This window comes from Phascolarctos cinereus, unplaced genomic scaffold, assembly GCF_003287225.1.
Source record: "Phascolarctos cinereus isolate Bilbo 61053 unplaced genomic scaffold, phaCin_HiC Scaffold_726;HRSCAF=1367, whole genome shotgun sequence".
NCBI lineage: Eukaryota > Metazoa > Chordata > Mammalia > Diprotodontia > Phascolarctidae > Phascolarctos > Phascolarctos cinereus.
The window spans coordinates 374,176,429-374,464,786 of NW_027556098.1; the positions used below are offsets into that span (position 1 = coordinate 374,176,429).

General features: G+C 45.2%; 1 protein-coding gene across 1 annotated transcript; it reads right to left on the reverse strand.

Annotated features, from left to right (window-relative positions):
* Nucleotides 1-18,592: 18,592 nt before the first annotated feature.
* On the reverse strand, nucleotides 18,593-228,962 carry MAN1C1 (mannosidase alpha class 1C member 1). Its single transcript, XM_020983147.2, has 12 exons — nucleotides 227,877-228,962; nucleotides 152,436-152,532; nucleotides 78,444-78,559; nucleotides 75,244-75,324; nucleotides 63,604-63,698; nucleotides 50,552-50,675; nucleotides 43,625-43,718; nucleotides 32,791-32,906; nucleotides 28,254-28,473; nucleotides 23,817-23,989; nucleotides 21,271-21,386; nucleotides 18,593-19,444 (listed from the first exon to the last, which is right to left on the reverse strand). Exons 1-12 carry the CDS (start codon nucleotides 228,402-228,404, stop codon nucleotides 19,327-19,329), a joined length of 1,878 nt encoding a protein of 625 aa, XP_020838806.1. The 5' UTR covers nucleotides 228,405-228,962; the 3' UTR covers nucleotides 18,593-19,326.
* Between the last annotated feature and the right edge of the window lie 59,396 nt (nucleotides 228,963-288,358).

Below are 288,358 nucleotides of genomic sequence, written 5' to 3' on the forward strand. Positions count from 1 at the left end.
TAAGAAACTCTGATTCTTACTGGTAAGACAAAGACCGACATATGGAACAACCAGAGGGGTTAAAATCTAAACTACGAGGGTCAATACAATGAGAGCTTAGAGGGGAAAGAGATCAAAGCGGGCCCTGGCAGGCATGGAAGGCTTCATAGAGGAGCTGAGACTTAAACTAAGCCTTAAAGGATGGGAATTGTTTGAATGGAGAAGATGTAGGACTATATGGTCTTTTCCTTGTCTGCTCCTCTCCTGTCCCATCCCTAGCTACCAGCACTTTCTCCTCTAAGGCAACCTTCCATTTATGCTGTATATATCTTGTATGCACCCACATAAATATATTTATACACACATACATGTACACACATATGTAGCATACATAGTTACATGTATATATGCACACACATATGCACACACACATATATAGTCTCCCTCATTAGGGTATAAGCTCCTTGAGGAAGGATTGTTTTTGCTGCTCCTTCAATCTCCAGCACAGCACAGTTCCTGGTATGCAGTAAATACTTAATAAATGCTTACTGATTAATTTATTGATTTGTGGGACAGCGAGGAATTGAATTCGATTCAACTGATCGGATCATAGATTTAGAGCTGGAAGTGATCTCAAAAGTCACCTAGCTTAGTCCTCTCATTTTACAGATGAGGAAACTGAGGTCCAGAGAAAGCCTTGTCCAAAGTCATGCAGGCAGTAAGTAAGAGAGGCAGAATTTAATAATGAGAAGTAGGTTCAAGATGGCTCCAGAACGCCCCTGAGAACAGGAGTTCTTAATTTGGGGTCTGTGAACTTGTTTTTAAAATTATCTTAATATATTTAAATATAATGTAGATATATAAATATAATATAGATTATATATTAAATATATAAATATAGTCATATCAATTTATATGCTATTAAATATGTACACATATTCATATTAACTCATATTAAATATGGTATATGTTACACAAAATAGTAAATATATATTATATAATAGAAATAAATTCTATTTAATGTTAAATATGTTTAGATATATTTACATGTTTATATTTAAATATGATATATTGAAATATAATTTTAATATATTGACATATAATTTTAATATTTTAAAACATTATTAGTTTCCTTTGTAATCTTCTGTATTTTGTTTAATGCATCAAAGAGTGTTATTTGAGAAGGGGTCTGTAGGCTCCTCCAAACTGCCAAAGAAGTTTAGGACACAAAAAAGGGTTAAAAACTCTAGACTGGAATAACGAACTAAATCTAATTTGATTGAATTTAATAGGGGTAAATGGAAGAGTTGAGGCAGCCTTGTGAAGTGGATAGAAGGCTGGTTTGGAGTTAGGAAGACCTGGGTTTGAACTTTGCCTCTGACATATGCCAGCTGTGTGATCCTGGGCAAATGGGCCTTTCAGTCTCACCAGACGACTGCCTAAGATGGTAAGATGCAGAGGAAGTACCGATTTGCTTTGGTAGAGAGAGTTCTCTAACCGGGAGTTATCTATAGTTCCATTATCAATGAAATTGCAGGACTGGTCCCTTACCTCTTTCTCAAAGGTAAGGGGCTCTAGTGATAAGTTCATAGAATCACAGAATCTGAGCTGGAAGGGCCCTCATGAGGCATCCAGCCCAACAAGGGGTGTGCTGGTAAATGTTTCACAATTGGCTCTCCAAGAAAAAAAAGTTATCCACAACACACTTGTACGTTTAATTTGTGTTATTAAAATTTTCTCCATCACTTTCTGAAGTTTAAATAATCAGCCAATTAGTCAAACTCTAGTCTGTAGCATTTACCAATTTCTGCAGTGTAATTGCTCAGACTGAAAATTTAACAACTAGCTCTTTTACGTCTGTTACAAATGGTTCCTGGTTCCAGTACCCCAAGTCCAACTCATATGTGAACAAGAATCTTCTATAAGGCATGGGGATCATGCAGGTGACCATTAACCAAACTTCTCTTGAAGTTCTTTGGGGAGACGGAGCCCACCACCTCTTCAAGACATTTCATTGCACTTTGGGGCAGTTCTACTCAACAGGACATTTCCCCCCACATCAGTGGTTCTTAACATCTTTTGTTCCTTGAGCACCTTTCAACAACAACAACAACAATATGTTGTGAGTCTCCAGGACAATTTAACATACTACTTATAAATATTCTTTTAGATTTACTAGTTAAGTGTTTATAACAACTGCAATGATAACTTTCACGCACAAAAAACCCCACTGAATTAAAATTCACATTATATAATAATAAAACTCTAAATATAAAATTATAAAACTTGACTTACAAAGTGGTAAAGAATATTTTGTGTAGACATTCTTTAAGAATTAAAATAAGCAATCCCATAAGACCTCATATACTCACTTTGATCATATTTCTTAACTTTACAAATTTTGTTGATCATACATAAGATTTAAAAATTTTAAAAATTTTATTTTTCCAATTACATGTAAAAACAATTTTTAACCTTTTTTTTTTTTAACATTTTGTATTCTAAATCTCTCTCCTTCCTTCCTTCCCTCCCTCCCATTGAGAAGGCAAGCAATTTTACATAGGTTATACATGTGCAGTCATGCAAAACATATTTCCATATAAATAAACTTTTTAATTAAATAAGTTACATCTTGGAAGATGTTTAATATAACATAATAATAATATATGAACTTAATTTTAGTGTTGGACTTTTTATTTGAATAAAGGCTTGCAATATCCAGTTCAACACTAGACAAATGCAGTCTTAAATCTGATTCTGTATTGAGTTTATTTCTGTATTTTGACTTAAAACAAAATTAAAGTGAAAATGCTCACACAAATATGTGGTGGAAGTAGGAGGAGAATTTTATAAGCTCTCTTGCTGAGACATGGAATTTCATTTTTAATTTTTAGCCACCTAACCAATTGACAAAAATTAATAGCTATACTCTTCCATTGGCTAATGATAAGCACTGTATTAAATAAGTATACTTAAAGTTCAGTTGCATATATTGCTTCATTTTAAACAATTTTTGTATAAAAACAACCTTTGTAAATAAAGAATCTCTTCAGACGTGACTTTCTTCTTTTCTTCCACTGGAACATTAGCTATCTTACATAAACTCTACTGGACAAAAGACCAGTGTTGCCAACTAGTTCATTTCAAAATCCAGATAGAAAATAATAACATATGTGGAGTATATATTTAAGCTGGAGAACAGCTTTAACCCTGTAATAAGATGCAATATAAGGTTTGTTTCTTTAGAACATTTATAATCGTCTGTGATGGTTTCAAGGTATCCTGCGAGGCATGTTCCTAGAGATCAAAGTCTTCAAATAGCCTGACATTTGCACTGCAAGAACCAAATTTTCGTTAACATCTTGGTAACATGATTACACAGCTGATTAGGCATGATTACAGGTAACAGGAATAAGGGAGCTTCTCTGATACAACAGAATGCGAATGAGTCTATGTACATCTGACCATCTGTTGGGAATTAGTTTATGCTCAAATGTTGAACCCTTGCGGTGGTTTGGAAACAATTTGATGACATATTAAGAAACTATAAGAACATGTTGCCTTCAGTCAGAAGCAGTCAGAGTTTAATATAATTGGTGCACAAACACCAAAGTCATTGTGTCCATAATCATGATGGTTTGAAATCATTGCAGAAATAAACCTATATGTTTCAAGCATGGATATGCTTGTTGTCACAGAGGGATATATACATACATACATAATACATACATATACACACATACAAGCAACATAATTGGCAACTATTTACTGCTCAAGGTGACATTAAAGAATTTTAGGGCAAATTCCTTAGACTATCATCTTAAACTTGGAGACTTGCAAATTATGAAATGAGAACCACTGCCCTGTGCAAAACCAAAATTGACCTCTTTGCAACTTTTACCCATTTTCCTAGTTCTGTCCTCTGGGACAAAGTAAAATAAATCTAATCCCTCTCCCATGTCAAATACTTGCAAACAGCTCTCATGCCTCTCTCAGTCTTCTCTTCTCTAGGCTAAATAACCCCATTCCTTCAGCCAGACTTTACTTGAAGACCTCCATTGAGGGGGGACCCATTGTTTCCTAAGCTTCCTTCTGAGAAACCCCATTATACCTTTGTTTCTCTTATTGTTGGAAAGTTTTCCCTTATGTCAATGCTAAGTTGACCTGCCTGTGTCATTTATCCAATTATCCTAGTTCTTCTATAATTTGGAGCCAAGCCAAACTAATCTACTCCTTTGTCTACATGGCAGCCTTCAAATATTTGAAGATAGGTAACATGGCAGCTAGGTGGTGCAGTGCATAGAGTGCCAGGCCTGCAGTCAGGAAGACTCATCTTTGTGAGTTCAAATCTTGGCCTCAGATGTTTACTAGTTGTGTAACCCTGAGCAAGTCACTTAACCTTGTTTACCTCAGTTTCCTCATCTGTAAAATGAGCTGGAGAAAGAAATGGCCAACCACTCTAGTATCTTTGCCAAAAAAAAACCCCAAATGGGGTTACAAAGAGTTAGACATGACTGAAAAATTTTTGAAAAACAACAACAAAACCATAACCCTTCTCTCCTCCTCTCCAGGCTAAAAAACTCTCATTTGCTTCAACCTGTCCTTATATAGCATGATCAAAAGGACCTTCATCATCCTGGTGTCCTTCTCTAAATACTGTCTAACTTGTCAACATCCTTCCTAAAATGGGGAGGCCAAAACTGGACCCGATTCTCCAGATGTGGTGTAATTAGGGCCGAGTGTAGTTAAACTTAGACACTACAACTCTCTTAATTAAGTCTAGAATTGTATTAGCTTTCTTGGTTGCCATAGCACATTATTGACTCATATTGACCTTGCAGTCCACTAAACCTCCCCTCTGCGCCGAGGTGGTTTTCAGATAAACTATTGCTTAGCCATTTGTCTTCTATTTTGCATGTATAAAGTTGATTTTTAAAGCCTTATTAAGTTTCATATTACTAAATTAGTCCCAAAATGTCATCTTGTACATAAAGTACCTTATCTACTCTTTCTTTTTTTGGGGAGAAACCCTAGACAGGAGCCATAATTAAAATCATTCCAAGGACATGCTGGGGTAGGGGTGAGGAAGGAGGCAATGAGCTGGAATATGAAAATGGGACTCTATATCCTTCTCATTAAAGACCACTAAACCCTGTCCAAACTACATCCTGGGCACAGAACAGGGAGTTTGCACAGTACCCCAGCCCCCTGGGACCTGGCAGTGTTCCTCTTGAGGTCAGATTTGAAAATTGGGTCAGTTTCCCTTCTCCGTTCTAGAGTTACTTCTGCAGCTCTCCACAATCTCAGTGATTTGTGACAGTGGCTCTTGGAATCACATCTGTCACTTTTTTCAGTGCATAAGGATTCAGCTCATTGTTGCCTTGAACTCTCTTACTCTGTCTCTCCTTATCTCTGATATCCATTCCCTCTTCACCTTCTCTGTTCTTCTATTACCAGTGTAAAAATCATTCTTTTTGGGAGATAAAGCAACACAAATTATAGTGGGGCAACTCCTTCTTTTCTTGGTATCTGACATCATCCTAACCACTCTGAACAGTGGTCCTAATTCTCCTTTGATCCCCTTCCCCCCTTCCAAACAGCTTTAAAATGCCCCCCAAAATAGCTCAAAGTCTCCCCCTCTCTGGAGTTCTTTGGGTGGAGGCTTGATGACCACTTATTGGGCATGCTGTAGAAGGGATTCCTGTCTAGTTAAGGAAACAGTATGGTGCAACGGAAAGAACATTCATTAGCTCTGAAGTCAGCAGATTTAGGTTCAAATGCCACCTCTAATACTCACTAGCTGTGTGACTGTGGTTCAGTCACATCTTCCCTCAACCACAGTGTCCTGCAGAATGAAGGGGCTAGACCACAAAGCTCTAGATCTTTAATTCTGTTCTCATAAAGGGCCCCTTCCCTTTCTGTGAGTTATAGGGTCTTGGGGTGAGGGATTCTTTTGTTGCTCTCATATCACATGAGTGAAACATTCCAGCCATGTATGCCAATGGGTTTGGACGCTATTTGCCGGGTCTATGGCGCTGGTGCTGAGTAAAGTATCATCAAACTCACAACAAGTATTTACCATTTTTAAATGTCAGTATTGATCCCAGCACAGGCTGCCTTTTTGTTCCCTAAATCTGGTTAGTCTCAAACCTGAGTGTGGCCCATAATCACATTCTCAGTTTTATTCCTTTTCATCATCATGTCTCTCCTGGTGAAGAGGATGAAGAAAGTTTTGCTGATTAAAAATGAATAAAACATCTCTCTCTGCATTGAAAGATAGAAGCAGAGCAGCAAATACTTCAATGGGTCTATAATCTCCTTCATTGTGGTGAAGCCTCCCTCCACCTGTGCAAATCCCCATCTCTCCTTTCATTCTGTTCAATGCTCACCCACATTGTTCCATCAATCCTTCACAGAGGACATTTTCCATGTCTTGGGGTCCTTCCTCTGCTTTTTAAAAAAATATTCCTTGGATAACAGTGCAATACTCTCTTAGTGATAACGACAATAAAGTTGTACAATATATGGATAAACAGATGACCCGTTTCCCTTTCCAGTCCCATATATTATTATTTTCTTTTACTTTAAGTAGTATTTTTATTTTTCCCCAGTTATATATCAAGAAAATTTTAGTATTAATTTTTACAAGATTTTGAGTTCCACATTTTCCTCCCTCCCTCTTTCCTATTCTGAAAATGATAGGCAGTTTGCTATAGTTTATACATGTGCTATTATGTAAAACATATTTCCATATTCATCACAGTTGTGGAAGAAGAAACAGATCAGAAGGAAAAAAAATACGAGAAAGAATAAAGCAAGTGACAAAATGCTTCCGTCTGCTTTCAGAATCCATTAATTCTCTATTTGGACATGGATGGCATTTTCCTTCATGAGTCCTTTGTCCTTGTCTTGGATCATTGAGTTGCTGAGAAGACCTGAGTCATTCATAGCCCACCATGTTGCTGATACTATAACCAATGTTTTCCTGGTTCTGCTCATTTCACCTAGCATCAGTTCATATAAGTCTTTCCAGGTTTTCTGAAATCTACCTTATTGTACAATAGTATTCCATTACATTCATATACCATGACTTGTTCAGTCATTTCCCAATTTATGGACATCCTCTCAATTCCCAATATTTTGCCACCATGAAAAGGGCTGCTACAAATATTATTGCACATGTGGGTCCTTTCCCCATTTGTATAATCTCTTTGGGATACAGACCCAGTAGTGGTATTGCTGGATCAAAGGGTATGCACGGTTTGGTTGCCCTTTGGGCGTAGCCCCAAATTGCTCTCCAGGATGGTTGGATTAATTCACAACTCCATCAACAATGCACAATGTCCCAATTTTCCCACATCTTCTCCAATATCTATCATTTCCCTTTTTCTGTCATATTATCTAATCTGATTGATGTGAGGTGGTATTTCAGAGTTGTTTTAATTTGCACTTCTCTAATCAAAAGCGATTTAGAACACTTCTTCATATGCCCATAGATATCTTTGATTTCTTCATCTGAAAACTGCCTGTTTATATCCTTTGACCATTTATCAATTGGGGAATGCCCATATATTCTTGATGATAAATTTTGCAACAATTATTGAGTAACGGTTATCACTGGTCATTTCTTGCCATATAGTTATACTGGATGAAGAGGATATTTTCAGACATTAGATATGGTGTTTTTGGCTTCTTTGTTTTTTTGGCAAGGCAATCAGGGTTAAGTGACTTGCCCAGGGTCACACAGCTAGTAGGTGTCAAGTGTCTGAGGCCAGTTTTGAACTTAGGTCCTCCTGACTCCAGGACTGGTGCTCTATCCACTGTACCACCTAATTGCCACTATTAGATGTGTTATTAATCTCTCCTGCCCATTTCCCACCATTTATACTATATACTTCTTGACCTCTTTAAAGCCTTTGACACTGTGCATCACCATCTCCTCCAGGATACTGTCTCCTCTCCTTTTATCTCCTGGTTTTCCTGCTACTCATGTGATTGCTCCTTCTTAGACTCCTTTGCTGGATCTGCATAGAGGTCACTCCCACTAATCCTGTGTGCCCCTCATTAGAATATGAACTCCTTGAGAACAGACACTAACTTACTTTGCTATGTGTATCTCCAGTCTTTAGCAGAATACTTTGTACGTAATAAGTGCATAATAAGTTATTTTTGTGCATTCACAAAATTTGCAATTCTGGTCCGTGGGTCACGTACTATAAGGTATGCACTGGGAACAGGATTTAGGGAAGGCTCTCTCACATCATGGCAACTTTTAAAGACAAACCTGTTCGGTAGACAGGGTGGGGGGTGCCTTCATGATAGACCTCTGGTCTTGTTCAATCATTTCAGTCATGTCTGACTCCTCATGACTCCATTGTGATTTTCTTGGCAAAGATATTGGAATGGTTCTCTATTTCTTTTTCCAGCTCATTTTACAGATGAGGCAAATGGTGATGGAGAGGAAAGATAGCATTGTGAGATGCAAAGTGGATCATTTTGATTACATTAAATTAAAAAGATTTTATACAAATAAAACCAGTGTAGCCACAATTAGAAGGAAAGCAGATAATTGGGGGAAAAATATTATAGGCATTTTTTTTAGATAAAGGTCCCATATCTCAAGTATATAGAAAACTTTGTCAACTTTATAAAAATGACTCATTCTCCAATTAATAAATGGTCAAAGGATATGATAAATAGGCAGCTTTTGGATGAAGAAATCAAAACTGCTTATGGTCATATGAAAAAAACTCTAAATCATTGTTGATTAGAGAAATGCAAATTAAACAGTTCTGAGATATCATCTCATACCTATCAGATTGGCTAAAATGATAGAAAGGGAAAATGACAAATGTTGCTGGGGATGTGGAAAAATTGGGACATTAATATACTGTTGGTGGAACTGTGAACTGATTCAACCATTTTGGAGAGCAATATGAAATTGTGCCCAAAGAGTTTAAAACTGTCTATACCTTTTGACCCAGCAATGCCACTATTTTTTCTGTTTCTCAATTTTAAAAAATTGCCTGTGTATTTATTTATTTGTTTTGTTTTTTGTCTATCTCCCAATGTGATTAAGCAAAAAAAGAAAAAGAACCTATATGTTCTAAAATATTTATATCAGCTGTCTTTGTGGTGGCAAAGAACTAGAAACTGAGAGGATGCCCGTCAATTTTGGAATGGCTAAAGCAGCTGTGGTATATGATTGTGATGAGATGCTACTGTGCTATAAGAAACAATGAGCTGGTTGCTTTTGGAAAAACATAGAAAGACTTGCATAAAATAATGAAAAGTGAAATGAGCAGAACCAAGAGAATGCTCTATACAGTAACAGTAATGTTGTTCAAAGAATAATGGTGAACAACCAAGTTATTCTGAGTATTACAGTCAAATCAACCACAAAGGACCTACGAAGGAAGATGCTATCCACCTTCAGAGAAAGAACTGATAAATAGAAGTATGCATAGTATGGTTTTATATATATTTATAAATCTGTATCAAATTGTGGCCTTCTTTAGTGAGGGGTAGGGAGGGGGTCAGTTTGGAACTTAAAACATAACAAAAAAATTCTTTTTAAATGCTTATTCCTTTCCTGGAATATATTGTTGCTCAGTTGTGTCCAACTATTTGTGACTTCATTTGGGGTTTTCTTGGTAAAGATATTGGAGTGATTTGCCATTTCCTTCTCCAGCTCATTTTTTTTAACAGGTGAAACAGGATTAAGTGACTTACCCAGGGTCACACAGCAGGTAAGCGTCTGAGGATGGATTTGAATTCAGGAAAATGAGTCTTCCTGACTCTAGGCCCGGCACTATGTCCACTGTGCCACCCTGCTGCCTTGTGCTTTGTCTTAATAAATGCTTAGACTGACTGACTAGTTGGTTATATGGTAAATCTGTTGGTGTAAGGGAAGATGAAAGATAACTCCCTTCAAAAAAAACCTAACAAGGGAGATCGATGAGTATTTTTCAGGTAGTCAGTCGATAAGGATTTACTAAGTGCTTTCTATTTGCCAGGGACTGCACCAGATGCTTCTGGTATAAAGAAAGGCAATCATATGGTTCCTGTGCTTATGCAGCTTTCTGGGGACCCCCAGGAAAGAAGCAAAGGCTGAAGACAGCAGCCATAGAGTTTCCTTCCAAGAGCTCTTAAAAGGTAGGTTTTGTCTTCCTTGGGGCTTATGGGCCTAGTATCACGCCAACCATCTGTGCTAGGTAAGTGCCAATGTCCCCTAGTCAGGTTGGAGAGCACAGAATGGCTGCCCAGGTTTCCTCTCTTATGCAGAAAGTGTCCCCTGAGTGATGCTTTCCCAGCTTTCTCACTTCGCAGGGATTCTAGTGCACTGATTGGTGGGGAAAAACTATTCAGCCCCTATATCTGCTCCTAAATCAACCCTTCAGCCTCTCTGAGCATAATGCTCGGATGAGAGGGCTGAGGGTTAGCAAGCCCTAGATTCAGAGTGGAGAGGAGCCTCAGGCCGGCTTATTCAACCCTTGCATTTTTACAGTTGAGGAAACTTGGGCCCAAGGAGGTCAAGTGACTTGTCCATGGTCATACAGGTTGTGAATATCAGAGACAGAATGGAAACCCAGATCCAGTGATTGTCCCACAGTGCCATGATGTGCCTCCCCCACCCCACTCTTTCCCCCGCCTCCCTCTCCCTCTCCCTGTCTCTCTGTTTGTGTGTGTCTCTGTGTGTCTCCCTGTCTCTGAATGTCTGTGTCTCTCTTTCTCTCCTCTTGTCCTGCTCTTCTCTCCTTTTCCCTCAACATCATCAATTCCCACAGGCTCAGTTACCATTCTCTTTCTGCCCTGACTCGTCATCTAGTTTTTAAAAAACGTTCCTTTGTTACCAACACAGTCCTCCGGCCATCTGTCTGTTATACTTTATGTTTGATACCTAACTGACCTATCTCCATGGATTTAATCATCATCTCTCTGCAGATAGTTTCCAGATCTACATATCTATTCTGAGTTTCTCTCCTAAGCTCTAGTTTCATACCGCCGATCAGATATCACCAACGGGATGTCCCGTAGGGATCTCAGACTCGTCACGCCCAGCCCTAAGAACTCATTATCCTTTTCCCCAAACTCTCCCCTTCTGTCTTCTTTCATCCTCACCTCACTCCCCATATTGAATCAATCTTCTTGATTCTGCCTGCCCAACATCCCTCACGTGCATCCAGTTCATTCACACAATTGTCATTCAAACACATCTCTTCCCACCTAGAATACTGAAATAGCCTCCCAAATGGGTCTTGCTACCTCTGCTCTCTCCTCTCTCCAATCTGTCCTCCCTGTGATTGCCAAATTGATATTCCCCAAGCAAACATCTGACCATTTTTATGAGACTAATTTATATACACATCAAAGGCGTCTTTGAGGAGGGTATGAGTAGGGAAGAGGCAGGCTTTTATTAATGATATTCCATAGGAAGCTACAATTAACTGAAATATGTAGAGAATGTGAGATCCCACCAAGGTTGTTCTTAGTTGATAATTAAAAAATAATTTGAGTTGGTCAAACAAAATACCCTTTTAAGACCTCTACACCACTTTCCTGTAGTCTCTTTAACTTGCAGCTTACATGCTGCATCCAAATCTCACCTGTTTTACATTGCCTTCTACCCTTCTTCCTGCCCCGACCTTGCCTTTCACAGTCCTGGCTCTCACTCTAAATGCAGCCATGCCTCTGGTCTACCCTATGACCTTGGATGAGATTGTTAACCTCTAAGCCTTGATTCCTCCACCTGTAAAATGGGTTATTACCCATTTCCTTCCTTACCCAGGCATCTAGGTGGCACAGTGGATAGAGTGCTTAGATCTATAGTCAAGAAGACCTGAGTTTAAAGAGGGGGGATTTAGAATTCAAAATCTTATAAAATCAAATGTTGAAAACTAAAATAAATATTTTTTTAAAAGGGGAAAAAAGAGACCTGATTTAAATCTGACCTTAGACAGTGGCCAAGTCACTTAATCTCTGTCTGCCTCAGTCTCCTCAACTGTAAAATGAGGATAATAATAGTGTGAGGGTCAAATAAGCTAATACTGTAAAGTGGTTAGTGCAACGACTGACATATAATGGGTGCCTGATAAATGTTTGTTCCTTTTCTTCCAAGATGAGGAAAAATGAACTCATATATGGGAATTATTTGGAGCTCTTTGGGAGATCATAAGTGTTAGAGATGGAGGGGCATGTGCATATTATCCAGTCCAATCTCCTTATTTCCTAGAATAGGATATTGAGGCCTGTAGAGGTCAGGTGAGTTGCTTCTCCAAGGGCTCACAGGCGGGAAGTGGAGATAATCGGTTGTTATTACTCTACGGCTGACCTCTCATCCACACTGGAGAGATGGTGTTTTATTGACATTAACTAACCCAGCACAAAACTGGCTATGGTCGGAGGTGGGGAGGGGGAGGGAGCAGGGGGGCAAGAGAAGGCTGGCAGCTTTTTAGGAAGTGGTGTGTGTGGCCAGTATCTATTTAGGGGCCTTAGATTCTGAAAGGGATTCTGTTCCTTTACATTTGTGGCTGGGGGGGATCTGGGTGAGGGGGGAGAATCAGCCCGGGGAGTATGTTCTTCTTCATGGGGAAGAAAGCAGCAGGGGCCCAGAATGCTGAATCAAAGGGGATGGCCCTTAGAGATTGGCTTCTCTCACTATTTTCTTTCATTAGGGTCAAGATACTGAAACTGGACAGAAACAGAAACTGAGGTCCAGAATGGGAAAATTACTTGCGGAAGGCCACTCAGGTAATAGGTAGCAGAGCTGGAATTCTAACATCACACCTAGTGCTCCTCCCCTTCCCTCCCACAAGAACCCAGATTTCTTCCATAACCCTAGAATCTGAAGGCATCTCTTTGCCTTGTAGTCATGTTCTTACCTCTCCTTGGAACACCTTTACCCAAAGGATCTCTAAATCTTTTCTCATAAAAAAATTACTTTTTAAAAACATTGGATTAATGCCATTTATTTTTTATATCTTAAAATCAATTCTGGGACCACTCCCGGGGGAGGCTTCCTCTATAACCAAGAAAAACAATAAAACAGAACCAAATGACTCAATGTATGCACAATTCAGCACCTGCAGTTCCCCATCTCTCCCAGACGAGAAAGGAGGTGCATTTCCCCATTTCTTTCCTCATCAGGTTCATTTTATATACCAGAGAAGGGTACAATTACCTGCTTACCATATTATTTCCCACTATTTGTTCATTCAACAATTATTCAACAAAGCTAATAACTCTTTTTGGCACATTATGTCACTCTCTAGAGTTTATTCTGAAAAAATTTCTGAATCTAGGTCTTGTCTAGTTTTACACAGACTAAAAAAGTCTCCCAGATTCCATGCAAGCATACAACGTAGCAATGCATAACAGGCACAAGATAGCCTTTATTCTACCCACAGAAAATGTACAAACACACCTGAAGTACACTAATAATCACTGCAACTCTTTTTCCTTTCTGGTGAATCTCACTTTCTGCAGAAACCTGCAGACTTCCTTTACAAGGGAAACAAACTTGGGGTTGGTAGAAGGATGGTTCCTCCAAAATTCTGATGGGTCTCACTTTCTTTTTAAAAAATTTTTTTAATTTTAATTTTTTATTTAGGCAATTGGGGTTAACTGACTTGCCCAGGGTCATACAGCTAGTAAGTATTAAGTGTTTGGTCTGAGGCCGGATTTGAGCTCAGGTCCTCATGATTTCAGGGCCGGTGCTCTATCCAAGGCGCCACCTAGCTGCCCCCCCCTTTCTTTTTTGAGTCTCACTTTCCAAAGGGTCACATGCCTATATCTCTATATTGCCCTAATGCTCCTAGCTTCTCCCCTTTCCCAAAGACTGCTCTTTGATCTTAGCTCTACAGAAAACCAAAAGGGCAGCAGGAAAAAAGAGACAGTTGCCTCCCTTTTATAGGTGAGCATAAAGGGCAGTGGTCATTCCACATAGTCCATCATTATAGTCAATGAATTCATCAGTGGAACCCGTTCTCCAAGAGGCATCAAGGGGTGTGGCCATACCCCACCTGGAAGATACAAAATCCCAGACAAAAGCTTTTAGGTCTTTGTTAGGCTTCTTTAGGCCCACGAATTTGATCAGGGAACTCTCCTGTACCATGAAATAACATGACTAGACTAAATGTTTTTTTAAGGATCATTCAACATCCAAGTCCCCTTCCAGCTCTGCCATCCTATGCTTTAAGACCCCTCCTAGCTTTAACATCCTGTATTATGGGGTCCTTCCTAGCTCTGACACCCTATGTTCTCAGTTTCCTCTCAGATTTGACATTTTAAGGCCTTTTCCAACTCTGTGGAATGTGGAACTATGTGATAAAAATCATTAAGCTGCTGCTACCCTTTTAACCCAGGGGTCCTGCTGCTGGGCATACACCCCAAAGAGGTTAACATCGGAAAGAAATGCCCCATCTGTACAAAAATATTTAAAGCAGCAATTTTCATGGTAACAAAAGACTGGAAATAAAGTAAGTGTCCATGGATTGGTGCATGACTAAACACATTTTAGTATGATGGAATATTGTGCCATGAGACATAATGAGTACAAGGAACTGAGGAAAACATGAAAAACTGTATGATCTTATGCGGATCAGATAGAGTAGAACCAAGAAAACAATATATATAGTGACTACAGCAGTGGAAATGGTAAAAAAACCTCCACTAAAAGGCATAATACTGGATGTCCCCAAAGTCCAGCATTTCTATAATGCTTTAAGGTTTGCAAAGGACTTTATAGATATTAGATTATTTGATCCTCACAACAATCCTGTGAGGTAGGTGCTTTCATTATCCCAATTTTACAGATGAGGAAACTGAGGCAGACAGTGGTTCAATGACATGCCCAAGGTCCCACAACTAATAAGTGTCTGAGATTTGAACTCAGGTCTTCCTGACTCCACTACTACACTTAAGTTGTACTGATCATTCTCAATCCCAGAAACCAGATACCAAAGAACACTTTCTTCTTCTTAGTAATGAGGTAGGCGACTCCAGCTACTTTTACTATCAGCTAAGTTTGCTTTGTTCACGTTTTGCTTAACTTTTTCTTTCAAGGGGTGGTATAGCGGGTAAAGGATCATGATACTTTTAAAAAAGATAGCAATAAAAAAATTTTAGCCATTAAATGAATTACAAACTGCTCACGAATCCCGGAGCCCATCTGGAGATTGATGCCCAAGTCCCTTTCCCAAAAGGCTAAGCGATTTCAGAGGCCTTATTAGGAGTGGGCAGGTGATAAAGGCAAGAATGATGATAAATTGAAGATGGAATCAAATACCCAAATCATGAGAGAGTTTGACTCTCAAATCACAGGAGCTGCTCAAAGTGCCTGTGTTTTTGGCACTGTGATTGTAAATAGTGAAAGGGGGTCTGAGGGCCCGCTTTCCACCAATCACACCAGGGCATTATGGTGCCAGCTTAGGGTGGCTTCTGCCCTCCCTCAACCAATGCCAAAAAGCTACCAAGTCACTTACTGAATCATTTGGAAAGTCAAGTGGCTTTGTCGGCAAGCATATGCCCCATTCTCCACCTTTGTGCTGAAAGGATAAAGCAAGCTTCATCCTCCACCCTCGGAGACCGGTACTGGCCAGTGAGATAAATCGGCCTTTCGGGCTCATTTCCATTCCATCCTTGTGGTCACTGTGTGGATCATTCTCTTAGTTCTATTCCTATCACTCTGTCTCCTACAAACCTTCTCATGTTGCTCAGTCTTGTCCTTTGTTATAGTAGAACTAAGAAGGGAGTCTTGGTCCAATTCCCTCATTTTACAGATGGGGAAACTGAGGCCTGGGGAGGTCCAGTGACTTGCCCCAGTTCACTCAGGTTTTCCAACTCCAAATCAAGGGGTTCTTCTCATTCCACTGTGCTGTTGTGAAGCCACAGCAAGTCAGGTCAAATCAAATCATCAGATGCTTATTAAGCACCTACTGTGTGCCAGGCTAAGTGCTGGGAACACAAAGGCAAAATACATCCCCCACTCTCTAGGAGCTCACAGTGCAGCAGAGGAGACAATAGGAAGCAAACTGCTTGCAGTGAGGACTTGGGGAGAATCAACAGAGGGAAGGCACTAGCTTGCAAGGGGGCTGGCAAAGGCTTCTCGTGGAAGGTGGAATTGGAAGGAAGCCAGGAGGCAGAGAAGTCTAGGCATGGGAGGAAGCCAGTGACAATGCAGTCAGGAGATAGGCTGTCTTGTTCCTGAAGTGTCAAGGAGGCCAATGTCACAAGATCACCGCACACTCCGAGAGGCAGATGTCAGATAATTGGAAAGATAGGAGGGGCCCAGGTCACAAAGGGTTTTAAACACCCAACTTTGGGGTCACATAAAGTCAAACAGGCGAGAATCGGCAATCTGCCAGGAGTCAGAGGGCTATCTCTCCAAGCTCTTCAGAAATCCTGTTTTCAAGACAACGTGTTGACATTCCTTCTCCCTGGAGAGAGGACGCTTTTACTCCTGGGATCATCTTAATTTGGGGTCTGCTGACTCCCTGAGCTCACTCTTACCTTAAGCAACTGTGACTCACTCCCTAATTCCCCATTTCCTCTCTAGGGACCCAAGGCTTTGTTTATTTTTATCTCTGGAATGGAGCTAAGTTGCCAGGAAGATGATCTTATTCTACCCACGAGGGCCCTATCGATTTACTGCAGTGATAGAAGGGCTTGTGAATCCATCTGCGTGAGTGTTTGCTCTCCCCCGTGAGACCTCCCCACCCCCTTGCCTCGGTAGATTGTTTTCTTGAGTTGCTGGAAGACAAAACAAATCATCACCTGGTGGCCAATCGATTTATGAATTTTTCACGATTCGTTTTTTGTGTAACAACCCCAGGCAAGGAAAGTAGCCGGATGCTACATTTGTAACTCACTCCAAGGGAGGAAGGAGAAACAACAGTGATTGGGTAGAAGAGGGGTGCACCCCTGAGAGCTAAGAAGGGGCCAAGGCTTGGCTCTGAAATTCCAGGAGGAGGCGGAGATTGCCAAATCCACCCTTTACAACGCCCTGAAAAGAATGAACCAGTAGCGGAAACTCAAGGATGGATCTGTTACGTAGGACACAAAAAATAAACAAATAAAGCTCGGTCCGCTCTCCGCCCTCAACCCAGCAACGAGTGCTGATTCTGTCTGGTTCGACGTCTGCAAGGTGAAGTCTTCCGGACTTTGCAGATGTCTAAAGGAGTCCAGCCATCTCCCAGGATCTTAGAGGTACAATGGTCCTTAGGAACCACTGTCTCCAACCTGCTTATTTTATAAAGGAAGCTGGCACACAGGGTGGCCTTCACAAGGTCATTCAGGCAGGAAAGGCCACTGCACCATCAGAAAGCACACGCACTGTTTTGCACCCATATTCCTCACTTCTCCACTGAGAGGAGGAATCATGGGGATCCTAAGTCTAGAGCTAAGAGGGGAACAGTGTTTCTCCATTTCCACGCTAGTTGTGGGATTTAGAGACTGGCTGCCTTCTGTTTTCCCTCCTAGCACAAAGATTTTGAGGGCAGCTAGGTGGAGCAGTGAATGGAGCACCGAGCCTGGAGTCAGGAAGACCTGAGTTCAAATCCAGCCCCAGACATTTACTAGCTGTGTGACCTTGTGCAAGTCATTTGACCTCTCTTTGCATAGGTGAAGCAGTGGATAGAGCACCCAGGCATGGAGTCAGGAAGGGTTGAGTTCAACTGTGAATTCACACTAATTAACTGTGTGATGCTGGGCAAGTCACTTCACCCTGTTTGCCTCAGTTTCCTTATCTGTAAAATGAGCTGGAGAAGGAAAGGGCAAATCATTCTAGTATCTTTGCCAAGAAAACATCACATGGGGTCACAGAGAGTCAGACGTCACTGAAATGACTGAACAACAACAGAGCTAGGTAACACTGGGTCACTAAATATTCAGGAAGACCAGAGTTCAAATCCTGCCTCAGACACTTACTAGCTGTGTGACCTTGAGCAAGTCACTTGATCTCTGTTTGCCTCACTTTTCTTCTTTGTAAAATGGGGGATAATAACAGAACCTACCTTACACATTATTATTATTGGAGAATCAAATGAGATAATATTGTGCTTAGCACAATGCCCGGCATGTAATAAGCACAATTTAAATGTTAGCTATTATTATTTGCCATCCTTGTTCACCTGGGTCTACTTCTTCCCTCTGCATTATTTCATACCAATTTTCCCAGGTTTCTCTGAATTCTTTTCATTGGTCATTTCTTAGACTGCAATAAAATCCTTTATACCCAGATGCCATATTTTGCTCAGTCATTCTCCCATCAGATGGTCCCTATGCACCATCTGTCACAGCTGTTCACTAGCTGCAGTCTCCCATGCCAGGAATGCCTGTCTTCCTTGCCTCTCTGCCTTTTGGAACTCCTCATACCCTAAGCACCACCCACTAAAATAGGAGACCTCCCCTGATCCCCCAATAGCTAGTGCTCCCCCAAAACTTACTTTGTATTTCTTTTGCAGAGGGGCGTGTGGCACATTGAATAGAAGCCTGGCCTCAGAGTCAAGAAGACCCACTGGCTGAGACTTTGAGAATCCAGGTTCATCTCCCTCCACCACAGGTTGTCAAAAAAAGATGTCCTCAGAGGTCACTGATCACACGCGTGCTAAAAGCATTTCTTAAATCAATTTTTATTGCAGACAATAATATAGCATGGGGTTCCCTGGGCCTCGATGCTGGATGACCGACCCACCCGTGGTCCATATTTCACAAGCTCATTTATTCTGGTTCATGGGTAGCAGGGAAGAGAGGGCCAGTGATTGACAACACTCTGTTTCACCTTGAACAGCAGAGGCAGCCTCTCCCCCCAGATCTGAGAGCCAGGTGACATGAATGGAAATTAATGGTAAATGGTGGATAAAAAGCACAGAAAACATATAAAATGGGGCCAAGACGGGAGAAGAGAGTAGCTGACTCAGTTTTCATGTTGACATTACGTAAGAAAGCACATCATATTGAAAACGTGATTATAAATGAGAATAAAATCCAACTGCATAGAAAAAAAAAGATAAAATAAGACAGAATGGGAGGGATGGGAGAAGGGCCCTCTCTCACAGCTGGCTTCTCCTCCTCTGGCCCCTGGAATGAAAAGTCAGTGGGTTTCATAGAAATTCTCTGTAGAAAGGAATGTCCATGGTCTGTGTACGGGATGGCCTTTGACCAAGGTCTCGCCTCGAGGTCGGTGTGGTTCCTCATAGAGGAAAAGAAGGTGCCTGTCCAAGGAATCTGCCCCACCCGATGTCTGTCTGAGTTGGGAACGTGGGCCCGACTCTTCCTTGAAAAGCAGATCTCGTTGGTGGGGATGCCCAGACCCTGGCAGCAAAGATGGGGGCTGTCCAGAGGCAGGGGCTAGTGGGCTTTGGCTGGACTGTGTACGTGGCCCACTGGGAGTGGGTGGGCTTCTGTGTTGAATACCCAGTCTTCCAAGGACAGGAGATCATCTTCAGAGAACAGCAAATAGAGGTACCTGCATACCAGCGGGATGGATGGGAAGACGTTAGCTGTTCAGCCTGGAAGAATGAATGCTACACAGCCCCTAATCCTGCTAGCAGTGGAGGCAGTGAGAAGTGGCTAGACCAGCATGATGGGTGGAAGTTAGGAGGAAGGCTACAGTCCAACGAGCTGAGTGACCTCTGGGCAAACCACCCTTCCCCCTCAGTTACCTTATCTGTAAAGTGGGGACAAGAACTTGGACTTCCCCTCCTTCACAGGTTTGTTGGCTGGGATCAGATGAGTCCATGGATATAAAAGCGTGTTGGAAACAGGAGGTAAAGGAGTGTCACCATTCATGGACCCAGGGCTGAAAATATGGGGAGCTTATGGACATGGGGAAGGGGTCCAACTATTCTGAAAGATAGCTAGAAACTGTGTCTCCCAGGTCCCCAGGGGCACTACTCTTCACCGTATCTTCTCCAGACAGAACACTATGGGCCAGGGCCTCCCAACCAGGCTAGACTTAAAGACAACTGGGATCCCCAAAGTCAATATTCTCAGAGCCCCAAATCCACTCTACAGCTACATTTCCTAGGCCAGGGACTTCTCTGGGATTACTGACCTAATCTCCTCCTGACTTCCAGCCTCCCCATTCCAGTCTACGAGATTTATCTTCTTAAAATATGACTTTAATTATAGAATCACAAAATGCCAAGAGTTGGAGGGACGTCAGAGGCCATCTAGGCTTTATAGGGCACTGGACTTGGCGTTGGGAAGGCCCTTGGTTTGACTCCCATTTCAGACACTTACCTGGCTCACTCCGGACTCAATTTTGGGAGGTCCTAGACAGGTGGTCAGGCAGTAATTCAGGGGGGGTGGAATATTAGAGCCTTTGTGAAAATCCCTTCATTTTACAGATGAGGAAACTGAGACCCAGGGAGTTCTACTAGCAGGTGGTGCTACAAGAAATCCCCACCAGTGAAGGTATACATATGTATATGTGTGTATATGCACACAGGTATATATGTATGTATGTATGTGTATGTATATGTATGTACATATGTATAGGTATGTAGGTATAGCCCATAGATCCCTTCCTTTAACCCTGCATGCATGTATGTATATGTATGTATATGTGTATGTACATGTATATATGTACATATGTATATTTTATATATATATAGCCCACAAATCCCTTTCTTTAGCCCTACTAAGGAAAAAGCTCCATCCTCTTTTCATAGTCCCACCACAAGCTGCTGCTGCCTCCTGGTGACTTTTTTCCCCCTTTAAAATTGCTCTGGATAGTCATTTCAACCCAATTTGACTTCCAGTAAAGTGCAGGGGGAAAGGGAGCGAGGAGAGGACCCATTTGTAATTGGCACTTCTGGCATAGGAGGGGGACCTCAAACTTGGGACAGAGAGAGATGTGTCTGTCAGACCCTAGCACATAAGACCAGGAGGGTGGAGGGAGCAGAGGGACCCTGGGACATTATCTCCCTGAAGGAAAACAGAGACCCCAAGAACCCCAGGGCACCAGGGGGCTGCTCCTGGGCAGGACACAGCAGGAAGGAAGCAAACTGGGGTCAGCCCTGAGAAACTCACCAGGGGATGGAGGATGGAGATCCATCCATTTTAACCACTTATTCTTGCTAAGTAGGTGCTAAGTTCAGTTGTTTTTAATCTAGAGCCAGGTGTTGTCAGCGCCCTGGGGGTCAAAGTCCCTGTGGTCTTGCCCTAGTTATGGTTTTGAGAAAATGAGCCTCCAGGTAATTCGCGGCAAGCCCCAACAGTCCCCAAGCATACACCTTTGGTTCCTGTTAAGGAGAAGGAAGGAGCATCTTCCAAAAGGCCTGGACTTACTTCAGTGTCTCTGCCAGGAAAAAACTCTGTTGCATGTTATCGTGCTCAGGAAACATGGTATAAACATTTCGGATCCCGGAGAAACCTGTTTCTGTCCGACAGTATTTTTCTAGGGCCTAGAAAAAAGGAAGAGAATATTAGCATGCAGTAGGGAATGAAAGCCCTGAGTAGGGTCTTGGGGCAGTGGTCAGCTCTAGATGGGTTATTTCCTTGATCAGAAAACCTCTTCAATAATGAGGCAGATGACAAAGATGAAGATGATGAGGATATCAGACATTCACATAGGACTTCAAGTTTGTAAAGCACTCTAGAGTTCCACTAGTCTTTAGAGATATTTTACAGAAGAGGAAACCGAGGCCCCAAGAGGGTAGGTGATTTGTCTAAGGTCACATGGCAAGTTAGCAGTCCAGTCTAAACTTGAACACAGGGCTTCTGATGCTGAGTCTTCTCATTATGCCTGCTGCCTCAAGTCTTATCTAAAGTGACCATTCAAGGAAATTACGACCAAATCAAGAAACACATGGGGTTCCCTGTCCCCTCCCTTCCAATTTCAATAGGTAGGTAAAGTTTCTCTGCTTCCCCATTCCTGCTGTTCTTCCCTCCCACCAGTAACCTCTTCAGCTTATTGTATAGGGTCTGCTCCTTCTGCTCCCCTTTCGCCCAGGTCACCCAGGTCCCCTTTCTGCCATATTTCTACATGTCTGTGACTGAACACTTAAAACAATCTGTCTTTCAATATTTCCTGGCCAGGTTTCCTATCTGACAGGATCAGTGGATCAAGCATTTATGAAGGGCTTACAATGTGTCAGGCAGAAGGCTAGATCTCAGGAATACAAAGACAAAAGTAAAACAATGTTAGCCTTCGAGGAACTGACATTCCACTGGGAGAAACAACATATGGGCCTTTTAGATCCAAACAGAACAGGCTGAATTCCTTCTTCATATAATAGTCTTTTAAATACTTGAAGAAAATGATCATTTCCCCACCTCTACCTCCAGCCTTTTCTTCTCTAGGCTAAACATGAATGGTTCCTTTACTTGATTCTCAAGTCCCCTCACCATCCCAGTCACCCTCCTCTGGACCTGGCAACAATGTAATGCAAATAATATTGAGAACTCCAGGGGCAGGATCTGTGGCCTCATACCAGATCAGCTCCCCCCTACCTCAATGACTTCAGGGAGTGCTACCAATAAAATTGTACTTGCTAGAAGATGTTCTCCAGCTCTGGTTGAGTCACAGGCCAAGAAGGCCTGCCTGGCTTAAATAATAACCATGGTGATGATGATGACAATAACAATAACAACAATGATCCCAAATACCTATAGTGCTTTAATAAGGTTTACAAAGCACTTTCCTCCCAACAATCTTATGATGTTGATAGGCTGAGTATTATTATCCCCATTTCACAGGAGATCAAAGGGAGATCCAAGAAGGTATACAGTTGTGGAAGGGCCAGGGTTGCCCAGTTGACAGATGTCAGAAGGGGAATCTGAGGCCAGGATTCCTAATACTAAGATCAGCACATTTTCTCCACACTAATTACCAGGTCTCTCAATGGAAAGAGTAACAATTCTCATTTCTACAGTGCTTTAAGGTTTCTGAAATGCTTCGTTCACAACCCCAATACATAAGAAGCTTATGTTTTACAGAGAAGGAAACTGGGGCTCCAAGAAGAGGAGCTAACCTACCCAAGGTCACTGAGCCCAGAAACAGCAGAGCGCCTGACTCTCGAACTCAGCAACCCCCAGCTCTGAGGCAGATGGTGGTGCAGCGGGTGGAGTGGATGCTGGGCTTGCAGTTGGGAAAATCTGAGTTCAAATCTGACCTCAAACCCTTCTTAACCGGGTTCCATTGAGCAAACCACTCAACTTCAGTTTGCCTCAGTTTCCTCAACTGTAAAATGGACTTAAAGCACTTATCACAGTGTCTGGTACACAGCAGGCACTTAATAAATGCTCCTTCCCTTGTCCCTACTGTGAAGAGATGATTAAATTAGTGTGGAGGATAATAGAACATGCTCCTCTCCCACCAGTGTGTTTTGGGCTTAGAGTGTGAGTATTTACTGTCCAGTGGTCTAGCTTCCTTAATCTCCTCTTTGTCTTCTTTTAATTTTTTCCCTTTTTTATTATGAATTTAACAATCAATAAGCATAAACAATTCATTGTTTGAATATTTAACTGTGAACTTTTATGTTATATATATATGTGCTTATAAAAGTCATACGGAACAACTTGTGTTTCTATTAGCAGCAAGATTGCCCCATTTTGGGGCAGCCAGGTGGCACAGTGGATAGAGCTCCACCCTTGGAGTCAGGAGGACCTGAATTCAAAGCCAGCCTCAGACACTTACTAGCTGTGTGACCTTGGGCAAGTCGCTTAACCCCACTGCCTAGCCAAAAAAAAAAAAAAAGATTGCCCCGCTTTCTGTGTCGAGGGTGAGACTGGCAGGTGGGGGACGGGGGACGGGGGACGGGGACGGGGGACGGGGCACTGGGGTAGGTCACATATTTCCGGGAGCGCTCACTCACCTCCGGCTCGGCCCTTACCTCCACCACTTCCCAGCCCCATTGGCGGTACTTGGGGTCATGAGTCAGGCGCCACATGTACATGTAACTTTCCACCACCTCTGGCCGCAGGATGTAGTAGCTCTCGCTCGGGCTGGATGTCGTGGCTTCGCTCCCGAAATCAAACCAAAACACCTCTGGTCCCAGCTTGGTGTCTGAGGGGGTGGGCACAGGACAGTCAGTCACAGCATCTTGCCTTGATGCGCGGGGATCCTAGTCCCCGACTCTCTGAGCTGTAGGAGACCTCGGGGACCACCCAGCCCAGGCTTCTCTCTAACACGGTCCTCAAACGGCCATCCTGCCGTTGCCTGAAGGCCTCCGGGGAACCCTGCTCTGGGCAGCCCGTTCCGTCCACTGACAGTGCGTGTTTAGGAAATTTAGATGTCAAGGCCGAACTGTCCCCTTGGCAGCTCTCCCTAGAGGCTCAGATTCCGCCCTCTGGGGCCAGGCCAAATACATCAAATCCCTCTTCAAAGCCTGGAAGACAGACAGCTCCCTTGCCCCATCCTGACACCCCACCCCCCAGTATTTTCTTCTCAATTCAATTCAGCAGAGGATTTGTTCAGAGGAAGGCAAAGCTCGTTGGATTTGGGGTCAGAAGACCCGGGCTCTGCTTCTGCTCTCTATTAGCCAGGTGATTTCTGCTAAGGTCTTTTCCTTCTCTGGGTCCCAAGGCCATCATCTGTAAAATGAGGAGGGGAAGACTAGATGATACTATTAGCCAGCATTTCTACAGTGCACCTAAGTTTACTAATTACTATCCTCACCATAGCCCTGTGAGACAGGCAGTGCAGACATCATCACTCCCATTTTATAGATGAGGAAACTGAGGCTCAGATAAGGGAAATGACTAGCCCAGGGTGATCTGACAGCTATTCTGTTTGCAATGCACTCTTCTCTAAAGTCCTTTTAAGCTCTAAATCCCATGATCTTTTTTGCCAGGAGAGTAATCAAATGAATGGCCAGTAATTACACGAATTAATGAACGAAAAAGCATTTATAAAAAGCTAATTATGTGTCAATAATAATAATAACTAACATTTATATAGCACTTACTCTGTGCCAGGCACTTTGGTAAGTGCTTTATAATGATCTCATTTGATCCTCACAACAACTCTGGGAGACAGGTGCTGCTGTGATCCCCATTTTACAGATGAGGAAACTGAGGCAAGCAGTGGTGAAGTGACTTGCCCAGGATCACACAGCCAGTAAATTTCTGATTCTGGATTCGAATTCAGGTCTTCCTCACTTTAGGCCAGGTGCAGGGCACCACCCCCAGCCAAGCACTGGGAATACTGATACAAAGCAATGATGGCTCTCGCCCTCAAGGAACCTATATCATTTAAAAAAATAATTAACTAAACAATTAAAAACATGTATAGTCAAGGCAACAAATTCCTTCATTAGCCATGATAAATATACACATACATACTCATACACACATGTATATGTGTGTGCATGTGTGTGTGTGCATGCCTTAAGCTGTACTCTGTTTCTCACTTCTCTAGCAGGTGATGGGTAGCCTGTTTCACTTTAAGTCCTCTGGAATGATGGTCAGTTACTGAATTGATCAGACTTGCTCAGTCTTTCAAAGTTGTCTTTGCAATATTATTGTTACTTGTATAAATTGTCCTCCTGGTTCTTCTCACTTCACTTTGCATCAGTTCATAAAAGTCTTCCAAGGGTTTTCTGAAACCACCTCCTTCATCGCTTCTTACAGCACAATAACATTCATTCCCTCATTTTCACATGACACAACTGGTCAAGCTGCTGCCTAATTCTTTGCCACCACAAAAGAGTCACTATCCATAGTTTTGTACATAAGGGTCCTTTCCCTTTTCCTTGGATTTCTTTGGGGGTGTAGACCTAGGAGTGGTATCACTGGGTCAAAGCATATGTACAGCTACATGGCTTTGGGAGGATAGTCCCAAAGCACTTTCTATAATGGAAGGAGCTTTGGAAGGTGGAGACAAAACACAAAAATGAGTGGTGGCCAAGATGGCCCTGAAAATAACAGGGATGGAGTGATTTCTAGGTGGAAGGAATAGGATTTCCATGCTGGAAGGTATGGCAGAGGTCATCTAGTTTCAGCGCTCTCAGTATCACAAAATGTTAGAGGTGAAAGGGACCTTGGAAAACACTCTGCTCCAACCATCTTTTGCATTTGCAGATGGGGAAGCTAAGGCAGGAAGAGGGGAGGGTGGTGTCTTCCAGGCCACAGTGGGAGAGCCAGGGTGGCCCAGATGGGGCCACTGAGGGGCAATGGCCAGTGAAACTCTCAGAGAACCTCTCTTCCCTTGTGTCTGTTAGCAGGGGATAAAGTGGCACTTGACTTTTTCCAGTTGTTTCCATTTCTTAGTTTTCAAATTCACTCAATGCAATATATCATTACTTGAAAATTAGGGGGCCTTCCCTCAGAGCCTTGGCAGTAACTCTGGTCTAGGAGGTGGGAGTGGAGGCCTGGGAAAGTGATTCAGAAACCTTGGCACAAGCACAAGGATGGTTTTCACCTTCACTAGTCCTAATAAAAACCTTGTGCTGGTGGCAGAGAACCGAGTAGCCCCAGAACACCAACGAGGACTGACCCCTTACATACCCTGACTGCCTTCTGCACCAGCCAATGGAAATCATTCTCTGGGCTCCAGCCAGGCCACTTCTAAGAGCCTGAGATCTGGCCCTGGGCAGAATTCCTCCCTTCCCAGGGCCTCAGCTGCTAAATGAGGGGGTTGTATTGGTGATCTTGAAGGTTCATAAACTTCAGTGACTCCCTGACTCTAGTGGATGAATTAAATTATTATAAAGCTTGTCCCTAAGGGAGTGTAGGTTTTCTGGAAGGATTAGAATCAAAGCACTCAGAGCTGGAGTGGACCTTAGGATTCAGAATGTCAGAGCTGGGAAGGATTTTAGAATATGGAATGTCAAAACTGGGAGGGGTCTTAGAATATAGACTACCAGAGCCGGGGGAAGAACATAGAATATCAGATCTGGGAAGGGCCTGAGGATACAGAATGTCAGAGCTCAGAAGGGCCTTAGAACAGAGCATGTCAGAGCTGGGAGGGGTCTTAGAAATGATCTAGTCTAACCCTCTCATTTCACAGATGAGAAAACAGAGGCTTAGAGAAGTTTAGCGCCTAATTCCAGATTATCCAGTTAGTAATTGGCAGAAACAGGATCTGAACCCTGGTATTCTGACTCCAAGTCCAATGTTCTTCCCACAACAATTTCCTGCCTCTCAGGCCGGGCATCTTTTGTGAACAACGCAGGCGCACCTGACATTGAAAGGATCCAGCCCCTGGGACATTTCTAGGCCCAGGCTCTGCCAGATGAATGGTCCCCACCAGAGTTTCTGAGCTTGGCGGGGGGGAGGCACTCGCTGCCATCCAGAGTTTATGTGGTTAAGAAGGGACAAGGATGAATGCTCCAGGGAAATGCAGGTTTTATTGCTGGGGACATCATTGACAGAGAAAGATGATGAAAGCTTAAGGCTGAGCCTTTGATCTCCTTCAAATTATAACTGGAGTTTCAGCTATGGCGCCTTGACCTGGCCCCTACTGCTGGAGGGAATGTCTGCTTACCATTTGCTATATGTTCAAGGCATTTCTCTATTAACTTTTTTGGGGGTGGGGACTCAGCCTCCTTAATGGGCTGGGGACAGGGTGGCCAGGTGATAAGGACCTCCAGCTAAGAAAAGGCAGTCAGCTGTTCATTGGCCTCAGAGGTTATCTCAGTTTAGCCAGAAGAAGACTGGGGGTGGTTCACCAAGGGGCTTTGGTTTGAAGAGGAGGAATATCCTGGGGGGCTGGCGAGGGGGTGGTCTGTAATTCCAGGGCATTGAAGGAATTATGGAAGCCTCTCCTCGTGATTTACAGAGACATTCCCTGCCTCTCTCTTTCTTTCTTTCCCTCTTTCTGCTTCTCCCTGTCTCTGTTCATCTTTCTTACTATTTTCTCTCTCTTTCTCTCTCTTTCTCTGTCTCTCTGTCTCTCTGTCTCTCTCTCTCTCTCTCTCTGTCTCTCTCTCTCTCTGTCTCTCTCTCTCTCTTTCTCTCTCTCTCTCTCTCTCTTTTTCTGACCCCCGTCTATTCCCTCCCTCCCTGCCCACAGAATCCTTTTCTTACAGACCTACCATGAAAAAAAATCCCATTAAAGTCTTATAGTCTTCTCTTTCACATTGTGAGAGGCTTGGAAGTCCTTCCCAATGTTTGACCTCTTACTCACTGCTGCTCGCTCTCTCTCTCTCTCTCTCTCTCTCTCTCTCTCTCTCTCTCTCTCTCCCCCTCTCTCTCTCCTCCAACTCCTCCTCCTCCTCCTCTCTGTCTCTCTTTGTCTCCTTCTTTCTGTTTCTGTCTCTCTATCCTTTTATCTGTCTCTCTCTCTCTCTGTGTCTCTATCTATCTCTGTCTCACATTCAAGGCCTTACCTGTACGGATGTAAGACTCATGACATGTCTTTGTGATCTGGGCAGCAAGCTCCATGTAATGCTTCCTCTTCCCCATTTCTGCATCTTCAGCCCCCAGGGCAATCATGCCACCAGAGAAACATGCCAAGTGTCCCATCTTATGGTCCAGGACACCCCCTTTCCACTCGGCGATGTAGGTCAGTCCCTCTTGGGATTTCTGTAGCAAGTGGGTTTCTATTGCCTAAAAGGAAATTGGGAGAGTTTGGAGGGGCCCAAGGAAATGGAGGGGGGGCCAGGGAAAAGGAGTTTGGGAAGAAGGAGAAGGAGCCAATTATTTGTATATTTCAGTAAATAACAATGAACCAGGCCTAGACATATGTGACTGACTAACTCCCCAGAAACAGCCTGCCTGTGACTTTACCAGCTTCAGACTCTGATGACAAACTAGAAGCCAATAGCAGGGCTGCCAGGAGCTGTTCATAGCCGATCCGTGGATTCACCTTGAAGTGTTTTTCCTCTATTAGGAGAAACTAGGGCCTCTGGACCCATTTTGAGGCCATTAGCAGAAAGAACCAACTGATGGTAAAGCTCTGTTCCAAATCTAATGGGCCCCCAAATGCTCATGAACTTAAAATCACAGATTTAGAACCTGAAGGGGCTTTAGCGGTCAGCCAGCCCAGCCCTCTCCTTTTCACAAAGGAGGAAACCGTGGGCCAGAGTAGGTAAGCGTGGAGTCAGGGGCAGAGTCGAGATTCTAATCTGGATTCTCAGACTCCAACCCCTCCCCCCTATATTTTCAGTGCATGCAGGATTTTATAGCTGGGGGTTCTTAGGGGTCATTTGTGTTCCGGCCAAACTGGGCTGTCTGAAACGGATGGTGAAATGCCACAGGGGAACGAGCCATGTGCAAAATCCTTCTCAGCATCTGGTGATGAAAGGACCTGGTCTTACTGTTGACCTCTGTACCACTTAGAGGCCTTGTCTTCTGCCTCTTTAGGAAAACTATTTTTAGGAACTACAAGTAAGGAGGCGAATCTGAATTGCTTAGAATACCAACAATGGGCTTAAAATTGGTGATGTTACCATCCACATCCCATGGTTTATCATCACACACTGAAGGAGGAGGAAAGGAAGTCAGTGAAATTCAGTGTTGGGGGAATTCAGCCAGAATGGAGCGCTCGTGTCCAATTACCCAACTTGGACTTGTTATATCCTGCCTTTGTAAAGGCTGTGCCCTCCTGTCTGGAATAAGCTTCCCCCTGACCTCTGCTTTTCAGAATCCTTCTTCAAGATTCAGGGTTGGCGTCCATGCCTCGGTGCTGCTTACCCTGGTCCCTTACATTACCAGGAATTTATTCCCCCTTAAATATTCCTCAAGAACTTGGTGAGAGTTTCTTCTTTGCCCTCATTGCTCTGTACCTCATATTGTACCTATCTGGGTATAAGCTCTATCTTTCTGGTCATACTGTTCCCCACCCCACCCTACCTCTACCTCTAATGGAATGTAAACTCCTCAAAAGAAGGGACTAATTGATCCATGTTTTTGTTCCCTGAGCACCTACCGTGGTCACTGGCATAATGGGTGTATGGTCATAGGATTCTGCAGTATGGGCTTGTTTCTATCCTATGCCTCATGCCAGGCTATAAGCTCCCTGAGGGCAGGAACCACAGCTGCTCTGGGCTTTAGCATGTCCCTTTGGATTCTAACACATACTCAAATATACCCACACAAAGGTCAAAATGTTGTTAAGTCAAGAAGCATTTATTAAGCGCCTACTAGAAGCATTTATTAAGCACCTCCTATGCACCAGGCACTGTACCAAGTAGCCCTGGGGATGCAAAGAAAGGCAAATCCATTATCACTGGTATGAGCTTAGAGATCTAGGTCTTTGCTAGTCTAGGCACTCATCACTGCTCACCTCCCTTCCTAAATTCCTTCCTGGAGCAGGAGCTGGGGATAGTCAGTCTAGAAGCATGACCCCCTGAGGGGGCAGCTAGATGACCGCAGTCTTCCCAGTATAAAAATGTCCTGTGGAACAGGGATCCTACCTCTACAGCTGGAAAAGACCTTCGAGGTCATTTAGTCACCTCTAACGATAAAAGCTAGCATTTAAACAGTGCTTTAATGTTCACAAAGTACTTTTCACACATGTCCTTATTTATCGGATCCTCACCTGTGAGTAGGGATGTTCTTATTAGCTCCATTTTACAGATGAGGGAACAAAGACTAAGAAAAGTGAAGTGACTTGCCTAGGACACTCAGCTAGCTAGGGTCCGAGGATTCAAACTCCAATCTTTCTGACTCCAAGTCCATCACTATCCACCGGACCCCTGAGGTGTCTTTAGTCCAACCCTCTCATTTTACAAATGAGTAAATCAAGTCCCACTGAAGTCAAGTGATTTCTCCCCCAAGGTCACCCAGGTAGTGACAGAGGTAGCATTTGAACCCAGATCCTCTGACTCTGAGCATTTTCCTTCTATTGTACTACATTTGTTCTGCTTGGTCCCACAGGACAGGAGAGAGGCAGTTTCAGTGAGCCAGTCAACAAGCATTTATTAAGCACTGACTGTTTGCCTAGCACCGTGCTGAGCATTAGAGACATGAAGAAAGGCAAAAGAAAGGCCTTATCCTCAAGGCGCTCAAGTCTAAGAAGGAGACACATACCAATAACAATGTGCAAACACGATAATTACAGGGTAAACTGGAGATACTGGCAGCTAGCTTGGAGTCAGGAAGACTCATCTTCCTGAGTTCAAATCTGGCCTCAGACACTAACTAGCTGTGTGACCCTGGGCAAGTCACTTCACCCTGTTTGCCTCAGTTTCCTCGTCTGTAAAATGAGGTGGAGAAGGAAATAGCAAACCACTGCAGAATCTTTGCCAAGAAAACCCCAAGTGGGGTCATGAAGAGTCAACGACAATAACAAATGAGAGATAATCAACCACAGCTCAGCATGAGCAAAAACTTTCTAATAGTCTGAACTATCTCACTGTAGAAAACTCTGCCTTTGGAGGGAGGGCGCTCTCCATTATGGGGCATGAAAACAAAGTCTGGATGATGGCTTATCAGTGATGCTGTAGAGAGGCTCTACCCCTTGGGAAGGCACTGTTAGCCTTGCAATTAGAAGAGAGTCTTAGGGACAAGGAAAATACATGTGGAGTAATTTTCTCTCCATTAAAGCAGCTTGCAGAGGCTTTCAGATGCGTGGTACATTAAGGAGGGGAAGAGCGCCAGGTGCTGGCAGACAATTAGGTTGGCCACACTTTGGTGCCTTTGGGAGGTATAAACTGTTCAAAGGGCAAAGAGAGGGACCTAGGCAAGACTCGGGAGTTGGGGCAGAGACAGTTGTAGAGTAGAAAAAAACACTGGATTTCCAGTCAGAGGACCAGGGTTCAAATGCCATTTCTACGTATTCTTACCTGTGTGGCCTTATGCAAAGACACTAACCCTCCCCGGGCCCCAGATTCCTCAGCCATAAAATGAACTGACCTCTAAGGTCTGTCCCAACTCTAAATCTAGAATCCTATGATCCTCAATCACTTATTCTCTGGGGTCTGAATCTTCTCCCAGGTAAAGATGAATGGATGACCTCTAAAGTCTTTCCCAGCCTGAAATCTAGCATTCTGTGAGCTGAAATCACTTACTTGCTCTATTTCTTCATCAGTAGAATGGGGGAGAAGGGCAGTTGCATCAGATACTCAATGGATGAAGATGGAAGGAAGAAGCTGCCTTGTTTAAGGTCAGCTCCCTAACCCTGGGACTTCCCAGGCCAAGACTCCCTTCACCGGTCACCACTCAGTGCCATTGGCCGCCATGGGTCTTGCCTTCCTCGTTTGAATATTTGTCCTTTGAGAGCGGACCCTATCTCAGTTTTGTATTTGTATTTATAGCACTTAGCATAGTGGCTGACACATAGTAAGAAAGTAAGTCCTTAATGTCTCTCTCTCTCTCTTCCTTCCTTCCTTTCTTCCTTCCTTCCTTCCTTTCTTCCTTCCTTCCTTCCTTCCTTCCTTCCTTCCTTCCTTCCTTCCTTCCTTCCTTCCTTCCTTCCTTCCTTCCTTCCTTCCTCCTTTCTTCCTTCTTCCCTCCCTCCTCTCCTTCCTCCTTTCCATCCTTTCTTCCTTCCTTCCTTCCTCCTTTCCATCCTTTTTTCCTTCCTTCTTTTCTCCTTTCTTTCCCTCCCTCCTTCCTTTCTTCTATCCATCATTCATTGTATCTTTGTGTCTCTTCTTCAGTGTATGGCCTGGGGGGTGGGGTGGAGGATGCTGCCAGAGGAACAATGAGCATCTGTGTTTTGTCTTTCCAGGGAGACTTGTGCTCTTTGGCAGTGCTTGGGACCACCCCCAGGGCAGTGGGAGGGGCGCACCTCTGATAAGGGCTGCCCTGCACCTGTGATAAAGCCATAGGAAAAGACTCTGGCTCATCCCCCTCAGGACATTGGAAAGTCCCTGTGGTATGGATCAGATGACCTCTTAGATCCTTGTCAGCACTAGGATTTGGTGATTGTAGGCAGCTAATTACCAACCTGTTACCAAAAGGACAGAACCAGCTTCTTACCTCGAGGGCAGTATAGTACATATTTTTAGCTTCTATGTCTGTCTTGGCTGACATCAACCAGGCCTTGATCAAATATTCATAGAAACTGTCCCCGAGTCCTCCAATAGAGACATGGTCTGTGAGGAGAGAGGAGGCACAAAAATGGTTACCATGCAACTGGCCAGATGGCCCAGAGCAGCCGCCCATGCAGAGAGCTCTTGTGTGGGGGCTGAAGGCCAGTGCGGAGTTAATCAGTAAGAGAAAGAAAGAAAGGAAGGAAGGAAGGAAGGAAGGAAGGAAGGAAGGAAGGAAGGAAGGAAGGAAAGAAAAAAGGAAAGAAGGAAAGGAAGGAAGAGAGAGAAAGAAAGAGACAGAGGTAGAAAGGAAAGAAAGAGAAAAGGAGAAAGATAAAGAAAGAGGGAGGGACAGAGAAAGAAAGAAAGAGGAAGGAAGGAAGGAAGGAAGGAAGGAAAGAAAGAAGAAAGGAAAGAAAGGAAAGGAAAGGAAGGAAGAGAGATAAAGAGAGGGAGGGAGGCAGAGAGGAAAAAGAGAAAGAAAAGGGGAGAAAGAGATAAAGAAAGAGGGAGGGACAGAGAAAGAAAGAAAGAAAGAAAGAAAGAGAAAGAAAGAAAGAAAGAAGAAAGAAAGAAAGAAAGAAGGAAAGAAAGAAGAATGAAGGAAGAAGGAAGGAAGGAATTAGACTTAGAAAGAATGAAGAAGGGTGACTGAGATTGTGAGGGGACCAAAGATCATGCCATATTAGGAGTGACTGAGGAGTAAGCTTGGAGAAGAGAAGATTTTTTTGGGGGGAACACGGTCTCTATTCTCAAGTACTGGAAGAAGAAGTAGGTAGAAACACGCTGAGGCCTGCTCTGCTGAGGCAGAATAGGGAATAAGAACCAGTGGGTAAATGCTGCGGTTCAGCATAAAGTCTTGCTTTTAGAGTCTAGGGGCCTGAGTTCAAATCTTGCCTCTGACCCATACTGGCTGACCTTGGCAAGTCTCCTGTCTGGGCCTTGGTGGTCCAGCCTCTGAAGTTCCTTCCACTCTAGAGCTGCGTCATTAGAGGGAAGCAGATTTCAGCTCCATTTAACAAAAACCCATTAAAATTGCCCCAAAGTGGAAGGGGCTGTCTTAGGGTCAGTCAACTGACAAGCCCTGGTCAACGCCTCTGCCCCGTGCCAGGGTGTGCTCGGTTCTTGGCACAGAAAGACAAAAGGAGGACATTTCCCTCCCGAAGGAGCTCACGTTCTGTCTGGTGAGAAACATCCACAGGTAAGCACAGACTGTTGTCACCATTCTTGTTCGGTCATTTCAGTCGTGTCCAACTTTCTGGGGTTTTCTTGGCAAAGATACCAGAGCGACTTGCCGCTTCCTTCTCCAGCTCATTTTACAGATAAGGAAACTGAGGTGAACAGGGTGAAGTGACTTGTCCAGGGTCACCCAGCTACTAAGTGTCTGAGGCTGGATTTGAACTCAGGTCTTCTTGATTCCAGGCCATACTAAATACAAACAAAATGAATGGAAAGTGGCTGTAAATTCCCAATCCTTCAAGGTCTTTAAGCTGAGCTTGGGGGGATGGCACCTGCTGGGTGCGTTGTAGTGGGGATTCATGCTGACATAGGGGACCGATGGGGTGCCCTCTGAGGTAACCCTCCAGGCTCTGAGATTTATAATTCTATGACCATCGCTGGTTGAATGTTCGCGGTTATCTAGGCCAAATGGACAGGCCTGCTCCAAAGCAGACATAAATCATCTGAGTGGAGCAGGGCCTTCTAGTTATTAAGTGTAAATGAGCTATGGGTTTTTTTAAAAAACATAATCGATGGTAGAGAGTTCGGAGACTTTTATTACTTGATGACAAACATGGTAATTAATGCTGGGCAGGTTCATAAATGGCTAAAGATGTGCAAATGAGACTTAATTTAGTCACTTAAACCCTCCAGTGCAAAGACTTCAGAAAAGAACAGGGTTTAAATTGAGCAAATTAGAATAAATGGAGTCCAACAATTACCCGAGGGGCAATCAGGTGCAAAGAAGCTCTTGAACCAGTTTGGCTCAATCAGCATTTATTAAGCACCTACTGTGGGCAGTTCCCTGGGCAGACTTACCCTCTTGGTGCCATTGTACCATTGGGCTCTGGCCCTCTGATGTTCTGAAAGGATTGTGGGAGGCACCACCCCCTCCACCCCACCGTCACCCGCATTTCTAGGCAGCTAGGAATAGCGGATGGAGCACTGAACTTGGTGTCAGGAACACCTGAGTTCAAATCCAGACTCAGACACTGTGTGACCCTGGGCAAGTCACTTGATATCTCTCAGTCTCAGTTTCCTAATCTATAAAATGGGGATAATAATAGCACCTACCTCTCAGGGTTGTTGTGAGTAAAAAATGAAATAATATTTGTAAAGCAATTTGCAAACCTTAAAGCCTTATCTAAATGCCAGCTATTTGGCTACCAGGCAGTGTGGTGCAGGTGGGGTGCTTGCACGCCCCCACCCGCTTGGCTTTCTCTTGGCGTTCTCAGCCTGGTTTGCCTTGCTCGTGCTGGGGCCTGGGTTTGTATCAATGCTTCATCCCTCCCTGACCTGACTCCTTGTAAGCGACAGTCCCCGGGATGAGGCAACTGGGACCTTGAGGCATTTGTTCTAATGTTTGTCCCCACCAGGACGGGCATCCTGACAACAGCCTGAAGTGAAAGGGGCCAGACTGAGCTTAGGGATGGAGACCAGGGGCTTGGTCCCAGCATTGACTCGGACAAGCTACTTTCCTTTCAAAGGACCTCAGTTTCATCTCAAAAACTACAGGGTTGGATAAGATGATCCCTAAATTCTCTCCCAGTTCTGACATTCTGTGTTCTAAGACCCCTTCTAAATCTGACATCCTGTGTCCTAAGGGCCTAATATCCTGTGTTCTAAGGCCCCTCCCAGCTCTGACATTCTAGGTTCTAAGGCCCCTCCCAGCTCTGACATTCTAGGTTCTAAGGCCCCTTTCAGATACTCCATCACACCCCCCATGTCCAGTGCTTCAAGGTTTACAGAATGCTATTTTCACAACAGTGCTCTGTGGTAGATAGGGCATCACTGTGCTCACTTCCAAAGTGAGGAAGCCAAAGCGTCTTGACTTGCCCAGGAGCACACTCAGCTCGCAGGTATCAGGGCTGGGGGATCAAACCTGGGTGTTTTGGCTCCATGACCAATGTCCTTTATCCCTTAATCCATAACCATATGCTTGCTCTTTGCCAGACACAGGCCTCATATTTTATTAATGGAGAACAATTTTCCATGCATAACAGATTTCTGCCCAGCCTGGCACTCTTGGCACAGCATGAGGAGGAATTACGATTCCCTGTAGGAGGTTTCCTCTTGGATTGGAAAGAAAGGTAACTGTTTAGGCTGGGCGCTGCCTGCCCTGCTGGGGGGGGTGGTCTGTGGCACTGGCTTTGTGTTAACACCGGGCAAAAGAGTTATCTCCTTCTCGTCAGTGTCTTGCAATTAAGAGAAGCCACAATTCTTGAGCTGTCTCCTCTCGTGACCATCATCAGTAATTCAGACCATCCTTTTTTCCCAGTGCTGAGGGTCTAGCAGCGGCGTGATTTGGTTAAAAATACTTTCTGCTTCGTAAGAGGTTTTTGCTAGAGGTCACAAGGGGATGAGCTCACTGGCGAGGGGAGGTCATAATTTCTGGACCTCCTGGCCTCATAGACATGCAAAGAACTTCACAGTTCTCAGGTCCTTCAGGGACCCCAGAGGAGGCTCTTCCTGTGTCTAGCACAGCAGAGAAGCCTCGGTAACTGTGTGATGCCTGCAGTTTTCAAAGGGCTTTCATACCTGTTGTCTCCTTTGATGACCAGTGTTCTGGGAGATGGGTATCATTATATCATTTAGAGATGAGGAAACTGCCCATTCTGCTCAGAGAAAATTAAAATGTCAGAGCTGGGAGGGGCCTAAGAACACAGAATGTTAGAATTGGGTGGGCCTTTAGAACACAGGATGTCAGAGCTGGGAGGACCCTTAGAGCACAGGATGTCAGAGCTGGGAGGGCCCTTAGAACATAGATTCATTTAAGGGTGGCAGTGTGGTACAGTCAGAAAGAATTCTGACTCTGGAGTCAGAGGACCTGAGTTCAAAGCCTGCTTCTACCACTGGGCCTCAGTTTCCCCATTTGTAAAAAAAGGAAAGTAGACAAGGTGGTCTCTGAGGTCTCTTCCAGCTCTAAATCTATGGTCCTGGGCATGTCAGGGATGGATGCACACCAGATGTGGAAGGAGCTTTGCAGTGCTGGGGCTGCAGAGACCCTTCAGATAGAACGTTGTAGGTGAACACAGACTTCAAGCTAGAAAGGGCCTCAGAATAGAGAACAGCCAAGCTGGAAGGGTCCTGGGAGCACAAAGCATGAGGGCATTACAATAATAGCTAATATCCACAAAGCACCTGCTATGTGCCAGGTGCTGTGCTAAGCTTTTTACAATCATTATCTCATTTGATCTTCACAACAACTTAGGAGGGAGGCACTGTCATTACCCCCATTTTGCAGATAAAGAAACTTAGGCAAACAGAAGTTAAATGACTTGCCCAGAGTCACACGCTAGTAAGGGTCTGAGGCTGGATTTGAACTCCTGCCTTCCCACCTCCAGGCCTGGGGCTCTATCCACTGCACCACCTCGCCACTGTTAGTGAAAAGATCACTGGGTATGGAGGCAGAAGAGCTGGAATGAAACCCAGGAAGAGTCATTCAAACACTTGGGATCTCCAGCTCCTCCTTTTGTAAAATGAGCAATGAAAGGCCGGCCTCTCTTGGCTCCCCCTTCCCCCTGCCCGTCCCCATAGTTCAGAGCCTCTTTGTTACCGGTCACATAGCCATCCTTTACTTCTGACTCCGAGCGTGGTCAGCTCCTGTACCTGCCCTCCTGCACACCCCCACTCAGCTCTGGCAGCATCTGGCCCCCTTCATCTTCCCCTCCCATCTTCAGGCTCCACCCATTGGCTCCTTGGCTGCTCCCTGCCCCCATCCTAAAAGGCCTTCGTGAACCCCATGGTCCTCCTGAGTTCTCATCCTACTCATCTCCCAGTCACAGCCCAATCACTAAACAGAATCATCTGCTCAGGAGGCTGCTAAGAGGCAGCTGGGTGGCAAAGTGCGCAGAGCACTGAGCCCAGGGTCAGGAAGAGCCATGCTCAAATCTTGTCTCAGACACTTACTAGCTGTGTGACCCTGGGCAAGTCATTTGACTGCTCTTTGCCTTACTTTCCTCAACTGTAAAATGAGGATAATAGCAGTATCTACCTCCCAGTGTAGACTGAATGAGATACTGTTTGTAAAGCACTTAGCACAGTGCCTGGCACAGAGTAGATACTATATAAAACGCTAGCTGTTACTATCATCTGTCTGTTGCTTCCACTTTCTCATCACTCATTCTTTTCTTAATCTGTTGCAATCTGCCTTCTGACCCCCCCCCCCCAAACTAGACCTCAACCACTCTACCCAATGGCTATTTCTCAGGCCTTATCCACCCTGACCTCCCTACAGCTTTTGCTACTACTGACCACATCCTTCTTCTGTCTGTCTCTCTCTCTGTCTCTCCCTCTCTGTATCTCTCTCTTTCTGTCTCTCTCTCCCTTCCTCTCTCTGTCTCTCTCTCTGTCTCTCCCTCTCTGCATCTCTCTCTCTTCTGTCTCTCTCTCCCTCCCTCCTCTTTCTCTCTCTCTCCCTCTCTGTATCTCTCTCTCTTTCTGTCTCCTCTCTCTGTCTCTCTCTCTGTCTCTCCCTCTCTGCATCTCTCTCTCTTTCTGTCTCTCTCTCCCTCCCTCTCTCTGTCTCTCTCCTCCCTCTTTCTGTCTGTTTCTCTTTGTCTCTCTCCTCTCTCTGTCTTTCTCTCTCTCTGTCTCTGTCTCTCCCTCTCTGCATCTCTCTCTCTTTCTGTCTCTCTCTCCCTCCTCTCTCTCTCTCTCTCTCTCTTTCTGTCTCTCTCTCCCTCCTTCTCTCTTTCTGTCTCTGTCTCTCTCTCTCTCCTCCCTCTTTCTGTCTGTTTCTCTTTGTCTCTCTCTCTCTGTCTTTCTCTCTCTGTGTCTCTGTCTCTCCCTCTCTGCATCTCTCTCTTTCTGTCTCTCTCTCCCTCCCTCTCTCTGTCTTTCCCTCTCTGTATCTCTCTCTCTTTCTGTCTCTCTCTCCCTCCTTCTCTCTTTCTGTCTCTTTCTCTCTCTCTCTCTCCTTCCTCGGCTGCTGTGAGGCTGCTTCCTCCCACTTCTCCACCTATTGCTTCTTCCCAGGCTCCCCTGCTGGATCACCATTACCCATCTCCCCTGCCCTCACCACGGTGGTTGTCAGGGCTCTGTCCTGAGCCTTCTTCTCTCTCAACACTGGACTCTCTTTCTCATCAGTTCTCACATCAGTGTCAGCTACTCCCAGATCTCTACATCTCTCTCTCCAGACTGTCTCAAAAACTTAGAGCACTTTTAAACTCATTAAAGCCCAAGACTGCACTAAGATTTTGGGGATGTGCTGCAAAATCATAATAACAACAACAACAACAACAATAATAATAATGATAATAATTCTTTGGCGGGGGAAGCAAATCCCAGCTTATTTCATTGGCTGGTGGAATAATGAGGAAACTCTCCTTTAACGCTGCAGATTCTGCCTGGCATCATGGAAAAAGCCCTTTGACTTTGGAGTTACAGGACCTTACCTTTGACACTTATTCCCTGCATTACCTTGGACAAGTCACTTCACTTCCTGGGTCTTCAGTTCCTAATCTGCAAAATGGGGAGTTGGAGCAGACAGCTTCCAAAAAGTCCCATCCCGTCATCTCCAGATCAGTTATAATCTCAGAGCCAGGGATCCTTAACCTTCCTGATGTCCTGGGCCCCTCCTTTTGGCAGCCCAATAAAATCTATGGATCCCCTCTCAAAACTGGAGTCTTCAAATGCATAAAATAGAACACAGAGGATTACAAAGGGAACCGGTTATACTGAGTTAAAAAAAAATCTTTTTTAAGTTGATGGAGCTCAGGTTAAGAAGCTCTACTTTAGAGGCTGCCTGGCTGCTCTCAGGGATTTAATGACCTGCCATCGGTCTCACAACCAGTTTTGACAAAAGCAATATGAAAAAACTGTGCAAATCAAACACATAAAGGAGACATTACTAAACCACCCCCTCAATTCCATTTTCTCCTCCAATGGAAAGCCCATTTTTTTCAGAGTCTAGTCAAAGGGTGGGGAACCTATAGCCTTGAAGCCACACGTGGCCCTCTAGGTCCTCAAATATGGCCCTTTGACTGAATCCAAACTTCACAGACCAAATCCCCTTAATAAAAGGATTTGGTCTGTAAAACTTGGACTCAGTCAAAAGGTTGCGCCCGAGGACCTAGAGAGGTCACATGTGGCCGCGAGGCCGCAGGCTCCCCACCCCTGTCTAAGGCCCATCTCCTCCAGGAATTATTTCTAGACTTCCCCAGCCCACGCTGATGCCTCCTCTGAGCAGCCCTAGAACTTACCACGTGTCCTGCTCATTGGGCACTTAGCACATCCTGTCTTCTGTTTTTAATTATTAGGTCTGAATGTCTTATTTCACCAACCAGACAGTCAACAGGGAGCTGGGGAAGAAATCTGAGCCTTATATTTCTTTGTGCCCCCAAGGTGCCAAGCACACCCTATATATACATATGTCTAAAGATGATCCTTCTCTGGCAGAAATTCTGACTTTCCGTGGGTATTTCAGCCTATTTGCAAGGCTGTCCTGAAAATATCTGGCCTTTGTGGTTCTCATTATTTACCCATTTTGGAGAGTCTCCCATTCTTTATTAACTCTCCCTTGGTGGGAGGACCAGTATTGCTGAGCAGACTGAAAAAGGTAGTAAGTTCCCTGTCACATAGAGTCTTAACAGCCACTTGTCAGAGATGGTGATGATGATAATAAGTAGCACTTATATAGCACTTTAAGGTTTGCAAAGTACTTCGCATGTTAACTCATTTGATCCTCACAATAACAGTGAGATAGGTGCTATTATCCCTATCTTTACAGATGAGGAAACTGAGGCATCAAGAGATTTTTATATGATTGGCCCCAAGAGTGTCTGAGGCAAGATTTGAACTCAGTCTTCCTGACTCCAAGTTCTGTGCTCTCTCCACTTCACCTGGCTGTCCCCTCTGCTGGGGGTTCCTGGTTAGGTTAGGTTATAGCTAAATTGGAATGTCTCTTGTGTCCTTTCGTCTAGGATTGGGAGTCCAGGAGAATGTCCAGACTTCTCCGTATAAAGTACAGAGAGAAATCAGAAGGGACATATGGCTGAAGCCAGCAATGACACAGCTTGCCTTGCCTTCTGGGAGCCCAGGATTTGGGGCTTTAAGGCGCCTCTAAGGGATCACCTAATCTAGGCCTTCTTTTCCTTTCTGTGTCTAGAACCCCTTGGGCAGGCTGGTGGAGACTGTGGACCCTTTCTCAGAATATCTGTTGCCCCTTTGACAGTTAAAGAAAATTCTAAATTTCAGCTAGAGGTTAGTGAAAATAAAAATATCCATTTTTTTTCCCATCTAAGTTTACGGATCCCCTGACATCTACCTATGGATCCATGGACCCTAAGTTAAGAACGCCCACATAGGATCATAACTCAAAGAGCTAGAACCGCAAGGGACCTTAGAGATCATTCTACTCCAATGCCCTCATTTTATAGATGAGAAAACAGGCCCAAAGCAGAGTCTTGGCTGAGTCAATGGGGGAGTAAAGTAACAGAGACTGGATCTGTACACAGGTCCTCGGACTCCAAATCCAGAGTTCTTTCCACTGCACCTCTCATTTTACACATGAGGAAACGGGCCTGGAGAGGCTATATAATATGCTTAAGGTCACATGGCTAAGAAGTTATCAGAACCTGGATTTGAACCCAGATCTTCAGGCTCCAAATCCTGGGCTTATTCCTTCCCCTCCATGGCCTGATCCAGGCCCTCGCCTTTGTCCAGGGCCTTCGGGTTCTCTCTGCACCCTGGGTCCCCCGTCACACTCTTGTTGTCACTGAACGTCTGTTTCAGGGCAGTAATGTACCAGACGCGCAGAGCCAGAAAAAAGCATTCTTCCCTGGCCTGAGCTGATCCCCCCTCAGAGGGACTTGGGAGTGACAGGGCCAGCCAAACACTATCTGTTCTTGTTCCAACCGCTTAAAGCTCCCCAAGTGGCCCTCAGGCCATAACCCCGGCAAGTGAAAGTGGACTTTATAGACTCCGTCAGCGTCCTTGTTATAGAGTCTGATGTCTGCGGCCCATCCTGTAAGGAGCCTTGGCAAGAGCTCTAGGTGCCAGAGTCGGGGAGGTTCTTGGCACACTCAGAGGACACTCAGACCTGTGGTGGGGAAGATAAGGAAGGGTGAAGGAGCCCCTTTTTGTAAACCAAGGCAGGAGCTTTCCCAGGCCTGTAGGGGGCTGTGGCCTCAGTAAGAGACTGTAAGAAGTGGGGGGATAATGAGCGATGCTTGAATCAATCAGCTCCTACTTGTGAGGGCTATTGCCACAATGGATGGAGGCAGGAGATGTGATTGCAGAGGTGATGGGTCACGAATGTAGCAGGAGCAAAGCATATTTGCTTAGCCCCTGGGAGGCATTAATGAAGCTTGTGGCATAGAAAGCAGCCTAACAGAGTAGAGAAAGCACAGGCTAGGAAGTGAGGTGGAAGTAGTCTACGTTCTAAAGTAGCCCCTTGTGCCTAGGACAGTACCCTCACAGGGCTATGCTCAAATGTGATAACAAAACACAAATGTTCCATAACCATTAAGCACTATAGAAATATGAACTATTATTATTGTTGTTGTTGTTGTTGTTGTTAGAAGCAGCTTGTTATAGTGGATAGAGAGCTAGCCTTAGAGTCAGGAAGACCTGGGTTCAAGTTCTGCCTCTAACACATAATAGGCCACGTAAGCCTGAGTAACTATCTTAACCTCTCAGTGCTTCAGGCAACTCTCTAAAACAGAAAGCGGCACAGAAGGTGCTAACCTGCATTGGTAGAGGAAGTTTCCTCACCTGGGAGTTCCCTATACCAGATAGGTCCAGTCCCTATCCTTGCTATAATTGTTACTAGAAGCAGCTTGATGGCACAGTGGATAGAGCACTGAGCCTAGGTCAGGAAGACCTGAATTCAAATCCAGTCTCAGAGACCAGCTGTGTGACTCTGGGCAAGTCATGTAATTGCTATTTGCCTCAGTTTCCTCATCTGTAAAAATGAGAAGAATTGCACTTACCCCATCAGGTTGTTGTGAGGATCAAATGAGTTAACATAGGTAAAACACCTTGCAACCTTTAAAGTGCGTGAGCCTGGGCAAATCACTTAACCTCTGTCTACCTCAGTTTTCTCATATGTAAAAATAATAACGATAGCTTAATTGTATATCTGTAGATTGACAGATACAAATAACTCTCCACTCCACAACCTCTCAGGGTTGTTGGGAAAATAAAACGAGCTGACATTTATAGAAACAGTGCTTTGCCAGTCTTTAAGTGCTCTATAAATGCTAGCTAGCAATAATTATTTGCACTGGACCCGTGGTTTTGCAGGTGAAGGGACCTCCCAGTGAGGACATTCGCTCTGCCAATTTGGGTCAGCATTTTTGCTAAAATTTATCTTCTTAGAGAGATACCTGGGCTCCTAAGAGGTTAAGTGACTTGCCCAGGGCCATACAGCCAGTATTCTGTCTCCAAGGCTAGCTCTCTATCTCCTATGCCCTGCTGCCTTTAGAGCTATTATTAGTCATAACTAGTTAAGTACTCTTGTTAACGATTAGTAGCATCAACAAGAGAACGACAGAAGTGCCCCCCGAACACACCGGCCTTCTTCAGTGAGCACACACATCCCGGAGGATTGCACTACGTACGTTGGACCCAGCTGCCGCTGACGGGGCTGAGGAAGTTGGGGTAGAGGCCTTTGGGCTTCTCGGTCCTGTTGAGGACCCTGCGAATGTTCTTTACCTGTACAGAGAGAAGACAAGGGGGGATTCCTCATTTCCATGAAGGAGCAGAATGGTTTTGCCCTATCCACAGGCACAAGCAGAGTGCCCATTTAAATGCAGACAAATCTGCCATCTCCCAGGCACTCAGGAATAAGAGGCCTGCTCTAGGCAGCCAGTGGCACGCCACGGCCGGTGCTTTCTGTCTGGGGCAGCGGCTGGCCTCGCCTTTTCCCTCGAAGCTGCCTGCTTGGTCAGTCAGTCGGCCGACAAGTATCTGTTCAGCGTTCACCATGTGCCAGGCACTGTGCTTCCATTGCGGATACAAAGGGCAAGGGGCCTGACCATTCTCTGCCCTGCCCCTAGCTCCCTGCCTGTGATACCAGCCCCTTTACCCAAAGGGAGCTGCTGCTGTTCTGTCATGTCAGACTCTTCACGACCCCATCTGGGGTTTTCTCAGCAAAGATACTGGAGAGCTTTGCCATTTCCAAGGTTGAGTGACTCATCCAGGGTCACACAGCTAGTAAGCGTCTGAGGCCACATTTGAACTCAGGTCCTTCTGATTCCAGGGCTGGCCCTCTATCCACTGTACTACCTAGCTGCTCCTCCCAAAGGAAGATGCGAAGGGGCAGCTAGGTGGTGCCATGGACAGAGCACTGGTCCGGGAGTCAGGAGGACCTGAGTTCAAATCCAGCCTCAGACACTTAACACTTACTAGCTGTGTAACCTTGGGCAAGTCACTTAACCCCATTGCCTGGCCAAAAAAAGAAAAGAAATCCCAAAGGAAGATTTAAGTTCAAATCTAGCCTTAGATCATTACTAACTGTGTGACTCAGGGCAAGTAATTTAACCTCTGTTTGCCTCAGTTTCCTAAACTGTAAAAATGGGAATATAATAATAACACCTACCTCCCAGAGTTGTTGTGAGGATAAAATGAGATAATAGTTATAAAATTCTTTGCAAACCTTTAAGTACTACTACCTTAAAATGCTAGTTATTATATATGTATATACATATTGTATATATGTATGTGTATATGATGTATGCATACATATGTGAGTGAGTGTGTGTGTGTGTGTGTGTGTGTGTCTAGATGTGCGCGTGTGTGTGTAATGCATCTCTTGTAGGCAGGGATTTTTTTCCTAGGATTTTCCTAGGGCTGCAGGCAGCTCAAGTATAAATATGCTTACAGTGTTACACAAAGCTAAGGACCTTGGAAAGAAATTGGTTGAAGCCAAATAGAGGCCTGCTTGGAGAAAGGAAATTACTTCCCCCAAATTGCACAGGGCTAGAGTCCCACGCTGGCCATTGTTAGCTGTGCATAGAGTACCAGGCCTGAAGTCGGGAAGACTCATCTCCCTGAGCTCAAATCTGGCCTCAGACACTTAATAGCTGTGTGACTCTGGGCAAGTCACTTCACCCTGTTTGCCTCAGTTTCCTCATCTGTAAAATGAGCTAGAGAAGGAAATGGAAAACCACTGCAGTATCTTTGCCAAGAAAATACCAAATGGGGTCACGAGAGTCAGACGCAACTGAACAAGAACAGACACAGGGCATAGAATGGTAGAACTCAGAGGGGCTTTGGAATATAGAATGTCAGAACTGGAAGGGGCTCCAGAAGACAGAATTCTCAGCTGGGAAGGATCCTTAGAACATGAAACGCCAGACACTGGAAGGAACATAAAGCATGGCATGGCCAAGTTGGAAGGACCCTAGAACACAACACCAGAGAATTGGAAATTGAGAGGACGCCCATCAGTTGGGGAATGGCTGAACAAGTTGTGGTATATGAATGTAATAGAACACTATTGTGCTATAAGAAATGATGAGCAGGCAAACTTCAGAAAAACCTGGAAAAACTTACATGAACTGATGCTGAGTGAAATGAGCAAAACCAGGAGAACATTGTACACAGCAACAGTAATGTTGTAGGATGACCAACTTGAATGGACTTAGTTCTTCTCAGTACAGTGCAATGATTTAAGTATCTAAGACATGTCCAAAGGACTCATGATAGAAAATGCTATCCACATACAGAAAAAGAAGTATGGAGTCTGAATGCAGATTGAAGCACACTATCTTCTTTTTTTGTATGTTTGTTTTTGTCTTTCTTGCGGTTTTCCCCTTTTTGTTCTGATTCTTCATTCGCAACATAACTAATGTGGAAATATGTTTAATATGATTGTACATATATATAACCTACATCACATTGCATGCCCTCTTGGGGAGTAGGGAGGGTGAAAAATTTGGAACTTGAAATTTTATAAAAGTGAATTTAAAAAAAAAAGAATACAATGCCAGAGCCAGAAGGTCCTCCAGAATATAAGAGCTGGGAGAAACTGTAGAATAGAACCTAAAGGCTGGGAGGGACCTTAATGAGCACAGAATGCTACAGCGGGCATGATCCTTAAGAGACCATCTTTCAAGCCCTCTTATTTCATAGACCACAACATCACTTCCACCCATCTGTTCAACAATTCAACTGAACAAGCATTAAGTGTACACTCTCGTCTGGTCCTCTGGGGCCAGGTAGAATTAGCCACGGCTAATCCCTTTTCCATGTGATGGCCCTTGAAATACTTGAAGGCAGTAATTGTTTCCTCCGGTTCTTCTCTCCTCCAGGCTAAGCAGCCCAGTATCCTACAATCTACCTGTCCATGGCCTGGTCTCTACTTCCCTAACGTTCCTGGTTACCCTTCTCTGCATGCTCTCCAGTTTGTCCACATTCTTTCTAAAATGTGGCAGCCAGAACTGAATATAATCTCCTAGAGATGATTGGATCATCATCTTCCTCATTCTAGAAATGATGGTTCCTGCTTCAACTCTCAAGCCTCAGTTCCTTATCTGTAAAATGAGAGGGTTGAACTAGGTAGCCTCTGAGGTCCTTCTTGGGTCTAGTTTGATGAGCCTGAGGTTGCCCAAGATCTTGTGGGTTGGGGAAACCGAGGTTCAAGAGAAGCATCTTGTCCAAGGTCACCCTCGGCGAATCAGTGGCCAAGCTGGGGCTAAGAACTCAGTTCTCTAAGTTTCAAACCCTAACTCTAAATGCCCTTATCACCCTCTTGGGTGGAGAGTGACTGGGACCTCCATATTGATGGCTAGCATATAGTGATATTTTAAATCCTACATACTATGGAGCCACTCAGAAGAAAGACAGGCCCCTCCCCCGGAGATGTTCCTGTTAATAGATTTATCTACAAATTGAGCAAGGGAGGGCCAGCGTTTGAGCTGTCAGACCCTTTTTTCCAGAGCATGGGTTCTGTAATCTGCCAAGTCAGGTTTCATTTCCATTCCCATTAACACAGCCCATTAAAGCAGGGCAAGGATGCGCTTGTACCTCAAGCTATTTCCAGCTGTCCTGGCGGCGAGCAGCTGAGCAGGTTAAATTAGATCCCACCATAGGCATGGGCCCCATCTAGAATTTGGGCCAATTTGTGGCCTGCCAATAATCACCTCAGCAGGAGGCATGACTGGGGGGACGAAAATAGGCCCAGAATGTAAATGGTCCAGAAAAATTAACTGGAAAGAAATCTTCGCATTTCACAGCCCAAATCAGCTGCATGAGCATGGCATCGCTCGTGTCGTCTTCCTTCTCTCAGGTTACCCCAGGGCTGGAGGGAAGGCCTCTTTCCATTATTCTTGGAACTAGTCAGATCCTGAATAAAGGATATACCCTAGGTAATGCCAGAAATGGGGGGGGGGAGATGGAGAAGGTTAAAAGGATGATAATGCAGAGGATGAAAGGCTTGGAAAATAAGAGTCTAGTGAGAAAAGCAAAGAGCTGTGTGTGTGTGTGTGTGTTGTGTGTGTGTGTGTGTGTGTTGTGTGTGTGTGTGTGTGTAGGGAAAGAGTTATTAGCATGGAGAAATCTGTAGGGCGGCCAGATGGCTTCAAAAATCTTAAGGGTTATTCCAGAAAGGATGGTGACCATTTATCTTCATCTTGAGATAAAATAGATTCAGGATCCATGATTTCAGCAGATTAGAATGATGGGCCCAAATGAAATTTAAAAAGAAACACAACAGCGATAAGTGGAAAAGCCTACAGTTTTAGTTTAAGAAATCAGTGCAGATGATGCAGTGGAACCAGAGCACAGGACCCAGGACCCAGGAGTTTGAAACTGGTCTCAGACACCTCGGGCAAATTCTGAGGCAACTTCTGTTTGCCTCAGTTTCCTCATTTGTAAAATGAGGATAACAACAGCACCTACCTCTCAGGCTTGTTGTGAGGGTAAAAGGAGACACTGTGTGTAAAATGCCTTGCAAACTTCAAAGCATTATGTAAATGCTAGCACTATTTATTTTGGGGAAAGAACCACAGGTCCTGTGAAAAGAGCCTGGGAGATTGAATAGACTTAATTTGGGTATGAGTCAACAGTAGGATACCACAGCCAGAGACGTGAATATGTTCTTCGGCTGTATTAGCAAAAGTGGATGATCTTGAATGAGGGACAGGATGGTCCCGTGGCTTTCTGCCCTCAGCAGATCACATGTGGAGTACTCAGTTCTGGGTATTCCATTTGAAAAAAGGCAATGACATGGTATACCCATGCAGCCCAGAGCAACTCAGAGGGCAGAGGACTCCACCACCATGCCAGAGAAGGAGCTGTTCTAGCCTTGGGAAGGTCATGGCTTGGGGGGGACATGATGCCGTATAATGACTCTGAGGTTATTATAGGGAAGAGGGAATAGATTTCTTTTGCTTGCCCTCAGAGACAGACTTAAGACGAGCAGGCAGAAGATGCAGAGGCTACACTGAGGGGTGTAAGGAAACTTTCCTAAGACCTATACACAACAGTAGGATGGGCCGCCTCAGAACAGTGGGTCCTCCATGCCTGGAGGCCTTCCTGCAGAGGCTAGTCCACCACCCGTTTTAGGGATGTCCTGACCTCTTGCAGGATGGACCACATGTCCTCGGAAGTCCCTTTCAGCTCTGAGATTCAATAACATCGGCTTGAGGTGTTGAAGCTGAAGGTGGAGGGGACCGCTTGTCAAGGACACTCTGGAAGGAATCAGATTCCTCAGGAAGGGAATTTTGGTCAGTGATTCTCCAGATCACTTCCAACTCAAAGATTCTCTGACCATCATCCTAAGCCAGGGGTAGGGATCCAAACGCAGACTCAGTCAAAGGGCCACACTTGAGGACCTAGAAGGCCACATGGGTCCTTGAAGCTGCAGGTTCTCTACCCTTGTCTTAAGCATATGGGTGCTGTCCCTTCCTCGGGGTGCTTCCATATTCTAGAAGAGGCTTCTAAGAGGGCATTGTGTGACAAGGAAGACACTGAAACTCTCAGATGCTTCTGAATCCTCCCCCTTCCCTGCTCCTCCAGCTGCTAGAGCCTCTCCCTATCCCCACCCAAAGGATAACGAGAGAGAGGGAGGGAGAGAGAAGGAGAAAGAAAAAGAGACAGAGAGGAAGGCAGAGGGAGAGAGAGAGGAAGAGAGAGAGAGAGAGGAAAAGAGAAAAGAGAGAGAGGGAGAGAGAAAGAGGGAGGGAGAGAGAAAGAGAGAGGGAGGGAGGGAGAAAGAGAGAGAGAGGAAGAGAGGAAGGGAGAAAGAAAGAGGGAGAGAGAAGAAGAGAGAAAGGAGAGAGAGAGAGAGAGGAAGAGAGAGAGAGAAAGAGAGGGAGGGAGAAAGAGAGACAGAGGAAGAGAGGAAGGGAGAAAGAAAGAGGGAGAGGAAGAGAGAAAGGAGAGAGAGAGAAAGAGGGAGGAGGAAGAGAGAGAGAGAGGAGAGAGGAAGGGAGAAAGAAAGAGGAAGAGAGAGGAGGAGAGAAAGGAGGAGAGAGAAAGAGAGAGGAGAGAGGAAGAGAGAGAAAGAGAGAGAGGAAGAGAGGAAGGGAGAAAGAAAGAGGGAGAGGAAGAGAGAAAGAAGGAGAGAGAGAGAAAGAGGGAGGAGGAAGAGAGAGGAAGAGAGGAAGGGAGAAAGAAAGAGGGAGAGAGAAGAAGAGAGAAAGGAGAGAGAGAGAGAAAGAGAGAGGGAGGGAGAAAGAGAGAGAGAAGAAGGAGAAAGAGAGAGAGAGAGAGAGAGAGAGAGAGAGAGAGAGAGAGAGAGAGAGAGAGAGAGAGAGAGAGAGAGAGAGAGAGAGAGAGAGAGAGAGAAGAGAGAGAGAGAGAGGGAGGCAGAGAGAGAATTTGCTTGTCTACATGGTATTTCTCCCTGCTAGACTGTAAGCTCCTTGAGGTCAGGGGCTATTTGTCCTTGTATCCCCAGTACCCAGTGCTAGTTCTCGGTACACAGTAGGTATTTCATGAGTGCTTGTTGAGCTGAAGAAAATGGCTCTGATGTGGAACTCACTACCTCCCGAGGCAGCTCCTTCCACTTTCGGATCGCTAAATAACCCAGCAGCTGCCGAGCAGCCTGAGCCGGGGTGCACACTGCTACATAATAGTCTCTTCGCTAGCACTAACCCAACACTAGCGCCGGCGTGGAGGCTGCGGCGTCTGCGGCTCTGCAAACAGCACAGACCGCAAAGGTGCACCTCCAGAGCCGCCAGCCTAGAAGACGCAATGTTTGCACCATGGGGCCAGTCCCTGCCAAGCGGAGCCGACGCTGTGGCATCTTGCTCGGATTGCGCATATGGACGCCTGCCACCGAGCTAACCCAGCCTGGTGCAGACTTTCCTCTTAGCAAAGTTCTTTGGCTCTCCCCGAGCCTCTCCCAGCACCCGGGGGCTCCCTGAGCCCACCCTCCCCAGCACCAGCTGTCACCCAAAGGAGCATGTGTTTCGTGTGTGTCTAGGAGGTTGGCGCCTCCCCCCGCCCCGAGAGGCAGACGTTTCCTTACAGCCCATTTGAAAGGGTGTGACCCATGCCCCGCCGCTACCCAAAGGGGAAGGCGTTCTTCTGACACTTGCCTTTCTAGCGAAGATCGGGTTGCCGGAGATCTTGGTGAGGTGCAAGAACTCCAGGTGCAGGGAGCCAAACTCTGCCAGGATGCTGCTCCCCAGAGACGCCCAGCCCCAGGTCCTGCTGACGCCGCTGTAAAGACGGAAGCAGCTGCCATTACCATCGCCATCGCCTACCTGCGTCCTTTTACAGGGGATACCTTAGTCAAGTCATTGAACCTGTGAGCCTCAGTTTCCCCCGAAGGGACTTCCAATCTCCTCATTTTAAAGATGAGGAAACGGAATCCACCTTCACACAAGCAGACCGATCCGAGGTAGGTGCTCTGACTGCAGCCCCAGTGCTCTTCTCACCATACCATGCTGTTTTGTTTCCAGTGAGCCAATGGTCACTTCCTGTTCTCAATATTATAATCTTATGACTCAACCATAAGTGGTATGGAGTACAAACATAATCCTACCCATTCTACAGATTGGGAAAGTGAGGTATCAGAGAGGAGAAGTGACTTGTCTAAGCTCATACAGATAATCAGAGGATAATCATAGCTATTGGCTTTCAAGTTAACCAAATGCTTTACATCTGTTTTCAACTGATTCGTTTTGCCTTTTTTTTGGGGGGGGGTGAGGCAATCAGGGTTAAGTGACTTGCCCAAGGTCACACAGCTAGTGTCATGTATCTGAGGCTTCATTTGAACTCAAGTCCTCCTGACTCCAAGGCTGGAGCTCTATCCACTGCGCCACCTAGCTGCCCCCTTTCAACTGATTCTTACAACGACCCTGTGAGTCAGAGTACAAGGAATATTATCCCCATTTTACAGATGAGGAAACTGAGTCAGAGAAAGGAAGTGGACCTGTCTGAGGTCATAAAGCTAAGAAATGGTGGAGATTTCTGACTCCAGGTTCACGAAATGACCTTGCCTGGGTAGGTGTTGCTTGCATCCAAGGAGCCCCCACGAGGATTGGGGGTCTGGGATCTGAAGGGGCCCAAAGACAGAAGTGCAGAAACCAGAAGCACGGGGATGGTAGGCCTCTAACTCACCTGCAGGCTCTGCTAAATTCACCAGGACTACAGAGATCAAGTCCTCTCTTTATCCAGGACCCAGAGCAAACAATCTCCCAGCTGCCATCAGGCATCTACTTGTTCAAAATCAGTGATTCACTTTTGGAGAGTCTATTTAGCCAAGGCTGTTTCCCAGGGGAAAGTGCATAAATCCAATCATTATTAATTTACAGTTAGATGGTGTGGGGTAGTGGAAAGGGCCTTAGGCTCAAGAGTCAGAAGACCTGGGTTCGAGGCCAGGTTTCAATATTTACTGAGGACATTGCCTTATGCTAGTCATAGGATTAACTGATCACGTCCTCTGACTCCAGATTTAGTGTCCTTTCCACTGCCCTACACCGCCTTTTCAAGTCACTTCATTTCTCTTGGCCTCAGTTTCCTCATCTCTAAAATGGCAATAATAATACTCCTAGAATCTCCTTCACAGGGTTGTCGTCAGGACCTAATGAAATAACATATTCAAAATGCCTCAGAAATAGCATAGCCCATATAAATGTGAGTTATTAGGTACAGAACCTGTTCTTAGGTTATTATTGTTAGGGTTATTAGAGTATACAACTCAATAAATACTGATTGGGCAAAGCCACATGTTGGATCTGGGGTGACAAAAATGAAAAATGGCACAGTCTTCAAGGAACACACAATTTAATCCAGGGTTTATGGTGCCTATAAAAGGGAAGGAAAGGGAATAAGCATTTATTAAGCACCTACTGCGTACCAGGTGCTTTACAAATATTAACTTGATTCTCACAACAGCCCTGGGAGGTAGGTACTATTATTAACCCCATTTTGTCATTGCTCAGTTATTTCAGTTGTGTCCAACTCTTCGTGATCCCATTTGGGATATTCTTGGATATTGGAGTGGTTTGCCATTTCCTTCTCCAGCTCCTTTTATAGATGGGGAAACTGAGGCAAACAGGGTTACGTGACTTGTCCAGAGTCACACAGCTAGTGAGTGTCTGAGGTCACATTTGAACTCAGGTCCTCCTGACTCCAGGCCTGGCGCTCTATCCACTGCACCACCTAGCTGCTGCCTCTCTATTCCTCTTTATATGCTGCTAAATAGAGCTGAACAAATCATAAAACCATGTTGACTAGGTCCACTTCAAATTTCTGTTACCTAATCTCAACTGGGACTGCACAGACAAGTAAGTCCTTTTACATCTCCCTAATTGCTCCCTATCCCACTCATCACAGAAGCTCTTGCAAACTTTTTCCTCTCTCCTCCTCGAGCTCCCATGGCATCCCCTCCCTCCACCCTCTGCTGAAGAGCTCACCTCCTACTTCACTAAAAAAAAGAGGCTTTTCTGCTGAGAGAGAGAGCGCTCCCTCTTCTCCCCTCCTCCTCATCTCATGTCATTCCGGCATCTTCCTCCACCATCTTCTCTTTCAGTCCTTCTCTATAAGGCAAACCCCTCCACGTGCACCCCCGATCCCCCTTCTCTTCTGTCTTCTCCACGTTTGCCCCCTCAGCCCTCAATCATTCCCACGCTTTAGTTTGAGCTTTAGCTCATCTTCAAACTCTTTGTCTACCTACAAGCACACTCATGTCTTCTCTCATCCTGTAAAAACCCTAACTTGGTTTGACCATCATCACCAGGTATTGTTCTTTATCTCACCTTCCTTTCTTCACCAAACTCCTGAGAATGTTGTCTACGCTAAGGGTGTCCACTGGTTTCTGCAGAGGCATCTAGGTGGCACCACGGTGCACAGAGCGCCATGTCTGCCGTCGGGAAGACTCATCTTTGTGAGTTCAAATCAAATCAGATGCTTATTAACTGTGTGACTCTGGGCAAATCACTTCACCCTGTTTGCCTCAGTTTTCTCATCTGTAAAATGAACTGGAGAAGGAGATGGCCAACCACTCCAATATCTCTGCCGAGAAAACCCCAGATGGGATCATCAAGAGTCAGACACGACGGAACAACAGAAAGCTTCTCAGCCCTGTGTAATCTACCTTCAGTCAGCTGAAACTGCTCCCTCCCAAGCTTACCCAATGAGCTCTTAATTACCAGATCAAATTGCCTTTTCTCAATCCTCGTCCTTTTGACTTCTCCATAGACTGTGACACTACTCTCTGCTCCCTTCTGGTTCTCCTCCTACCTATCTAACTGCTCCTCCTCCGCCTCCTCTGCCCCTCCTGCATCCGGATCACGTCCACTAACTGGGGGTGTCCCCCAGAGCTCTGTCCTCATCCCTTTTTTCTTTTTCCTCTATGTTCTCCCACTTGGTGATCTCATCAGCTCCCATGGGCCCAACTGCCATTTCTATATAGGTGACTTCCAGATCTAAATATCCAGACCTAGTCTGTCCTGGGCTCTCACTAAGTCATCACCTGCCCCCCACTTAATAAACTCCAGGGACTCCCGATTAACTCCCAGATCAAATATAGAGTCCCCCGTTTGACTTCTAAAGCCCTTCATGACTCGGCTTGCGGCCTGTCTCCCTGGTCTTCTGATACCTTGCTCCCCTTCACAGACTCTGCCATTCACTGGCTTCTTGCCGGTGCCTTGACTATGGCCCTGCTCCTGACAACGGGCCTTTTCACTGGCTGCACCCTGTGTCTGCAACGCTCTCCCTGGCCTGCTCTGCTTCCTAGATGTCCTGGCTTCCCTTAAGATTCAGCTCTGCAGAACGCCTTTCCTGTCTCCCACTGCTAGTGACTTCTCTCTAAGATTCCTTTGTGTACCAAAGCTACCTCCTCTATAAATGGCTGCCCACCTTACTTCTTTCTATGAGGAATGTGAACCAGGACACTAAGAACTTACTGGAGGAGGCTGAAATAGCAACACTGATGAAAACAGTAATGATAAGCAAGCACCTTAGTGAACACCCAGCTTTCAAAGACTTCACTTCTGCCCTCTCCCCTCATTCCAGAGGCATATGCAGGAAGCAGCAATCATTAATTAGCTTTAGAGGCAGGAGGCAGTGTGGGAGGCTAGGAGGGTGGACATTCAGAGGCGAGGCCAGAGTTAGAGCCTCAATTCCCAGATCATCCCACTGGCTGGGCCACTTCTTTCCAAATGCCTGCTATTGGCTGTTTTTAGAATCAAAGGTCTTAAAGACTGGTCCTTACCCAGAATCAGATGCCTGTCTCGGGTGCTACCTGTCACAAGCCACTAGAAGAATCACAAACTAAACGGAATATCAGAGTTGGAATCAGCGTTAGAATCCAGAAGGTCAGAGCGGAGGGATTTGGGACATGGAATGTCAGAATTGGGAGGGCCCTTAAAACACAGAATATTAGAGCTAGGAGAAACCTGAGAACACAGCGTGTCAGAGCTGGGAGGGCCTTTAGAATACAGGGTGTCAGAGGTGGGAGGGGCCTTTAGAATACAGGGTCAGAGCTGGGAGGGTACTTAAAACAAAGCTTCTTTAGGGGCAGGGTTCTCTTCTCTATTTATATCGTCAGTGCTTAGCACAGTGACTGGCACATGGGAAGCACTTAAATGCTTTTTCATTTGTTCGTTTGTTCATTCATTCATTCATTCATTCATTCATTCATTCATCCAAAAAGTAAGTAAGGATGATCCCTCATCAGAGAGAAGATTGTTCCACTGGGCAGGAGTTTGAACTGCATTGATCCAAATGATGGATTTGGAGACAGAGGCCCTTCCCTCAAACCTCAGCTCTGCTGCTTTCTACCCATGCGTTCTTGGGCAAATCTCTTTTCTCGGAGTTTTGTCTCCTGATTTATAAAATGGGTTAGACTAGCCCGGGTCCCTTCTGGCTCAGAATCCCATGATCCCATGACCTCTCCCGTCCTCCCCCTCATGGTCGGCTGCCATTCTGGGGCCATCTTTTAGGAAGAACCACGGATCAGAGGATGACCTATTCAGATGGCTTGAAGGTGCCTGGGACACTTAGCCTGTGGGAGTATGGAGGGGAGGGTCAAGTACTCAAAGGGCTGCCATGTGAAAGAGGGGTCAGTTGTGTTCTTTTGGTCCCCAGGGCGGACACAGGGACAATGGGCGGAAGCTAGAGAGGCATATTTAGGCTCGTGGTCAGGAAAAACTTCCGAACAACCAGAGCGGACCCAAAACGCCCCAGGCTGCCTCAGGATGGAGGGGGAACGCGGCGCTGCTCCCTGCATATCTTCAGGCAGAGGACGGATGGCCATTTATGGAGCATTACTGTATCCCTTAAGATTCTGCCTCTGTGATTCCTCTTTCCACGTATGGAGGGGTTTCGATGTCCTTGGGAGGTGGAAGGGGAGCTATAGGATAACTGTCAAAGCGGCCCCAGCCCCGGGGTTGACTTATGGCTCGTCCAGTGTCTGAGGGGCTGGGGCTGGAGGAGGGAGCTGAACCTGGAGGGGGTGGGGGAGGCAGGCAACAAAGCCCTCCCCTCCCCGCACCCACCCCCACTGCCAATAAGACTCTCCTTTGCACGCTCCCAGCAGGGCAGGCTGCTAATGGAGATTTTGCCTTCAGATTTCAGCTGGAGCCAAACAGGTCAGGGAGCCCTGAGTGAATAATTGATGTTGCCTGTGGTAATGAGGATCCCCAGGAAATTTCAAAGTAAAAGACAGCCAAGCAGCCTTTGGTTTTCACGCTCTTGTGGCATGAAAGTTGCGCCCCCCTCCCCAATACAGGCTCTTCCCAAGGAGGAGCCCTGATTTGGCCGTGAAGGGGAAAGCGATGGTATTCAAATAGGGAAATGGGAGGGGAGCAGCCCATGCAGAACATGCAAAGTTGGCCGGCTTCTGAGCTCTTCCCTGCTTCCTTTTCATCCACTCCTTTGGCTTGGAGGGAGAGGACCTGGATTAGAGACCCCTAGGATACTGGATACTGGGGCAAGCCCAGAGATGTGGAGCCTGTGGCCTCAAGGCCACACATGGCCCTCTAGAAGTTTGGATTCAGTCAATGGGCCACCCATGAGGACCTAGAGGGTCACCCCTGGGCAAGCCATTTGAACTCTTTGGGATTCAGTTTCTTAATCTATAAAATAACACCTTCCCTACCTGCCTCAGAGCTATAAAGAAGGTACTTTTGCAAAATTTTAAGATCTATAGGAATGCAAATTATTATTATTATCATTATTATTGTTGCCTGGCAGCCCAACAGTTTACAAAAGCACCATTCCTGGTTTCTATTCCAGGGGCTGGTAAGTGGGGTGACTGCTACTGCCAAGGCCCTCCCAAAACCCTCCCTCTCCCGGAAGAGTCCTTTTCCACATGGAGAGCAACAAGGGCAGGACGTTTCAAATACTGCTGGAAAAAAAGGCCTGGCCTTGTTCTGCCTGACACAGAGGAGCTGCTCAGCTCTCCCCCTCCCCAACCTGGATGAAGCTTCTCCTGAGGGGTTCATATATCAGCTGGTGCTCAAGACACAGGGTCAGGGATTAAGAGCTGGAGGACCCTTGAAAGGACATCTAGTACAACCCTCTTGTCTTATTGGTGCTGAAACTGAGGCCTAGAAAGGTAGAATGATTGGTCCAAGGCCATACAGGTATTGCAGAACCAGGATTTGAACTCAACTCTGACTCCACATCTACAGCTCCCTCTCTCCTCTAAGGCAGCAAGGTGTAGAAGCTGATTAATGGCTAAGCCTGGAGTCAGGAAGACTTGAGTTCAAATCTGACCTCAGACACTTATTAGCTGTGTGACCCTGGGCAAGTCACTTGCACTTCTGGCTGCCTCAGTTTCCTCAATTGTCAAATGAATAATAACTAAAATAAGGGATAATAGCACCTATCCCTCAGGGTTGTTGTGAGAATCAAATGAGATAATATTTATAGAGTGTTTAGTACAATGCCTGGCACATAGTAAATGATAAATGCTTCCTTCCCTCTCTCTCTCTCTCTCTCTCTCTCTCTCTCTCTCTCTCTCTCTCTCCCTTCCTTCCTTCCTTCCTTCCTTTCTTTCTTCCCCTTGGGTCGCTCCGTACTACAGAAAACTACTAGCCTGGAAGCTGGCACTCTCCTCAGAGCAAATTATTGTCAACAGTCGCTCTGTATTTATTATATTATATATAGGCTGTCATTTATGCACTCCTGGTTCCCTTGGTGACAAGACATGATGACAGAAATGAGCTTCCTTTGGGCAATGGAGCGTTATAGCAAGAAGCGCACCGGCCTGGGAGTGAGAAGACCTGAGTCCGATTCCCAGGTCTCCCTCTAGCTCTCTGTGGGGCTTTGGAGAAGTCATTTCCCTTCTCTGGGGTTTAGCCTCCTTCTCTGTAAAATGAGAAAGATGGACTAGATAATCTTTGAGGGCCCTTCCAGCTTTGATATTTGAGGGTGTTTAGGATCCTCTCAGCTCTGACATTCTGTGTTCTAAAGGTCCTCCCAGATATGGCATCCTGTGTTCTAAGGTCCCTCCTAGCTCTGACATTCTCTGTTCTAAGGGCCCTCCCAGCTCTGACATTCCAGGTTCTAAGGGCCCTCTCAGCTCTGACATCCCCAATTTTTTTTTTTAGGCAACTGGGGCTAAGTGACTTGCCCAGGGTCACACAGCTAGTAAGTGTCAAGTGTTTGGTCTGAGGCTGGATTTGAACTCGGGTCCTCCTGACTTCAGGGCCACCTAGCTGCCCCACATCTCACAAGACCTCTCTCTGCACCTACCAGCAGTGGGGTCCTGGTGTAGTTGGCTACCCAGCCTGGCTCTGAATTCCAGTTCCTTGCTGCCAGGACTTTGCTGATTATTCTCTGACTGGGCCCACCTAGGTTGATGCCAGCCACGTGTCCTGGAATCCATCAGGCTTTCTCTTTGAAGAGCTGAGCCTGGGCTTCTTCTGCCCACCGTAGGAGGTATCCCTGACACTTGGCAGGGTGGCAGGGGGAAGCATTTTGAACAGCTGAATATCTTGCCCATTAAAGAAAGAGGAATTTCTGCCAACAAATCTGCATCCACATACATATGTATACATAATCCCCTTCCACCCCCACTGCACCTCAGAAGATGGAGAGTGCTGAAAATAAATATTCTTTCTTTATCAGAAATGTCAGTTAAGGGTCTCTATTAAACAAGTGCTTCTTGAGATACGGAGGTGGCTGACAGCAAGAAGGGTCCAGTCGGATCTCCTAGAGATTAAGGGCTGGGAGAGAGACTCGTGGATGGCTCAGATCTGAGGTGCCGCGCATTAGTCAGGCCCAAAGCAATGAGGGATGTGAGGAGCATCTCACTGCTGGAACCCCTGGCACATGAAGGACAGAAGAGTAGGTTAAAGGCCTCTGAGCTAGCATTCTGGATGCGCCTCCCCAGTTTTGGTGCTCCTGGAGAAGGAGTCTCTGGAGAGGTCCCAGGCGACCATGTCCAGCTCTAGTGATGATGGCTTGGGTTTCTTTGGAAAAACCCTAGGCTTTCCATCTTGATTGCCTCTCTTGTCTAAACAATTATTAGGTCCTATTGATTCTAACTGTGCTAAATTTTGAATCCATCTTTTCCCTCTCAGTTCCCACCCTAGTACAAGACCTCATTACCCACCTGGACTGTAGTGATCACCTCACATTATGTTTCACTTTCTTCCCACCGCAACCCATCCGGTGGTGTTAACTCAAATAGAAATGGATCCCTGCAGGCCACATATTGACTTAGAAAACCACATTAACACTATCTATGTTGTATTGTATTTTTACTTATCTTGTAAAACATCTCCCAAAGACATTTGAATCTGGCTCTGTCACACACAGGGACGCTTCTTCTGTATACCACTGCCTTAATAACCTCTCATGCACTGATCTGATCATGTTACTCCTTGACTCCAAACACTTTGGTGATTCCTGTTGCCCACCAAACAGAGGTCCAAATTCCTCAGCTTGTCATTCAAGGCTCTCTGCTACCTACCTTTCCAACCTCATCTCATTCTTCCTCTAGGCTACAATCAAACTGTCTTCTGAACACACCCTGTACAGTTCTGCACTTTCTCTTTGCTCGACTTGTTCCAAGTGTCTAGAATTTCAATCTTCTGCCTGCTGAAAGCCTGCATCATTTGAAACCCAGTTCATACGTCACCTCCTCCATGATGTCTTCCGTGATGCCCTTCACTTCCAACAATTAGTGATGACCATTTCCTCCTTTTCTGCTTTGTAGCCTGGCTTCCAACTTTGTCACTCAACTGAAACTTCTCTCTTCAAGGCTACTGGTGATCTCATGGTTGCCAAATCTAATGCACTTTTCCTAGTCATTCTCCTTCTTGACCTCACTGTAGCATTTGACACTATTGACCATCTCCTCCTGGCCATTCTCTCCTCTCTAGGTTCTCTTGACACTTCTCTCTTCCTCTGTCTCTCTTACTCCTCTTCTTTTTTCTTCTCTCCTCCCCTCCAATCCTCTTCTCTCTCTGTCTCTCTCTCTGTCTGTCTCTCTGTCTCTGTCTGTCTGTCTCTGTCTCTCTGTCTGTCTCTCTGTCTCTATGTCTGTCTGTCTTTGTCTCTCTGTCTTTCTCTCTCTGTTTGTCTGTCTTTCTCTGTCTCTGTCTGTCTGTCTCACCACACCTTATCATTTAACTTTCCTGGATCTTCAGCCATATCCTGATCCATAACTGTGAGTGTCCCCAGAGGCCCAGTCCTGGGCCCTCTTCTCTTCTCTCTCTCCTCATGCACGTGGCAACCTCCTCAGATCTCATGGGTTTAATGAACATTTCTGTACAGATGACTCCCAGATCTATGTCCTCTCACTCCTCCAGTTATTATGTGTTGACTTATATTTTCCATGCTGTATCCTCCCAGTAGAATGTAAGCTCCCTGAGGACAGGAGCAATTTCATTTTTGTCTTTGTACCTGCAGTGTCCAGCATGGTTCCTGCCACACAGTAGGAGCTTACTAAAGGCTTGCTGAAGCGAGGCTTTATGGAAAGACATGGGCAGTAATTATAGGATTTCTCCTTTATACTCACCAACCCCTCCCTCATTTTCAAGTTATCTCATAGGGTGAGAGGCATTTTGGGGTAGTGCGGAGAATGAGGGTCTCAGAGCCACAAAGACCTAGGTTCAGGTCTACTTGTGACATCTACTGGCTGTGTGACCCTGGCCAAATAACTTACCCTCTCAGTACTCTGGCCAGTTCTCTAAGACCACAACATACAGAGAATAATAATAATAATAATAATAATAATAATAATAATAATAATAATAATAATAATAATAATGATAGCTAACATTTATATAGCACTTACTATTTGCCAGGCACTAGTGCTAAGTGCTTTATAATTATCTCATTTGATCCTCACAACAACCCTGGGAGATAGGTGCTGTTGTTGTTGTCCCTATTTTACAGGTGAGGAAACTGAGACAAACAGAGTCACCCAGATAGTGTCACAGGTCAGATATGAACACAGGTCTTCCTAACTCCTAACCTGCATTAGTAGAGGGAGTTTCCTTTTCTGGGAGTTCTCTAGACCAGCAAAATCTCAGGCCTAGTCCTTCTCTCTATAAGATCATTGATAGGAGATGGAAGGGACCTCAGAGGTCAGTCACCAAATCCAACCTCATAATTTTAGAAATAAGAAAACTGAGGCTTAGAGACAGTATGGGCCTTGCCCAGGGTTGTTCAACTAATAAGTGTCTGTAGGGAGATTCCCAATTCTACGCCTGATGTTCTATCCAGTCCATCACCTGCCTCAGTCCTCTAATACCATGAGCTCCTTGAGAACGGCAGCCCAGTGGACAGGGGTCAGGAAGCCCTTAGTTCAACGTTCACCTCTGCCGCTTCCAAGCTGCATCCCCACAGGCAAGTTTCCCTATCTTTAAGATGGAGCTCAGAACACTTATAACAGTACCTCGAAGGGCCGTTGTGAGGCTCACATGAGATGGTGTATGTAAAGTTCTTAGCAAACTGTGAAATGCTAAATAAATGTCAGTTTCTATTATTATAATCTACCTTTGTATCCCCAGCATGGAGCACAGGGCCTTGTCCAGAGCCTGATAAATGTCTGTTGATTTGCATTGAGATGAGGGCCCCCACCAAGTAAATCATGAATCAGACAAAGCAAGAAATGCTAATGGCATCTCCCCCAAAACACACACACACACACACACACACACACACACACACACACACACACACACACACACACAACATTCATCTTCCCAGATGCTGCTTTGTCTCTGTTGGCCATAGAGAGAAAAGCAGTTGGCATTATCTAGCATTTCTGCCAAAGGTTTTGGTGGATAACAACAGCTCTCTTATTTATAGAACATTAAGGTCCCCAAAGAATTTTCTTCACAACCCACAAAGGTTGGAGTAGAATTTTTCTCATGTTGCAGGTGGAGAAACTGAGGCATGGAGTGGTGAAGTGCTCTCCTCAGTATTCCATGGTCAGAAAGGATAGGATCTGGGATGTCTCCATGGTACAAATTAGATAGGCAGCTGGACATTGATGCTACCTTACTTGAACTCTCCAGGGATCAGAAAGTCCTAAGCATCAAATGGATTTCCCAGCAGAAGGTATCCTAACCAATGCAACAATGGCAGTAGCAACCTTAACAGGCTCTGGGGCATGGATCTGTGCCTCCAGGCTCCAAACCCTGTTTCTGAGCCTATGAGCCTCTGACAGCTCCCTGAACCTCTTCTTCCATGAGTCAATAGGTCTATAAGCATAGAGCTCTGGAGCAGAGGTGGAAAGATGAAAATGGGGCCGGTTGATGGTTACTAAGAAGATGTAGGAAAGTCACATCTTTTTTTCCCATAGAACAGTGACTATTTCTCTACCAATCTCTTTAGAATCCTTTGCCTCCTCCTTGTTCCTACGGCCACCACTCTAGTCCTAGTACTTCTGCCTGGATTTCTGTAACAGCCTCCTCAATCGTCCCCCCACTCGCCTCCAAACTCTGCTCCTCCCACGTATCCTGCATAGGCACTATTTGACTTCTCAAGATAAAGAGTTGGTCATGTCTGTATCTTGCTCAAAGTCTTCAAAGGCTCCCTAATACCTACCAACCAGTCAATGGATCATTCAAGGGACATTAATTTTTTTTCTAACAGATAAAATCCAAATTCCTTTCTCCATTTCCAAATTTCAAAGTCCTATACAATGAAAAGCCACTCCACGCTTCCAAATTTATCTCACTTCCCCCTTTCCTTCACCCCATGCTCCTATCAAACTGAATTGACTACTGGTCATCCATTAAACATCCTGTAATTTCCCACCTTCACATCTTTGCTACATCAACAATACTCTCTCTGCTCCAATCTCCACTGTTAAAACCCTACCCAGTCTTCAATATTTAGCTCTTCCATGAGCCATCCCTGATCTTTCTCATCAGAAGTACTATTTCCTTTTCTTGTCCTTAAATTTGTATCTTTCTTATGTACCTATATAATGCCCTATTTTGTATTATAGCTATGGGTATTATGTTGTATTTCCCTAGTAGGTTCAAAATTCATCCATTCATTCAACAAACATCTATTCATTGCCTACTGAATGCAATGCATTGTCCTAGGCTCTGAAGATATATATGATTGTATCTCTCAGTGACCAGATCAGTTCATGTCAATAAACATTTATTAAGTACTTATTATATTCGAGTGCTATGCTCTGCATACAGTAGGCATCCAATAAATACACTTTTGTTGATTTGAATGAAATAATTAGCAGAGGAGCTGTCCACCTGAGAGTACTCAGGGTCATTCCTAGTCTGGAAGGAACCCAGCCTCTTAGGTTGGGTGAGTTGGGTTTTTTTAATTAATTGATTTTATTTTTAATTTATGAAATAAAATAAGCATTTCCATAGTATAGTAGAGTAAAACAAAGATGATTGCACAGTGAAATTGTAAATCTATTTTATACAACTTGCTATTCCTTTTAAATACATAATAAGTTATCATGTAACTTTCTTTTTTCTTCAAGGACTTGTTAAAAAAGGGTCCACAACAGGCTTCCTTACTCCCCACTTTGGCAGCTGGCTGCCACTTGTCACGGGAAGGGGGAGGGGTAAGGCATGGCTAGCCCTCTAAACCACTTTGCTTCAGCCCACTTCTCCCTGTAGCTAAATCACTCTGTGGAATGAAGAACAGACCCCCCAGGAGAAGATAGCCAATGCCAAAGCTGGCGGATGGTTCCTACCTCCCAAAGTTTACCATCCCCCGAGGAATTCCAGTGGGGGTGTTGAATGCTGGCAGAAGCTTTTCTCCGAGTCTGATGACCTTCTCTCGGAAGACCTGCAAAAGAAGGTTTAAGATGGCTTGTTGAACCATAGACTTAGCAGGATTAGCTCATTGGTCTGGAATGTGTCTTTGGCTGAATGAATTTATTCCTAAGCCCGTGAGTGTCAGAGATAAAGAGACCCTAGAAGGAATGATAGAGTGTGGAAGCCATCTACAGAAGGTCTATAGCACCACATGGCAGGGAAATAGCAATAATAATCATGGCAGGCTTTTACATAGCACTTTTCGGCTTGCAAAGTGCTTTACGTAGATTAGCTCTTCTGCGCCTTACAACAACCCTGGGAGACATGACTTGGCATAGTGCCTGGCCCACAGTAGGTGCTATATAAATATGTATTCCCTTCTCTTCCCTATGAGGAAATGGGTACTCAGAAAGGTTAAATGACTTACCCATGATCACACAGCTTGTGTCAGGGGCAGGATTAGAATCCAGATTCCTGCCTCAAAGTCTGGCATTCCTTCCATGTCTTTCTGGGACATTATACTATGCCACCTTGCCAAAGAAAGACTCTAAACCTGAACAGATGAACAGCTGGCCGATACTGGGGGCTGGGGATGATATACTGGGGGCTTTCTGAATAGGCAGGTGTCCCATCCAGCTGTCACACTAGCCACTTGTCCCCTCCTGACAATGACAGCCATTTTACCAAGGTCACCCTATAAAGCAGGCATACAAGTACTGTTATTCAATCAATCAGTCAATCAACATCTGGTAAGCACCTACTCTGTATGTGTCAGGCACTGTACAAAATACTGGGGATACAAAAGGAGACAAAAGACAGCCCCTGCCCTCAAGGAGCTTACAATCGAATTCTGGCTTTATAGAAGAAACTGAGGCTAGAGGAGTGGAGTAACATAGCTAATGAGGTTCTGAGACAGCATTCTGACCCATGTCTCCTGACTCTGAGTGCCCCTTCCACTCCATTTGCCACACGGTTCAGAACAAGTCATGAAGCAGCCTGGCCGAGAAGAACTGCATTTGCTTAGCTTCTTCTCTCTCCTATCTGTGAAGAGAATATGAGCAAAGTGAGCCTGTCCAGGTTTCATCTAGCACTTCCAGGTTTGCAAAGCATTTTACAAAGATCCTGGAGGTAGGGCTGGAAGGGAGCTCAGAAGTTATCTAGCTCAACTCCTTCATTTTACAGGTGAAGAAACTGAGGACCAGGGTGGTTAAGTAACAAATGTCAGAGGCAGGATTTGAACCCAAGTCCTCTGTCTCCAGAGACAGTGATCTCCCCCCTCCCATTATTTGATCCTCACAACAACCCTGTGAAATAGATGCTATTATCATGCTTTGTTTTACAGATGAGAATACTGAGGCTCAGAGACATGAAGTGATGCTTGTAGCCACACAGCCTTGAAGCTGGATTCGAATACAGGTCTCACATAACACCAAGTTCAACACTCTTTCTTCTACATTATGCTGGAAGAATAGTGTGGCAACAGGAAAGTCTTTATTTCATTTGGGGTTCTGAGCAAGGGTGGGTGGGTGAACACAGATCATCTCTTTCCCTTCTTCTATTTCACTTGGGAGTCATTGTGTATATGGGCCTCCAATGACATTCATGCTTTTTTCCTAGTGCCTCCATGTGGCACATGGTCACTAAATTTATACGAGCAAAGTGCAAGCTCTTTTACCCACTACCAAGACAGAAAGACTAGGAGGGCAGGTCTGGGAATGTGTTGAAAGTCTGACACCTCAGGTCTAGCCTAATGACCAAGGACTAGGCTCCTCATATATAATTTGACCCTAGGAGTCACATTTTGTTCAACTATTGCAACCCCTAAAATCACCGCCTAAATTCACTAAAGGCGGAAGGGCCTGCAACCTGCATTGGATGCAGCAGCCCACTTAAAGGAAGTCAAAATTCTAGAAATATAAGAAGTATGTCTTCTCCTCTTACAAGATTATATGCTTCCCTGAACCAGGGGCCCTGCCATATTTCATCTGTGCATCTCTCACAAGGGACAGTGCACAGAGTAGGTGCTTGATAAACCAGCAGTGGATTGGATTGGTTCTGAACCAGCTGAGCCCCAAGGGCTCATGCTTATGGAAGAGAAATCCAGTCTTTTGCCATTGCCTGTCTGATGGCAGCTGTTTCTATTTGCACAGGGGTGGGGAGTAGCTCAGCTTTTCTTGGCATCCACTCCTACCAGCATCTGCCTGGAGAGTGCAAAAAGTGTGGAGCTTAGAGTCACAGGATGTAAATTTTAATTTTAGCCCTGGCAGCTAAGTGACTCATTAGGTAGAGCACCAGGCTTGGATTCAGGAAGACCTGAATTCAAATCTGGCCCCAGATATTTACTAGCTGGGGACCCTGGAAAAGTCACTTAACCTCTATCTACCTCAATTTCCTTAAGTGCAAAATAAGGATAATAATAGCACCTACCTCCCAGGATTGTTGTGAGGATCAAATGAAATAATTGTAAAACACTTAGCACAATGCCTGGCATATAGTAGGTGCATAATAAATATTTTTTCCTCTCTCCTCAGCCCCTGTTACTTCCTGTGTGACTTTGGGAAGGCTGTTTAACATCTCTGGGCCTCTGTTTCTTCCTCTGAAAATGAGACTAGATCATCTCTTAGGTCCATTCCTGCTTGATAGCTATGCTCTTATGATCATCAATAAAACCCGCCTAGGAAGCCCTAGGTCCTGTATATTTTAAGATGGAGAAAACAAAGCCAAGGGAAGTTTTAAGTAACTATTTCAAGGTCTTGTGTGCAGTCTGAACTTAGGTCGCATTACCCAATCCATGGCATTAGCTCCTTGCCCTTTTCAGAGGGCAGAAGGGTTTTCTTCATCTTTCTAATTCTGGGAGATATGAGGGCAAGCATCCTACTGGCAGGACTTTGCCCTGCTGGGGAACTCTGTCCTTGCAGCTCCCAGGAGCTGGTTTCTGTATTCCTGGTGTTACGATGTACCTTGCTCCTGGCTACTGCTGCTGCCCACTGGTCCAAGGCAGGGCTATCTTGTTCAGCACCACGGCCAGAGGAGGCACCTAAGCTAAGAGCCGAGCTGATTCAGCATGACTTCAAGAAACAGTGCTGAGTCACTGGCAGCTGAACTTAACTGTTCACTACCAAGATGGTTCTATAGTGGTAGCATATGGTGAGAGGCTTAAGGAGGAGGAACAGCAGCAGAGTGGATGGTCTGTAACAGACCGAGTGCTACTGGGGAACCCTGCGGTTCATCCAGCTGCTTGCAGGGTGACTGTGATGGAGGCAAGCTTTTTGGTGTGGGCTGATGGAACAGCGTCTATGGGATTCACTGTGTGTCTCTCATAAACACTAAATAAATGTTGCATCTCTATATGTATCTGTCTATCTCTACTCTATTTCTTCCTCTCTGTCTCTACCTCTCTCTCATCTATCTATCTATCTATCTATCTATCTATCTATCTATCTATCTCTACCTCTCCATTTTATCTATCTACCTACCTTCCTCTCTTTCTGTCTCTCCTTCTCTATTTCTATCTACCTACCTTCCTCTCTATTTCTTTCAATCTACCTATCCATCTACCTCTATCCATTTATCTACCTACCTACGTCTATCTCGTATCTATCCATTGATCTGTCTGCCTCTCTCTCCCTCTTTCTCTCTCCCCTTCTCTCTATCCACCATCCTCTCTACCTCTGTCTCTATCTATCTATCTATCTATCTATATCTATCTATCTATCTATCTCCTCCTTTGTCTATTTCTCCCTATCTCTCCTCTATTTCTGTGTCTATCCACTCTATCTATCTATCTATATCTATCTATCTATCTATCTATCTATCTATCTATCTATCATCTCTTTATCTATCAATCTCTATCTCCCTATCTATCAATAAATCTACCTTTCTCTCTATCTCTCCCTCTCTATTTCTATCTCCCTTTCTATATTTTTCTATCCACTTACTCTCTACCTAACTACCCATCCATCTACCTATGTCTGTCTATCTACCTACCTCTCTCTTTCTCTATCAAACCATCTATCTGTCTGTCTGTCCATTTATCTATCTATCTATCCCTCCTGAGATGTGGTTGTGTAGCAAAGTAAAGGAGTCTGTGTTTAGTGTCTGTTTCCCTTCCCAGTATTTCTGTGTATTATGGCTGCACCTGGTACAGCTCTGTTGGGTGGAAGTAGCCAAGGGGACCAGAGGAGTTTACAATATGTGGTCCCATCCCTGGTGTTGTATGGGTTACACTAAATAGCTGATGAGGTTCCAGCTAAAGTTGAAATCAGAGGATTCTGAATACAATAGTGAAGCCTTCCTGATACACTTTAGGTAGAAAATTTAAAATGGCAAATGTCTATAAATATGCCTCATTAACCATGGGGTACATTTGGAGGTTCCTCTGTGGGCCTCTGCTGATCTATGTGGTGTCAGAAGCATGAAAGGAATTAGGGACTTGTCAGGGCTTTGCTGAGCCAGGTAAGTGGCCTGGCCTAAGAACTGGTTCTCTGACTTGTCTTTCCTGACTCACTCCTGCATTCTGAGATGCTGAGGCTCCACCCTCATCCACAGATAGAGAGAGCAAGCCAGGAGAGAGACATCACCTGGGACGTCTGTTTGGCTAATGAGATATAGGAAATGGTATCTGTTGGGTAAGGCCAGGACAGAGTAGGTTAGGACAGGACTGAATAGAAAAACCGTGACCAGGCCAATGAATAAACTGTAGACTGAGAAGCATTTTCTAGAGAAAGTTTTTGAAACTTGCCGGAGAAAAATTTGGAAAGACTTACATGAACTGATGCAGAGTGAAGTGAGCAGAACCAGGAGAACACTGTACACAGTAACAGCAACATTGTGCTATAATCAACTGCCATAGACTTAGCTATTCTCAGCAATATAATGATCCAAGACAAGGACAAAGGACTCATGATGAAAAATGCTATCTACCTCCAGAAAAAGACCTGCTGCTAGCTGAATACAGACTGAGGTATACTATTTTTCACTTTCTTTTTTTTCTTCTTTCTTTCATTTCTTCCTTCCTTCCTTCCTTTCTTCCTTCCTTCCTCCTTTTTTTTTGTTTGAGTCTTCTTGCACAAAATGACTAATATGGAAATGTTTTACATGTATAACCTATATCAGATTGCTTACTGTCTCAGGGATGGGGGAGGGATAGAATTTGGAACTCAAAACTTAAAAAAATACCCAAATGCTAAAAAATTGTTTTTACATGTAATTGGGGAAAAATATTTATTAAAAAATTTTTAAAAGAAACTTTCCTGAGAGACAGTAATTGTGAATATTTGACAGCTTAAATATGAACACTATTACATATAGTATTATATGCGTATGTATGTATGTATGTGTGTACATATATATAGATATGTGTGTGTGTGTGTGTGTGTGTATATATATATATATATATATATATATATATATATATATATATATCTCATTCTAAACATATACATGGAAATTTAGAGGAAGTGGAAATATAATTAAAGGGTACAGGAAAATCTTCCTGTAGGAGATTCTCCTAGAGTATTTTGTTTACAACTTTCAAATTTACTTCTCATGAAATAATGCATTAGTTATGTGAGTTTCTGTCTTATTTCCACCCTAACTTCCTATTCACCACCACACTGTTGTTCCACAAGGGTAAGATCTTATCCAACTTTGAGCCCAAAAGTCCCCAGAGAAGTTGGGTGCAGCCAAGGCTGGCATAGGGTAGGATGAGTCCTCAGCTAAAAGATCCTAGTTCTACCATGTATTTGCTATGTGATCTTGAATATATGACTTTCTTGCTCTGAGCCTTCACTGAATCACAGAATTTGAGAGATGAAAGGGGCTCCTGTGGCTATCTAGTCTGACTCATAATTAAGAAGAATGCCTGGCCCAACATATAATAAGAGGCCATCCAGGGGGAACCCCCTTCATTTAAAGAGCCAAGTGTTATGTAAACAGCAGCTATTATAGGCAAGTCATTTTACTTCTTTGAAATCTCAGTTTACAGATCTGTCAAATGGGGTTATTCTCACTTTCCATTTCCGAAGTCAAGGGGTGGGCAACTTGTTGAGCAATTTGGGCACAAAGTTGAATTCCAAACCAAAGCTGCATTAGGTTCATGGTATGGATTTTTAGGTCACTTTAGAGTTCAGCAAAGGGTGAGGTTGTCCTGCAGCAAAAGGAAGGCTGGGAGAAATAATAACTCAAGTCTGTATACAGTTTACATTTAATTATTTCATTAGATCTTGTGAGGTGGATATTACTTCCTCCCCTCCCTCATTTTATAGACGAGAAGACTGAGACTGAGAAAGGTTTAGTGACTTGTCTGGAGTCACACAGCTAAGTGTCTGAGTCAGGATTTGAACTAAGATCTTTCTCATTCCAAGTCCAGTGCTATTTTTGTGACGCCCAGCTGCCTCTTTTCTCATTCTCTTGGGGCAAAGTCCTCTGCTTCTCAAGCTCATATGGGACATGTTGCATAGGAAGGGGATCTGGGTCTTCCCCAGTTCTTCTCCCTGCAGCAAGGCTGATGGCAGTCAGCCAACTAGCCTAGTGCTTACCTCTGGATCCTGCCAACCCCAGCCAGAGAGATTCACCCAAGCAGAGACCTGCAGAGGAGTACCATGACCAGAACCCAAGCCCCCAGCTTGCAATCTCAGCAGACACACACAGGCTTACTATGCAGGAAGAGCAAAGTGTCCCTGAATATTGCAGGCTGGAGTTCTCTCAAAGATGGAACATCTCAGCACTCTCCACCAGGGGGAGAGGCTCAGCCTTCTAGAGCCATTACTGAAAGGGCTCCCAGGCTGATTCTTACCATCCCCGTGGGCAGCCCCTTCTGAAAAGTGGAACACCCAGTGTCCATCTTTGTCTGAAGCTAGGCTGCAGGGGAGCTGCAAGCATGGGTGTGGCCTGAGAAGAGTATTATAGTTAATAGTAATAACAATAATAATTTATATAGTATTTACTATGTGCCAGGCACTGTGCTAAGTATTTTACAATTATTATTTCATTTGATCCTCGCATCAACCAGGGGAGGTAGGTGCCGTTATTATAATCCCCATTTTACAGATGAGGAAACTGAGGCAAATGGCGGTTAAGTTACTTGCTCAGGGTCACGCATTGAGTGTCTGAGGCCATATTTGAGCTCAGGTCCTTCCTGACACCAGAGTTGGTATTCTATCCACTGTGCCACCTAGTTGGCCCTGGGACCCTACATTTTGAAAACCAGTCATTCTGATGGAGGCTTGGGTGCTTGTACTCGGACCCCACTTCTAAGATCATATTTCTCCCTAGCCTCAAGGCACTATCCCTGACAGTTTCCCTCCAGCCCAAAGACCCTATCTCTAGCAATAACTCATGAGTGAGCCCAGTCAGGCAAACTCTCTCTCCCTGTTACAAGAACAAGCTGACCTCTGTAGAATTGTCCTTGTATGAACAGGACTGTCTCGTACCAGCAGAACCATCATATACTGATGTCCACAGTTACGGTATACAATCCAGAGGTCAAGCTATAGACATCAACTCCCAAAACTCTCTTGTTACAGAAATAATAGACCAAAATATACCCTTTAGGAATCCTCTCTCCCTCCTCCCCCTGTTTCCAGTCGTGAATGAAGTAATTGTACACCATCACCTAATTAGCATACTTGCAACATAATTCACTACTTTTCCTATATAAGCTTTAGCATTATTCCTGTTAGGTTGCAAGTTCCCTAAGGAGCTCTGCCCACCATGGCAGGTTCCTTGAGAATCCTTGCCCACTCTATAGCATAACAATAAATCTTTTTTTTTTTTAAGGCAGTTGGGGTTAAGTGACTTACCCAGGGTCACACAGCTAGTAAGTGTCAAGTATTTGTTCTGAGGCCGGATTTGAGCTCAGGTCCTCCTGACTTCAGGGCCAGTGCTCTATCCACTGCGCCACCTAGCTGCCCCAACAATAAATCTTTGCCACCTTGACTCAGAGAATGTTTGAGTCTATGAATTCATTCCAGACGACCCTGTCCTGTACTCTGGTCTTTGAGGGGGTCTCTTAACCTCTCAGACCTCAACAATTCCATCTATCTTGGATGTTATGAGTATTTGTGATGGCGAATTACCCAGGATCCCCCAGCTGGTAACAACCAAAGGCAGAGCTTGAGGGCAGGTCTTCCCAGATCTGAGGCCAGCTCTCTATCCAGTACACCTACATGTATTAAAAATACTGTTCTCTGAATATCCCTTCCCCTAGTCTGTCCTCTCTTCTATCTCTTCCCCCCTTGTCTTATCCCCTTCCCCTTCTGTTTTCCTGTAGGGCAGGACAGATGCCATCTTGGGGTGGGGGGAGGGGTGAGATGGGGTGAAAATTTGGAACTCAAAATCTTGTGGAAGTAATGTTGAAAACTGAAAATAAATAAATTTATATAAAATAAAATAAAAACAAAGTTAAAAATATACTGTTCTCATGGTTTTTGAAGCAATGTTACATCTGGACAACAGTCCAGATCTGCGATAAAGTACACTTTTATTGGATGAGTTCTCCAGGATATTTTGAAGACTGCTGCTATAATTATAACTGTCATCGGCAGTCCTTTTGAAGTAGGCAGTGCAAAGAGTGATATCCCCATTTCACAGAGAACAAAACTGAGGCATGGAGGCGAAGTGACTTGATTGCCTATGGTCATAGAGTGGGTAGGGAACAGAGATAGGCTAGGAATCTTTGCAGCCCTCCTTTATTACGGGTCTGTTGGGAGCAAAGAGCTTTGTAATCTATAAGTTGCTACAGAAACCTGAGGGGCTTCTCATATTCCCAATGAGTTTTGGCCCCTGGTTTGTGGCACCCAGGCCTCCCTTCTGAAGAGCACCCTAGGGAGCCAGGGCTTTGCCTCGTTCAAATCACTGACACTCTCAGAAAGGCGGAGGGCAGGGAAGGACAGAGTTGATCAAGTAACCCAGTCAGTTGGCCCTGAGTCTACTTTTGAAATTCCCCATTTCCTCCTGGCACATCCAGGCCATTAACTGGGCAGGTGGCCAGGCAGGTGCCTCTCCCACCCCTCATTTGTCAGTCATCAGGAGGCAGGGGAAATTCCACTTTCAGGTGCCCTGAAGCCTGGCGCTCCCATCAAGAATCATTTGGGGACAAATTGGTACAAGCAGTCATTCCTTCTCTGAAGATTGCATTTGATCAAGAGAAGCCTGTTCATGACTTAGGAGAAAAAGCCCAGCAGCTTTTACCTCCCAAACTGATGCTGCGGCCCCGGCTGTCATAATAGTTCAGGGCAAGCAGGAAATGATTTTGTGGAGGACAGCTGTGTAGGTGAAGATTGATTTCTCTACAGCTTAACTGCCTTGGCCTCACTGCCCTTCCCAAGAAGCTGGGAAGTAATATTTGTCTCTGAGTGGGGAGGAGGTGGGGTAGAGTTGGGACTGGTTCTCTAGAGGGGCCAAAAAATTAGATTAGAAGCTGTAACACATGGGTGGGGAAGGGGCAAATGGGAACTACAGAATCCTAAGTGTCCAAAGGGACCTCATGATCATTGAGAGAAACCAGCTCAGAATCATAAACTGTTACAGTGAAAAATGGATCTGAGAGGGCAGTATGGCCTAATAGATAGAGCCCTGGAAAGACCTGGATTTGAATTCTACTCTTTTTTGGTGAGGCAATTGGGGTTAAGTGACTTGCCCAAGGTCACACAGCTAGTGAATGTTATGTGTCTGAGGCCAGATTTGGACTCGGATCCTCCTGACTCCAGGGCCAGTGCTCTATCCACTGTGCCACCTAGCTGCCCCTTGAATTCTACTGTAGATACTTTCTAGCTGTGTCACCTTGGGTAAGTCAATTCCTCCCTTCTAAGGGCTTCAATTTCCTCATCACACAAGGTGGTTGGACTTAATGCCTTCTAGGCCTTATGATCTGGAAATCAGCTCAGAGAATCACAGAAATGGAGGGTTGGCGGGGACCTTCCAGAGGGCAGAAGCGCTTTGGACTTGGAGTCCAAATGCTGCCCTAGTCACTGCCCTAGCTGGACAAGTCACTTCCCATGTCTGGGCCTCAGTTTCCTCATCTGTAAAATGAAGGGGCTGGACTTCATAAGGGCTGAGGAGCTTTCCAGCTCCCCTTTGGTGCTCCCTTCCACAAGTGGCCTCAGTGAGAGGGACCCAGCCCCCACTTACAGAACTCGCAGTACTTGTTGGCATCCAGCCTAAATCTCCTTCTCCTCGACTTCCCTTTGGGACTCCTGATCCTGCTCTCTGGGAACAAACAGAACAGGCCCGATCCTTCCTCCCCCCCCAGCCCTTCACATTCCTGAAGACAGCTTTCTCCTATTTCTCTGGGTCTTCTCATCTCCAAGATAAGACTGGCTCCAAGCCAATCCTCTGACTTGTCCTCAGACAGCATATATCGAAAACCGTTTCTGGTCCTGGCTGCCCTCCTCTGTTTGAAGTGCCCACCTCTGGATGTCGTCCACTTTATAAGTCCTTCTTAAAATGTGGCCCTTGGGAGTGAACAATGTACTCTCAGGGTGGTCTGACCAGAGCAGAGGGAAGGGAATAAACATTTACGTGGCACCCATTATGTGCCAGTCAGTGTACTAAACGCTTTACAATATTATACATCATTTGATCCTCATTTGATACCTGGGAGGTAAGTGCTATTATCATCCTCATCTCGTAGATGAGGAAACTGAGGCAAACAGATTAAGTGGCCTGCTCAGGGTCACACAGCTAGTAAGGGTCTGAGGCTGGATTTGAACTCAGGTCTTCCTGACTCCAGGCCCAGCCCTCTATCCTCAGTGCTACCAGTTGCCCCTGGAGGGCAGAGGGGCCATCACCTCTTTGTCCCTGGAAGTTATGCCTCTCCAATGCAGGACAAAATTACAGGACCTTTGTTAGGTGCCCCCATCCCACCACTGACTCATCCTGAGCTCACAGTTCACTCACACTCTTTAATCTTTATTTTGTTTTTAAACAAACTGCTGCCTAACCACACCTCCCTACACTGTATTTGTGAAGTCAGTCTTTTTCAACTCAAGTGTAAGATTTCTCCCTATTAGATTCTATTTTAGAAAAGCATAGAGCTGTATCAGATAGAGAGCAGGCCTCAGAGGGAAGAAGATCTGGGTGCAAATCCTGCCTCTTACGCAGACTCTCTGTATGACCTGGACCAAGCATGTAACTTCTTAGTGTCCTAAGGGACTGTTCCTTGGAAGGTCCTGATCTATGGTGATAGAGGGAATGTTTACAAGGACTTAGACCAATGGAATCATAGGCCCAGTTCAAAAATTTCATTTTATTTGATTCTGCTCAAAGCTCTAGCCTGTTTTCACTTCTCTGGGTTTCAGCTTACTTACTTCAAAGTAAGAGAGTTGAACTAGATGATCTCTAAGGACCATCCCAGCTTTGATATCCTATGTCCTTAAGATCTTCTCCAGCTCTGACATTCCATGTTCTAAGGGCCCTCCTAGCTCTGACATTCTGGGTTCTGAGGCCCCTCCCAGCTCTGACATTCTACGTTCTGGGGCCCCTGCCAGTTCTAACATTCTGTGTTCCAGCTCTTCAAGGCCCTCCCAGTTGTGGGAATCTGTAATCCCAAGCATCGAGGATCTTGACAATCCTACCTCTTCTCCGGTCAGGTAGTAGGCCGAAAGGAGTCCACCAATGTATCGAATGTTCACCTCAAATACTGAAGCATCTCCTTTCTGAAGCACAGGAGAAAAGATTGGGAAGGTACTTGGTGAATTTGGCAGCATGGCTGTGGTCAGGCCTCAAGGACAAGAGAGAAGTTAAACAAGTCCACAACCCCTCCTTCCCATCCCAAGCACACACACACACACACACACACACACACACACACACCCCTCTTCCCCAGACCAGATATCTATCCCAACTTGTTGACATTTCTTGGCATTTCTTACAGTATGACAGGCCTTAGAGAAGGAAGAAGGGAAGGCTCCATAGTCATCTGGTCCAAACCTTTCTTTTGACAGATGGTGAAATGGAGGACCAGACAAGGAAGCCTGAGGTCACACAGCAATGAAGCCGTAAAGCCGTAATTTGAATTCAGGCCTGCTGATGCCAAGATGAAGGCTCTTTCTAGTCTGCCCAGCTGCCTCAGAAGGCATACACCCAATACATAGTTGTGGGTTTTCATAACAGGAAAGAGTGGGGTTGGGGTCAGGCCCTGGCCTGGGAGGCTCACAGAAAATCCCATGCTGGTAGCTTGCCAGGTCAAAATGACTCTTGGCTCCTTCTCTAGGACACCTGCCAGGCACATCCAAACCGGCACATTCCTGCTCAGACCCCCTGCGCTGAGTGCTGGGCAAGGAGCGGGCTGCTTTTCTCTCCTACTAATTTGGACAGGCCTGGCAAGCTTACTCGGCAACAGCTTCCCTGGAGGGCAAACACAGCCCCCCTGAGTATTAGCAACACATGAGGTCACACCTCTGGAGCAGGAAGGGACCTCTTGTTAGTGACCAGCTGGTCCATCCCTCCTCATTTTACAGATGAGGAAACTGAGTCCCAGGGAGGTAAAGTGAATTTGCCCAAGGCCACACAGGCAGTGAGTGTCAGAGGCAGGATTTGAACCTAGGTGTTCCAGAGTCACCACTCTTCCCATTGTGTCAACCTCACCCCTTTAATTTTTATTATTATTGTTTATTTTTTTAATTTAATTTTAATTTTTAAAAATATATAACCCCTTAAGTTTGGAACCCTTTGTCACTGTTAAGAGTAGACAGGTCGGAGAGAGCAGCTTCAGAGAGAAGGTTAAAGGAGACAGGGATGAGAAATGAGGGGGTATGGGGGAAGCGAATGGCCCTTACCAGAGACTGGGCCTCAAAGGAAAGGGAGTGTGTTGCAATGGAAGGAATATGGGGCACAGTCTCAGGAGACCTGAGTTCCTGGTCTGACTCTATCAGAAACCAGCTGTGTGACCCTGTGTCCTTTCTTTGCCAAGAACCTCAGTTTCTCTGACTGTACAAGAGGAAGGTGTAATGCCTGCTTCACAGGCTTGGTGAGGAAAGAGCTTTACAAACTGGCAGTGAATGCTGAGGGGCAGAGTCAGAAAGAAGGGTTCAGGCCCTGCTTTGTCTCCTCTGGCTGTGTGCACCGAGCTGGGCTAGCCGACTTCTCAGTGCCCCAGGCCACACTGCAACTCTGCACACTGCAGAGCGGGCTCTGTCTGCATCGGAAGTTTTCTCCCTGGGAGTTTTTGGATCCATAAAATCACAGGTCCAATTAAAAAAAGGAAAAAAAAGGAAATCAGACTTTCTATTATGACTGCAGAAAGAACTGTGACCTTGGCTTGATTGTGGCTTCTGATACCAGATCACTGTGTGGGGATAATCACATTCCCACTCCCTGGCTCACAGGGTTACTGTGTGTGTGAGCGCACATGGCGGTGTATGTGTGTGTGTGTGTGTGTGTGTGTGTGTGTGTGTGTGTGTGTGTGTGTGTGTGTGTGTGTGTGTGTCAATTGTAAAGAACTACACAATAAGCTAGGTTTATTACATATATTTTGAGGGACAAAGGAGAAAGGAAGAAGAAGGAGGAAGGACAAAGGAAGGGAAAAAAAGGTAAAGAAGGGGAAGGGAAAAGGGAGGGGGGAGAACAAAGGAAAAGAAGGAAGAGGTGAAACAGGACGAGCTGGAACAAGAGACCCAGGCTCTCTTGGATGGTCTCAGTCTCCTGGCCTTAGACTCTCCCTCATCCTTGGTTTAATAAGGATGGTTTCCCTGAGACTGAAGCTGCAAACCCCAGCAGCTCTTCCCTCCATCTCTGGTGACATCTGATGCCTTTCCCCCTTGGCCTGCCCTTAGCTCTCATGATCAATTCTCTAAAAAAAAGGCAAGGTGCTATTCTGAGAAGAGGTCTCTAAACAAGAAAACTGGGAGGTGGGCCCGCAGGGCCAATAACAAGCAGTGGGGCTCCAGCTGATGTCTCGAACGGTGGGATTCTGGGGCTTTCTCAGGCTCTGCCTCCATCCTCCTTGCTCAAGGTAAGGAAGATGCTGCATGCCTGGGGAGTCACACATGATATTTCTCTCATTCATTTCACTCCCTTGCAGCCATCCGAAGTTGTACTGTAGGTGTTGGGGTTTGTAGAGGTCAAGCTGGGAAAATAGGAGTTGTATTCTTTGCTAAAAACAAGCTTAAAGCAAACAGATTTGATTCTCTCATACCAAAGGAAAGAGAACCAGTCTGGGAAAGAAAACCTGAGCTCAAGCTTTTGCCTCCGTGGCTCACTCTTCACGTGGCCTTGGTCAAACGCACTTGTCTCTGAGCTGGTTTTCTTCTCTTTAGAATGAAAGGGGTGGTCTAGAGGGGCTCTAAGATTTCTTTTAGCTCTCACATTCTACCTTCTAAAGTTCCTTCCATTTTTACATTCTGAATTTTAGTGTTCTATGTACCAAGGTCCCTTCCAGTACAAATGTTCTATGTTCTATGACATCTTCCAGCTCTGATATTCTGGTCTAATGCCCCTCCCAGATCTGACATTCTGTATTCTTAGGCCCATTTCAGATCTTACATTTTATATTCTAAAAGCCCTCCCATCTCTGACATTCAGTGTTCTAAGATCCCTCCCAGCACTGACATTCTGTGTTCTAGGGTCTCTCCCAGTCCTATGTTCTCAAGCCCATTCCAAATCTGACATTCTATGTTCTAAGGGCCCTTCCAGCTCTGACATACCATGTTCTAATGTCCCTCCCAAATCTGACATTTTGTGTTCTAAGGTCCCTCCCAGCCGTGATATTCTAGGTTCCAATGTTCTCTGTCCTAGGGCTCCTTCGAGCTTTGAAATACAAGGTTCTACAACTCACCACGTCCAATTCAAAGCTCTTCTCCACCCAGTTTTTGGCCTCTTGGAACTCATCCTCCAGCTCCATGATATACAGAGTGTCTAAGGCATCAATGATTGTGGCCCCACCAAGGCCTCCTGCAGGGACAAAAAAACAGCAACTTGACCAGGGTTCATTCCCTTTCTTTTCCAACCATATCTCTTTGGGAAAAAAATCCAAACTTTTTTTTTCACCCTTAAAAAAAGACAAGGGTGATCTTAATCTTCCTGTAGCAGCTGGCTCCCTTTGAAGCCAGAGGGAAGGTAGAGTCCACAATCCAAGCTATTACCCAAAGAACTCTTCTGAACTTTGCCCTGTTTAGAACATACAGGAGGGAATTTCTTTAGGGTACTTTAGTGGACAGATGGCAACTTCATAAGTTCCTGTCCCTTCTCTGGCCCCTCTGCCTCCTCTATTCAAGAACACACATTTATTAAGCACCTCCTGTGTGCCAGGTTCTGTGTTTAGTGCTAGGAAATGTAAAATAATGTAAGCTCCTGCCCTCAAGGGGCTTCCAATTTAACGGGGGCAGCTGTGACTTACACCAATAAGTTGCATGTGACAGACCCGAAGGAGAACAGACAAAATGTTCTAGGACGGCGTTAAGTGGAAGAGAGAACCCTAACATTCAACTAATAGGGCTGATGAGGGGGAGGGGAAGGATCAGGGATGTTTTTATGGAAGAGGCGGCCTCTGAGCTGGCCCAAGAAGGATTGCAACTCTATACACACCAAAATCCTAGAATGCCACACACTGTGCAGTGGAACTAGACCAAGGGGGTGGTGGGTGTATACAGCAGGGGGATAACTGTACAGTAGAGGTAACTGGTACCAAAAAAGGAGGAAGAAGAGTTCTGCGCAGGCATCCCTTCTGTGGAAGAGGGATGAAGACTTCTACATTGTTTCAGAGGGTTGGACTAGGACCAGTAGAAGGTAAGCTCCTTGAGGGTAGGCACTGTCTTTTTGCTTTTATTTGTATCCCCAGCACTCAGCACAGTGCCTGGCACACAATGAGCACTTAATTAGTACTTGCTTTCCTCCTTCTACATTGTTTCAGAGGGTTGTACTAGGACCAGTAGAAGGTAAGCTCCCTGAAGGCAGACCCCATTTTCTACCTCTTCTCTATATCTTACTATGTGCTTGTCGAATTGGATTGAATCTGTTAGAAATTAAAAGGAAGCAGACATTGGCTTGACATAGCAACAGTTAGAGGTGCCAGCGCGGAACTGGGCTGCCCCAGGAGGCGGTGAGTCACTATTACTAAACAGAGGCTAGCCTATCTTCAGGATCAGACAAAACACTGGACCAGATGACCCTTAGGGTTTTTTTCCAGTTCTGAGATTCTTTGCTTCATCAGAGAAATCTCAGCTCAAGCACCGTCTCCTACGAGAAGCCTTCCTTGATTCCTCCAGTGGCTAGGGCCACATGCCTCCCTGCCCCAATTATCTTGTACTTATTTCGCCAATACTAGGTGGTGCAGTAGATAGATCTTCTGGCCTGGAGTCCCTGAGTTCAAATCCAGCCTCAGACACTTCCTAGCTGTGCGACTCTGGGCAAGTCACTTAACCCTGTTTGCCTCAGTTTCCTCATCTGTAAAAGGAAATGTCAAACCACTGCAGTATCTTTGCCAAGAAAACCCCAAACAGGGCCAGGAAGAGTTGAACACGACTGAAACAACTCAACAGAAATAACAATGAAAAGATGGGCTCGGACTAGAGAACCGTAGGTCCCTTCTGCTTCTAAATCTGTAATCGTATGAGCTCTCATTTCTAGGGAAGTCTAAGATTTGCAAAATGCTTTCCTTACAACTGCCCTCTGACTTTAATTTTCCTCACTACTTATCTGTGAGGGAAAAAGAACAAGTATTATTCTAGTTTCCAGGGGCTGAGAGAGAGGAAGTGTCTTGCTCAAGGTTCCACAGCCAGTCAAGCGGCAGGTGGATTCCGAGTGACAGCAGCAGAGGCAGAGGCCGTGCCCGGTCCCATCCTCTGCAACCCTGGGGGACCAACCAGGAAATGACCTCTCACAGCAGCCATCCCCAGCTGAGGCGCCACGCTGTAAGGGCTTGTGCCCTTGCTGCCTGCCGTCCTTCTGTAAAAGGGTAGATTTCTCTTGGTAGGAGAAGGCTATTAGCAGTCTGGAACAAGAGGCAAAGAAGAGTGGAGCTGGGTGAAGGAGCGGGCAGCATGGAGAAACTGGGAAGCTTCCCAGACTCCTCTGAGTCAGGCCTTCCCCGTGTGGCTTCATTATTTCTCTTTTGGAGTGAATTCCCAGAATATTAAGTATTCCCATACTTAAAAGGTCAGTATGAAAACACATCCAAGAATTCAAATAGAAATGACTTTTAGGTGTTTGGATTATCTACCCTTATGGATTATCCACACTGTGGCCTCCCTTTATAGGTGTCCATCACACACAGAGCCCCGTTACAGCTCTAAATTTCCTTCCTCTCCATTACCTCTTCTACAACCCCTTCAGCCAATCCATCAACCACATCAGAGACCATGGCCTGGAGGAACTTCCATCCTGGTTTGTTTGGGGTTTTTTTGCCTTTTTGGTGAGGCAATCGGGGTTAAGTGACTTGCCCAGGGTCACACAGCTAGTAAGTGTCATGTGTCTGAGGCTGGATTTGAACTCAGGTCCTCCTGACTCCAAGGCTAGAGCTTGTCCACTATGCCACCTAGCTGCCCCAGGAACTTCCATCCTGGAGATCCACTGTCCTGTTCAGTGACTTCCTTTCCTTATCTATTCCTTTCCCTGTCCTCCCCCCAGTTTTGGAACCAGAAGCCATGATCAAGTCAGCTCTGCTTTGGTTCTTGGATGAGATGCCCCCACCCATTCAGCATCCCTGGAGCTTTAAGGACCAACGTGCCCCTCCCTGGCATCCCTCTCATGGGGTCACAAAGAGTCAGAGGGAGTCAGAGATACACCCACTAGAATTGTCCCGCAATGAAACTTGGGCCACTCTGTGAGGAAGTGAGCTCCCCATCACAGTGGGTATCCATACAGTCGCTGCATGACCACTTGTTGGGGATTTTGCAGAAGGAATCCTCGCTTCAGGAAGGGGCTGGATGGATGACCGCTAAGGTCCCTTCCACCTCTAACATTCCAAGATTGTAATCAGTGCATTAAAGTATCATATTTAATTCTGCCCTTTCAAAGCTGGGGGAGATGAGGTCTAGGAATGTTCAGTGGAATGTCAGGGTCAGAGATGAGTCAGCACTGGGTCTGTGCATCAGTCAGTTCTGCTGCCTCAGATAAAACAGAAATGGAAACAACTTGCAAATCCCTTTACCTCTCTGGGCCTCAGTTTCCTCATCTGAAAACAGAGAGGGATTAAAGTACATGGCTTCTGAGGGCCCTTCCAACTCTCCATCTGTCATCCTGTGATCCTAATTGATCTGTCAAACTCCTATTTTTCTTAGTCTCTGATAAGTCAAATACTAATGATTCACCTTGATTGGAAACCCAAACCACAAATTCTCATCCTGAGAGGTTAGCAGCATCAAGTCTTACAGCTTGAAGGAATCTCAGAAGTCATAGGATTTACCTCAGGTGGCTTTACCAGTCCCTTAGTCCAACTCCCTCATTTTACAGATAAAGAAACTGAGGCCCAGAGAGGCAAAGGGGACTTGCTCCAAGATGCAGAGTCAATAAGTAATAGAAGTGGGACTAAAGCCAGGTCATCAGACCCCAGGGGACTTGCTCCAAGATACAGAGTCAACAAGTAATAGAAGTGGCACTAAAGCCAGGTGGTCAGACCCCAGATCTACCACATTCTGTCTATTTCAAGTCATCTGGTCCAGTTGGGACCTGAACAAAAATTCCCCCATCAACATCCTTGATAACAGCCTTCCCTTTTCTGACATCCAGTAATGAAGAAATCACAAGGTATTTGGAATCGGGATCTTAAATAAATTCAGCTAGTCTATATTTGGTTCAGACCCTTCCTCATCCCTTACCTGGAATGACAGAGGTCATTCTCTTCCTAATTGATCTCTCTGCTTCCAGTCCCTCCCCTCTCACTCCATTCTTTCTTTAAACAGCTCTCAAAATAATCTTTCTAATATACAGGTCTGACCATCTCACCACCCCCTACCTCACTCAAAAACTTTGTGGCTCTTTTTGTCTCTAGATGAACTACAAATTACAAATCAGCCTGGCATTTAAGGTCCTCCACAATCTGGCTTGACTTGAGTAAGTGGGTGAAGGAATACATGAAAAAATGAATGCTTTTCACATAGTAGAATGTGACTCGAGGCTAGTTTTGGTATCCTGTGTGATGCCCAACTGGAATTTTTAAAAATACGAAGCCATATTCCCCTTAGGTCCCATGGGGGCTCAGAGAGCAGGGTCTTATGTTTCATTATAGAAAATCAGCAGGGGAGCTCTAGGCTATGCCAGACCCCAAGCTCTTGTCCTGATGGTGACCTGAGAACAGAATAAAGTCAGCAGGCAATGCCTCCTGTGCCATTTTCCCTTCTAAACAGCACCCTCGCAATGGATCTCTCTGTGATTCACAGTGGAAGAGAACCTGATAGATTAGTTGGCAAGACGTGCCCTCCCATTCTCATGTTCCTAATTGTCCCCGTGGTTGATCTGACAACATCTTGGTGGGATGTAGTCCAGGTATGCACTTAGAAATCCTTTCACTTGAGACAAAAGTTTACCCAGGGAGGCACATTAGGCATAAGAGGCCCAGGAGGTGTCTTGTCTAAATTCAACCGGCTTTCATTTGCTGACTGCCCCAGGAAACAAGTTCTCCTTTTTGTTTGTGAAATTTAAATGGGGTGTGAAATATCTGGGGTCTGGTGGGAGCTGAAGCAGTTTGAAGAGACCTGGGTGCCATAAATTCCTTGTGTTCTCCTGGACAAGTCATTTCTCTGCTTTGGCCGTGGTGTGTGTGTGTGTGTGTGTGTGTGTGTGTGTGTGTGTGTAGGACTGAAATATGTGGATTGTAAAATCCCTCCAAGGTCTAATGTTCTACGTCCTAAGGGTCTCCTTAGATCTGACATTCCAGGTTCTAAGGTCCTTTCCAGTTATGAAATTGTGTTCTAAGGCCCCTTTTGTCTCTGACTTTCTGGGTTCTAAGACCCCTCCCAGATCTGACATTCGGTTTTAAGGGATCTCTGACATTTTAAGTTCTAAGGTCCATTTAATCAGCCTCACTCTAAGAGAGAGCATGGGGCCATCTTCAGCCATCCTGATCTATATCTGGCCACTGGACCCAGAGGGCTCCAGAGGAGAAAGTGAGGCTGGTGACTCTGCACAGCCCTCCCTCACTTAAATCCGATTCACTTGCATGTTATGGCATCACCTCTACTATGTCACGGTCCTCTTCTAGAATGAAGGACAACCACCTACAACAATAATAATAAGGGCCATTCAAGCGCTGACATTCTATGTTCTAAAGGCCCCTCCTAGTTCTGACATTCCTTGTTCCAGGTCTCCTCCCAGACCTGACATTTTGGGTTCTAAGATCCCTCCCACCTGTGACATTCTGTATTCTAAGGGCCCTCCCAGTTCTGAGGCCCCTCTCAGCTTTGATGTTCTCTGTTCTAAGGCCCTTCCCAGCTGTGACATTCTATATTCTAAGGACCCTTCCAGTTCTGACATCCTGTGTTCTAAAATTCCTCCCAGCTATCATGTCCTACATGCTAAAGCCTGCCTTAATAGAGGAAGCAAGAGCCTTGGATGTGGGATCAGGAGGCCTCTGCTCCATTTCTTGGTTCAAGCTCTACCATTTACCAGCTGTCTGATCTTGGACAAGTGACTTAACCTCTCTGGGACCCAGATTCCTCATCTGTAAAATGAGGAGGTTAATGAAGAAGATTCTGAAGTCCTTTCCAACTCTAAAAACCCGGGACTCTTGCCTGGTTCTAGCGCTCTCATTATCTCCGTTTCCAACTTTCCTCCATCTTTCCATATGAAAAGGGCAATATTCCTCTTTCTCTCCTAGTAAAAAGCAAAGACCTGATACAGTTGAGGGCCTCATAGAGGAATGACCCTTCCATTAAGATGAATATGAGTATACGTGAAATGTACATGTGGTACTCTAAGCTTGCAAATAATGATAATAATAACTCAATTTTATATGGAAGGGAGCAGGGTATAAAAGAAAAAATTCCACCCTGAAGTCAGAGGACCTGGGTTTAAGAAAACCTTCTCCATCACTTATTCCCTACGTGAGTTAACAAGCATTTATAAAGCACCCGCTATGTGCCACATATTGGGCCAAGTGATGAGGGTACAAAGAAAGGCCAAAATGCAGGCCCTACTCTCAAGGAACTCACATTCTACTGGATATAGACAAGATATCCAGGCACCTAGATAAGGTATAAGATTTACACAGAGAAGAAGGAAGGTGATTTCAAGATGGCAGGCCAAGAGAACTGGGAAAGTCCTCCTACAGAAGGTAAGATTTAACCCAAGTCCTAAGGGAAGGCAAGGAAGCCAGAAGGGGATGGAGAGAGGGAGAGCCTTCCAGGCATGGGAGACAGTGAGGGAAAGGGGATAGAGCCTGGAGATGGAGTGTCTGGTGTAAGCAGGACGGTGTCACTGGTTTGCAAAGTGAGTGGAAGACTGTAAAAATAGGAAGGGGCCAGGTTAAAAAAGGGCTTTAAAGCCAGAGATCATTTTATGGGGCAGCTAGGTGGTGCAGTGGATAAAGCGTTGGGCTTGGAATAAGGCAGACTCATCTTCATGAGTTCAAATCTAGCCTCACACACGTGCTAGCTGCGTGTCCCTGGGCAAGTCACTTCACCCCAACTGCCTCAGTCTCCTCATCTGTAAAATGAGCCAGAGAAGGAAATGGCAAACCACCCCAGTCTTTTGCCAAGGAAACCCCAAATGGGGCTGTGAAGAGTCAGACATGCCTAAAATGACTCAACGACCAAATGAGGTAATAGGGAGCCACTGGAGTTTATAGAGCAGGGAAGCGACGTGCTCAGACTTCTCTTTTAGCAAGATCACTTTGGTGGATGAATAGAGGGTAGACTGGAGGTGGGGTGGGAGTGGGGAGGAAGGAAGATCTCCCTTGTGGCGGGAAGCCCAGTTAAAAGGCCCCTGAGGCAGTCTGGGCACGAGGCGATGAGGGCTTGCACCAGGGTGACAGCAGTGGGAACGGAGAGGGGGGCTAGGACCTCTTTAGATCTCAGTTTCCTGATCCACAAGATCAGGGGGTAGGATGATACGACTCTGCGGTTCCTTTCAAGATCAAAATCTATGATCCTATGAAAGCATTTATGAATGAAACAGGGCCAGCACAATATGATGGGGAAACTGAGGCTCCAATCATTTATGTTAATTGCCTCCACTTCCTTTCCTCCCACTTCCTTCCTACTTTCTTTAAACCAAACCTCTCGAAGGCATTCCACCAAAGACCTCAATTGCCGAATCTTGTTGCTTTTTCTCAGTCTTCAACTCTCCTTGCTTCTCTACAACATTTGACACCGGTGGGCAGCACCTAAGTGGAGCGGTGGATAGAGTGGAAGGCTTGGAATCTGAAAGACCTGAATTCAAATCTAGCCTTAGACACTTACTAGCTAGGTGACCCTGGGCAAGTCAGTTTCTTCAACTTCAAAACGGGGGTAATAAGAGCCCCTACTGCTCAGAGTTGTAAGAATTGAGGTCAGGAATCTTTCTAATTTATTTTTTTGGGGGGAATTGTTCATGTTACCTGTACCTAGTATAGTATCCAACCAATTCACTACTGCACTTATTAAGTGTTTATTATGTTCCAGGTACCGTGAGAAACACTAGGGCAGGGGGAGACAAAGAAAAGCAAAAACTCAGTCCCTGTTTTCCAGGAGCTCACATGTAAATTACTAGAGACACTCAAGACACATACAGAGGATATCTGGTCCTCTCAAAAGAAATCTCAAAGAGAAGGCTAGGATGTCCTGGAAAAGCAAAAGGTGAGATCTGAACCAAGACTTGAAGGAGGCCACAGAAACTAGGAGACGAGGGTGAGGAGAGAGTATTCTGGCTATGGTGGACAGCTAGCACAAAAACATGGAGTCAGGAAATGGCGGGTCCTTCATAAGGAGCAGTGAGGAAGATTGTGGCTCTATATTGTAGAGTACGTGGAAGACTGATGAGGCAGGAAATGCCCAGGCTGTGGAGGGCTTTGAACACCAAACACAGACAGGATTCTGTATTTAATTCTGGAGGTAATAAGGAGCCACTAGAGTTTGAGTAGGGGGTGACACGGTTAGACTCTGGCAGCTGAGTGTCCAGTGGCAGGCACTTTAGAAATGGCTGTTGTTGGCTTGGACTTGCCCAAGGTCATAGGATCCAAGATCTGGAGCTTGAGAGGACCTCAGAGCTCCATCCGGTCCAAACCCCTGATATCACAGACCAGGAAACTGAGGCCAAAGAGTTCAGTGGCTTGCCTAAAATCACAAAGGTCATAGGAGTAGAGGAAAGATTCGAACCTGGGTCCTCTGATTTCCAACCCAACATCTTTCCAATGTACCTCCCCAAACAGCTAAGAAAATAGCAGAATGAGCTCTTAGTCCTTGACTCTAGGTCCAAAGCTCTCCTTACCACCATTTGAGATTTCCTTGTTTGGAGGAGAGGTGAGTTAGGATGCAGCCAATTTGGGTCAAGCCACACAAATGTGCTTCAGTTTTGAGACAAGAATAATAAACTGAGAGTAGGGATGGAGTGGCAGATTGGGAGAGGATAAACTGAGGATTTCTACTAAGGCAAGATGGCAGGCTTCATAGGAAGGCAGGCTAGATGTGAGCTAGATGGGATAGGGACTTGTTGGCCCAGAAACAGTGCCAGCCCTTCAGGACAAATTTAAAACATCTTAGCAGAAGAATTCTGTGTTCTACAAATGTTCATTTATTTTTTGTTTTTTTAATTTTTTTAAATTATAACATTTACTTTAATTTTCTCTCCCTCCTATTTTCCCTACACCCTCCCCCACTGAATAACATAAAAAAAAGAAAGAAAAAAGGAAAACTCTTATACATAAGTATCATCAAGCAGAGCAAATTTCTTCATTGGCCAGTTCAAAAAAATGTGTATCACATTCTGCATTTGCATCCATCACCTCTTTGTCAAGAGGTAGGCAATGTGCTTCATCTCTGGCCTTCTGGCATCATGATTTATTGTTGATATCATGACCAGACTTTAAAGTCTTTCAGAATTGTTTTTCTTTATAATGTGGTTACTGTATAATTTCTTTCTCTTGCCTCTGCTCACCTCACTTTGAATCAGTTCATACAGGTCTTCTCAGTTTTCTCTGAAACTGTCCATTTCTTATAGCACAAGACTATTCTATTATATCCATATACCACAAATTGCTTAGACATTTCCCAATAGGGGGGTACCCTCTTAACTTCCAGTTCTTTGCTACCACAAAAAGGAGCATAACTATTTTTGTACATATCTTTTATTCTTTCTTTCATCTCTCTGGGATATATGCCTAGTAACAGTATCGCTAGGTCTAAGGGTATGTATGACTTTTTCAGGACAGTTCCAAATTGTTTTCCGGAATCACTGGATCAACTTCCACCTCTACCAATAATGCATTGATGGTCCTATTTTCCCACAGCCTCTCCAACATCTGTCATTTTCCTTTTCCGCCATCTTTGCCAATCTGATGGGTGTAAAGTACAACCTCAGAGTTTCTTTAATTTTCATTCTCTGATTACTAATGATTTAGAGCATTTAAAAATATGGTTGTTGATAGCTTGATTTTTTTTTCCTTCAAAAACTGTCTGTTCATATCTTTTGGTCATTTCTGTATTGGGGAATGGCTCTTGTTCTTCTAAATTTGAATCAATTCCTTCCACATCTTGGAAATGAGATATTTATTAGAGAAACATGTTGTAAAGATTTTTTCCCAGTTACTAGTTTGTTTCACTTCTAATTTTAACTGCATTGGTTTTTTTTTTTGGTGGAAAAATTTAAAAAATTTTAAAACTTTAAATAAAACTTTAAAATTTTATTCAAAACTGTCCCCTATCTTCTGTGATCCTCTCTCTCTCTCTCTCTCTCTCTCTCTCTCTCTCTCTCTCTCTCTCTCTCTCTCTCTCTCTTGTCTGGTCTTAAGTTCTTCCCCTATCCAGACACGAAAGGTCAATTTTTTCCTCACTCCTCTAAGTTACTTATGATGCCACCTTTTTATACTAAATCATATATCCATTTGGATTTTATCTTGGTATACACTTGTGAAATGTTGATCTATACTTAATTTCTGTCTGACCGCTTTCCAGTTTTCTTAGCAGTTTTTGTTGACTAATGAGACTCTACATCAGTATGTGGGGTCTTTGGGTTAATTGAACACAAGCTACTGTGTTTGTTTACTTATGTATGTTGTGCACCTAATCTGTTCCACTGATCAACTTCTCTATTTTCTAACCAGCACCAAATTGTTTTGATGATTACCACTTTGTGTTATAGATCTGGTACCTCATTATTCTTAAGCACTATTAAAAGCATCAATAAAATCCTTGAAATGTAAGGAAAGGAGTTCTGTGCTCTCCTCTGTCGCCACTGACATGAACAATATAAGGGCATCTGAAGTTTTAAATGTGTAAACAACATGGTCTATTCCTGTGCTCTTTTGTGAGGTGGGAAGTGCATTGATTGGATGAAGAAGAGAACAACTGATTGGCTAAGCAAACAAACTATTTCTAGGGTCTGTAAATAGTGGGACAGATTTCAGCAGTTGGCTAATCCAGTGGTGGAGAATTCCATTTCAAAAGTTGTGAGCCAGAGCTGAGAGAGAGAGAGAGAGAGAGAGAGAGAGAGAGAGAGAGAGAGAGAGAGAGAGAGAGAGAGAGAGAGAGAGAGAGAGAGAAGGAAGAAGAGAGAGTTGGGAGTGGGAAAAAAGGCGTTTTCTCTCTCTCTTCTATCTCTCTCTCTTTCTCTCTTCCCCTCCCTCTGTCCCTCCCTCTCCCTCTCTCTCTCCCTCTCCCATTTCACATCCACTGACCATGTCATTTAGAGAGACTGGTCCAGTAGCAGAAAATATATTCAGCTGGTATTGAAGAGATGGGACAAGGAAGACATAGTTTCTCCAGAAAGGAGCTGATAGACACACAGAAAACAAACTCCACTATGGAAGAAAGGATTTCTAGTACTAGGAGTTGTGAGTGACCTCTTTGCCACATCCATTCAATACATATGTGCCTCATTACCATCATACTCTAAGCTTAAGCCTGCTTTTCCCATAGACCTTGTGTGTATTTGTGAAAGAGTAAATTCCAACCTTTTAGCAGAAATGTTTTTAAAACTACTGTTCTTGCTATATTGGCTTAGTAAATGCCTTTGCTATAAGCTAACTGAAGCTACTTGCCAATGGTTGATGGGAAGCACACAAGTAATCATGCACAAGGTTACCCCTAGGACTCTGAAAGTAATAGTTACTAGTCTCTAAGTACCCAACCTGTGAGTATGTGTGCCCAGGAGGGTGTTACCACCAAAACCAAAAACTAAAACCACCATCACCAGTGCTCCATGGTATTCTAAGTGTAGACGTGTTCAGCCAGGAGTAGACAAAGTTTGGTCAGTCAGTCAAAAGCATTTATTAAGCACCTACTATATGCCAGGCACTGTGCTAAGCTGGGGGTGGGGGAAAGGCAAAAGACAGCCCCTGCTCTGGTGAAGCTCATAGGCTAATAGGGGAGACAATATTCGAAGAACTACCTACAAAAAAGGTAAGTACTGGATAAAGCGGAGATAATGAACAAAGGCAAAGCAGTAGAATGAAGGCGGATTGGGAACGGCTTCCTATAAAAGGTGGGATTTTAGCTGAGACTTAAAGCAAGCAGGGAAATTAGGAGGTAAAAATGAAGAAGGAGAGACTTCCAGGCATGGAGGACAGCAGCAGCGGTCTACAATTCGGAGGCGCCATCCAGTAACACCAGGAGAAGGCAGAAAGCAGAGCAAAAGAAGGCCAAACCTCAAGTCTGAGCGAGCCCAGGCAGGTTCTCTTCCTAGCCAGGAGCCTGTTAACTGAGACCCTTCCCCGCCCAACCCACCTTGAGAAGTGAATCACTGGCATTGGGAGGTGGGAGAGAGAAAAAAGGAATGGGGAAGAAATGAAAGGAAGAAAGAAGAGAGGGCTAGATATGAAGCACTTCCCATGCCTCTGGTGCTTAAAGGTTCTCAAATGTCCTTCCAAGAACCCTGGTAGCTTTTGGTGCCAGGATGACAATACCTAGTGTTTAAACAGAGGGACTTGTCCTTAGGTCTCCTGGCTTCCTAATTCCAACCCTTTTCTGCCCTCCTTAATGCCTCCCTCATCAGTAATCCTAACTAATCATCTCTGCATTGTCAGAGTCCCTCCCTTCAGACGAGAAACATTTACATCACTTCAGGGATGTGAAGGGCTTAACTTCCTTTCTCCAAAGTTCCTTCTGAGCCAGGGACGAGGTCACCACCCAGTGACAATTTGAGTTAAAAGAAGACACTTAAAAATCCCCTGTTAACACCCAAGGAAAGCGTTTGGTAATAACTGTAAGAGGTTTTGAAATGTGCATACATCTCACAAGGTGCTAAGGATGGGGGAGGTCAAGCCTAGGAGCATTTATTAAGCACCTACTATACGCCAGGCACTGAGCCAAGTGCTGGGAATAAGGCAAAAGAAAGTCCCTTGCCCTCAGGGAGCTTACAGTCCAAGGCCAGGCCAATAGACAAAAAGCTATGTCCGAACCAGTTACAAACAAGATGGATTGGAGTCTCCAAGGGCAGGCCCTAAGACTGAGAAAGTCAGAGGACAGGTTTCTAACTGCCTGTCCGACCTCAACCAGTTCACCTAAGCTCGGGGCCTCAGTCTGCCACCTCTAGAGGAGGAGGGGGCTGGAGCAGATGACCTCTGAGGCCCTTTTCAGCACGAAATCTCTTTCCCTGTGACCGTGGTGTGGTGGTGTGGGAAACAGATAGCTGGACCTGGAGGTCGGAAGTTGTTGGGTCATTTTCAGTTGTGTCCAACTCTCGGTGCCGCCATTTGGGGTTTTCTTGGCAAAGATACTGGAGCGGTTTGCCATTTCCTTCTCCAGCTCATTTGACAGATGAGGAAACTGAGGCACATAGGGTCAAACAAGTAGCTCAGGATCACACAGCTAGTAAGTGTCTGAGGCTAGATTTGAACTCAAGTCTTCCTGAGACTCCAGACCCCAGCATTCTATTCACTAGTTGGCCCACCTACCAGGAAGACATGAGTTCAAATCCTACTTTGGTTGCTTATTAGCTGTGTGACCCTGGGCAAGTCACTTAATTTCTGTCTGCCTCAGTTTCCTCACCTGTAAAGTGGGAATAATAATAGTATCTAATTCTTAAGGTTGTTGTGAGGGTCAAATGAGATAATATATGCAGAGAGCTTTTCAAACCTAAATGTTGGCTATTCTTGTCATTATTACTTTAATGAGTCACTTCCTTCTCCTTAGCACTGTTTGGGGGAGGAGGAATGAAAGAATACATGGAGAATGTTTGTCACCACTAACAACCAGCACGGTTCTGCCTCGGCTAGAATGGATCCGTGCACAAACCAGCCTGCTCCGGCCCGCAGGAAAGCGCTGGCTTGGTGCATGCTGCAGCGTCCGTGCCTGGGACTGCTCCGGGTGCAGGATGAGGGGATGAGACACAACTCCGTGCCAACCCTCTGCCATCAAGTAGAGCAGAGAAGGCCGCGTGTGGACGCAGCTGTGTGCTGCTCGCTGGGCGCTGTCCCTGCTCTCTGGAGGCTCGGGGTGGCGAGGAGACAGCAGATCTGCTTCTGCAGACAGACAGGCTGAGGCTGACGACAGCCCTGGGTCGTGGGGGCTCTGATTCCCCGGTGGGCGGAAGGGTCTTGTGTGCTTCACCCTGCTGCCCCCCCCCCCCCCCCCGTAAGGTACAACGACCGAGCCCAAACATTCCAGGTCCACTGCCCTCTCCCAGCGCCAGGCAACGACCACCTGGCAGCGTCTGATTATCATGCCTCAGGTAGCCCGCAAGTCAAACAGCCCTCATTTAGCACCGACATTAGCATATTCACAGCTGTCCCAAGGCCGGGCTTCGAGCAGGGAGGTAATGGAAAGAGTCTTACACCTGGAGTAGCGGTCCTGGGAGGGGAATCCAGCACTTAGCACAGTGCCTGGCACATAGCAGGTGCTTAATAAATGTTGATTGATTGAATCCCCTGGCCTCCAGCCCTGAATAGTTATGTGACCTCTCTGGGCCTCAGTTTCCTCAACAATAGTGGTGATAATTCCTCTCTCAGAGGGAGGTCAGTAAAGACGCTGGTCAGTCAATGGCCAAATCCTAAAGAGGGATGGGCTGTTATTAAGTGCCTACTGTGTGCAGAGAATTCTGCTCTTGGCAAACAAGACAGGACAAGTTCCTAGGATCATAGATTTACAGTTGCAAGGGGCTTTAGAAGCCACTGAGTCCAATCCTCTTCTTTTTTTTTTTTTATGGAGGCATTCAAAGGTTGAGTGACTTGCCCAGGGTCACACAGCTGGTAAGTGTTACGTGTCTGAGGTCACATTTGAACTCAGGTCCTCCTGAATCCAGGGCCAGTGCTCTATCCACTGCGCCACCTAACTGCCCCCACCCTGCCCTCATTTAACAGAAGAAGAAAACTGAGCCCAAGAGAAGGTACGTGACTTGCCCCGAGTTACACAGCTACTAATTCTCTGAGGCATGGCTTGATCTCACATCTTTCTGAGTCCCAGTCCAGCATTCTAGTTCCTACAGCCTGTCTGTCCTCAAGGGGTTTACATTTTAGTGGGAGGATTCAGCACACACAAAATGGCTATTTAAAAAAAAGTATTAGAACAAAGATAGGGGGCATTTTATGGCCCATCTTATATACATTATCTCCTCCAAACCTCACAGCAATCCTTTGAGGAAGACACTATTATCATCCCCATTATAGAGGTGAGGGAACTGAGAGTCATGGAGCTCAACCAGAACCCAGTGAGCAAATAAAAGAGACACAAAGTGGCATATGACGGACTGATGCAGAAAAAAAAACCAAACTCATCTCTGTGGAGAGGGAAGAAACCAGAGACAGCTTCCAGGAGGAATTAATTAGCATTGGAGCTGGCCTTGAAAAACCAGCAAGATTGTTCAGCGTGGAACTGGGGAGGTGGGGGTGGGGCAGAAGGGAGGAGGATCAAAGTCTCTCAGAGTTGGAAGTGGCCTTTAAGGCCTAGGCAGGAAAATAACTAAGGATGCTTGGGTTGGGGGATTGGGGGCGGGGTGCTGTACAGTGAGTAATCCAGTCTGGCTGGGGCCTAGAGCGCTAGAAGGAAGCAGCCAGGGATGAGGTTACAGACGGCTTTGAAGGCCGAGCTAAGGAGGCCAGTCTTCATAGAGAGCTGTTGAGAGGTTCAGAGTAGAGAAGTGACCTGCGTCCTAGCACCTCCCCTCCCCCACCAGCCCCTGCTCCCCTTGACCAGGAAAAAGAATAACTTTTCCAGCCAGTTGTTTTCATCCACCCCAGTGCCTCAGGGAATTAATGATGCTGCCAGGGTTTGCAGTGAGCAATCCTCTTAGCAAAGGGAAACACGCCAGGCCAAGCAACGTGGGCTCCAGAAAAACACTTGGGGGGGGGGGAACAGCCTGGGGGAGGAGATCGTAACTGCAGAATTCCCAGAGCCCCTGCTAATGGCTTTGTTTAATTCCAGGAGACAGCCCATAAAGCCCCCTCAACTGCAGTAGGCCAGGCTTGTCCCCTCCCCCAAAGCTGGGCTGGGGACACTTGTGCCACAGGCTAACAACGGAAATGATCCAGAAAGGGGATTTTTAAAAAATCCCACAGCCTTCCACAGCAGGGCTTTCTGGCCACTAATCACAGTCTGAGAGACATGAAATCCTTGAGAGATCAGACACAGTCATTTCCACGCAGCCCAGAATTTCTCCGCCACGGTAAAGGGGACAACATTGGGCCAGGAAGGCTCTGCCACTAATTACTTTGAGCACCTCAGTTTCCTTAATTGTAAAATGAAAGGATTAAATGATCTTTAAATTTCTTTCCTGTTTTGAGGTTCAATGTTCAATCTTTAATCTAACAGATTTAATATTAAATACTCTAAAGGACCCTTTTGTTATAATAATATTTTATGTTCAAAGGCCCCTCCCAGCTCTGACATCCTCTGTTCTAAGAGCCCTCCCAGCTCTGACATTCCATGTTCTCAGGGCCCTCTCAATTCTGATATCTTGTGTTCTAAGGCCCCTCCCAGCCCTGACATTTCATGTTCTTTTCTTTTCTTTTTAGGCAATTGGGGTTAAGTGACTTGCCCAGGGTCACACAGCTAGTAAGTGTCAAGTGTTTGGTTGAGTCCAGATTTGAACTCAGGTCCTCCTGATTTCAGGGCTGGTGCTCTATCCACTGTGCCACCTAGCTGCCTCTTCATTCCATGTTTTGAGAGCCCTTCCCAGTTCTGACATTCCATGTTCTTAGAACCCTCCCAGCTCTGGCATTCTGTGTTCTAAGGTCCCTTTCAGCTGTGATATTCTGTGTTCTAAAGCTACTCCCAGCTCCAACAGTTTATATCTGACATTATCACATTTTCAGTGGGTTGCTCCGGGGGTAAGTTTGTTCTCTAGATCATATAAAGGTCCTATTTTCAGGCTGAATGTGCAAGGGCAATAATGGTCATCCCATAAGGACTTTTAAGGATCCAATGAGCAGATTATATAAAACACTTCTGGGGTAGTCAGAAGGCCCTAATAAGAGAGTCAGTACCTGAGGCACAACAGGTTGGTAAGGAAAAGAAGGCAAGGAGGAATGCTACCCGCAGCCTACGCTGACTGCTACAGGGTCCGGCCCTCTCAGGGGCTCTCCGAGGCTGGCGATCACACCAGGAGACAATGGGTTTGGAGAAGAAGCCTCGACCCCTGGAGTCACAAAGGAAGCAGACGACAATGCAGTCTTGGATCTCTCCCAAGAGGCTCCAACCAAGCATTGATCAGTGTGTGGATTCGGTCCAAGCAGACATAGAGTCCAAATAGCAAGATGAACAATGATTAAGAGTAAGGAGAAATGAAAAGAAACTGCAAAGGTCTTATTCAATCCCTGGGGAAACAGAAGGAAATTTCCGAGGCAGCTGCAGAGAGAGTCAGGTCCTGACTGAGACAAGCTCACAAGGGGGACTTCTGGAAATGGAGACGCTGTGCTGTGCCCCATCCTATTCCAGCAAGTTCATTTCAGGATGGGCACATAGGTCCTGGGGGAGACTTTGGCATCTCCATGTTCTGTTTATCAAAGGATCTTCCACACCCTGTCCTCCAGCCCCCCACGTCAGCCTGTTGATGGCACAACCACCAGAAGCCATCTTTTGGGACACCAGAAGCAGTTTCTTAATGTAGCAGCAGCTATTGATGATGGAGGGCGTGCATCAGGTTTCCCTTATGTGGCTTAGACATTTCTGGATTCTAAACCTCCTCCTGGACCACTAAGTTCTAAGGTCCCTTCCATCTTTGATATTTCACATTAATCATAGCTAGCACATAGCACTTTAAGGTTCATAACACTACTTAAAAATATTACCCATTTGATCCTCACAACAACCCTGGGAGATAGGTGTAATTTTTCTTACCATTTTACAGATGGGGAAACTGAGGCAGACAGAGGTTAAGTGACTTGCCCAGGCTCACACAGCTAGCCAATGGCTGAGGCCAAATTTGAATCCAGGTCTTCCTGGCTTCACGTCCAGGACTCTTTCTACCAGGCCACCTAAAATGCTCCTATACTCTAAGGTTCCCCTCCCCCACTTCCCTGATAGTCTCAGAGTCATTCTAGCTGTGACATTCTATGTTCTAAAGTCCCTCCCAACTCTAACAGTCAGTGTTCTAAGCTCCCTTTGGCTTCCTTCTCCAAGCTGGCACTCCTGCTTCTACTCTGGTTCACCATATCTAGAAGAATCCTTCCATCTTAGAGCTCGAAGGGACCTCAGAGGCCATCTAGACACAGAAACATTAAGTGACTTGTCCTGCATCATCAGGGAGCAAGAGGTCAAACCAAGCCTCGAATCTGGGTCCTAGGGTCATAGGCTCAGAGTGGGAAGGAGCTTCCAGAAAAACTGAGGAAACTGAGGTCAGGGAGGCTGTGACTTCCTCAAGGTCACACAGCTGGTGAATGGCAGAGCCAGGTTACTGGACTCTAAGCAGCAACTCGCAGAAATCCCTGACTCCTGCCCCCACAGTAGGGTCCTAGGGGGCTGCCATGACAAAGGAGAAATTCCAAAGAGGGGCAGTATGGTGGAAAGAGTTCTAGATGAGGAGTCAAAAGAATCCAGCCCCAACTCTGGCACAAAATCACCGGGTGGGACCTTGAGTGAATCACCCCCTTCTATGGACCTTAGCCTTCCTCATCTGTCAGATAAACAGCTGGGTTAAATGACCTATGACATCCTTTCCAAATCTAATGCTCCATAGTTCAATGACTGCACCATCTTCTACCTCCCAGTATGCACTAGCTCTGCCTTCTGAGAGGAGGGCTGCTGCCAGGATCTGCACATCCTGCACCTGCCCTGGATGGATGGAACTTCTTCAGCGGGACTGATAGCCTTACCAGAGCATCTGTTCTGGCCTTCTCCTCTTAGGGCTTAGGGCTTAGGGATGGAGATGACCTGCCCAAGTACACCTTAGTACATGGAATGTCAGAGCTCAAAGGGGCCTTAGAACATAGAATGTCAGAGCTGGAAGGACCCTTAGAGCCTAGAAAGTCAGAACTGGAGGGCCCTTAGAACCCAGAATGTCAGAGTTGGGAGGGGCCTTAGAATGGAACGCCAGAGCTGGAAGGACCCCAAAAATATAGGATATCCAAATTGGGAAGGAGACCTTAGAACATGGAATGTCAGAGCTAGAAGGGCCTGTGGTACATAGAATGTCAGAGCTGGAAGGACACTTAAAATACAGAATGTCAGAGCTAGGAGGGAGACCTTAGAACATGGAATGTCAAAGCTAGAAGGGCCCTTAGAACACAGAATACTAGAGATGGAAAGGCCTTGGGAACACAGAATGTCAGAGCTGGAAGGACCCCTAAAATACAGAATATCAGAGCTAGGAGGGAGACCTTAGAACATGGAATGTCAAAGCTAGAAGGGCCCTTAGAACACAGAATACTAGAGATGGAAAGGCCTTGGGAAAACAGAATGTCAGAGCTGGAAGGACCCTTAAAATACAGAATGTCAGAGCTAGGAGGGAGACCTTAGAACATGGAATGTCAAAGCTAGAAGGGCCCTTAGAACACAGAATACTAGAGATGGAAAGGCCTTGGGAACACAGAATATCAGAGCTGGAAGGACCCTTAAAATACAGAATATCAGAGCTAGGAGGGAGACCTTAGAACATGGAATGTCAAAGCTAGAAGGGCCCTTAGAACACAGAATACTAGAGATGGAAAGGCCTTGGGAACACAGAATGTCAGAGCCAAGAGGCATTTTAGGTCACAGATAGTTAGAGGGGATCTTGAGACCACCTAATGCAATCCTCTCATTTTGTGGATGGGGAAATCGAGGCCAGATGACTGCAGGATAATGGGTAGAGGCAGCCTTCTGTGAAGGCAGCCATTGAATAACCAAGCCTAGTTTTCATCTCTCTGTGGGGGGACAGCACGAGGCATGCTTTGGACGTTCAGACAGTGAGGAAGGAAAGCATCTGCTTCAGATGCCAGGATCGAGCAATTTATAACAGCAGCAAACACACCAGAGCCAAAGAGAAGGAGGCTTCTCAGCTCCAAAGAAAACACACGGTTCAATTTCCTAATGATCAGACCCCCAAGAACATTCTCTAATCTTTCCAGATGAGCGCAAGTTCCCGGAATGCTGGAGGGAGCTCCCAACGAACACATTGCTGAACGCTGAGAGAACGGACAATTTTTCAGCCTTGGTGAAGTCTTCAAAATGAGCCCCAAATGCTGATTTCAGGCTGTCTTGTTTTCAAAATTATAGAGCAGCTCAGTTTGTCAAGGCACAAATGAACAACACCAATAATTAAAAGGCAATTATAATTAATTGTGCAGGGGCAGAGCTGCTTCAGTGCCTTGGGACAGAACTTTGAAAGGGCTGTATGGTCACCAACAATAAATACCGATGGGGGTGGAAATGGAGAAGGGAGGGCCATGCAGACAGTCAGAAAATGCAAGAAACCTCTGTTTCTCAAGTGGCCAGGATACACAGTGGGGTGATGAAAAGAGCCAGATGTCAGTCCTCATTCTGCCACCCACCAGCTGGGTGAATTTGAAAAAGTCATATCACGTTGCTGGGTCTCAGTTTCCTCACCTACAAAATGGGCATGATATCACCTGCCATCTCTCTCCTTCCCCGCCCTCCATTCTTGAATCAAATGAAATAAAGGATGAGAAAGGCCTCTGTAAACTTTGAAGTGCAAATAAATAAATGCCTTACAAACCTTAAAGCTCTGTATACAAGTAGAGCTTTTATTATGTTATTATTAGACGTTGTTATTCTATAACAAACTAGCCATATGTCAAATTCTTCAGGGGTCAGGGCATCATCTAGATGATATGTACAATGCCTAGAACATGGTGGGAGCTCAATGAATACCAAATACCTGTCGCCTCTTCCCAAGGTTCACTAATCCTGGGGTCCCTGATTTTTGTGTGAGGAGGGGTCCTGGCATCATGGGATAAGGCTGATGTATGTGAGGGAAGGGGCAACACAGATGTTCTTGAGCAGATGTGGGGCTGGGGAGGGAACCACTCTATCTCTCCCCATGGAGAATCTTGGCCAATGATGGGGCAAAACTTTAGGTGAGTGGGAGACAAGGTTGAGGCTAGGATATGCACACAAATGCATATACTATGGGAGCAAAGGGCAGATTCAGACAAAGCCCTCCAGGAAAACATGAGGAGAGATCTCTTGTAGTGACTGGAGTCAGAGACTTTCTCAGCAAACACGTACTTGAACTGAGCCTTGAAGGAAAGCAGAATCATAAACACGGACCATCTCAAGGTCCTTTCCACAGCTCTCAAATCCACAAGACTGTTATTCTAAGGGGCATGGTGGGACCTATGGGCTGGGGGACCCTGTCAATCAACTTCCCTAGGCTGGACTCTGTTGACAACATCAATTTCTCAGGAAATCAGACCCTTCACAGAACTGACTCATGGGAATTCTGCCTTAGGGGTGAGTCTTACAAAGTGTAGCAGGGGAGGGCTGGGCAGGAACCCCAACTTCCCAGCCCCTCCTTCCTTGCACTGAAAGAGGCAGTTGGTGTGGAGATCGCTATCTCTCTGTCATTTCCACAAAAGTTCAGATTCCAAGGTCATCTGCAGGACTCCAGTTTAAGGCAATAGCTACAGAGTCCCCAACTAGACTCCTCAACTAGTCCTCAAAGCTTCCCTGGGAGGATCAGTCTCTAGGCCAGTAGTTCCTGCCACACCCTTCTCTCCACAGTTTGCAAGATACTCTGACAAATAATGGAAAATGGATATGATTGCTCTGGAAGTGAAGCCAGACAAATGTTCCAGTTTTTGGAAAAAGGAAGCGAGTGAAGTCTTTGAAATACAGGTTGGTAAGTTTGACTTTGATTCTTGGTAAAATTCTATAAAGTATTGTTAAAGAGATGGTCTGTGTGTTTAGAAAGGGAAGCAGCGATCATGAAGAGTCTACATTTGGTCATCAAGAATAGGTTTGACGAACCTCATTTCCTTTTTGACAGGGTTACTACAATAGTAACCATGGCAAAGGGTCCATAGTGGGACGGGCTTGAGTCCTCCACTGTCATCCTTATAAAGTCAAGAGAAAAGTGAGGAAGGCTTCCAGCACATTGGGTGAACCCACTATGGTGGACTCTTCGGAGAACCTGAGCAAGAGTCACAGAGAGTGGGTAGGCATAGATGGGTCGCAACCTGCATCACTGGAGGGAACAAATTGATGAGATTACAGCCCCATGGAAGATCTGAGTAAGTAAGCAGTGCAAAGCATTGATAGAGTTGATTTCAGGAAGGCATCTCACAAAAATCTCATAAGATATCTTTCTGGACAAGATGGGAAGATGTGGGCATAGTTATGTGAATTTGGAATTAACAGAATAACTGCCCCCAAGAGTAGTCATTAGTGGATTGCTGTCAACTTAGATGGAGGTGTCTAGTGGAAAGTCCCAGGGATCTGTCCTTGGCCTTGGGCTGTTGAACTGTTTTTTGGGTATTTTTGTTGGCCAAAGCCTTGGGTGGAAGCAAAGATGGCAGACTTATCAGATTTGTAGATGACGCAACTCCTTATAGGTGACTGCTCTCCACCCTCTCTGGCCTTCTACCTCGCTCTAATGATGTAGTAGAAAGTACAGAAACAAAGGGTCAGAACCTCTGTGCCTGAATCCCAGTCCTGTCCCCCATGCGACTTTAGGCAAATCACTTTACCTACCTAGGTCCCATTTGGAAAATAAGGGGGTTGGGCTACATTACTGGCTTGAGGCTCCTTTCAACCAAGGCTATGATCTTATCATTTCCAGGCAGGGCTGCTCCTAAAATATCCCAGACACCTGGCATGAAGAGGGCCTTAGCTTGAGGGTCTAGAGGGAGAGAGCCTCCTCAGATTGCCTTTGCTAACTTGTTTCAGCGTCTCGAAAGTCATGATTAATTGGAAATCTCATGCCATGGCAGGAAAATTCCTGCCAGGATTTTTTAGACATGTCAGGTTGACTGTGCTATCAAAACCTTGTCATATCTCCACTGAGCACACCCTGTCTCTCTTCCTGTATCGAAATATGCCAAGCCCGGCACACATCATGCATTCTGCCAGAGAAGACTTCACAGCCTTTCACTACTGAATGAGCACAAACTGAGACCACGGCCGGCATCGGGAGCCCCTGCTGGGACTCCAAGGCCCCCCTATCACAGGCTGCCTGCTGCCTCAGGCCTATCAAGGCCAAACTATTGCCAAGGTTTGGAGTCTGTGATTCTGAGAAACTGTCTCAGAGACAAAAACACCTCATCTCTGTTTTGACAAGGGAAGGAGAATCAGTAGCCCATGCATCTATGAAGGCACAACATATCCTTCTCTGATTTCATGAGAGGCTGAAAGAAGAGTGCTGTAATTGTGGTCTCTCATTTTACAGAAGGAGAAACTGAGGCTGGAAGATATCAAGCGACTTGTCCATAGGATTACAGATTTAGAGCTGGACTGGACCTCCGAGGCCTCATTTTACAGATGAGGAAACGGAGGCCCAGAGAGGGGAAAGTAGTAATAGCAGATGGGATTTGAGCCAAGGTCCTCTGGAGGCAACAAGGCACAGCACAATTAGAGGATGTGGGTTCAAATCTTACTTCTGACCTTTCTACCTATGGGACCTTGGACAAATGCATTGATTTTCTTCATCTATAAAATGAATAAGGCGGATTAGAAAACCTCCAACCTTTTGTTTATTTCCAGGTCTATATAAAGCCACTTTGGGGATTTGCTTTTCCTACCCCTTCCCATTTCCCCCCGAAGTGTCAATGGGAAATGTGTGATCCAGGACAAGTCACAACACCTTGTAGCCTCAGTTTTTTTATTTATATAGTGGGGATGTTCATATTTGCACTGCTGTCCCAGTCCTTCCCAGACACTTTGGGGACTTGGATGGATTTTACTGAAGAAAAGGCTGAGCAGAAAAGCAGCAGCTTGTATTACCCCTTTTTGCCTTAGAAATATCATGCCAGGGTGAATAGAGTGTTGGATTTGGAGTCAGGCAGACCTGGATTTGAATCTAACCTCAACTTACAATGTAACTCTGAGCAAATCTCTCACTCTTTCTGGGCCTCAGTTTCCTTATCTGTAAAAATGAGGAGGTTGGACTCGATGTCCTCTCTGGTCCCTTTTGGCTCTAAGCTATGATCAAAGAGCCTATTGATAGGGAAGGGTCCCCTGCAGGTGCATCTGATTTCATGGACAGAGAGCCCCCAACTAATGAGACTGCATGGGACATGGAAATTTCTAAGGCAGAAGGTTTCAGGCATGGGGGGTTCCCTAAAGGGAAGGGCATAGAGGCCAAGAGGAAGAGGTGAGTCTGGAGCAGAAATAGCCTGTGAAAGAAAGGCTATGCCCTCCAATCCAGACAGCTTTTCTGGACCACTGAGAACTCTCTCCCTGACAGGGATGCTGTGAGCTGGTGATACCCTACACAAGAGGAAGATGGTGTTACTGTTGTTATTACTCTTGCTAGTGTGCTGGCCTCATACAAGAGGCAGAGCCGAAGGTGTCCACCCCAGGTAGCAAACCTTCCAACCAGGCCCCAGCACCCTGGCTTACTGGGTGCCAACAATCGCTCCCCCCCCCACACCCTGCCCCTTTTCTAGTGAGAGAGCATGGCACAGTGGAAAGAGAATTAAACCTGTGTGATCTCTGATCACTGAACCTGTCTAGGCCTCAATTTCCTGGAGTCGGAAAGAAGACCTGAGTTTAAATCATTTATTCCTGTAGTCCTCCATGCCTGGAACACCGTCCCTCAGTTTCAACTACTGACCTCCCTGGCTTCCTTTAAGTCCCAACTAATTCCCACCTTCTACAGGAAGCCTTTCCCAACCCCTCTTAACTCCAGTGTCTTCCCTCTGTTAATTACTTCTCACTTATCCTCTATATAGCTTGCATTGTGGATGGTTTTTTGCATGTTTTCTCATTAGATTGTAAGCCCCTTGAGGGCAGGCACTGTCTTCTGCCTTTTTTGCATCTTTAGGGCTTAGCATAGTACCTGGCACATAGTAGGTGCTTAATAAATATATACTGAATGGAATTGAAATCCTATTTCATCTACTATACTAGCTGTGTGGCCCTGGGCAAGCCATTTTTTTAGCCTCTCTCCAATTTCAGTTTCCTCATATGTACAAAGGGGATAATAATAGCATCTACCTCCCAAGGTTGTTAAGATAAAATGAGATAATATTTCTGTGCTTTCTAAACCTAAAAACAGGATATAAATGCTATCAATTATTCCTATTCTCATTACTATCATCATCATCACAATCTCCATCATTTTCATCATCACCATTATCATCATCATCACATTATTATTATTATTATTATTATTATTATTATATCTCAGACCTACAATTCTATGATCTTTCCCCTCAGTCTTTATTTTATGACTCTCCCCACTAACACTAAGCCTCCGATCTCGTCTGAGCCACCACAATATACCAAGTCCCTCACCACCTCTCGCCAGATTTATTTCAATAGCCTCCTAACTGGTCTTGCCACCTCCGGTGTCTCCTTCCTCCAAGTCACTCTGCACAGGCTGCCAGATGAATCTCCCTCACCTACAGCATGCCCCTCCTGTCACTTCTGCTCAGAAAATCCTTTTGATGGCTCATTAGTAGCCAGGTCAAATCCAAACCCCTTAGCCTGGCATTCAGATGTCACTGGCAGGAGCCCTCCATAACCTGGCATCTTACAGTCTTTCTAGCCTTATCTCAAAGTATTCTCCACCTTCTCTAGGCAAATGGAACTATTAATGCGAACCTGATATGGATAGTAGAAAGAGTACATTGAATTTGGAATCAAAGACCTGGGTTCAAATCTCAGCTGTATCATTTGCGACCTGTGTCACCCTGGGTAAGTCCTTAACCTTTTTGGACCTCAGTTTCCTCATTTGCTAGAGAACTGAATTGAATTAAATGATCTCTAAGGTTTCGTTCAAGTCCAATGATCCTATGCTATCATAATTTCCCACTACTATACCTTTATTTATGCTGCTTCCTATGCCTACAAGGCCCTCCCATCAGAAACAATGCGGCATAATGGAAAGGGCAATGGATGTGGACAGATTGGGGTTTAATTCTTGCCTTACATGCTTAATTGCTATTCGACCATGGCAAATCCTTACCCTCTCTGTGCCTCAGCTTCCCCACCTGTAAAAATCAATAAAACATTTATTAAGCACCTACTATGTACCACCCTCCCGAGTTCAAATCTGACCTCAGACACTTTCTAGCTGTGTGACCCTGGGCTAGTCACTTCACCCTGTTTGCCTCAGTTTCCTCATCTGTAAAATGAGCTAGAGGTAGAAATGGCAAAACATATATAATCTGAGGATCCTTCTCATAAGGGGAGTACTTCCCATGGCGTTAGATATGTGCCTTAGCCCCTTGCTGAGAGGATACAGTCTGTGTTTGACCCTCAGCGACCAGGCTGACTCCTGATAATTGGTTGACCAAGACCCAAAGGGAACAGACTCTTGTCAGGGGAACCTTCCTCCTTGTGGTCTGTAAGAGTGAACTGAGGATCTATTCATAATTTGGATCCTTTTCCCAAACTTTCTTTCCTTGGGTTACTAGATCAAAGCAAAGCAAGCAGAGAGGAAGGGATAGCTCTCTTTCCCCACCCTCACTTCCCAAAATCAGGAAATGGCTTCTTGGCCTCTCTTGGGAGGAAAAGCACATAGTTACGGCAAATGAGCTCTGCTTGCATAAGCATGTGTAATAGTGGAGTTGTGGGCCTCCAGTTACCCACTGCCATCTCTTGCCTGATTCCTTTCCTAAACACAATTCTCAGATCCTAAGAATGGACATTTCCAGCCTGAGGTGGGGGGTGGGCAAAGGGTGCCCTCTTTGTGGGCAAGCCCTGAGTTGGAGAGTCAGGCAATAGCAGTATGAGGCTGGGGGGCGGGGTGAGAGATGGAGGGAGTGATACACATAAAAAAAGCACTTGACCAGCATCTAAGCACTTCTATAAACATGTTACTATCATAGAAAAGAAAGCTTTCCCCCTCATCCCTCTGCTATAGTCCTCTTCCCTCTCTGACGATCTCTTGTGGGCTGGAGATGACCTTGAATTCTCAAGGCAGTGCTGGGGATACAGGCTTCAAGCATGGTCTCTGAAGACAGCAGGACTCTCATCTGGGGACCAGCCCAGCTCAGGGAGGAGAGGTTCACGAGCAGGAAGTCAGGCCCAAGAGGATGAACTGTTCTGGCCAAAGCTGGTGCTGAAAACCTTCTCCGGTGAGGTGTGGAAGGCCTATGATCTGAGCGGGTCCAGGTCTTCAGCCACACCAATGGAATCTTGCAGCTCCTTCCAAGTATCCTCCTCATCCCAAAGAATGTCAGGCTGATGTGTGCCTAGCTGGGCTGAAAAGTCTTTCCAATGAGGCTTAGAATGCAACAACTCCTGAGAGGGGGAACACATTGAGTGAATGGAGGAACACACTGACTGAGCTCCCCATCCCTGGAAGTGTGCAAACAAAAGCAGACGACCACTTGGTTGGGGATTCAGGCATTCAATTTGATTCAATTCTACTCAACTCGCCATTTCTAAAGCACCTGCTGTGGACCAGGGAAAAGAAACAAAGACAAAAATGAAACCATTCCTGCCCTCAAGGAGCTTACATTCTCCTGGAGGCACTGGGCAGGAGACTGGACCAGATGAGCAGTAAGTTCCCTTCTACGTTTAAGGTTTGATGAATTTTCATACTAAGATATAAGCGACTAAGATTGGAGCCCTGTAGGGGCTGGGGGACAGGGCAAGACCTAGGCCACTCATTGTCTAGAGGGAATCACAAATACCCCTGGAAAGGGGAACGTTAGGGCAAATATCACTATTTAATCCAGGGCTGGTCTTACTTGATGGTGAAGGTCACTCTAAGGTGGTCACGGAATTACAAAGTGAGAGCTAGAAGGGGCCTTGGAGATCACCTGGTCCAACCCCCTCATTTAAGAGGAAACAGAGCCCAGAAAGGGCCAGTGCCCAGCCCCAGGCCCCATAAATAGTAAGTGGACAAGCTCCGATTTGAACCCAGATATCCGACTCCAAACCCAGCTCTCTCTCTCTCTCTCTCTCTCCACTGTACCACAGTGAGGAGTTGACATCAGGAGGCTGATGGAGGGGGTCCAAGCTGATACCTTAAGGTAGCCACAAGGCTGAGAGCATGTGAGGTCCTCCCAAAAAGCTCCCCCCTGGGCCTCTAATTACCATTCACAATGTCTATGGTAACAAATTGAGGCTTTGAAGTGTTGGGTCTCAGGCCCGTCTGCCTCCCCTCCTGTCAAACCAAGCTTTTGATCCACACAGCAGGCCTGGGTTCCAGGGTACAGATCTGAAGCAGGGCCAGGGGAGGGCTTTCATTTCTTAGGAAGAGAGAAGCCTTCACCCGCCTGGCTCTGTTGTGTCAGATCAGTTCACAAAATGGAGGCAGGTGGGGAGGCGGCTGCTTTAAAGAGCAGGTGTTCATTGCTTCATAATGTAGACATATAGAGGGGCCTGTTCAATCCAATATGCACTTATTAAGCACCTACTATGAGCTAGGTGCTGGAGATACAATGAAACCATCCCTGCCCTCAAGGAGCTTCCACTCTATCGTGGCAGAGAACACATACACATGAGACAACAGGGAACAGATACAACGTAATAGCACAGGTAGTTGGAGCAGGAATGACAGACAAGGTTGGGGCTCAGGAGGAGATCAGATAAAGCCTCCTACATGAGGTAGCATTTGGATCGAGCCTTGAATTATGGTAAGGATGCTGTGAGATGGAGGTGAGGAGAGAGCACATTACAGGCACAGCAGACAAGCTTTGCAAAAGCACAGGGATGACTGGCAGCATGTTAGGTATAGAGGATAGCAAGGGGGCCTATTTGGCGGGAACATAGAGTGCACAAGGCATTAATGCTGGCCAAGAACAATATTCCTTTTTTATATATAATTCCATTTATGCAACAATGGTGTAACCTGTGGCCCAAGTTCTGGGTTCTCAGAGACCACGTCTGATCCTGGGGTGGAAGGCGCCCCAAGAAGGCAATTTTCTCCTCTTTGGCTCCTTGCTTCAGCTCTGAACCTCTGCTCCACATAAGTAGCCACCCAGACTCTACACTGAAGATCTCTAGTGATGTGGAACTCACTATCTTATGAGAAAACCCCTTTCTCTCTGCTACAGCGTTAATTGTTAACTTTCCTTACATGGGATCTAAGTCTTCCCCTTGGGAGCATCAGCTCATCGCTCCTACTTCTGTCCTCTCCAATGTCTAGCATTACACAGAAATTGTATTATATATATATATATATATATATATATATATATATATATATATATATTATTATTATTATTATTATTCAGTTAGGCCTCCTGCCCCTAAAGTATCATCTCTAGTGACTGTCAAGCTATGGGTAATTTCACTACCGAAGATTCATTCCTTTGGATCTGGAAGAGATTCACAGAATCACAGAATGACAAAACTAGGGGGTTCCTTAGAGATCAATCAATTAACAAGTATTTGTAATACTTATTATCATTATTATAATAATTACTATTTATTATATGGTGCTATATGGCAAGGAAATGTGAAATTCAACAATCTTCAAAAAATTAAGAATCAATATCACACAGAGGAGCCTTTCAGATCTAAGAGCTCAAACAAAGGATAAAGAGATCACAGAGGATACAATAGGCAATTTTGAGTACACATAATTTTAAAAACTAACTAATTTTAAAAACAAAACTAATGCAGCTAAAGTTAGAAGGGAAGCAGGTAAGTAAAGAAAAAACTCTTCATAGCAAATTTCTCTGATAAAGGTCTCATTTCTAAGATAGATAGAGAATTGATTAAGGTTTATAAGAATAAGAGCCATTTCCCAATTGATAAATGGTCAAAGGATATGAATAGGTAGTTTGAAGAGGAAGAAGTCCAAGTTATCAATAACTATACGGAAAAAAAAACCATTCAAAATGACTAATAATTAAAGAAATTAAGACTAAAACAACTCTGAGCTTCCACTTCACACCCAGCAAATTGGCAAAGTTGACCAGAAAAGGAAAATGACAAGTATTGGAAGGGTTTTGGGAAGACAGGAACATTAGCATACTGTTGGTGAAGCTGTGAATTGGTCCAGCCATTCTGGAAAGCAACTTGGAGCAATGCCCCAGAAGTTACAAGACTCTGCTTACCCTTTCACCCAACAAAACCATTAATAAGTTGATACCCCCAAAGAATGTAAAGAAATAGGAAAGGAATCCATATGTACAAACATTAATAGCAGTTCTCTGTGTGTGTGTGTATTCTATGGCAAAAAACTGGAAGCTAAAGGGAGGCCCATCAACTAGAGAGCAGATGAACAAATTATTTCATATGGATGTGATGGAATACTGTTGTGCTCTAAGAAATAACATCAGAGAAACCCGGGAAGACTCGCATAAACTTATCCAGAGTAAAGTGAGCAGAACTAGGAAAACAATTCATACAAGACTTACATTGTAAATACAAACAATTTTGAAGGATTTAAGAACTCTAATCAACAAAATTACCTATCATGATGAAGCACATTCCCCACCCTCTGAGAGACCATGCATATGTGTTCAAAAGGGTTCTCCCCCCTACACACACACATTCTCATTGGGGGTAGCAGAAGGTGAGAGGGAAAGAAAATAAATTTTTTGTTCATTTAAAAAAAAAACTAAAAAGAAGAAAAAAAATCACACAGAGCTCTCATACCTGATGGGTGTAAGTAGGCTACAGTACAGAACCAATGACGAACTCCAAAGAACAGGACTAAAATTTATCATCAGGGAAATGTGTGATGGGGAAGAGGAGAGAAATAAGCATTTATGAAGCACCTACTAGGTGCCAGGCACTGTGCTGAGCACTTTACAAATAGCTCACTTGACTCTCACAACAACTCAGAGAGGTAGGCTCTATATTATTATCCCCACTTTACAGTTAAGAAAATTGAAGCAGAAGTTAAGTGACTTGCCCAGGGTCACACAGCTAGTATGTGTCTGAGGCCAAATTTGGACTCAGGTCTTCCTGTCTCTCCTCCCCCACCCCCCAGGGCCCAGACCTCTCTTCATTTCACCACCTAGCTGCCTCTGATAGGATGACACAATGGACTGGCTGCATGGAGAGGACAGGCAGATAGCCAGAGTGCTTCCTGGTACCCATATAAAGTCAACAGAAAGCAAGGAAGGCCTCCAGCACACTGGGCCCACCTCCAGTGGCCAATTAACTGGATGATCTAGACAAGAGCTGCCCAGGATGGGCAGGCACAGATGGGCTGTGATCTTCATTGGGGGGGAAACGCCCAAATCGATGAGGTAATAGACCCATTGGCATATTTGCGTACTAAGTGAAATGGGGACTGGGTACACAAAGATTAAAGTGAAATAGTCCCTGCCCTCAAGGAGGTTACAGTCTGTTGGGGGAGGCAATACATACACATAAGTATATGCAAAATATATGCAAAGTAAAGACAAGGTCATATGGTTCAACCCCCACATTTTGTAAATAGCATAACTGAGGCGTATTTCTTTTTCTTCCAGAGCCTCTATAATTTGTTGTAAACACATAAGTGTGTCACTACTGGAAGGGTGAAACCCTCTAAAATCCTTTATAAGTCAATAGTAAGATGGGATATAAAGGCCCTTCTCATTCTAAAACATATTATAGGAGCAGAGGTGATAGAGATTCCAAGAAAGGCAGAAATAGGTTCATAATGCAGAAGGGAAGGGAACCAAAGAGGAACAGAAAACCTGATAACTGGCTGGGATCTAAGAACACAGAATATTAGAATTGGAATGAGCCTAGAGACCACAGGGAGGAGGAAGCCAGCCAGAGGGGCCCCTTCTCTCACCATCCTTCCCCTAGACTCTCTCACACCTTAGATATCTTATATAGCTGCCCTTCCTTTGGATTGTACTGTCTCCCTAACCAAATTTAAGGACAGCATAACTATTTGATAAAAAGGCATTGGATTTTGAATCCAATAATTCGAGTGTTGGTTGGATTGACTTAGACCTTGTGTTCAAACCCCATCCCTGAGAGCAAATCCCTGAATCTTTCTGGATCGAATTCCTCCTTTCTAAAAAGTGGAGGTCAAACTAGGCAATCTCTAAATTCCCTTCTAGCTCTAAATACTAAGAGTGTATAGTTTCAGAGATTATAACTAGAAGGGGTCATCCAATCCAATCATTTTATAGAAACTGAGACCTAGACAGGTGAAGTGCTTTGACCAAGGTCACTCAGCACGAGTGGCAGAGCCGAGATCGAACTCAGGTCACTGGATCCCAAAGTCAACACTTTCCCCACTAGGTCACTCTGCTTCTTGAGCCTAGGAAACACTCAAAGATATTATCTTTCCCAATGATCCCAAGCAGAGAGTGTGGCTGAAGCCTTTGGCCTGGCTTTTTGTTGTCTGTGGGGAAGGCAGAGGAGCAGTATAGTTTAAAAATAAATTTTACTGATGTCTTTCATTTTTTTGTATCACAGTCATTCCTGGTCCCCACGTCTCCAAACGGAGGCCTTCCTCACAACACAAGGAACAGTCAAGACTCTTCACAAATATTCTGATTTTGGTTGTCCAGGTTCCTCTAGGATTTGTCATGGGGGTAGAGACTGGACCAGGGATTTCACTGACAAAGAAAACCTTCCTCTGAGAAATTTATGAAGTTCAGCACCTTCTGTGCAACTAACTCAGTCTCAGAGACTTGCTTGGGGGTGTTGAGAGATTAAATGATTTATTCACAGTCCCACACTGAATGTGTGTTAGAGATGGGCCCTGAACACAGTCAAACAAGAAACATGTGCTAAGCATCTACTATGTGCCAGGAGGCACAGTGGATAGAAAGCCAGGCCTGGAGTCAGGAAGACCTGAGTTGGAATCTGGCCTCAGACATTTACTAGCTGTGTGACCCTGGGCAAGCCACTTAACTCTGTTTGCCTCAGTTTGCTCATCTGTAAAATAAGCTGGAGAAGGAAAGGGCAAACCACTCCAGTGTCTTTGCCAAGAAAACCCCAAATGGGGTCATGAAGAATCGGACACGATTGGGACGATTCAATGACAATCGGATATGCCAGGCACCATGCTGGACACACAGGCCTTCCTGACTTGGAGACCAGCAAGCTCTCTACCATGCTGCATGGGCTCCCTAGTATTTATGCTATGGACAGCGAAGGAGTTCAGATTAGCAGGATGAGTCTGCTTGGCTGGAAATCTGGGTTGATGATGCCTCTGGTTGACGCCTCTTCTCTCTAATGGTAATGACGTTTTTATGGAGACCATCAGCAGATAATCAAAGATAGGCATTTATGCCCTTCCTAGATGATTCAGCTGATAGAGCCGAAGAATTCCAAGGTGGTGTCGGAAAATGTAGCTGAAGGGATTAAAGCTCAGAGCCTCGAAAACTGCAGTGGAACAGCTGTACCTGTTTTCTCTAATAATGTTGATGAAGATTTGAAGTGGGTAGAGGAAAATATGCCTTCTTCACTCACAGATGTAGTTCTTCTGGTATTAGCGGGCTCAGATGGGGAAATATATATGTGATGGCCAAATAGGAAATGTCAGGAAGAATGTTACTTTCAGAAATGATAACCTCACTGGAACTTGTATGGATGAAGGCCAATCGATGGCAAACAACCATCCTTACTGGCCCGAGCTCTAATAAAGGATTCTATCAACTATTTGGCATGTATTTGGCACGTCTTGCTAGCGTCCTGACAAACTGGCCATCGTACTGTCCCTCAAATGTGACACTCCATCTCTCACCCCCTGCCTTTGACTGGCTGTGCCCCACACCTGGAATGCCCTCCCTCCTCATCTCTACCTCTTACAAGCCCTTATTTCCTTCAGGACTCAGTTCACACGCCATCTTTTACATGAGGCCTTCACTGATCCCTCTGGTTACTCCTATCTCAATTACTTTGTACTTATTGTCAGGGGTGTGCTGGGAAATGTTTAATAATTGGCTCTCCAGGGGGAATAAAATCAAGAACACATGACAGACTTTCACTGGTAAATCCCTTGCCTTCTCTGGGCCTCAGTTTCCTTAACTGTGAAATGAGCTGTTGGAATAGATAGACCAAAATCCAAATAGAAACAGGGGGTCACTGATTCCCTACATAAGGTTTCCTGAGGGCTGTATATTGACTTAGCTTTAAAATGTAATGTCATCTATGTCTTCTTATATTTTTATTTATTTTGCTAAATATCCCCCAATTATACTTCAATCTGGTTCGACCTGAGCATCTTATGTCTGACACCTCTGGACAAGACAGCCTCTGCCAGCTTGCTCTCCCTCCCTCCCTCTTTCCCTCCTCCTAGGATCATCACATTAAAGTACTTGAAAAGGGCAGTCAGGGGAAAAAAGGATTAGTCTTGTTTTACTTGGCCCCAGAGAACATAAGTAGGAGTAGTAGGTGAACTTTACAAGGAGGAAGATTTTAATCCAACATAAGGAAAACTTTCAGCTGATTAGAGCTGTCTCAAAATGGAATGGGCTATTTCAGGAGGTAGTGAGTTCCCCATCTTTGCATGAAATGCAAAGTCTAGATGACCACTTGTGAGGATAGCTGGAGAAGGGATGCTTATGAAGGTGGAGGTCAGACTAAATAGCCTCTACAGTCAGTATTTAAGTACCTACTATGTGTCAGGAGAATAACTAAGTGGCACCATAGTGCATAGAGTGCAGAGCCTGGAGTGAGGAAGATTTATCTTTCTGAGTTCAAATCTGGCCTCAGACATTCACGAGCTGTGTGACCCTGGGTAAGTCACTTAATCCTGCTTGCCTCAGTTTCCCCATCTGTAAAATGAGCTGGAGAAGGGAATGGCTACTTCTGCAAAGAAAACTCCAAATGGGGTCAGACTGAACAACAATAACAAATGTGCCAGACCTGCACTAGGGATACAAAGAAAGGCAAGACTAGTGCCTGCCCTCAAGAAACTTACATTCTAGTGGGCGGGCAGCTGTCAACACGTAAAGTACCTGCAAGATACAGATGGAGAGTAATCTTAGAGGAGAAGGCTCTGAGGTCCCTTCTGACTCCTAGAGGCCGCGATTCTGTGCTTTGTTCATTCGTTCAATAAGCTTTCGTTTAGTGCTTCCTGTATAGAGGCTGGGAGCTTAAAGGTTCAGTGTTGGATGAACCAGGCATCGGGAAGGCCTGAGCTTGAATCCTAGTACCTAGAACTGTACCCAGCACCTCGCACTTCATTTGAAAACCTAGTACTTAGGTACTAGGAGCAGATAGAAAGACAAAAATCTGTGATCTTATAGAACAAGATTAAATTTCTTGAGAGCAGAGACCCAAAATCATGGAGGGAGACCAGATATAGACACAGGGAAATATAATAGAAATACTAATAGCGAACATATATATACAGCACTTTGGGGTTTGCAAAGCACTTTACAAATCGTTTATCATTTTATCCTCACAATAACTCTGTGAGGCAGGTGCCATTATTAACCCCATTTTACAGATGAGGAAACTGAGGCTGAAAGTGCCATTAAATGACTTGCTAGGGTCATGTGGCTAGGAAGTGAGTCAAGATTCAAACTCAGGCCTTCCTGATGCCAGGTTTATCCAATACTGAACCTTCAAGCTCCCAACCTTTAACAAGACACACAGCTGTTAAGTGTCTAAAGTTGAATTTGAACTCAGGTCTTCTTGACTCCAGGTCCAACAGTCTACTTACTCATTGCATCATCAAGCCACCTCTAAATCATATCAGGTTATTGATGTTTGAAAAATTCAAAGTCTAATGAGATCAACTAAAGAAGAAATTACAAGCTGGGAGGGTTGAAGCACGAAGGGAAGACTTCCCCAAAGAGTGAGCCTTTCAACTGGGTCGTAAATGGATGGGTTTAGAGTCACCTTCACCCCCAGTGTTCCCATGGGCTATGTGTGCCAGCCCTGCGTGTGGCACAGCATTCCGGGCTCGTACTGGTCTGATCAGTGGGTTGGACACACTGTACCCTGACCCCAACACAGTGATGTCATTTTGGTTCTCTTCCAGCACAGAGGACAAAGACAAAGCAAATGCATGGGCAGCATCGCCAGAAGCTAGCACTGAGAAGAGACCAGTAGGAATGGTTTGGATGAAAGCACAGAGCTGAAAATGGCATCTATTCCGGGGAGAAGTGAGGAAGCCTGGTTACTCTGGAGTATAGAAGAGGGGACAAGGCAGGTTGGGACCAGTCTGTGCAGAGGCTTCAGACAATCATTCAGCAAACACTCTGCACTGAGCACTGGTATGAGGAGCCCACATTCTGAGGCAAGAGACACTGTAGACAGGTGCACACGAGATACACACAGAGTGCATGGAAGGTAATCTTGGGGGGCAGCTAGGTGGCACAGTGGATAGAGCACTGGCCCCTGAGTTGGGAGTATCTGAGTTCAAATGTGGCCTTAGACACTTAGTAGCTGTGTGACCCTGGGCAAGTCACTTAACTCTGCTTTAAAAAAAATTTAAAAAATAGTGAAAGAAGGTAATCTTGGAGGGGAAGGCACTGGGCGGGAGGGGGGGGTGGAGGGGAGGAAGGAAAGGCTTCATGCAGAAGGTGGGATTTCATCTGCCTCTTGAAAGAAGCCAGGGATTCTAAGAGGCAGAGGGGAGCATTCCAGGCATGGGGCACAGACCTCTGATGGACAGTCACACCGAGGAAAAGCAAGTAGATTTTATTCGGGAGCCACTGAGGGTTTCTGAGAAATAGTGTGAGGTAACCAGACTGTCTGCTTTCTCTCCCACCTCCTCCCCCAGCTGAGTACATTTTTCTATTGAAAGGGTTCTCTGTGGGCAGCTGCTAAATGGCATGGTTGGACTCTAGAAGAGATTTAGAGACATGAAGAGGTCAAGAGAGAGAAAATAATTAAGCCAACTTCTGATGAAATCAAACAATTAAGCAGATTACATCAGTTGCCAGTGATTTATTGGCTGTCAGCACTGCTCCTTGTGTTCCTCTGACTACGAGGCCACTTCTGATAAAACTCCCAACACTGGGGGCATTTTCACAGAAGAAACCTTCTAAGTAGTAATTAAAGAACCGATTCTCCCCACCATTGCCAGCAGCAGCACGGCCTTCTGGGAATGACTCACCTAAGGTGGTCTGGAGCCTTCTGTAGAGCCTCCACTCTGGAGCCATCCCTGAGGATTCATTTGGAGAAGGAGAGGCAGGCTGGGGTAGAAGACAGAGTGCTGGGCTGGCCCTCAGGAAGATCTGGGTTCAGATTCTACCTCCTGACATTTGCCAGTTGGATACTGCATTCCACCAGCTTACATGGTGCCCTAGTTCTATGCCCTGGGGCCAAATAGAGTATATCTCATCTCCCTCCCATCAGAAGCTTTCTACTGGCTTTTCATTGGAAGGAGCCTCAGAGGCCAAGTAGTTTAGTTGCCTCATTTTACAGATGAAGAAATAGAGGCTGGGGGGTGGGGGCTGGGGAGGAAGACTTGACCAAGGTCATCCAGGTAGGAAACCTCCAAAGTGAGATTTGAACCCAAGCCCTTCTAGCCCAGAATTGTCACACTTTCCACTGTTCAGTTCAGTCATTTTTCAGTTGTATCCAACTCCTTGTGACCCTGTTTGGGGTTTTCTTGGCAAAGATCCTGGAGTGGTTTGCCATTTCCTTCTCCAGCTCATTTTACAGACGAGGAAACTGAGGCAAACTGGGTGAAGTGACTTGGTCAGGGTCATACGACTAGTAAATGTCTGGGCTAGATTTGAACTCAGGTCTTCCTGACTCCAGGCCTGGCTCTGTTATCAATGCATTGTATGACCTTAGCTATTATGTTTCTCTTGAATCTCCTTTTTCTCCAGGATAAACATCTCCAGTTCCTTCAACCAGATCTTTAGGATTTAAGTATCCAGGGGCCTAAAAAAATGACTTCTGTTGTTATAATTATCAAGAAGGAGAGAAGTGCTGAACCAAGTAGCAGGAGTGAGAATCCAAGAAAAGTCTTCAGTTAGCTTAAAGGAAGCCAACGAGTCATAGGAGCTAGAGCCGGAAGGGCCTTCCGATGCTATCTAGTTCATTTTACAATTGAGGAAACTGAGGCCCAGGAAGGTTTGTGACTGGCCTAAGGTCTCACAGGCACAGGGATTCTGTCACCTTTACAAATACGCAAGTTTGAAAGATGCCCACTTGCCCACTCCACCCTGACTCCATTCATCATTCTCATGACTTATTAGTCAAGATGGCAGCAGCACAAACACTCCAGATGCCCAAGGGCAACAGGAAATCAGGCAAGCAGAGCCTGAAAGGGGAGTGAGGAACGTGCGTGGAGTAGAGCAAGAAGCCAGGGAGAGGAGGTCATGTGGTAGCTATCCCTCAGGGAGAATGCTAGAATATAGAATACTAGAGCACAGTTAGAAGGGGCCTTACAGGTCATCACATCCAATCTTGACCATTCCTGGAATCTCTTCTACAAGTGTTTGAAGACTTCAAGGAGGGCGGCTAGGTGGAGCAGTGGATAGAGCACCCGCCCTGAAGTCAGGAGGTCCTGAGTTCAAATCTGGCCTCAGACCAAACACTTGACACTTATTAGCTGTATGACCTTGGGCAAGTCACTTAACCCCAAATGCCTAAAAAGTTAAAAAAAAAAAGACTTTAAGGGACAGGGATCTCACTACCACTAGAGGCAGCCTGTTGTATTGCCTAACAACCCTTGGACATCTCTAACTGTCTGGAAGTTTCTCCTTAGAATGAACCAAAACTGACCTTGTAACCTTCATGTTGCCTCGATGACGCCAAATGTCCCTCTTGTGACGGTGGTTCCGGCCCCCCTCACCATATGGGCAACCTTCCTCCAGGGCTGCTGATGCCCATCGGTGCCTCTTCTCCAAACTCGGAATCTTTTGCCATTGGACCCCAGAAGCCCAGGCTGGCTATGTGCCCCATTCTCCTGCAGCAGCTTGGCCCGGAGCTTGAACAATGCACCCTTCATTCTGCTTGATTTGTGACATTGTGAATTGACCTTGCTTTATCAGCACTGCAAAAATTCCCTTGTAAAAACACAAGCCCAAAATGTCCAACCGAGAATTAGCAGAGATTTATCTTCTTTGGAATCACTGCAACTTCCTTTATTTTTTTTTAACCTGTTTTTTTGAGTTCCTTTGCTTATCTAAATTCTTGCAAAACATACCAGCGAGTCACTTCCCCTCTTTGTAAAATGTCAGACCTGGACTGGATGATCTCTAAGGTGCCTGATAGCTCTGGCAGTCTACATTCTGAGTACTCCCTCACTCTGACATGCTGGGCTCTAAGCTTGGTTCAGTTCCTGATGTTGCGTCCTAAGGTCCTTCTACCCCTGACATTCCACATTCTAAGGGCCTTCCCAGCTCTGACATTCTGTGTTCTAAGGGCCCTCCCAGCTCTGACATTCTGGGTTCTAAGGGCCCTCCTAGCTCTGACGTTCTGGGTTCTAAGGGTCCTTCCAGCTCTGATATCCTATGTTCTAAGGGCCCTCCCAGCTCTGATATTCTGTATGCTAAGGCCCCTCCCACCTCTAATGTTCTGTATCCTAAGGGCCCTTCTTTCTTTAAGGTTCAGTGATTCTACCAATATTCCATATAGACTTTTGGGACATAGAATGTTTATAGAATAATCAAACCTTACAATGGGAAGAGACCACATGGTCCAAGTCACTTCAAGCTCCTAGAGTCTATAATTTTACTTCCTCTCCAGTCCCAACATTCTTCCAAACCACGCTCTCTACATTTTTGCCTACTTCTTCATCTTCCTCATCCCCCTCCCACCAGAACCTTAGACTTTGTCCTGGTGATGCTGGGCCCCAGCAGGCAAGCTTTCACCTCATCCTAGTCCAAACCAGGTCACTCCCCAGTCATTTTCAAACCAAGCCACAGCATCTGAATTTCCTGTCCTCTCCCTACCTCCACTTCCCCTTCCTGCATTTTCTTCCCCCATTAGAATATAAGGGCAGAGGTTGTCTTGCTTGTATATGTATCTCAGCACTTAGCACACTGCCTGGCACATGGTAAAATGCTCAATGAGTGCTTTGTCATTCATTCATCCATCCATCCAATCCTAACTATTTACCTCCATCTATAAAATAATTACTTAAAGATTGGCCTAGTATAGGAAAACAAAGGGAATTTTTCCTATCATTCAGATACTCCATTGCTAAAATTTCTTAATCCTAATTAACACATCTAACATTTTTCTTATAAATGAAAAACACAACAGAGCATTAAAACAAAGACATAATGATATCTCAGTGCCTTTATGCCTTGGGCTGCAAGGAAACCCCAATCAGCTATGGTTCCAGCTCATATATACCTCCTACCCCTCCATGGCCCCCCGACACCATTAACTAAAAAGCCTTTGCCTTGGGATATGAGGATGATCTGCCAGTGCATTCAGACAAATGGAGCGTGGCACTGGAGTCTGCTCCAGTGAGGACCAGTGGGGTAATGAGGTGCCCGTGTCACCTCCTACCTATGAAGAAGAATGCTCTTAAGAAGGTAATTTGAACGCCCTCCCATTGACTCTGCATTTTAAAGTGTGATTTGTTTTCAGGCCATCAACATTTTTCCTTTTCTGTCAGAGTGGTATTTAAGGAGAATTATCAGCTGAGTGTCTCTTTAGGGAGTGGCTGCAAAATGTATAGATGTGATTCCCTCTAAATTATCAGTCACTGGCAAAGGCCCAAGCAACCCGGAGGGTGGTCTGGCCATAGAGAAACAGTCATTGATTTGTCAAGCCAATGGCTTTTTCCCAGGCCTCATCCTTCTTGACCTCTCAGCCGTGTTTGACACTGGTGACTTCTCTCTCCTCCTGATGATACTCGCTCCTTCCTATTGGCATTGTCTAGAATAGTGCTTGACACATAGTAGGAGGCTTAAACCAATGCTTATTGACCTGAATGGTTATACCAATGCCCTACCCAATTCCTTCATGCCCCTCTTCTAACGTCCATGAGGAAGCTGGCCCAGAAGGGCAGGGGTGTGCAATCCTCTTATCCATTACAAAAGACTTGTGGCTACATCCAAACTTAGGAGTTGAACTCCTGTTAAAAACCAAATGAAGCCTCCTTGGCTGTGGTCAAGTTGTCCATCATGCCTGGCATGCTTTCTCTCCTCACCCCCATCTCACCTCATACAATCTTGGAGGTAGAAAGGACCTTAACGGTCATCTAGTCCAATTCATTTCCTAATAGATGAATCCTCTCCACAACATATCCAAGGAGTGGTCAGGTCCAAGCTCTTCTTGAATACTTGCAGTGATGGGAAGCTCATTTACTTATCAAAATCCATTCCACTGTTTGGACAGCTTCCATTTTTAGGAAGTTCTACCTTATCCAGGGGCAGCTAGGTGGCACAGTGCACAGAGCGCTGAGCCTAGAGACAGGAAAACTCATCTTCCTGAGTTCAAATATGGCCTTGGACACTTTCTAACTGTGTGACCCTGGGCAAGTCCCTTAACTCTGTTTGCCTCAGTTTCCTCATCTGTAAACTAAATGAGCTGGAGAAGGAAATGACAAATCACTCCAAGATCTTTGTCAGGAAAATCCCAAATGGGGTCATGAAGAGTCAGACACAACTGAAACTAATGAACAAGTAACACAGGGCCCAGATTTTCCTGTAACCCCCCATCAGTTATTCCAATTCTCTCTTCTGGAGCTACACAAATAAGCCCATCTTACAACTTGGACTGAGCAGCAGACACATATGGATCTCTTCCTTTCCATCTGAGCCAGAAACAGCCTCACATCTAGGCTCACACATCTGCCTTAACATCTGATCCGAAGACACTCCCAAGCTGTCTGTCCTCACTGAGAATCATCCTCTACCTCGATTAAAAACGTAGTTAATTCCATTAGTTTGAGTAAATGGAGTCAGCATAAATATGGTTGGGTGTTTGGTAAATGTGCTACCGAAGACACCAACTGGCTACATATGGAATCATGGGTTGGAAAGTCACTCCTCTGGGCCTGTTTCTTGTTTGGATCAGTAAAATAATGGGATTTAACTAGGACTCAGAGCTCTAGTGCCCCACGTTTTAAGATCCCTTCTAGCTCTGACATTCTATGTTCTCTGGTCCCTCCTAGATCTGATATCCCGTCATCTAAGGTCCCTGTTGGCTCTGACATTCTGTATTCTAAGGGCCCTCCCAACTCTGACATTCTCGGTTCTATGGTCCCTCTTAACTCTGACATTTTCTGGTCTAAGGTACCTTCCAGCTGTGACACTCTATGTTCTACAGATCCTCCTACCTCTGGTATTCTATATTCTAAGGTCCCTCCCAGTTCTGACACTCTGTGTTCTAAGGTCCTTTCCAGCTGTGACATTCTGGGCTGTAAGACCCTTCCCAGTTCTAGTATTCTATATTCTAAGGTTCCTTCCAGCTTTGTCATTCAAAATACTCCGTGTTCTAAGGATTCTTCCACCTCTGACATTCTATATTCTTAGGTCTTTTCCAGCTCTGACATTTAATATTCTACATTCTAAGATCCCTTCCAGTTCTGACAATCCAATATTCAGTGTTCAAAGGTCTCTCATCACTGACATCCTGTATTGACATTGCATTCTAGGGTCTCTCACAACTGACACCCTGTATTGACATTGCGTTCTAGGGTCTCTCATAACTGACATCCCGTATTAACATTATGTTCTAGGGTCTCTCATAACTGATATCCCGTATTAACATTGCATTCTAGGGTCTCTCATAACTGACATCTGGTATTAACATTATGTTCTAGGGTCTCTCATAACTGACATCCCATATTAACATTGTGTTCTAGGGTCTCTCATAACTGACATCCTGTATTAACACTGCATTCTAGGGTCTCTCATAACTGACATCCTATATTGACATTGAGTTCTAGGGTCTCTCATAACTGACATCCTGTGTTGACATTGTGTTCTAGGGTCTCTCATAACTGACATCCTATGTTGACATTGAGTTCTAGGGTCTCTCATAACTGACATCCTGTGTTGACATTGAGTTCTAGGGTCTCTCACAACTGACACCCTGTATTGACATTGCGTTCTAGGGTCTCTCATAACTGACATCCTCTATTGACACTGAGTTCTAGGGTCTCTCATAACTGACATCCTGTATTGATATTGAGTTCTAGGGTCTCTTCCAGCTCTGACATCCTCTGTTCTAACATTCTGTGTTATGAGGTCCCTCCCACCATTAGCAATTTATAACTCTGAAAAGGCTAGTGGTTATTAGTCTTATGTGAGCTTGGCTGTCCTCCACTCTCCGTACCAACAGTTTTGTGTAGGGCAAAGGAAGACGTCTTGTGTTTATGATCCATTGATGCTCCTGAGCACCAGTCTTCCTTCAAGGATTCATGTTTTTATCACTGGAGCTGAAAAATCTCTAACCAGGCCCTGGGCAGAGAATGCTCCTAAGGAGACTGTACTTAGTACAAGGGAAAGCACAGCCCCCAGCCTACTCTCCCCTTCCAGACTGTGAGAAGCAGAGATCTTGGGAGCTGGAGGGGCCTGGGCAGAGGGAGGAGGGGAGCCACGCATGGATGTGAGCAGACCCAGAGTACTAAGGCCGTGCCTTGTATCAGGAGTACCTGACGCTTTCCAAAGGATTTTCACCTTCATTATCTCATTACATCTTCATTTGTTTCTGTGAGGGGAAGAACGGCAGAGATCATCATTACCACCTGACACGTAAGGAGATCAAGGCTCTGCCATGGGAAGTGACTTGTTTGAAGTCCCATAACCAGCCAGAGGCAGAGCTGGACACATAGTAGGTGCTTAAAGGTTTACTGGTGGCTATTGATTGATTGAAATCTGGTGTTCTGACTGCTAGATCCGTATATCAGTCCTGCGAGCTAATGTGCTAACTCCCAGAAGAAATGGACCTCTGCCTCCTTCCCACATGTGGCCTGGAAGAGATGCTATCTGTACACCAGAAGGCAGGAATTGCTTTGGTTTTATTTGATCTTCACGGTGTGTCGGGCAGCTTCAGGAACTGAGAATAGTGAATACAGACTTTGACATTTCAGACTGAGGAAATAGCAGGGCTACAAAGGGCCCTTAGAACTCAGAATGTCAGAGATGGGAGGGCCCTAGAACACAGGATGTCAAAGCTGGGAAAGCCCTGAGAACACAGGATGTCAGAGCTGGGAGGGCCCTTAGAACATAGGATGTCAGAGCTGGGAAAGCCCTTAGAACACAGGATGTCAGAGCTGGGAAAGCCCTTAGAACACAGGATGTCAGAGCTGGGAGGGCCCTTAGAACACAGGATGTCAGGGCTGGGAAAGTCTTTAGAACAGGGAATGCCAGAGCTGGGAGGGCCCTTAGAACACAGGATGTCAGAGCTTGGGGTGCCCTTAGAACACAGGATGTCAGAGCTGGGAGGGCCCTTAGAACACAGGATGTCAGGGCTGGGAAAGTCTTTAGAACAGGGAATGCCAGAGCTGGGAGGGGGCTTAGAACACAGAATGACAGAGATGGGAGGGGAATTAGAACACAGAATGTCACAGCTAGAAGGAATCTTGGAACACAGACTATCAGAGCTAGGAGAGGCCTTTTAATATAGAACACCAGTGTTGGGAAGAATTTTAGAACAAAGCATATCAGAAAAGGGAAGAAATCTCAGAATAGAAATGAGAACTTAGTTCATATAATGTCAGAGTTGGAAGAGACCTTAGAACACAGAACATCAGAGCCGGGAGAAACCTTTGAAAATAGAATATCAAAACTAGAGGAGATCTCAGAACAGGAGGTCTCTGAACTTGAATGGAAATGATGTCATGTTTTTATTTTCACTAACATCTAACTGAAATGTAGCATTTTCTTCAGTTACAAATTGAAAAGCAAAAATAGTCTGTGAAGAGATCCAAAACCTTCATCATACTGCCAGAGGTGACCATCACACAAAAAAGGTTAAGAACCCCTGCCTCAGAACATAGAATAGCAGAGCCGGGAGGGACTTTAGAATGACTCAGTTTCCTCAGCTGTAAAATGAGAGGTTTAGCCTAGATGACCTCCCCCTTCCCGCTCTAAAACTATGCGCCTAGAATGTCAAAGCTGGAAAGGGACCTTAGACAGTATCTAGTCTAAGCTCTTTTATTTCCCAGGTAAGGAAACTGAGGCCTAGAGAGGCCGAAAATCAGACAGGTAGGTGCTTGAGCCCAGATCTCCTGCCTTCTAGCCCGGTCTTCTATTCCTTGTTCATCTAGCTCTCCTAAAGAAGAAAGAAGGGACGAATCTGGCCCATCGCTACTCCCCCCCCCCCAGATGCTGGAGTTGCCATTGTGATCTCCTGATAAACTGCCTCTGGGAGTCCAAAGACAGAGGAGCTCATGGGAAAGTCCAGCAGTTGCCCTGCTAACTTACCTGGCATCCAGATGAGGGGGCTGGAAGCAGCCCTTAGGCACCAAGGTTGGCACCACACAGGTGATCCTACTCTGGAGAGAATTCCCCACTGACAGCATGAGGTTTAAGTCATTGGAAAGTGATGGAATTGGTTTTATGACCAAGGTCCAAGAGCTTTTGTATAAGACTTGTATGTCTTCTCAAGACTTAAGGAAAAATACAAAATCAAATAAACTTTGATTTGACCCTACCATCCCCTCAAGCTAGCAAGTCTGTGTTTCTCCTCCCTTTCTTTTTTAAAAAAAAATTTTTAAGGCAATTGGGGTTAAGTAACTTGCCCAGGGTCACACAGATAGTATCTGAGGTCAGATTTGAACTCAGGTCCTCCTGACTCCAGAGCTGGTGCTCTATCCACTGCACCATCCAGTTGCCCCTTCCTCCCTTTCTCAACTACACTTGTAGAAAAAGCTGTCTCTACTCATTGTCTTCATTTCCCCACCTTTCACTCACTTTTTGACCCTTCACAATCTGACTTTACTCCTCGGTTGACGCTGTTCTCTCCAGTTACCAACAATCTCTTCATTGCTAGATGCGACGGCCTCTTCTCAGTCCCCCACCCCCTCGAACTCCCTGCAGCATCTCATCTCTACGTGCTTCCCTTGCCTAGATTGTAAGCTCCTTGAGGGCAGGAACAGTCTGTCTTTGTCTTTGTGCACCCAGCACCTACCAGAGGAGGCCCTTAAATGCATATTGGGTGACTGATTGACCTTAAACAGGGCCGTCTTGTTTAATCTAGTCCCTTTGGGAGGCTGCACCCTTATTCCCATGAGGCAGTTAATGCTAAAGAGATCTCTTCTAGACAGTGCCTAGAACACGGAAACATAACAAAGATAATTGGAAAGTCCTGTGATTAGGCTGAAAAAAATCACCTGCACCAGTACAGGACGGGGCAGACATAAGGAGACGGTGCTTCATTGTGGAAAACAACCTGGAGGTGTTTGCAGACCACAAGCTCCATATGAGTCAACAGCGTAACCCAGATGTCAAAACAAGCCAGTATGATCTTCAGTTGTCTTAGTAAAGCTACTAGGATTTAGATCTGGGAGAGACAAGGGTGAACAGAAATAAAAGGAGCTCTGCAGGGCTGCTTTGGGGGCCCACAGGGACATGGCAGGGGAGTTGAGGGTTAGTAGAGAGAGTCCTGGGGACCTTGCTCCTGGATACGGGGATTAAATCAGCCGTCAAAAACTTGGAGAAAAAAAGACAAGAAAAAAAGGGGAAAAGAAAATGAGACAAAGCATCACAGAGACACAGCTGGGCTCAGGGTCCAGACAATCCTGGGGTTTTCCTAAGCTGCTACCTAGGCCACAGGGAGTAGGGGCTATTGTGATTTGCCTGGGGTCTGGGCATGGGTGGAGATGCCACTGGTAGAGATCTTAGAGATAGGAGATGCAAGAGGCAGCTGCGAAGAAGTGGAGACAGAAAGAGGAGGATGGAGTAGCACCGTCCTAGCATTCCTGGACCCCAGAGTCCCAACAGTGACCTCAGAGGCAATCCCAGCAGAGTCTGCTGCAGATTCCAGCCTGTCCCCGGAGGCTAGACGAGGTCCCTGCCACCAGAGACACAGCATGCTAAAAGACAGCAAGGATTTGATGGAAGGGCAGGGGTGCGTGGAATACAATTTCCTCCTCTTTTCTTAAATCTTACCCAAGGAGATTCTCTCCCATCCACCAAGTGGAAGTGTAGAAAATTATACTCACTTGTACATGGGAAAGATTTTTGTCTTGTAACTGATGTTGTCTTTAATAAATGCTTTGTTATTGGATTCGTAACTCTTATCTGGCCTGGTAATAGACAATGTTAAGCCAGATGGGGGCTCAGGCCACAATCTGCATGACTGATCTGCGTAACACAGTCACAGTGAACCTGGGAATTATAGTCACAAAGGATGAAAGTCAGGGTTCTCAGAGACTTTTGTCTGCTAGACAGAGAGGAGTCATTGAAGGTTTTGGAGCAGAGGAATAACAGTCACAACTGTGCTGAGCCTACCTGAGGCAGTTGGTGAAACAGGGACAGAGGACCGGGCCTGGCGTCAGGAAGACCTGAGTTCAAATCTGGACTCTGACATCAATTAACTGTGTGATCCTGGGCAATTCACTTTACCCCGTTTGCCTCAGTTTTCTCATCTGTCAAATGAGCTGGGGAAGGAAATGGCAAACCATTCCAGTATCTTTGCCAAGAAAACCCCAAATGGGGTCAGGGAGAGTTGGACATGACTGAAACAACTGAACAACACAGCATGTAGCAGGTGCTATATAAATGCTTATTCCCTTCCCCCACGTTCCTGGAAACTTAGGAATTTGCCCTACCCCTGGCTTCAGTCTTAAGAGCCTCCTGCCCCACCCAGCACCTCTAACTCACTGATATCTTTCTTCCTCTGGATTAAAAAAAAAAAGACTTCAGAAGCAAGCAAGTTCTCTGATGGACCAGAAAGAACATGCCTCTGCTCATCTGCAGACTCTGGCCAAATCCCCCAGACTGAGTTGTCAGCGTCTCCACCTTGGTGAGAAGAAGATGGTGGAGCTGGAAGGAAAGTTACAGATCATTTCAGGGAGATGGCAGCCCACAGTGGGGAAGCCACAAATGAAGGGCTAGGTTTGACCCCAAACTCTCTGACTCCAAATCCAGCACACTTCTCTCTATCACGGGACCCTCTCCTCTCTCTTCTCTCTCTGTCTCTGCCTGTATGTCTCTATGTGTCTCTCCCCCTTCCACCATCACTCTCTCACTGTCTCTGTCTCTGCTTGTATATCTCTGTGTCTCTCCCCCTTCCACCATCACTCTCTTTGTCTCTGTCTCTCCTCTCTCTGTCTCTGCCTGTATGTCTCTATGTGTGTCTCCCCTTTCTACCATCACTCTCTCTGTCTCTGTCTCTCCTCTCTCTCTGCCTGTATGTCTCTATGTGTTTCTCCCCCTTCCACCATCACTCTCTCACTGTCTCTGTCTCTCCTCTATCAATTTCTGTGTGTCTCTGTGTGTCTGTCTGTCTCTCTCCCTTCCACCATCACTCTCATTGTTTCTCTCTCTCTTCTCTCTCTCTCTGCCTGTATGTCTCTATGTGTCTCTGTGTCTCTCCCCTTTCCACACTCACTCTCTCACTCTGTCTCTATCTCTCTTTTCTCTGTCTTTCTCTGTTTTTGCCTGTCAGTCTTCTCCCCTTCCTCCCTCCCTCCCTCTCTCAAATCCAACCCAATAAACACTTATTAAGAGTCTACTATATGCCAGCCATCATGCTAAGTGCTGGAGTTACAATTAATGAAAAGACAGTCCCTGCCTTCAAGGAGCTTATAATCTCTCTCTGCGCCTCTCTCTCTTCTCTCTCTCTCTGTCTCTGCTTCTCTCTGTGTTTCCACACAAATACACACACACACATATGATAGAGGAGGAAGAGAGAGATGGAGGGAGAGACAGAGACAGAGAAATCATAAGCTCCTCTATATATGCCCATATAAAGAGACAGAGAGTGTATATATATGTGTATCTACATATACACAGAGAGACAGAGGAAGGGAGATACACACAAACCTGTGTGTATCTATATCTATTTCTATACCCAAAATATCAAGTTCTTCTATTAAACCCCAAGAGACAAAGGGCCATTTAACAACCAGAGATTTGAATTTCTTGATTGGAATCCTTTGAAAATGTGTGCTGTCAAGCCCGGGACTTGCCATGTCACCATCTCAGCTTCTCGAGTTTCTAGAGAATCAGAAATCTGCAGCTCATCATGGATTCTGTGACTAAGTGCATTTATTTGAAGACTTCAATTACAGAAATAACTTGCATGATTAGCTGAATGAATATGAACCTAGATTAGCCAGCTCCTCCTATACTGAAGTCAAACAGCCCTAAGAACAGTGAGCCCAGAGCAAGCAGGTCAGGTTAACCCACCCTGTGCCAGGGCCTTGACTTGGCTGCTGCCGGAGGGATTCCAGAATCAGGGAGCACTGGAGCTAAAAGGGCCCGGCTCATCGGAACCAGAAGGGCCCTCAGAGATGATCTAGTTAACTTCCTTGATTACAGATGAGGGAACTGAGATTCTGCAGGACTGATGTGCCTAAGGTCACAGAGCCAGTAAATGACAGTACCAGGACTCCAATTCAATTAATTCAACAAACACGTATTAAAGCCCTTATCATTTGTACTGGGGATACAAAAGCAAAAATAAAACACCCCTTCCCTCAAAGAGCTTACATTTGGCTGGGGGCTTCTTTGCCCCATCCCCCATTCTCCCATCATTTCACTTTGGATCCTCTAGAGGGAAAGTCAAAGAATAAGCCACCTGGAAGAGATCTCAGAGAGCATCTAATTTGATCCATTTAAAAAAAAATAATTGGGCAAACTAATGGTGAAATAGCTTGTTCAAGGTCATGCTATGAGGTGTAATTAGCAATTTTCACGACTAGGACATGGAGCTGTGACGTGCTGAGAAATCATATTTTAAAGAAAAATTCAGGAGGGAGGGGGAAAAGGAGGAAGAGACACCAGGATAGAAGGCTTCACGTTGGGGCTACTTGGTAGAGGGTGGGGCAGGACTGAGGAGGGACTTGTTCTGGTAAGCTACCACCTGGCAAGCTCACCTCTTAACTAATCATTCTTGCTAAGTGGCTGCTAAGCTCGTTTATTTCCATGATGCCTCAGGGGTAACATCCCAGACACCCCCCTTAGTTATCCTAATTCAGGTACAGCTCTGGGCAGGATGGGGGAACTCCGTAGGTTGTTCATGTGTGTCCAACTCTCCATGACCCCATTTGGAGTTTTCTTGGCAAAGACACTGGAGTGGTTTGCCATTTTCTTCTGCAGCTCATTTTATAGATGAAGAAACTGAGGCAAACGGGGTGAAGTGACTTGCCCAGGGTTGCACAACTACTAAGTGTCTGAAGCTACATTTGAACTCAGGTCTTCCTGATTCCAGGCCTGGCACTCTATCCACTGCACCACCTAGCTGCCCCTAAGTCTAGGGATTCAAAGCTGGCAAACAACAGTCCCTGTTAATGCAGTAACCACCCCACCTCAGATGCTGAGCCCTTCTCAATGACTTCTCCAGTTCTGCCCATTTTTACTCTTCCCTTCAGATGGTGCCCACCTGAAGAACCATCCTCAGCCAGTGTGGTACAGGGGAAAGAGTGAGGGACTTGGAATCAGGGGAATCTGAGTTCAAATCCTGCCTATCACGCTTAATGACCATGTGACTACGGGCATCAACTTCTCTAAGCCTCAGTTTCTTCACCTGTAAACTGGGGGACATCAATCCACTAGTGCCTACCTCACAGGGTTTTTAATGAGACTCAAATGAGATAAATGTATGTAAAGTGCTTTGAAAAGCTTCAACTGCTCTGTCAAGGTCAGCTACTACTACTGCTGCTGCTACTAGTACTACTACCACCACCCAGGCCAAGGCAGAAAGGGCTCTTGAGCCCACAGATCCATAGCAGGATCCAGAATAGAATAGAAAGAGCCATTTTAAGGGTAGAAAATCATTTTCACACTCAGGTCAAGCAAAAGCAGATAATGGCATTTGCTTCCAACTTCCTCCTCCCGTCACCTTCAAGCTGAGAACAACATGAGAAACCACGCTTCAAAGGAGGGAAATAAATGCATTTTGAAGTGACATAGCTGACGTAAGAAGCTTAACGACTCCTACTGTTTGGGGACGCCATTCCCAAAGCACTACGGATTATGGGGGGGACTGGGGCTGGAAAGGACCTCGGAGGCCATCAATTTCAACTCCCTCCTTTTACAGACTGGTACATCAAGGCTCAGAGAGGTTAAGTGATTTAGCCAAGTCACACAGCCAACATTTGCCAGAAGTGGGATTTGAACCCAGGTCCCCTGACTCCCAGCCCAGTGCACATTATGCCACACCACACCATCTCTGTCTGAAAACCTAGCTAGAAGAGAATATTAAGGGGAAGAGGGGGATCTACAGTGTCAAAGGCCACAACGAGGTCAAGGAGAATGAGGATTGAGACGAGGCCATTGGATTTATGCCAGCAGGGAAATGCTCCAATAAGATCACAGATCTAATCAAATTGTTGTCATCATCATAAAAGACAATTTGAAATCAATAACATGGTAGGTATGAAAGAGACTAGAGATTTCTGGGATAGTGTCAAATCAGTATACGAGGAGTGATGGTGAGTTTCTATTTTTATCTAGGGAGATGGACTGGTCCAAGGTTCAATGAGATCCCCCCAAATGTGCCTGTGCCCTCAGAGCCCCCTTAGGGCTAGCTGACCACTCACTGTATTACTTGACTTCTGCTCTGCCCCTCTGGTTTGGGGTCTCATATGCTTCTACTCAGTTTTGCTGACTGGGTACTGGGTTTGCCCATTCTTTGTGGACTGGTCAGACTTGTCCTGCTGGCCACAGGAAGCTATAGGAGGATTTGGGGCAAGTGTGGTGCTATAATCAGAAGAAATAGTGGAAAGAACACTGTATTCTGGGTCACAAGACTTGGGTTCAAATCCTGCCACAAACCAGCTTTAGGGGCATGACCTTGGCCTGGTCATTTAATTTCTCTGGGCATCAGTTTCCTCATTTATTAAACGAAAAATTTGGATTTGATGATCCCCAAGGTTCCTTCCAAATCAAAAATCCCATTGAAAATCCTGTGACGATCTGGCAATCTGCAAGGGTGGATTGGAGGGGGAGAGCCTGGTGGAAATGAGATCAGTGCTGACCTTTACCAGCTCCTATAGAAAACTTATAGGGGCCACAGTAATCCAGGGCCCACCAGACTAACCTTTTCAGGTCAAGACCAGAAAGTCCATCTTGGAGGAATAAAACCATTTAGAGCACGGATCAAATATGAAGAAAAGAAGACACATTTCACAGGATTCATTAGGCAAACTGGTCCCCAGTGTTTTTTGTTTTGTGAACTCTTTTCGACCACAAAAAAAAAAATGTGTTGTGAACCTCTAGGGTAATTAAATGTACTAGTCATAATATTCTTCACAATTACTTACTGCTTAAGGCAGCAAATTAAGTAAAATTTAAGTAAAATGAAGTGAAAATTAAGAATTTTTAGCATGAACCCCTTGGGCCATAAGGGATTTGTTAACCACTAAATGGGAACCACTGAGTTAGGCAATCAGTGTAATTAATATAGAAATGGACAAGATATTTAGGGAACCCCTGGATGCATGTTCCAAGAAGGGCTTAACCAATAAGCTGAAATAATCAGATACCTCTGGATCCCAACATGAAAGATCTGCAAGGGTGGTAGAAGAGGAGGCAGCTAAGGGGCGAAGCCATAAGGATCTCAGCAGAAGTATGCAGAAGGATATAATATAGTCAGAACTACTGAACTTAGAGTCCGATGCCTTGGGTTCAAATCCCATTTCAGATACTTAGAAGCTGTGCAACCCTGGGCAAGCTGCTGGAGTCTCACTAGGCCCGAGTGCCCTCCCCTGTAAACTGGGGATAATGACAGCATCTACCTCGCAGGTTTGTTGTGAGATGATGAGATGAGATAATGTAGTAAAGTGCTTTGTAAATGCCAGCTATTATTATCATCATCATTATTATCATGATGATGACGATGATGATGATACCACATCACAGCCTCTACTCCCCATCAGAGCCTTCATAGCTGCCAGAAGTCCAGTAGGGAGAGGTCTGGCAGCTGGCAGAGAGGGGGGGACTGTAAAGCCATGAGATTATGAAACAAGCTTCTTATTGGTGCCTTCCCCCAAGGGCTACCCACAAGTAATCCAGCACAAGGCAATCCTGACTGTCTCTCTCAGGCTTCTTTGGCAGCATGGTCTAATGGAAAGAACACTGGCGTTAAAAAGGGGCCCTGGATTCAAATCCTGTCCCTACCACTTACCACCTGTGTGGCCAGGTTTAACTCCCTGGGCCTCATCTTTCTCATCTATAAAATGATGGGGCTGGACTGCCTTTGAAGTTGCTTCCAGAGTCTCCTGTGTGTGGCTGGACTGAGGGAGCTTCACCATGGCACTATCTGGGTGGTTTGGACTTCCTCGTTCCCGAAGTGTATCATTAGGTACGTTGGCAGGTTGGTTTGCAGGTTGGGTCCCCAAGGGAGGGGTGTCTACTCCCAGGTTCAAGGATAACCTGAAGGGCTGCACTCCTAAAACTATAGCTCATGAGCCCCTATCAGTGAGCTTACCTTCAACAGTCAGTGGTAAACGCAATTAGCTCAAATCAAAGGCATTTACTAGGGTAACAGAGGAAGAGCAGTGGCTTGGTAACACCCACACATACACAGTGTCTGTAGGAAGAATGTCCACAAATTTAGAGCACGCTGATAGTGAGTAGTGAACATGTGGTCAAAGTAATTTACACCTTCAGTATTACGGGATGCTTATGTCCTTTTCCTTCTCCTAGCATCCTCACTGCTCCCCGCTGGGTATAGCGTCTCTGCTAGAAAAGTCACTCAGCAAAGTTTCCTTTGGTTCCCCAGATCTATGTGTGCTTGTAGGGGAAGGCAGATGATTGGGAGGCTAGTCTGAGCTGGTCAGGTTATTGGGGAAGGCATCCACGCATGAGAAGCAAACCTAACTAGTCTGATGAGACTTCAGTCCTGACCCATCTCTGCCCCTCTTATCAAATAGTTAGTCAATAGCCAAGTAAGTTGCAGGACCCTCACACCTTTCAGAGACTATGGAAAAGTCAGGGTGTCCACACAAAACATCGTGCTCAGAGGCATGCCCCAATTTCTTCACATCCTCACTTTCAGCTTCTCACATCAGATGCCTCCTCGGGCAGTGCATGTATTTCCCAGATGACTTCTATGAGAAATGTGTTAAGCACATTCCAGTCACAGCAGAAACATCTCAGCACATTTCCAAGACCAAAGCAATTCAGATGATCTCTCTCTCTCTCTCTCTCTCTCTCTCTCTCTCTCTCTCTCTCTCTCTCTCTCTCTCTCTCTCTCTCTCTCTCTGTATCTCTTCTTCTCTCTCTCTGTCTCTCTCTTTTTTTTTTTTTAACAAAATCTCACCATAATGTTCAGGTGTAATCGAAGGATCCATTTTCATGAAGAACAGCCATCATTGCTTTTGCAGGTTCAAGGAAAAGAAGCCCCTCTAAAAGACAGATATGCTTGAATCTCTGCTATCAGAGGTCTCCATTTAGCAGGTAATTATTTAATAAAAAACTCTGGTCTTAAGATATAACAATCCATTTGAATTTTTTATGTTATTATGTTATGTTATTTTTATGTTATTTTATGTTACATATGATGTTAAATAATTTAAAAACAAGGAATTACAACCGAGTCCTCTCCATTGAAAAGCACCTTAGAATACAGAATATTAGAGATAGAAGGGACCCTGAGGAACTTAGAATGCAGAATGTTAGAACCCAGAATATCAGAGATAGAAGGGACCTTAGAACATAGAATGTAAGACCTGGACCTTAGGACATAAAATATCCGACCTGGGAGGGATTTTAGAACATAGAATGTCAGAACTGGAAGGGGACATAGAACACAAAATATCAGAGCTATGAGGGAATTTAAAATATAAAGTATCAGAGTAGGACATGGGCCTCAAAACAGAGAATGTTAAGAGCTGCGAGAGACCTCAGAACACATAGAAAAGGCCTTACAGCACAGAAGGTCAAGAGCTGGAAGGGGCCTTGGAACATAGAATGTTGGAATTAGAAGGAATCTTAGAACATAGAACATTAGCATTGGAAGAGATCCTAGAACATAAAATGTCTGAGCTGGGAGGGACTTTAGAATATAAGTATCAGAGCAAGGCAAGGGGCTTTCAGAACCTAGAATCTTAGAGCTGCAAAGGGCCTTAAAATATGGAACCTTCCAACACAGAGTGTTGGGGAAAGAAGAAAAGATGGCCAAGGACAGAATGGAAGGAGGGGGCATTTCTATTTTGGGGGGCTGAAAAGAGACTGAAAAGCTGATAAGGAGCCAAGGCAGAGTTAGGAGGACAACCAGGAAAGTAGAATCCTAGATGTAATCCTGGGAGGGATTTCAGAGGCCATGTAGTTCCAAATCTTTATTCTACAGAGAAGAGCCTAAAGGCCAGAGAGTTTCAGTTACTCTCCCAAGGTCACAGCGTAGTAACAAGCAGAGCTGGACTTCGAACCCAGACCTCCCACCTGCAAATCCAAGGTTCTATGCACTGTCCCCAGCTGTCTCTGAGTTACGGGGTCTCACAAACCAAAAGAAAAGGGGAAGGTGGGAGGAGAGAGGAAAGCAACTCAAGTTTTCTTTATGAACAGAGTCCAGAGAAGGTGGAGAATCCAACAAATAATATCGACTGGAGTTAGCTTGAGAACTTGCTTTTGTCATTACATCTTCACATGGGCGTGTTTAGAGCTCTGGGAATTTGAGACCTTCCTGCTGAATCCCAAATCAAAATAACGGTCATCTCCCAGGAAGACCTGACTTGGTAGAAGCTGGAACATGTCAGTCACACTTTTTCAGGACCTCCATACTCTGGCTCCAGTCCCCAGCCTTCTATCACATCACTCCCCTCTATATACTGCATTCCAGCCAAACTGGACCTGATCCTCAAACCGCCATTTCCCACTTATAAACATTTGCACAAGACATCTCCCACACCTGAAATGTATGTCTTCACTTCACTGCCTTCTAGAAGCTACCTCTTTCCTTAGGGGTCAGCTCAGGTATTACTTCTGGAATTCAAATCTGGCCTCAGACCTTACTAGCTGTGTGACTCTGGGCAAGTCACTTAACCTGTTTGCCTCCAAAAAAGGAAGGAAGGATGGAAGGAAGGATAGAAGAAAGAAAGAAAGAAAGAAAGAAAGAAAGAAAGAAAGAAAGAAAGAAAGAAAGAAAGAAAGAAAGAAAGAAAGAAAAGAAAGAAAGAAAGAAGAAGAAGAAGAAGGAAGAAGGAAGGAAGGAAGGAAGGAGAAAGAAAGAAAGAAAGAAAGAAGAAGAAAGAAAGAAAGAAAGAAAGAAGGAAGGAAGGAAGGAAAGGAAGGAAGGGAGGGAGGGAGGGAGGGAGGAACGAAGGGAGGAAGGAAGGGAGGGAGGGAGGAAGAAAAAGAAAAGAAAGAAAAAACTATTTTAAAAAAGTCTTCTCTGGTTCTCTCTCTTCCTCTCCCCCATTTCCAAACCATTAATTTCTGTTTCTTCCTTATATATTCTTAGAGTACTTGGTATGAAATTGTGCAAAGCACTGAATGAGAGGGCAAATCATTTGACATATTCTTGGTAGATAATAGGGAGCTACTGTGAGGTAGAAAGTGCACAGCCTTTGGAGTGTGAGGAGCTGGGTTTGAATTCTGGCTTTGTTACTATCTGTACTAGCTTGGGGAAGCTACTTGGCCTCTTCCAGCCCCAAATCCTAAAATCTCAAGACTAGGTCTATGAATGACAGATTCTTCTAGGAGCTTGTGAAGGCAGGTAGAGAGGAAGTGGAGAGTAGATGTGGGAAGACCTGGCCCGAGGCCATTTTGAGAAGTCTGGTGGGTGGTAGCAAGAGCTCAGACGTGGGTGGTGCAGATGAAGAAGAGAAGAGACTCGGAGGAGGTGAGCAGAGCTTTGGTATCTGGGCTTTATGGCTTCCCAGTGATGGGGTGGGGGTATGTGGGAGGGCATGGGATAAGTGTTTTGGGCCTAAGAGGTTCCAGCTGGACAGCCTGCCCTTAAATGGTTGATTAAAGATAGATAATGAGGACCGAGCTTCCCTTGCTTTTCTAATGCAGAAGTAAGAGCTTGATGGCTTCCCTCTGTCAATCAACAAGGAAATTTCCTCAATCTCCAGCAAGCTGATCTGCCAGCCCCTGAGTGCTCTGTGAGAGCTGGGCTCACTGGGAAACTGGAGTCTTAAAGCCAGTTGTCAAACTTGAACTTGTGTGTCGAGATGGGTCTGTGGCACAAGGAGACTACCTCAGGCAACAGCCGGGGAGCCTACCCGAGGCAATTAACTTTGGCCTGCTACAGCCAGCATGGGGCATCCTCCAAGCCTGGCCTGGCCTGGGCACTTGTCTGTTACTCCTGTTACCCAGTCTCTGCCTGCCTCTGGTTAGCAGAAGGCACACAGGACCCCATTAGGCACAGTACCAGTTAATAAGGACTGGTCCCAGAGCAGGGAAAGCCAGCCGTTGCCTCCCTGGTGGGTACCAGGAAGGATGCCCACGGAAGAATTACACCTTCAGGAAGGTCCTAGTCCACCACCTAGTTCAGACTGTCTGAGCCACATCTGAGCATCACCCCTCTACATCCTTGCAACAAGGAGTCACCCAGACAAAGAGGGGCAACTCACCACCTCTCCAGGCTTACAAGGGCAGCTATGTGGCACCATAGTAGATAAAGCACCAGGCCTGGAGTCAGGAAGTATCATCTCCCTGAGTTCAAATTTGACCTCAGAATCTTACAATTCACTTCACCCTGTTTGTCTCAGTTTCCTCATCTGTCAAATGAGCTAGAGAAGGAAATGGCAAACCACTCCAGTGTCTTGGCCAGGAAACCCCCGATGGGGTCAAGGAAGAGCTGGACATGACTGAAACAACCGAACAACAAGGAAATTTGCTTACTAGTTCTACCCTGCCCCTCCTCCTCCCAAATAGAACCAGACCAATCCCTCCTCCCCCTGAGGGCCATTCAGATACTTAAACCATATCTACCCTGTCCTGGAATCTTCTCTTCTCTGGCTAAGCATCCTCAGTGCCTTCATCTAATCTGCATATAAAATGGACTCTTCACTTTCCTCTCTCGCTGCTTTCCAGAATGATCACTCTCTCTCTCCCAAAGGTGACTTTCTCAGGCACTCTGTTCCCTGGCATCCCCACAAAGCTGGAGTGCCCAAATGCACCCAACCCCAGAACACAAGGCAAGTTCAAAAGGCAGACCCTTCCTGCTGGGCACCTCCAGCCTCTGCTCCCAAGAGGAAAGACAAGGCTGTTGAATGACTGTGTTTTTCCTTAACGGCCCATCAGCCTTAGGGACAGTGCTTGACATGATTTCTTTCTACCAAGTCTAAGTGTTAGTCTAAAGTCTTGGGACTTAGCTTGGGTTGAGCTTCTGACTCCAGACTGTCTCCTTTTGATGGAGGAGAATGACATGTGGAAGGAAGGGAAGTATTTAGCCCATAAGACTAAAAGTCAAAGTATGGCCATTTCTGGGCACTCCATTGAAGCACAGACCCTGACAGGCTGGAGTGTGTCCCCAGGAGGGTGACCAGGGTGGGGAAGGGACTAGAGACTGTGCCGTACGGGACCAGATCAGAGGAACCAGGGGATGGTTAGCCTTGTGAATAGAATATTTAGCAAAGACTGTCATGTGGAGGAAGAGTCAGAAATTGTGCTTAATCACAGAGGGCAGTACTAAAAATAGGAGGTGAAAGGTATAGCAGGGTGTATTTCTGCTAAACATAAGGGGAAAGAATCTTTCTAAATACGCTCTTGTATGTGAAAGCTCTTCATACATAGGAAAGCACAATGTACTCTAAATAATAAGCCCATTATTAAAATTGACTATAATTAAGTTGGAGGGTTAATTGTAGTTAGTAATTCTAATTGCTAAACAATAATAGCAACGAATAGGATTAGAAGTGTCCAACAATGAAATGTGCCATGTTGTTAGGTAGGGAGCTGCCCATCCCTTGAAGTACTGAAGTTGAGGCTGGATCATCAGGGATATTTTAAAAGGCATTCCTCTATCAAGCAGAGAGCTGGACTAAGGGACCTAAGGTCCCTTCCAACCCTAGGATTCTGCCAGTCTACCACAGACTCGCCTTCGGCTGGGTTACTGATGGGGAATCAGCAAAGACTTACTTCTCCTCCTTGACAAACACCGTTATCCTGTGAACCTTACCCTGCTAGCTGGGAAGGAAAAACAGGGACCTAAGACCTCAGGATCACAGCTTGGCAGCTCCCGCTTTCTCCTACTTCATCCTTTTGTTTGACAATTGTCAAGATTAAACATCTGCAATTATCCCCATATCATTTATTCCCAGAATTCATAGTTATCGGGGGGGGGGGGAACTCAATCATCTTTTCTCCAGGCCTCCAGCCAGTTTTTCAAAAAGCCTAGCCCATTTTCAGCCTGCCCTTATAGATGAAGAAAAGACACAAACACACACACACACACACACACACACACACACACACACACACACACACACAGCATCAGCCCTGATTTTTGCTGACAAGATAATGTTCCTTAGGTGCCACTAAGGAGTGGGCGTTTTTCCATAAGCCCCCTCCCTCACTGCTCTTCTCTGCCTCCCCCCAGACTCTTATTTAGGCCAATCAATTTAGGTAGACACCTGTTATGCCTCAAGCCACTATAGCTAATTTCTTGGCTTTCTAGAGCTGGAAGAACCTTGGAACCAAACGAGCAGCCTCTGGAATAGTGGCTGCCCAATGTGGTCCCTGGATAGCTTCCAGCCAAGGCTAGGTGACCACTGGACTTCCTTCAAGTCCCAGCCTAAATCTCATCTTCTGCCAGAAGCCTTTCCCAATCTCTCCTAATTCAAGTGTCTTCGCTCCACTGATTATTTCCTGTTTAGCCTGTCTAAAGGTTTTTTGTAAATAGTTGTTTGAATGATGTCTCCCCAGTAGACTGTAAGCTCCTTGAGGGCAAGGACTATCATTTGCCTTTCCAGGTATCCTCAGGCTGGCACATAGTAGGTGCTTACTAAATGTTTACTGATTGAGGGACATAGAGAGAGAGCATTGAGGGGATTTTTAATCAGGTTAGGGTTAGACTAGGTGGAGGGAGTGTCCCTTCTGTCTATGAAGCAATGTCTCCTTTATGCAATCTCCTCACATGTCCTGGTCCTCTGGCGCACTTTTGGTGATCTAATTTCTATTATATTTGTAAATCATTGTTTGCCTAATCTTCTTGCATAATGAGAAGCTCCTTCAAGAAAAGGGACCATCTGGAAGGTGGGTTCATCTCTCCAAATCAGTCTCCCTGCCTCCATTCTCTTCCCTCTACAATCCTTTTTCCATTTAGCTGCCAAAAAAAAAAAGCCCAAATCAAAACAAAAAACCAAATCCTCTTTCTTTGGATACACAGATAGCAAGGTCTGAGCCTTCCTTTTGGAAGCAAGGTAGAAAGAGTCTTTGACCACATACTCAAATTCACTTGCAAATTGTAACTTGGGTACCCACTCAGAAGAAGGCATCTAGCTCCAAAAGGCAGATAGCTGGCTCCATATTCTTCACTGAATCACATTATCTGTTTGGCAGAATACTTTTCTCACCATACCCTGCTGAGCTCCCAGAGGACTAGCATTTGGGAGATCTGGCTACAAGTCTTGGCTCTCTGTCAATGATTGACCAGCAAGCCAATTCCCTTCTTGGTGACTCAGTGTTCTCATACATAAAACAAGATTGTTGGACTAGATGACTTCAAAAGTTTCTTCCTTTGTTCTAACACGTCTCAAGTTTCTTGCCCACTCTGTCCCCCTGACAGAATGTAAATGGAAGCTTTTTAAGGGCAGAGAGTGTTTTATTTTTGTATTACTATCTCTGGTGCTTAACTCAGTGCCTGGCACATGGTAAGGGTTTAATAAATACTTGCTGACCAGCTGACTCCATAAATAACAGCAGGGATATTTTTCTCAGACCATGAGTGAGCAGGGTAGAGTAGAATCAGCTCGGACTAGGAAGAAAAAGACTGGCACAGGGGGTCAGAAATTTAGACTAAGGAGCAGAATCTGCATAATTATCCTTGAGTGAGTTTCTTTCTTTCTTTTTTTGAGTGAGTTTCTTAAAATCTGCTAAGCCACCAAGAGTAGACTCAATGGACGATTATCACAGCTCAGAGAAGGAAAGATGGCTACCAGAGACCCAGCCTCATTGCTTTTTGCTCATGGGTTTTGTTTTCACATCACAGTCATTTCCATATAAATCTCCAACCCATCTGTACCTTGTAACAAAGAAAAATTGTGCAATTCCATCTGATGAAGGGGCCATATTTGACACCTAGGCAACATTGCACACTCCTACTCTCCCATCTCTCCAAGGAAAGGAGGAATCTCTTTCCAGGGCCAAGATTGGTAAATTAACCCATAAGCACTTACTAAGCCCTTACTATGTGCTAGGTGCTGGTGATGCAAAAGGTTTACCAAGCCCTCTGATCTTGACAGTGAACTCACATTGACTTCCCAATTACGTATAAGAGTCTAAAACCCATTAAGAAGATTGTAGTACATGTATGTATAATGTGAGAGAGATTATTGTTAATAACCAATGATTTGGGGAGATCCAGAGTTTCCCCCTTTTTCCCCACTCACCCTTATAAAGAATCTAATCTAAGGTGAATTTCTGCCCATTGTGTTCCACTCAAGCAAGTCTGGGAGGAGGTAGATCCTTTGTCTAAGAGTGCCCAAGCCTGGGGGTGGTTTGGATGTAGAGATAGTCTCTTTGTCCTGGGATGACATGGTGTCACTCTCCCAACCCCTCACTGGAGTAAACCCACTTCTCTTTGTAAAATTCACCAATCAGAATTGATTGCCACCCTCTGGAACGCCCACTTTTCCAAAGACATATAAACCATGAGCCTGCACCATGATTGTCTTTGGTCCAAAAGTACTCCTCTGGAGCCATCTGGGGTCTATTGGCAAGATACAGATCAGGACAACTGGAGATCGCCCTTTGGTCCGAGAGAGAGATGGGAGCATTCACTTTATTAACAGAATTGCTAGTATTATTAATAAAATTATTAATTACCCAGAAACTATGTCTCTTGAACTTTTTAAATGTCCCATGTGTATCATATTGCTTATCTTCTCAATGGGTGGGGGAGGAGCTGAAGGAAAGGAGAGAACTTGGAACTCAAGATTTTAAAAATGAATGTTAAAGAAAAAAACAAAATAAGTAGACTGTAGTACCACTCGGAGAGAGAGGTCTCTGAAAGGTGGACAGCTGTCTTCCATCTCCTTCATAAAATCATTCAACCTGTGTGGAAAAGTGCTCTCTTCACCTCACCTTGCTTCAGAGAACTCAGATTTGGAAGATAGTTCTGGTCACTACACTCATATATCCCTTGTTTTAATGTTCTTTTTGCTCACGTTATTCTAGTCACTGTGTAGATGGTATTCCCAGGTCTGCTTATTTCATTCTATCTAAACCTTCCCATGGTTCTCTTTAGTTCTCATTCCTTACGGGTGCCATAGCATCCCGTCATGTTCAGCTGTCCTCGTTTGTACAGCTATTCCCCAGTCAATGGACACCAAACAGCCACATGTCTATGGAAGGAACGGTCTTTGGAAAACAAGAGGGAGAAAATAAGCAGCAGAGACGAATGTCAGCTTTGACATGAATCATCTTCCAGATCCCCAGCAGTGTGCTGTGGACACGCACACCCTGACTCACTCTTCCACTGACAAGAAAAAGGCTTGTTGCTACGACTTTCAGATAGGAATAGAGCCAGCAGTGAGGCACGTGTCTCTTCTTGCATACATCAAATACACACACAGACACACACACACAGACACACACATTCATGCACAAGGTTGTCGAGGTTATCAATGTGCCACTATTATCTTTTGAAGAAAGAACTTCTCATCTGTGCAGCTTTGAGGACCAACTCCGAAAGACAGTTAAGATGCATTTTAATCAGAAGCCCCTCAGAAAGAATCTTAAAGGGGGGGTGGGAGGTGTGGAATGATATAACACTATTTGGAGAATAGTCAACCTAGCCGGTAAGAATGTGAAAATTTCAGCAGGCTAAATCAGATAAGAGGGCTTTGTTTGTGTAATCACACCCTGAGAGTTTGGGATCACAAAGATGAATACTGAGTGTCATGGTTTTGTCAGGCTGGGGGATGCAGGGACCAGCACGGCATGTCAACATCTGGCTGACAACTGGTCCCTTTCCTTGCACTCTGTCTATTTCAAGTTAATACCCTTAATCATGGACCATTCTGGCATCACGTATGCATGGCTCTACAATCGTCCACATCCTTCTCAAACACCTTGTATTTGACAGTTTTGTATTTATTTGTATTTATTCTGAATATATTGATGTATGTACTTGTCTTCCTCATTAGAATGTAATTCTTTGGGATCAGGTTATCATTTCATTCACTGTATTTGTGAACAGCACCCAGCACAGATAGTAAGTGCATAGTAATGAAATTAATAAATGGTTGTTTGATTGATCTAAGTGGTTTCTTCTGCCTTACCCAGCATTTTAAATTCAGTAGGTATTGTTTCAATCATTCCATTTGTGAACAGTGCCTAGAACTGTAGAAGAGGCATTTAACAAGTAAATTAACAAATGGCTGATTGAGTGATTGAGCTAAGAGGTTTCTTCTGCCTCACCCAGGATTCTAAATTTGTGACTCAGCTCCAAGAGCAGCCATAGCATGGACCATCTGGAAGTCTGGATCATTGGCCCCACACCCATCACCCTTTTGGCCCGAGGCATTGCAACATTCCCTTCTCTGGGGCTGATGACAATGCCTTCTCCACACTAGCAGCCCAGGTCAGAAATACGGGCCAGCTTTCCTGCTAGGACGGATGAGCCACAGTAAGCTGAGATGCTTATTTTCCAAGAACTGTAAAGAGCTCATCTCTCTAGTCCAGATAAGCTCTGTGCTCTGTTCCACAGGGAAAGGAGTCATCAGCAAGTCTGCAGAAATTTATGGAGCTGCTAGGCATATACACCCAAAGGAGGTCAAAGGCAGAAAGAAAGGTCCCATACATAAAGGTATCTATAGCAACACTTTTTGTGGAAGTGAAAGAACTGAAAGCAAAGGAGGGGGGAATCCATTAGTTGGGGAATGCTTGAACAAACAGTGATGGGTGAGTGAGCAAAATGGAGTATCAATGCACTGTAAGAAATGATGAATGTGAGGGATTCAGGGAAGACTCTTATGCACTGATGCAGAACAAGGCAAGCAGAACCAGGAAAACAAGGTACATGTTTACATTAACACGAACAGAATGAACACTCAGCAAAGCTAAATGCTTTATAGCGATAATGACCAATCTGGCCTCCCAAAAGGAAATAGGAATATAGGCTGTCCTTCTTTCTGAGAGAGGTGAGTGACCACGGGTGCATAATGTTGGATACATGGTGAGACATGACTACTCTATGCAGATTATTTTTTTCTTAATTGCTTTTCTTTGCTACAAGGAAGGGCACGATCATCGGGTGCTTGGGTTGAGGAGAGGAGTATATCTTGAAATGTCTAAATGCAAAAACAAAAGACATCAATAAAACTCTTTCCAAAAAAGGAAATTAATGGAGAGAGTGGAATAGCATGGGGAAAAGGACCGGATGGGGAGTCAGGAGGCCTAGAATCTGGTAGTCCTGTGGGACTCAGACCCTTTGCCACCTGGACAAGTCAAGTCCCTTCTTCTGTCTTTACTCCTTTCCTTTATCCACAAAAGGAACTAGGCTTTGTGGTTTATAAGGCCCCTTCCATCTATATATTCTCTGTCCAAAAGGTCCCTTCCGGTTCTGATAGCCTATGCTACAATTCTATGCTCTTCCTTTCAAGTCCGACATTCCATGTTCTAGGGTCCCTCTCAGCTCTAACATTCCGTGTTCTAAGATCTCTTTCAGTTCTGACATTCTGTGTTTCTATCTTGTCTCTGAACTTTTCCTGCTGAGACTCTAAGAATCTCTAACCTATATCTCCCTGGCACTTTATTCGTGCAGGTTAAACTAATAAAACAAAACAAAACAAAAGAAATGCAGGCCTTCCAACCTGCCTGCAACAATCCCCAGTACAGTCTCATTGCTGGATTATCTGCATAACTTAAATCACTCTTCGTCCAAGCAAACAAAATTAAATGAAGACTCGGGTTTGTGAAGTACATGTGTTTTACTGAGAGAACCATTTCTAAGTTAAACACCAAAAAGCAAATGCAAAACCAGCGCCCAGAGGTCCAGATTTATCTCCCCTTTCAACATCACACTGGCTCTGTTTCTGAGGCAAAGATGATTTTTCTCTCTTCCAAGGCTGAAGTCTGTGATCAAAAAACCAAGCCATGTCCGTCTGGCTCCTTACATCACCCAAAGCCATAAATCATCGCCCGCAGTGGGAATGCAGCTGACAGTGCTGTGGGAAGGCAGGCCACAGAGACAGCATCCAATCGAGCGCTCTAACAGCCTCCCCCACCCCACAGTAGGCAAGAGGAGATCAGGGCCCTGTGACCATCGCCAACTTGGAGACAATCAAGCGAGAGCTTTGCTGATGCCCAGAGCACAGGTGGCTCTGGGTGGTCCCTTCTGGCTGGAGGGCACTCTCCAGCTGAAGGGGGGTGGGGGTGGGCTTAGGCCTGCAGAATGCAGGAGAAGAGAAAGAAATCAGCCAATCAGGAGACCCTGACCTTGCCTTCTGACAGGCTGTCTGGAGGGCGTTGAAAGAGTTCTAATTCCTGGTCAAGGCCTCTCTCTTCACCTCACTGCCTCCTTAGAACTAATATACAGTAGGCATTTAGTAAATGTTTTCTGTACCAAATTTCCTTTCTTTTATTTTTTAAAGTGAAAAAAGTTGAGTAGCTTCCTTAAGTCACTTTATGAGAAAATGCCAGTCTCATCTAGTAGCCTGTTTCCTCATCTATGAAGCGGATAATAATAATAACGAAACCGATAACAGTCGTAAGAATAGTCGGCACTTATATAGTACCTACTATGTGACAGGAATTATATGCTAAGTAAGCACTTTACAAATATTAATACCTACTATTATTATCCCCATTTTACAACTGAGGAAACTGAGGCAAACAGAGGTTAAGATAATATTTGTAAAGCATTTGGTGGGCCTTAAAATGTGGCTATATTAATGCTGTCAAGTGAGATAATATTTGTAAAGCCCTCAGCAAAGTGCCTGGCACATAATACGTGCCATATAAATGCTAGCTATTATGATTACGTGCTAGTCATCATCCTCAGCGCTCTCAGAGACTTCTCTTCTTCACACCTAACAACCCTAGGTCCTTCTACCAACCCTCGCACAGGACGAGCTGCAGGCTTCTTACCCTCCTGGTCACACTCCCCCTACTAACAGCCACTGGGGACTAAGAAACTTCCCCCTCAGATGCTGCTGAGCAGGATAGGGTTAAAAAAGAAACCCCTTTCCACACTAAATTGCCCAAGACACGACATTGGTTTGAAAAACAGCCTCACCAAAAGGTCCTGCCCCCAATGCGAAGCTGGTGGGAGGGGAAAAATGCCAATTTACTGAAATCCTGCAGATAGAGCAGGCTCGGACAAGCAAATCATCCCCACTGCAGTTCAGGGAAAACACTGCAGCCAAGAGCAGCGACCCGAGTTCCCAAAGTGAACTAACCCTCCCAGCAAGCAGAGCTGCCCTCCTCACCCCCAAAGACCCAGAAAGGCAGCATCTCCAGAAACAAAGCAGAGAATTTCAGAGCATTAAAATGGGAAAGAGTCTTAGAACAGAGAATGTGAGAGCTGGGAGGGTCCTTAGAAGCCAGAATGTGAGAGCTGGGAAGGGTCTTAGAACACAGAATGTCAGAACTGGGAGGGCTTAGAACACAGAATGTCAGAGCTGGGAGGGGCCTAAGAACACAGAATGTCAGAGCTGGGAGGGCTCTTAGAACACAGGATGTCAGAGCTGGGAGGGTCCTTAGAACTCAAAAAGGCAGCCTCTTATAGCAGAAAGAGTTCTGAACTTGGAGTCAGGAAGACTTGTGACTTAAGACACTTCTAGCAGTATGATCCTGTGGGACTGCTCTGGGCCTCATATGGGCCTCAGTTTCCTCATATGTAAAATAAGGGATGCTAACAACGCTTACTTCATGGGGTTGTTACGAAACTCAAATGAGATAATATTTGTAAAGAATTTTGCAAACCTTAAAGTGCTAGGTACTAAAATCACAGTTATTATTAACATACACTGTCAGAACTAGAAAGAAATTTATAACATAGAATATCAGACAAATACGAAGAATTCAGAGGAGCATGAAAAGATTTATATGAACTGATGCACTATGATGTAAGAATCAGAAAAATGCTATATAAAATGACCATAGCAAAGTAAATGGAAGTGTTCTCTCCCTCCTCCCTCCCTCTCTCTCCTCTCTCTCTCTCTCTCTTCTCTCTCTCTCTCTCTCTCTCTCTCTCTCTCCCTCTCTCTCTTCTCTCTCCTCTCTCTCTCTCCCTCTCTCTCTCTCTCCTCTCCTCTCCCTCTCCCTCTCCCTCTCCCTCTCCCTCTCCCTCTCCCTCTCTCTCCTCCCTCTCTCTCTCTCTCTCTCTCTCTCTCTCTCTCTCTCTCTCTCTCTCTCTCTCACATACACACACACACACACACACACACCCAAAGAAAATGAGCTCTGTGTAACTGTAATGACCAAGATCTGCCCTGATGAATAATGAAAAGGCGTACCTCCCTCCTTTCTTTACAAAAGTGGGGGACTGTGGGTGTGAAACACTGAGTTTGATGTCAGAAATGGTCAGTGTGTTGGCTAGTTTGACTGTGCCGGTTTTTTTGTTTTGCTTTTAAATCTTTGTTATAAGGGCTGTCTTGATGGATAGGGAAGGGCTATATCAGGAAATGTATGGAATATTAAAAACAAATGGCATTAATATAAATAAACATTTTTTTGAAAGTAGAATATCAGAGGTAAAAGGAATCTTAAAGCCAAACTAGCCCCTCCCCTCATCTTATGGAGGAGAAAAAGCAGAGGGCCAGAAAGGGGCCAATGAACTGACTAAGGTGGGAAGGCCGGGCAGCAGCGAGCCTGGCACTCGAGGCCAGGTCTCTAGCAGCTCTTTCTGCTGTATCTCTTGTTCACGGGCTGTGACTTATTTCACAGGGAAATGTGAATGGGAACCTCTCCCCCTCCCTACAACCTGGGCACCCTCTCCCTGACTCCAGCAGGCAGACCCAGTCGCAGGTGGCCACAAAGACAGTTAATGACCACTACTGCTTACAAAGACAACAGAGCAGACAAAAGAGGCAGCTGGGATGTTCATCGATCCCCACTAAGAAATACAAGCTTTCCAGAAGAAGGCTTGGCACTGGAGAAGGTGCTATGATTTCTTGGCATGCGGAAGTCCACCCAACAGCACAGATTACCACCCATCCATACTAAGTCCTCAGGGGTTGCCTTCGGGTCACACATCCAGTAAGTGACCAGAGAGGTCATTTGAACCTAGTTCTTCCTAACACCAAGCCCAGTACTTTATCTACTACCCCCACACTGTCTCTATACCAATCTAATCCATTTTAAATGATGAATTTTAATAGCTAGTATTCATATATCCCTTTAAAGTTTGAAAAGCACTTTAAAAATATTATCTCATTTGATACTCATAATGACCCTGGAAGGTAGGTGCTTGTACTATTCCCATTTTACAGATGAAGAAACTGAGGCAAACAGAGGCAAAGCAACTTGCCCAAGGTCCCACAGCTGGTAAGCATCTGAGGTTGGATCAGAACTCAGTCCTTCCTGACTCCAGGCCCAGCCCTCTAGTCTCATTTATGAGATGTCTAAGTCCTTTACATCGTCATCCAAATCAGAGGATTAAAAAAACCAACACAGATTTAGAGCAGGAAGGGGTCATAGTAACCCCTTTACTTTGCAACCGAGGAAACTGAGGCCTAGAAATATTAAGTGCCTTCCTCCAAGGCTACACAGTCAATCCCCTATGTTTGCCAGGGTGCCTGGGGAAGTTCTCAGGACCTGGCAAACTGGGAAATGGTAAGAGAAACAGAGAAGACGGTACCTTCAGCTTTCAATGAGGCCACCCACCACAGAACATTTCTCTCCCTTCCTGGAGCTACAGGGTGGGGCATAACCACAATCAGAAGGTGATTCCATCTTTCTCCTCAAGCGTTTTTCTTCTGCTTCTCATAGCAACAAACTAGCCTTCTCTCCATCCCCTTCTTCACCCCACCTCCCCACTCCAAGAGCTGGGACTGGGGTGGGGATGGGGGCTTCAGAGGCCCAACAGTTACTGGGACAATTCATCTTGCAAAATACTGTTACAAGGACAATAAGTAAATCCACCCAAGAAAATTCCCAGATGTTAAGAGCCTATGCCTTTAACCTACAAACCCTTCTAAAACATAGCCTAGAGCGGAAGAAAGATCTCTGGATGTAAAGTCAGGAGATTCGGGTTTGAGTCCCTGCCTAAACTCCATCACTGTGTAACCTTTGGTTTAGAATGCAAGGATTGTTTCATTTTTTTGTACCTCCATCTCCTACGACACTACCCAGCATACATCAGGCACTTAATAAATGCTTATTGATGGACTGAAGTCATCACCTCTCTGACACTCAATTTCTCCATCCTCATTTTTCCACAGAAAGTCCTGCTCCAATGCCTCATCTTGACACCGAGGGGACCCTGAGCTCTCTGAAGTCATGACACCCACGCATGGTTGGTTTTGCTAAGCTAGCAAAGCTTTGAAGATGGTCCCAGTTACAGCCTGGATCTCCTGTCTGTGGATCAGCCCAGCTAAGTATGGAGAGGTACATTATCAGTCCATAGGGAATGAATTCACTGGCCAAGGCAATCCACGGAAGAAAAACATAAAATGGCCCTTAGTCGCCTGTGGTCCAATCCATCCTTCTGTTTCCACAGTGACAGTGGCTAAAAAAGGGGATAGAGATGTGTTTGGAACCTCAGTTTTTAAAGTATCTATAAACATCAATTTCACCACTAGTGTTCTGAATGTGAGGTCCTTGTTCCATGATCAATGAGAGGCCAATGGCCAACTGGAAGAACAAAATCACATCAATAATGATGCTCCTGCCATAAATAAACCAGAAGACAGAAATTGTGAGTGATCTCTGCATTTAGCTTTAAGTTTCCCTTGGAGAGACCATGAAAGAGTTGGTTTCATCATGTGCTCAAAGGCAATAAGAAATATCATTTCACAAGATACTCAGTCAACTTGCCTCTTAGCACTCATGACGGGTAGAACCCAAAAGACCAGAATGAAGATGATTTCAATGGATGCCCCACATTTATTACATGGGACAGAGACAGAGAAATTCTACAAAGGGACAGAGACAGAGAAATTCTACAAAGAACTTCACAAGATTATTATTTAGGAGTTGTTTCTAAGTGAATAAATGAAGTGAATGGAGGAAGGGAAAGGCATTTTTAAAGGGCTTACTATGTATAAAGCACTGTGCTAAGGCTGGCAAAACAAACAGAAAATTCAGACAGCCTTTGCTATCCAGGAGCTCACATTCTAACGGGAGAGAAAAAACACACAGAAGGTTTCAGCTGCACGACAGAAAGAAAGGTCCTCTGGTCCTCAGGGTCAGCAGCAAAGCAGATGGTGATACCTCCTTTTTAATGCTATTTTCACTGATAAATTCATACCAGTTTCTGATGTTGAACTGTGTGACAGAGCCAAGGATTTTTGGTGGTAAGAGCTTTCTTTCTGGGGTCTGCAGCAGCTACAGGGAGATTCAATCAGATGTGCAGTCAGATCAACTGTTTCAAGCTGAGGTCAAAATCAACACCAAATTAGAAGGATAAAGATAAAGACCCTATATGTGATTACTGTAGCTCTGCTCTAAACTATTCAAATGAGCTGTTTATGTTGGGAAATAGAAAATGGATAAAGATACAGACATTGACTTTGATTTCTTCAAGAAGTTTAACTTCTGTAAAGCGGTTGCTACAATGAGAAAGCTGTCTTTGTGGTTGTATTGACCAAGGACTCTTCTGTGATCTGAGGATACTCTTGGAGATGCCTTCTTGGAGGAGAGCCCTTAAGATGCTCATATCCCAAGTCGGCAGTTCTAATCATGTGGAAGTAGCAGGGCAGGGATGTGAACCCAGGTTTCCTACCTGAGTGTTCTCTTTCACAGCCTGAATGTCTCTATTCCCTCTGTCAATCCTTTCTCTAAGATCTCTCTACCCGGATATCTCACAAGAATCTCCAAATATCCAAAGCAGAATTTGCCCTTTACCCTAAACTTATTCCTTCTTCTGAGGTGTTCCTTCACTCTTTCTGTCTGGGGCACAACTCACTATTTCTCTAGTGTGGAAACCTTGGGGTTACCTTTGACTTCCCCCTTTCTTTTGTCTCTCCTATCCAGTTGCTGGCGCCAGGCCTCCAATGCCCTTCCTCTCAATCTCTTATCTCTTAGAATCTCTGGTTTCCTTTAAGATTCAGTTGCTGACCCTATCTAGTGCACCTCCATGAAATCTCCTTTCCCTCCCCTACTGCTGCTCCCATCATACAGGCATGAATTAGACAAGTAGAACAGCCTATTCATAAACGTACTGAGGTCTCAAATCCGAATAATTAGGAGGATGGTGGGGCCTTCAACAACAAAACAGCAGTTAGGAAGAGGAAGGGTTTGGGGGGGTAATGAGTTTGCTTTTCATATGTTAAATTTGAGATATCTAAGAGAAATCTAGGTCCAAATACCCAATAGACAGTTGGTGATGCCAAACTGGAACTCAGGAGGGAAACAAGGGCTGAATATAGAGCTCTGGACATTGTCTGTATAAAAATGGCAACTGAACCCATGAGAACTGATTAGTTTATCAAATTCAAGAAGATACAGGGAAAAGAGAAGAGGGTCTAGGACTGAGCCTTAGAGGACACCCACAGTTATGGGTGTGACATGGATGAATATCCAAGAAAAGAGATTGAGAAGAAATTGTCAGATAAATAGGCAAAGAACCAAGAGAGGGGGGAGAATCCAAGAGAGGGTGGTCAGCAGCATCAAAGGCTGCAGAAAGGCCAAGAAGGATGAGAACTGAGGCTAGGCCATTGGATGTGGCCATTAAGAGAGCACTGATAACCTTGAAGAGAACAATGTGGGTGAACCAGAAACCAGACTACTGAAGGTTTACAAATGATAGGAGAATAAGTAGAGGTATTAATTGTAGATGATATAGGACAATAGCTATTAGGAATGGACAGACCAGGGATGAATACTTGGGAATGTTTGTAAGTAGCTGGGCAGGAACCAGTAGATAAGGAGAAACTTAAGATTAGATTGTGGGAGTAATGGCGGGGCAATCTGCTGGGAGACCCAGGAGGGGATGGGGCCAAGGATGCATGTAGAGGGGCTGGATTTGGCAGCTGGAAAGATCACCTCATTAGCAGAGACTGAAGGTAAGATAGTGAGGGATGAGGTCAGAGGGACATGAGATGAGAAGGGGAAAAGAGCTCTTGGCAATGGCTTCCATTTTTTCAATGAGAGAGAGACAAGGCCTTGAGCTAAGAGGGTTTAGAGAGGGAGTATCTTGGAGGCTTGAGGAGAGAAGACAAAGTTGGAATATGTGTTATCATGGGTTAGAGTTATTAGCTGTGACTGCATTTTTTTCGTAAACTCCACGTGGACACCAACCATTCCTTATGCAAACTTTCCCCAGTGAATGGCACAATTCTCTGCAGGCATTTGAATCTAGGCTCCCTAAAACACCCATCATAGATGTAGAGCTGGAAGGGACTTAAAGGCCATTGAGTACAAATCCCTCATTTTGCAAATGAGAAAATTCAGGCCCAGAGAGGTTAGGTAAATGGCCCAGGGTCACACAAGTATGCGTCTGAGGGAGGGGGAGACCGTCAGGGTTGTTTCTGGCCAAAAGAGAAACTATTACTCAATGGGCCTTATCTCAGTCAAAGAGAGAACTCAGAAAGACCTTAGCTTAAAAAGGCCAAGGTCTCCCACGCTATCCTAGACCATGTTCAGCTGTCCTGATCTATATCTGGCCACTGGACCCAGATGACTCTGAAAGAGAAAGTGAGGCTGGTGACTTTGCACAGCCCTCCCTCACTGTAATCCAATTCACTTGCAAGTCATGGCATCCTCTTCATGACATCATGGTCCTCTTTGAGAACCAAGACAACCCACACACCACATGCCTGAGGCAGGATTTGGACACTAGTCTTCTTGACTCCAATACCAACACTCTAAGCACTTTGGCAACTGGCAAAGAAACGGTTGTTAATGGAATGCTGAATACCCAGCCCCTGAGAAGTGAGCATAGTTCAATCAAGTGGGAGACAGGAAAAGGGAGAGATGGAGGAGGTAAGGGAAAGGATGAGAGAAGGAAAGAGGGAGAGGGGAGAAGGAGAAGGGGAAGGGGAGAGGGAGAGAGAGAGAGAAGAGAGAGCGAAGAGAAGAGAAGAGAAGAGAAGAGAAGAGAAGAGAAGAGAAGAGAAGAGAAGAGAAGAGAAAGGAAGACAAGACAGGAGAGGAGAGGAGGGGAAGGGAATGGAGAGGAAGGGAGGGGAGGAGGGAGAGAAGGATGACAAAGAGAGAGGAGAGCAGAAGAGAAGTGAAGAGAACAGAAGAAAAGAGAGAAGAGATGAGAAAGCAAGAGAAGAGAGGAGAGGAGAAGAGAAAGGAAGAGAAGAGAGAAGAACAGAGAAAGGAAGAGAAAAGAGGAGAGAAGAGAAAGGAAGAGAAGAGAGAAGAAGAGAGGAAGAGAAGAGAGAACAGAAGAGAAAGGAAGAGAAAAGAGGAGAGAAGAGAAAGGAAGAGAAGAGAGAAGACTAAGGAAGAGAAGAGAAGAGAGAAGAACAGAAAGGAAGAGAGAAGAGAGGAGAAGAGAAGAGAAGAGAAGAGAAGAGAAGAGAAGAGAGAGAGAAGAGAGAGAAGAGAAGAAGAAGAGAAGAGAGAGAGAGAAGGAAGACAAGACAGGAGAGGAGAGGAGGGAAGGGAAGGAGAGAGAGAGGAGGGGGAGGAATGACAAAGAGAGAGGAGAGCAGAAAGAACAGAGAGAAGAAAAGAGAGAAGAGATGAGAAAGCGAGAGAAGAGAGGAGAGGAGAAAGAAAGAGAAGAGAGAACAGAAGAGAAAGGAAAAGAGGAGAGGAGAAGAGAGAACAGAAGAAGAGAGAAGAACAGAAAGGAAGAGAATAGAAGAGAGGAGAGGAGAAGAGAAAGGAAGAGAAGATAACAGAAGAAAGGAGGAAAGAGGAGGGGAGGGAAGGGGGGGGGAAGGGAGAGGTATGACAAAGAGACAGAATGGAGAGCAGGAGGGGGGGAAGTGGAATGAGGGAGGGAAGGGCCAGGGAGGGAAGACTGAGGACCAGACAGTACTGTCTCAGCCACGCGTGTGGCCACCAGAGCCCACGGCTTCTCACCGAACATGCCACCCGTGTAGCCATTCTTCGTCACTGGCCGCAGCTCATTCTTCCCCAGCGCAAACTGCTTGTAATTATCCCAGGCAAACTGCATCATCTGCAAGAAACATCAGGACACAAAACACTGTCGTGAACAGCCTCCACCTCTGGTCCCTCGAAATGCAACATAGAATACAATTTGACAAATATTTGCAGTGGGAATAATTACAAAAATAGAAGGAGGCAGTGGGACAGAGACAACCTGTACACTGATAAATATAGACACAGTAAATACAAAGTGATTTTGAGGGGAAAGACCACTAACAACTGGGGGGTGGGGAAGAGAAAAGGCCTTACGGCGGGGGGTGGGGTGGTACCTGAGTTGAGCCTTGGGGGGATGGGGGCAGAGGAAGCACTGAACCTCAAGTCAGAAAGACATGAGTTCAAACCTGACCTTGGACAATTACCAGCCATGTGACCCTGGGCAAGTCACTTAACCCTATTTGCTAAAGTTGCCTCATCTGTAAAAATGAGCTGGAGAAGAAAATGGCAAACTGTTCTAGTATCTCTGCCAAGAAAACCTCAAATGGGGTCATGAAGAGCCAGATATGACTGAATATACTGTGATATACTGTCACAAATCACCTAGCCTAACCCTCTCATTTTACAGGAGGAGAAAATTTGGCCCCAGAGAGGGGCAATAATTCATCTGCCATCACAGAGTTCAGAACTGGAAGGACCCTTTGAGATGCCTCATTGTATAGAGGAAGAGTGTAGAAGGCTCCCGGGTGGGATAACGTGTTATGGTTACATGGGTAGGCTCAGACAGAGGAAGGTGATGCTTTGCCTGAGCACACAGGTTTGGGGCTAGGGTTCAAATTCGGTCGTCTTTCTCTCCCCCCCCCACCTCTGCATCAGACTTTGATTTTGATTTCCTCCCTAGCTGCCACTCAGATTCTCTGCTCTCTTCATTTGTCAGGCTCCAGGGGAAACTCATTGCTTGACCACGGCTGTTTGAAGGAGATGAGCAGATGAGCACAGCAGTTCCCAAGCACCAGCAGCAGCCCCTACTCCAGGATAGGCAGGCTTCCTGCAGCAAGTCAGACAGACCTGCAGCAGCTCTGAAAGGAGGAAAGGGAGGTGGGCGGCCCTGGGAAGCTGTTACGAGTATAAAAAGGCAGCAGAGAAGGTGGTACAGGGGCGTGCAGGAGGGGGAGGCAATCAGCCATCCTGCTGGAAAATCAAAGACCTGCCAGAGAGGAGGAGGGAGGGAAGGAGGAGGGAAGGGGGGAAGGGAATTAGAAGCAGAAATCTACCTCTGTTTGGTTTTTTAAGGATCTGTCAGTTTAGATATTTAAAAATGGATGGAATATAGTCAGCTCTCAATGATTATCCAGACTGCTGCATTCATATACAGCCGTGATGCATCTTCAGAGCAGGCTAGGTGGGACAGGCTGGGCTCTTTCCTGGGCTCCAGGGTCTGCCCCAATAGCTACCTGCTGGACCTCCCCACCTGGCAGTCCGGTAGGTACCTCACCCTCAGCCTGTCCCAAACTGAACTCGTGACCTAACCTCTAAATGAAGGGTTCTTAACCTGCTGCCTGTGAACTTTCTAATACTTTAAAACTGGTTTTCAGACGTTTTTCAGTCGTGATCCCATTTGGGGTTTTCTTGGCAAAGATAGTGGACTGGTTTGCCATTTCCTTCTCTAGCTCATTTGACAGATGAAGAAACAGAGGCAAACAGTATTAAGTGACTCACCCAGGGTCACACAGCTAGTAAGTGTCTGAGACCAGATTCGAATTCAGGTTTTGCTGACTCCAAGCCCAGCACCCTCTCCACTGTGCTACCTAGCTACCCCTTTAAAATGGCATTTCAATGCAATTGGGTTCCTTTGTATTTTATGCATTTTAAAAGATTCTAACAATGGATCCATGGTCAGTTTCACCTGATGACCAACAGGGTTCTAGATACAAAAAAAGTTAAGACCCCCTACTCTAAACCCATCTCTCCTCCAGAATTTCCCATTTCTGTTCAGGAAACCACCATTTTTCATTACCCAGGTTCACAATTCAGGAGTCATCCTTGGGAGGCAATGTGATGAAGGGAAAAGAGAAATGAATGTGGAACGCTGATCTGGGAGATCTAAGACCTGAGCTTGAATCTTGGCTCTGACACTGGGTACATTCCCACCCCTTTTCTAGGCTTCGGCCTCATGCCTAGATAGCCTCTCACGTCCCTTGAAGCTCTCAGCTTCCGATTCATCCTATGCCACTACATTCTTACTCATCTCTCCCCATATCCAACCAAATGAGAAGTCTTATCGATTCTCCCTCCTCAACATCTCTTGTGTGACTCTTCTTCTCCCTACTCACACCACAAGTGACCTATGTTCATGCGTTTACCACTTCATACCTGGATGATGGTAAGGGCCTCCTATTTGGTCCCTGTGAATTGAGTCTCTCCAAACAATCCCCCCCCCACACCTATCAAATGGGTATTCCTAAAGCACAGGTCTGAGCACAACCCTCCCCTGTTCAAGATTTGTTGACTCCCTCAAGGACAAAACATAATCTTCTTGGTTTTAGCATTTAAAACCCATCACAGTCTGGCTCCATCTGACCTTTTCAGGATGGTTACATATTGGTCCCCCTTACACATACTCTACACTCCCACCAAAATGACCCACTTGCTTCTCATCATTCATGACTTTGTATTTCCAGCTCCTCTGTCTTTATACAGGCTGTTCTCAATACTTGGAATGCTCTTCCTCTTTACTTCTGCCTCTTGAAAGCCCAACCTCCCTTCAAGGCTCAACTCCAAAGGGATTTTCTTCATGCAGCCTTTTAACTTTGTATTTACTATTCTACAACCATGAGTCCCCCTAGCAGAGTGTAAGCTCCCTGATGGCAGGGACTAGCTCACTTTCCTATTTGTAGAACCCCTCCTGATGCTCACAGGTACCAGGGCATCCTCTTCCAAAATTGCCTTGTATTTACTATGTATATATTTTGAATGTACTTATATGTGTACATGTGATTTTCCTTGATAGAATGTAAGCTCCCTGAGGGCAGGAATTATTTTATTTTTGTTTTTATATCCTCAGCTCCCAACACAGCGCCTGGCACGTAATAAGAGCTTAATAAATGCCAAATGGTTAATAAATGCTTGGCCATAGCATCCTTAATTTAGAGCTGGAAGGGACCTTAGAAGGCCATCTGGTCTAACCCCTCATTTTACAGATGAGAAGCTAAGCCACAGAGAGGTTAAGGCCACACAGACAGTAGTCTATGAAGTCCAAGGTCACGAAGACAGTTAATAATAGACCTGGGATTTGAAGCCAGGTCTTCCAAATCTAAATCCTGTACAACTTCCACTTTACTATGGTTTTCTGGGAGGGACAGAGGGCAAAGATATATTGGAAAATGTAGATGATGTAAAAATAAAACATAGCAATACGATATAAATGTCAGTTTTCATTTTCATGATCTCTAATTTACAGATGACAAGGAGATGGGAAATTACTTGCCCATGGTCACATAGCAAGTTTGTGGGAGGCAGCACCCAAAGTAGAACCCAGGTCTCCTTTGCTATCACCTTGGAGTAGGGGGCAACTATGAGGAGGCCAGTCTAGCTGGAGCACAGAGCACATGCAGTGAAACGTTGAGAGGATGAGATTGGAAGGGGCCAGAGAGGTCAGGTTATGAGAGGCCTTGAATGACCAGTGGGAGAGTCTGAATGCAGGTGGACAGCATCAGAGACTCAGAGTTCCAAAGGTCCAGCTAGCCCAATTTCATCATTTTGTATGGGACCCAAAGAGATATAGAGGCAGACAGGGAGTAAATCATAAAATCAGTGCCCACTTCTGGGCATCACATTTTAGGATGTGACAAGCTAAAGAATGTCCAGGGGAAAGTGACTAGGCTGGCAAAGGGCTACAACTGGCTGAAAGGACTAGGATCATTTTAGCCTGGAAAACAGATGACTTGGGAGGCACCGTGACTCCTGAAGAAGGAGGGCACACGTTTGGTACGGTCCCAGAGGACAGAACTGAGAATGATGGGTCGAGATTTCAAAGAGGTAGCCTTGGGCTTGGTGCAGGGGAAAATCTTGCTCACAATTCCAGCTGTCCCAGAGTAGAAGGGACTGCTTCCAGAAGCAATGGAGTCCCCTTTATTGGAGGTATTCAAATAAAAGTTCTTCTCAGGGAGAAGGAACTCTTATTTTTTTCTTTGGGGGATGGTCCAGATGGTTACTAAAGTTCAACTCTGAGAATCTGTGATTCTGTGACTAGATGATATCTGAGGTCACTCTTACCTCTCAGGCTTATAAGGTTGTGACATTTAAGGCCAGAACACGGAGATAAAGTCTATGCTCTCTCTCTCTCTGTCTCTGTGTCTCTGTCTCTGTCTCTGTCTCTCTCTGTCTCTCTCTGTCTCTCCCCTCCCCCTGCCCCATGTAGCTATTTAAATGGCAGGGGCACAAAGCTCCCAGTGGCAGAGACAGACTGTACAATAAGCCAGAGAACCCAGACACACCCTTCAGAAAGAGCTTCATCTTTTTCTCAAACAATGAAGCCTGAGCTTCTCTTTAGAATGACAAGAGATCTTGGAGATGAAAAATATTTACTAGCTAGAGACAGGCTCACTTTTATTTTTAGATCAGCCTGGTACCTGTCTCCATGCTCCGGAATTCTTCTTCAGAAAAGTGACTGCAGATGGGCAGCAGGATGTGCGGGAGAGGGAAGGCATCAAATTTGGAGTCCAAAGACCTGGATTAGAGACCTGGCTTCCCCACCCCCAACTTCTTGGTTACCGTGGACAAGTCACTTTCTTTCTGAGTCTCAGTTTCCTTGTCTGTTAAATAGGGGCAATATTTGGACTGTCTGCTGCATAAGAGTGTTAGGAGATTTAAATAAGATGAAGCCTTTCCATGTGGCCATCTCCACCACCTAGAAAACACTCGGCAAACTATGGATGCTTACATGAACAATTAGCTGAACTCAGTATTTCCAAAGAGCCATGTGGATATTCGAATGATTAATATTCTTTTTTTTGGAGGTGGGGGGGTGAGGCAATTGGGGTTAAGTGACTTGCCCAGGGTCACACGGCTAGTAGTTGTGATGATCCAGTGAAATAACACGTACAGGGCTCTGCAGACCTTAAAGGACTCCATAATGTTAGCTCTAATTGTCATCATGATGGACATCATCCAGGCACGTCTGCTCACTTCAACCAAAGAGTGGTTTTGGAGGAAGAAAACAAAAGAGTAGGGAGACCTATAGCAAGGGTGGTTCGGGGTCTGGCAGAGCTGACACACTGACCTGGGCACAGAAAAGCAGTAATTGTGCTCTAGGGAATCCTGTAGACTGGAGGGGGAAGGGCTGAGTCACAAGATCTGGGCATTGTAAAAGACCTCACAGCACGGAACATTAAAGCTTAGGCTGTCAGAGCTGGAAGGGTCCTTAGAACAGAGAATATCAGAGCTAGGAGGGCTCTTAGAACATGGGATGTCAGAGCTGGGAGGGCCTTAGAGTATCATTGAGAGAGGCTTTAAAACATATCAGAGTTGGAAGGGCATTATAGAACATTACCTCTGGAAGAAGACTTAGAACCTAGAAAGTCAGGGTTGAAAGGGTCCTTAGAGCCCACTTAGGCCTAACTTCCATATCTTACACACGAGAAGACTGAGGGCCATGGAGAGGAACACCTACCCCAAAGGTCACCCATTAAATCAGTGTCAAACCTGGGGCTAGAATCCCTGTGTCCTGATTCCCACCCCCAGGTTCTCTCTACCACTCCATCCCACTCCTGTTAAAAAGAGAATAAAGCTCTTTTTTTCCCCTTTTTATATAAATTCTATAAACAGGCTCAGCTGGTAGGGAGCCACAGAAACAGGACTTACCATTTCGGGGCCAGAAAGCAACCCACTGGTGAAATGGCTTTTTCAGATCATTAAGGACAAATATTCACGCCATGAGGCAACCTCCTTGGTATGTCTCAGTGGGAATACCAAGGACCCAGTGATTTGCAGAGAGGAAATGAAAGAAGAATATAGGTTTTAATGTCCCGTGAATCAAATGACTACATAGGTAGGCTGGCTAGAATGCTTGTTTGCTTTCCCCCCCAGAAACCACGCACCCTCAGTTCGGCTCAGTGCAGCAACTGTCACACAGTGCGAGGCGTAGAAAATGGCCTACGTTACACTTCTCTATTCACAACCATCTATCAGAGAAGCAGCAAAAATAAAGAGAATGCTTGGGCTCTCCAAGAGGGAGAGCTGAGATAGAGGTCCAGGATACAGAGTCACAGAAAGTTAGGACTGAAAGGAATCTGAGCAATTGCCTAATCCACCCTTGCCATTCTGCAGATGTGAAAGGAAGTGACTTGTCCACAGTCATCTGGTCAGGAAGGGGCTGATCCTAGCACATGAACTGCTCAGTTCACCAAAATGGGGCGTGTATGAACCGGTTAAAAGCAGCCACATCTGCCTCAGGAAGGCTCCAGCTTTCTGACAAGACCAAGCCCTTCTGTCTGAAGAAGGAAACACAAGTTTACATGAAAACAACAGATGGAATGGGAGAAGAATCTTAACTAGGGAGCTGAGTTAAGCAATGTCCTTTCTCAGGGCTTCCTGGGGAGGTAATGAAATCACTCTTATTTGAAATCTTAAAGTTCAGACTTGATAAGCACCTTCTGAGGTTTGCTCAGTGGTGGATCAGAAAGCAGCAGAATGGATTGGATGACCTAGTTCAAGGGTCCCTTCTGGTTTACCAGCTCTCCAATCTCAAGGCAAGGGGGAAGAAGGGAGGGGAGTGTTAGCACCTCATATATGGTGATTCATCAAGAACCCCTATCTACCCTCTCTTTGTTGGCAGGAGCTGGGAATTCATGCTCCTCCAGAGGGTGGAGAGTCAACGCAATTCCATCTTGTTGGCTAAGGTAATGGAATTACTAAGGCTCTGGTTACAGAGCCCTGGAGTCTGCCTTTCACCCACCCCTTCCCAGGTCATTCCCCCCCACTGAACCAAGGAAACATCAGTAGGACTCACTGCCAATGTTGAGTTCCAACCTGTCCTGGAAACAAGAAGGTGTGACCTGACACTATTTCTCAAGTCCAGGCTCCTACACGGCCACCAGCATGGAAGAGAGAAGACATGCGCACAGCTGGCATCTTCTACTGAAGCTGTCCAAATGTTCCTTGGTCTACTGTTCTTCCAAGTCTTGGGTTCTAGTCTCAGCTCTACTACTAACAGGTTGTGTACCTTGGACAAGTCCCGTAACATCTCTGAGCCTCAGTGCCCTCATTTGTAAGATGAGTGAATAGGACTTTATGACTTCTAAGTGTCCTTCTTGATCTAACATTCCTCTATGCAGGGAGGGCTGTGTTCTGACATTCCACATTCTAAGACCACCTTCCACCTCTCACATTCTAGGTTCTAAAGCCCCTCCCAGTTTTCATTCAATTAAATATGCATTTATTAAATGCCTACTAGTTACCAAGCACGTGCTAGGACTTGGGATACAAAGACAAAAACAAGGTACTCCCTGTGCTCAGTGGGGCTTTTATTCTGCTTCCAGATGTGACATTCTAGGTTCTAAGGTCCCTTCCAGCCCAAATATTCTGCATCCTAAGGTCCAGGTCTGACATCCTATGTTCTAAGGTCCCCCCTAGCCCTAACATTCTGTGTTCTAAGGGCCTTCCCAGCTCTGACACCCTATGTTCTAAGTGACTTCCCAGTTCTGACGTTCTGTGTTCTAAGGCCCCTCCCAGCCCTGACATTCCATATTCTAGGGGCCCTCCCAACTCCAGCATTGTATGACTAAGCAAATAAGACCACTTGGCCTTCTACATCCAGCATGAAATTACTTGGGCTTTGAAAATACATTCATCCTTGGAGCCTAAGTAACTGCCACTAGAACCACAACCTCCTGTAAGCCGTACTCGGGTTTGCATTAATCAGACAGCTCAGTTCTGGTTTCCTTTTCATTTTTCCAAGTCTGTGATGATGGATGGTATGCCCTGACACTACAGGCTTTTTAATAAGAGGTTTGCAGTGTTCTCCCACTCCTACGAGACTGAATTTTATGGGATGCGGAGGACATTGCCATGACAGCTGCAGAACCTAAGAACTATATTCTTGAAGAGATTTCTGCGCTGCAATATAAAAGATAATCCAGCCATGGGCAAGAATGAAACAGTGAGCAATTGGCTTTGGAGTCCCCGAAACACCAAAGAAGCTTCACAATGGGAACCAGCTCAGGACCAGGCACCTCGGGGGACTGGAAAGGGAACTGGCCTGGGGTTCTAGCCTGAGGTCGACCACTGCCTTGGCTTTGCAGGAAATCACATTTCCCCTCAGCCACAGTTTCCTTAGCTGTAAAATAAGAGGCTTTTTCTGCTCTCCTGGCTTATTAGTGACTCCTCTCCCTCGCACCCCAAAATAACTCCTTCCTTGGGATTTACATACTGGGCTACATGTTTTATATCTCCAGGAGGATGTAAGCTCCTTGAGGGCAAGGCCCATCTTGTTTCCATCTCTGTAGCTCTAGTACCTAGCACAGTGCCTAGCAGATAATAACCATCCAATAATAAGTGCTTTGTGGACCGAACTGAACAAAGTAGATTGAGCTAGAAGGTAATATTCCAAGAGCTCCTCCTTGCTCTGACATTCTGGGTTGTAAGGCCCTCTCCAGGTCTGACATTCTGGGTTCTAAAGGCCCTCCCAGCTCTAACTTCTTGTGTTCTAAGGGTCCTCTTAGCTCTGACATTCTATATTCTAAGATCCCTCCCAGCTCTGATATCTTATGTTCTAAGGGCCCTTCCAATTCTGACATCCTGTGTTCTGAGATCCCTCCCAGCTCTGATATTCTAAGTTCTAAGGACCCTTCCCAGCTCTGACATTCTGGGTTCTAAGGACCCTTCCCAGCTCTGACATCCTGTGTTCTGAGATCCCTCCCAGCTCTGATATTCTAAGTTCTAAGGACCCTTCCCAGCTCTGACATTCTGGGTTCTAAGGACCCTTCCCAGCTCTGACATTTTAGTTTTAAGGATCCTTCCAGCTCTGACATTCTAGGTTCTATGGTCCCTCTCAGCTCTGTTTCAAGGCCCCTCTCAGCTTAGGCAGTCTTTGTTTTAAGACATTTTTCAGTTCTCACATTCTATGGAATTCTAATTAGACAGATGCAGATAAAGAACATTCAGGTCCTGAAATTTTAACTTAACAAAACAAAACAAAATGTTAAATTCTCCAATTAAGACTCACCAATGTTCTTCTGCAGCTTGATTTTTAATTTAGCTTTTTCCTTCCCACCTCCCCTACCCCTGACACACAAATAACCAAATTTCCCCTCTCTAACTCCACAACTCTGATTTCTAACAAGACCTGAATTTTCTCTTTCCTGATTACTCCCTTGGACTGAAGGCCCTCCCTGCTGGGGCATATAATGTCCCGTCATGAAGACGGCAGCTCCCGCAGAGCAAGACAACAGCTCTTTTCAGAGAAGGGGCAAGGACTGAGCTAGCGACAGGTGACTGGGAAAATGCTTCTGCAAATCCCTTGGCTGTGTATTTTTCTCTTTGGCCCCAGCTGCAGTGATGACAGCTAATCACCCTTCAGACAATCTCTAAGATAAGACCCCCAGATATTTCTTATGAAAGGCCCCAGTGAGATCCCCGTCAATGACAGGACCATATAGACTAGAAAAGAGAGAAAGCCACCCCCCCACCCCACCCCCCATCTCTGGGCACAGTTACTGCAATGACTGAGCATAAAATGCTTTCAGTTGGGCTCTTGGGACTGGGAGTTGGAGACTTCTTTGGCTGTTTTGTTAACAAGAAAGCCAAGTCACAATCTTCTCATTCTTAGGATAAACAGGGATAACCAAGATAATAAATAATTATTGCCATTATTAATTACAGCAGCTGTTTGGCTTAATAGATGCTTGGAAATCATCAGAGCATTGGGCTTAGAGTTAAACTGGGTTTAAATTCCCCCACTGAGGCAAGCTGCATGAATTTAGACAAGTCACTTAACCTTCATGTGACCCAGACTCTCCCTGGATTTACCTGAGTCAGAGACAAGTGGTGCCCTGCATTGATAGAGGAAACCCCCCAAGAATCACAGATCCTTCATCAACTCCAGGCGTCTTCAAACTTGCTTTTTTTTTAATGGATAATATTAACTACATTTCAATAAAATTGGTGCCTTTTGTAAATCCTGCACATTTTATTTTATGCATCTGAAAGCATTCTTTGGAGAAGGGTCCATGGGCTTCACCAGACAGCCAGAGGAATCCAAGACACACAAAGAGGGGTTCCACAATAAATAACAATTTACCTGGATCTGTCTACAGAGCTTGGTAGTTATAAAATGTGTTATCTCATTCAATCCTCACTATCTCCCTATGAGGCTGATGGATGGCGAGAGCAGTCAGTCAACGATCAGCCGATAAGCATTTATTAAGAACCTACTACACACGGGCACCAAACTTAAGCCACAGGCATACCAAGTCAGGAAGAGAACTGATACCAGTGCCTGTGGAGCTCACATCCGAATGGAGGAAACAACCTGCAAATAACTAGCACCAGACGAGACATATGCAGAGTAGACGAAGGTCATCTCAGAAGGAAAGGCAGCTGGGAGCACCGGGAAGGTTTGGAGTCAGTGCTCGTGGGTTCGAATCCTGACTCTGCTATTTTCTACCTGGGTGATCTCAGGCAAGCCACAACTTCCCTGTGCCTCAGTTTTCTCACATGCAAAGGCAAGGGGGTGGGGGCTGAATAAGATGCTCTCCGGGGCTTCTTTTCCTAATCTAAACTCTATGATCTGTTTTCCAAACGAAGAAATGGGAGCTCCAAGGGGGGAAGTGATTTACTCAGGATCAAACAGCTGGTTAAGTGGTGGACCCAGGACTCAAATTCAAGCATTTGGAACTCCAAAGTTCAATTCTTTTTTCTATGAGGCCAGGCAGTAACAGATTTCTTTCTTTAAAATGCTGAATTCCAGGAAGATTTCAAAGACACGTAAGATGATTTATGTGAATTCATGCACAGCAGAATCAAAGAAGTAACATACACAATGACTACAATAATATAAATGGAAAGGGAAAAAACCCACCAAAAACCTGAATTTTGTATAATTATAATAACTAAGCTTGGCCCCAGAGGAGATAAGAGAAAATGCATCTCCATCCCTACTTTGCCGAGATAGGGGACCATGGGCGTAGGACAGTGTATATACTGTTCAGATTCAGTTGAGGCATCAGCTAATTTTACTGAACTGGTTTTTTCTCTTTTTCATTCTTTTTCCCTAGTTTTTTTTTATTCCTTGTTACAAGGGATGGCCTGCTAGGTAAGGGAGAGGCATATTCATAAACAAAGGTGATATGAAAATAAAAATATCCATAAACACTTTAAAGGTGAATTCTATTCAACCTCCTAACCAGAGAAACTGTTCTTTCTCTTGCTTTCTTTCTTTGGATAAGGTGAAGATGCTAGGTTTCCATTTATAAACTGGAGGTGTCTACAGTAAAGATCTGAGCAAAGGCTCTCTCTGCGACTTGCCTCCCAGCTCCCCTGCTCCGCTTTAAAATGAGTGGAAAAGATGAGACTGATTAGGCAGAATCTAAACTCTGCCTCCCACCCTCACCCCTGTCTGGATAGGACAGTCGCTAAGGGAGAATGTTCTAGTCAAATGGTGATGAAAGAAAGTTGGAGCTGGAATATTTCCAAAGGACAGCGACTTCGATGCAGAAATGTGCCCATGTGCTGAGGTCAGGCGGCTTAGACCCTTACAAAATTTGAATCCATCTGAGGTCGCAGAGACAGCCAATGGAAAAATCAGAGTCACACGTGTTCCTCTCTTCCTGGGAGCCCAAACAATTTAAAAACGCAGAGCATTTCCAAACAGTTCTCTGATGAGTTCTGCCCATCTCTGCAATGATAATTAACAGATGCCTGGGAGATGGAATTTAAATATGCCAATCAGGCCACCTCAGAAGCTTAACACAAACACTGTACTGAGCAATTATCTTTACAAGAGAACCATTTTCATGGGGTTATAACAAAAACTAACTCTCACATCAACCAATGGACTGTTGCCCTTGAGCTCACTGGCATCCCCCGCCCACCCAGCCCTCCAAAATACCCATGTTGAACTGAACATTCCATTAGCATGACCTGAGCTGTAAGGGAGTTAGAGATCATGGGGCTTGAAATCTGTCATTTTATAAGAAAGGAAACTGAGGCACAGAGAAAGGAAGTGACTTGTTTAGGACCACACAGGCAAAGCTAAAGCTGAACCCAGGTCTTCAGATTGCACATCCTGTGCCTTCTCTTTAAATAAAAAAAAAGGCTACTATTATAACTTTTTACATATACACACCATTTCCTTTAGACAAATAGAAGTGAATGTAAAGTCTTACATTTGGATTCACAAAATTGGTTTCTAAAGCACAAGACCTAGAACCACACACATAATAACTACCATAATGTAAATGAAACCACTAATAGGCAACTGAACATAGATTAAATGCAATGACCAGTCTTGGTCTGGAGAACAGATGAAGAATCAATAGGGAGAGGGAAGGAGGGCTTCTTGGCCAGGTATGACAAATGTGTCATCCCACTCTGATCCAACTTCCACTCGACTGCCAAAGTGATTGTCCTATAAGCTGAGGTTGCTCCCTTGCTCAGCAAACCCCAATGGCTCACTACTGCCTCTAGGGTTAAGCCCTTCTTGGACGTGGCCCCTTCCTACCTTTCCAGTCTTCTTATACCTCTTTATCCTCTCCATACTCTCGACAATCCAGTCACACTGGCCTCCTTTCTCTCCTTCCTCACTTCTGCCTCTGGGCTTCCTCCAGCACAGTCCATAACCCTCTCCTGCAGAAGGCCTTTCCTGGTCCTACCTCCGCCCGCCTCCGGTGCCGGTGACGCGTGTCCTCCGAGATGGCCTGACAAGTGCTCTGCACAGATCTCACCTGTTAAATGAGTTATCCAGAAGCACACAGGGAGGAAACTTAGTGCAGGCCGGCTTTGGCAGGGACCACAGTCTTTGCCTTTCTCTGTCTTCTTAATGCTTGGCACAGCTCTTGGCCCAAGTACTTAGTGAATGCCCGAAGGGCCGACTCCTACCTGGATGACCACTCTCTCATGCCCCCTAACGGTGGGTATTCCTGAAAATTTGGTCTTGGGCCTTCTCTTCACCTCCAACGCCCTCTCTTCGTGTCCCCTGGCTCCTTAACTCTCACCTCCATGCATGTGGCCCTTGGCCCTCTCCCTGGAGCTTCGATCCCATATCACTAATCGCCTATTGGACGTTTCAAATTCATCCTCCCACGGTATTTAATACATCCAAACACAAACCAATCATCTTTCCCCACACTCTCTCTCCCCTCTTCCAAACTTCCTGATTTCCATTCAAAGCCCCACCATCTTCCTGGTTGCCCAGGACCATGGCCTCAACATTTTTCGGGACTCCTCAACCCGACCTTCACCCCATCCATCTAATCAACAGCCATGTCTTGCCGCTTCTCCCTTCCCAACACCTCTCACAGCGGATCCCTTCTCACCACTTGCACAGCCACCCTTTTGGTTCAGCACCCCACCACCTCTCACCTAAATTGTTGCAATGGCCTTCAAATCAGTCTCCCTGCCTCAGTCTCTCCCTGGCTCCAGTCTGTCCTACACACTGCTGCCACACTTAACCAACGACAGCTGCTGCCTTTTGCCTCTGGAATAATACATAAACTCTGCTTGGCTTTCAAAGTCCTGGACAACCTGTCCCCAACCTCGCTTTGCAACCTAACCAGACATTTCTTCTCCCCCTCACACATTGTGATCCAGACAAACTGGCAGTATCTTTCTGCTCCTCACACACACTCCACCTCCCATTTCTATACCTTTCCATTGGCCTATCCCACATGCCTGGGATGTACTCCTTCCTTACCTCTGCTTCCTAGAGTCTCTTCCTAGAGGCAGTGGAGACAGTGCTGGGCCTACAGTCAAGAAGGCATGGGTTCAAATCTGGCCTCAGACACTTACTAGCTGTGTGACCCTAGGCAAATCCCTTCACCTCTGTCTGCCTCAGTTTCCTCATCTGTAAAATGAGAATATGATAGTACTTCTCTCTCAGGGTTCTTGTGAGGATCACATGAGATTTTTCTAAAGCACTGAGCACAGTCCCTGGCATATGTAGATCTTTAATAAATGCTTATTTTCTTCCTTCTTTTTCTTCCTTCTAGATTCAGGCCAAGCATCACCTTCCATATGAAGCCTTTCCTGACTCCCTCATCTACGTGTGCCCTCTCTCCCAAACTACATTGCATTGAACAACTTTGTACATTTTTATTAACTTGACATTTATGCTGTATATAATTTTTATGCACTTATTTTCTCCCCAGTTAGAATGTAGGCTCTCTGTGAGTAGGGATTGTTTTATTCTTTGTACTTAATTGGAGCTTTAATGAACACTTGACACTTACTAGCTGTGTGATCCTGGGCAAGTCATTTAACCCCAATTGCCTAAAAAAGGAAAAAAAAATAAAAGGAAGGAATGCAGAGAGAAATAAAGGGCAATATAACAGGAAGAAGGAGGAAGAGGAGGAAGAGGAGAAGGGATGGAGGAGAGGGAGGAGGAAGGGGAAGAAGAGGAGGAGGAGAGATGGAGAAGAAGGAGGAAAAAGAGAAGGAAAAGGAGGAGACAGAAAGAGAAGCTGGATGTGCTGAATGCTAAACGACCAATTGAAAAGTGTGAAAAAAAAGTCTCTCTCCCTTCTTTGCTGAGGTGAGGGTCTATAGGTGTGGAGTATTGCATCTATGCACAAACCATATTAGATGTGTTGTCTTATTTTACTGAACTACTCTCTCTTTCGTTGTTATGAGAGATGGCTCTCTGGGTAAAGGAATGAGGAAGGACATATTTGGAAATAAAGATAAAAAACAAAAGATAGAATTTTTTAAAAAAATATCACTTCTCTACCAAATGAGAGAGGAATGCCTCTTCAGCAGAAATCTAAAAAAGATCAGAGGGTTTTAGTGGATGACAAGCCCTATATAGGACAGAGCATGGGGCACAGCAGCTGAGAAAGCTCATTCAGTCCTGATTAGGCTCCATTGAGGAAGTCCATAATGTTCAGGATCAGGCAGATGAGAGTTTTACTGTCCTCCACCCTGCCCAGATGGCATCTGGAGCCCTGCATTCAGTTCTGGGTACCACATTGTCAGAAGGACGTTGATAAGCTGGACAGCGCCCAGAGAAAAGCAACCAGGATGGTCTAGCGTCCCAGGATCATGTCATATAAAGATCAATTGTAGGAACTATAGCTAACCTACAGAAGAGAGGGCTTAGGGTCTGCCTACAAGCTGTCTGCCAGACTGTGAGGGGCTGTCGCCCAGAAGAGAGATTGGACTCATTCTGCTTGACCCCAGAGGGCAGAGCTAGGAACAAGAGGTCAACGTCATCAAGAAATGAATTTGGGCTTGAGGTCAGGAAAACTTCCTAAGAAGTGGCACTGCCCACAAGTAGAATGAGCTGCATAAGGGGGCAGACTCCAGCTCATTCATGCCAAGGCTGGATGGCCACTCAATGGGCACGTTGTTCCAGGATGGGCCAGAGTACGCGGCCACCAAGGTTCCTTCCAAATCTGAAATCCTGTGACTTAGTGAAAACCAGCAAGGGGAAGAAGCTTTGCACAAGTGGCAATGATTGTGTCTAACCTGGAAAAGTGATGCCTTACTTTCTCTACCAGGGATCTTAAAAAAAAAAAAGAGGAAGAATATAATATCCACCTCTCTGTCTCTTTCTTTCACTCTGTCTCTGTCTCTGTCTCTCTCCTTCCCCCTGCCGCCTTCCCAGAAGGCAAGAGTACCCCACAACATGGATGAGGAGGACACAGCAGAAAGAACACTGGGATGGGAGTCAGAAGGCCAGGAAACCCAGGCCTGGTTTTGCCATTGGCTCTGAATGTGACCTTAGTGAGGAAGTTTCATCTTTCTGAGCCTCAATTTTTCCACTTATAAAATGAAGAAATTCAATTCGGTTTCTAAGGTTCTATCAAGCTATAACATTCTTTAAGATCCCTCCCAACTCTGACATCCTGTGTTCTAAGGCCCCTCCCAGCTCTGACATTCTGGGTTCTAAGGCCCCTTCCACCTGTGACATCCTGTGTTCTAAGGGCCCTCCCAGCTCTGATATTTTGGGTTCTAAGGGCCTTCCCAGCTCTGACATGCTATGTTCTAAGGCCCCTTCCAGCTGTGACATCCTGTTTTCTAAGTGCCCTCCCAGCTCTGACATTCTAGGTTCTAAGTGCCCTCCCAGCTCTGACATCCTGTGTTCTAAGATCCCTTTTGGCTCTCATGTCCTGTATTCTAAGGTCTCTAACATGTTCAAAGGTATATTGCAGCCCTAAAATTCTATGATTCTAAGATTCCCATGAACCATGATGTCTTTTAAAAGATGAGAAGAGAATATGGCCAATTGTTTAAAAAAAACACGTTTTTATCTTGTGGGGGAGTGGGGGGTGGGCGAAAGGAGCATTACCCAGAGCAACATCAGCTGGAAAGGAAGCCTCTGCAAGGACTCCCACCGCCAAACTGGGGCCATTTTTCATCCTCCGGACTTGGCTAGTGTCCCTCAGAATAGCTTTTTATAAGACCAGGATGGGAAAATGGCTAAGACAGAAGAAGGTTTCACTCCTTCAGCCTGTAACTACAGAAACACATATGTCTTGGGTACGGAAGGCTGTTACTAGGCAACGTACAAAAATGAACAGCATTGATAATCCATTCTGAAGTAATGGCTTTTATAATTAAAGATTACTGTAAATTCAATAGGTCCCAACAAACAGTCATTCAGAGACCAGCGCATAACTTTTGCCCTTTTGATAATATCTCAGCGACTGTCAAAAGACAGACTTTCTACTCCCAAGGACAAATAGGCAATGGGGCCGTTGAGTCAAAAGACCTGGGTTCAGATCCAGACCCCCTGTATGACCTTGGGCCAATCATTTATCCTCTGTGCCTCAGTTTCCTCCTCTGTAACATGGGGTTAATGATGATCGTCACCAGTATTTATGTCATGGTCTAAGGTTTACAAAGTGATTTTATACCTACTTTCTCATTTGGATCTCACAATAAGTCCATGAGGTAGGTACTAAAGGCATTATTAGCCCTGATTTACAAATGAGGAACTTGGACTCTGAGGGGTTAAGAAACATAGCCATGGGAACACAGCTAATGACTATCAGTGGTAGGATTCGAACCCAGGTCTCCCTGATTCTGAGCCCAGCACTGTAGCCACTATTCCTGATCCTCTTAGAACCTGCTTCTACTAGGCTGTTAGGAAGAAGTGCTTGGTAAGCATCAAAATATTATAGAAATGGCAGCTAGTGTTGCTACGGATAAGTTACAAGGGGAAACTTTGGAAAGGACACCTGTCCTGGGTAGCCACTGCCCCTAGAACACAGTCAGAGCCAAAGGGACCCAGCTGCCCCAAGTACTCACTTAAAATACTGGCATCCCTCTGCCTGGTTTTACTCCCATTACTCCCATTCTCAAAAGTGGCCAGCGGCTCCTTCATGAGCAGAGGCTAAATTCCCAATCTTGACATTCGAGGCCAAACTCTGGTAGTGCCTGACCTTTCAAGAGTTAACTCAATCTGTCTTCACATCCCCACTTCCGCATAAGCCAGCCAAACTGGACTACTTGTGAGTATCTATACACAACCCTTTGTCCTACCTCCTGACTTTGCCTAGAATGCTTTTTCCCCTTCCCTCTCACCTAGTCCCAACATCTCCACCTATCTTTTGCCTATCTTTCAAGGCCCACCCAAAATGCCAACTCCTCCTCAAATCCTTCCTCCCTTGACTTCTCTAGCTAGGGGATGCCCCTGTGCCTGGAGGGCAGGGCCATCAGCTCAATGTTAGAGGACGGGGCTCAGCACAGTCTTCTCCCCATTTCCCTTCAGCTACACTGCTCCTTTCTGAGACTCAGTTTCCTTCTTTGTAAAATAATGGAATGGTGGGGCAGCTAGGTGGCGCAGTGGATACAGCACCGGCCCTGAAGTCAGGAGGACCTGAGTTCAAATCTGGCCTCAGACCAAGCACTTGACACTTACTAGCTGTGTGACCCTGGGCAAGTCACTTAACCCCAATTGCCTAAAAAGCAAAAAAAAGAAAAAGAAAAAAGAAAAAAAGTAAAATAATGGAATGGGATTAGATGGTTTCTGAGATTCCTTCTAGCTCTAAACCCTGTGATTGATTTTGAGTACAACCGGCCAGTAAACTCTGACGCTCTTATGTCCAATCACGAGATATGTATCTTCCCATATGAGTCCCTTGCATCGCGGCCCCTGCCCCAAGAGTCTCCACCTTCTTCCTCAATCGAACAGTGTTTGACAATTTCAGCCTCATCCATCAGTCTCTTTCATTGTCCCCTAATAGAATTTGCAGTCTCCAGCTCCCTTGCCTCTAACCCGGGCCAAAAAGCTTCTGTCATTCCCATATGTCCGAGCCCATCTTAAATGGATGGCAAATGGAGCCTACATTCAGGCTGTTTGGCCGCCAAACTGTAAACGTGGGCCAGACAGGGCCTGAATGCATTCTTCCAAGCTGCAGAAGGGAGAGAATCTGCCAATGGGACCTATGTCTATGGAGATCACTCAGGTGAGTGACTTTCCACAGGGGGTGGGAATGAGTGAGTGGGGACTCTGTTGGGAGGAAGTGTTTTACAAAGCCTATTTCTGAGACAACTGTTCATCAAACAATCTACAACACAGCTTTTTCTATATTGTTGTTCACTTGTGTTTGACTCTTTGTGACCCCATTTGGGGTTTTCTTGGCAGAGATACTGGAGTGGTTTGCCATTTCCTTCTTCAGCTCATTTTACAGATGAAGAAACTGAGGCAAATAGGGTGAAGTGACTTGCCCAAGGTCACACAGCCAATAACTGTCTGTGGTTGGATTTGAACTCAGGGAGATGAGTCTTCCTGACTCCAGGGCCCAAAGCCCTATGCACTATGGTACCTCCCAGCTGTACCTGCCCCACCCCATCTCTTGATCAGCACCTTCTCAATAGTCAGTGGCTCTCAGAGGGTTGCCTGAGGGCACTGAGGAGTTAAGTGGCTTGTACCAGGCCACACAGCTAGCATGTGCATCAGAGGCTGGATTTTAACCCAGTCCTTCCTGACTTAGAAGCCAGCTCTCTAGCTACCACACTCCCTTTACTCTCTTATTAGTAAAAATTAGAGGAAGGATGATTATGGGGAAAACACTGGCTTTGGAGTCAGAAGACCCGAGTTTGAATCCCAATTCTGCTATTGAGACCTGGGTCAACATGAATAAGTTACACCCTCTCTAGGCCTCAGTTTCTTCATCTATAAAATGGGCTAGAAAGCACTGAGATCCTTTGTGGCTCACCTGACTCTAAATCTATGATGTGATGAACTGACATAGACATTTCTGTTAACACTTTACATTGAGTTATATCATCTGAGTATCACAACCCTGGAAGATTGGCCCTAAAGGCATATTATTAAGATAAGAAAAACTAGGACTTATAGAAATGAAATGACTTGCCCAGGATCATACAACATAGTGTCAGAGGCAGGACCTGAACAAATGCTTCTGACTCTAAGACAGTGCTCTTTTCACTATGCCAGGAGAACCAGTACTTAGCAAGATGCCTGGAACACAGTAGTATTTAATAAATGCTTGTTGACCTAACTATTTAATACTTGACAAATGAGCATCCATCCTTTGCTTGAAGCCCTCCCATAAGGCAGAACCAATCACTTCTCAAAGCAATTATTTCACTTTTGGAGAGTTCTGATTGACGGGAAGATTTTTCCTTAACAGTTAGCCTAAATTTACTCCTGCTCACTGCTCCAGTCTTGCCTTCCAGGGGCATGTGGAACAAGTCTCATCTCTACCCAACATGGTAGTCTTTCAAATACTTAAATCACCCCTCTCTTGTATTACCACCACCACCCTGCCATCCTGTCTTCCCTGGTCAAAATATTCCCAGTTCCTTTAACCAATGCTAGTATGGAATGGTCTCCACTCTGGTCTCCTGTCTCTAGTCAGGTGCCCTGACCTGAACAAAGAACTCCAAATGTGTCTGACCAAATCAGAACAAAATGCTGCCATCAGCTCCCAAACCCAAGGCTCTACATTGGCCTCTGGAGCTCCCTTGCCTGGAACTTCCCTCCTACCGATTGAGCTTACTGTCCATTCAAATCCCTTTAAAACCCAACTAAATAATAAGCATGAAACACCTCCTCCATAGCATACCTGAGAAGTTAATTTTTTGAACCTAAGCATTGAACTTGACATTTATTTCTATTAAATTTCATCATACTGGATGTTGCCTAATTCTATCTATATTGGTTCCTAACATAGTTCTGTCACTTGGCCAATGACTTAGATGAAGATGTAGGAAGAATACTTGTAGATGTACATAGGATGTAAAGCTAATAAAGAGAACTAAGGGGCTGAATGGCAGAGTCAAGACTCAAGGAGAACTAACTACATTAATGGGAAACTGGAAAGCTGATGAAGCTCCAGTGACCTGGAAAGAAGAGGCACAGACGATAGATAGATAGATTTAATTTGATGTTATTTTCACTGCACTGTAAATCTCGAAATCATGACAAACTGCATGGCAGAATGGATAGAAAGTTAGCCTTGGAATCAGGAAGATTTAAGTTCAGATCTGGCTTCTACCAAATACTGAATTTGAATGTGTGTGTGTGTGTGTGTGTGTGTGTGTGTGTGTGTGTGTGTGTGTGTGTGTGTGTGTGTGTGTATAATTGCTGGCTGATACTTTCTTCGAGCCTTATCACTCTAGAAATACATCCACCTTGCATCCCTCTTCTCTGACTGGGGACCACCTGGCCAGGACCACCATGTTTCATGAGGTGCCCAGGCCAAGCTCATGTCACTCTCAACTCCATACTCTAGACAATGTCCCAAAGATCATTAATGGCAGAGCCAAGATTTGAGTCCAGACGCTCTTGCTCCAAATCCAGGAGCCCTTCACCCCATCCTCCCTCATCAAAATTTTCCTATCACTTCTCCTAAGCAACTCCTTTGTATTGGTTCACTCTCTTGTGTCTTCTCACATCTCTACCTGGTAGCACGATCTCTTTGAGGATTGGGCCAGGGGGCTAGCTTTGTGTCCCCACCACTGATCACACGATCTTATGTGGGAGGGGATGTTTGTACCTAATTTACTTCTCATATGATGTTGTATATTACAGTTCTGTGGGTATTCTGTCATACAGGGACCTTGTCCTGCCTAAACCTGGTAGACGTCATGGAGGATAGACCTGCAGGCAGAAAGCTGGACATACAAGTCAAGAAGACTGATGTGTAAGTCTAGCCTCCAACAACTAATTCATGGTGTGACCATAACAAGTCACTAGGTCTCTCTCATCCTGATCTATAAAATGAGGATGGTGACAACACTGAGTTATTGTGAGGATTAAATGGAATAAGCACTTTGTAAATCTTAAACTTCTTCTTAAAAGCCAACTTTTTAAAAAAAAAAATCAGACCTATGATTTCATCAGCAGAGAAATCTTACTAAGGAAATTCCCTTTATCGTTGCATGATTTGAACCCATTTCTCCCTGACCCCAAGGTTGGTTGTCTGTCTGTCTGTCTGTCTCTCTCCATTATACCATGTTGCCTCTCTAGCCGCTCTGTGCCAAGCATTGTCCCAGGTGCTGAACACATAGGAGAGAAGGGGCTGAGTGCTAAATATCTGGGAGGAAGAAAGAGAGAGGGATGGGAGGGGATATTTAAAAAAAGTAATTATCCCTTTGAGGGCAGTTTGTTTTGCTTTTGAGTTGTATCCCCAGTGCTTAGCATAGTGCCTGGCGTATAGTAGGTGCTTTATAAATACTCAGTGATGGTTCAATACCTAACAAGGATGTTAGAAAGAAAGCTGGGTGACTCTAGGAAGGTTACTTCTACATGTGGAGCCTCAGTTTCCTTATCCACAAAGTGGGAGTGATAAAACTTGTCCTCCCTATTCCACAGCGGTGTTGTAGAGAGAAACTGCAACCTTGGAGCCCTACAGAAACACGAGCTATCCCTAGGACAATTGGGGCAGCAGTATAGAGACAAATGCAGGGACCCCAAGCCCCCCAACAGGACTACTCGCCCATGATTTCCCAGATGGCCCAGAGTCCCATCTAAAGTAGGAACCACCCAAAGAAGAGCTGTTGACTTTCCAGTGAAAGAATTTTAATTAAAAACTGGAGCATGAGGTCTAGAAATACCAAAAATGCACAGAAGACCTCCTGAAACACAGGATCACTGATCCTTCCATACAGCTCTAACTTGACACAAGCCCTGAACAGAAGCCCAAGCATCAGCTTCTGCACGAGGACTTCTGGATCTCCCAAGCACCAGTGCCCCCTCCCCAAGCACATGCTGTCCTACTTAACTACTTTGTACTGTCCATATTCATTCTCATTCTTGTTATTCCATTTAATTAAATAATTTATTGTTAAGTTATACATTTTATATTCAAATGTAAATTTATATTTTCATATTAACTACTATTAACTACATTATCTACTCCTAACTATATTAACTACTATTAATTTAACTATATTAACCACTTTTTGAATTTACCTACTTTGTAGTCACATTCATTTTCTTTATATGGATTCTATTCAATCAACTATTAAATTATACATTTTTATATTTAAATAGAAAGTATGTTATTAAATTAATTTATATGTTTATATGTCTACTTGTTGTCTTCCCCATTGGAATTCAAGCTCTTTGGAAGGAGGAATTGCATTTTGTCCCCATGTCTAGCACAGTAGCTGGAATATAGCTTTGTTGTTGTTCAGTCATTTCAGTTGTGTCTGACTTTTTGTGACTCCATTTGGGGTTTTCTTGGCAAAGATGCTGGATTGGTTTGCCATCTCCTTCTCCAGCTCATTTTACAGAAGAGGAAACTGAGGCAAACAGGGTGGAGAGACTTGCCCAAGGTCACCTAGCTAGTAACTATCTGAGGCTAGATTTGAACTCAGGAAGATGAGTCTTCCTGACTCTATCCACTTCCTGGTCAACTCTATGCACCGCACCACCTAGCTGTCCTTAGCCTATGGTAAGGGTTGACAACACTTGTTGATTGACTTAATAAAGCACACATCCATAAAATGAGTGCTCTCTGAAAGGAAAAAAAAAAGATACACAGAAGTATAGTATAAGAAGGAATAGAGGATGTCCCTAAAGTCTTGGTGCAGTCTTAAGCTATGAAAGCTCTAGGTGATTATGTATAATCCAGCAAGTTCCAATAGCTTGAAACTACCTTAAGGGACACCTACGTTTTAGGACGCCCTTCCTGCTTCCTGCACAGTCACTCCCTCTTACCTCCAGGGTCAGATCCAAACCCCGCTGTTTGGCATTTAAAGTCCTGCACAACCTGGCTCCAGCCCACCTTCCCGGTGTATTACCTCTTGCTTCCCCTCATTCAGTCGACAGCCAGCCAACGTGGCCTTTTTGCGGTTTCCACACTCATGACCCTACACCTCTGTGCTTTCATGCTGGTTGTCCCCCATATCTGGAATGCACCCCCCTCCTCCCCTCCACCTCTTAGAAACCCTAGTTTCCTTCAAAGCTCCCTCAAACATCATTCCCTGATCCAGGAATCCTCCCAGAAGCCTCTTTATGCTAGAAGCTCATACCAGCCTGAGAATTCACATTTGGGAAGGACCCTCTACCTTAGCAGCCTCTCCCTCCCACTGGATAGCTTCCTCCCAGCACCATCATTTAAGAAGGGCATCCAGGCTAGCCAGGTCTTTATTCCTCTCCAGGCTACACTCTCGACATGTACCTTCAAGCCACTGCCCCTCTTTTTTTCAGTATCCCTTTTTAATGGGTTGTCTTTCCCTATTAGAATGGAAGCTCCCTGAGGGTAGGGACTGCCTTTCTTTCAGCTGGGATTTGCAGCTCTTAGCACAGTGCCTGGCACATAGTACGTGCTTAATAAATGCTTGTTGATCAACTCCCACCCACCCCCCACCCCATCTGCCTCAACTGCTAGTGCCTCCTCTCCCCCAAATCACCTCATATTTATTCCCTATACACGTATAGGGAATAAATATATATGTACATATATAGGAAATAAATAAATAAATGAAGAGAGAAAGAAAAAAGAAAGAAAAAGAAGGAAGACAGAGGAAGGAAGGAAGGAAGAAAAGAAAGAATGAAAGAAAGAAAAAGAAAGGAAGAAAAGAAAGAAGGAAGGAAGGAAAGAAAGGAAGGAAGGAAGGAAGAAAGAAAGAAAGAAAGAAAGAAGAAAGAAAGAAAGAAAGAAAGAAAGAAAGAAAGAAGGAAGGAAGGAAGAAGGAAGAAGGAAGAAAGAAAGAAAAAGAAAGAAAGAAAGAAAGAAGGAAAAAGAAAGAAGGAAAGAAAGAAGGAAAGAAGGAAGAAAGAAGGAAGGAAAGAAAAAAAGAAAGAAAGAAAGAAAGAAAGAAAGAAAGAAAGAATGAAAGAAAGAAAAAGAAAGGAAGAAAAGAAAGGAAGGAAGGAAGGAAGAAAGAAAAAAGAAAGAAGAAAGAAGAAAGAAAGAAAGAAAGAAAGAAGAAAGAAAGAAGGAAAGAAGGAAGGAAGGAAGGAAGGAAGGAAGGAAAGAAGGAAGGAAAGAAGGAAAGAAAGAAAGAAAGAAAGAAAGAAGGAAAGAAAGAAAGAAAGAAAGAAAGAAAGAAAGAAAGAAGGAAGGAAAGAAGGAAGGAAAGAAAGAAAGAAAGAAGGAGAAGGAAAGAAGGAAGGAAAGAAGGAAAGAAAGAAAGAAAGAAAGAAAGAAGGAAAGAAGGAAGAAGAAAGGAAGAAGGGAGGAAGGAAGGAGGAAAGAAAGAGAGAGAGAGAGAGAGAGAGAGAGAGAGAGAGAGAGAGAGAGAGAGAGAGAGAGAAAAGAAGAAAGATGTGTTAGGAAGGATCTGTTAGACTTGCACATTTCATTTTCGCCTAGACCCACCATTCCACTGGTATACAGGGCTTTCTCTGCTCATGTAGCTCAGTAATTTATCTGTAAATTATACTAAGAATTACCTGGAGCACTGAGAGATTAAGTGACTTATTCCTGATATGTCAAAGGCAAGACTCGAACCCAGGTCTTCTGGATGCTGAGGTCACCATACCACTTCTTGTTTTATGGAGTAGGATCTCTCTAGTAGCAGCTCATGTTTATAGAGTAATGGATAGTCACGAGGTACCTCACAATAGTCCCAGGAGGATAATCACAAGTCATTGTCCCCATTTTGCAGATGTGGAAACAGGCATGAAAGGTGATTGGGTGAATGAACGAAAGAGCATTTATTAAATGACCCTGTGCTAAGAATCAGGAACACAAATATAAAATTGAGGCAGCCCCTGACCTTGAGGAGCTTACAGTGCAAGTAGAAGCCAACACACAGGAAGGATTGATGGCCAGGGAAAGATGGACATATTGAGGAGTCACAGGGATGGTGAGCAGACCCATTGGGTGGGTGATGGACATACTGCAGAGGCAATGGCAATTTTGATTTGATTCCTGTGCATGGTGAGAGGGGGGATATAAATGCAGTAGTAGGGCAGATGGCAAGACTCTAATGAGGTAAAATTCAACAGGGAAAAATGCCAAGTCCTATCATTTAAAAATAAAATCAACCGATGAGGTGGGGGTGGGGAGCAAATAACTAGATAATAGCTGGCATGAGAAGAAACCTGGGGGCTATAGCAGACTGCAAACTCAGAACTGGGATATGGCCACCAACAAACCCAGTGATTGATAGTGGTACGGGGTCTAAAACAAGCAAAGGAAGAGTCTCACTGTCCTTGGTCTTTGGCAGACATATGGAGGAGGAGCCTCAGTTCTCAGCATTGTGGCTTTTTTTTTTTAGGACATTTACAAAGCAGCGTGTGACTAGAGGAGGACAGAATCATGAGGCAACGGGAAACCTTCCTTGTCTCGGAGGAAGGGTTGAAAAAACTGACATTATTTAGCCAGGAGGAAGAGTGGGAGGGGCAGGGTCATGCTAGCTGTCTTCAGGTGGTGACAGATTGTCATGGAAAAGAAAAAGTCAATGGTTTTGATTAAGCACAAACATCACCTTCTCCCAGAAACCCTTTTTCATCCCCTTTAATGCCTGTGTCTTCCCTCCATTGATGAATCTTCAATTTATCTCATCTGTATCTTGTTTGTACCTAGCTGTTTTCATCTTGTCTCCTCATCACATTGTGAGCTCCTTGAGGGCAGGGACCATCTTCTGCCTTTCTTTGTATCATCAAAGCTTAGCACAGTGCCTGGCACATAGTAGGTGCTTAATAAATGTTTACTGACTGAGTGATGGACAGAGGAAAGAACAAGGAAGGACAAGTAGAGGGCTCTGGGAGGCAGATCTCATTAAAGTGTAAAGAAAACTTTACTAAATTGTCCAAAATTAGAATGGGCTGTCTTAAGCCATCATAAGATTTTCTTCCACTGGAGGTTTTCAAAGGAGCAGGGGTTCTTAACCTGGGGACCAGAGATCCCCAAGGGATCTGTGGATAAATTTCAAGAAATCTATAAATTTGGCTGCAGGTAAAAATTACATTTTATTTTCACTAGCCTTTGGAAGCCTGTGTGTTTTATTTTATACTTTTAAAAACACGGTTCAGAGCAGGAGTCCCCAGGCTTCACCAGACTACCAAAGGGGCCCATGAACAAGTCAAGAACATCGGGCCAGAGACCAGAAGACTGGTTGGGGGTGTGGAGAGTGCTGTTCAGGTATGAGTTGGAGAAAATGAACTCTAAGATTCCTTCCTGCTCTGGTCAAGTCAGTCTCAAGGTCACCCCGTTAATGAAGTTCCAGGTCACCTGGAACCTAGGCCAGCTGGTTCAGTAGCTTATCAGCGTCGGACCCTGGACCGGAATCCAGGTCTTCTGGCCCAGCGTTAGCCCCGAAGCTGTGCTATGACACTGAGCAGCCTCTTGAAGGGGCAGGCGAGCCTTTCTTGCCTGGATTGACAAAAGGAGCTTTGACGGCTCAGGAAGGCGATCTGGGGACAATGGGTTTTAGTTGAAAGAGCATGAGATTTAAAATCAAAGACCTGGGTTCAAGACTTGATTCTAGTATTTATTCTCTGTGAGACCCTGGTAAAGCCATTTCTCTGGACCACAAATTTCTCATCTGTAAACTGCAGCAGGTGGCCTGAATGATTTCTAAGGTCTCTTCTATCTCAATTCAACGAGCAATAGTTAAGAGCCCACTATGCCCTGGGCATTGCACTAGTAATTGCTGGGGATACAAAGAAAAAATGAAGACCAGCCCCTGCCCTCAAGGAGCTTACATTCTACTGGGGTGGGGACAACACATACACAGTTATTGTTTAGTTGTATTATCCTATGTGTCTGACTCCTTGTGACCCCATTTGGGCTTTTCTTGGTAGATACTGGAGTGGTTTGACTTTTCTTCTCCAGTTTATTTTACAGATGAGGAAACTGAGGCAACTAGAGTTAAGTGACTTGACCAGGGTCACACGGCTAGTATCTGAGGCCACATTTGAACTCAGGTCTTCCTGACTCCAGGCCGAGCGCTCTATCCACTGTACCACCTAGCTGCCCTTAACACCCACAGTTATGTCATTACAAAATATATTTACAAAGTAAATAATAATAGCTAACATTAACATGATGCTTTGAGGTTCGTGAAACACTTTAACATATATTACCTTATTTGATCTCTACAATAATCCTATTGTAGGCAGGTACTATTATTATACCCATTTCATAGATAAGGCCCAGAGAGGTTGGGTGTGTTGCCCAGGGTCCCACAGCTAGCAAGGATCAAAGGTAGGATTTGAACTCAGTCTCTTTGACTCAAAGTGATTTCAAGAAATGGGGGATCAGAAAAGGCTCATGTAGGAGCTGGCATTTAAACTGAGCTTTGAAAGAGAGAAAGGCTTTCCAGGAGATGTAGGAGAGAAGGGAGAGCATTCCCCACACTGGGACAGCCTACGCAAAGGTATGAAGGTAAGAGAGGGAATGTCGGATAAAGGGAACAACAGGGTAGCTAGCTTGGCTGGGAACATACAGATTATCAGGGCCACAAGGTGGCACCACAGTGCATGGTAGGGTCGGGGGGGCCTGGAGTCAGAAACTCATCTTCATGAGTTCAAGCACAGCCTCAGACATTTACTAGCTATGTGACCCTGGACAAGTCACTTCACCTTGTTTGCCTCAGTTTCCTCATCTGTAAAATGAACTGAAGAAGGAAGTGGCAAAACCATTCCAGTATCTTTGCCAAAAAAACTCCAAATAGGGTCACAAACAGTTAGACACAACTGAAATGACCAAACCACAGATTATAAAGGGCTTTAAATGCCAAATGGAGGAATTTATGCTTTGTTCCCTAGGCAATAGGGAGCTACAAAGCTTCCTGAGCAGAGGAGTAACATGGCAGACCTGTGCTTCAGAGCTACATCTGGCAGCCATGCAGAGGAAGGTTGGGAGAAGAGAAAGACCAGAGTCTGGGAGACCAGTGAGGAGGCTATTTCAATAGTCCAAGGGAGTAGTACTAAGGGCTTGACCTAAGACAGTGGCCCTGTGAGTGCCAGCAAAAGTGACAAGACTTGGCAACCATTTAGATAGAGAAAAGGGAGAAGGAAAAGAAAGAGTCAAAGATGCCTCTGAGTCAGTGAACGAGGATGACTGGAAGGATGATGGAGCCCTTGGCAGAAATAGGGAAGTAAGGAAGAGCTATCAATTTGGTAATGTCACGTGCTACAGAAGTCTTCCTGGGAGCTGCCAATCGACATGTGAGTCCTTTGCAGAAGAAGCCAAGAAGGTTGTCCCTCAATGAGAGGCAGCTGATGAAATCTGGGATTTATCTCATATGTCTGTGTTGCTTTTAAGATCCATTAAGCAGGGACAGAGGTAAGGAAATATTTCTTGACCATGGGCACCATTTTAAAAATTAGGAGCAATTAGAGTGGGGCCAGGGGAATCATCCTTCCCCAGAGACAGTGCAGTAGATAAAACATCCAACTTAGAATCAGAAATACCTACCTGGGTCCAAATTCTACTGAGACACTGTGTGACACTGTGTACAAGCCATTAAAAAAAATCTCACTGGGTCTCAGTTTTCTCATCTGTAAAATGGGGATAATAATAGCATCCACCTGACAAGATATCTGCAAGAATCACATGACATAATGTATATAAAGTGGTTTGCAAACTCTAAAGTGCTATAGAATTCAGTTATTATTATTAGAGCACACATATCTACATAATACTGAATGATGATGGCAATGGAGTCCATCAGACTGTTCAAAGCAATATTGATATCAACCAAATAGGGAAATAGACTGGGAACCCTTTCACCTCAAATGCCCATGGAATTGGAGGTGGTGATTTAAGGGAAGGGGGACCTGCACAACTGATCCTACCCTGCCCAGCACATGCAGGCTTCCCTTTGGGTACACACACACACACACACACACACACACACACACACACACACACACAACCCCACCTTGAAATCTTTAAATCCTGCCAGGGCTGGGAAAATAAACTGGGATGAAGTAAGCTACACTAAGGAGTGATTTTCCATTTGAAGTGTTTGCCAAGCTGAGCTTGCTTTCTCACTGAGCTCACGGAAAGTAATTTGAACTGCTTGTACCCAACAGTTTGATGTAGTGAAGCCAGTCACCTCTCTATCAGCTACAAACTCTCAATTACATAGAGGTCTGGGGGCCAATGTGATTCACTTGCTGAGGCTGTTCCTTTAGGAAATCTGAGCCCCGAGGCCATCTCCACCCCAAAAGGGCAGGATTATAAAGAGTCAGATTCTCACCTGGGTTCGAGTCCCAGCTCTGACAGATATTGTTGCCATACTCGGGGAGCCAAGGCACTTTAGCTTCGGGAATGTGAAGGTAGCAGCTGATGCCAGTAGTTTTAATGAGGACATCTAGCTTTCCCTCCTACCAAGAGCTGATGAAAGCAAGACAAGCCTATGTCCCTATGCTGTTACACCTTAAATTGGCCGTAATACTTAATGTTCTAGATGGCAAGGTGGGTAGAACACCAGGTCTGGGGTCAGGAAGATCAGTTCAAATCTGACCTCAGACACTTTGTAAGCCTGGACAAGTCACTTAACCTCTGTTTGCCTCAATTTCATCAACTGCAAAATGGGAATGATAACAGCATCTACCTCCCAAAGTTGTGGTGATGATCAAAGGAGATAATATTTATAAAGCACTTAACATAGTGCCTGGCACATAGCAGGCCCTTAATATTTGTTTCTTTCCTTCCTTCCTTTGGAGGAGACAAGGGCTTCGAAAAGAGATTGAGAGAGGGGCAAGGCATCTTTGTAGCCAAAGGTATAGCTCAGGAGTCTGGTTACCAAGTTGACTTTCCCCATGTTTCTGCTTTCCCTGGGCAAAGTCCCATGTACTGAGCTGGGCTGTGAGCTGTCCAAGGTCTTAGGCATCGAGGACACCAAAGGTATAGTCAATTGTGAATCTGTATCGTGAGGTCAGCACCTTCCGGACCCTCCCCTGGTGTCTCAGGAATGAGAGTTTATCGAAGCAGTCCCCCTCAAGTCATTTCCTGTCGGAGGCTCTGTCTTTTCACCTCAGGTGTAAAAGAACGATTCCTTTGGCTACCCAGCTTTAGCCTCATCAAAAATATTAGTCATGAGATAATGAATTTCTTTGGCCACAGCAAATGACCCTCTACTCAGGCATTGGGGGTGGCAGGATGGGTCAGAAGAAGGAACATGCTCAGACGATTCAGGGAATTTAAGTTGATGGCATTTCTTCAGCATTTACTGTGGGCCACATGGTGGAGATACAAGGGCAAAACCATAAAACCAGCCCTGCCCTCATGGAGCTCATTTTAAAGATGAGAAAACTGAGACCCACAAAAGTTAACTTATCATAATGCCCATATTAGAGCCAGGAATCAAACCCAGGTCACTTGCCTCAGATTCTAATGTTCCCTGGTGTTTATCATACCTGCCCATAAGTCCTTCACAATAAGTACTTCAAGTCCCAAAGCAATGTGTCAGTCAGTGAATGAGCATTTATTAAGCTCTTACTATGTACCAGGCTCTGAGGATATAAAAGAAGATACTAGTTTTAGAGCCAGAAGGGACTTTAAGGGGTCCCATCACCTCACCCTGGTGCAAGAACCTGCTGGCTGTCTCCTGGCCTCAGGTCTCTCCCCCTCCATGCAGCTGTCAAATTCATCTTCCTAAAAAGCAGGTTCAACCATGTCACCTCCCTACTTTGCAGACTCCAATGACTCTCTATCACTTCTAGGGTCAAATACAAAACCTCTCATTGGTGTTTGAAGGCTTTCATAACCTGCCTCCCCAACATGCACGCACATGCACACGCACACGCACACGCACACGCACACACACACACACACACACACACACACACACACCCCTCTTTTTCCCCTCCCTATCACAACCTTTCTTTTTGTATCTACAGAATTTTGTTTGGAGAACTTCCGTCTCCTGGGTGAACTTTCCTTATAGAACTTTGGACCACGGACTTCTGCTTCCCCTCCCTCTGAACCCTTGGAAATCCCCAAATCTGTCCTAAGATACAGGATGCTTGCTGGTGAGGTTGAGCCTGCCTTTCCACTCTTCTCCAGGGAACTTAGAACATACTGTCATTTGTAATCACTTGAGCATCATACAAATGTAAATCATGGTCCTTACAGTGGGAGTTGGGATAGAGCACTTCAGCGTTCCAGGGTGACAATGCCTAGAGACTCCAGCCCCCTTTAGCAGTCACTCTTTTGGGAAGTCATGAACCTCAAGCCACATGTGGAGATGTACTGATTTGTTTTCCTGCTCTGAACCATCTGGGATGACTTGATAAAATTTTTTGATAACTCCTTCTTTAAAAAGGAGAGAAGGGGAGGGAAGGAGAGAGACAGAAAGAAAGAGGAAGAGACAGACAGAGGAAAAGAGAGAGAAAGAGAGGGAGAGGGAGAGAGGGAGGGAAGGAGGGGGAGGGGGAGAGAGAGAAAGAGAGAGAGAGAGAGAGAGAGAGAGAGAGAGAGAGAGAGAGAGAGAGAGAGAGGGAGGAAGAGACAGACAGAGGAAAAGAGAGAGAGAGAGATGACAAGAGGGAGAGAGATGGAGAGAGGGAGAGAGAAACACAGAGAGAGAGAGAGAGACTTCAGTTATCAAAGGACAGCATGAGTTCCAATAAACCCAAAGATCCTTTGAAGGCTCTGGGGGAAAAAATACAGCCTAACCATGAGCGGATTAAGTTCTGCAGCATCTGCCATGAAGTTTGTTTTTGAAATGCGGTCACAAATAGATTAACTCAGAAGCTTCCTAGAAATAAAGGCTGGATAGAATTTGACACAATCAGAGTTGGAAGGCACCCCTTAGACCATCTAGTCCAAGCAGCTCCTGAAATAGGAATGGCTTCTATCCCACCCAAGGAGTCATCCAGACTAGTGTCCACTGATGGAGAGCCCTTTATCTCCCAATATAACCCATTCTACTTTTGAATAGCTATCATTAACATGTTCCCTCTACACCCACGAGTCCTAGTTCTTCTCTCTGGGGCCAAACAGAACAGTGGCACCATAGTGCACAGAGCACTGAGCCTAGAGACAGGAAAACTCATCTTCCTGAGTTCAAATATGGCCTTGGACACTTACTAGCTATATGACCCTGGGTAAGTCACTTAACCCCATTGGCCTCAGTTTCCTCATCTGTAAAATGAGTTGGAGAAGGAAATGGCAAACCACTGCAATATCTTTGCCAAGAAAACCCCAAAGGGAGTCGCAAAGAGTTGAAAACGACTGCACAATAACAACAACAACAACAATCCCTCTTCCCCATTACATCCCTTCAAATACTCGAAGATAACTATCTTGGCCCCTGCCACTCAGTCTATTCTTCTCCAAGTTAAATAAGCTCAATACCTTCAACCTATGTTCATGGCATGGTTGCTAGTTTTCTCACTATCTTGGTTACCTTCCTTCTGGGCATATACTACCTTATCAAGTTTCCTCTTAAAACGTGTTGGCCAGTTCTGGACATGGACATCTCCAGATGTGGTCTGGCCATAGCAGAGGATAAAGGGAACATCACCTTTCTAGTGCTGGGGAGAAATCAATTAATCACCAAGCTTTTATTAAGTGCCTACTATGTGACACATGCTGAGGACACAAAGAATGAAACATTCAGCCTCAAGGAGCTTATATTCTAACAGGACAGACGAGTAAAACAATAATAATAACAAACGATAGCATTTATTGAGCGCTTTAAGGTTCATAAAGCACTTTATAAATATTATCTGATTTGATCCTCACAACAATCTTGGGAGGTAGGTGTTTTTATTATTATCCCCATTTTACAGATGAGGAAACTGAAGCAAACAGAGGTTAGGTGATTTGCACAGAACTAACTAGGAAGTGTCTGAGGCTTAATTTGAACTCAAGTCTATCCACTCAGCCATCAGCTATGATGGTGACCCTGGGGCACTTGTCCTCCTTTCCACCCTTAGGGAGACAATTTGATAGTCTCTACATTCAGGGACAGAATTCTTATCAAATAATAGCTGACATTTATGGGGAATGACAAAGTCTGCAAAGCACTTGACATCTATGAATTCATCTGAGCCTCAAAACTGCCCAGTGAGGTAAGCCTTACAGGTATTATCATCACCCCCATTTCACAGATGAGAAAATTAGGGCTTAGACTACTAGTGAATTGACTTGCCCTAGATCTCACAGCTAGTATATCAAAGAACTAGAACCACAATCCAGGTCTCTGGACATCAAGTCTAGTTGTCTTTCCACTAGACCAGGGGTCCTCAAAGTGTGATACAGGACTCCTGAGAACCTGCCCCTGAGACCCTGTTGGGGAGTCTGTGAGATCTAAACTATTTCATAAGAATACGAAGATATTTTAATTCCTAATACAGAATCATATTACTCCTTTGTCACCAAATCTCATTGTCAGACCTCAAGCCCAATATCTACCCCTGTTCAGCAGACTGCCTGACAGCTTATACTATTGTTCCCAGAGAATCAACTGCCCCTCTAAGCAATACTCATCTTTAAGGAAGGCAATCTTGATTTCGTTTGATGACTTGGACAAAGGTGTCATTTTCAGATCTGCAGGTGCCACAAAGCTAAGAGAAATGCCTAACACACCAGATGTCAGAATCAGTATTTTAAAAGATCTTAAGGGCTAAGGCATTACTGAGCCAAACTTGATAAGATGAAATAGAACAGGGTTAAAATGAAATCACACACTGGGGTTCATCAAACCCAAGTCCCCCAAGTATAAGAGGGTAGAGGTGTAGCTAAACAGCAGCTCCACTGAAAAAGACCTTGGGCATTTTAGAGAATTTCAAACTCCATAAGAATCAACAAGAGGGGCTTCTGAGTTACATGAGCAATAAGATGGCAGACTAGAAGTTTCCTCTGATCTCCATGACTTCTTAAACCTCTCCAAAACAGAAATTATGCACCAAAGATAAAGCACCTTGAGCTGTCTCCATGCTCTAGGCCATCTAGAAACCAAAAGATGGCAACCCTCTTCTCCACTTTCAAAAAAAAAACCCAAAAGAACACGGACTGCTACTCACTGACTTTGAGCTCACTCAGCACTCTTCCTCCACCTTTCATGCCACCCACAGCAAGGTTGCACTAGCAGACCCAAGGACATGATACAGGCTTGCATCAAAAGTCATCACTGCATTCTGGTCCCCCCTCCCTCTTTCCAGTGCTATGGAGACCTGGCTCCAGGTTATGGAAGTGCTCACTCCTTGACAACCAGCTTGGCCACGGCACTTGGAGTAAAAAAGTATTTGGGGGCTGAAATCCAGGAGCACCAGCACTACAAAGTTCTGATGCCAGGGAAAACAGGCTCTGAACTGCTAAGGCTGGGCCAAAGAACTAAGGAACAGGGGGAGTGGGGCACATTACCAGGAGAGGGTATGGAGGGCTGTGCAACATGCTACCAATCCTGAGGGAAAGAGCACAGCATACAAGCGGGGCCAGTTCTGACCACCCAAAAGTCAGCTGGGGCAGAGACATGGGATGGTGAACTGTGAATTGCCCAGTGTAGGAGGAGGATGAGATGCTTTGAGATCCAGGCCCCAAAGAAACCACCATAAGAAGGGAGGGAGTCAGGAAGTGAGAAATGGGGGGGGGGAAGGAGGAAAAGACTGAAATAATAAAAGATCTCAGGAAGAAGAAAATTCAAAGACCTTTAAAATAAATCAATAGGAAAACAGTAACAATAAAAGGAAATGTTGCCTCCAATATAATAAACAAGTTTAGGCATAAATGCATAAATACCAAAAAATGAAGTATTTCATGATGCAACAATCGATGAGACAAAGAACCCTGTGGAATTTGAGAACACGGAACCACAACACACTGTTTTTAAGTAGTTTAAAAGAGAAAGGAGAATTATGAGAGCAGAATTTCTGTCCTGCACAACAAAAATAATGAGTAGAATAGAAAAATTTGAATCTGCAACGGCAAGCCTCACTAAAGAAACAAAAAGAGAAAACAATAGATTGGGAATGCAAATGTGCAGAAGTGAAGGACAACTTAGAATAAGGGAAGCAAAAAATGTAACGTTAAAAGAAGATATGCTAACTACACAACCGACTGAACTCAAAGGCCAGCTGCAGAGAGACAACCTGAGGGGCACAGGTCTCCCAGAATAATACACCAGCACAAAAAAACCCTAACACCATAATGAAGGAAATAATAGAACTGCCCAGAACTTCTAAACATAGAAAATGAAATTCAAATAGAAAGAATTGACAGATTGCCTCCAGGAAAAAAAACAAACGCAAGGCTGTAAACTCTAAGACACATAGTGGTTAAATTTAGCAATTTGATTCAGAAACAAGAAGTTTTGCGAGCCATCAGGAAAACGACCTTGAAATACAAAAAAAAGGACATTTGAATAATGCAAGACTATTCCTCATCCACTAGAAAAAGGAGGAGGGAATGGAATAATGTGTTCCAAAGAACACTGGAGCTTGGGGTACAGCCCAGTGTAACCAATCCTGCAAATCTGAGCTTAACCATACAGGATAAAAGATGGATATTCAATAATAAAGAAGAATTTGAAACATTTTTTGAAAGGAAACCTGAACTGAAAAAATTATTTGCCTCTTGAACACCCCAAACAACAGAAAGGAGTGCAGAAGGAGTGAATAAATGCAGTAGGCAAGGACAGTAACTGCAATAGAGTGACAATTAAAACACCAAATAAGAGACTTCTTACTATGTACACCAGGAGACAGGAGTGAAGGTGGAAGTCTAATAAAAGTAACAGTGAAGAGGGATTATGGATAGAATCTGTAGACACTCTGCCTACAGGTGAATGCTTCTTTTATGGGACTACATTACAACATTGGAGGGTGCATAAAGGGAAGGAAGAGAACAGGAGGCCAAAGAGGAGTGAGTAGTGTTCCAGGGTCAAATCAAGGACTAACAATGAGGAGAAAGTGACTTCCATGGAGTCAGAAAGGGAAGTGACTACAGGGGAGTGGGTCAAGAGGAGAGGGGAAGATTGAAAAGGTTGGAAAATTAGAAAAGAAGCAGGTCTTATTTTCAAGGTGGGAGAGGATTCCCCTGATGAATCCCTATGAGTGAAGAGAGATGGTTAGTGAAGGAAGATGAAGACCTTACAACTGGATGTGGTCTGAGGGATTTGGTACTTGAAAAGTATACTTGTCCTGAGAGTGAGGGAGTTGGAACCCCTAGGGGCAAGTGGCACCTGGGGGAATGGGAAAGCATGGACACAAGGGAGAGACTTTCATGCAAATGTATAAAAAAAATCAACAAGAAGGGGTACAGATCAGTGGCAGGCTAATGCAGCCATCTCCAGTCTTCCTGATCTCTATCTCGTCACTGGACCCAGATGGCTCCGGAGGAGGGAGTGAGGCTGGTGACTTTGTACGGCCCTGCCTGACTCAAATCTAATTCACTTGCAAGTCATGACATCACCTTCCCGATGTCATGGTCCTCTTCGAGAATGAAGGACAGACCACAACATACAATCAGGGATGTGGTAGGGAAGAGCAGCATCCCGGCTGACAGCTCCAATAATCGGCATTGTTCTGGAAATGAGACACAATGGAAAAGGGAATTCCAAGGGGTAAGTCTTAGACGGCAGCGACAGAAAGCCCCTAGAGGGGAGAGCCTAGAATGGACCCCTTGGAAGCTTTGATTACATGAAGAATACAGAGAAAAGAGAGGGACAGGATCATTATAGAGGTCATTACTCAAAGGAAGAGGATCTATAGTAAACAGAAATAGGAGATGAATAATGAAGAGAACGAGAAAAATCCTTTTTGGAAAAGGGCACAAAAAATGAAACTTTAAAACTAAGGAACAGGACTACCTGAAGGAAAGGAGAAGAAGGAGGAATATTGAATGAGAGGAAGGGATCAGGAATGAGAGAAAGAGACAGTGGGAACAGGACCACCTTTAAAAAAATATTAAAGTAACTGAAGTAACATAATACTATGCTTACAGCAGAAGGAACTTGAAACTGAAAAGCTTCTGCACGGACAATGTTGATGTATGTAGGCTGAAAAGGGAGGTGGGAAACAGGGGTGAGGAAGTCAAATTTTTTATCAAGTTTCTCTGATAAGAGTTTGGAATCCACGAGCTGTGAAATGGTACAACCATTTTGGAAAGCAATTTGGAATTATGCAAATAAAGTGACTAAAATGTCCATACCCTTTGAACCAGAGACTCCATTACTGAGCTTATCATGTCACCTATCAATAAGAACGATGTCCACACATGCTCCAAAATATTTATAGCAGCACCTTTTGTGATGACTAAGAATCAGAAACAAAGTAAATTCCCATTGATTGGGGTATGGCTAAACAAACTGCGGCACCTGAATGCAATGGGTATTACTGTGCTCTAAGAAATGATGTATGTGATGAATACAGAGAAGCATGGAAAGATCTGTATGAACTGATGCAGAGTGAAGTAAGCAGAACCAAGAAAACAATACACATAATGACTACAACAATGAAAATGGAAAGAACAAACAAAAAATCAAAAGGAAATGAAATAAAAATATAAAGATCAAAGGGCAGCTAGGCGGTGCAGTGGATAGAGCACCAGCCCCGGATTCAGGAGGACCTGAGTTCAAATCCGGCCTCAGACACATAACATTTACTAGCCGTGTGACTCTGGGCAAGTCACTTAACCCCATTGCCTAGCCAAAAAAAAAAAAAACCAAAAACAAACAAAAATATAAAGATCAAACAGGGTTCAAATGGAGAGATATCAGAAGACAGCCCTAACTCATCCCTTCATGGAAGTAGGAGGTCCGCAGGTGTTATACATTGCACATGTTTTCAAATTTCTTTAATATATCGATTAGTTGTGCTGATTTTTTTTCCCTCTGCCAAAATATACTATTTTCCATATAGGATGGATCTTGGGAAGGGGGAAAGGAAGTAGAGAGATACATTAGAAAACTATAGTGATGTAAAAACAGAAAATATCAATAAAAACTTATTTTTTAGATTCAAAAAAAGAATCAACAAAAAACTTAGCATCACCTCAGGCTAAATTAAGCTTCCTGAGGCAATGATCCCATTGTTCTCTTCCCAGATCAAAACTCATCTAGCATTCCATATTTGGTTCTCAGTGCCACAAGCTGGGAGGACTTTGATAAGCTAGAGAGCATGGGGGAGGGTAACCAGGCTGGCGAAGGGTCTGGAGACTGTATCATAGGAAGAGCAGCTGGTGGAAATGCGATGGTTAGGCAGGAGATGAGAAGATTTAGGTAGGGACACGAGAGCTGCATTTTCGGATTTTTGGAGGTTGACACCCAGGAATGAAATTAGACTTCTTCTTCCTGACCCGAGGGTAGAATGATATAGATTCAGTGGGTGGAAATCACAGAGAAACAAATATACGTTCAATAACAGGAAAAACCTCCTAATACTCAGAGCTTTCTCAAAGGAGCCTGGAATATCTGGGCACAAAGTAGATTCCTCCTCTTGAGAAAGTTCCAAGCAAAGGCCAGTGAGCACTTGCCAGACAGGATGCAGAAGAGATTCTTGCTCACATAAAGGTTGTGCTAATAATCCTATCCAATTCTGTGATTCTGGAAATTCCATCTGGTACCTGTCCTCCTCCTCCACCATCATCATTGTAGCTAGCATTTATAGGCACTGTGCTAAGTACTTTATAACTGCTATTTCATTTGATCCTCCAATAATCCTCAGAAACAAGTGCTATTATTATCCTCATTTTACAGATGAGGAAACTGAGGCAAAGAGGGCTGAGTAATTTGCCCAGTGTTACACAGCTAGTAAGTGCCTAAGCCTGGATTTGAACTCTGGTCTTCCTGACTCCATCCCCAAATTAGCTGCTCCATGCCACTGTCTCTTACAAAGCAAGGCAAAGCCTTGCCCGGGCCTGAATGACTTCAGGAAATATGGTCCAGCTCTGAGTACCAGGCTCTAATATAAAGCATCCCTCTGACCTCTGCTATTCAGGCTCCAAAATAGTGGGAAACAATCAGATTTTCCAAGTGAGAATTATAGGATTGGGAGATTAGCAAGAGGACAGACCATTAGTCCAGTTTGGCTTTTTCTTCCCCAGAGGACTGAACCTATTCTCCATCATAACACCCACCAGCTGAGAAGGGAGAGAGGACTTTTCCCATGTCAACTGGCAGCCCATTCCAAGTTAGTAACACATCACCCTGGTGTTTCAGGTAGAGCAGCTACCTGAAATCCGAGGATCACAGCTCCAGCCCCAGGGCTGCTGTGCTCTTGCCTTGAGCTAAGGCATTTCCTTTCTGGAGCTTCGCTTTCCTAATCTGTAAAAGGGTTGCTGTTGTTCAATCATTTCAGTTGTCGTCCAACTCTTTGTGACCCCATTTGGGGTTTTCTTGACAAAAGGTAGCTAGGTGGCGCCATAGTGAATAGAGTGCTAGTCTTGGAATCACCAAGACTCATCTTCCTCAGTTCAAATCTGGCCTCAGACACTTACTAGCTGGGTGACCCTGGGCAAGTCACTTCACCCTCTTTGCCTCAGTTTCCTCATCTGTAAAATGAGCTGGGGACAGAAATGGCGAACCACTCCAATATCTTTGCCGAGGAAATCCCAAATGGGGTCACAGAGAGTCAGACATGATTGAATAACAACAACAATCTGTAAAAGGGGGCTGAGACCAATTCTATTAATGGCCCCTCCCCAGAATCATGCTTTGGGAATTACTCTATATGGCATAAAGTCCCACAGAAACATAAGCTAGTGCCACCAGGAGAAAGTCAGAATACTCCACTCAGACCAATAGTCATTCATGGTCACTTATTGCTCTAAGAAACAGTTGACATTCTTTTAAAAAGACTGATTGCAACAGAGGATGAACCACTCTCCTCACACTGAGGTTGGGCTAGAACGGAAGTTAGCATGGACGCAGCATGGCACCAGGCTCAGTCACTAGCTTGTGTGACCTCCTCTGGGCCTTAGGACAAAGAGCCCTTCCCCGCCCTGAGGGCACACAAGGCTTTTGTTTTGAGGGTATTTCAGGAAAACTGAGACCTTGGAAAGCCCTCAGCTTAGCAAGGCCAGGGTCTCCCACTGCATCCGGGGCCATCGCCAGTCATCCTGACCTATGTCTTGCCCCTGGATCCCAACGACTCTGTAGGAAAGAGTGAGGCTGATGACTTTACACAGCTCAGCCTCACTTACATATAATTCACAGAAAGTCAGGACATCACCCTCCTGATGTCATCCGTCCTCTTTGAGAAGGAAGGACGAACAATTCAGTAGGGTGGTGTAGTTGAAAGAGCACTGATCTTTGAATCTGAAAGATCCAAGTATGAGTGACATTTACTAGGCCTGACATACCTGGGTGGCCCCGGGCAGGCAAGCCACTTCATTTCCCTATGACTCAGTTCCCTCACCTGTGAAAATCAATCAATAAAACATTTATTAAGTGCCTACTATTTGCCAGGCACTGTGCTAAGCAATGGGGATACAAAAAGAGGCAAAAGACAGTCCCGCCCTCAAGGAGCTTACAATCAAACAGGGGAGATAACATGCAGACAAATATATACAAAGCAAGCCATACACAGAATAAATAGGAAATGTTTTGGGGGTAGCTGGGCAATGGGGTTAAGTGACTTGTCCAGGGTCACACAGCTAGTAAGTGTTATGTGTCTGAGGCTGGATTTGAACTCAGGGCCTCCTGAATCCAGGACTGGCACTCCATCCACTGTGCCACCTAGCTGCCCAATAGGAAAGAATTAACAGAAGGAAGGCACTGGAATTAAGACAGATAGGGAAGGCTTCCTATAGGAGGTACGCTTTTAGTTTGGACTTAGGGGCGAGTTGGATTAGATGACCTCTACCATCCCTTCCAGCTCTAAATTTATGATACTATCATCTCTGCCCTTAAGTTTCCTTATCTATAAAATCGGGTGATAACATTGGCACAAAATGACCAAAGCGCAGTGGCACGCTGGTAAATGTTTAACAACCGGCTCTCCAAAAAGAGGAAAAGATGTCAACTGACTAGCTTTTAAGATTAATCTGTATTATTGGCATTTTCCCACCACTTTCTCATTTCTAAAAATGAAAAAAACAACAAATCGAGCCCCCATGTGTAGCACGTGCTAGTTTGTAATTGCTCACACTGAAAATTTAACAATGGGCTCTCTCGAGTAGTTTGGAGCTGGCTCCAGCATCCCCCTGTCTCAGCTCATTGTGAGGCCCAAGAGCACAGGCTATCACCACCGCCACATCGCTCTGCTTTTTCTACGGCTGGGAGAGAGACGGGAAGAGGCATCGTGGAATAGTTGGAGTCAGGAAGACCTGGGTTCAAATCCTGCCTCAGGCTCCTGTGAGAATGGGAAGGGAGGGAAAGGGGGAAAAGGAGGGAGACTCATTAAGATTAGAGGCTTATGGACACATTAGCAGACTCCAGCAGCTAAGCTGAAACCCCCCTTGAATAGCTTCAGTGAATACTTTACTGAGAAGTGGGAGACAGAGCTATTCAGGTAAGAGTGACAGTCAGAGGGCTGGGGAGATGATAATTAGCCAAGTTCGGCTCCAATGTTCATTCCAAAGAAAGGAACACGTTATTCCAAAAGCAAAGCAGAATGTGAGTGAGAGGAGGAAGGCTTCCCATGGCAACCAAGCACATCCCTTCAGTGGCCCGCTGCGCTGTCCAAGGGGCTCAGCAAGAGAATCTTAAAACAGGCTTTTCACCAAAATGGAACATTTCTCTCAACTGCATTTACCTTTTGGGATGACGCAGCTCAGTGGAGAGAGGGCTAGAGAGGACAGTCAAAGACCTGAGTTTGAATTCCATCTCTGACCCCAAGGTCTAATCACTCAACATCTCTGGGACTCAGTTTCTTCATCTGCAAAAGGGGGTTGTAATAACATCTGTCCAATCAGCCTCATAAAATCTTTCTAAGGCTTAAAAGAATGTATGTAAAGCATTTTACAAATCTCGAAGTGCTTTATAAATATCAGCTATAATCATTATTAGTCATTGGAATGCCTGACAGAAACCAGACCTGCTCTTATGTCATAGTCAAACCTCCATCATAGTGATGAGTTTGACCTCTAATGTGGCCAAAAGGGCTGGCATCTTAATTATTTGTAATCACCTTCCCAGCAAAGGTCATGAGCTGTGTCTTGGAGAGAGCCAGGAGCCAAACTAGGAGAAATGTTCCTTGACAGAACAGTCCAGCCACAGGATGGCGTGGGCCCTAAGTGACCAAAGGCAGAGGACATCTCCCATCCATCCCTTACTCTTAACTCATTCAGCCACCACTCCTGTTCAGGCTCTCATTATCTTTCACCTGGACTAATGGAGTAGCCTCCTCACTGAGACTGCCTCCCATTTCTTCCCTTTGCAATCTGTCCTCCACACAATAGCCAAGATAATATTCCTAAAACACAGATCTCCTTCCATCCCTCCTCTGCTCCATGAGCTCCACGGGCTCCCTGAGATCTGTAGGGACAAATACATGGAAAGCCCTCCATGACCTAGCTCTAATCACCCCGCCTTGAGACACTGCAGCCTAGATAGCCGAACCTGTCTTCTGCTGTTCCTCTCTTGAGACATTCCACTCCCTCCAAGGCGAATGGTCCTTTATTCAATACACAACATTGCATCTCTCTTGCCTTGAAAATACAATCACATGTTAATATAGCCAAAGTTACCTGCCAAGCCTGTTATTAGGGACAGACAGAATGGAGATGACTGGAAGGCTGATAAGGACATGTCTTTTATTACCACTACTTCTACTACTATCACTACGACTACTAACACCACCATACTAATAACAACTACTAATACTACTACCACCAGCATACTAATAACTACTACTACCACTACTACTACTACTACTACTACTACTATTATTACTACTACTACCACCATACTAATAACTACTACTATTACTACTACTACTACTACTACTATTACTACTACTACCACCACCATACTAATAACAACAACTACTACCATTACTACAACAGAATCTCTAAGATGGCAGTACCCTTAAAGTCCTTTGGATGCAACCTATACTTGGAGAGGAATTCCCTCTACAACCTGATAAAAGGTCAGTGGAGATAGTGTTGGCTTGAACTGGGAGGCCCTAGGTTCAAATCTCAACACTGCCATATATTAGTCGTGTGACCTTAGGCAAGTCATTTACCTTCTCTTGACCTCAATTTCGTCTTCTGTAAAAGAAGGGGAAATTGAAAGAGTCAGATTAGATGGTCTTAAAAGTCTTTTCTAGCTCTAAATCTTAATAATCAGTAGGCCTGAGGTATGGCTAATCTAGCCTTTTCTCGAAGACCTCTATAAGAGTGAGGCTAATTGAGTCACCCATTATAGTTAAAGTTGAGGGGTAAAATGCCCTGATACCTTAACAAATTGAGAACAAGTCTTAATCAATTATTATCAATCATAGGCTTTCATTTCAACTGATCATTCAGTCTAAGGCTTTAGACTAAGTGTAAAAAGCTCCAGATCAGGAATGCTGTTCCTGAGGAAACGTGGTCATGTCCTTAGGGTCATCTATAAAATGTTATGCTAACTTAGAACAAGGATTATTCTAGAGACTGGAGCAAGTGTAGCATCCTGTTTAAAAAAAAAAAACCTGAAGAGAAACCACTTGAGGGAAAAGAAGAATCTTAGCCTGAGTTTCCTCTCCCCTCTCTCTTCTGGCCAGAGAAAAACTTTGCAATCTTGGAAAGGTTTAGAGGATTTTGCTCTGTCAGTCTCCCACAATGATATCCTAGCAGTGCCCCTGGATCAGCTGATAGAATTATATGCATTAGTAACAAAGGAAAGACTAGAAATGGATTTATAGCTCCACAAGAAGCCCAGCAAAGAAACTACTCCATGCCTTAGGGGAACTTCATTAGCACCCCACAAAGGACAGAAAAGGACTCCAAGCAACCAGGAACTGTGCTACCCTTTTGCCATACGTGTTCTTTAAACTTGATCCTACTTTCCCCTGGACTCTATATGAACTGGTGGGAAAGTGTATCACAGACAGGCAGGGCTGGGGGAGGGAAAAGAATGTTTTGTACCAATTATACTGCTTTAGTAAATATCCCTTTCCAGAAGCTACTTAAGCTTGGTTGACAATGTTTCTCAACCAATATCCATGACAAGAAGCACACTGATGGGGGCTCATGCATTATGGTATTACAAAAGACATATATCCCTGACTCCAAAAGGGTATTCACTGAGCTCTGAACAGGCACAGTAGCAAGCTCTTTGGACCCAGCTCATCAGTGGAGTTGGGACAGGAGCTCTTATATCGGGGGTGGGGAACCTGCAGCCTCGAGGCCACATGTGGTTCATGGATGTTTGGATTCAGTCAAAGGGCCATACTTGAGGACCTAGAGGGCCACAAGTGGCCTTGAGGCTGCACTGTAATTATACTTTCTTAAAAAATTTTTTTTATTAATTTATTTTGATTTATCAACAATCACTTCCATAAAGCTTTTGAGTTTCAAATTTTTTTCCTCCTCCCTCTCCCCTTCCCTCCCCAAGATGGCATGCAATCTGATATAGGCTTTACATATACATTCTTATTAAACATATTTCACATTAGTGATATTGTAAGTAAGAATTAGGACCAATAGGAGAAACCACAAGAAAGAGGAAACAAAACAAAACGGAAGAAAAAAAGAGCAAATAGTCTGCTTTGATCTGCATTCAGACTCCATAGTTCTTTCTCCGGATGTGGATAGCATTTTCCATCATGAGGCCTTTGGAGATGTTTTAGATCCTTGCATTGCTGAGAAGAGCTAAATTTATCAAAGTTAGTCACCACACAACGTGGCTGTTATTGTGTGCAACGTTCTCCTGGTTCTTCTCACTTCACTCAGCATCAGTCCATATAAGTCTTTCCAGGTTTTTCTGAAGTCAGCCTGCTCATCATTTCTTATAGCACAATAGTATACCATTACATCCATATACCACAACTTGCTCAGCCATTCCCCAATTTATGGGCATCCTCTCAATTTCCAATTCTTTGCCACCACAAAAAGAGCTGCTATGAATATTTTTGTACATGTGGGTCCTTTTCCCATTTGTATGATCTCTTTGGGATATAGCCCTAGAAGTGCTATTGCTGGGTCAAAGGGTATGCACATTTTTATAGCCCTTTGGGCATAGTTCCAAATTGCTCTCCAAAATGGTTGGATCCATTCACAGCTCTACCAACAATGCATTCATGTCCCAATTTCCCCACATCTTCTCCAACATTTATCATTTTCCTGTTTTGTCATGTTGGTCAATCTGATAGGTGTGGTGTGGTACCTCAGAGTTGTTTTGATTTGCATTTCTCTAATCAATAGTGATTTAGAGCATTGTAATCATACTTCCAATGAAGAAGAATTCACTCTAATGTTACCAAGTTGGTTTTTTTTTTCCTTGAAATCAAGTTTAAATTGGCTTCCACGAAACTTTCACTCATTGCCCCTAGCTCTGCCCTCTGGGGTCAAGTGAAATACATCTAATCCATTTTCCAATCTGACAGCTCTTCAAAATTTTGAAGACAACTCTAGAGCTGTCTGAGTTGCCTGGGTATTTTCTTCTCAATTCAACAAGCATTTACCAAGCACCTGCTATGTACAAGGCACCATGCTAGACACCGAGGATACGAAAACACAATGAAGCCACCTTTGCTCTCAAGCAACTTATGTTCTACTGAGAGATCAATATAGATATAGCTATATATGTATGTATTTATGTGCATATACATATAGTGAAGGACATTATGATTTTCATAATAATTGATATAATATATGTAATGAATATACAAAGAACTTAGATTTTTCAGAATTGCCTCTTCTGACTAATGAGTTGGAAGCTCACAACGCAGCTTGAAATGATCAGTCAAAACCTTAACAATGTTCTCACAATCACTGCATTCTTGTGCCTGTAGACTTAAGTGAAGAGAATCAAAGACTGTAGAACCTGTTCCCAGCACAGAACCCTGGTCCTGTGACCCACCAAGTAACTCCTCCCAACGACTTGACCAGAATTGTATCGTCTTCCACTCGTGGGCTTGTCTTGGGAAACCACTCTAGCCCTGGGAAATGACTGTTTGTAATCCACCTTCTCCCCTCCATTCCCACTGGTGATTTATGTGTATAATCTCTGTCTTCACTTCAGCAAGGTGGAATTCTGATCAGGAGAATTCCCAATTTGCAAATCTGTTCCTCATAATGAAGCTAATTAATTAAACCACTACCTGATTACTGGCGTTTTGTTTCTGGCCTGCTGTTTTGTCATTCTCAGGTTAGAGATTGGCTCAGTAAAATCCTGTTAACTATATGTGTGTGTGTGTGGTGTGTGTGTGTATACATACATATATACATATACATACACACACACACATATATAATATATAATTGAAATCCCCAAGGCTCATCTCTCCTATATGTGTGTGTGTATATAATACACATATCATTATATATATATACATTAGTATATATTGGCATATAGTATTATAATACATATTTTATATATTATATAGAAAATAAATACAAAGTAATTACAGGAAGAAGACAAGACGGAGGCTCAAAGGAAAGGCCTTAGGTGGGATATGGTGCCTGAACTGAGCTTTGAAGGAATCCAGGAATTCCAAAAGGCTGAGTAAAAGTCCAGACATAAGGAATAGTCTCTTCATAGACATGGAGGCCTGGGAAGGGACATCATACAGAAGAAACAACAAATAGGCCAATTTGCTGAAATATAGTATTTGAGGGGGAGAGATATGAAATGAGACTGGAAAGGTGGGCTGGAGCCAGCCGGTGAAAGGATCAACATGTCAAAGGAAGAAGGTTGAAACCTTACATCCAATCAGTCCCCAAGTTGTATTAACCTACCTTCAGGAAGTGTGCTTCCCCTTTCTCATCTGCCTCCCCTTCTCTCTGTCCACGACAGCCCCTCCTCTAGTCCGAGCCATTGCCCCCACTTGCCTGGACCATGGCAGATATTTCCTGCTTGGCCTCCCCACGTCCAGTCTCCCCCATCACCAATGGATGCGAATTGAGATTCTTAAAGCACAGGTCTGACTGTGGCTTTCCCTGACTCAAGCTGCTTCCGTGGCTCACTAAATGCCCCTAGGAGAAAATATAAACTCATCTGTTTGGCATTTAAAATCCTTCCCATTCTGGCTCCAACCTATCTTTCCAGTCTGATTTACTTCCCATCAGAACTCTCTGTTCCACTGAAATTAGTCTATTTGTTGTACTCCCTTCACAGCACTGAATCTCCTGTCTCTGCCTTTGCACCAGCCATCCTCCCCTGCCGAGGACGTCCTCTCTCCTTACCACCACCTGTTGAAATCCCCAAGGCTCAGTTCTCCTACATAAGGGCTTTACTGATCCCTGCTATGGGTAAATGCTTCCCCCTCCCCCAATTACTCTACATACCATATAGCTTTAATTTACGTACTTTATAACACATTTCATCCTCTGCCTGCCCCGGGTAGAATATAAGCTCCTTGAGTGTAAGGGCTACTTTGTTTTTGTCTTTATTTCTCTGCTACCTACCACAGTGCCTAGCACCTAGTAGGTGCTTGCAAATGCTTTCTGAATGGAATTTATCCCAAAGGCAAAGCTTCTTAAGCAGAGGCATGACTTGGTTGGAATTGTTCTTCAGGCAAACAGCCACAGTTCCTTCAACAAATCCTCATATGGCAGCTAGGTGCTTGTAAGGCACATGGAGTGCTAGACTGGGCATCAGGAAGACCCAAGGTCAAAGCCAGCCTCATACACTTCCCAGCTATGTGTCCTGGGCAAGTCACTTAATCTCTCTCTGCCTTGACTACCTCATCTATAAAATGGAAATAATCATAGCAGCTACCTCACAAGGTTGCTGTAAAGACAAAAATATGATAACATATGTTAACATGTCATTACTTGTGATATCCTATTAACATATCAATAACCCAGTATAACATATGTGATTAACATGTGATAGCATGTGTAACGTGCTTTGCTAATTTTTAAGGTGCCCCTAATTAGTCAGCCAACAGCATTTATTAGGCACTGTGCTGAGCGCTATAAACGCTAGCTATCATTTTCACTATTAGGCATGATCTTTGAGGACCCTCACTATCCTAGTCACCCTTCTCCAGACACTCTCCAGCTTAGAAACATCCTTCCTAAAATGGGATGTGCAGAAATGGATATAAGACTCCAAGGGTGGTCAGTGGACCATCACCAGCTTAGTTATGGCCCCTACACTGTTCTCAATTCATCCGCGGTGGCAACGAAGAAGAAAAAGCCAGGCTTCCTCCACCATCCTCCAGTGCCTCATCTTAGCATGGAGGTAATCTCAGTTCTTGGGAGTAATCCACCAAAAGCAGGTACAGTCTGTGAAATGTCACTGCATTATAAACACACGGAATGTATAACCTATATCAGATTGCTTGCCGTCTTGGGGAGGGGGGAGAGGGAAGGAGAAAAAATGGAACTCAAAATCTCGTAAAAAATGAATGCTGAAAACTATCTTTACATGTAATTGGAAAAAATTTTAAAAAACTATTTACATTAAAAAATAAATACATGGAAGGAATAAAGTGTAAAAAGCCCAGCAAGGTAGGAAGGAGCCAGCATGTAAAGGGCTCTAAAAGCCAATCAGAGGAATTTATATTTGATCCTGAAGGTAATAGGGAGAGACTAGCTTTTATTGAGTGCAGGTGGAGTAGAGATGACATGGTCAGACCTGCATCTTCGGGACAACAGTTTGGCAGCTGAGTGGAGAATGGACTGGACTGGGGCGGGGGAGACTTGAGGAAGGGAGACCCACCCACAGATTATTAGAACAATCCAGGTGTGAGGTGATGGGGGCCTGTGCCAAGGTGGTGGCAGTGTGACAGAAGAAAACAGCATATCCAAGTGACGTTGGATAAGCTTGGAGAGGTAGTGTTCAGATTATGGAGGACTCTGGATATTAGACGAGGTAGTTAGAGCTCTATCCAAGAAGGAACCCTTTAAAATTGTTTTAAATAGAAGAGCAACATATCTATATCTATTTATCTCTCTCTCGATATATATATATGTATATATATATATATATATATATATACACACACACACACACATATATACACACACACATATATACTCAGCACAATGCTTTGCACATATTAAGCACCTAACAAATGCTTTTTCATTCATTCATCAGACATTTGCATCATGTATTCACTGATTAGTCAGACGAGTGCATTCATTCATTTATTCATTCAATAATCAGTTGCATGAAGGACAGATTGGAGCAGAGCTGGAGACAATAGAGCCAGGAAGACTTGCTAGGAGGCTAATTCAATAATTTAGGTAATGAAGGCCTATTCAAGTGCAGTGGGAGTGAGAATAGGGAGGAGAAGACAAGTACAGGAGACGTCACAGAGGGGAAATCTACAGGACTCAGCGATTGGTTGGCCGAGAGGGGGGAGGGAGAGGGTTGATTCAAAGACAACCGCAAAGTTTCACACGTGGGAGACCGAGTGAGTGGTGGTGTCGTAGACAAAACGAGGGAAGTCAGAAGAAGCAAGAGGTCTGGGAGAAAGAAGACAGCCTCTGAATTTAGTGCCAGACCAACCAAAACTACCCAGGGACCACTTTACAGGGCTAAACAAAATCACAAAATTCATTAGGAGGGAGAACAAAAGGTCTTGAATGTCAAAAAGAATAGGAAGAAGAGGGCATAGCGTGACCAGGTGTCAAATCACATTCTAGAGTAGTGATCAAAACTGTTTGGCACTGCTCAGAAAATAGAAAAGCCGATCAGTGGAACAGATTAAATAGGCAAGATCCAGAAGCTATCGGAACACAGTCTGCCCAGGCAGTGTTTGATAGACACAAGAACACAAACAACTGGAAGAAGAATTCCGTATTTGCAAGGACTGCTGAGAAAACTAGAACGCAGTTTGGCAGAAAATAGGTATAGATCATCATTCTTCACCATATACTACAATAAACTCCCAAAGGATATATAACCTACATGAAAAAGGGGGGCATCATTTTTTTTAACAAGTTTGCTCATTCATTCATTTAATCTATGAAGAAACATTTATTGCTCTTTTTTTTTTGGTGAGGTAATCAGGGTTAAGTGACTTGCCCAGGGTCACACAGCTAGTAAGTATCAAATCCAAGGCTGGATTTGAACTCAGGCCCTCCTGACTCCAAGGCCAGAGCTCTATCCACTACACCACCTAGCTGCCCCTAAAAGGGGGCATCATTAAAAAAAAAAACAACAGAGGAAAGTAGAAATACTTTTCAGATCTATGGTTAGGGGAAGAATACTCAACCAAACACAGGATACATTCTCCAGAAAGGATACAAAATGCACATAGGCAAGTAGATATAAAATAAGTACAAAGCCATGGGAGAGGGGGGTTAAAGGAGAGATGCTAGTAGCTGGGGGAATCAGGAAAGGTGTCTGAGGGACTTAACACTTGAGCTAAGCCTTGAAGGGAGATAGGCGACTCAAAGATATGAAAAGAATGTCCCACGCTCTTGGGGGCCAAATGGTGCAACCACTTTATTTTGCAGATGAGGAGACTGAGACCCAAGGACATTAAGTGACTTGCCCAAGGTCAAACAGCTAGTAAGTGGCAAGGTCAGGATTTGGACTCAGGTTCTCTGACTCTACTGTACCACACTGCCTCATCCTTGGATGCTTCTGAATGAGAAGCAGCCTATATACAAAGGCAGTAGATGGAATGGATGGGGAGTGAGGTGAAATCAGCCTGGGATATATGACACTGGCCGGTAATCCCTGCCACCAGGGAAGCTGAGGCCGGTGGATCTTTGGATGACAGTTGGGTTGATCGCTCTTTTAGGCAGGGATGTGGTGGGTTCCTGGTGGGAGGGGGTGGAGACAAAGCACCAGACTGGCTAAACGGCTCTCATGCCAGTCAATGGTGGAATTGAAGTGGGTCCATCGGCCAAAAAAGCTTCCAGTACGGGCGCAGTGACAGACTGTGTGGGTCATCTGAGCCCCAGCTCAAGATGGAGAGGCTCGTTACCGAAATACCGGCCGCTAGAGTGAGCGTCTTCAGCCAAAGCATCTGAGGTGTGGAAGCAATCTGGAAGCGTTCACTCAGACAAAAGGCACGGGCCAGTCAGTATGCACCTATCACCTGCCAGGTACTGTGTGGGCTTCTAAGACTAAAAGACAAATGAACCAGTCTCTGCCCTGGAGGATCTTACATTCTACTGGGCAAAGGAAGGCCTGGGGGGGGGGGAGGGGAATCATATACAATACACAAACACAAACAATCACGAAAGTAACAAGCATTGATGAAGCACCTACCACGTTGCCAGGCATGGTGCTGGGCACCGGGGATACAAAGAGAAAAGGAAAACTGAACCTGCCCTCAAGAAACTTCCATTCTTTTGGGAGAAACACCATACACACACATACAGATAGAGCTTTGAAATGCTAAAGTACTATTAGCTGATATTTTATAGCACCTAAAGGATCACAGAACACTTTATGGATGTTCTCATTTGGTACTCAAAACAACTCTTTAAAAGAGACAGTGTATATAAATGTTTTTGCACCTATTTTACAGAGGAGGAAACTGAGGCTCAGATTAGTGACCCTACTTGCCCAGGGTCACAAGACTGGTAAGCGGTGGAGTAAAAAATTGAACCTAGGTAAGCTGACTCGAAGTCCAGGGCTCTTTCCATGGGGCACAGGATTCTCCTCGGCTGTACAAAGACTACCGCACCCTGGACACCTAAGGGGAAAATATAAACTGCAATGACAAGGTCCAGTTCTACTAAGTAGAAGCAGGGAAAGTCATCAAAGCCATATGTAATAGCTGTGAATAAGAGAAGTGAGATCTTGGGGCACACCAATTTCTACCAGGGTGTCTGGTTTCCTGTCTTACCCAGGACATGTCTCACCAAGGCTGAAGAGCTTTGCCTCGAGGTTTAGATCAAAGCCTGGGACAAGAAGAAGCAACATGACTCAGCCCAGCCCCAGCCATGCCATCCCTGCCTGTTTCACTCTTCCCCAATATTCATGCTCAGAGCCCTCTCTCCCTTTCACTTCTGCTTCTTACAGTCCCTAATTCTTTTCAGGGCTCTGCCTCACTTACATCCAACTCACTGGCAAGTCAAGACATCACCCTCCTGACGTCATTGGTCCTCTCGAAGAGCGAAGGACGAACAACAACAATGTTTAAGGCTCAGCTCGAGGGCCCCTTCCTTCCATCTGGGCCTTTCTTGAACCCAGCTCCCCCCTTATACACTCAGCCTTATTAGCATCCTCTGTCCCTACACACACACACACACACACACACACACACACACACACACACACACACACACACACACCACACACACGCACATACACACATACACATATTTCTTTTGTGTGCACTTTTTATGGTCCCGCCTGCTAGAATGTAAGCTTTCTGAGGGGACTATTTCATTTGGTGGTTCTGTGTGACTGCTTTACTTCCTGAACTACCTACCTCACAGATCATCAAGGAAACAAAGACAAGACGTTATCATGAAGAAAGTGCTTTGCAAGCCTTAATTAAAGCAAACTACCCATCAGTCCCAGCACTTCATTCTGTGCCTGGCACCTAGTAGGTGCTCAACAAACAAACAGCTTGCTGAAAAGAAAGGCTACTCCACCTTCAATCTCCTTCATCATAGCGTCCTCCATCCCTGCCACTCAAGCTAGATATGGTCTCACTTTCAGCCGATCTCACAGCACTTTGTATTCTATTTTACATACTCATCAGTACGTGCCTTTGTGTGCCTTCTAGATATCTTCTCTAGGCTCCAAATTCCCAGCTCTGACAATGACTGTGTAACCTTGTTCAAGTCACTTACCACCTCTGAGTCTCAGTTTGTTTAATCTGTAAAATAGGGACAACTGCTCACCTCACAGGACTGTTGTGAGCATCCAGTCTGGGGGCGGCCTTTTAGGAAAGACAACCACAGACTGCAGTATGGCCAAAGGAAAGGAACCAGAATGATGAGTGACTTGGAAACTTGGACATACAACGATGAGATGAAGGAAGTGGGGTTGTTTGGCCTGGAGTAGAGAAGATTGGGAGTGAGAGGACAAGGGGGGCCTGTGTAGAAGAAAGACAAGACTCTGCCAAGCCCCAGAAGGAAGAAGAATAAGGAGAAACAGTAGAGAGCTTGGGCTCCATGAGTAAAACCTTCCTGACAATGAGGGTCCTCCCTCTCCCTCTCTCAAGGCAGTTCTATCATTAAATGTCTCCCAGCAGAGGTTAAACCTCCATGGGGAGATGCTGTGGAGGGAATCCCTACACAACCCCTGAGGTTCCTTCCAATGCAATGATTACGAGGTCACTCCAAAAAGGGCTTTGTAAGCATACATATGTGCAGCCAGGTGGCACCATAGTGCACAGAACACTGGGCTTGGAATCAGGAAGACTCATCTTCCTGAGTTCAAATCCAGCCTCAGGCACTTACTAGCTGTGTGACCCTAGGCAAGTCACTTCACCCTGGTTGCCTCAGTTTCCTCATCCATAAAATGAGCTGGAGAAGGAAATAACAAACCTCTCCAGTATCTCTGCCAAGAAAACACCCAATGGGGTCACAGAGAGTCGGACACGACTGAAATGACTGAACAATAACCCATACATGAAGCATCAGAAAAATGTCAGCTATTGGTATTATGAGCACAGAGAATGTATCTGATTAATCTTTTTCTCTACCCGAGGGCCAAGTACATTGCCTAACACAGAGTAGACTCTTAAATATTTATTGAATGAATGAAAGAGCACATATCTGCATGTGCATTGTGGAGTACTGGCCCATACCACACTTGCCAGGCAGTGGGGATACAAAGACAAAAGACAAACACAATAGTGCCTGCCCTCAAGGAGCTTATATTCTACTGAATGGCCCACGTATGCAAGTACGTAACCACAATTCCATACAAAGTAACACACAGTAATTTCAAGAGAGTGTGCTATTAACTGAAACGATCAGGCAATGCCTCATGCGGGAGGTGCCACCGCAGCTGGGCTTGGAAGAAAGCTAAGAATGTTCTGATTTGGGGGGTGAAGGGGGAAATGTATCCAGATAAATTCAAAGAATCTCGTCCTCTAGGCCAACCCACTCATTTTACAGGTGAGGAAACAGCCCCAGGGCAGTTAAGTGACTTCTTAGTTCACACTAAGAAGAGACAGGTTGAAGTGAATTGTGGGATATTTGGTCATTCTAGACCTTTGGAGCTGGAAGGTAATTTGAGGGTCCATCTAATCTCCTTAACTGACAGATAAAGAAATTGAGGCTGAGAAGGGAGGAAGAAACTTGCTCAAAGTCACATTGCTAGCAAGTGGGGGGACCTGGGACTTGAACCTTGACTTCAAGCCTTCACACAATACCCCATTGCTGCACGTTGTTGATGTCAGAAAATCTGTTAGGCTTGCTTGAGCTGCAAACCTCTCTCTTCCATGATATCGGAATTGACCAAATCGTATCTTCCCCCTGACACACGTCTCCTTATCTGCCGCTAATGAATTCTGGCTGGTCTATGAATCTTGAGTCTATCTTCAGACCAGATTGTTTCCTATTCCTTCCCTCATGAAAGGAACAACTAATCACAACTTCAGAAAGCGGGAATGGGAGCGGCCCTCAGGATTCTGCTAGTGCGTGAAAATAAATTATTGCAATTATTGGATTACTCAGCCAATAACAGGGGAAGAAAAACTTAATTATCACTCAGCCCTTCACTAGGCTTTTAAGGCATCAAAAATTTAGGTTATCTTTTTTTTTTCAAGTGTTTCAGGAGAAGACAGTTCAGCACATCCAACTTTCCTGCAAATTATAGGTTCAGAAGCAGCACTGCGTAGTGTAAACAGTGGGAGCCATGGGGTTAGGAGGGCTGGGTTCAAATTCTACAATGTGACCATTTTGCTTCTGTGAACCTCAGTTTCCCCATCTGTAAAATGGAGATGATAGGGGCAGTGAGGTGGCGCAGTGGATAGAGCACCAGCCCTGGATTCAGGAGGACCTGAGTTCAAATCCGGCCTCAGACACATAACATTTACTAGCTGTGTGACTCTGGGCAAGTCACTTAACCCCATTACCTAACCCCCCCCCAGCAAAAAAATGGAGATGATATTTGAACTACCTACCTCACAGGGTTTTCATGAAGCTGAAAGACAAGCTATTATCATGAAGAAAGTGCTTTGCAAACTTCAATTAAAGCAATCAGTCTACAAGTATTTAATAAGCACTGACTGAGTACCAGACCAGAGAAAGACTGAGATGAGGAGCAGGAGGAGGAGGAGGATGCTGACAATGATGTAGTCCAAATGAGAAGGGAAATTAGAGACTGTCCCACGTTTTACAGAGGCAGAAATGGTGGCTCACAAAGAAGTGCCTCATCCAAAGTCACATAGGGAATTAGTGGCACAGGCCAGATTAGAACTCAGATCTCCTAAATCCCAGGTTAAGGATCTTTCTCTCACAGTGCTGACTGGCTGACTCTCCAGAGAGGCTGCTGTTTGAAGGCACCTCAACAAAAAGAAAATGCCTTGGAATCTAGAGAAGGCGCATGACCTTTTGAGCACTGGGTGTGCTCTAGGAATCAGAGCTTACCCAGAAGCGCCACTTTGCTACCAGGGCTGAAGAAAGCTTGCTGCCACTTAGCTGGAAGAATATTAGGGTTGAACCCGGCATCATGCCAACCAGCGATGCTCCCAGGGCTTTGGTGATTAACGAGCTGAGGAAAGGAAATAAACTGTGAACAAAAAATCAGGTGACACAGATAATAAATCGGGAGCGGCACATGACGTGCCGAATGCTGAGGGCATGGAGGGAGAAAGAAGAAGAGTTTCTAAAGCCAAGACTCTAGAATGAGTCACTTAACTTCTCGCTGGCCCTCAGAGTCACCAGAAGCCCATCAGTGAAATAAGAGGGTTGGACTTAGATTGGGTAAGTCCCCTCCCAGCTCTGACCCACTTGCATTCAAAGGTCTCTCCCAACTCTGACATTCTAGGCCAGGGGTAGGGAAGTTCCCCACCCCTGTTGTAAGCAGAACCAGCCCCCTTTTTAGAAAAGACACTACCCTGGAGTCAGGTCTGACTTCCAGTCTTTTTTTTTTTTGACTAGGCAATGGAGTTAAGTGACTTGCCCAGGGTCACACAGCTAGTAAGTGTTATGTGTCGGAGGTTGGATTTGAACTCAGGTCCTCCTGACTTCAGGGCCGGTGCTCTATCCACTGCACCACCTACCTGCCCCTGACTTCCATTAGCTGTAAGATTTTGGACAAAGGGGCTCTCTGAGCCTCAATTTCCACATCTGTAAAATAGAGATAATATTAACCAGCCTACCTCCCTAGCATAGCATGTTTTTCATGGGATCAGAGATTTCAAGGTAGAAGAGTCAAGAATTTGGGTAATTTGTTTTGTTTTGAACAGGTAAAATCCTATTGTTCCTTGAAGTTCTAAAGTGACAAAAACGAAGACCCCCAAACTACCAAGAGATAAAAATCTAGCGCCCAAATTCCTTCCGACCCAGTGACTGGTTTTTCAAGAAGAAGTAAGTTAGTGCAGCTTTTCCCCTCTCTCAAGAAAAATTTTAAAATGGTTGTGAGGAGGGGGAAACAGCCTACAATTTTATGCTTTGGATACAGATCTGGAATCCACGTCTATAGAACAGAAATCATATTCACGGGCCTCCGTCCCACCAGAGCAGATTTTTCCCAGATTTTCATAGGTTTTGAGGTGGAAAGGTCAGTGGGGACATCTAGTCCATCCCCCGTATTTACCAGCTAGCCCCAGAGAGGGGAGGTAATTTTTGCAAAGTTACCCAGGTCAAAAAAAAGGGAGGGGGCAAGAACAGAAACTGAGTCCAGTCCTCTGGTTCCCGAGCAGGTGTTCTTCCCACCATACCACTCCATGAGGAGCAAATGGAATACTTTATGTGAAAGTACTTTGTAAACTATGAAATGCTATATAAATACGAACGGCTATTATTATGAGCTTATGAGTCACTCAAGACTCATCTGGAAAATGCAGCAGAAATAAGAACATCAAAGAAGCAAAATGGTGTTATGAAGAAGACTGGGCTTGGTGTCAGAAATCAGCATAGCGGCCCATTGAGAGGATCAGAGGCCTAAAGCTAGAAGAGTCCTTAGAAGTCTGTCAGCCCAACTTAACAGATGAGAAAACTGAGGCCCCAAAAGGTTAAGTGATTTGTCCAAGGTCCAAGGATCATTGCTTTAAAGTTGGAAGAGACCTCAGAGACCAGTGAACCCAAACCCTTCATTTTACAGAGGAGGAAACTGAGTCCCAGAATAAGCCTAGGACCACAGAGTCAGGTGGAAGGGTGGACCTATGAACCCATGCCTTCCTGTCTCTAAATTCTGGGCACTAGCCACTAAGCCAGGGAAGTGAGAAGACTTCTGGCTTTGCTCTTCACTGCCTGTCTGAGCTCAAGCATGTCAATCAACCAACCAACGAGCATTTATTAAGTGACTACTATATGCCAGGCTTTGAGTGCTAAGTACTGAACACACAGGCCCTGGCCTCAAGGAGCCCACATTCATTAACTACTTGTTACATACAAGATACAGGCAGTGTAGGCAGAAATCGATCTCAGAGGGAAGGCGAGGGTGGGAGATGGGAAAGGCCTCCTGAAGAAAGCAGCATCTGAGCGAAATCTTGAAAGAAGCCAGGGAACCCAGAAGGCAGAGGCGAGGAGGGAGGGCATTCCAGGCAGGGGGACAGCCGGCCACTGAAAAGCATGGAGTCTGGAGATGCAGTGTAAGAGCAAGGAAGCCAGCATCACTGGATCACAGAGTACAATTGAGGACAGTGAAGTGTTAGAAGACTAGAAATGCAGGAAGGGGCCAGGTGATGAAGAGGCCTGGAGGTAAGAGGGAGCCACTGAAGTTATTGAGTAGGAGTGTGATGTGGTCAGACCTGAGCTTTAAGAAAATCACGTCAGCAGCTGCATAGTGAATGGATTGGAGTAGGAGATTTATATTATTTCATTTCTCTGGGAATCTGTTTCCATTCTTATGAAAGGTGGGGGTTGTACTATATATGGATCCAATCTGAGGTACTGACTAGATCTAAATCTTTGAAATAGGATGACTATCTGGTTTCAAATCCTACCCAAGATACACCCTCGCTATATTACTGTGGACAAGTCGCTTAACCTCTTAGTGCCCTTAAGAAACTCTGTAAGGCTACAAGTTACAGACAAGTTGCCTATCTGCATGAAAGGAGGAACTTTCCATATTGGGAGCTCCTTCCAGGGCTGAAATCACTGGTCTGGATCAAAAATAATCAGCAACAGCAGCTCAAGTTTAGAAAGTCCAAAGTGCCTTCTTTACAACAACCTGTAAGGAAGGTTGTGGAAGGAGTATCTTGATTTTACAAGAGTAAGAAACCACTTGCTGCCATCACCCAGTGTGTGTGTGTGTGTGTGTGTGTGTGTGTTGTGTGTGTGTGTGTGTGTGTGTTTTGCAGGGCCAGTACTGTAACCCAAGTTTCCTATGAGGAAGTAAGACTACATGATCTCCAAAGGTCCTTCTAGCTCCAAATCCTATGAAAGCAAAATGCCTTTGGCCTGGCAGCCAGACGTAGCGGGGCTTGGGGGTGGCGGCAGTGCTTCTGGGTAGACTGGACAAAGACAAAAGGGAAAAGGACAAGAGCGAGACAGCTAGCAGAATTCTTGCCCCCTTCCAACTGAAAGGACGGCAGTGACTTTGGGAAATTGGCAGAGGCCTTGGAGGGACCCCATGAATAAAGCGCTCTCTTAGTATCTGATCAATTGTTTGTTTCAGAGTCCGTGGCAAATGAAAAGGGACATCAGAGTTCCACTCCGGCCCCCCCACCGAACACCAACAAACGAGTTGTTTCTAATCAACCACCCAAGTCTCTGGATGTCTCTGCATAATGAAAATTAACCAATATTTAAACAAGGTTCCTCCCCCACTTGTCCATAGCCATCTGCCAGATCTGATCTCCTGTACAGCTTCCTGCTAATAAGCTCACAATTTAATAAGATGGCTTAAAGTACTGAGCAGCCAATTTCTTCTCTAAATTCTCTATCTGCCCCAGAAATAGGTGCAGGTCAAAGGCTTCCTCCTTTGAAGTTTAAAGGAGGTAAATCTAGGATGAGTTAGAACTAAGTCAGAGAATCTCAAAAGCAAAAGGAGCCTTAGCTGAAATTTCTATTTCATACATCTAGCATCCAATCACTGAACAAATACTTATTAAGTCAGGAGCTTAATACTAATACTAATACTAGGAGCTTTACAAGGGCTATGTGGCATCATAGAAAGAGCACCTGGGAGTCAGAGGCACTTGGGTTTGAGATCTGACTCTTTTACTTACGCAGTAAGGCTCTGGGTAAATCATTTAACCACTCTGTGACTCAGTTTCTTCACTTGTAAAATGGGGAGAATATTTCAGCTCCCAGGGCTGCAAGGCTAGAATCTTTATAAAAACATAAAGGCTACTAACGTCAATATGAGTTGTCATTATGCAGGCTCTGGGAGAGGATGAAAGGAAGCGGTTCTTGCCCTCAATGAACTTACAAACTAGGAGAAACTTACAATCTATGCAGTATGGATGCAGCAATGTATCAAATGTTTAGGAGGCAGTGCAGGTTCCTACAGGGCTCCAAAGGAGATTCAGAAATGTCAACGTCAGACCTATATTGCCTTACTAGCCCAGTGCCGGATGGGGCTAGATCAATGCTGAGAGTACAGAAGCTCTGGCCGGTCATCCTAGGCAAGAAAGGCTTGGAATCCAAGCCCAGAGACAGACCATCTGTCAAAGGACCAGCCTGGCTAAGGAAATAAAGGCTCATCACCAGAAGGAAGGACTCTGGGAGATAGATATGTTTGGCCAAAGCAAGAAAATTCACAGTATAGTAGAAAAATTGCTGGCTTTGGAACGGAAAGATCTGGATTTGAACCCTGGCTTTGATCTAGAAGGGAACCCAAAGTCTATCTAGACTTCCTCATTTTACAGATCAGACACAGAAAAGTTGCCCATGTTCACACAGGTAAGTAGGCACCAGATGTGTGATATGAACCCAGGTCTTTGTACTCTAAAGGCAGTGAGTACTCTTTCTACTATACCAATCTGCCTCCTTACTATTTTTAAGTCTTTTCTTTTCTCTAGACCTATTTCCTCTTCTATAAAAGGAAAGAGTTAGACTAGCTTATCTCTAAGGTCCTTTCTGGCTTTTAATTCTACCAAAAGAAATGAAAACCTGTTCTTGGTCCAGTTTCCATGGGTTTGCTGCTGTCTTGCATACGGTAAATAGATTTAGAGACAGTGAGGTATCATAGAAGATCAGCTAGGCGGCACAGTAGATAGAACACAGCCTGTTGTCAAGAAGACTTGAGTTCAAATCTGGCTTCAGACACTTACTATTTGTGTGGGTAAGTCACTTAACTCTGTTTGCCTCAGTTTCCTCATTTGTAAAATGAGTTGGAGAAGGAAATGACAAACTACTCCTTTATTTTTGCCAAGAAAACTCCAAATGGGGTCAGGGAGAGTCAGACATGATCGTTTAAAAACAACAACTACAACTACTACTACTACTACTACTACTACTACTACTACTACTACTACTACTACTACTTCTACTACTACTACTAGTACTACTACTGCTGCTGCTGCCGCTACTACTACTACTACTACTACTACTACTACTACTACTACTACTACTACTACTATGTTTCATAGAGGATAGAGTGCTGGCCTTGGAATCAGGAAAACCTGAGTTTGAATTTGGCCTTAGGCACTTACTAGCTGTGTTACCCTGTGTTATCAGGCATTGTTACCCTGAGTAGGTCACTTAACTTCTCTCAGGCTAAGTTTCTTTATCTATAAAATTCATTATAGTCATTCCCAATTTTTTGTCACCCCATTTGGAGTTTTCTTGGGAAAGATACTGGAGTGGTTTGCCATTTCCTTCTCCAGCTTATTTTACAGATGAGGAAACTAAGGCAAATAGGGTTAAGTGACTTGCCCAAGGTCACACAGCTAGTAAGTATCTAAGGATGGATTTGAACTCAAGCCTTCCTGACTCCAGGCCTGGTGGTCTATCTACTTCACCACCTAGGTGCTCCATCTAAAAATGGGGATAATGATAACACTTCCCATCTTCCATTATTTCAAATGACATAACACATATAAAGCACTTTGCAGAGTACAAAGCACTATATATACATGTTAGCTCTATATAAATGCTATATATTTTAAAGTACTACATATAAATATTAGCTATCATCATCATTATTATTAATATAGATAGAAAGTCACTTGGAAGTCATTAAGTCCATCCCTGTCATTGCACAGATGAAGCCTGAGTCTCGGAGAAATTAAGTGACTTGTCCAGGATCACACAGTAGGTAAGTGTTTGAGGTAGGATTCGAATCCAGGTCTTCCCAACTCCAAACTTAGTGTGCTATCCAGTAGAGCACATAATTTCTCAGAACTCCCCTCCCCATGGGTTCATTCAAAATGCCCTTCCTCCGTGTATATAAAGGTGGGGATGCAGAGAGAACAGGGGAAAGGGAGATTTTCTTTTGGCTAAAAGGCCAAAGAAGAGAGTGGAAATCAGCCAGTCTGATCCTATCTCCACCACCAGAGAAGACGTCAAACTCTAGCCCTGACTAGCTAGAATCTCTCACCGGTGCCAAATTAATATGGAAGGGGGGGAAAACAGCCAACCAAACAGCTTAGTAAGATGCCTTACACTCTTGTTACAGTCAAGTTGAATGCCAAGGGCTGTCTTGGGAAGTGTTTACAATCCTGTTGTGACATCAATCTCAGCAGTGCTGCGGGAAACATCGGTACCATTCACAGATGCTCTCAAATCAAAGATCACATGGAGGCATCTTCCCCAAATGTTGCACCACGCAATGATCCTGGTAGGATGGTCTGACAGTCGAGGCGCTGTGCCTACGGCATCTCAACGCCCCCTCCCCCTACTCACACTGTATATCCCAAGCTGCTTTCAGCCCTGCCCGTCGAGACTTAATGAAGGTTTCTGGAACAAGTCTTTCTACCTGAAAGTTGCAAAACCGATCATCTGAGTCACTCTAGAATGCTGGTTTTCTCCTCTCCCCTCCCCCATCCATTCCTATAATTAAAATCTAAGATTACTCCAGAGTCCTGTAACATATGTTATTGAGGGATGTGAAGAAAAATCGTTACTTCGGTTGTAAAAAAGGGTGAAGATTTGCTGATAATGCACACACAAAACACCAAAGAGGGGGAAATGGAATAAAAAGACTGTCCTGTGGATGCCTTCCCAAGAGAAATCAGCATTTACTCAGAATCCTAGAACGGCAGAGATCTGAGAGGGGCAGAAGAAAACATTGTTTCTCCTTCCACTTCCCTACTACCTCCCCAGTTTACAGAGGCCCAGACAGAGGAAGGGGCTGGCTTAAAAGGTCACACAGCAAGCTGGTATCAGAACTGGCACCAGAAACCTAGGTTGCAGCCTCCAAAGTTCTTTTCCCTACGCTGGGTCTGCTTCTCTTGGCAAAACTTAAATTACAGCCTTACATCTGCTGGGGCGGGGTGGGGTGGGAACAGAGAAGGAGAGTTCTTTCATTTAGCTGGATACTTAATAGGCAAAGGGGACAGGGTAGTAGCGACAACGAATCAATAATAAAAGAGTCAAGCCCATTTCTCTGGCACCCCCAGCTTTGCAGTCTCCTGGCTGGAGGAGGGGAAGCACTGCAAATATTGGCACCATCTTTTCACAGGAGGGGGGAAACTGAGATTTAGAGAGTTGAAGCAACTGGGGCTTATAGGATTTAGCACCAAAAGAAACTGTGGAGTCTAATGCCCTCACTTTACACAGGGTCAAACTGAAGCCAGAGAAGCAAAATAATTTGTCTACAATGACATTGCTAATAAACGTCAAAATTTGGACTCAAGGCCTGGCTGTGCCCTATGCTCGATACGGTCTCCCTCCTGGCCTCCACCCGGCAGCATCCTCGGCTTCCTTCAAAAGTCAGCTCAAACAACATCACTAAGGTGAAACTATGTTTGATAGGAACGTATATGTATAACCTATATCAGACTGTGCACCATCTTGGGGAGGGAAGGGGAGGGAGGGAGAGAAAACTTTAAAACTCAAAAGCTTATGGAAGTGACTGTTGATAAATCAAAATAAATTAATAAAAAAAGAAACAAAAAGTCAGCTCAAAAGCCACCTTGTACAGGAGATCTAGCCCTCATCCCCCTACCCACGATGCTTCCCTCTGACATCACCTTTCACATACATTCTCATTCTCATTTTCTCTCTCTCTCTCTCTCTCTCTCTCTCTCTCTCTCTCTCTCTCTCTCTCTCTCTCTCTCTCTCTCCCTCTCTCTCTCTCTCCCTCTCTCTCTCTCTCCTCTCTCTCTCTCCCTCTCTCTCTCTCTCCCTCTCTCTCTCTCTCTCTCTCTCCCCCTCTCTCACTCTCTCCTTCCTTCCCCCATCTTTCTCATTTTCTCATTGCTCTTCCTCTCTCATCTTTTTATTCCTGTTCCCCTGTGCTCCATATGTGTGTACATACACATGTGTATGTATACATATGTATGCCTTTATGTGTACATGCACATATACATGTATACACACATAATACACACATGTGTCTTGCATGTACCTAGATATTGCTATGTCGCCTCCCCCAATATAATGTAAGATCCTTGAAGTCAGCGCTTGCTTTTGCCTTTCTCTGTGTCCCCGGCGCTCACTTAGCACTGTGCCTGGCACACCGGAAGCATTTAATAAATGCTTGTCTATTGACTGACCAAGCCCAACATTCTATCAGCTATACTACACTGGCTCTCCTCTTGGGCCTATTCTGCAGAAGCCACCAGCCTCCTTTGTCAGGGGATTACTGTCTAGGAACCCAGAATTCAGCCCTTAGGATAACTAAGATATTCCCTTTCTTCAAGGGTAGGAAAACCAATGAACCAAATCCAACCCTGTACTTCTGTGCTAGGACTCCCCTTCCCCCATAGATCTCTCTCTAGAGTTCTTTATAATTTTGAAATGCTTTTCCCACACCAGCCCAAACAGGGAGGGAGTAGAAACATTCTTATTTTATTCACAAAGCTCAGAAAGGAAATGACTTGCCCAAAGTCACACAGTGAGTAGCAGAGCTGAGAGATTGAGGTCCAACTCCAAGTCCAGAGCTCCTTCCCCGTTCCCCTGCTGACTCTCATAAGACTTGTGTGTGCACTGAATGTTTATTTAACCTCTGAATGAACATAGTCCATGCTCCAGCAATGTGGCTTATGTGAATAATAGCTCCTGGCATAAGGTGATTATTTATGACTTAAATTTTTTAAAGTGCCATTTGACTTCCTATAGAGCTTAGAGTACATATTTACAGATGGATTGTGAAATCCTAACTTGTTATAGGACTGATGATCAATCAACAGGCATTTATTCAGCACCTACTTTGTGCCAGGCACCTTGCTAGGCTCAGGGACTCCAAAGATAAGAATGATCTGTGTGGTGGACACGCCCAGAGATGCCCACTCCCTGGCTGAAGAAGCTGCAAGTGGTGGATGGGTTGAGCCCTGAAGTTCTGAGATGTGGCCTTATTGTCTATACGAAGCTCAGCACCAATATGGGGAGCCCCCAAAAAACAGGGAGGGGGAATCAGGTTGCTTAAGGATGGGTGAACTGTCCCAGGGTAGAAAGGGAGCAAGTCAAAGCTTCCCTGCCCATCACTAGTGGGATGGGGTATGTGAGAGGCCAATGCACTTCTAGCCCGAGTGAGATAGGATGACCCAAGCTCAAGGAAAAAAACACAGACATAGACAGACAGAAAGAGACACAGAGGGAAAAAGGGAAAGAGGGAAGGAGAGAGAGACAGAGACAGAGAAAGACAGAGAGAGAAACAGAAAGAGACAGAGAGACAGAGAGAGACAGAAAGAGAACGAAAGATGGAGAGACAGAGACAGAGAAAGACAGAGAGAGAAACAGAAAGAGACAGAGAGAGACAGAAAGAGACACAGAGGGAAAAAGGGAAAAAGGGAAGGAGAGAGAGACAGAGAAAGACAGAGAGAGAAACAGAAAGAGACAGAGAGAGACAGAAATAGACACAGAGGGAAAAAGGGAAAGAGGGAAGGAGAGACAGAGAAACACAGAGAGAGAAACAGAAAGAGACGGAGAGACAGAGAGAGACAGAAAGAGAACGAAAGATGGAGAGACAGAGACAGAGCTAGAGACAGAACAAGATAGATGAAAATGAAAGTCTGAATGCAATGGAATAAATATTACTGTGATGTAAGAAACAAAAGATTTGATGAATAAATTCAAAGACTATATGAACTGAGGCTGAGAATGAACCTGAGCGAAGTAAACGCAGAACCAAGAGAACAATACAGCCAATGACTACAATATAAATGGAAAGAAGAAAAAAATCAAAGCTGAATGCAATAATACTGACTGAGACCATCGAGCTTGACTCCAAAGAAGGGATATGAAAAGGCTCCTCTTCCCCACTCCTCTGCAAATGTGGGAGGTCCACCAGTAGGGAAAACTGCATATAATTTTCAGATTTTTTCAATGTATTGATAGGTTTGGCTGATTTTTTTCATCTCCTTGCTCTCTTCTTCATTATACAAGATGGCTCTCTGGGAGCAAGGAGAAAGGATACCAAGAGATATGTAGACAATGTAAAAACAAATATAGCAACAAAATTTTGATTAAAAAAATGAAACAATCCCTACCTTCCTCAAGGAACTTACAATCCATTGGGAGAACTGATATAAATAAATGAAAATTGTAAAAGGTAAATCAGGGTGGAAGGAGATTAGGAAAGGCTTCATTGTGGGAGGCAGGTGCTTGAATTGAGTTCAGGTGAGGGTAAGAAGGAGCATTCCAGACACCGGAACAAAGCTCTGCAAAAGAGATGGAATGTTGTGGATGGGGTGCAGTAAGTAGGGCGAGTAGGCAGGCTGCAGCCAAATTGGGAAGGGCTTGAAATACCAAACGGAGAGCAGCACTGTGGACAAGGACGAGCACATTTGTCTACTGCATGTAAATCTAAGAAAACACTAGCAGGTTAGATAGAGTCTGTTGATGTCTGCAAAGTTATTGTAGTTCTGTCAGAACAGCCAAAGCCGAAACAAGACAATAATAGCAAAGAAGACAAAGTCAACATAGTAATGCCTTGTTGACATAACAGCCCCAGACATCTGGATTGTGGCCATAAACCAGGAAAGATGCAAAGCAGTAAGTCTTCGAGCAGCCAGAGTAGCTGTCCAAAAGCCCATGCCTTGATGCTTACACGCTACCTGTAAAAGAAGCCTCAGGTCTCTAATTTGAAGCCTATTTGCGAGAGTGTTTTTGGAAACCAATAAAGCAAGGCTTAGAATGTTCTAGAAATGTCAGCTACTGCTAATTATTAGGAAGGAGAAATACTAGAAACAGCAAAGGAGTAACACGACTTGGTTTCATCTTTTTCCTCCCTGAAACAGTGCTGAGAACGCTAAAAATCATACTTGCCAGGGGCCATTAAGTGAAGGGGCAGCTAGGTGGCCCAGTGGATAAAGCATGGGGCCTGGACAGAAAGACTCATTTTCCTGAGTTCAAATCTGGCCTCAAACACTTACTGGCTGTGTGACCCTAGGCAAGTCACTTAACTCTGTTCAACTGTGCCTCAGTTTCCTTGTCTGTAAAATGAGCTAGAGGAGGAAATGGCAAACCATTCCAGTAAAAACCACTTCAAGTAAACTCCAAATGGGGTCACAAAGAGTAGGACACAACTGAGAGGACTGAACAACAACAAAGAACCCCTCAAAGCCTAACACAGGCACCTCCCATTTCCCCAGCACTGTAAAGTCTACAAAGTGGCACAACAACCCCGGGCAGTCACTTGAGCCGGGACCAGGAATTCTGGCTTCAGGGATATAACCAGTTGAGTTGGACGTGATGCAGGGAAGACAGCTCACCCTGTGTGGATGCAGCTGTACTAGGCAAACCCAGGGGAGAGGTAACAGTCAAGGGGGGGTGAGTGGGAGAGTGAGAAAAGAACCTAATGGTGGAAGATGGACCCCAGGAAAGAAGTTGGAAAGACTCTTATAGTGCCATAAGGTAAAAGGCAAAGAGCCAGAGGACTGTAATGGAAAGGAAGCATGCCCCTCCCCATCTTGCCACGCTGAGGGAAAGCACAAGTCTCCTCACCCTAGTTACTAGATAAAACATTATCCTCATTTTACAGAAAAAGGAATAAAATTTGTGGTGCAGAGGTAAAGAACTGGACTTGAAGTCAGAAATATCTAAGTTCGAATCTTACCTGGACAAGTCACATGACTTGGGTTGGCCTCAGTTTCCCCAACTTGAAAATGGAGATTGCCATGAGGATCAAATAAGACTATGCATGTGAAATGCTTTGCAAACTTTCAAGTGCTGCAAAAATGTTAGCTCTGATCATGTTGTTACCTCCAAGAGCAGAGATGCCTAGGTATATATCACAGGAGCCCCATCCCCTTCCCTTCTCCTGAACGAGTGTGAACATTCCCTGTACAAGGTCATCTCTTTGACCAGGCTTAATGCAACCTGCCTTGACTTGGGTGGCCCTCGTCCATTTCTGTCCTGGCATTGAGGAAGTTTCCTTGGAAAGGTGTGAGTTTGTGCGGCTGGCTCAACATGCTGATGGAGTTGATGGCTGACTTCATGCGGATGGCTATACCCTCAGGCTCTGCCTCTAGAATGAATAACTGAATGAAAACATGTTTACTAAAGTGCTAGGTGCCAGGCACTATACTCAACGCTGAGGGCTATACCTGGCCTCCAGAGGCAGCAGAGAAACTCTAAACAGAAAAGCATTGACAACAACTGATATTTACACGGTTTTAAAGCTTGCTAAGCACTCTGTTGTCGTTCAATCATTTCGGTCATGTCTGACTCTCGGTGACCCCATTTGGAGTTTTCTTGACAAAGACCTGGAGTAGTTTGGCATTTCCTTCTTCACTTTACAGATGAGGAAACTGAGGCAACCAGGTTTAAGTGACTTGCCCAGGGTCCCATAGCTAGTAAGTGTCAGAGGCCAGATTTGAACTCATAAAGACGAGTCTTCCTGATTCCAAGCACCGTGTTCTATCCACCAAGCATCTAGTCCAAGCACTTTACATATCATGGAGGCTCCCAACAGAGCTATGAGGTGAGTGCTGCTGTTTTATTCTCTCCATTCTACAGATGAGGAAACAGAGGATGAGAGTTTAAGTGACTAGTTTAACTAGTTAGTATCCTGAGGCAGAAATTAAACCCAGGTGTTGCTGACTCCAAATCTGGGTGTTCCTATCTACTAGGCCACACTCCACATGGCCACACAGAGATATGGGCTAGGTTCTTTAGAGGGAAACCTGAATACCTACAATAAAGCCTCTCATGGCCCTGCTTCAAGGATGGCAGCAGATCAAGGCAATGGCGCGATGGTGGAGAAAGTTCCTGGGCCAAACTGAATGCTAAAGGAATGTAAGCCTGCCGTGTCTGAGCTGCAAGCATGACACAGCAGAAGAATTCCTGGACCAAGCCCAGGACCCGCTGCCATGGAATAACAAGGCACAGCATCAGGAAACAAAGAAGACAGGCAAACCTGGACCTTGCCCTTCACCGGTAATGGGAGTTACATGAACTGTGTAGGTGGTGGGGAGGAACTGGAGAGGGAGTCAATTCTATAATGACTCTTTCCCCACCTCCTGGGGGCAGGGGGCTGGGAGAAGAGGGAGCAGAGAGATCTTAACACCAGGAAGGTGCTATAAGTCTGGAGGACTATGCAGGTCCCTAGAGAAAGTGGGGAAGGTTGCGTGACTCTCTAGAAACCCCAAGTTCTTTCTCCTTATGAGGGAATCCCACCCAGATCAATACTATAAGCCTGAAGGTCTATACAGGTCCCTAGGGAAGGAGGAGACTCGCTGGAAAAGTGTCTCAACTTGGGTTTAAGGAAGAGCAACTGGCATTGTTTAAATAAAACCCATCCTATATTCATTATATTGTTAGCCCAAGTGCTTGCACGGGAATATGCAACAGTGTGTGTGTGTGTGTGTGTGTGTGTGTGTGTGTGTGTGTGTGTGTGTGTGTGTGTGTGTGTGTGTGTGTGTAGCCCTAGACATGAGCCAAATTCTAATGCCCCCTAGAGGAAACTTTGGGTAGGAGCACAAATCATAGTTGTTTATCCAGAAGCCTCCAAGATTGAACCTGATCCATGTGAGCTTAGAGGTATCATGCTGAGCCATGCATCTATGGTAACCTCCATGCTTGGAAACATTCTTCTCTCTTCCATTCTACCTACCAAGATTCTGCCTACCCTCCAAGGCCCAACTCAAACATGCCTCCTGTAGAAAGCTGGTTAAGATTACCCTCCTCACCCCTAGGCTCTGGTGGTGACCTCTCCCTCCCTAGCTGGTAATCTCTCTCACCTGTTTCTCTATGAACTTCTCATACTAGTTTGTATTTTTATTGCCTACTGCTTTAGCTCCCCTACTAGACTGAAAACTCCCCTGAGGGCAGGAACCATATTGTAGTCTGCTTTGAACCCCACCTCCAACTAACCCTTAGCATAGACCCTCCTATGAGAAGGGCACTTTAGTGAGTGGTCATTAAGTTGAACAGACAGGTTTTCACCAAGCCCCACTCCCCTGACCCCATCCCACCCCCCAGCTAGATATCTGCTCTAACTGAATCTAGGTCCACGAGCAAAGGTTGTCCCTTCCACTCTGAATGACTTTAGCACAACCTGTCCTACTGTGGAAGCAAATACCTGCAGGAAGAAGCCTGTGGGCCTCCAGCTGTCACACCAGACCAGGTCAAAAGTCACTCAGCCACTAAGACTGGGGTCTTCTTTTCCTTTCTGAGGGTGGAAGCACCTTTAGCATTTTCTGCCATGACCAAGACCAGTTTTACAGTTAAGATGGAAGCCAAAAAAAAAATAAAAAGCGTTTTGTCAGCTGTTAACCAACTAGGCCCTCATTCTAAAAAAGAACTGGCCTACCTCTTCACTTTAGCAAAGGGGAAGCTGAGGTCCAGACAGAAAAGTTCTTGCCCCAGGTCTGAACCAGGATGAGAACCCAGATCTCTGGACCACTAGTCCAAGGCATTCTCCACCATGGTTCTACTTACTTACCATTTAAGGACCCAGCGCTAGAGAACGACTCAGACTCTCATATTCAAGGTTGGGGGTAGGGTATGGGGGGGGGGTGCATCTCCAGACTTATTATAGAAAAAGGTTGTTAAGTGAGAGGAGTTACTGGGATGGGGAGAACAATTTTTTTTAAAGAGCTTCAATAAAAGTATTTTAAAATTTTAAAAGAGAAAGAATAATTAAGAAGAAACCCAGTCAGAAGGCTCCAGTTGAACAACCAGATTTGTAGCCTGATGTCAACTCCACAGAAAAATCTCCACATGTTACAGGCAGAAGAACAAGGAGAAATCAGTTCTTGCAGGGGCAGACATTTTTCCTATAGTGTGGTTTAAATACCTACCTTTGTGACGCTCAAACGCGTAGCTTTCTCTGACCTAAGCTCTATCAGCCCCGATCTCCCACTCACATCTCTAGGGGCTGGGGAGGCCAATGGGAGAAAGCCAATAGACCCAATGAACTGGAGACAGCAGTGGAAAGAGGCCAGACCCGCAGCCCAAGGTTAGCCTGTTTACAGAAAGAGTCTTGGCAAGATACAACCCACAGGGTGTCCCTCTCTCCCTTCCCTCCAAAGGGATCCTGGCCTTTGAATGGATACATGTCTGCTCTACAATGCTCCTCTGTTTCTTCCCTACATCAGCAGGTTAGCTGTTCGAACAAAATGTATACCATACAGCCTGATGAATTAAGAGTCAGTCAAGAGATCTGTGAATAAGGGGCCTTGTGAGTGACAGAGATGTTTAGATATTGTAGGGAGAGATTGGGAGGGAGAGAAGGAGGGGAGAGGAGGGGAGAGAGAGTGGGACAGGGAAAGGCTGAGGGGCAGGCAGAGGGGGAAGGGGAGAGAGAGGGAAAGGGAGAGGGAGAGGGAGAAGGGGAGGGGGAGGAGGAGGAGAAAAGGGGGAGGGGAGGGAAAGGGAGAGGGAGATAGAAGGGAAGGAGGAGGAGGAAGGGGGGAGGGACAGGGAGAAGGAGAGGGAGAAGGGGAGGAGGAGGGAGAGAGAATATGAATGCATACAAGGGGTCAGGGCATGAGCAGAGAGACAGCACAAAACTGTTTAGGGAGCTTTGCCGGGGAAAAGCAGGCCAACAGTCCAGGGAGAGAGTGCTTAGGCTCAGATTTTAGAGGGGGTGTAAGACACTGGCAGCTTCTGACCTGGGCTCATTCAGGGAGGGGAGGAGGGAGGTCATGTGGGTCCGATGGACCAAGAGGAAGAAGCCAAGGCTTCCTGCTTGTTGCAGGCGCTGTCTTGGGAGCAAACCAGCTGTGCCTCCTTATATGCTGTGGGATGGATGCATCAGGTAAATGGGGATGAAGGTACTACATGGCTCCCTGCAAGATTCTCAAACCCTGGGGTCTAGTTGGATGCATTAATGCAAAAGGGATGGTTGCAAAGAAGATGGGATCATGGGACGAACCAGTGGGATAAGTCAGCACTGAAGACAAACTGTGGCTCCAGCCCCGAGGGAACCATGCATCACCATGCTTGGACTAGACTATTTCTGGAAAGTTCTACCTTCCCTGAAAGCCAGCCCCACTCCTGGCCCTGTCCAGGCAAGGTGTCCCAGAAGAAAAGCCCAGCTACCTCCCAAAACAGGACTGACTCAGGACCCTAAAGTCTCTCCGTGGTGAATGCCTCACCATGGCATGGCAGTCCAGCCCTTCGATCCTATACCAACAGCCGGAAAGCTCTGTTAGGGCCTACATCAAGCTGAAAAGGCTTCAGGAGGGAAGTAGGGGCCGTTGGGGTGCTGGAGCCGTGAACTAGCTCATGTAAACTCTTCAAGAGTAGGGATGGTTTGGGTTAGGTCAGTGCAAACCAGCTCCTAGCCCAGTGTCTGGCCTATCTCAAATAAACATGCATTGAATTGAGTCCTCTCCTAATAGAAGGGGGAACAGGCCCACAGCGGCTCAAGGGGTTTTGCCAAACGCACACACCAAATAAGCATCCAGCGGAACGTAAGCTTCCTGTGGGCAGTGGGTTTTCTTTCTGTCTCTGTAAGCCCAGCAGCTTCCACTCGGAGGCCTTTTAAATGCTTGTTGGATGAATGTACCATGACAACCCTCGAAGGCTATCTCCTAAGGCTCAGGACTGCTTGCTTATCTCATCTCTTCCACTTATTACCTTCCCCTCTGGGGGCCTCAGTTTCCCCACCTGTAAAATAAGGCTGGTGGACCAGACAGCCTTTGAGCTTCCTCACAGTCCTCTACCTATGAGCCTATGATGCCACGGGTGGAACAGATGCCCAGCCGCCAAAGTCTCGGATTCTTGGCGTTCTATTGTTCTCCTTGTATGGGGTCTATGACCTCAGGAGGTCCTCCAGGACAGGGCAGCTGTCCTTTCTCTAACCGCTAGGAGAAGCAGCTGGGGACCCAGAACCTGCCTGGAGAGAGTCCCCAGTACAACAATGATCGTCTCTCAAAGATGTCACCTCCACACATGCACTGAGTTACTACAAATACCTGTCAAGCCTTCTATCATTCAGGCACCTCTTCTCCACCTTCACCTTTTCTTTCCTTTTAGAAGACGGCAAGGCAGCCTTTTATCTGATGTTACTCCCCAACCCCCAACCCTCCAGCTCCACCTCCTTGCTATTAACTAACACCACGAGGGAAAGAACAACAAAAAACACAATCAGAAGGAAGAAATGACAGCCTATTCCATAGAGCGGCAGTTGTCTCTAAAGTGATCTAGGCAGGCTGCATGGTATAAGGGAAAAATATGGGGCCTGGAGCCCTGCAGACCTGGGTTTCAAATCATAGACTAGATTTAGAACCAAAAGGGATCTCAGAAACCGTCTAGCCCAGCCCCCTAAGTTGAGGAAAACAGGCCTAGAGAGGTGCCCAGTGTCTTCAGCATGGCCAAGTACGTAGCAAGTGGCAAGGATTCAAACTCAGGTCCTGTGACTCTGACTGAAGCATCTCTAGTACAGCTCAACTTCGTGACCTTGGGCAAGTCACTTAACTTCCCTCAGCCTTAGCTTCCTCTTCTGTAAAAGGGGGGCAATTATACCTGAAGCACCTGCCTGGCAAGGTTGCTGTGAGTTTCAAAAGAGATTAAGGATGTAAAAGAAACATCTAATATAAATCACAGGCATAACACTTGTTGCTTTTCACTGGCGTCTGAATCTTCATGACCCCACTGGGAGTTTTCTTGGGAGAGGTGCTGGAATAGTTTGCCATTTCCTTCTCCAGCTGATTTGACAGATGAGGAAACTGAGGCAAACAGGGTGAAGTGATGTCACACAGCTAGTAAGTATCTGAGGCACCATTTGAACTCAGGAAGATGAGTCTTCCTGACTTCAGGCCCAACACTCTAGGCACTATGGCGCCACCTAGCCGTCCATAACAGTGGTAGAGATTCAGTAAATCAAGGTGGGAGTTGGGGGTGCGAGTGCGAAGGGAGAAAGAATCAAATTTATAAAACAACAACAAAAAAAGCCATCAACCAACTTTGCCAGCCCTGGTAGGTCACATTTATGAGTCATGTCTCTGTGCAAGACAATACAGACTTCAGTCCTCTATTAGCAAGTAAACAAAATTAGGACAGATTTGTTTATCTATCATAAAGCAAGTTGGTTTCAGGTGGGGGTAGAGGAGGAAAGTGGAGTATTCTGTTTGAAGAACAGATTACTGATTCAGAGCTGAAAAGGAACTCAGAGGCTATCTGTCCAACCCTGCTGTTTTACAGATAAGGGAACAGAGACCCAGAAAGACTGAGTAACTGGTCCAGGGCCACACAGCTAGTATTTGAGGCAGTATTTGAAACCAGGTCTTTGGCTTTCTACCTAATACCCTATCCATTATCCCCCTCTGCCTCTGAAATAACCTGCAGGCTTCAAAAGCAGACCTAAAAAGGTTAAGGGGTTAGGTAAAGCAGGAAAACCTCAAATGTCATCTTGGGTTCACCACCCCCATCACCACCTTTCTGGCACCAAATGATGCTTGCAGTCTCCCCAAGCGAACCAGTCCAGGAAGAAAGCACCAGGCTTCATTATACCAATAACATTCCCACATTTCCATAACACCCTGCCTCTGTATTATCGATTCACCTAGCCTGCATCACCTGCAATCATGTATAATTATTCTAACACTCAACAACAATAGTTAGCCAGAAAGCCTTACATGCATTCTTCATTGGTGGGTCACTGGTTTGCTGCAAGCATTTCAAGCAAAGCATCACCACCACCCCCTAAAAAATGCATAGTTTTTATTTGTGGGTACTAAGTCTTAATCCAGCCCCAGAGGGATTTTCAGAAGTGATGAGACTTTAAGATGCAAGGTAGGGAGGAATCAGACAACTGGAACCTACAAATCAGACAAATGGAAGCAGGTTCCTAGGAAGGAAACCCAGATCCTAACCTGATCGACAACTAGCTCCAGGATGGGGAAGAAGGGGGGGAGGGGAAGAATTACTGAAAGGAGAGAGAAGGGAGACCCGGTAAGGAAGAAAATGTAGTCACCGGGGTGGAAGAGGAGAGGTAGTAGAAAGAAAGTGGCGGGGTTAGGTGGGAAGAACAGAGGCTAGGGAGGCTGCAACGAAGCGGGAAGGAGGGGGCAAGGAAGGAGTAAATAAATAGAGGGGGCAGGGAACTGCTTTAAAGGGTCAAGGGAGGTAGGGCAGGAAAGGGAAGTTTGGAAGAAGAAAAAGAGGAGGCAGAATATTGCCCAAGCTAATAGAGAGAGGACCGGGCAAGGGCGGGGGGGGGGCGGCGTAGGGTGGAGGAGATGGACAGAGCGATGACAGGGGCCAGGATTTTGTCGTTGGGGTTTTGTTTGTTTGTTTCTGTTTTTACCTCTTTGATTTTCTCCCTCTGGGCCAGGCTTTTGGCATCCGAGTTGCCCTTGGTCCCTAGCACCGGGTGCCGGAGGCGGCTTCGGAACTCCTCGAAGACCAGGGTGGGCAAAGGGCGCGACTTGGGGGCTCTGGGAAGCCCAGTGGCTGCTCCCGGAGTCTGCTGGCCTCGGGTGGCCCCAGCCTCCTCCCAGGGAGTGGTGGGGCCGCCCGGGGGGTGTCGCCCCCCTCGGCCAGGCCCCACAGCGAGTGCCCCAGGGGCCGGGGCTGGGTTGGGAGGTGGCTCCTGCCCCCGGCCTTGGGTTTGGTCCCCAGGCTCAGGCTCCCCAGCCCCCGGGGCAGTGGCGAGACGCTGGGGCCGGAGAGGCAGGAAAAGTCGCCTGAAACGGTATGAGCTGGGCAGTAGGAAGAGGGCCCCAAAGCACAGGGTGATGAGGCCCGAGAGGAAGAGCAAGAAAAGGAACTTGTGTGACAGGCGCACCCCGAAGACCGAGGCTGGGGCAAAGGCGGGTGTCTTCCTCATCAACATCTTCGGCCGGAGCCTCCCGCCTTAGCGGGGCGAGGCCGGCGCTGGCGGAGAGTCTCGAGTCCCCGGTGGAAAAGGCTGCGACCACTTCACAGGGGGTGTCCTGGGCCCTGGCTGCCCTGTCCTGCCCCCCCTTCGTCCAGGCTCGGATCCTAAACACAAGTAGCAACTCGGGCGGGGGGGGAGGGTCCTCACAGGAGAGATGAGCCTCCCTGAGCGAAGGAGGGACCCTCAAGCGTCGAGGGGCTGGGGGGTTAGTGAAGGGCGCATGGGAGACAGGCGATTCAGAGGGAGTCCAAGAAAACTGGGTAGGGAGAGAGAGTGGGGGTAGATAGCGTGGAATTCGCCGGGGAGGCAGGAGCAGTTTGCCAAGGCTTCGCAGTTGCCCGGCCCACTGGCCGCGGTCCCCGCTCTCCTCGCCGCGGAGTTACAAGTTGAGTCAGCTTCCAGCGAATCCCAGAGACATCCCGGGAGATGAGGGCGGGGATGAAGGGGGAGACGGGGGCCCGGCCGGGGGTGGCGGTGATGCGGAGAGGGCCGATCACTCCTCCCTTTCGGTAGCCCAGTAGGGTCGTTCAGCCTCGGGCCGGCGAGGCTGCCTTCAGCAAGGCTTGGCCAGCGGACGCCAGTCCCGGGGGAAGCGATTTCTGCGGCTGCCGCTGGAGAAGGCCGGTCGCTGCCGCATTTCTGCCGTCTAGATGCCCGCTCCGTCTGGTCCAAGCTCGGCTCCCTGCCGCCCCCAGGAGGTAGTGGCTTTTTACTCCTCCGGACGTCCCCGGGGGTCCAGACTGCCCCGCTTCCTACCCTGCAATTGGCTCTCAGTTCCTTCACATCCTCTCAGACTCTTCCTGTCAACACCCACAGAAGGCAGTACGTTTTCCTCGACGGGAAACCCAGACTCGGAATCGAAGGGACCCGGAGAGAAGAAAGGCTGGTAGGGGAAGGTCTCCTGGGGAGCAGCCGCCACCCCAGACCCCCAGGAAGGATCGCCTCGGGACTGGGAGCGGAAGATGGGAAAAGACCCCTCAGAGACGCCCAGGGAAGGGAAAAACCGCTTGGCAAACACCCCCGGAGCCCTCCCCGCCGCCCCCCCCAAGTCCCCGCGGTACTAGACAGTTTCAAGAAGCAGCCTTCGGAAAAAACAGCTGTCTGCAGCTACGAGAACGACCCGCTGCCGGGGCGTTCCGGAACTGGGCGGTAGCAGATCGGTCCCTCTCTCCCACCTCCGGCTGTTCGTCCTCTTGCTAGAACGGAGCCCCCCTGCACGGACCGACGGACTGACGGATGGACGTCGTGGCCAGCGGCTTCCCGAGAGGATGAGCCCACAACTTTCCTTCTCTGCGAGCCGCCAGGGCACTTCGGGGGCTGCACTCCAGCCACCCGGGAGCCCCCGGTGCTTGGCCGGCTCAGGTCAGCGCGTCATGCACTGTGCAAGCCGAGGCCGGGCTGCTGCTGCTGTCGCGGCTGCATCGGGTACCCCGGGAGCCCGGGGTCTCCTCCGGGCCAACTCTGCAGGCTCGGGGCCGCCGCCACTTGCTCCCGCTAGGAGCTAAGGAGCAGGCAGCCGGAGCCGCGCCTCCGCCACTGCACCTGGTTTCATCGCACCTTCCCCCCCTTCCAGATGCTGCCGCAGCTCTCCCTCCCTGCCGTCTCCAGCCGCCGCCACCTTGCCTGCGCCTGCCAGCACACACTCACACACCGCGGACGCCGCCACCACCGCCGCCGCCGCCTCCCTCCACCACCGAGGCTCGCCTTTCACTGCGACAGCTCCAGACGGCCCCGCCTCCCGCCCGGGTCCCGCCTCCAAGCCCCGCCCCCCGGCGCCCCTCCCGCCCCGGCCCGCCTTCCCGGCCCGGCCCGAACGGCGCGAGGCCATTGGCCCAGACGCCTCGAGCCCCGCTGGGGAGCCGGGCCACGCCCCCCTGCTCCAATGGCCGGCGCCGCGCGTTCCCCCCATGGTCGCAGCCGCACAAAGCGGGAGGGAGAGGGAGAAAGGAAGGCGAACATTGGTTGCTTCGGAGGGATCCCCGTTGGGCCGCGGCCGTCCATTGGTTGCTTTTCAGCCCTGGCTGGACCCGTAGAGACAAGACCGCACCCCCACCCCCAATCCGACCAGCGCCGGCTGGACCAGGCATCTCCAGTGGTTCACCCCATTGCAAGGGGGACATGGGGCGGGGCTAGGCGCAGGGACTTAACCCATTGGCGGGTGACCTCCCCCACCCCTTCAATTCCTACCCTGGATTGGTGGAGAGCTGCATGCCCTAGTCCCTGGGGGTCGGGCTAGATGGCCCCTTAGGTTTCTATAAAAGGATGGATGGGCCAACTGGTGCCAGGCCGGCGCCCAGTGGGATTGTGACGGAGCGGCCAGGGACTAGGGTGGTGTGGCCTGGAGACAGGACCAGTTCCTCTAACTGAACACTTAGCTGCAGCCACACCTCTCCCCACTCCTTGAACAGGCATCTTGTGCCCCTCAACAGCACAGCTGTCCAGCAAGAACCACACCACTAACCCTTCCTAGCCCCACGACGCACCCTGAGAGCCCGCCAGCACAGCTGTCTAGCTTCCACACCACTAACCCCTCCTATGCAGATATATATATATATATGCGCCCATGCCCCCAAACAATGTAGCTGTGGCGACACAGCTTTCTCTTCCCCCCTCTAATACATCCACCCTCCAACACAGGTGCCCAGCCATGGCCACACCATTAACCCCTTCTTCACAAATAAACACGCTGTGCACCCTAGACAATACAGCTGACACCTGTGGCCACATCACTACTTTCTTTCACCCTTCCCTACACATGCATTGATTGTGTCCCACCGCCCAGCACCCAGCACAGGGGCTCAGCTGTAGCTACACTATTTCCTTCCACATACAGCCATTCCCAAAAAGACCCCTCCCAGCTCTACCCACGTTTGGATAATAGATCATAGCTGGGAGTGGGGAGCAGGAAGGGGTCTTAGAAGCCTTGTGGTCCAACTCCTTCATTTTACAGATTAGGAAACTGAGGCTCGAAAAGGTTAAGTGACTTCCTCAGAGTCACACAGGTAGTGAGCATCCAAGGCAGAACATGAACCCAGGTCCTTTGGCTCCAAAGTCAATTCTCTTTTCACTATACCATGCTGCCATATATACCCTGTGCCCAGATATGACCCCCATCACAGGGTTGCAGTGTGCCTAGCGCGAAAAGGGTCTTTGAACTTCTCTCTCCTGTAAGGCTGTCACAGCAAAGGACTCCATTCTCCCACAAATCCTCTCTCTCTCCTTTTTGCCCTCAACTGTACGGCCCTATCTGGCCCCACCACTAACCCCTCAGACCCCAACAGAAAATATGAGGCCACCTACAGCTGGCAAAGACTGCCCTTGAGCTCTCCCTCCAGTAAGGCCTACCAGTAAGTACCTCTTATGCTCTACCTACTACCTGCCCCTACCCCTACACAAACACAGTTGTGTCAAGGGCGTCACTTTCCCCCCTGGCTCAGCTCTGGCTTGTCTCCCCTCCCAGCTCACCCAAACGCAACCTTTCCAAAGTTCCACCGTCTATCATTCATACAAAGCCCTTTATGGAGACAGATCGCAGCAGAGGGAGAGACAAATTAAGAGGTATAATAGGCAAGAGGGAAAATATCTGCTTTCAGCTTCAATTTAAAATGAAATGCAGTGTTGACGAGACAGATACTGCAGGGAGCTGCTGCTCCAGACCGTCAGAGACGCAGAAAAAGGAGGAAGCCTGTCCAGCTTACAAATCAACTTCCTCCAGGAAGGCCCCTCTGATGCACTGAAGGACAAAAAAACCTCCGCCCCCCCCCCCCGCTCCCCTGAAGCCAGAAGGGATCAGATTGACCCTGCCCTGGCAAATCAGGTATTTAAAATGAGAGCAGAGCTTGGCAAGAGGATTACATGAATATACGTGTCTCATCCCCCAATGGCACATGCTAGGGAGAGGTTTGTGTCTTTCTCCCATGCCTGATCTTGACAGCCAGTGTCCTAGCAACATATTTTATACAGACTAGCAAGATGTGTTGAGACTGTCATAAGGTCCAGTGAGGGGGCAGGGATCAGGGACCAGACACCAGGGACCAAGAAGGATGCCCTGAGGAAGGCCAGGCTGAAAACCTGGAGAGTATAAATAGGTAGAGGGTTGGGGGGGGGAGGAATTAATGGTTTAAAGCTGAATTCTCAATCCATTTATTTCCCAGAGCAAGGCAAGATTACAGGTCTACTCAGTGGTGTGTTGGATAAAAAGGTCATATCCACAGCCTTAGCCCTGGATTTGCAGTCTCTCGCTTATTCCATCCACCCTACCCTGGATCTTCCCAGGCCCCTATAGAGGCTCTGTACCTTGCATTAGCCATCCTCTGCCAAGAAGCAAGATGGACTGCAAACCCCATCCCTCCATCCCACCTGGCACTATGTGTGATCAAGGGGTACCAGAGTCCAAGTCTCCCAGCCAAGAGATAAGGAGCACCCTGGAGTCTCTTTAATTGGCCCAAAGTCGAAAATTCTCGCTGTGTCGGCTGACCCGTCTATAATTAACTGCCGCAGTAGCCCTCAGCTGGGAAGTGCTAAATACTTGGCCTCTTGGATCCGGGAACCTGAGTGGCTAAGAGCTCTCTTAGGGGACACTTAACGTCTTCTGACAGTGGCCTGGACTCCTGCAGGTGGAGTAAATAAACAGAAGCAGGGAGGGCAGAGAGAAACAGACAGACCTACAGAAACTGGCTTGATCCTTGCTCCTAATAACAGCTCACATAGAAATTTAACTCATGAGGTTGGTAATACAAATAGCAAGGTTTTCAGAGAGGCAAGAGGTGCAAAGGATTGGACTTGGCAGGCATAAGGTAAGACCTGGGTTCAAATCTCCCACAAAGAGAGCAGAGAGGATGACATGAACAGGTCTGTTTCATCTCAAAGTGTAACATGCAGGGGGAGGGGCTGTTCTGTCTCCCATGCCTTACCTTGACAGTCAGTATCCTAGCGATATATTGGATATAAACTCGCAAGAGTGGGCTGAAACTGTAGCAATGTTCAATGGAGGGGGAAGGAGCCAGGGACCAAGGAAGGATGCCCTGGGCAAGGACGAGCTTAGGGTCAGAGTATCATGAAATTAAAGCTAGAAGGGACCTTTGAGGCTGACTTTATGAATGAAAAACCAGAGGCACAGAGGGGTTAAGTGACTTACCCAGGGGCACACAGCTAGCACGTGTTGAAGACAGGATTCAAACTGGGTCTTCCCGATTCCAACTCCATCCCTCTCTCCACTACATCACCTCAATGCCTCATCTTCAAAAGAGGGATAATAATAACAAGAGTATATTACCTAGGGGCAGCTAGGTGGAGCAGTGGATAGAGCACCGGCCTTGAAGTCAGGAGGACCTGAGTTCAAATCTGGCCTCAGACCAAACACTTGACACTCACTAGCTGTGTGACCCTGGGCAAGTCACTTAACCCCAATTGCCTAAAAATTAAAAAAAAAAAGAGCATATCTACCTCCTAGGGTTACTGTGAGCATCTAGCAATGTATATGTGTATGTATGTTATATGTGTGTGTATGTATATGTGTATAAATGGGCATGTTTATGTATATAATAAGTACATAAAAACATGTATGTGTGAATATGCATACACATATACATGTGTGTATGCACACATACATATGTATTGTAGGTATGTCACATATACATATATGTACGTATCTATAATGCTTCACAAATGTAAGGATTAAATCATAGGATTAAAATCATAGACATAAAGCAGGAAGGGGGCTCAGAGGTCTGGCTAAATGACTTCTCCAGGCCACATAAATAATGAGTATCAGAGGCAAGGTTAAATATCCATCAGAGTCAACAGCAACAACAATTAGGTTATTAGAGAGAAAGACCTGCAGTTGACTAGGTAAGGTGCTGGTCTCTATTACTCTTAATTTCTAACATTTGTTTAGCACCTTATGGTTTGCAAAGCACTTCACATACATTGTGCCATTGGGTCCTGACAATACCCCCTGGGAAAAGTGTGGTTATTATCCCCATTTTAAGGATGAAAGAAACTGAGGCTTAGAGAAAATAGTGAGAAAAATGACCGAGATAGGATTGGAACCTAGGCACTCCTGACTCAAGGTCAATGACTTGCTCTGCCCATTTGCTGTTCTCCAGCCCCTGCCCCAGTCTCTGGTGGGAGCAGGGGAAGGAGGAAGAGTGATGGTAGAGGATGAGAACAGGGAAGAGACCCTAAGCCTCTACAGGCAGAATGTTACTCAGATGGTTTAGAGTTCTAAGGGAACCCTAGACATCATCTGGTCGGGTTCCCTCATTTTACAGGACAGGAAACTGAGGCCCAGCAGGGGGAAGTCATTTGTCCAAGGCTACCCAGTCGGTTAACAGAGTTAGAATTCCAACCCATGTCTCTGATACCAAACCTAATTCTAGACCAGGTACTCCCAAAGTATGGTCCTGGAACCGGGGTGGGGGGGTTCCCGAGATCCTTTTGGGAGGGCCTATGAAGTCACAATGATTTTTATAATAATACTAAGAGGTTTTCATTTCTAATATGGTAAACACTGATAGATATGTTGTTGTTGTTGTCCAGTCCTGTCCAAGTCTTCATGACCCCATTTGGGGTTTTCTTGGCAAAGATAATGGAGTGGTTTGCCATTGCCTTCTCCATCTCATTTTACAGATGAGGAAACCGAGGTTAACAGGGTAAAGTGGCTTGTCCAGTGTCACACAGCTAGTTAAGTATCTGAAGCTAGATTTGAACTCAGGTATTCCTGACTCCAGGCTCAGTGCTCTATCTGCTGTGCTACCTAGCTATAAGCTATAATAGAGCTATATATAATATATAATAGAGCTATATATAATATAGCTGCCCCTAGCTATAATCCACGTAAATAAAAGCTCTTGGAAAGTGTACCTCAGTTTTCTCTTAAGACTGTAAAGGGGTCCTGAGACCAACATGTTTGACAGCCTCTGCACTGTATCTCACTGCCTTTCCTCTCCAGCCCCTGCCCCACTTCCTTTGGTTTCTGGAGGTTATTTCATAGAAAGGGTGCTAAACCTGAAGTCAAGAAAACCTGGCTTCATATCCCACCTCGGACACTTACGAGATGGGTGACCATAAATAGGCATGCCACTTAACTTGTGTCTGCCTCAGTTTCCTCCCTTGGACAATTTACCAAAAGATATCCCCACACCAGGGAAATCATAGGTTTGGACTAAATCCATCTCAGCTGACCTTGAGATGATATAGACTTAGAGCAGGAATGAACTTTAAAGGTCATCTAGTTCAACCCCCTGCATCCTCTCTCATTTTGAAGATGAGGAAACTCAGGCTGAAGCAGATTTTCCAGTCTAGGTCCCCTGATTCTAAACACAGCTTTTTCTCCATCCACCTAAGTGTGTCAGGTGGAGCTGAGAGCTGAGGCTGGGAAAGGGTTCCAGTTTCCCCAGTCACAATTGTAGGCCATGTTGCAGTCTCATCACTGTCCTTAGCCCCATTTAGAAATATAATGCACTCAGTGGCCTAGCAGAGAGCCAAGAAATAATAATGCAGTTTCCTAATGGCAACAAGACAGATGTGACCCTAAGCCTGGGGAAGATGCTGATTGCTATGTGGGCCAGCTCCCAGTTAGGACAGATTAGATTACTCCCGTGACAAAAAGCAGTGAGACTTTCCAAAACTCATCTCTGTGGATTGTTGGGCAAAGTCAACATCGTCAGTGCCCAGCGATGGCTGATTAAAGGGTCAGAGAGTTCTGAACTCTTTCCCTTGTCTCTTTCAAAAGGAGATTACCCACATCGAGCTCCAGCCCTTTAATGCCAATGAATTCTGACATGAGCCCAAACTCAAGGATGGCTGACTCCAATGGAGCTTGATGTATGGGCAAAGAAAATAGGTCCTGCTTCCTTCCTGCCAAAAGGAGACACAGCTCTCCTAGCATTTGGGAAGATAGGCTGTGGAAGAGGAGAAAACTCAGATGCCCACACTTAGTTAGGGGTTCCTAATCTTTGGGGAGATAACCAACAAGCATTTGAGTATCTACCGTGTACTAGTCACTGTGGTAGGCACTGAGAATACAATGACAAAAATTGAATATTTATATCCTCCAAGAGGCTTATAATCTGGGAGGCGGAGAACAACATGCATATGTATATATATAGATATAGATATAGATATAGATATAGATATAAATAGACATAAAATATATACAAGGGGGCAGCCAGTTGGTGCAATGGATACAGCACTGGTCCTAGAGTCAGGAGGACCTGAGTTCAAATCCTACCTCAGACGCTTACCAGCTGTGTGATTGGGCAAGTCACTAAACCCCAATTTCCCCCCCCAAAAGTCAATAAAAGATAAAACACATACAAGGTAATTTTAGTGAAGTAGGGCACTAGCATCTAGTGAAATCAGGAAAACCCTCATGTAGAAGGGAGCAGCTCAGCTGAGCCTTGAAGAGATGGAGGAATTCTGAGAGGTATTGATGAGGAAGGAGTAGATTCCAGACATAGGGCATACACAGCCTGGGCAAAGGAATGGATATGGATCCTTTATATACCAGGATCTATATAGACAACAGTGATAACAACTAGATGTACTTTTATATATATTATCACACACATACATATATAATATATAATATATATATACATACATACATACATATACATATATGTATATGTGTGTATATATAATATATATATATACATACATATACATATATATGTATATGTGTGTGTGTGTATATATATATGTATATATATAATTATATATATACATACATATACATATATATGTATATGTGTGTGTGTGTATATATATATATATATATATATATATATGCAAAATATCACAGATTCCCCACAAAATGGATCCCCTGGGAGGTAAGTGCTATTATTATCCCCATTTTACAGATGAGGAGACTGAGGCACAGAGAAGTTAAATGACATACTCAGGGTCACACAACTTCCAAGAAACTCAGGTCTTCCTGATGCCAAGTCCACCACTCTAACCGCTATACCATACCACCTCTCATCGAAGTAAATCTCAGTCTCTTATTTGGTAACTGAGCAAAGCAAGAAATAGGAGTAGGCAAAGGAGACAGCTTTCTCTAGAGCACAAGGCTCAAGAAGGCATAATAGGGGACCCATTTAAATCTTTTAATAAATGTGCTGATTTTAATCCCAGAAAAATTGGCTCTCTTTGGTCCATAGGTATTTATGATGAATCAAGTCACACGTGGCGTTGTGGAGGCTTATATGATAAGCCGCAGGTGTCTGGTGAATAACAATGTAGGAGGGTAGAATCCTCAAACACAGAGGCGGGGTTAAAAATGTATATATGCTTAATCCCCATTCTGCCCTTCGATCCTGTAAAGTCACAGAATCACTGAATTTTAGAATAGCCTTTCTCAAAGCTGAATGGTTAAAGGGAGCTGAAGAGCATGACAGAGATGTCAATCTACTGGTTGGGGATTAATCAGCAAATGTCAGAGTTGGGAGAGAACGTAGAACATAGCATTGTTCGGGGGGGAGGGGAGTGGTGGGGAGGAGGTTAGAGCACAGAACGTCAGAGCTGGGAGGGCCCTTAGAACCCAGAATGTCAGAACTGGGAGGGCCCTTAGAACCCAGAATGTCAGAGCCGGGAGGGCCCTTAGAACACAGAATGCTAGAGCTGGGAGGGAACTTAGAACAAAAAATATTAGAGATGGAAGGACTTTTGGACCAGAATATTAGAACATGGAATGTTAGAACCATAAGGGAACTATAGAACACAAGAATGTAAAGAGCTAGAAGGGATCGTGGTAATCATCTGGTCCAGCCTTCTCATTTTACACATAAAGAAACTGAGGCCCAAAGAAGAACAATGTGCCAAAGTTGGCTCAGCTGGTTCATGTGTTTGTCCTTACTCCATCCAACCCAAACTTCAGCCTTGGGCCGCCTTAGGCTGTGGTCATGAACACCCAAAAAGTAGACAGTGTGAAACCCTGCAGAAAGAATCTTCCTCCTAAATCACATCAAAATACTTAATATTCTGGAGTAGAACCAAATAAATAAATGATGCCAGGATAATGTTTTAAAGATGTCATTTGCTTCTAGCCCACTGTAGTTTCATGTGGTCTTTTGAGTATATATTTTTATGAGCCTTTAAGCTTTTTTATTTCATGTATTTGGTTGAGTTTGTTTTTTAACTACTGGCATATAAACTGGTTGAATTTGCACATGCTTAGAAAGACTACCATGTTATTATTTATGAAGAGAGAGGCCTCTGGAGTTTGGGGGGGGAGGGGGCTCCTTCTCCCAGCCTCTGTCCTGGAATTCAGTGCATCTTTGTGTATAATGGGTGGCATGTGTTTGTCTTTGTGGTTGTTTAGAATCATTCTTCACAAATACTAGATAAAGTGAGCTTTTCAATATCCACACCAGAACAGAAAAAGATCTCTGTAAGGGGCAGTGTGCTTTTCTTTTTAAGTATATAATAAGCTCAGCCTGTAGCTTTCAAAGCTGTCTTGTGGTTCTTTCTGGCTTTTCTGTTATCTGCTATAGATAGATAGATAGATAGATAGATAGATAGATAGATAGATAGATAGATATAGTGTATGTGTATGTTTTTATATGTATATGTATGCCTCAATGATTTTCTTTCTTTTTTCCTTCCTTCATCCCTCTTTCCCTTCCCTCCCTTCTTCCTTCCTTCCTTACTTTTTCTTTCCCTTACTTTGTTTCTTTCTTTCTTCCTCTCCCTCCCTTCATCCCTTTTTCCCTTCCTTTTTTCCTCCCTTCCTTTTCTTTCTTTTTTTCCTTCTCCCCTCCCTCCATCCCTCTTTCTCTCTCTCTTCCTCCCTCCCTTCCTTCCTTTCCTCTCTCTCTCTCTTCCTTCTTTCCTCCCTCCCTTCCTCTTTTTTTCCTTCTTTCTTCCTTCCTTCTTCTCTTCCTTCCTTCCTCTCTTCCTTCCTTCCTCCCTTCCTTCCTCCCTTCCTTCCTTCCTTCCTTCCTTCCTTCCTTCCTTCCTTTCTTTCTTTCTTTCTTTCTTTCTTTCTTTCTTTCTTTTTTTCTTTCTTTCTTTCTTTCTTTCTTTCTTTCTTTCTTTCTTTCTTTCTTCTTTCTTTCTTTCTTTCTTTCTTTCTTTCTTTCTTTCTTTCTTTCTTTCCCTTATCCCTATTCCTACTATATAGGCAGCTAGGCAGCACAGTAGGTAGAGCACCAGGCCTAGAGTCAGAATGACACATGGTAACCTTCAGCAAATCACTTTAACCTCTGTTTGCCTCAGTTTCCTTAACTAAGAAGTGGAGATAATAATAGCACCTACCTCCTGGGGTTGTTGTAAGGATCAAATGAAATAATATTTGTAAAAAGAGCTTAGCACTGTGGCAGGTACACAGTAGGTACTCTATAAATGCTTATTCCCCTATTCCCCTCTCAACTCATCCCCCAACAGTAGAAAAAACAAAAATAAAGCCCAAATATGCAACCACGCAAAATAAATTCTAACATTAGCTCTGTTCAAAAATGTATGAATTATTCTGCATTTTGAGCCCATCATCTTTCTACATGTCATGAGGCAGACAGCTGGCTTCATCACTGGTCTTCTGGAATCACGGCTGGTCACCATGCTGATCAGACTTCCTAAGTTTTCAAAGCTGTTTGTCGTGGTCTGGATTATTCCCCTGGTTTTGCTGATTTCACTCAGCATCAGTCTATACAGGTTTCTCTGAAATCATCCCTTTTGTCACTTCCAGCCCAGGGGTATTCCCTGACATTCAGATGTCATCCGTTTGGCCATTGTCCCTAATTGATGGGTGCCCTCTGAGTCTGCAGTCCTTTGCTACTACAAAACAAGCCACTTGAAATAATTTCCTCCAAGGCCCTGCTCCATTTCTGTCCCCTCCACAAAGCCTTCTCTGAATTCCCCCATCCCCAACTCTCTGGAACTCTAAGCTGGTCCATACATTTGGCATCATTTTATTTTTCCTTGTTTCTGCCTCAAAGCTGGAGATGAACATGGCTAGAGAGCCAGGTTTGGAGTCAGGAAGGCCGTAGTGGAAGTCCTGCCTTGGACACACACCAGCAGCGCGACTCTCAATGGTTATTTCATCTCTCAGGGCCCCAGACAGCCCTCAATGCATCAAAATTGTGGGATAGGTCTTCATTTGCATTGATAGAGGGAGTGTCCTCACTGGGAATTCTCTATGCCAATGAAATTACAGATTTTGAAACCTCCCCCTGCTGGCCCCGAGCACCAAATCTTAAGACTAGAAGTTACTGAAGGGCAGGTACCATAATTATTTCAAGCAATATATAATGATGGGGGGGTAGAGAGGGAAAGAGAGAGAGAGAGAGAGAGAGAGACAGACAGACAGACAGACAGACAGACAGACAGAGACAGAGAGACAGAGAGACAGAGAGAGAGAGACAGAGAGAGAGGCAACGTAGTCTAGTGAATCATGAGCTGACCTTGAAGTCAGGAAGACCTGGGTTCAAATCATGCCTTGGACACTTCCTAGCTGTGTGACAATGAACAAGTCATTTAAGCTTTCTAACTTTCTAACACAGTCATTTACTGAGTAAACTGGCATCAGTGGAGAGGTTTACACGATGGGAGTTCCTTATGTCGATGAAATGTGTATGTGTATGTTTGTGGGAGGTTATTTTTTTATTTTCCACTTAACAAACCCAAAATAAAGTGAGCTTTTCCATATACAAAGTAGAACAGAAAAAGAGGATTGTACGTGAAACTGTAGATCACATACACATACATTATATGTATATGTATGTGTGTATATGTACGTATGGGTGCGTATACTTGCCAAGACAGGGCATTTTTTTTTAATGCAGAGAAGGCGAGAAAGAATAATAGTATCACTGTTCAGGCCCCCCCTTCCCTCCCTTCCTCCTCCCCTTATGTGTATGTATGTATATGTATATACGAGTATATGTATACATGTGTATGTGTATGTACATGTGTACATATATTATGTACATATCTTCATATATCTTTATCTTCCCTCTGACTTCCTAACTTCCCCACTGTCAAGGGCGATACCATCCACCCAGTCACCCATATTCACAACTGTGATATCATCTTGGATTCCTCACTCTCCCCTCCCTCCCATATCTAATCAGTGGCCAGAATCTGTCAACTTTACCTTTGTATCCTCTCTCCAGTAGACCCTCTTCTCTCCTCTGACACTGCCTCCACCCTGGTGCAGACCCTCATCACCTCATGCCTGGACTACTGCAATAGCAGCTGGTGGGTCTGCCTGCCTCTGGTATCTCTACACTCCAGTCCACCCACCACTTAGCTGTCATAGTGATCTTCCCGAAGTCCAGCTCTAACTACATCACACATACATGTGCACACACACACACTCACATACACAACCTCCCTGCCCTCATTCAATAAACTACACTAATGATTAAATATAAAACCCTATGTTTGGTTTTCAAAACCCTCCATTACCTGGCCCTTTCCTACCTTTCCTAGCTCCCTACACCATACTTCTCTGCAAGTCGGTGTCCCTAGCCTCCTTGGCACTACTCGAACACAGCCCGCCACCTCGAACTCCAAGTATCTTCACTGGCTGTCATCCATGCCTGGAATGCTTTCGCTCCTCATATCCACTTTCTGGCTTCTTTCAATTTTCAACTAGACTCCTCTACCAGGCTTCCCCAGTCCTCCTTATCTTATGATTTCCCTCTGAGATGACCTTCACTTTATCCTGCCTTTACCTTATTTGTACACACTTGAACCTTGTCTCTCCAACCCACCCCTACCTTTGACTGTGAGCTCCCTGAGAGCAAGGACTTTTGCCTTTTGTCTTTCTTTCTCCCTCTCTAGCACTTAAGATGGTGCCTAGAACAAAGTAAGTACTTAATAAATGCAGCTTTCTCAAGGTCCACCTCTTCCTACAAGTCAGTCCAAGACTTGGGTTCTTCCTCTCATCAACGATCATCTTTCCAAGGATGATGGAGTTGTAGAAAACTCTTCCTGCTTCCATTCGGCTCCAGTTGAGGGCCCCAGTAACTCTCAAGCTCTCCGTAATCCAGGAGGTTGCTTCCAAGGCTACAAATGTCCATTTCAATATCAACGTTGGGTCCCCTATGTTTAGAGGGATAATAGCATCATAGATCATAGATTTAGATCTGAAAGAGACTTTAGAGGTCATCGTGTCTGTCCGCCTCCCTCCACCCCCACTTTATAGATGAGGAAATTCAGCCTAATGGACAGCACTTGCCTATGGTTACACAGCTAGTAAGTGTCTAAGGAAGGATTCAAGCTCAGACGGTCCTGATTCTAAGCCCAACATTCCAGCCACTGAAACACAAAGCAAGAGAGGCAGCCAGGAGCCTGAAGTCTGGGTTCAGGCTCACAAAGGTAGCATATGTGTCTGCTTCAATGAGAGAAACAGTCACCATAGCTCCAAGAGCAGGAGGGAGAGGGGAGGAAGCTTGGCCCCTCCCAGCTAGGAAAACCCAGGGAGAGACTTTACAGAGTCCCCATAGGCTGGACAGATTGGAAGAGACAGAGAGAGGCCAGAGAGCAGAGTCACCTTCCTTTTAAGCTCCAAGGAGTACTCCACTTTATGGCTCAGAGGTCAATTCTCTTTTCATGCATCCCCCTCCCCCTGCTTCCATCACAGAGACCCAGGGATGGCTGTAACACCCCAAGTCACCAAGTTCTCCAGGGCTGGGCAAGATTGCACAGGGTCCAGCAAAAGTGGCCCGTGGGAGCCCAGCTTGACTCTACATATATTCCAATGGGATGTGCTCTAACCTGAGCAGATGGGGGTGGGAGTCAGGGAAGGGGGTCTTATTTACCTCTATCACATACACACACATACACATACAGAGTCTTCATTGTAACCATAAAATGTTAATAGCTTAATTTATATGTTTTATATCCATGCTCTTATTTGATCTTTCCAACCCATTAGGTAGGTAAGTTGGTAGGGTAGATGTTATATTATATTATATCATATTATATCATACTATATTGTATTATGTTATGTAGTATCATATCATATTGTATTATATCATATGATATATTATATTATATTATGATATGATATTATACTGTACTATACTTTACTATACTATACTATATCACATCACGTCACATCACATCACATCACATCACATCACATCGCATCATATTATATTATATTATATCCTATTATTTTATTTCATACCATGTCATTATGACATATTATATGTTATATGTTATTATATGTTACAAATCAGACCATTCAGGCCCAGAAAACTTCCCTGAGGTCACACAGTAAATGGCCGCTTCAGGCCTTGAACCCAGATCTCCCAATGCCCTTTCCATGGGTCCCGCACAAAGCTGGTTCTCTGGTTATATTTCTTCAGCGATTTATTCAAGTTGTTTGAGATTCAGAGGCCTCAAAAAACCCATTTAGCTTTTTAATGGAATAAAATATGCAAGCAAGAAGAGGCAGTTTCATTCTGGCTGTTGATAAATGAGATAGAAAGTCTCGCAGAATCCTGCAGTTGGAAGAATCCTCTATAATAGACCATTGAGTTTATCCTCCTTTCTCAAGGCAAGATGGTATCCCAAGCATGGGACAGAACTGTGTAGCCATGAATTTCTTAAAGCTTTTTCAAAAGGGAAATTCCAGGACCTTTTCTTGTGTCTTTAAAGACCAGGGAGCTCTTGACTGGGAACATTTAATCACTGCCATTAAATATCTGAAGAACTGTCGCGGCGAAGAAAGAGGAGTTTTGTCCTGCTTGACCTCCAAGGGCAGAGCTGGCAAGCAAGGGGGAGAAGTGGCAGCTGGGGGCTCCAGAATGAGCAGGGACCTGGACTCAGGAAGACCTGAATTCAAATCCAGCTACAGATACTCGCTATGTGACCCTAGGCAAGTCATTTCTCCTCTATCTGCCTCAGTTTCCTTAACTGTAAAAGAGAGATCATAATAGGCCCACATCCCAGAGTTGTTGGGAAGACTAAATGGATGCCATATTAAGTTGTACTTAGCATATTGCCAGGCAAATAGCTGCTGCTGTTTGTCCTTAGTTTCCAAAGAGGACTGGGGACGTCCATGGCGTGAGGTCTTGACTCCAGCCTCACTCTCTCTCCTGCAGAGTCATCCCAGTCCAGTGGCAAGACAGATGTCCTGATGACTGGCGACGGCCCCGGGCCTTGGGGTCTTTGACGTCTGACCACGCTCTGAGCACTCCACAGCACCTGCTTCGGCGCCTTCATGGCCGTCGGAACGAATCATTCTCATCCACCCATTGCACCAGAGGAAGTCTTCACATGCTTGGGGTTAGCACCCCCTAACTCACTGACGGATCTGAGGCCTGTCCATTACCCTCAGACTGGTTTAGTCTGTTTGCCAAGATGTTCTGCCAGGGTGTGGTAGAATGATATCACAGCTTCTTGGGGCCACAGGTGAGAGCTGGGTGACAGGTAGACACCAAGGGTGCATGAGTAGCTCTGAGAAGGGCTCAGCAAGCCCTTCTCTCCCATTATAAGGAAGAACTACTCAACCATCAGAACTGTCCAACAATGAAATGGACTGCCACAACAGGTAGTGAGCTCCCCATCACTAGAGGTGTCCAAGCAGAGGCTGGATGAGCCCCTGTACAGCACTCTATAGAGACAATTAATAAAGGGGGCAGGGAAGTTGGATTAGATGATCTCAAATGTCTGTTCCAACTCTGAAATCTAATTATGTTATGATACATAATTAGATTTGGGGCTAGAAGGGACCTTGGAGCTCATTGAAGCTGGCCCCTCATTTTATAATGAGGAACTGAGACCTAGAGAGGTTGAGGGCCTAGCCAGAAGTCACACAATGTGTAAGTAGCAGAACCAGGATCTGAACCCAGGCCCTCTGACCCCAAATCTAACATGCTTTCCACTATGCCATACTGCCTCCATCCTTGGCCACACCCACAATGACGGTCTATATCACCTCAATCTCTCTTACTTGCTTAGAAACCTTCAAGGGCTACAACCCGCAGGATAAAATACAAATCCCAAAGTCTGGCTCCGACCTACCTTTCCCAACTTCATTTCTTACTGTTCCCATTCATGCACAATGTAATACAACACAACAAATAGTTATCAAGTGCCTGCTATGTGCCAGGCAGTGTGCTAAGTGCAAAGGATAGAAAATAACAAAAAGAAAAACAGCCCCTGTCCTCAAGGTGCTTACACAAAGGCAACACATAAAAGGAAGCTAAAAAGGAGGCGGGGTGAGGGTGGAGGGGCAGAGGGTGCTCACTCTTTGCAGGAGAATAATGATGGTGGAGTGAAAACCAAGCAGTGAAGCTGATAGGAGAAAAAGAGCTGGCTGAGCTTCCGGCCCTAATCCTAATCCCGAATGACTCCTTTTAAAGGGAGACTTTGGGAAGATTTGGAGGGAAAAGGCGACCCATGGTACTGACAAGGTGCTAAAGCAATTTCCATGGAGATGAGCTTATCCTGAGGTAAGGGGTGGGGTACCGGGAGGGTGGTGATGATGGTGGATGTCAGAGCCAAACAAGGCAGATGGTCGGACCCATCCCAGCCAGACTAGACCACCAGCTATTCCCCAATATCATCTTGCAGTCTTCTCCTTCTGCACCCTCTGAATTCTCTATGCTTAGAATGTTCTTCTTCTTCAACTACACCTAAGGAAATCCTTCTCTTCCCTTAAAGGCTCAGCTCTGGCGCCATCTCCTCCAGGAAGGCTTCCCCCATTCCCCCACCTTCCCAGTAGAAAACAATTTCTCCCTTGTCATATTTTCCTAGATCCCTTTGACTGGCACACTCTTCTTTCTCCCTATTATGATTTACCTATCATACATACCTGCGCTTAGCTAGGTATGATATCCCTGCCTCATCTCCCCCAGTTAGGCTGTAAACTCTAAAGAGTAGTCCCTTTCTTATCTTTAGATCCCCACAATAGAGCACAGTCCCCTCCACAAAATAGGTACATAATTAATGAGGGTCAACCAAATGACCCTTCTATTCAATCAATAGTCATTCAACAAGGAGGTATTAAGTATCTACTACATGCTGGGCCCTGTCCTAATAGTTGCTGGAGATACAAATTCAAAGAATGAAGCAATACTCTGCTCTCAAGGAGCTTACAGTCTAATAGAGAGACACTAAGTCAATCTATCTATCTTCCTATGTGTCTAGTTTATCTGCTTCTCTCTCTCTGTCTCTGTCTCTCTCTCCTTATCTACTTTATCTATCTAGTTAACTCTGTATCTTGGCACTATCCTGGCTGTCTTCTGAACACTCCCTAGGTGGTACAGTGGATAAAGCACCAGGCTGAGAGTCAGGAGGACCTGAGTTCAAATTTAACCCCAGACACTTACTAGCTGAGTGACCCTGGACAAGTCATTTAACCCTATTAGCCTCAGTTCCTCATCTGTAAAATGAGCTGGAGAAGGAAATGGCAAACCACTCCAGTATCTTTGCCAACAAAATCCCAAACAGGGACAGGAAGAATAGAACAACAAAAGTATCTAGCTAAGCTAGCTAGCTATCTTGGCACTATACTGACTGTCTTCTGAATGCTCTCCAGATTATCTAGCTAGTTAGCTAGCATCTGTCATCTATCTATCTGAAGATAGACTCCATTTAAAGACAATAAAAACAAATAAATACAAGATATTTTAATCTGAGGTAGTGCGTAAGGAAGGGCACTGGTAGTCAAGGGCATTGACAAAGGCTTCATGCGGAAGATGGTCCTTGAGCTGTGACTTAAAGGAGGAGCTGCACCCTAGGAGGCGGAGGTAAGTGGGGCATGCGTTCCAGGCATGAAGGGCCAACCATGCAAAGAACCAGAGATGGGAGATGGAGTGCTGAGTACAAGGAAGAGAAAAAAGACTAATTAACTTGAATCACAGTGCATGGGAGGGGGAGTGTGTGGGATGTCACTCAAATTAAAAAAAACCAAAACACAGAGGTGTCCAAGGAGAAACAGAAAGTTAATTTAGTATTATTATTTCAAATCTCGAGATTTGGGTGTCTGTCCACCAGCATGATCTGATGAAGGGAGACAAAGACACAGAAACAGAAAGCCAGGTTAAATAGCCCTAACGAGTAAATTCCACCTCCCACTAGCTGTCTGTTAGCCAGGCCACAACTGTTTTGGAAGGTCTGAGAGATTGAATAGACAATGGGGATAGACAATGGAGGGAACTGGAAGGCATCTGAGTAAGATCCTTTCAAAGGCAGATAAGGGGAGTAGATAAGGAACCTTTTAAGGGTTTTCTGGAGCCAGATTCTTTTCAGGGGCAAAGGCGCATCTGAATAAGATTAAAAAGTAGGCTAAGGCTTAACAACTAGACAAATTTTAACTACTGACATATGGCACTAAAAAAAACTTACAGAAATCTATGCTTAACCCTATCCTACCTTCTGAACTCATTACCAGTCTTATTCCAAATCTTAATTACACTGAGAAGTCTTCACTGGGACATCCCATTCAGGAGGAATATATAATGAGACTGTAAGGCTAGGTTAAAGAGCAGGTTGAGAAGGGTTTTAAAAGCTAAGCAGGAGCTTATACTAAAGGTAAAGAGGAGCTAGTGGAGTTTACTGAGTAGAAAGAGTCACTTTTTTGTTTAGGAAAATCACTAGAGGACCCATGTGGGGGCATGGACTGAAGTAGAGACTTAGGGAAAGGAGTCCGTTTGGAAGGCTGAGACGCGACAAGCCTCTGAACCACGGGGGTGACGATGTGAGTAGAGAGAAGGGGATCAAGGGGAGAGATGTTGCAGAGGTAGAAATGAGGAGAATCTGAAGGTGACAGAGGGAGAGGGGGCAGCCCAGGATGATGCTGAGATCATGAACCTGAGAGCCTGGGAAAATGGTGCTGCCTTGGGCAGAAACAGTGAAGTTTGGCAGGGAGTTTGATTTGGGGGAAAGATGATAAATTTTTTGGACGTATTGAGATTGTTATGTGTCTGGGTCATCTAGTCAGTTCCAGGACAGCAACAAACTCTAATGGTTGCCTATTACTGCTTGGCATTTCAAAGTCTTCCTAGCATCCCTTCCTATTTCTTTGTAGAGGTGGGGGACCACAGGTGTGTAATGCTGTATACATTGTTAGAGTTCTTTTCAAAATGTTGCTTAGTTTTGCTGAACTAATTCATTTTTTGTTATAAGAAATTGTACTCTGGGAGGAAGAGAGGGGAGTGAGTCATATATTAGGAAAGGTAGGTGATATAAAAATTAAAGATAGCAATAAAATTTTATTTTGAATAAACTCTTCCCAGCCTGGCTCCTTCCCATCCTCCCAGTCCTCCACCCACATTGCTTCTCTCTGCCCATTCATTCCCTCAGCCCCAGCGGCTCAGTTGCTGCTGCTCATTCTGCATCTCCTGCCTCTGTCTCTTTGCCCAGGCTGTCCCCCAGGCCTGGAATGTTCTCCGTCCTCCCCTTCATTTCTCAGAATCCCTGGCTTCCTTCACAACTCTGCTCAAACGCCACCTTTTACATCAAGAGTTATTCATCATTTTTGTATTGTGGCTCGCCCTCTTTGGCAGTTTGGTGTAATCTATGGACTGCTTCTCAGAAGATATATAAAGTAAAATACATATTAAGGAAACCAATTACATGAGAATATAGTTATCAAATTAAAAAATAAGTTCATGGACCCCGGGTTAAGAACCCTTGTGTGCAATAATAATAATAACTAACATTCACATAGCACTTACTATGTGTCAGATACCATGTTGAGTTCTATACAAATATTATCTCATTCGGTGCTCACAACAACCCTTTAAGGTAGGTGTTATTGTTATTCTTATTTTACAGATGAAGAAACTGAGGCAGAAATGGATGGATTTGCCTAAGGTCACACAGCAAATAAGTGTCTGAGGCTGGATTTGAACTCGGGTCCTCCCGACTCCAAGCCCAGTGCTCTAACCACTGCACCTTTCCTTGCGTGTGAAAAGAGAGCTTAGACTAGAGGATTTGAAAGGCCCCTTTTAGGTCCAAACTCTAATCCCATGACCTTTCTAGACCTCCGTTGCTTTATCTATAAAATGACCAGCTGCCAGTGCCTTCTCAAGGGAGGAGACGGCACCATCCTTCAATCTACTCTGTATGTATCTTCTATATAGCAAGCCATGAACATATATCTCATGTCTTATGTGAGGTACATATATCGTATCTTACGCAAGAATGTAAGCTCCTTGAGGGCAGGCACTCCTTCGGCTATTTCTTTAAATCCACAGGGCCCAGCACGTGCTAAGCTCTTATTAAATATTTGTTGACTGATTAATCTTGATGTGAATGAGTATCATTTAAATTCAGTTGTTCTGTCTATAGTGGGGAAAATATTTCTTATCTTTCTTTCCAGCTAACCATCCCAGTGCAAATAAATAAATGAGAACATTTCAAGTGGTCTGCGATGGAAGAAAAGGAAATATTCGTGCTGTGTAATATTCTCATTTGCCCACTAAAGTCCTCCTCCAATGCCTCATCAGAGCTCTGCAATGACCCTGGGTTCCCAAAGTCGAGGCTGGTGGACCACATACTCTCTGGCAGGCCCAATCCAGCTGGAAAGGCTCCCAGGCGCAGCCAAAGACAGCCCGTGTGCCCATCCTCAGAAAGGCCTCACCAACTGCCAGGAGGCTCATCAGCAGAAGGCTGGCCACTGGAGGATGGAGTGATGCTTTGGCTACTGCAGCTCAGAAAACAGTCTTGTGATGCACCGCAGCCCACATCAGTGGGTGGTGTGCACACCACCAAGCCCCACATTCATGAAGCATTAGTGTCATTCTATTTCTGTGTCTGACTTTTCCTTATTCTATTACTCTTTCTTATTATTTCCACACCTCTAGCACTTGCCTGCATTAAGAATCATCCAAACCGAAAAGAGAAGAGATTGTGCGTGGAGACTGTGAGCTCCTAGAAGGCAGGGCCCATTTCCAGACTTACCTTTGTATCCCCAGCATGTGGGGCAGGCAGGGCCTTGGACAAAGTTGGCACTTATCAAATGCGTTGTTTGGAACTGAATCATTTGGGCCGCCATCTTAAGTGGCAATGTTCCTAGAGATCCTGATGACTTTTTTTTTTTAAATTAGGCTAAGATGTTTAAAACTGGGCTAGGTTTCAGGGCCTGATGTTGTTTCCTGGCGCAAATTGAATCCCCAGATTTCAGGACAATATAAATGTTGGTGTAACCCAGGACTCAAAGCTTATCCATCATGACCAGTCCATCAGGCAGGCATCATGATAATGCCTCAACTTCCACTGAAGACTCAGTTCCATTTTGGCCAAGAAATCACTTCTACGCAGCAGGAGGGAGCAAGATATTTCTATAAACTTGAGGTCATTCTATGTCTGTATTCTTCCTTTTGGTAAGATGAATGCAAACCATGTCCTGAGGATTATTTCACAATAGCCATAAGAGAAACAGAATTTAATATATACGGAATAGACAGTAAACGGTGGCAGGAGAGCCAAGGCCAGAGGCGGGATGGTGGAAAACATTAATTAACTTTGCTTCGCCATCCTCCAGTCTCTTACTCTCCTCTTTACCAGCCAGTTCTCAGACGGAAGCCAGGTTTCACAAAGGGCCACATTTCACACTGGAGAGGCAGCTCGGTGTGGTGGGAAAGCACTGGGCTTGGAGGCTGATTTATATCTTACCTCTGCTACTCATAAATTTCCTTATCTTCGCATCTGTTGTACCTGACATCTTCCAGGAGAAGCAAACTCCTGGAGGGCAGGGGTCTGGAAGGTTTGGTTTCCTTTTGCCTAGCACAGTGCCTGGCATATAGTAGGTGATTAATAAATACCTGCACACACTGTCAGGCTTAATCGATGTCTTTAGTTTTGTCAAAATGTTTTCCCCCATCATTCTTTTCTTTGTTACAAGAGTCAATGGGGAGGGGAGGAATATATTCAGAGATGGTGGTGATATAAGAAAGATAACAACACAATTTAAAAAATTCTTAGTGAATTTAAATTCTTTTCCCTTTTCTGGGACTCAGTTTCCTCATGGATAAAATGAGGGTTTGAACTAAAGGACTTCTCAGGTCTTTTCTGGATCTAAACCGTATTATCCCATGACCTCTCAAGGCACCAACTGCTTCACCTATAAAACAGAGATGGACATACCTTCCGAAGATTGTATGAAGGAGTGATGCATTCATAGAATGAGTCAGCCCCTGAGATACTTTATGTATTCTATATATAATTACATACTTGTATGTTGTCCGCCCCAGTAGAATATAAGCTCCTTGAGGGCAGGAAATACTTTAATTTTGTATCCTAATGTCTGGGACATTTTTTGTTGGTCAATCACGCCCGACTCTTTGTGACCCCATTTGGGGTGTTCTTGGCAAAGATACTGCAGCGATTTGCTATTTCCTTCTCCAGTTCATTTTATAAAGGAGGAAACTGAGACAAACAGGGTTAAGTGACTTGCCCCGGGTTGCACAGCTAGTAAATGCCTGATACACTGGATTTGAACTCGTGAAGATAAATCTTTATGGTTCCAATCCCAGCGCTCTATCCACTGCGCCACTTAGCCGCCCTTATGTCTGGAACATAGTAGGTGTTTAATTAATGCCTGTTGGCGGACTGATTGCTTGATTGTAGGCAACTCAGAGCATAAAGCTTGCCCAGTTACCCCAAACACTAGGGAGAAAAGAGGGTCCAGAATCTCCTTGGCACAGGACAATACAAGAGAGGATGACTGAAGGGCCAATGCCCAGAGGAGACGGAAGGGTATGGGAAAAAGGGCACAAGGAGAGGCAGAAGGGACATCTCTTCTTCTGGGATCACAGGAAAGGAGAGAGAATGCAGATGAGGACAAAGAGATTTGAGTGTAGAATGGAGGAGAAGAGGGAGCCCTCATACATGGCCTCCATGTTCTAGGCATGGTTTCAAGGGCCCTTCTCATTCTGGTTCCCTTTCCCTGGACAAGCTCTAACTTCACAGACCCGTAATGACATCCATCCACAATCACAAACATCACCTGTAATCCCTGCTGCCTTCTTTCTGGATTTTGGGTGGTGACACAGGGAAGAGAAAGCATGCATCCCCTGGGGATCAGACTATGTGATCTCTGGTGTCCCTTCTAACCTTAAGGTTCTGAAGCAAGACAAAGGAAATAGCGGAGGGTGGACAATAGGCACATTGATAAAGCAACTGAGTATCACTGGTTTCAGGATGACAGCAGAAAGAGCATTTGTTCTTTGAACCTGGGTTCAAATTCTGTCCCTGATGTTTACTGTCTGTGTGATCTTGTGCAAGTCACTCAGTCTCTAGGCCTTGGTTTCCTGTTTTGTAAAATGAGAGAATTGGGCTAGATTGCCTTTGAGCTGTATATCTATCATCCCATGAGGAAAGGACCAAGGGGAGCCACTGAGAAGGATACTTGGGTGTGGATTTATCACAGGGTCAGAGGGTCAGAGCTAGAAGAGACCCTGTGTAGATCATTGGCCTAAAGGGAAGTGACAGCTATTTGACAAACTCTATGGACTAGTAAGTGGGGCAGCTAGTGGCACAATGGGTAGGGCCCTGGGCTTGGAACCAGAAAGATTCATCTTCCTGAGTTCGAATTTGGACACTTACCTGTTTGCCTCAGTTTCCTCATCTGTAAAGTGAGCTGGAGAAGGAAATGGCAAACCACTCCAGTACCTTTGCCGAGAAAACCCCAAATGGGGTCAGGAAGAGTCAGAGACAACTGAGCAGCAACAAACGCACTGGATCATTGGACCTTAGGACCCACCAGTCCCATCTTTTCATTCTTTAGAGGGGGAAACTGAGGCCCAGCACTTGTCCAAGGCGACAAGACTAGAAGCAGCAGTGCCAGGATTCAAACCTCAGTCCTTTGATTCCAAATCCAAATCCATCGCTATTTCCACTGCACCACATGTTGGATCCCTCGTAAAAGCACTCAAGGTATCTGTCACTGTTCTTCCCTCCTCCTCCCCTCCCCCACAGCCCCTTCCACTGAGGTCTAGTCACCTCCTCTGACAGCCCCAAGAAAGAGATGTCACTCCCTGACAATTCCCATCGGCGTCAGCCCATATCTACGACTCATCTTTCCCTGGGTCGGCACTGGGGCATCTTTCATACACTCCCCACACAGCCCAAGGCTCAGCCTTCGCTCCCGCGGAAGAGCGTAGAACACCGCCTGAATGAGCAAGGTATTTATTCTAATAAAAAAGGGGGCTCCGTTGCCATGTCAACAGGTGATGGTTTTGTCAGTGCTCAATGGGTCCTTTGTACCTCATGTGAGCTTAGCAGCTATAGTAAAGAAGCTTGCGGCGTGACAACTCATTACTATACTAGGCTGATGGAAGAATTAGAGATTCTTAGACCTAGGAGGGACCTTAGAGAGTTCAATCAGACGCCTGAGACATGAATTCTCTCTGTCACATCCCCAACCACATGGTCATAGTGAGGACATAGGGGCACAAAGGGCGTACTAGTTCACTTGTAAGGTCCCTTCTAGCTCCAAATTTGTAATCCTATGATCCACCTACTGAATACCACTGGTGATGGGGAGCTCAGTCCCTCACTCATTCCATGGCTGGGTAGGACATTCCATAGTTGGACATCTATAGTTAGAAAGTCCTTCCTTATAATAATGAGCTGAAATCTACCTCTTCAAAAGCCATGGCCTCTAGTTCTGCCCTCTGAGGCCACACAGAATCATTGTCTTACCTGTCCACCCTCCCCACCCCCAACTCATGTTGTGGATCAATGGATACCAACAATCTAACTATTATCCAACTACTAACCAACTATCCAGCTACTATTTAAGGCATCCTTAAAATTTTTACATTGAAAAAAGATTCCTCAAACTCAAAGCTATAGGACAAAAAGATGGGAATAGTGTTGGAAGGACCACAGGAAAAGAGACACAATACTGCATTGATGGTGGGTCTGACCATTCTGGAAAGCAATTTGGGATTATGCTAAAGAAATTGATTAGGGTGGAGCCAAGATGGTGGAGTAAAAGCAGCAAGTTGCTTCAGCTCCTTCCTAAACCCCTCCAAATACCTGTAAAAAATGGCTCTAAACAAATTCCAGAGCAGCAGAACCCACAAAAAGAAAGAGTGAAACAAATTTCCAGCCCAAGACAACCTAGATGGTTGATTGGAAAAGTCTATTGCGCCGGGCTGGGAAAGGAGCATAGTTCAGCATGGGCACACAGGCAAGGACCAGGCTTCAGTGAACCTGGAGCAGACTTCAGGGGATTAAATCAAAGGGAGCTGTGGCGGCTTCCAGACTTCTCAACTCACAAACACCAGAGACATCTTAGAAGGTCAGTAAGGTCTGTTGGACCATGGTGAGAGAGGAGCTTGGTCCAGCCCCAGTCCTGGTGCAGTCCTGGGGCAGCAGCTGCTTCTGGAGCTCTTGGCCCACTGACTGAGGGGGGATTGAATGGCTGATCAGAGGGGGATTGCAGGGATCTCTTTGCTGGTGCTGAGGCAGGAATCTCTTACTTTGCCTGTGTTTGAATCTGGGTCACAGTTCTGGGTGGCAGTCCTCGGGCGAGGAGGAGTGCTGGTGTGGTGGAGCTTGTAGTGGCGGTACAGAAAGAATCCTCCTCCCAGTTCCAAGGCAGAAGAGAGTGCTTGTGGTCACTCATGGACCAGAGCACAGGCCAGGAAAGGAGTAAACACCTCGCCCTTGATTGTTATCACCTTCTAAGAATTGATAATTTACAGGTCCCTAGAAGTATCTCTGAAAACAATTGCACAGGGGAAGCTAGGTGGCACAATGGATAGAGCACTGGCCTTGGAGTCAGGAGAACCTGAGTTCAAATCCAGCCTCTGCCACATAACACTCACTAGCTTAACCCCAATCACCTCATCAAAATAAATAAATAAAAGATGGCTGCACAAAACCCCCAAAGCTCGGGTCAGTACATTCTCCACACTGAAAGCAGATCCCTACCTTAACAAAGAGTTTAAAACTCAAGTAATTGGCTGGGACCATGAGCAAACAGCACAAAAAAAAGTCAGACCATAGAATCTTACTTTGGTGACAGAGAAGATCAAAACATACAACCAGAAGAAGACAACAAAGTCAAAACGCCTACATCCAAAGCCTCCAAGAAAGACATGAATCAGTCCAAGGCCATGGAAGAGCTCAAAAAGGATCTTTTTAAATTAATTTATTTTGAATTATAAACAATCACTTCCATAAGCTTTTGAGTTTTAGATTTTTCTCCCCCTTCCTCCCCACCTCCATCCCCAAGATGGCACACAATCTGATATAGGCTATACGTATACATTCCTATTAAACATATTTTCACATTAGTGATATTGTAAGTAAGAATTAGAACCAATAGGAGGAACCTCCAGAAAGAGGAAACAAAACACAACAGAAGAAAAAAATAGCAAATGATATGCTTTAATCTGCATTCAAACTCCACAGTTCTTTCTTTGGATGTGGATAGCATTTTCCACCATGAGGCCTTTGGAGGTGTCTTAGATCCTTGTATTGCTGAGAAGGGGTAAGTCTTTCAGTATTAGTCATCGCACAACATGGCTGTTACTGTGTACAACGTTCTCCTGGTTCTGTTCACTTCACTCAGCATCAGACCATACAAGTCTTTCCACATTTTTCTGACATCTGCCTGTTCATCATTTCTTATAGCACAATAGTATTCCATTGCATTTATATATCATAACTTGTTCAGCCATTCCCCGATTGATGGGCATCCTCTCAATTTCCAATTCTTTGCCCCCACAAAAAGAGCTGCTATGAATATTTTTATACATATGGGTCCTTTTTCCATTTTTATGATCTCTTTGGGATATAGCCCTAGAAGTGCTATTGCTGGATCAAAGGGTATGCACATTTTTATAGCCCTTTGGGCATAGTTCCAAATTGCTCTCCACAATGGTTGGATCATTTCACAACTCCACCAACAATGTATTAGTGTTCCAATTTTCCCACATCTTCTCTAACATTTATCATTTTCCTGTTTTGTCATGTTGGCCAATCTGAAAGGTATGATGTGGTACCTCAGAGTTGTTTTGATTTGCATTTCTCTAATCAATAGTGATTTAGAGCATTTTCTTTTTTTATTTCTCTCTCTTTTTTTTTTTTTGGTTGGGCAATGGGGTTTAAGTGACTTGCCCAGGGTCACACAGCTAGTAAGTGTTATGTGTCTGAGGCCAGATTTGAACTCAGGTCCTCCTGAATCCAGGGCCAGTGCTCTATCCACTGTGCCACCTAGCTGCTCCCAGAGCATTTTTAAAAAGGATTTTGAGAAGCAAGTAAGAGAAGTAGAGGAAAAACTGGGAAGAGAAATGAGTGATGCAAGAAAATCATGAAAAACAAGTCAACAGCTTGCTAAAAGAGACCCAAAAAATACTGAAGAAAGTAACACCTTAAAAAACAGCCTAACCCAAATGATAAAAGAGGTCCAAAAACCCGATGAGGAGAAGAATGCCTTCAAAAGCAGAATTGCCCAGATGGAAAAGCTCACTGAAGAAAATACTTCCTTAAAAATTAGAATGGAGCAAATGGAAGCTAATGACTTCAAGAGGAATCAAGAAATTGTAAAAACAAAACCAAAAGAATGGAAAAAATAGAAGACAATGTGACATATCTATTGGGAAAAACATCTGATCTGGAAAATAGATCTAGGAGAGATAATTTAAAAATTATCGGACTACTTGAAAGCCATGATCAAAAAAAGAGCCTAGACATCATCTTTCAAGAAATTATCAAGGAAAACTCCACTGCTATTCTAGAACCAGAGGGTAAAATAGAAATTGAAAGAACCCACTGATCACCTCCTGAAAGAGATCCCCAAAGGAAAACTCCTAGGAATATTATAGCCAAATTCCAGAGTTCCCATGTCAAGGAGCAGCCAGAAAGAAACAATTCTAGTATTATGGAAACACAATCAGGATAACACAAGATTTAAGGTCATTATAATCTACATTAAGGGGCCAGAGGGCTTGGAATATAATATTCTAGAGTTCAAAGGAGAAAGGATTACAACAAAGAATCACCTACCCAGCAAAACTGAGTATAATCCTTCAGGGGAAAAATAGATATTCAGTGAAATAGAGGACTTTCAAGCATTCTTGATTAAAATACCAGAATTGAACAGAAAATTTGACTTTCAAATACAAGACTCAAGAGAAGCATGAAAATGTAAACAGGAAAGAGAAATCACAAGAGACTTATTAAAGTTGAATTGTTTACATTCCTACATGGAAAGATGATATTTGTAATTCATGAGACCTTTGTCAGTGTTAGGGTAGTTGGAGGGAAAAAAGTTATGTGGATAGACAGATAGATACATAGATAGATAGATAGATAGATAGATAGATAGATAGATAGATAGATAGATAGATAGATAGATAGATGGCACAGGGTGAGTTGAAGATGAAGGGATGATATCCAAAGAATAAAATCAAGGGGTGAGAGAGGATTATACTGGGAGAAAGAGAAAGGGAGAGGTAGAATGGGGTAAATTATCTCACATAAAATCGGCAAGAAAAAGCTTTTACAGTAGGGGGGAAGTAGAGAAAGGTGAGAGGGAATGAGTGAATCTTATTCTCATTGGATATGGCTTAAGGAGGGACTAATATACACACTCAATTGGGTATGGAACTCTATCTTACCCTACAGGAAAATAGGGGAGAAGAGGATAAGAGAGCAGGGAAATGAAAGAGGGGAGGGCAGATTGGGGGAGGGGGTAATCAGAAGCAAACACTTCTGAGGAAGGACAAGGTCAAAAGAGAGAATAGAATAAACGGGTGGTGGGATAGGATGAAGGGAAATACAGTTAATTTTTCACAACATGACTACTATGGAAGTGTTTTGCATGACTACACATGTATAACCTATATCAAGTTGCTTGCCATCTCAATGATGGTGGGTGGGGAGGGACAAAGGGAGAAAATTTGGAACCCAAAGTTTTAAAAACAAATGTTAAAAATTGTTTTCACCTGCAACTGGAAAATAAGATATACAGGCAATGGGATATAGAAATCTATCCTGCTCTACAGGAAAATAGAAGGGGGAGGGGAAAAGAGAAGAAGGGGTGATAGAAGGGAGGGCAGATTAGGGGAAGGGGTAGTCAGAATGCACACCATTTTGTGGTGGTGGGAGGAATGAGATGGGGAGAAAATTTGGAACTCAAAATTTTGTGGAAGTGAATGTTGAAAACTAAAAATAAATTAATAAATATTTTTAAAAATTGATTAAAATGTTCATATCCTTTCTAGGCATGTATCCTGAAAGGTCAAAGACAGAAAGTAATATCTCATCATGAATATGAATATCAAGATATTCACAAGACCTATTTTGTGGGAACAGAGAACTAGAAATAAAATAGATAGACGCCCATCTATCCAGGTAATAGTTAAATAAATTAGGATGCATGGATGTGATGGAATGGCACTGTGTGGTAAGAGATAATGAATATAAAGAATATGGAGAAGCATGGGAAAATGGACTGAACAGATGCAGGATGAAGTTAGCAGAACAAGAACAGATATGATGACTATAGCCGTGTGGCTAGAAAGAACAAATCTAAACCAACCGACCCCCAGCCCCAAAGCTTGTCCCTGAGAAAGAGATGAAAAAATGAACGTCCTTTCCTTCGCTGGAGCAGAGGCGGTCAGCAACGTTCGCGCCTTGCCGCTATCTCCGCTGACGTTCTCGGTGGCAAGGACATCAGAGGAGTGTCGCCGTCTGCTTTGCTGACTCACCCTAAGGATAGGGGGACTTTTCCATCTGCCTGCAGCTGGAATCTTCCTTTAGATTGTGAGCGCCTGGACAGCGGGGACTGTCTGACTTTCCTGTGTGAATCCCCAGCCGCTCTGCACATAGCAGGCGCTTAACAGATGCTTTTAAAGTAATAATCAGAGCTGGCATTTATATAGCACTTTAGGGTTTGAATGATGTTTTAAGCTGATGCTTCTCATAGGTTTACTATATGTTCTCATTTGATCTTCCCAACAGTCCCATGAGGGAGGCGCTACTGTTATCCCCACTTTATTAGATGAAGAAACTGAGCCTGAGAGAGGTTAAATGACTTCAATAATCCCTCTTTATTCTAGTGCCTTCCCTCTGCTGATTATCTCCTGTTTACCCTGTATTTATCTTATCTATCTGGGCAGCTGAGTGTCTTGCAGTGAATGGAGCATCAGGCCTGGAGTCAGGAAGACTCATCTTCCTAAGTTCAAATCCAGCCTCAGACACTTACTAGCCATGTGACCCTGGGCAAGTCACTTTACCCTGTTTGCCTCAGTTTCCTCATCTGTCAAATGAGCGGGAGAAGGAAATAGTAAACTGCTCCAGTAACTTTGCCAAGAAAATCCCAAATAAGGTCATGAAGGGTCAGATATGACTGAAATGACTGAAAAACATCTTATTTGTACACAGTTGTTTACAGGTTCCCCTGCCCCCCATGAGAATGTGAGCTCCTTGAGGGTAATAGGGACTGTCTTTTGCTTCTCTTTATACCCTCTACACTTAGCACAATACCTGGAACATAGTAGGTGCTTAATAAATATTTATTTGCTGACTGACTGACTCACTTGGCCACTGACCTATTGCTAATAAATGTCTGACACAGGATTTGAACTCAGGTCTTGAAGCAAACCCTAAGTTGGGGGGAAGAAGGCACTCACCTCAGCCTGCCCTCTAGTAGATTCCCACTTTTCTTATTCTTTCTAAGTAGGTACAAAATGCAGCTGTTTCTACCCTGCTGGAAGACTTCAAGTGCTATCGACACCTTCTAAATTTAGCACCCCAGGGCAAATCTCTGACTGCCCTACCCTAGGTATGTCTCTGATTGGGTGTGAAATATAGTCTCCTAGACCAAAGAAATATGTTCTTCCTCTCCTCTACCCACCCCAATCTCCATCCCTAACTACTTGGGTTGGAAGTTCCACTGCAAGGCCTTAAGGGGAAAAACAGGAGGAGATGTGGGCATACAGAAGATGAGCTACAGTATGTTTTGGGGAAACAGATAACATCAAGAGGCTTAATTTAAAATACAACTGTGCAGCTTGGAGCCCTACAAAGAATTTAAATTGCTGTCCTCAACTCACAGAGCAGATAACAATTCACACAATATATTAAAGGAAAAAAAATTGTCTCCCAGGTGAGATTATCAGTTTTACCAGCAAAATCTACAGTCACAGTGGAGCGAAGCCTGTTTTTAACATTCAGGATTTTGTATAGCGGAAATGCAAATATTAAGGTAAGAGACCCATTGCTAAGATTGGGCCTTTGGCAAAAGAATTTATGGTACCTGCCCCTCCCCCCAAACCTCCCCAATAGGATTATAAGGTGGAAGCCCCAACTGGGGGATGGGAAGCGGCGGAGGGGGAGTTACGCTGAACTGACTCAGTGTTTGACGCCTTTTTCCTGGATCAGTGCCATTAATAAATATGGGACACCATAATTCATAGCCACTGGCTGTATTCATAGTCAGAGGAGGGCAACCTAAATGCAGAAGGGCTTCAAGATCGGGCCACAGAAGGACCAGATGAAGGAACTGCAGATTTTTAACCTGGAGAAAAGAAGCCTTAAGAGGAAAAGGATGATTACAGCTGGGAGCCACGGCAGCCTGACCTGGAGTCAGGAAGAACTGAGTTCAAATCCAGCCTCCGCAACTTAATAATAACTGTCTGACCCTGGACAAATCACTTCACCTCTGTTTGCCTCAGTTTCCTCATCTGTAAAATGGAGGTGATAATAATAGCACCTGCCCTGCAGCGTCATTGTGGGGTAATATTTGTAAAGCTTTTTACCAACCTTAAAGCAACATACAAATGCGTCACCATGATGATTTTAGTTGTTAGCCCTTCGTTCTTGAAGAGGACCATGACATCAGGAAGGTGATGCCATGACTTGCAAGTGAATTGGATATAAGTGAGGCAGGGCTGTGCAAAGTCGCCCGCCTTGCTTTCTCCTCCAGAGCCATCTGGGTCTAATGGCCAGATATAGATCAGGACAAACGGAGATGGCCCTGTAACGATTCTAGTATTTGAAGGAAGAAAGAGTAGACGACCCCAGAGGACAGAACGAGGAGGAATGGGAATTGCAGGAATTATTCCCATCATTCATTGCCTTCGAGCCCGCCTACATGCTGCAGAACAAAGGTGGAGAAAAATCACATAACTGCTCTGCCTGGGTCCACCACACACATATGGTGCACAATCTCACCCGGGCCTCACTGCTGCTAGGCAGTCCCACCATACCTCCCTGATCACTCACTATCCCACTCTGCACAGCAGCTCTTCCAAACATTTTCATCCCTCCTCAGACCTCTCATGGTTCCTCCTCCCCCCACCACTGAGAACCTTGCCTCATATATCATAAAAAACATTCAAGCCATTTGCTGTGAACTCTCTCTTCCTTATCTCCTATCATTCAGATGCTTTCTGTCACCCTCCTCCTTCACCCCTGTCTCACATGAAGTGTCCTCACTCCTTACCAAGGCTAACCCCTCTACCTGCTCAGCAATCCCATTCCATCCCATCTCCAACAGATTGCCCCCTCTGTCATCCCCAGTCTATCACTTATTTTCAATCTGTCCCTGTCCACTGGCTCATTCTCCACTTCAGTAAGCATGCCCATGCATCTCCTAACTCTCACTTGATCCTCACTAGCCTCTTATCTCACTTCTGCCCTTGGTAGCTAAACTCCCCACAAAGGATAATTGGTGCCTCCACTTTCTCTCCTCTCGCTCTGCTTTTTTATTGTTGAGTCATTTCAGTCACATCCTCACTTGTGACCCCGGTGATGCTCTGTGACCCCATTTGGGCAAAGATACCAGAGTGGTGTCTGAGGTAAAGTCACTTGACCTTTCTGTACCTCAGTTTCCCCACCTATAAAATGGGTATGATAATACTTGCCCACACCGGCTTGTTATGAAGATCAAATAACATCATGGGTGGGGAAATACTTTGGAAAAAAGAAAGTAGGGAGCGTTATACATAAATAGTCCAGGGGTTCCTAACCTGAAGTCCCTGAACTTGTTTGGTTTTTAAAATATTTTGATAACTATATTTCAATATAATTGATTCCCTTCGGAATGCTATGTATTTTATTGTAAGAATTTAGACATTGAAACAAATTGTTTTCATCTGCCCATCCGGTCAGGGGAAGTCTTTGCATGCTTGGGGTGGACATCCATGGGGTTTGAGGCCCGTCAGGTGCCCTCTGCCTTGTTTGGCCCATCTTCAGAGAACAGAGTAGGGTGATAGGTGAATGCCAAAGTTAAGATCAGCAGCCCTCACACCAGAGGAGTGGATCCTCCCTGAAAACCCCATACGAGCCCCACCTGAGGCCAGGTTTGAATTCACAAGGTGAGTCTTCCTGACTCCGGCCTGGCGCTCTATCTGCTGCACCACCTGAGTTCAAACTGAGCCTTGAAGGGTTATTATCCATGTGGCCCTGGGCAACCTCCGAGGACCTGTTTCCTCATCAATAAATAGAAAGGGTTGGGTTAGATGGCTTTTGGAGCTCCTTCCAGGTTTATGGTCCCATAAATTGACCCCACAGCCTTAGAGTCTCCCAGGGACAAGGAGAGTTTAGTTAAATGACCTGCCCAGGGACACAGAGCCAGGGGGTACTGGGATGGGAACCCAGGGCTCTCTGACTTCAAGATCTTCTCTGCTTCTATCTCTGTCTCTTTCTATCTGTCTCTCTCTCCCTCTCTGTCTTTTTGTCTCTGTCTCTGTCTCTCTGTCTCTGTCTCTGTCTCTCTCTCCAATAATTCCTATTAAATTCATCTTATTAGGGGCAGCTAGGTGGTGCAGTGGATACAGCACCAGCCCTGGAGTCAGGAGGACCTGAGTTCAAATCCGGTCTCAGACCAGACACTTGACACTAGCTGTGTGACCCTGGGCAAGTCACTTAACCCCAATTGCCTCACCAAAAAGAAAAAGAAAAAAAATTAATTAATTCATATGATTGAATTGGGCTTAGCGTTCTGGCTTGCCAAGTTCCTAACAATCCTCCCATTTATTTTCCAGCTTTGTGTCTCTGGTCTGACCTCTGGGGCCCGCCCTTCAGAGACCATCACTAGTCAGCCTTGGTCACAAAGTAATGACTCCTGCTCCTTTTCAAATGGTTGCCATAAGGTCCTGGACCTTCTTCACAGTAACCCTATTTGACAGTTGAAAAAATCAAGACCCCAAGAAACTGACTTTCTTAAGGCCACACAGGTTGCAAAGGCAGGAGAGCAGTGGCAAATATGAGAAAAGTGATAAAATAGAACCAACACTGGAAGGGATGTAGGAAGATGGGCACATGGGTTCATTTCGGGGGGAGCTATGAATTGGTCTTAAAAACAGTCTGCAATAAGCTAAGAAAGGTTGTTAAACTGCTCAGCGTCTTTGACCCCAAGGAAGTGAATGACAGAAAGAAAAGTCCTGTCCCGTATGAGCCAAAATATTCATAGCAACATTGTCCGTGGAAGCAAAAACCTGGCAAACAACTGGGTGTCCACCGGTTGAGGAAAGACTGAAGAAACTAGTATACAAAAGTAGCAGAATATTATTGTACCATAAGAAACAGCCAATACCAGGAATTCATAACATGAGAAGACTCGGATGGACTAATGCAGGGGGAAGAGAGCAGATCACTATACACAATGACCCTGGTAACGCAGATGAAAACAACACCAGCAGGCAAGGACCAGACTTGGTTCCAAAAATAAGTGATTATCCTTTCCCCATCTTGGGATCCCTCATTTTGGCCAAACCTCCAGGTCTGCCTTCTAATATGAAGCCCAATTCTCTACTCCTTTCCCATACTGCCCTGCTGCTGGAACCCTCCCTCCCCAAACTGTCTTATCTCCATTTATAGATAGCTAGATAGATATACACACATATATACATATATATCACATGTATCATATATAGCTATCACACATATCACATAAATATATAACATACATATGTGTGTATGTAAATATATATGTGTGTACATTCTGTGTATACCTATATATGGACCTGTTGTCTTCTGTCTTTATTATTACTATTATTATTATTATTGCTTTTTGGTGAGGCAATCGGGGTAAAGTGACTTGCCCGGGGTTACACAGCTAGTAAGTGCCAAGCGTCAGAGGCCGGATTTGAACTCTGGTCCTCCTGACTCCAAGGCTGGAGCTCTATCCACTGTGCCACCTAGCTGCCCTTGTCTTCCCTCTTAAAAAGTAAACTACTATTTAAGAAATAAGCTGGAGTTTCATTACTGTATCCCCAGTGCTTAGCAAAGTTCTTGGCACATGGTAGACATTTAGTCATTATTTATTGATTGATTGGTTGATGAAGAATGGCATCTATGTTGTTGAATGGTTTTTGTTTAATTTTTTGTTATGAGAGAGGATCTCAGAGTGATCATAGTCTTAAAAAAGATATCAATTACAATATTTTCTTGGACAGTTAGATGGCATAGTGCATAGAGTGATGGGCCTGGAAGACTCCTCTTGGTGAGCTCAAATCCAGCCTCAGACACTTCCTAACTGTGTGACCCTGGGCAAGTCACTTAACCCTGTTTGTCTCAGTTTCCTCATCTGTAAAATGCCCTGGAGAAAGAAATGGAAAACCACTCCAGTATCTTTGCCAAGAAAACCCCAGATGAGGTCGTGAAAAGTTGGAAATGACTGAAAAACGACTGAGCAACAAAACAAATATTTTTGTAAAGAGCCAGAATTTCCAGAGGCTGAAGGCAGTGCTTTTACCACCATACCAATGACTGCCTCTAAGCAGAGTAGAGGTGCCCCCAATGCAGAGGTGAAAAGTGACCACCACAGGCCACGAGGTCCCCAAGCTATCTAGCCAACACAATCTGTTCATGTTCCCCAAAGAATCCTGGAAAGGTTTGCAGAAAGGTTTGCTATTCAGGGAGGTGCCAAATGAGAGAATTACCCTTTTTTTCTAATGGCAGCAATTGCTCTTGTGACAGAGAGCAGGATTCCAGAGCTCCAGGTGCTCAGGAGCCCAGCTCTGGGTGCCGTCGCCAGCATTTAGGATGGAGGCGTCACTAGGGCTCTAAGTGACCAGTGTGGCTCATGGGCAAAGAAGGTGAGGAGGACGAAGGTCACGATGTCTCCTTCCCACTCTCTTCTGGACACTATTTAACCATCTCTCCTATAATCTTCCTCAGAGGAGCCACCGATTAACATTTACTGCTGCTAATGTATATTAATGACCTCTATGAATAGATTCCTTTCTCAGCAGCCTTTTCACAGTTGCTGTGGAAGAATTTCACAAGATCTTGAGACATCAGAAGACTTCCAGTTGAGAGGGACCAAAATCACAACTCCCAGCACCCCAGAGCTGGCAGAGAGCTCAGAAGGCAGCCAGTCCCACCCCCACCTGAAGAAGAATTCCCCATGACAGCCCACCCCAGGGTGGCTGTCCATCCTGCCTTCATTTAAAGGCCTTTAGTTGGGGTGAATGGAAAGGTCATCGGCTCTAGAATCCGGGGGCCTGGCCTTAAACCTTCCCTCTGCCTCTTCCTCCTGGTGGAAGCCTGGAGGTCACTTATCCTCTCTGGACGTCTGCTTCCTCATCTGTAAAGGGAGGGGAGCGGCCTGGATGCCCTCTGCTCTCCCTAGGGACATCGCTTCTGTTTTTAGATAGCTCTAACCATTGGGAGCTAAATGGCACCATAGTGTACAGAGCGCTGGGCCTAGAGTCAGGAAGACCAGTTATCTTTGTGAGTTCAAATCTGGCCTCAGATACTTGCTTAGCCGTGTGACCCTGAGAAAGTCACTTCACCCTGTTTGCCTCAGTTTCCTCATCTGTAAAATGCCTTGGAGAAGACAATGGCAAATCACTCCAGTATCTTTGCCAGGAAAACCCCAGATGGGGTCAGGAGGAATCAGACATGACTGAAACAACTGAATCACAACAGACCATTGGGAAGGTTTTCCTCACATCAAGCCCAAATGTGCCTCTTGGCAACCCAAATTCTATTTAGCTCAGCTCTCTCTGTTTACAGCTGAGGAAACTGAGGCTCAGGTTAAGAGGTAGTGTGGTGGAAGGACAGGATTCAGGAAGACCTGGATTTTAATTCTGTCTTAGATACTGAACAAATGTGTGACCATGGACAAGTCCTTCACTGCTCTGAGCCTATAAAATGGGAACAGTACCTGAAGTAATTACCTGACTGTGTTGCTGTAAGACACTGTCAGGCTATGTTAGGGATCCCTTTAGGGTATATACTGAATTAGCCAACCACTAGGGCCAGTAGGTGGCACAGTGGATAGAGCACCCACACCTGGAGTCAGGAAGGCCTGAGCTCAAATGTAGCCTCAGAAACTTGCTAGCTGTGTGACCCTGGGCAAGTCACATTACCCTGTTTGCCTCATTTTCTTCATCTGTAAAAGAAAACACCAAATGGGGTCAGGAAGAGTTTGAAATCCTCATTTTACAGAGGAGGAAACTGAGGCAGACTGAGGTAAAATGACTAGCCCAGTGCCATACAGCTAGTAAGTGTTTGAGGTCAGATTTTAACTCAGGCCTTCCTGACTCCTTCAGATGTGGTCTGACCAGGGCAGAGGACAGAAGCACTACCATGTCTCACAACTGTGAAATCTCTGATTTCCAGCCTTCCTTTTTGAGCCCCCTGAAGCGGTGAGATCAACCTGCACTTGGGCCCTGAGTTCAGATCTTGCCTCAGGCTGTGTGACTCTGAGCAAGTCACGTCACCTCAGTTTGCCTCAGTTTCCTCCTCTGTAAAATGAGGATAATAATAGCAGCTACCTCCCAGGTCTGTCATAAGAATCACATGAGGTAGCATTTACAAAGCATCTGGCAAACAGTAGGCTCTTAAGAAATGCTCGCTTCTTTCACCTTCTCACCTCCCTGACCCAGCCCAATCAGGTCCCCAGGACCTTCCTGCTATCAGGCCCCCTCCTCTCTAAAGGAAAGTGGGTAAACCCATTTCTATAGAGGTATTGGTGACATTCTATTGTTGCTATACGTGCCCTTTCCAGGAGTATTTACTTTTTATTGTTATTTTAAATTTTCACTGAGACCTATTGTTTTAATATCACCTTCATTTTAAATATATCCTTCCCCCTGCCCTCCTCAGAAAACCTTTGTAACAAAAAGTTTAAAAAAATTGTGGTGAAACTATCTCCTCCAGGTAGCATGGGACTGCCACTGTGCGGCTAGAAAAGGAGCAGAGCAGATTATCTCTAGCCTTTTCTCCCCTACTTTAAGGTTTGGTCATTTTTTCAGTTGCGTCTGATTCTTTGTGCCCCCATTTTGGGGTTTTCTTGGCAGAAATACTGGAGTGGTTTGCCATTTCCTTCTCCAGATCATTTTACAGATGAGGAAACTGAGGCAATCAGGGTGAAGTGACTTGCCCAAGGTCACACAGCTAGTAAGTGTCTGAGGCTGGATTTGACTCAGGAAGAGGAGTCTTCCTGACTCCAGGCCCAGTACTCTATGCACTATGGTGCCACCTAGCTGCCCATTCTTCTCTCTACCCTTCTCTGAGGGAGACTTTAGCCCTTGCCAGCGCTTACTGTGTACCAGGCACTGTGCTAAGCATGGGGGATACAGATGCAAGCAAAAAGAAAGCTAGTCTTTGCCCTCAAGGAGCTTAGAGTCTAGTGGGGGAAGACAACACATAAAGGGATCTGGAAAGGAGCGGGGGAAGGTGCCCACTTATCAGTATGACGTCTCCGGAAAGCCAGAAGCAGAAACTAGAGTGGAACGAAGATTATCTGGCCTGGGCTTCCCCCCAAAATGGAAGCCATGCAAAGAACTCACCAATGGAATAATGGGCTTGACATGATGGAGGGTGGGAAGGACCAGAGTGAGGAGACCTCAGGAGCTGAGGGCAGCTCTAGGACAAGACAGAAGCAATGGGACATAAAGGCAGAAAGGTGAATGGAAGTTCTAGGCTATGGAGACCCCAAGGACTGGGGGAACCAGACCTTATCAACCAAATCTGACAGGATATGCAATGTCCCCCACCCACAGTCCCCCACCTCTTCCACGAAGGAAGGGAGGTAGATTTTCTTAACTCTTCTCTGGGGCCAAGCTTGATCATCCTAACTATGCATCATTCCATTTCAGTGTGTTTTGGGTCTTTCCACTTACATTCTTGTGGTCACTGTGTGCGTTGTTTTCCTGGTTCTGCTCGTTTCATTCTGCATCAGTTCACATAAATCTTCCCATGCTTCTCTATAGTCATCGTATTTATCATTTGTTACAGCACACTGATATGCCATTACATGCAGGTGCCACAACTTATTGAGCCATTCCCCAGTTGATGGGCATTGACTTTGTTTCCAGGTCTTGGCTTTCTACGCACAGCACTATCCGCAGATGGAATGGGCTGCTCTGGAAGTAGAGTTCTCTATCACTGGAGGTCCTCGAGAGGTAAAAGGAAGGGGGTGAGGGGGAGGGAGCAAGCACTGATTAAGCACCTACTATGTGCCAGGCACTATGCTGAGCACTTCACAAATAAGATCTTATTTGGCCCGCATGACAACTCCGGGAGGTAGGTGCCCTTTTTACAGTTGAGGAAACTGAGGCAGACAAAGGTGAAGGATAAAGCCCAGGATAAAGCATCTACTAAATAAGGTCACATTTGAATTCAGGTTTTCTGAAGTCCAGTACTAAATGTTGTAAAGGGAAATTATTGTTCAAGTAGGTTTGGCCTAGATGGCCTCTGTGGGTCTTTTCCAGCTCTGACATTTTGTGTTCCAAGGGAAATTTACATCTAGGTCTGAAAAAAACAAACAAACAAACAAACAGGGTGATACACCTGAAAGATCATTGTCTCTAGAGCCAGAGGAGCTGAGTTCAAATCTCCCCTTTAATACTTTCTCCGTATGTTTTTGGGCAAGTCATTTTTACCTCCATGGGCCTCAGTTTCCTCATCTGGAAAATGAGGAGGGTGGCCTCTGAGGTCCCTTCCAGCTCCAGACGCAGGATCCTATGGACTTCTGGGGATTTTTGCCTCGACACCTCAAAACCGTGAAGCCCTCGAAAAGGCTGCCCATGCTTTCTGGTCCTTTTGTTTCTTCCAGCCCCTGTCTCTGCCTGGCCTAGCTGATAGATCAATTCACCTTCACCTAGTCCATATCCGGGCTTGAGGGATGAGACGATTAATTGCTTAGAGAAGCAGGGGATTGGTTGATGGATGAGTTATTTATACCTCACCTTGCTCCAAAAACGGATTTACAAGATTAAAACACAAATACAGAACAGACCCCAGGAATGAGAAGAAGAAAAAAAAAAGATTAAAAAGAGCGAAGTGATTACCAGGCACCTGCAACTTCTGCTTTTGTTATTAAAGGGTGTTTGTTGTTAAAGGGGAGCGGTGAATTTTGCCCTGAGCTGCCTTCCCTCTAAAGTCAAGTGAAACTGCTCTTCCTATCGAAACACCCCTGAAACTGGAAATGGTCTGAGTTTCCAAAATCAAAGGAACCACCAGCTAAGCAAATCGTGGTCTATTCCTGTAAGGAAATACTGCATTGCTGGTAAGACCTACAAGTAGGAGGAATACAGAGAAATCCAAAAAGAACTTAATGAAATCATGCAAAGCAGAAAAAAGCAGGACCAGAAGAATGATGTACTTACATTTAACTAAAACCACACAATGAGAATTAAGAGAGAAACAAAGAATACCAATGGGAGAGGGACTGAAGAATCGTTGGGAGGCTCTGATTATCAAGCAACTGTAGCTGGTTGCATTGATGTTTAATATCAACATTTACTTTAACAAAAAAAAAAAACTACTTTGGGGGAGAAATCTGTTCACAGAATTCAGAGTTCTGATGTAGGGAGAATCCTAGCTTCTGGGAAGACTGACATGAAGTCTTGCAAAGGGAAGGGAGAGGAAGCAGGAAAGCAATAAACCCAATGACTACAACCATGTAGTCGGGAGGAATGAGAAAACAGAATCTGAAGCCTGTGCAATTAGAGTGACCAACAGCCCTGGAGTCAGGGGGACTGAGTTCAAATTTGGCCTCAGACATTTGATACTTACTAGCTGTGTGACCCTGGGCAAGTCACCTAACCTTGATTGCCTTGTAATGATGATGATGATGATGATGATGATGACAATTACAGTGTCCAAGCTTGGCCCAACAGAGGAGGTAAGCAAATGCATCTCCCTCCTTTCTTTGCAGAGGCGGAGGACTATGGTTAGGGAACACTGCATATGCTCTTAGACTTGGTTGATAAATTGGTTAGTTTTGCTGAGATATATTTTTTTCTCTTTCTTTTTTTTTCTTTGTTACAAGAGGTAGCATTCTGGCCAAGGAAGGGGAGAAGACGTGTTCAGAAAGATGATGATATCAAAGCCAAATATATTGATAATAGCTTAATCTTTAAAAATTCCAGCCATAATTCTAAGTATGAGGAAGAGGAGGGTGCCTATCTTTGTAGTGAGGAGGCTGTCGTGTGGCTTAAAGGAAGCAGAAATCTCCAACCTCTTCTCCACCCCACCCCCCATCTCCAGGGGAGACTTTTATTCCTACCAGGAGGGGAAGCAGGAAGTTAGGGCCAGAGGGCACCACCATGCTCTCCTCAGAGAGAGGTTAGACATATCTATCTGCTGCCTTAAATATTATTAGTATAGGGGTTATAATTGGGTTCCATCTAACTTCTGATTGCTTTGTTATTTCTGAGGGGAAAGAGAAACCCCAAGCTCTATATTCAAGGCTTGACCCCTTACCCACCAGTTCCTCGATGGACATACATACGCAAAGAGCAAAGAAGTCCCTTTGTCCAAATCATAAAACAGAAATCAGAGAAGGTATACTTAGGAGAATATGTACCAGACAATACAAAGTGAAGGAGCTCTCCCATTGGGAACCAGATAATTCAACTCAAGCAAGAGAGAGTCTTGGATCTCACCCAAAGGGCAATTCCCCAGTCTCCAGGCAGGGGTGGGGAACCTAAGGCTTCGAGGCCACATGTGGCCCTCTAGGTCCTCAAGTGCATCCCAAGGCCACATGTGGCCCTCTAGGACCTCAAGTGTGTTCCAAACTTACTCGGGACCTACCCCTTCGAGTAACAAGCCAGCCCTTCTCAAGATGGCTTCTTACCAGAGGCTGTTCTTTCAGCAGCCCAAAGCAGAGTTGGCCATTTCTATCTTCGCTCTGGAAGCTGGAAACCAGAAGACCCTGGAGTAGCCTGGTGCTCCAGAAGTCCCAAATGCCAGCAAAGGCTGGAACCCTCTCACATCTCAACAACTCTGCCCTAACCCTCATGCGGGGCCAGGAATTCATTTCCACCACTAAGGAGGGCGCCCCATGCCACTGAGCTTCAGTACAGGGTTCCATCAGGTTTACAAAGTGCCCATACCTCTATGAGGGAAGGAATGCAAGGATCGCGAGTCTTGTTATTAGATTAGGAAACGGAGACCCAGAAAAGGCAAGTAACTCACCTCTGGTACCTAGCACACGGTAAGCACTTACTAAATGCTCGTGGATTGATAGTAAGTGTGTAAATGTTAGATCTGGGACTCAAACCCTGGTCTCTTCTGATTACCAGTCCCAAACTCTTTCTACTACACCACACAGAGGACCCGAATCTTGAGAATATACGCATCATTACCTTCCTAAAAATAATAATAGCTAACATTTATATAGCACTTAATATTTGCCAGGTACTTTGTAATTATTACCTTATTTGATCCTTACAACAACCTGGGGGGCGGGGATAGGTACTGTTGTTATTCCTGTTTAACAGTTGAGGAAACTGAGGCAAACAGAGATGAAGCAGCTTTCCCAGAGATATACAACTAGTAAGTGTCTGAGGCTAGATTTGAACTCAGGTCATCTGACTCCAGGCCCAGCATTCTATCCACTGCACCACCTAGCTCCCCCCTCTAGCCATCACTCCTTAGTGGATTGTATGGAGAGACTGGGCACTGAAAGGGAGACACACAGAAGAGATCCCTTGTCTTCAGTCAATCAATCAGCACTTATTAAGCACCTACTATATGCCATGCACTACAGTAGGTAGTGGGCATGCAAATACAAAAAGTAAAACAATCTCTGCTTTCAAAAAACTTCCATTTGAATGGCAGAGACAATAAAGTATCTGTAGAATTAAGTATAATGAGAATAAATCGAAAGAAGTCCAGTCCAAGGATGTCTGGGAAGGAAAGAGGGAGGGCAGTAGCAGTTGGTGGATGGAGAAAGGCTTTTTGTGTTTTTTTAAAAATTTTTTTTATTAATTTATTTTGATTTATCAACAATCACTTCCATATGCTTTTGAGTTTAAAATTTTTCTCCCCCTTCCTCCCCACCACCCTCCCCAAGACAGTGCACAATCTGATATAGGCTATACATTTACATTCCTATTAAAAACATATTTTCACATTAGTGATGTTGTAAGAACCAATTAGAAACAATAGGAGGAACCACCAGAAAGAGGAAACAAAACTCAACAGAAGAAAAAAAAAATAGCAAATAGTATGCTTGGATCTGCATTCAAACTCCATAGTTCTTTCTCTGAATGTGGATAGCATTTTCCATCATAAGGCCTTTGGAGATGTCTTAGATCCTTGTATTGCTGGGAAGGGTTAAGTTTATCAATATTAGTCATTGAACAAAGTGGCTGTTACTGTGTACAACATTCTCTTGGTTCTGCTCACTTCACTCAGCATCAGACCATACAAGTCTTTCCACATTTTTCTGAAGTCAGCCTGTTCATCATTTCTTATAGCACAACAGTATTCCATTACATTCATATATCACAACTTGTTCAGCCATTCCCCAGTTGACGGGCATCCTCTCAATTTCCAATTCTTTGCCTCCACAAAAAAGAGCTGCTATAAATATTTTTGTACATGTGGGTCCTTTTCCTATTTGTATGATCTCTTTGGGATACAGCCCTAGAAGTGCTATTGCTGGGTCAAAGGGTATGCACATTTTTATAGCCCTTTGGGCATAGTTCCAAATTGCTCTCCAAAATGATTAGATCATTTCACAACTCCACCAACAATGCATCAGTGTTTCAATTTTCCCACATCTTCTCCAACATTTATCATTTTTTTGTTTTGTCACGTTGGCCAATCTGATAGGTGTGCCATGGTACCTCAAAGTTGTTTTGATTTGCATTTCTCTAATCAATACTGATTTAGAGCATTTTGAGGAAAGCTTTTTGGAGAAGGTGGTGCCAGACCGTCAGGGAGGAAGAGAGAGATTGTTGAGGTAGTGATGAGGAGGCAAGGAATTCCAGCATGGAGGGCTGTCAACACAAATGCATGGAAATGGAACATAGACCGTGAAAAACAGAGAGAAGGTTAGTGTGGACTGAATGAAGAGTGGGGGAGGAGGAGTCCTATTCAAATGAGATTGGAAGGATGGTGGGGGGAGAGGGCGGATTACTTTTATTAAGAAACAACAATTCAAGGTATTCGCACAGACTAGCATGTAGGGGACCAGTGAGGACCAGCCTGAACCTCTATCCCCAATCCTTTCCTCTACCTCCAAGTGTACCCATTGGTGCCCCCCAAGCCCTAGGACCAATTCTCAGGGAGGCAGGATGATTGAGCTGTAGGGGCAGGAGGGCAACAGCTACTACCAATAGCCCCAACAAAGCACCATCTTCTCTTCCCCTCTGAGGAGTAAGAAGTCTATAAAAGCAAGAAGATGTCAGCTTTATGAGATGCTCATTCTTAAACTAGCCCTAAAACTGAGCGTGCTGACAGCAGAGAGAACAAGAATCAGGTGAGACCTCCTTGGGCCTCAGGGGAGTCTGGTTACCTAGCCAGCTTTTCTTGTGTGTCTCTGTTTATGCTCCCCTATGTACCCGATGAGCTTTGCTTGCATGTCTATGTTTATGTCCCCTGTGTTGTCTTGTGCTCGGGGCTATACTTCAAGCCACCTGAGGACTTTGGCACAAAGAACAGCAGAAGGATAATCCATGATTCTGGGTCCCGAGATCAGGGAGAGCAGTGCTTGTGAAAATGCCTCCTGAGCCTTTTCCCATTCTTTCATGCGTCCCTTTATCAGGGGTCCCAAAACAAATCCATTCCCTGGGCAGGGGAGACAAGAAGACTCGTGGGTCCCATAGCCTCAAGGACCCAGCACCAAGTCAGCCTGGCTGCTGGCCTTTCTCCCCAGCTCTTCCTCGATCTTACAACTCACAGCTGTGCCCTGGCCTTGTCCAAGGTGACCGAGCCCCTCCCGCAGGCCCCGCCCCAATCCTGAGTTTCTGTCTTGTTTCTGGTAGCCACATCTCCAAGTCTCCTTCTGCCCTGCCATGTTTTCACCAGTCTTCTCAAACATTGGGACCTTGCCCCACATGCCTGTGGATGGGTCCCTGGTGCCTACTGTCAGGCCTTTCTGATGTCTGTCACTGGCCTTCCTGGACCCTCTACAACCTGCCTGCAAGTCGGGTGTACCATATCGAGGCTACACTTATCTGACAGAACCTACCCCCTCTGCTATATCAGATTAGAGCTGTTATCTAGCTCAAATCCCACCCACCTTCTCTCTCACCACCACCCCCAAAATATGATTATATGTATATGGAGGGGATTTTATAGACAAAGAGAGATGGAGAGAGAAAGAGAGGGGGGGAGAGAGAAAGAGAGAAACAGAAAGAAACAGAGAGATTGAGAGAGGGAGGGAGGGGGAGGGGGATAGAGAGAGAGGGGGGAAGAGACATGGAGAGAAAGGGGTGGGGGGGGAACAGACAGAGAGGGAAAGACTTAGAGCTGAAAGGGACCATAGAGGTCGGGAATCCAACTCCCTCTTTTTACATATGAGGAAACTCCAGTCCAAAAAAGTTGAGTGACTTACCCAAGGAAACAGAGCTAGTAAATTTCTGAGGCAGGATTTGAATTAGGTCCTCCTGATTCCAAATCCAGAACTCTTCCTATCAAACCACAATGCCTCCTGTCCAGCATCCACTGCTGGATATTCTGACAATGACCACTTGGTTTGCTTCTGAAACCACCCTCCCCCCACCCCCAACCAAACATCCTTCCTGCTCCTCTATCCATGTCAGACCCCTCTCTCTGCCACTGACCACGTGCTTGCTTCAGCCTTTGCCCAGAGCCTGCTGCCTGAACTACCTAATGCCAAGGTCTATGCACCTGTTGAAGCCCATGCCCCATCCCCCACCTTTACTCTCTTCTCCCCAAACCACTGGCCTGGCCATTGGGATCTCTGTCTGCCCTATGTCACCAGACCTCCCACACCTTCCAGATTTCCTCCTCGTGCTTGGATTGTTAGGCCCACCCTGGTGGGTCTGCTCTGTTTTGTCATTCCTCCTTGTCTTCTGTTCCTGGCTGGGCTCACTGCACTCCCACTGAGTCCTGCACAGCAACAAAGCAGAAACCCTGACCACACATGAGCACAGGAGAAGTATTTACATCGGGGTCAAGGAGGAAGGCATTGATGGAGGCAAAGGGCAATCTGGCAGTGGAGATAGCCCTTGACACTGAGCTATGGGGTAACCATGGATAGAATATTAATAATGTGCCATTATTTGCATAGGGACATGATGCCATTAACCCATCATCACAGAAACATAGACTATTTGATCTGCAAGGGAATTCAGAATTGAGGAATGTCAGAGCACAAAAGGGACTGTCATTTCATAACTCTAGGTATCCCAGGTATGAAAACACCTATAGATGTAGGTCTGCAACTTTTCTACAACTCAGTCTTAGAAAGGAAATTGGGCACTGGGAGCTTAAATGATTTGTTCATAATCCCAGGGGCAAAACTCGAACCCAAGTCTTCTACACTTCTGATTGGTGAGTGTTTCATGTGGCCCTCTATACCCAGGCCAGCTCCAGATGTTCCTTTATTCCTCTGGCCAGCTGCCTTGCTATCAACCGTATACCCTCCATCCCCTAAGCCAAATATCCCTCCTTGGCCACTATTTCTTGATATGTGTTGTCTCCTTTTATTAAAATGTTAGCTCTGAGGGCAAAAACCATCTCTGCTTTGGTATTTGTATTCCTGGCATGGCACAGAGTAAGCACTTAATAATTGCCTTTTCATTCATCCATCCATCTCTCCATCCATCCATTTATCCCTGACTCTAAGGCTGGCTCTCTCCCTAACATAGAATGTTGAAACACTTAGTTCCACCCCTCTTTTTACAGAGGAGAAAACTGATGACCAGGAGTGACTTAACCAGGATCACACAAAGAACAAGTAGCAGATCTGGAGCAAGACCCCTAGAGCCCTGACCTTCTCTGTGCTCCTTGGACTCTCTGCTCTATAGAGAGGCAAAGCCCCAGGGGAGGAGAGGGACACCACATTGGGTAATTTCATCCCCAAACACTGGCTGCTTCCATCGATAGGGCAGATTCTGTCAATGGCAAGGTCATCCACCCCACAGTACCAAAGGGAGTACCAGGCAGACACACCCAGATAGGGGAATGACTAAACACATGGGCACATATGAATAGAATGGGATATTCATTGCTGTGTGGTGAGAAAGGAGGCACATGGTAACTATAAAGGCCTGAGGACTCCGGTGAGCTCCGGAAGAGGAAGGAGAACTAGATACAACCATGTCCCTCCCCAGTAGTCCAAATAATGAGTCCCTGAAGAGATCACATTATTCAAATTCGAACTGTATTTTTCCATTGGGTTGGAACCCAATGACCATATTTACATCATTATAATTTCAAAGAGTGAAAATTTGAATACATTTGACCACTTCAGGGAACTGTTATTAGGACTAACTGAGAGGGACCTAACTGTATACACAATGACTAAAACTATGGAAATAAAAAGAATAACACTAAAACAATTGAAATCGAATGTTGCAAAAGCATAATGGCCAGTCTTGGTCCTAGGAAAGATGTGAGAAGACATCTCCCCCGCTCCCCTGCCATTCCCCCGCTTCCTCCACACAAACACCCCATTTATTTTGCAGAGACTAGGGTGCGGAACATTGCAGATAAGGTCAGAGTTTTTGAGATGTTGATTAGTTTTGCTGAATCGGTTTCTTTTCCTTTTTTAAAATTCTTTATTACAAAGCATGGCTCTCTGAAAGGGGGAGGGGAGGGACACGTTGGGAAATATGATTTAAAAGCAGAAGATATCGATAACATTTTATTTGTTTAAAAAAAAGAGGGCAAATTCTTTGGGTGGCCTCTCTCAGTGGGAATGGTTTTACACTGAGCCATCCACACCCTCTTTCTTATTGGTTTGACTATGGCCAAGAGATAAAGTGTAGATATACTACTACTACTACTACTACTACTACTACTACTACTCCTCCTACTATTACCACCACTGCTGCTACTACCACTACCACCACCACCACCACAACCACTACCACTACCACTACTACTACTACTATTACTATTACTACTACTACTACTACTACTACTACTACTACTACTAATAATAATAATAATAATAATAAAAGAGCATCTATATATTTGGTCCTTAGAACAACTTGGGAAGATAGGTGCTATTGAAGAGAAAACTGAGGCAGGCAGCAATTATATAACTTACGCAGGGTCACACAGCTAGTAAGTGTCTGAGGCCAAATCTGAACTTGAATCTTCCTGATGCCAGGCCTGGCACTCTATCCACTTCACCACCTGGCTCCCCAGAGTCAGGAAGACCTGAGTTCAAATCCAGCCTCAGACACTTATTAGCTGTGTGACCTTGGGCAAGTCACTTCATCCTGTTTACCCCAGTTTCCTCATCTGTAAAATGAGCTGGAGAAGGAAATGGCAAACCATTATCTTTGCCAAGAAAACTCCAAATGGGGTCAGGAAGAGAGTCGGACGAGATCAAAATGATTAACAACAGCATTTTCCTGACTCCAAGTCTAGTACTCTATCCACAGGGCCACCAGCTATCTCAAACATAAATTTATTTAAACAGAAAGAGAAAGAGATGTGTATATACAGTTATCCCTTCTACATCATGGGGGTTAGGGGCATGGTGCCCCCCCAGTCTGGAAAATCCATGTAAAATCTTTTAGTCCTCCTTTCATACCAGAGAAGAAATCCAATTTTTTTTTCTTTTTCTTTTATGGGGTGTTTACAGTACCTTATTGTGAAATTTGGGTTGGTATTATGTAATATTATATATATATATATATATATATATATATATATTGCATTTCTGAACTTCCAAACTTTTTCTTTGTCATCTTCCAGCTTTGCATATCATCTGGGGCTTCCACAAAACTCTCCAAAAATTCCCATTTCATTTCTTATGCCAAACCACGATGTTTCAAAACTGCAATGGGGAAAGTCATGATGTGAAAGGGAAAACTGACAGAGACAGAGACAGAGACAGACAGAGAGACACACAGATAGCAAGAGAGAATTAGGTTCATTTATGTTATATACACACATATATAGCTCTATGTCTATATATAGAATTATACATATTGTTGTGTGTGTATGTATACATATATACATGTGTGAATATATATATTTATGATATAGATTTTCACAAAGCATTCAGCAAAGCCTCTCATGCCATTTTCATAGAAGAGATGAAGAAATGTGGCCTCAGCAGTTGTATAGCTGCGCAGGTTCTAACCTGGATGAATGGCTAGACCCACAGAGTCAGTCATTAATGGTCCAATATCAACCTAGAAAAGGATCTCCAGGAATTTTAGAACATCCAAGATGTCATAGTTTGACCTCATGCTATGTAATGTTGACTTAGATAAAGACATCTAAGGCATATTTATCAAATTCAAGGTGAAAAGAATCCGGGAGCTATCAATAGCTCAATAGCAGGTGACATAACAGTCAGGATCCGAAAGCTTTTGACTGGCTGAAATGTTGGGCTGAATCTAATCAAGTGAAATTTAATAGGGATGATTGTAAACATTTACTCTTGGATTGGAAAAGTAAACTGTACATGTCCACGGCAGAGGATGCACGGCTAGACAGTAGATGGTCTGAAAAATATCTAGGGTTTAGCCCATCTCAAGTTCAACGTGAGTCAACCATGGAATGTGAGATCATAGATCATAGATTTAAAGTCAGAAGAGATGTTAGAGGTTATTTAATCCAACTCCCTCATTTTACAGATAAGGAAACTGAGGCCCAGAGAGACTGTTGTGCCCAAGGTCACATATGCTGAGGAACATTGTATTCAGTTCTGGGATCCATAGGGTAATGGGTCACACGATCAACAAAATGGCAGGCTAGATGTTTTCTCCAATCCCCACGACCTCTCATAAAACAGAAATTATGCACCAAAGACGTTGATAAGCTAAAGAGAGCAGAGGACGGCAGTGGGGATGGTGAAGAGTCTCCATTTCATGTCATATGAGAATCAGCTGAAGAAACTAGACATGTTTATTTGGAGAAGAGAAGGCTCAGGGGGACCTGAGAACTGGGCTCTGCCATATGGAAAGCTTTGGTCTGTTTGGCTCTGGAGGACAGAAGCTGCAGAACCATCAGGAAGCTGTGGAGAAATCTCCATTAGAGCCAGAAGGGGAGAGATGGAGCGGGCTCCAGAACCCTCACTAGTGATCCTGGTCCCCAGGTGAATTCAGATAGGGGGTTGGCTGCAGGGCGTGGTAATCAACACTTCAGGAAGTCGCATGCAGTGACACCTGGGAAGAGGAGCATCTAAGCCCCAGACTGAGCCTCCTTTGTGCAGCCAAGCATCCCCAGACCCCCCCTCCCCAGCCACCAGGAAAGGCAGCTCCTGGGAGAAGGTGGGCTCTGGGAGAAGCATGGCAGCCTAGGGGCCAGGAGGGGGAGCAGCCATTATGTGGGGGGCACTGTGGCACAGGGCTGGCAGAGCACTGAAGGTGGGGGGCTAGAGGACATCAAAAGGGAGGGTCCTTGTCCCTGGATGTCAGTATCCTTGGCAAGGGCCAATATGGCTTCAGCAGGTTCCCCCCTCGCTAAAGGTCTCCAATCAGAGGCTGGAAGCTTTCCTGAGAATATTGGGGTGATTCGTGTTCAGATTCAGGATGGACTTGATAGCTCCTGAGGCGCCATCTAACAGCCTGTGATCTGGGGGCAGGCTCAGGGCTCAATCTGTTCCAGGGTCAGATAGGAGTCGTCTCTCCCTCTGCACGTCTCTGCTGACAATTCCTAAAAGGAATCTAATTGGTGATCTAGCTTCATCAGCATTGGCCTGGGTCCAACTGCCTCTGGCCATGAGACTTGGCTTTGGAGTCTCAGGACCCGGGTTCAAAACCCACCTCTGTCATCGAGTTACTTTGGGCCTCAGTCTCCTGATCTGTAAAAGAAGGGTTATGAAGACCTCTAAGCTCCCTTCTGGCTCTATTCTCTGATCTCATCATCTTTTTAGACTTGAAAAATCTGAGGAAATGAGGCCGAGCTGAAACCTCAAAAGCTCATTCGAGGGGGCTGGGTTCTGTAACACCCACTGGTGTTAGGGGAGACCCATCAGCAATGCCTGTGATTAGCAGCAGTTTGGGAGGTAGATTCTGGAGCACAGCCTGCAGGAAATCATGTCAATGCAAAGGAGGACAAGCCCCCGGGGAGATCCCAGTAAGCCTTCAGGTACTTCAGCAGGTGGAGAGAGATTGGCCACTGAGCAGCCCTGGCTCCGTCTAGCAACGCCAGACATCTTGGGAAAATACAGACTCTGGTGCTTCTGAAAGTCCAGAGCTCTGTCCTCTGCATTATACAGGAGAGGCAGGGTGAAGCGATGGAAATAACCAAGGGTGACCATTTCCAGAAGCAGAGGATAGAGCAGACTTGGAATCAGGAAGACCTGGGTTTGAATCCTGCCTCAGGCATTTATTTCTTGTGTGACCCTGAGCAAGTCATATAACTTGGGCCTCAGTTTCCTTAAAGTGAGAAGCTGGACTAGGAAACCTCAAAAGTCCTGTCCAGCTCTAAACAGAAGATCCAATCAGGGAAGTGACTCAACTGTCCTTTTTGATCTATCACTTCCAGCACTGAGCATAGGTGCTCCAAGGAGGTCAAAGGCAAGACAAGTAGTCCCATCTCTAACAAGATATTACTAGCAGCACTTTATGGCACCCAAAAGAACCTTCCCCCCAAAACAAAACAGGAAACCAGCTAGAGAGTCCACCAGTCAAGGAATGGCCAAGCCAATTGTGGTCTGAGAATGAAATATCATTTTGTTGTAAGACCTCACTGAAAAGCATCATGGTGCAGTGGAAAGGAGAATCTCACTATGGTCTGGGAGTCAGGACGACTTCCTCAGAAGGATACAGGCTGTGTGAGTCGAGGCAAGGACTTCTCCGAGACCCCCATCAACTCAACCTAAATTGCAGAACAATTACTGGTCTGGATCGGCAGAGGGAGTTTTCCCATTGGGCATTCTCTGTATTGATGACATCAGAGGGGTGTGTGTGGGGGGGGAAGAACAAATATGACAGACACTAGAATTTCAGGGAAAACTGGGAGGACTTGTCTTACCTAACCCAAAGAAAAAAAACTAGACACAGTGCTAGAAAATTGTGGATGAAGAGAACCCAATCAGATTGGTCACGTTGACCACCGCTGGTCCTGAAAACCAGATGATGAAACACATTTCCCTCTTCATGGTAGAGAGGCAGGGTACTATGGGTGCCAAATGCAGCATACACTGTCAATCTGGTCGCTTTTCCAGAGTCAGCTTGGTCAATTACATGTTTCTGTTATGTGTGTTTGGTGACGTCAGAGGGGTAGGTGGGGAATGGGAGAAGTCTGTCTAGAAATGACTGCAATGGAGGGGAAATGGTAATTTTTTAAAAGGAAGAAAAAAGGTAGAAAAAAAAAAGAGGAATCTGGAAACCCAGGGTTCTAGCCCAGACCCCGTCACTCACTCATTCATGTGATAGAAAATTCTGAGTTTGGGTTTCTTACTGTGTAAAATGAGGAGCTGAGACTAGATGGTCTCTAAGGTTCCTTTCAATTCTGACATCCTGTGTTCTAAGGGCCCTCCCAGCTCTGACATCCTGTGTTCTAAGGGCCCTCCCAGCTCTGACATCCTATGCTCTAAGGCCCCTCCCTGCTCTGACATCCTGTGCTCTAAGGGCCCTCCCTGCTCTGACATCCTGTGCTCTAAGGGCCCTCCCTGCTCTGACATCCTGTGCTCTAAGGGCCCTCCTGGTTCTGACATCCTGTGTTCTAAGGGCCCTCCCCCTTCAGATTAGAGGCTCCCAGTGGGCAAGGATGGAAATAGAGAGAATTGCATGGGACATATAATCCACCAGCAGATAAGTGCTGTAGAATTTTAGTTGACCAGGCTTCCCTTGACCACTGGGCACATGAGTGGCTTTGTTCATTTCCCTCCTTGGCCACTTTGAGCTACAGGTAGAGGCGGGCCTGAGCTGCCGCCGCCACCGCCTCCTCCTCCTCCTCTGGGGGCCTTCATCTGTAAAATTAGGGGGTCAGATTCCACCACCAGCTCTAAGACTCCCTTATGCCCACTCTCCCAATGGCTCCCTTACTCTGTAGCTTCCCCTTCAAGGACCTTCTTCTCTTTCTACCTTATGGATGCCAATGGGCATGAAGATACCCATGCCCATCTGTGGCACTGCTTGGCTATCCTGGTGACTCCTGCCTACTTCTTTAAGAAAAAAAACCCAACTCCGTCTCCATTACCAATTCCCTTGTCTCTGCTTTTTCACGTCTTTCCTGCCTTGCTCTTTTATTAAGATTTTAATTGAATAATTTTAATTAAATTTAATGAGCTGGATCAACTTACTTATAAAGATAAAGCTGTATTGAAGGCACTCTCCAAGCCGAGACTGAACAGCTATTGATGAACTTCCATTTTTTCCCTTTATCTCCCACAGGATATGAAATGCAGACTCATAATGGTGGCTGGCGTGTCAGGGTGGGTTTTGTGTGCACATGTGTGTGCGCACGTATACATGTGCATGCACTGTGCTGTGGGTGTTAACGTGTTGAGGACATGGCTTTGACTAGTAATTTCTGTGTCTTGGATAAAAATCAACTAAACCCTGCCCTGGGCAAACAATGGAAAACCATTCATTGAGAGGCACTAAGGTACAATGGAAAAGAACTGTAGACCTGCGTTCAGTTCCAGATTCTGCCACCTGCTACCTGTTTCAGCTTGGGCTAGAGGCTTGGCCCTTACCCAGTGAAGGAGTTGGCCTAGACTAGGGGTGGGGAACCTCTGGCCTCAAGGCCACATGTGGCCCTCTAAGTCCTCAAGTGTGGCCCTTTGATTGAATCCAAACTTCACAGAATCCCCTTAATAAAAGGATTTGTTCTGTAGAACTTGTCAAAATGCCACACCCAAGGACCTAGAAGGCCAAGGTTCCCTACCCCTGGCTGGACTACCCCTCAGGTTTCTTCAAACCCTGAGTCTATGATCTTCTCTGAGCCTCAGTTTCTTCAGCTGTAAAACAAGGAGCTCCAGTTCTAAACCTGTGCTCCTAACGGCCGATGATATCTTGAGCATCGGGGAGGAGGGTAACTCCTGTGGGCACAGACCTTGGGGGATCACAAAGCCACCTCCCAGGAAACCCCAGCCATGTGCAACAGGGCTGGGTAGTCTGGCCAGGTCAGAGAAGAGCTCACCTAGCATACCACCACTGGAGGAGAAAGTACGCCCGAATGGGACACCCCCTCCCTGGGCCCCGCCCCACCCCCAACACGGGAAGAATCATGAGATCACATGTCTGGGAGGGACCTGAAGAGACCATCTTGTCCTACCCTAGCCTTTTATGTGGAAAGCGTTAGAAGTGAGATTTGGACCCTGGGCCAGGAACCCACGGGCCCAGCCCCTGCCTGATTAGGGAATCACAATATCGAACATAATAAAAGCGAGCATGTTTAGTTGTTTTTGAATGACTATCAGATTCTCCATGACCCCGTGCACCATATCGTCCATGGAGTTTTCTTGGCAGAGATACTGCAGTGATTTTCTGTTGCTTTCTCCAGCAGATTAAGGTACACAGACTTGCCCAGGGTCCCACAGCTAGTGTCTGAGGTTGGATTTGAACTCAATTCTTCTTGTCTCCAGGACCAGCACACTATCTCCTGAGCCACCTGCCTGCCTCCTAGTTAGCATGTTTAAGGTTTGCAAAGCACCTTTACATATATTATTTCATTTGATCCGCATAATAACTTATCCCCATTTTACAGATTAGGAAACTGAGGCCAGGAGGTCAGTGATTTGCCCAGGGTCACACAGATAGTGTCTGTAGCAGGATTTGAACTCATGTCTTCCTAACTCAAAGTCCAGCACAACAATAAAAACAGCTAGCATTTATCTAGCTAATAAAATACCAACTCATTTTGTCCTCACAACCACCCTAGGAGACAAGGACTATTATTATTCCCATTTTACAGACGGGGAAACAGGCTGAGAGAGGCTGGGTTTGAACTTGGGGCCTTCCTGACTCCAAGTCCAGACTGTTAGCCAGTGCTCCACCTAGCAGCCTCCAGGTGCTGGTTCCTCACTGAGGCAAGAGCTGAGGACTCAAAAACCAGCCTTCAGGCTATAAGGAAAGCCGTCCAAGAGACTCTGGTTACTCTAGCTACCTCAAAGCAGAGTGTTTCATTGTTACCTGAATTGGTCCATCCCGGAGGGGGGGGGAGGGGGGACGGAGGCACCTGATGAGTGAGGGAGTTGGAAGGGAGGACGCTGGCGTGCTTTGATTTAGATAAAAGTGAACAGACGATCCCAAGCTATTGTGCATCAGATGTTTATAGATCACATCCCATTTTAAGAGAACTGGGTGAGAAGAAGGTAGAACTGAGCAGGGGCACTGGACAGAGCACCAGCCCTAGTGTCCAGAGGCCTGAGTACAAGTCCTGACTTCAACACTCACTGGCCATATGGCAAATTAATTTTGAGTCTCAGTTTCTTACTCCACAGGTTGTTCAAAGGAAGGCAATTTGTAAGAGCAGTATAGAATGCAAGCTATTATTACCCTGATTATTTTTCTTTTATTTTTATGCTAGGCAATGGGGTTAAGTGACTTGCCCAGGATCACAGAGCTAGTGAGTGTCAAGCATCTGAGGCCGCATTTGAACTCAATTCCTCCTGACTCCAGGGCTGGTGGTCTCTCCACTGCGCCGCCTAGCTGCTCCTTCCTTGATTACTTTTAAAGACTTTCAAGGAATCCTGAAAAGCCAGCTTCCAAGAAAAGAAACAAGCATTTATTAAGCACCTACTATGTTCCAGGCACTATACTGAGCTCCTTACAAATACCGTCATATTTGATCCTCACAATAACCCTGGTAAGCAGGTGCTATTATTATCATCCCCATTTTACAGTTGAGGAACATGAGGCAAACAGAGGTTAAATGACTTGCCCAGGGTTACACAGGTAGTAAGTGTCTGCGGTCAGATTTGAACGCAGGTCCTCCTGACTCCAGGGCTGGTGCTCCAGCACCACCTACTTGCCTCCTACTACCTGGCTTTGTTTATATGTGGTGCTTAATAAGTGCTTGTGGGATTAAATTGAAAAGCTGACCGTAACAGAATCCTAGAACTTACTTGCGTTCATGTGAAACACGCCTCTCTGATCATCCACTCTAACCCTTTCTTTTACTTCTTGTGTAACCCCACTGAGAATTCAGTGTATCAGGTTTGCTTCCATGCTAGAAAGCCAGACCTACCCAGCTCTTTTCCTTGGCGGGCCCCCTCTTCCTTGGGACTGAAGCCAGGCAGGTCTGGACTGGCTCTGTCTGCAAAGCCTGTAGGTTTTCTACGGCTTTAGCGTTGGATTGGAGCTCTCTGAAAGCACCAGGAGACGCAGAATCCTAGAGCTGAAGAGACCTTGGCCAACCCCTCACCTTTGTCGGTGTTGCTCTTCCTTAGTATTTGAAGGGGACCGATGACATCATGGGACCGATGACTTGCCCGTGAGCTGGATGTCAGTGAGGCAGAGCTGCACCAAGTCACGAGCCTCACTCTTCTTCCAGAGTCACTGACGTCCAGTGGCAAGACAAGAGTCAAGACAACCGGTGATGGGCCAGGATGCGATGGGTGACCTTGGCGTCTTCCACGTCTGACCAAGCTCTAAGTGCTCCTCACACCTCAGGGGTTAGTCCTCCCTGGACACCCCATACACCCCAAGGTGAGGGTAACCACCAGGCTCGGTGAGGGGGTGTCCACCCCAACCATGTGAAGACTCCCCCGCCAAGGATGGCTGATGACAACAACTTGTTTCAACGGTTCCCCTTATTATATCAATAGTGTCTGATATGGTAGGACAAGCGGTCATGAAGCCTCTGCCTGAACACGTCCAGCGACAAGGAGCTTATGGCTTCACCAGGCACCCAATTCCATCATTAAGTCATGCCTCACAGGGAGTCCAAAGCTGCTTCCCTCACACCCTCCCTTCCCCACTGCTGCCAGTTCTTCCCCTCTGGGGTCAAATGGCACAGATCAATTCCTCTTTCTCATTACAGACATTTGAACACTTGAAGACAATAAGCACGCCCCTCCCTCTTCCCCTTCTCTTCTCCAGGCTAATCACCCTAGTCTCTGGTCTCCTCTTCATCTTGGCTAGTTTGAATATGCTGTTCAGTCATTTTTCAGTCACGTTTGACTCTTCATGACCCCATTTGGGGTTTTCTTGGCAAAGATACTCTAACAGTTTGCCCTTTCCTTCTCCAGTAGGAATAAATCCTTCCTAGAACATGGTACCCAAAACTAAGTGCAGCGCCATCCCTAAGACCTTCTGTCAAACGTCACCGTCAAACCAGAGCGAGCAAGAGGACATGTTACACTCCAGAGGAATTTAAGAGTTCTGTCTCTTTTCCCAGCTCTGATGTATCCAGACACCAGCCCTAGGCCAGGACCTTTCTCTGGCTCTGGGTCAAAGAGAGATAGCTATTAAGAAAGTCTTGGGGGACAAGAAGAAGAAATTCCATGCTGGAATTTTTCCTTAGAGTCCAATTATGCCTTGAATCAAGCTCTTGGCCTTGAGACCCCAGGGAGGTGACGAGGACATTGAGGGATCTGATAGCTTCATTCCATCACAGAACGTTAAAGTAGGAAGGACCAGGCAATTTAGAGGCGCAGGGAATACAGTGGAGTTGGGAGGCCCTGAATTGAAATCCTATCTCAGACCCTCACTAGCTGTGAGATCTAGGGCATGCCAATGAACCTCTCTGCCTTAGTTTCCCTATCTGTTAAATGGGGATAATAATAGTACCTAACCTCCCAGGCTTGTTATGAGGATCAAATGAGGCGACACATGTAAAATGTTTTGCAAACTTAAACCACTATAAAAATGGAAGCTATTAGAAATGCTGGAAGGACCTTAGAGTATAGAATGTCAGAGCTGGGAGGAATTCAGAACATAGGAGGAACCTTAGAATAGAGAATGCTCAGCTGGAAAGGACCTGAGGGGGAAGAAAACAAACATTTAACACCCATCAGGTCGCTGGCACTGTGCTAAGTGCTTCTCATCTGATCCTCACAACAACCCTGGGAAGAAGGTGCTATTATTTTACCATTTTACATTTGAGGAAACTGAGGCAGACAGTGGTGATATGACTGACCCAGGGGCCGGGGCCATCTCCAGTTGTCCTGATCTGTCTCTGGCCACTGGACCCAGATGGCTCCAGAGGAGAAAGTGAGGCTGGTGACTTTGCACAGCTCTGCCTCACTTAAATCCAATTCACTTGCAAATCATGGCATCACCTGCCTGAAGTCTTGGTCCTCTTCTAGAAGGAAGGACAGACAACAACAACAACAATAACAATGACTTGCCCAGGGTCATACATCTAGGAAGTGTCTGAGGCTGGATTTGAACTTAGCCCTCCCTGATTCCAGGCCCACCACTCTATTCACTGCACCACTCACCGCCCCTTAGAACACAGAACATCAAAGCAGAGAGAAATCTTCCAACATGGAATATCAGAGAGGAAAAGGACTGTAGAACGTAGACTATTAGAACCAGAAGGGACCTTCGATGACTGCATGTCAAAGCTGGAAGGGACACCGGACCAGGCAATGTCAGGCCTGGGAGGGGCGTCATAGTGTAGATGGACTCTACAATCCGTCCAGATTATTCCCCCCATTGCACAGGCAGGAACCTGAAGCTCTGAAAAGGGAGGTTGTTTGCCGGGGACCTCAGAGGTCCCCAGAGGCAGACCCA

What these genes read in the sequence shown, in the direction of transcription:
- MAN1C1 (XM_020983147.2), bottom strand. Translation starts at nt 228,404, where the DNA reads ATGTTGATGAGGAAGACACCCGCCTTTGCCCCAGCCTCGGTCTTCGGG. An exon ending in ACTACCTGACCGGAGAAGAG is followed by an intron (nt 63,699 to 75,243) that starts GTAGGATTGTCA and finishes CTTCTTTTGCAG; the next exon opens with GTCTTCCGAGAGAAGGTCAT. An exon ending in GGGGCTGGGAAGTGGTGGAG is followed by an intron (nt 21,387 to 23,816) that starts GTAAGGGCCGAG and finishes CCTTTTTTCTAG; the next exon opens with GCCCTAGAAAAATACTGTCG.